The sequence below is a fragment of the Electrona antarctica genome, assembly GCF_951216825.1.
Source record: "Electrona antarctica genome assembly, chromosome: 15".
Classification (NCBI taxonomy): Eukaryota; Metazoa; Chordata; class Actinopteri; order Myctophiformes; family Myctophidae; genus Electrona; species Electrona antarctica.
In genome coordinates, this window is record NC_136796.1 from 35,438,404 (window position 1) to 35,726,761 (window position 288,358).

At 43.9% G+C, this 288,358-nt stretch overlaps 13 protein-coding genes and 2 long non-coding RNA genes across 17 annotated transcripts in view; 10 read left to right on the forward strand and 5 right to left on the reverse strand.

Annotated features, from left to right (window-relative positions):
- The window catches only part of creb5a (cAMP responsive element binding protein 5a), a 45,354-nt gene extending 10,380 nt beyond the window's left edge, over positions 1-34,974 (reverse strand). Inside the window, exons 1-9 of the mRNA XM_079522303.1 lie at positions 34,812-34,974; positions 28,111-28,177; positions 27,136-27,229; positions 21,357-21,463; positions 20,148-20,446; positions 15,033-15,165; positions 12,547-12,615; positions 4,131-4,493; positions 870-1,148 (exon numbers count right to left, since the gene is read on the reverse strand). Coding sequence (XP_079378429.1) covers positions 870-1,148; positions 4,131-4,493; positions 12,547-12,615; positions 15,033-15,165; positions 20,148-20,446; positions 21,357-21,463; positions 27,136-27,229; positions 28,111-28,177; positions 34,812-34,828 — 1,428 coding nt within the window. The 5' untranslated portion in view covers positions 34,829-34,974. The remainder of the gene's footprint in view (positions 1-869; positions 1,149-4,130; positions 4,494-12,546; positions 12,616-15,032; positions 15,166-20,147; positions 20,447-21,356; positions 21,464-27,135; positions 27,230-28,110; positions 28,178-34,811) is intronic.
- Positions 34,975-43,295: 8,321 nt separating this feature from the next.
- Positions 43,296-69,909, forward strand: jazf1a (JAZF zinc finger 1a). The gene is made up of 5 exons (XM_079522773.1): positions 43,296-43,643; positions 57,963-58,035; positions 62,190-62,383; positions 66,486-66,655; positions 67,025-69,909. The coding sequence occupies exons 1-5, from the start codon at positions 43,526-43,528 to the stop codon at positions 67,199-67,201; spliced, it is 732 nt and encodes a 243-aa protein (XP_079378899.1). The 5' UTR covers positions 43,296-43,525; the 3' UTR covers positions 67,202-69,909.
- Positions 69,910-77,653: 7,744 nt separating this feature from the next.
- tax1bp1a (Tax1 (human T-cell leukemia virus type I) binding protein 1a) lies at positions 77,654-118,823 on the reverse strand. The gene is made up of 19 exons (XM_079522087.1): positions 118,779-118,823; positions 116,120-116,341; positions 109,159-109,261; positions 105,796-105,995; positions 105,020-105,175; positions 99,304-99,452; positions 97,576-97,666; positions 96,439-96,624; positions 94,823-95,086; positions 94,240-94,446; positions 93,041-93,113; positions 92,369-92,616; positions 92,252-92,326; positions 91,347-91,493; positions 88,580-88,666; positions 84,586-84,775; positions 83,193-83,440; positions 80,498-80,595; positions 77,654-78,096 (listed from the first exon to the last, which is right to left on the reverse strand). The coding sequence occupies exons 2-19, from the start codon at positions 116,309-116,311 to the stop codon at positions 77,886-77,888; spliced, it is 2,925 nt and encodes a 974-aa protein (XP_079378213.1). The 5' UTR covers positions 116,312-116,341; positions 118,779-118,823; the 3' UTR covers positions 77,654-77,885.
- A 1,552-nt stretch (positions 118,824-120,375) lies between these two features.
- Positions 120,376-167,084, forward strand: hibadha (3-hydroxyisobutyrate dehydrogenase a). Its single transcript, XM_079523360.1, has 8 exons — positions 120,376-120,504; positions 122,871-123,031; positions 129,465-129,574; positions 130,388-130,509; positions 149,283-149,416; positions 150,200-150,276; positions 162,391-162,547; positions 164,048-167,084. The coding sequence occupies exons 1-8, from the start codon at positions 120,435-120,437 to the stop codon at positions 164,213-164,215; spliced, it is 999 nt and encodes a 332-aa protein (XP_079379486.1). The 5' UTR covers positions 120,376-120,434; the 3' UTR covers positions 164,216-167,084.
- On the reverse strand, positions 124,270-125,244 carry LOC306938234 (aldo-keto reductase family 1 member A1-B-like; the record flags this gene model as incomplete). Its single annotated transcript, XM_079522306.1, has 1 exon — positions 124,270-125,244. One exon carries the CDS (start codon positions 125,242-125,244, stop codon positions 124,270-124,272), a length of 975 nt encoding a protein of 324 aa, XP_079378432.1.
- A 25,520-nt stretch (positions 167,085-192,604) lies between the features above and the next one.
- Positions 192,605-264,494, forward strand: LOC306938217 (homeobox protein Hox-A10-like). 2 transcript variants are annotated; one of them, XM_079522282.1, is made up of 5 exons: positions 192,605-192,806; positions 203,664-203,857; positions 257,838-258,088; positions 261,466-262,461; positions 263,500-264,494. In XM_079522282.1, exons 4-5 carry the CDS (start codon positions 261,600-261,602, stop codon positions 263,772-263,774), a joined length of 1,137 nt encoding a protein of 378 aa, XP_079378408.1. In that variant the 5' UTR covers positions 192,605-192,806; positions 203,664-203,857; positions 257,838-258,088; positions 261,466-261,599; the 3' UTR covers positions 263,775-264,494. The 2 variants fall into 2 exon arrangements, with proteins under 2 accessions (XP_079378408.1, XP_079378407.1); XM_079522281.1 differs by lacking the exon at positions 257,838-258,088.
- Positions 198,820-201,547, reverse strand: evx1 (even-skipped homeobox 1; the record flags this gene model as incomplete). Its single annotated transcript, XM_079522592.1, has 3 exons — positions 198,820-199,365; positions 199,803-200,035; positions 201,163-201,547. 3 exons carry the CDS (start codon positions 201,545-201,547, stop codon positions 198,820-198,822), a joined length of 1,164 nt encoding a protein of 387 aa, XP_079378718.1.
- hoxa13a (homeobox A13a) lies at positions 214,055-215,301 on the forward strand (the record flags this gene model as incomplete). The annotated part of the gene is made up of 2 exons (XM_079522747.1): positions 214,055-214,821; positions 215,054-215,301. Exons 1-2 carry the CDS (start codon positions 214,161-214,163, stop codon positions 215,299-215,301), a joined length of 909 nt encoding a protein of 302 aa, XP_079378873.1. The 5' UTR covers positions 214,055-214,160.
- LOC306939062 lies at positions 217,873-220,254 on the forward strand. The gene is made up of 3 exons (XR_013791824.1): positions 217,873-218,036; positions 219,704-219,875; positions 220,196-220,254. It is a non-coding gene; the product is annotated as an uncharacterized lncRNA (long non-coding RNA).
- On the reverse strand, positions 248,476-262,127 carry LOC306938220. Its single transcript, XR_013791689.1, has 3 exons — positions 261,996-262,127; positions 251,182-251,302; positions 248,476-249,268 (listed from the first exon to the last, which is right to left on the reverse strand). It is a non-coding gene; the product is annotated as an uncharacterized lncRNA (long non-coding RNA).
- On the forward strand, positions 253,688-256,696 carry hoxa11a (homeobox A11a). The gene is made up of 2 exons (XM_079522283.1): positions 253,688-254,543; positions 255,387-256,696. Exons 1-2 carry the CDS (start codon positions 253,883-253,885, stop codon positions 255,617-255,619), a joined length of 894 nt encoding a protein of 297 aa, XP_079378409.1. The 5' UTR covers positions 253,688-253,882; the 3' UTR covers positions 255,620-256,696.
- A 3,494-nt stretch (positions 264,495-267,988) lies between the features above and the next one.
- Positions 267,989-270,678, forward strand: hoxa9a (homeobox A9a). Its single transcript, XM_079522284.1, has 2 exons — positions 267,989-269,204; positions 269,588-270,678. The coding sequence occupies exons 1-2, from the start codon at positions 268,634-268,636 to the stop codon at positions 269,827-269,829; spliced, it is 813 nt and encodes a 270-aa protein (XP_079378410.1). The 5' UTR covers positions 267,989-268,633; the 3' UTR covers positions 269,830-270,678.
- Positions 270,679-274,520: 3,842 nt separating this feature from the next.
- LOC306938425 (homeobox protein Hox-A7-like) lies at positions 274,521-277,217 on the forward strand. The gene is made up of 2 exons (XM_079522603.1): positions 274,521-274,957; positions 275,888-277,217. Exons 1-2 carry the CDS (start codon positions 274,582-274,584, stop codon positions 276,253-276,255), a joined length of 744 nt encoding a protein of 247 aa, XP_079378729.1. The 5' UTR covers positions 274,521-274,581; the 3' UTR covers positions 276,256-277,217.
- Positions 277,218-278,148: 931 nt separating this feature from the next.
- hoxa3a (homeobox A3a) overlaps positions 278,149-288,358 on the forward strand; it is a 32,703-nt gene continuing 22,493 nt past the window's right edge. The window contains exons 1-2 of one of the 2 annotated variants that reach the window (XM_079522714.1): positions 278,149-278,363; positions 285,605-285,700. The gene's annotated coding sequence lies outside the window, so the exon portion shown is untranslated. The remainder of the gene's footprint in view (positions 278,364-285,604; positions 285,701-288,358) is intronic. The other variant, XM_079522715.1, reaches the window with a different exon arrangement.
- hoxa5a (homeobox A5a) lies at positions 282,297-284,901 on the forward strand. Its single transcript, XM_079522569.1, has 2 exons — positions 282,297-283,035; positions 283,772-284,901. Exons 1-2 carry the CDS (start codon positions 282,381-282,383, stop codon positions 284,020-284,022), a joined length of 906 nt encoding a protein of 301 aa, XP_079378695.1. The 5' UTR covers positions 282,297-282,380; the 3' UTR covers positions 284,023-284,901.

Sequence of the window (288,358 nt, forward strand, 5' to 3'; positions counted from 1 at the left end):
TTTGTGAGAATTCGGATTTCATCTCCTTGATAGCCTCGAGAATAGAGCAACTTGCACTCCCCGAGCGACGGCCCGTGTCTTCCATCTCAGCTTCCGAGCTCTCAGCCCCAGCCATGTTGCTAGCATTAGCTTCCCCGCTTTCCTTGGACCCAGCAGAACCAAAGCTCAACTTGGCTTGGTTTTTGCCACCTCGTTTGGACATTCTTTTGTTATTCATCATCAGGTTGCTTAAATAAAACTGCTCACTTTTCCATTAGTCTGTTTTTTTTGTTAAATAGTTTGTAACAAGCTGCGGAGTTGAGAGACACACGTCCGTCTAGCTTGCCGCCATCTTGAAAAGTCTCATACCGGCTATTTAAACTGGAAGTTGCACTGCTCATCCTGCTTGCTGCTGCTGTACACAGTGATTCTGCTGTGCTGCTGTCTGCTTAAACCTTTGCTGCTCACCCTCCTCCACCCCAGCTTCCACCTGTCGTTTTGGATCTGCTGTTTAGGTACGGGGGATTCAGAGGCCCTATGGTTGGGACTAATGCGCTTGATCAGAGTTCCTAAAAAGCAGATCCAATTCATCGCCAAACCATAAAAAATACATGTCTCATTTTATATTCAATAAATATAAATTCCATCCATTCATGAGTTGTCCTGACTGAATAGCCAACGCTGAAATTTAAAATGACACAGATGCTTTCCCGGTTTTAATTGGTCAAGCTCTGCGTGTGTGTGTCATAATGTGGCTGTTTCTTTTGGTCTTGTAAGTGCAAGTGTGTGCATGTAGGAGTAGGATGTGTTTGATTGTAATCTCGTCTGCATGTGCGTGTTTCTGCGTGCGTGCGTGTACATCCCTCGTGTAGTGCGTTGCAACGTCCTACCTGTAGCTGCAGGTTGGTGTGCGTGAGCTCCTCGGCCTTCTTCTCCAGCGCCGACACCCACACCTTCCTCTTCTGCCGGCATCGCGTGGCCGCCGCGCGGTTGCGCTCCAGGAACTTCTGCCGCCGCTCGTCGGGGTCCTGGTCCGCCGTCCTCCTGCGCCGGCCTCCTCCACCTCCTCCTCCTCCGCAACCGCTGCTGCTGCTGCTGCTACTGCCGCTGCTGCATGGCTGCACCGCGTGATGATGGGAATGAGACGGCTGCTGGTTCATGGGAGATGCCTGTAGAATATACACATCGTCATCATCATTTTTCGACGGCCACGGTCGAGATCATGGATTTCACAATGCCACACCATGCATGTGGCCAGCAAACTGTGTTCTTCTGGATCGGACTAGTGAAGAAACACGGGGAAGGTTGCCGTATATTAGAGAAGTCGATGGGTGGCTCTTCCAAGAGAGATTTTGCGCTCTCATTAGAAGGCGGGTATAAGTGCCATCCAGCCAGCTCGACGGTCGTTTACTTTGAAGTTTGAACCTCTTAATGAGCTGGGATAGTAAGTAGTAGAATGCACACACACACACACACACACACACACACACACACACACACACACACACACACACACACACACACACACACACACACACACACACACACACACACACACACACACACACACACACACACACACACACACACACATACACACACACACACACACACACACACACACATGCATATTGACTCTGGGTTAATCTATAAGATGTCTTGGATAACTGGATATTTCAGCCTGAGGGTGGTGCCAGAGCAAAGGTTTGTGTGCTCCATGTGCTCATCATGGTTTCATGGCAATCTGCCCATTCGATTCAATTTCTTGAGATAACATGAGTGGTGAGTGCAGTTGGACAGTTTGGTGTAAGGGTGGTGCTTGAGTAAGAGGAAGGACATGGGGTCACCAAAATCAGCAGGGCTTGCTGAACAGATTAAGGTCCATGGCAATCTTCCCTCTCTAGACTGTAAGATATCATGTGTATAGTATAATTTTGACATAATGGCACTACAGAACACACCAAAATCAGTAGGGGTCTTTCTTGGGACCATAAAGGTGCACAGCAAATCCCATGTCAATCCAGCCAGGAGTTTTTGAGGGGCGATATAGCCCCTCCTAATATGTCCAGCTATAGCCCCTCCTAATATGTCCAGCTTTTGGTGTATGTGTCGAACCAAACTTTGTCCTACACAAACATTAGGCGTTGACGATGAATGGACAATTTTGAGTGTTTGTGTTACGCAACACAAACATTGCGTAACACAAACACTGGACGAAGGTGAGGACGCAATTTCTGATTGGCCGGAATGAGATGATGATGTATGATGATAAGAGCGTCCCTCACTTCACACGGGTGTGATTTTTTTTTAAAGATTTTTAAGGGCTTGTATTGATAGTAGACAGAGAGACAGGAAGAATGGGGAGTGACACACGCAGCGAAGGCCGTCGGGACCGGGAGTCGAACCCGCTGCACGCCGTCCGGCTGGCTTAGCAGCCTGGGTGCCCAGGTCACCCCTGTAAATAACATCTTCATCCATGGCACAGGGGTGCTGAATTACATTGATAGTAGCACCTTAGCACCTTTCCCCCTTGGATACAGCATGTCACGAGGAAAAGTTGAGAGAGTGTCCGTTTCTATTTTTGGACAGATTGAAAATAACTTTATACTTGACATTTAACCACTTGAACCCCATCATCCCTAATCTGGGGGGAGGGGGGGGGGGGACATTTACCAAAAATAGCAGATCTACAAGCTCACAACGCGTCAGAGCGTGATGCGTTGTGAGCTTGTATAGCTCTGCTATTTTTGGTGAAGAGATTTAGTAGATTGAAAAAAGAACGTGCGCAGGAAAGTGCAACTCCGTTTCACTCAGGCCCCTTTTCCACCGGTTGGTTCCCAATGGGAACGGGTTCAGTTCTTTTTGTTTTTTAGTCCATGAGCCAGAGCTCCAAAATTGGTGGGCAAACTATACCCTATATTAAATTGTTTATAGGATCAATACAAGTAAATTAATACATGATAACCCTTCCACAGTAGTAGCTTTTTCATATTTTCGATTATTTTGCATATTTTCCTACATAATGCCTCATTTGCATATTTAAAAATGTAAAATTTGTTATACAATAAATGAATGTCTTCATGTAAGTACTCAATTGGGGAAGTTTCATGGTGATAACAATCTAATATAGGTATGGTTTTGCCCACTCAATTCATAATTAACGTTTCAATTTTGGGAAAAGGGGCCTCAGTGTAGAGGGTTTAAAATGGTGCTTAAACTGAAGTGATATACTGTATACTGTAAATTCCAAGTATTCTGAGGCACCCCTGGACTTGCACCCTAGGGTGAAAGTGGGCGCCCACTTTGAGAAACCCTGCCTCAGAGCACCACTGCCAGTGGGGCTAAACATAACACGCACGCCTCAGTGTACTGTATATACTTGCAGTCATGGACAATGGGCTCTATGCACACACACCATTTTGGAAAGAACTTGAGGCCCCTTCCTAACTTCCTTCACAGGTGTTACCGCTGATACTAATGAAGGCTCTTTTGTTCCATTCTGGTCAAACAGAGTCGGGGTGCTGATATTGTGCATGTTGGCTCACTGTTACACTCTGCTACACCAGTGGGTCTCAAAGTGTCCTTGAATGGGTTCCAAATATGGCCCTGTGCGGGTGTGTAACTCTGAGAGTGTACAAATGGACCAAATGGACTCATTTGTTTCCATTTGTAAACTCTCAGTGTTATGGGGGTCCTTGAAAAGAAAAAAGATTGAGAACCACTGCACGCTAAACGGAACATAGCCTTAATTAGCATCATCGGTAACAACTGTGAAGGAAGTAGGGAAGGAGCCCGGAAATAGGACGAGTTTTTGAGGGGTGTTAGTGTTAGGACAAACATTGTCCTAACACTAACATGTATGCCAGAGTGTTTTTTGTGCAAACACTAACATTGAATGCCATTGACAATGAATGGTCAGGTTTGAGTGTTTGTGCAAACACAATTGAATGCCATTGACCTTTAATGGCCAGCCCAGTTTTGAGTGTTTGTATAAAACACAAACATTGAAGACGAAGGTGAGGACGCACATTGTGATTTAGACGATAAGAGCGCCCCTCACTTCACACGGGTGTGATTTTCTGCGTGCATAGAGCCCATATTGGCAACCAGAGCACACGATGAACACATCTGTATATATATATATACTGTACCTGTGAGTGAATGGAGAGAGGCGAGCCCTGGTGCAGGTGCGAAGGCGGCGACTGGTGGACCTGAGGGTGCGGGACGTTCCCCGGGGACTGGTGCAGCTGGTGGGCGGCGGCGGCGGCGGCGTGGGCGTTTCCCATGAGTTGCACGGGCGGCGGGGCATGGTACCGCTGCTGGTAGGTGAGGGGCGGAGCTTGCAGCTGATGAGGGGCTGAAGGGTGATGCTGCAGCGGAGGCGCCTGCTGGCGCTGTGACATCATTCCCATCATGTGACCCACTATGTTGTCCATGGAGCTGCCGCCGGTCGCCATGCCTGGGTGTTGCTGTGGTTGGTGGTGCTGGTGGTGGCCCATGGTCTGTTTGGATCTCTGGGGGAGGGAGAAGGTTATGGTTAACGTTTTGATGTTAAAGGGCGCCACTTCACCCCTTTTGCAACCAGATCTTTTTTGAACACTTATGATGCCCTGCAGAACGTGTCCACACATCTTCATAATTACACCCGTAGGAGGCCCAGGACGTGTGGACACGTCTTTAAGTCCTTTTTTAATAATGATATAAAACTAAAATGGATCTGTTTTGCTGTGCACGCAGCCATTCAACTTCCTGGTTTACACGCCAACAATCTTCCTTATTTGCTCTTATTTGATCCACGGCGCTGTCCGTGGTTTTGATATCGTTTGGAATAATGACTAACGCTTCTAAAGGGAGATCAGACTTGCAGAAGGAGGAGAGGACACTGGAGCAGCACGGACATTTTAAGCCTTTTATTAGGTGCTAGTATACAAAAATGACTAACGTTTCGACCTACACGATCTTCATCAGAGTCATGACTCTGATGAAGATCGTGTAGGTCGAAACATTAAGTGTCCTTGTTCCTGTGATGCACCGGACCAGCCACTCCAGGCTTGAGGTGCGTTGGTAGACTCCCTTTGTTCGAGAGATCAGACTTATTAGCGCAAGGTATAGTAATGGAAGATTTCACCTCCCGGTTCTGTGGGGAAATGGAAGGTGAGGCTTTTCACAGTAAAATCTGCCTCTGCTTGGCAATGGATCCATTTGGTTCCATTTGTACACCCTCAGAGTTCATCTGGAACCCCCTCAGGGAGCCCTATAACTTTGAGAGCTCCACAGTTCAGTGGTTCTCAAGAAACATTCACGCGAAAGACCCCCAAATGTATCTGAAAGTAATTTGTGACATGCAGTAGATATAGTAATACGGCTCTTCCACATTCCGCTGTGGATCACGTTGACCCCCCCCCCCCCCACCCTTCAAGGACCCCCAACGAGTTGTCAGGTATAGAATCGTAACTATAATCACAGGATAAAAACATTTAAAAAACTAAAATGGAGGACAAAAATACGAACGAATGTTCCACGAGTCTCACGACTCGAGTACATTCAAATTTAGTACGCGCAAACCTTCACTTGGCATAAGCAAGTGAACACTTAACAGGTTCTGGATTCTAGGGCAACATTAAATCTAAACTCAAAGTCAATTATGTTACTGGTGGGTGTTTGTGTGTGATGTGTGAGCGTGCGAGTACATGCGCACATGTATGCATGCATGTGTGTGTGTGTGTGTGTGTGTGTGTGTGTGTGTGTGTGTGTGTGTGTGTGTGTGTGTGTGTGTGTGCGCGTGCGCGCGCGCGCGCGTGTGTGTGTGTGTGTGTGTGTGTGTGTGTGTGTGTGTGTGTGTGTGTGTGTGTGTGTGTGTGTGTGCGTGCGTCCGTGCGAGCGCAAGCACGTGTGCGTATACAATGCGAGTGTACGTGTGTATATGCTCATGAGGGGGATAATGTGTGCCAATAAATGCCTGGCCGAGCGGTTTGATACCTTCACACTTTATCATTCCCCATGTATCATCTGACTAAACAGACTGTAAGAGCTAATTTAAACCACGTCTCCACTTTCCACCACACTCAGCAGCACAGGCCAGAGAGAGAGACAGGGAGAGAGAGAGGGAGACAGAGAGAGAAACGAGAGCCTGTGTGTGTGTGTGTGTGTGTGTGTGTGTGTGTGTGTGTGTGTGTGTGTGTGTGTGTGTGTGTGTGTGTGTGTGTGTGTGTGTGTGTGTGTGTGTGTGTGTGTGGAGAATGACATCACCTCTTGCCCTCCCCCCCCCCCCCCCATCTTACTATCAGCTCTCTGTTATGTAATATTTCTGTATAGGAGAAGTTAGCTTTTTTCTTTCCTTTTTTCCGCTTCAAATTCTTCTTCCTCCGCTCCATTCAGCGAGGGGGTGAAAAAAAAAGGGAACACATTTAGAGGCTGCCAAGAATGAGATCACCGTTGCTGCCCTGTGCCAGTTTCACCAACCCCGCCAGCCAGCACAGCCAGCCAACCAGCCAGCCAGCCAGCCAGCCAGCCGACCAGCCAACCAGCCAGCCAGCCAACCAGCACAGCACAGCACAGCCAGCCAACCAGCCAGCCAGCCAGCCAGCCAGCCAGCACAGCCAGTATAGCTAGCTAGCCAGCCAGCACAGCCAGCCAACCAGCCAGCCAGCCAACCAGCACAGCCCGCCAACCAGCCAGCACAGCCAGTATAGCTAGCTAGCCAGCCAGCACAGCCAGCCAGAACAGCCAGCCAACCAGCCAGCCAGCCAGCCAACCAACCAGCCATGCAGCACAGCCAGCCAGCACAGCCAGCCAGCACAGCCAGCCAGCCAGCCAGCCAGCCAGCCAACACAGCCAGTCAGCCAGCCAGCCAGCCAGTCACCCACAAGACAGGACAAGGCAGAACGATCGTCCCAGGCTCTGTTTACTACATAGAAACACTCCCTTACACCAGCAGCGGGCCTGTGCCATTACACCCATTACATCATGCAGCTGTACTAGTGCAGGATGACACATCGCATTGATATTTCTGTCTGAGTCGGATCGGCACAGGGGCGGTGGGGGGTGGGGGTGTTTGGGGCGACGGTGGGTGGTGGGGGGAGGGGGCGGTGAATGAAGGTATGCTCGCGCCGTGTACACGATGAGCTACGACGACGTGAATCACGTGTCAGAAGTTTATTTTTCCACCGTCCGCTCCACTGCAAGCGAGAGTGTGGAGTTACAGTAAGACAGTTTAGCTCAGAACTGTGTTCGACGTGCGGGATCTTTTTTTAAATCAGTTGTAGTACTTCAGCAAAGCACAACATTGTGCAGCATGTTCGCCATGATGAGAGGAGACTAACTAGACTGACTATGGTTCTCACTGGTTCCCAAACAGCAGGCCGGGGCCCATTTGTGGGTCGCAGACACATTGTTATGGGGCCCCTTTAGTTTTTGTTTCCTGCATTTTGTTTGAATAGTTCAACCAGCCAATCTACATTGACACGTTGTGAGCTTGTAGACTGGCCATTTTAACAAAATAGTAAAAAAAATCACACCCGTGTGAACTGAGTGGTGTAAGGTATTATATAGCCTGATCAGCTCTGACGTAATGAAATCAGCTCTGACGTAATGAAATCACACCCGGGTGAACTGGGTGACCGTAGCAACCATGCTCATTTTTTGCGCACAAACAAAGCCAGTTGTAGGAGTGGTTTACACCACTCAAAAAGCAAAGTTTAGGCATAAGGGGTTTAGCGGTGATGAACATGGAGCCCTATATCTTCTATATACTGTACAGCTTTAATGTTTGTGTTGTCTGAACAAACATTAAAAATGCATTAATCGTCAATGGTTAATGCATTTTTAATGTTAATGAACAGAGAATTTACGCTATATGTGTCTGAGCACATCGGCATATGTATGTCACAGTGGGAACCCTTGGCCAATAAGGGACCACCATTCTTGATGATGATGTACGATGATTAGAGCGCCCCTCACTTCACACGGGTGTGATTTTTACTTTTTATTAGGCCCTATATTTCAAAACATTCCCCAAGAAAATGAATTCAATTTAAAACAAATTCATTTTTTTTTCTTCAGTAATTTCATGAAAAATATCTATGAAAAATATAAGGAATTCCACAAATTAGAAAACAAATGTTTCCGCGACGCGTTGTGAGCTTATTGCTCTGCTACTGGATCCTCAGTGGGATCCAAAATAATGTCTCTTTTGGGGTCATGGGCTAGAAATGTTTTGGAACCACTGGTATAATTCATATAAGACTGGCGATAATAAAACCAGACTAGACTGGACAAGATTACATTAGGACTGAAGAGAACGGAATTGAACGGGACTTCATTAACTAAAGCATAGACACTAGACAGTCCTTATGCTTGACATGATTATATACGACTCAGTGCTTGAGAAAGGTTCTCTCCTCTTCAAGGGAAAAGGCTCGCTCAACTCAGGCAGTCTTATAAAGGTTCAGGCATGTGATGGGTGCAGATTCAAAGAGATCATATAGAAAGAGAATAAAATAGTAAGTAAGTGTCTTGTTTAATAATAATGTTGATGATCCGCAGCAGCAGTCAAACCAGACAAACGCGTTTTGGCGCGCAGGTCTTGATCAGTGTAAATTTTTGACACTGACGAAGGCCTGCGCGCGACTGTGTTTGTTGTTGTGTTTGTTGTCATGATTTGTCACGACAAGAGTTGGCTTTGTCCGCGGCGTAAACGTCTTTAAATAAATACTTTCTGAAATGCCTATGAGGAAAATGAACGGAGAATCATTTCCTGGGCCCTGGTAGGGGGCGGGACTGCGACGCTCTATAGCTCTTAGTATCTTAACGTATACTTTCAAATTGACCAGCTTAGCAAGATCTATACTCACCAAAAGACATGCATCTCATTGCTGAAAATAGTTTAAAAATGTACCTGAAAGTGCTTATTGGAATAGCAGCGATGGCATATATACAAGTCAAACAAATCATGTATATAAATTTGTAATGATACTGACGTGTGCGCGCAACACTTTTGAAAACAAAGTATTGCATTGTGGGTTTCAGCTGACAGGCCCTATTTTATGTCAATCAATCCAGTCACCTTAATTCAAGTGGCAGATGCCAAAAATAGTTTTTCTTTCGTATTTAAACTATATATATTTTTTTAGGGGTAAGTCATGTGGTCTACCTGCACAGCCTTTGTGATCTACCTGTTGATCACGATCTACCTTTTGGGCACCCCTGGCCTACTGTATGCTTAGTTGACCAGATTCCCAAGGGCTCTATACTAGGCCCCCTCCTGTTTTAAATCTACTCTAAATATCTTCAGATAGTGAAAGCCTTTACTTGAGGAGCCTCCCTTTTTCATGTCATGGACATCCACATTTTGGCCACGGACCCCCATCTGTTAAACTCACATGTGAGTCCCGACATGCGTGGTAGGTTAAAACTAACCCGTGGCTGGTTAAAACTAACCCGTGCCTCCCGACATGTGTGGCAGGTTAAAACTAACCCGTGGATCCCGACATGCGTGGCAGGTTAAAACTAACCCTTGGCTGGTTAAAACCCTAACCCTTGGCAGTTTAAAACGAATCCGTGGCAGGTTAAAACGAACCACGGTTGCATGTCCGACATGCATGCGTGGCAGGTTAGTACGTCGGACCAAACACCCCCCCCCCCCCCCCCCCCCCCCCCCCTGGGGGTCCCCATGGGCCACACTGTGAGGACCACTAGAGTAGAGTATAGGAGACATGACTGTCCTCTTGACTGCAGTCAACTGACAAAGCGCTGTCTGTCTGTCTCTCTCTGAGCCTCACATTTGAACCTTTAGTGGCTCTGAAACCCGATACACTGCTCACTTGTGACTCCATATACAGGGTCAATGCATGAAGTCATATCCCCTATGTGTGTGTGTGTGTGTGTGTGTGTGTGTGTGTGTGTGTGTGTGTGTGTGTGTGTGTGTGTGTGTGTGTGTGTGTGTGTGTGTGTGTGTGTGTGTGTGTGCGTGCACGTGTGCGTGCGTGCATGTGTGCATGCGTGCGTGTGTGCGTGCGTGCGTGTGTGAGTGTGTGCCGTGCCGTGCCGTGCCGTGGACAGTGGACACTTCACAGTTTTCCCTCTATGTCTTTTGTGTTGCCTTTGATCTTGCAAATGTTCTTAAAAATTCATACTGTAGTGTACACATCTAGACAGAGATTTTTTTTTAATTCAGTGTAAAGTTAAGTTGTCTTAACCACTTTCAACCTGGCATCACATCATGCCATGGCAGGTGAATGCTGAACATGTCTTCAAATATTTTTGAATTGAGAAAACGGTGTGTGCGTGCGTGCGTGCGTGCGTGCGTGCGTGCGTGCGTGCGTGCGTGCGTGCGTGCGTGCGTGCGTGCGTGCGTGCTTGTATATAGAATTACAGTTTTTCCCTCTATTCTATTTCTAATCACGGATTAGATTATAGAAGCACAAAGGGGCCTTGTGCACGAGTGTTTGTGTTCATAAGAACATGCAGAGACAATGGGTCACAATTTATCCTGGCCTCCCTATTTTGGGCACATCATTATAGGCGAAAATGGTATGAAAATAAATCTCGTAGAAGATATTTGATGTGTAGAGGGACAACATTAGGGGGGCCTAGTACAAAGCCCTGGGGGACACCGATCAAGTATAGGGTTTAAGCGGCTAAAGTGGTTAAAGGAGCATTCAGTGATTTGGGTGATTTGGAAAAAACCCTGGTCTGCCCTGGTAACAAGATGCGCACATGCACACGCTCTACAGTGGGGGGAAGTACAACAGACCAACAGCACGTGCACCAAGGCCCGCCCCACTCGGTCATGATTGGAGGAAGGCCCCTCTCATCCTGATTGGATGAAGGCTTTGCCACCCAAAGCCCAAACTGAAATATAGGGTTTTTTGACCCCAGGGGCTCACTGGGGACAGGGAGGAACTCCTTATATGGTCAGCACACTCTATAGTAGGGAGGATTATCCAAAGAATAAGAAAAAATAAGTGATATTTGAATGAAGTCAAATCACTGAATATACCTTTAAATGAAAGGCTTAATATGTGACCGATGACTGTTTCAAAGCAACACACACAGCGTGATATAAGCGTCACCACTGACCACACACTCACGGCTCACATTCACAATCCTCTCACCAGTAAGAGGATGTAGTGACAACGCACAAAGAAATGAGAGAAACGGCTGGATGGCACTTACACCCGCCTTCTAATGAGAGCGCAAAATCTCTCTTGGAAGAGCCACCCATCGACTTAATCTACAGCAACCTTCCCTGTGTTTCGGATCACTAATCCAGAAGAACACAGTTTGCCGGACGCTGCTACAGAGCTGATCATGAGGTTATATCTTCCCTTCTTCTCTGGAGTCCTGCCTCAAAGCAGACCAGAGGGCCCTGATGTCATCGCTAGGGTCTGGAATTCTACCAGTAACGACGCATTGTGAGCTTGCAGATCGGCTATTTTCAAACGGCCGAAATACATATAGGGCTGAAGTGGTTACTGTATATTTTTGAAATAATAATTCAAATCTACAAATTTTGTACTAGTAACTAAACCTGTCAAATAAATGTATTGCAGCCCAGGCGGTGGCGTAACCGTCTGGGCACCCGACTGGTAATCGCAGTGTGCCGCGGGTTCGACTCCCGAGCCCGACACGGCCTTTACTGCATGTCTTCCCCCATCTCTCTCCCGTTTCCTGTCAGCCTACTGTCTGTCCCTTCAAAAACCAATAAAAGGCGTAAGCCGCAAAAAAATATATCTTAAAATAAATAAATAAATGTATTGCAGTATAAAAGTACGAGATTTGGATGTGGAAGTGGAGTAAAAGTATTAGAAATCGTAAGTACAAATACCTCAAAATTGTACACAGCACTAAAGTATATGTACTTAGTAGATCTAGATTCAGAAACCTATGCGATCTCTTTTCAAAATTTGAGCCAGAAGCGTGCAGCACTTCTTTGGCTGTCCAATTCATTTTAGTTACTCTTATGTTTTTGCTATGAAGAGAAAGACTTTTAAGAGAGGTTTTAGTCAAGCACTTTGATGCTGTCTGTTTAAACTAAGCCACAGTATATAGTTGGCTCCAGGTGCCACATTTTGAATGTAATAATGTTCAGCAACTACAGACTGAAGACAATAAATATTTCCATGGAAATAATGAGAATCGTGTGAGAATCGTGATCTCAATTCTCGTGGAGGAAAATCGAGGTTCACATTTGAGCGAGAGTCGTGCAGCAGCACTAGTACTTATAGTCCCTTTGAGAGAGAGTCGTGCAGCAGCACTAGTACTTATAGTCCCTTTGAGCGAGAGTCGTGCAGCAGCACTAGTACTTATAGTCCCTTTTCCCACCACGGCGTGCTACGCTCTATAAGCCAGTGGTTCCCAAACGTGTTCATGTCAAGGACCCCCAAATTGACACTAATTAGCCCGCGGACCCCCATTTAATGGCATTTATATCTCTGGGACCCCCAATTTATATTGTAAAATCAATGTTAATTTAACTCTAACTCTAACTCTAACTCTAACTCTAACTCTAACTCTAACTCTAACTCAAATGGACTTGGGGAACCACTGCAATAAGTGTCTCCGTACCTGGGGCGAGGCGCAGGACGGGTTGTTGTGGGTGGGACCCGGGATGCCCATCAAGCCGTGTCTGTCCATCTGAAGAAAAAGAAGAAAGGGGAAAACGAGACGTGTCACAAAAAGACCTTTCACTCCGAATCATCGTCCGCAGAAAGACGCCTGGCCTCGGGGCGGCGGATGGAGGGGTTCCTCCCGAGGTCACATCCATCTGCAGTTTGACACTTGTGATTAATTCATCCAACGGGAGTGAAGTGACTTCTGCTGTCCTCTATGAATATGTCTGAGTGGAGGTCCTTGACCACTTTGGCCACTATACCCACATCTATAAATCATAATGACCTGCAAATGAACGCGTGTCAGAGTGCGCGTGTGCGTGTGTGTGTGTGTGTGTGTGTGTGTGTGTGTGTGTGTGTGTGTGTGTGTGTGTGTGTGCGTGTGTGCGTGTGTGTGGGGGGGGGGGGGGGGGAGAAGAAAACAGACACAAAGACACATGAGCGAGCAGACAGAGGAATGGACAGACAGACAGACAGACAGACAGACAGACAGACAGACAGATTGTTTTTTTTCTCGTTTTTTTTTCAACAATACGTTTGTGGGTGTGTATGTGCGCGGATGGATGTGTCTGTATGCGTATGTGTGATATATAGGAGCATGTACATGTGTGTAGGTATAGGAGTGTGTACATGTGTGTAGGTATAGGAGTGTGTACATGTGTGTAGGTATAGGAGCGTGTACATGTGTGTAGGTATAGGAGTGTGTACATGTGTGTAGGTATAGGAGCGTGTACATGTGTGTAGGTATAGGAGCGTGTACATGTGTGTAGGTATAGGAGCGTGTACATGTGTGTAGGTATAGGAGCGTGTACATGTGTGTAGGTATATAGGAGCGTGTACATGTGTGTAGGTATAGGAGTGTGTACATGTGTGTAGGTATAGGAGCGTGTACATGTGTGTAGGTATAGGAGCGTGTACATGTGTGTAGGTATAGGAGCGTGTACATGTGTGTAGGTATAGGAGCGTGTACATGTGTGTACTGTAGGTATAGGAGCGTGTACATGTGTGTAGGTATAGGAGCGTGTACATGTGTGTAGGTATAGGAGTGTGTACATGTGTGTACTGTAGGTATAGGAGCGTGTACATGTGTGTAGGTATAGGAGCGTGTACATGTGTGCAGGTATAGGAGCGTGTACATGTGTGTAGGTATAGGAGCGTGTACATGTGTGTAGGTATAGGAGCGTGTACATGTGTGTAGGTATAGGAGCGTGTACATGTGTGTAGGTATATAGGAGCGTGTACATGTGTGTAGGTATAGGAGCGTGTACATGTGTGTATAGGTATATAGGAGAGTGTACATGTGTGTAGGTATATAGGAGCGTGTACATGTGTGTAGGTATAGGAGCGTGTACATGTGTGTATAGGTATATAGGAGTGTGTACATGTGTGTAGGTATATAGGAGTGTGTACATGTGTGTAGGTATAGGAGCGTGTACATGTGTGTAGGTATATAGGAGTGTGTACATGTGTGTAGGTATAGGAGCGTGTACATGTGTGTAGGTATATAGGAGCGTGTACATGTGTGTAGGTATATAGGAGCGTGTACATGTGTGTAGGTATAGGAGCGTGTACATGTGTGTAGGTATAGGAGCGTGTACATGTGTGTAGGTATAGGAGCGTGTACATGTGTGTAGGTATAGGAGCGTGTACATGTGTGTAGGTATAGGAGCGTGTACATGTGTGTAGGTATAGGAGCGTGTACATGTGTGTAGATATAGGAGCGTGTACATGTGTGTAGATATAGGAGCATGTACATGTGTGTAGGTATATATAGGAGCGTGTACATGTGTGTAGGTATATAGGAGTGTGTACATGTGTGTAGGTATAGGAGCGTGTACATGTGTGTAGGTATATAGGAGTGTGTACATGTGTGTAGGTATAGGAGCGTGTACATGTGTGTAGATATAGGAGCATGTACATGTGTGTAGGTATAGGAGTGTGTACATGTGTGTAGGTATAGGAGCGTGTACATGTGTGTAGGTATATATAGGAGCGTGTACATGTGTGTAGGTATATAGGAGGGTGTACATGTGTGTAGGTATAGGAGCGTGTACATGTGTGTAGGTATAGGAGCGTGTACATGTGTGTAGGTATAGGAGCGTGTACATGTGTGTAGGTATATAGGAGCGTGTACATGTGTGTAGGTATAGGAGCGTGTACATGTGTGTAGGTATAGGAGCGTGTACATGTGTGTAGGTATAGGAGCGTGTACATGTGTGCAGGTATATAGGAGCGTGTACATGTGTGTAGGTATAGGAGCGTGTACATGTGTGCAGGTATATAGGAGCGTGTACATGTGTGTAGGTATAGGAGCGTGTACATGTGTGTAGGTATAGGAGCGTGTACATGTGTGCAGGTATATAGGAGCGTGTACATGTGTGTAGGTATAGGAGCGTGTACATGTGTGCAGGTATATAGGAGGGTGTACGGACGGACACTCACAGCCATGTGCTGAGCAGAAGCCCCCTGCATGGCCGGGTCGGGCAGGGGGCCCGGCATGGAGGCTGGCAGCGGCTGTCTCGGTCTGTTCCTCATGTGCAGGAGGGACGAGGGCAGAGGCCCCGCGGACCCTGGCCTGAGGTTAGCCAGGGGGGAGAGAGGGGGGGGGGGGGGGGGGGGGGGGGGGAGAGGAGAGAGAGATGGAGAGAGGGGGGGGAGACTTCTTTAATCCAAGTTTCAGAGCGAGTTTACAAGTTGAAAGATTCCGCCGGTCTAATGTTATGTACACAGCCCAAATCCTCAGTGCTTACTTTAACTCGGAGAGTGTAAAAAGAGACGTACTGTACACTCTCAGAGTTAAATGAACAGCGAGGCTTTGGTCGTGTCGTCGACCACGTTAAACAGCACAGTGAAGGAAAAGCAGAGGTGAGGAAGGATCTGGGCGGATGGCTGGAGGGGCGGGGGAATCGCTGGAGGAATATGGAAGAAGAGAAAGGGAGGAGCGAGACATGATTAGCAGTGAAGCAACACTTGATAAAAAAAAAACGGGGGTGAAAACAGAGTGACAATGGAAAGTATGATACAGTCGAAAAGAAAGGAAGGAAAGAGGAGAATAAGATTATAAGATAGGTGGAAATTAAAAGTAACAGACTGAGAAAGTGAGATAGAAAGAGAGTGAGAAAGAGAGAAAGAGAGAGAGAGAGAGAGAGAGAGAGAGAGAGAGAGAGAGAGGACGCAGGAACCCACGGTGCCGCATGCCGCTGACATAAGGGCCCTAGCTGGCACTCGGCCAATCCGACTACGCTGAGGTCATCGCTGATGATGTCACCGCCGAATCTGGAGCACGCGGCCAACTTTAACGACAAGCAGAGTGGGAACAAGGGAGCGAGAGAGAGAGAGAGAGAGAGAGAGAGAGAGAGAGAGAGAGAGAGAAAGAGGGAGCGAAATAGAGAAAGAAAAAGTCGACGAACCAAAACAGCGTTTCTGAACGTAACCACAACAGTCGGACCGGGCCGGCCGCCAGACTCTCGGATACTGGGTCGCCATGGCAACGGGCTGGTAAACACGAGGGGAAACAGTGGGACACCCGATCCGCGAACTTGACTTAGCAACACATGGGAGTGTTCCACCAGAAACAAGCTGTCCTGTTTCAGCTGGTACTGATTTACTGCGCCCCGAAACACGGTCAAACTAGCTTACCTCACCGTCAGGGGCGTTATACTTGGGGGTCCCAGGCAAGAGCAATAGGCCCTTTATGTACATAGACGCCATTTTGAAAGTAACTTCCTATACTTCCGGGCCTTCACCAGGTGTTATCGATGAAACTAATTAAGGCTGTGTTGCATTTTGGTCAAACGGAGTCAGGGGTTCTGCTATTGACCATATGCAGACCGCGGCCATCTTGCCAGCAAGGTGCTAACTAGATGCAATTTCCCATTGACAGCCTATACATCCAGACAGAAAAGTCCTATCTGATTATATTAAACAACGTCAAACTCACCAACACTGCAGCTGTACGAAAAGCTTGAATTATCCTCTTTCTATCTGCAAATGTTTCATACAAATCCACCGTAGATATGTTATGAGCTACTTCCTGTCAAGATCATAGCTCATAGTGCGGCACTCGCGCTATGAGCTTGCAGAGCTTGCGTCCCCCGACTCCACCCATCGCGTCCTGACAGCCAATCAGCGTTGACGTTGTCCGGAACCCCGGAAATGTTTAGGCCGTTTGGTTTTGGTTGAAAAAAACAACAACATACAAGCCCTTTGCAAAGACAAAGGAACTCATTTTTCTGCTCATAAATGATATAGTTTATGTTAAATATATTGAACCGAGCCGTCTTGGGTGAACCGTGAACGAGCAGGGTCCATTTGGTTACAGCCAATCGGCGCGATGCGAGCGGAGAGACTTCATGTTTTTTACCAATGCTAAAAGTGAAGCGATTGAAGCGACTGGAAACAAATCTATATCTTCAGGTTTTAACGCACCTTAAGTCTTACAATTCTACACTTGACTGTTCTACTCTTGGTTGGGGTCTTGCTCTGCTCACAATAATGTGCTTCTCTCATGCTCACAGACACCTTATACTACAATCACTCTCTTAATCAATTACAGCGTGTTATAAGAGGATCTTTAAAGAGCACTTATCGTGGTTACTTAAAACGATAAGTCTCGCGTTGCCAGACTGTTGCCTCCCACAACTCTGACAATGATCAGTGGATAAAGCGGTTGTGACGCCTCCTAGCCGCTTCAGATGTATCCAAATATAAATCCAAATCATCAATCATCATAATTATATAGCTCGCTGCTTATCATAAATAGAAATTCGCATATATAATGTAAAGATATATAAAAACATATTTTTGTGAATGGAAACGATGAACAGATGATGGATGGCTTCTGTTCTCGGCTTTCGGGATGTATAGTTCCAGTTTTTTTCTTCTTTTTTTTTTTACACAAAATGTCTTGTCTGCAGATGCTTAAACGGAATCCTATCGTTCGATCGTAAGGAAGACATGTGGAAATCTGACATTACACTGTGAGAGGTACGTAGGTTAAATGAGCGCCTGACAGACATGCACAGAGCAAATTCTGTCCGGAAACTCAGTGCATTTGGAGTGCCTATGGTTGGGACTGATGCGCTTTATCAGAGTACATAAAAGCAGATCCAATTCATCGCCAAACCATAATAATTATATCGCTAATTTTATATTCAATAAAAATATATTCTATCCCTTCCTCCTGACTGAACCCTTTTTAACGATAGGTCTCTTTTGCTGGTGGGCCTGTGTTGTGGAAACGATGTGAGTTTGAGGAGCCTGTGTAAAAACGGCATGAGAACACAACTCTCTCTCTCTCAAGAGTTGAAAGGTTTCAAGAGCCCTTGGTTTATGTGTGCAACTCAGACATTCACATTACTGAGTGTTGGGACATTTGGAGACAAACTATAAGCTGCTGACACTATATTAGTGTCTGATTCCCAAGAAAACCCGCTGCAGTCCAAACAAAGACATTTGACCAGTTCTCGTCTGCTCAATGATCCAAAAACGATCCAAAAAACAATAAATATCCGTTAATAATGAAGAAAATATGCTTCTCCCTGATACCATGTCAACCACCTAATACAACAATAATAAAGAAACAAGTGCAGCCGTCTGATGTCAACGGTCTAGCTCGCACATCTCATGGCCAAGTGTGATAGGCTTTCAGTGGTGGAAAGTAACTAAGTACATTTACTTAAGTACTGTACTTAAGTACAATTTTGAGGTATTTGTACTTTACTTGAGACAGAGTAATTCCAATTTCCAATACTTTTACTTCTACTCCACTACATTTAAGAGGCAAATATTGTACTGTTACTCAACTACAATTATTTGACAACTTTAGTTATAGTTACTTTGTAGATTTTGATTATTATGACAAAACATACATTAACCACTTTAGTCCTATACATTTCGGCCATTTGAAAATAGCAGAACTACAAGCTCACAATGCGTCGCGATGCGACACATTGTGAGCTTGTAAATCTGCTATTTTCAAAATACTTTTTATACATTTGAAAACTTGAAATGGGACACTCTGCATAATGAGCACTTTGTCCTTTTGGTACTTTAAGTACATTAAGCAAAGTAAAACATGTGAGTACTTTTTCCACCACTGGCCAAGTCTGATAGGCTTCTGGACTCCGGGCAGTGCTATACTCTGTTCCATAAACAAACAAGGGATGACAACGCATATTGATGGGCTCAAGCTCAAGTGCGTATTGAGTTACGGGCAGCCCAAAAGCTGAGCAACCAGTGAGACTAGAGAGAGGCCCAGGAAGTGAGAGCCGAGATGAAAAGAGGGGGAACGGGGGAGAACCCATACCAGACCCCGCCTGTCAAACCGCGTGATGGGAGAACCCATACCAGACCCCGCCTGTCAAACCGTAAAGAGGGGGAACGGGGGAGAACCCATACCAGACCCCGCCTGTCAAACCGCGTGATAAACCAGAGAGAGACTCGTGGAAGAAGCCACACAGGCCATGGTGCGCCAGCCTGCCTCTTTAGGCATATACTGGATTATGTCAAATGGAAAGGCGGGGGGGAGGGGGGGTGAGACGAGTGATGGGTGGTTGGGTTGGGAGGGAGGGAGGCTGGGACGAGTTGGGGTGGGCGACTGTGGGCGGAATGTCTGTCTGCCGACTGCCTGTTTGACGGTCTATCCGTAGTGTCTCGCCACTTTATACTTACGTCTCTCTCTCTCTCTCCCCCCCCCCCCCCCCCTGCCGCCACCTCTCTCTCTCTCCCCCCCCCCCCTCCCCCCCCCCCCCCCCCCCTGCCGCCGACTGTCCTTTGACTTTCTCTCACGTACATTTGCGTGTTTTTTTCCCCCCCTCCGCTCTTTCTCTCAATTCATTAGAGCGGTGATAAATTATGTATGGGAGCTGCCAGTCTGCGCCAGACGGAACCAACGAGTTGCAGTCCCGCCAAAACAGGCTGCGTCGTGAGATGGGATGGGAGGGGGAAGGGAGCGGAAATAGAGGAGTGAGAAAAGGAAACATTTACACGAGGATATAGGCTATCCGTTTTAAAATTGTGTGTGATGAAGCGTGCGGGAGGGGAGGGGGGGAGGGGGAGGGGGATTGGGGGGTTCAGACGTCTGTGCGTTTACAGCATGTGTGTTTGTGCCACACTGTATATTATAACACAATCTATGACAAACCCGGGATTTCTCGGGTTTTTGTTTAACGTCTATTTAATCCAGAATTAATTCCATTATATTTACCGATGTTATATGATATTTCCCGTCGCTAGGCAATGATGGCGATCCCAATACTCTGTGTACGCGATCTTTAAAGTCCTTTAGAGGCTCCGATTGAGGTGATATGGGGTGAGGGACGATGTTAGGAGCTCAATAACAAAAAATATCGCGACCTCCCGGTTAGCAGCATATTAACGTTTCTATCGCAAGATTAGGCTGCCGACTCGGGGGAAAACTGCGGGGTCTTCTTTGCGTCCTTTTTCGTGCATTCTGCTGGCACTGCCAGCAGAGCGCTCCAGAGCGCTGACTCCAATGGGTGGCATGGAAATTGATAGTGTGTATATTAGCAATATAGCATCCATACCCGTACTCACCCCGAGTACGTGGAAGAGGCCTGGGTGGTGATGACGGAGCCAGACTGGGAGGCCTGCGGGGCAGCCAGGCTGCAGCTGGGCCCCATCATGGCCGGGCCGTGGGCCTGGCCCTGGGCATGTGGCAAGCAGGGGTGGAGATGGGGGTGGTGGTGGAGCGATGGCTGGGGGTGGGCATGCTGCTGAGGCTGATGGGCTGCAGGGTGCTGAAGCTGCAGCTGGGGGGGCTTGAGCTGGTGTTGCTGCTGGTGCTGGGATGGTGGCTGGTGGTGCGGACGGGAAGACCCGTTGTGAGAGAGAGTCTGTATAGGGGGACATTGGAAAGAGCATGCAGCTTTGACCTTTTTTGGACTTTACAATTGTAAATTGTAAATTGTACACTGCCTGCGTTGTGTGTTCTGCCATGATGATGATGATGATGATGATGATGATGATGATCAGAGCATGTGTCCACATTGCGTGTGTGCGTGCGTGCGTGCGTGCGTGCGCGACTGCGCGTGTGCGTGAAAGCTTTTCATGCATGCAAAGGCATGAATCCAAAGCATTCTTCAAATTCATGTTGTGCAACCGTGTGTTCAAAATGTATGTCATGTTTGCGTATTCGATGCCACCGACTGCATGTTCAATTCCCAGCAGGATAATGCGATCGCCTGGTGTGTCTTTCCTGCTGCCAGGTCAGATGTCTGTGGTCGTCTAATTGGGTCTGTCTCCCTTGCTCTCCCGTGCACGGACATGTCACTCAAAACAGCAGCCGGGAAGATCTCACGGTCAACTACATTACGCACTTCATCTGCCATCTTTTACAGCAGTGGTTTTCAACCCTTTTTGTATCAAGGCCCATCATGAATTCAGCATTTGAGCCACGGACCACCATTTGATGAGGTTTAGCCTCTCAGACCCAAAACTTAGAATGTTTTGTTGCCGTTGGATAGGATTTGGTCCACAATTCCATGCTGTATTGATTTTGGTATGTATTTATGTTTGTATGTGTGCGTTGCTGACTGTACATGATTCTTTTTCAGTAACAATTCATATTGTTCATATTTATGTATTTATTTAGTGTGTGTGTGTGTGTGTGTGTGTGTGTGTGTGTGTGTGTGTGTGTGTGTGCGTGCGTTCGTGTGTGCGTGCGTGCGTGCGTGCGTGCGCGTGTGCGTGTGCGTGTGCATGCGTATGTTATTCGTACTTTGCATTATTTTTCTTCCGTTTTACCTTGTTCTTTTCCTCTTCTTGTGCCTGTAGAAACTCTTCCTCGATCTCCTTGAACAGGCCCACCTCTTCACAGTTCCGCAAGAAGCGGGTAGGTGTGGGGGTCTGATCTACACACGCACACACGCATCACACACACACACACACACACACACACACACACACACACACACACACACACACACACGCGCGCACACACACACACACACACACACACACACACACACGCACACGTCAAATTACCAAAGGAGAGGAGACACATAGGAGTCACACGGTATGCGATTACACATATGTCTGCCTTTTTGTTCGTCATACTAGTCCCTCGCTGCTCCTGCTGTTTCTAAATCAACTGTCTGTCACCCCATGGTCTCCATGGTAACACATCTCTCTCTCTCTCTCTGTGTGTGTGAGATAAGATCAGAATGGCCTCTCTGCACAGTCTAAACAGGCAAGGGTCAAAGGTCAAAATGTCTTTGTTTTGAATTGAGATTTCCTGCAGGAGGCACGCTACAGAGCAGTGGTTCCCAAACCTTGTCATGTCAAGGACCCCTAAATCGACATTTATTAGCCCGCGGACCCCCATTTGAATAGATATGCCAGGAACCCTCATAAGAGAAGATTTCTATTACGGTTCTAGCAGTGATTCTCAACCATTTCAATTTCAAGAACCCCTAGTTGGACATGCGACACTAGGTTATCTCTGGGACCACAATTGACATCATAAAATCAATGTTATTTTAACTCTGAGAGTCCATTTGTACACTATCTGAGTTACAGACCCATAAGGGTTCATTTGGTTCCTATAACTATCATTTAGGTGGGGACCCCCTGGAACACCCTCAAGGAACCCTGGGGGTCCTCGGACCCCACTTTGGGAACCGTGGCTATAAAGCGCCGCAGTCTCGCCCCCTACCAGGGCCCAGGAAATTAATGATTCTCCGTTAATTTTCCTCATAGACTTTTCAAAATGTATTTATTTAGAGACCTTTTAAGCGTCGTACAAAGCCAACTCTTGTCGTGACAAATCATGACAACAAACAAAAAAAATTGGGCCAAAAAAAGAATTAGAAAGATGAAAGAAACGGCAGGTTACAACACTTTTTTTGTTGTTTTTCTTCTTTGTAATTATTTGTTTGGTCCAAAATATTGTTGATGATTTGTCACAACTCCAGTTGGCTTTGTCCGCGGCGTAACCGTCTTTAAATAAATGTCTATGGGAAAAATGCATTGGGAATCATTTCCTGGGCATGGTGTCATGACAGGGGGCGGGACTGCGACTCTCTATAGAGGGTATGTACGTGACATCATAAAAATAAAAATAAAAATAAAACCTGCAGAAATGACTAACCAATTGGGGAGTAGACAAAGCTTCTAGGAAAATCTTTGAATGCAGATTGCGGCCCCTAGATGTGTCACAGAGACTCAATTTTTTGGGGAGCGTTTTACCCATTGCTGACTGTCTGAATACCAAAAAAAGGAAAAAGAAAAAGGTAATTAAAAATGTGACATATTATTGCGTAAATAGCTACTTTAAGTAAATGTACTTAGTTACTTTCCACCACTGGGGAGCAGGGACAATGAAGAGAGAGAGACAGAGAGGAGGAGGAGGAGGAGGAGGAGGAGGAGGTGGGACAATGAAGAGAGAGAGACAGAGAGGAGGAGGAGGAGATGGAGGAGGAGGAGGAGGTGGGACAATGAAGAGAGAGAGAGACAGAGAGGAGGAGGAGGAGGAGGGACAAGACAGTGAGAGAAAGGGACAGAGGAAAAACGACCAGCAAGGTCAGGGGTCGCGCTGATGTTTACACTAACGCAGACGGCCATTTCTATGGTTACAGACAAACGGTGTCACGTGACAGTGTTGTGACTGCGCTGGGGGACAAAGCAGGCAGTGAGGTGCATGTTCCCTCCTCCACGTCATCAGCGCCCATACCCGAGGTGGGGTTGGCGAAAGGGCCTTTCTGTGTGGAGTTTGCATGTTCTCCCCGTGTCCCCTAGGGTAGGTATACCCTCTCAAAAAACATGCAGTAATCCTGGTCTCTATACTGCCTCCCCCTGGACAGCCGAAGTGCCTGATGGAGGGAAAAGGAACTGGTTTGAATGAACGTGTTCGTTCCACGCACTACGTCTAACCGGGTAAACTCCCCCCTGTCAGGTGAAAAGAAGCAGCTTGGACTCCTCATGTATAGAAGGAAGCATGGGGTTCAGTCCGTTGCTCTCCCCAGGTTGGCGGAGGGAGTGTAGAGCCCAGGATTACTTTAGATAACACTGGGTGAAACAATGGGTTACAAAATCATCATCTCTGTCGGGAGGAAACCACCTAACTCCATTTTTGAGGTTCTTGATTTAATTAATTTTGTTGCATAAATCAGAGCTGTTGAACACCCTTTACGTCTGTGCATGTGAACCAATGAAATTAGTAAAAAGCGCTTTGGACCAATTAAACCTCTTAACTCCATTGGACCCTCAAACTCCACCACACCTCTCCCCCTCTCACGCAAGTAATTGACAATATATAAAGTCATCAACATCAACTTTGATGAGGCAACATTGCTTTGTTTTCACAATATTAGGTTTTCTTCATTTCCTGAAAAATATATATTTTTAATTTTTCGTGTCCTGAAAGATGAACATTTTGAATCTGTACCCCTAATTGCTTGCTCCCGATGAACATTTATGGTTTCCTGCGGCTCTGCCATCTGTGTGTGAATGTAATGCACATTTGAAAATCGCTTTGGACGAAACTGCAACTTCAATATACAGTTGGGTGCCACCGATATTGTCCCTTATCATTTGACCCATTTAGGCCTGACCTCAACATTTAAAAAAATCCTTCTAAATCCTCCAGTTTTCTGAAATAAATATTTTCACGATTTTTCAAAAATAGCAGACCTACAAGCTCGTAGCGCGCCACTCGGTGGCACGCTATGAGCTTGTAGATCTGCTATTTTTCAATAGCTAAATTATAACAATGTTTAAAACACCAAAAGGGGTTCCCCCCCAAAATGGGTTAACTGTCCTTTTGCGCAGATCACGCAAACCTCAGCAAAAAGAAAAGGACAATATTGATGGCCTCCAACTGTATATACAAGCACCATTTACCATTTACAACACAGGCTATACCACACAGCACTGGTGGAGCTAAATATCCACCCAAGGACACTTTGAGACCCACTGGTGTAGCAGAGTGTTTCCAGTGGCAATGACATGCACAATATTTGACCAGAATGGAAACAGAGCCTTCATTCGGTAACACCTGTGAAGGAAGTAGAGAAGGGGCCCAAGTTCTTTCCAAAATGGCGTGTGTGCATATAGAGCCCAGGCCATATGATGACATTCCCACAAATATGGACACCATGCAGGACACCAGTGGTTAATGAAGGGCAGAATAGAAGCCTGAGCTTCGACACAAAGCAGCAAGTCTCTCTGGAATATCCGGGTAATTCATTAGGCCTCATTATGTAATAGATGAACAAAGACAACGTGACGGGTGCCTGCGTGGTGGTGGCTCAGCCATTTGGTGCTTGGACCACATGCTAATTGTCAGTCACGAGGACCTGAGCTCAATACATGATACTTTAGCACTGTGGTCCCAAACGTTTTCATGTCAAGGACCAAATTGACACTAATTGGCCCGCGGACCCCCATTTGAAGAGATATGCCAGAGACCCCATGAGAGAAGATTTTTACGGCTCTAGCAGTGATTCTCAACCCGTTTAATCTCATGGACCCTCAGTTTGACAAGACTACGGACCACCATTTAATAGCATTTCTATCTCTGGGACCCCAATTCATATTGTGAATTTGTTAATTTAACTCTGACAGTGTACAAATGTACACTCCATTTCTACACTCTCAGAGTTACAGACGCATAAGGGTCTATTTGGTTCCAAACTATCATTTAGCTGGGGACCCCCTGGAACTGCCTCAAGGACCCCTGGGGGTCCCCGGACCCCACTTTGAGAACCACTGCTTTAGAAATAGCACGTCCTTCACTCAATAGGGCCCACTCCCATCGCAATTATAATGTATTAACTATTAAGGCATATAAGGGATCCTTTTAACCCAATCCTTTTAAAAGAAAAGAGACAACTTTATAAGTGAACAATTGTGGCAACAGTGTCAACAACAGAGCAGCATTTGACAGGTAGAAGAATGAGTAGTAAAAAAGATAAAATAAAAAAACAGTGGGTCTGAGGGCGACGATTGCATCTCACAGTACAGTATATGTTTTCTCTAATCTGATGGAGTGTACTGTACATGCTGCAACATGAGCAGATCTGTTTCACCGCACAGTCTGCCTGTGGGACCGAAGCCTGTATCAAGCTTATCTGATTTCATACTGTATAACCTGCAGTCATCATTTTTTCATCAAGCACTGATCCTGAAAAGAGGTCATCGCACATAAACACACACACACACACACACACACACACACACACACAGCACACACACACACACGCGCGCGCATGTGCGTGCACACACACACACACACACACACACACACACACACACATGCACACACATGCATGCACATAAACACAAACACACATTCCTCGGGGGCCAAGACAATGTTAAAACTGACTGGCGTGGGGCCAGTGCAAGCAGCGATGAGAATATGAAGAGAGGATACAGGGAATGAAAGAAGAGGGAAGGTGTCCCAATAAGGGACACCCAAAGCCAAAATATTGGCATAGGATCAGAGCAACCACATACGAAGCAAAACGCTACGCTATGAGCCCCAGCTGGACGGGGAATATGAGTTGCAGGTGCATGGGGGAGTCTGTGCTGTGATACAATTGCTGGCTGTCTCCAGACTATTGTTCTCCCTGGCGTTATTAGGCGTTATTTATTTATCAGTGACAGCTATCGTGGATGATGTATCCAAGGCATTTCAAGTTCGTTCAAACAGTACAGTGGACAGAAACGAAGAGAGAGCAGTCGAAAGAGTGAGGAAATAAGCACTATTCCAAAACCATATCTCTGCTGTCGGGAAGAAACCAAAAAACTCATTTTTCAGGAAATGAAGAAATCCTTAATATTTTGAAAACAAAGCAATAGCTGCCTCATCAAAGTTGGTGTTGTGACTTTATATATTGTCAATTACTTGCATGAGTGGTGGAGTTAGCAGACAGTTTGAGGGTCCAATGGAGTTTTGTCCAAAGCGCTTTTTACTACTTTTCATGGGGTCAATATTTTTTTTAACCAACACACAGACGTAAAGAGTGTTCAATAGCACTGATTTATGCAAAAGAAAATCAAAAACCTCAAAAATGGTTTCCTCCTGACAGCAATGAAATGTCACAAGCCCCGCCCCCTATATGCATTGTACATGTTTTAACTGGTTGAGAGAGACACAAATATGTACTGTACCTACAGTAGGGATAATTATTTTGAGATGTAGATTTGTCGTAATGAGCGATTATTTCCACACAAGTCGCACGACACTTGCGCGCTGTGAACACAGAAGCTTTCGAACCGTTTGCAAGACACATAACCAGTGGTGTAAAGTAACTAAGTACATTACTTAAGTACTGTACTTAAGTACATTTTTGAGGTATTTGTACTTTACTTGAGTTATGTCAAATTTTCAGTACTTTTACTTTGACTTACAACGAGGCGGATGCCTGCACGCAACCTTTCTCGCCCTCAGGCGTCTTACTGGTATACCTTTTGTTGAAGTAACACCAACGATAATACTGTTTTATCATGTGTTCTTCTTTTGTAAGTCAGTTGACTCTATATCAATCGAATCGACCGTAGCGGTCCACCGTGTCCAGCTCACCTGTAAAAGTGCTGTCTGCCTTGATGGATGAGAACTTGAGGGTCATCTCATGTTTGTGCCTGTGGATCACCAGATGGTCCTCTGAATGGAAGCCCTGAGAGAGAAAGAGAGAGAGAGAGAGAGAGAGAGAGAGTGTACAATGAAACACTTATTGCACTTATTGCAACAGTAGTCCATCAGTCTGTCACGCCACCATATATGTCCGTCATTCCATCACGCCTCGTGACACGCTCCATATATGGCCGTCTCCATATATGAAGATCAAGACACTGACCTCATCCAACCCTGAATAGCCATACATGGAGAATACTGGATCATCACCTAGATCTGCATATATGGAGCTGGCCAGCAACTTTACATCTGACCTCAAACCTCAAACCCTTAGATCTCCATACAGTATATGGATGGAGCTGACCTGTTCAGACATTCCATATGTTGATCCTTCCCCAACCATCGTTCCTCTTCGATATCTCCCTTTTGACTGGTCCATTTAAACTCTAAGTTATTAGTTCAGCTGCGCCCTGCAGCCGGCGAAAACTAACTGGGCCCTAACTGGGCTGGCCCGAGGCCCCGTCTCGCCTTATAGCACACATTTTACACCCTACCCGGCCTGACAACGTAAAAAAAACAAATTCATATATGGGCATATATGGGCAGACCTGTTGTTTCATCGTGAGGTCACGCTCAGCCTCAGGGCCCTCAGAGCGTCTTACTGGTTAAATGACAAGTGAGGATAAGGGATGAGGATATATGACACTCATGTGATTCACATGCGAACGCATGCACGCACGCATGCACGCGTGCATGCACGGCGCACGCACGCACACACACACACACACACACACACACACACACACACACACACACACACACACACACACACACACACACACGCACGCACGCACGCACGCACGCACGCACGCACGCACGCACGCACGCACGCACGCACACACACACACACACAATATCACTGACCTGGGAGCAGCCTGGGGCACTGCAGACATAGGGCCTGTCCTGTTTGTCGCTCATGTCACACACAAACCTACGCACACACACACACACACACACACACACACACACACACACACACACACACATACAAAGAGAGAAGAACAGAAAAACATCCGCTTAAATTGTGACATAATCATCATATGATCTGAACTTCCCGCTATCGTGCATTTCTTCCCACAGCATGTAGTGACTAAAATAAAATGAGGGGTAATGATGATGATGATGATAAAAAAACAATCATAAATATCGTACCTTTAAGGGTTACAAAGTGTTTTTGCAAAGAAATACAATAATTAAAAGATATAATGAGAACGGAATAAAAAACAATAAAACACTGCAGTAAAATAGAACAATGCAATAAATAATAATAATAATAATAATAATAATAATAATAATAATAATAATAATAATAATAATAATAATAATAATAAATGTTAAGAGGAAACAGAAGTAAAACAAGATGTAAAAGCACAAGAAAAAATAACTCAAACATGACAGCCAGTAAAGTACCGAGCTCTACGAGATGAATAATGCTTTTGTATAAATTACGTTCTTAACCCATTAAAACCCGGGAAAGCATCTGTGTCATTTAGTTTAGACATTGGCTATTCAAGTCACTGTACTGTACTCTCAATGTGCTTGTCCAGAGAGAGTTGGGGGGATGGGGGAGTGGGTGGGAGAGGATGAGCAAGATAACTGTATCTGTACTGTATTGTCTATTGTGCGCTGTCTATTTGTGTAGGCCTACTGTATGTTTTTCCCTGTGTATGGGACCCCCTCTAAATAATGAGATGCTGCATCTCAAGTGGCTATCCTTTCAATAAAATTCTGAGCAAAAATTCTATTCAAGAATAGCAGATATACAAGCTCATATTGCGTCGGCTATGAGCTTGTAGATCTGCTATTTTTTCAGAAAAAACGTTTGGAACACATTTTTAGAATCTTAATGGGTTGAAAAAGGCGATAGTATACTGGGCTCCTTATGCAGGACAGGTAGGCTATTCCAAAGGCTTTGTCATTCATCTGGACCTATACCTATATACAGTTCATCTTGTAAAACTGCACCTGAGCAGTGGTGTAAAGTATCTAAGTACATTTACTTAAGTGCTGTACATTTTTAAGGTGTTTGTAGTACTTTACTTGAGTATTTCCAATTTCCAATACTTTTACTTTACTCCACTACATTTATTTGACAGCTTTTGTTGTTACATTCTAGATTTGGAATATTATTACAAAACATAAATGAACCACTTCAGCCCTATATACATTTCCGCCATTTGGAAATAGCAGACCTACAAGCTCACAATGTGTCGCAATGCAACGCATTTTGAGCTTGTCATTTAGTTTTCATTTTGTTTTCCTCAGTGAAAAAAGGTAGTCGACGAACATTTTTCGTCTTAGTTTTAGTCGACAAAAACAACACTGTTTACGAGCGGACACACAAGAGCGTATAAGAGCTTAGTGAGGTAGCTACAGTAGGTGCCAGACCTGGCCAATAATAAAATCTTACAAAAAATACATTCTACAATTGAATGGCAGCCAGTGGAGCATCACTAAAGCCTTGCAGCTGTGATTTCTGTACCATCTGCAGCCAATGTGAAGAGCTCTGCTGGAGCCATAGGGTTGTAATAGTCCAAATGAGAAGAGATGAGGTCATTATTATCACGACCGGATGAAAAGGACCAATTATTTCAGAAAGGTTTCTCAACAACAAACAAAGTTTGAACAAACCCCCCTCACTTGAGCGGTGAAACACGTCAGGAGAATAGAATATTCCTGGGTTATAAATAAGTGGACGTCAATTGAAATTATTCTGAACCATATCATATTTAATAATGCGATCGATGTTTTTCCTTGTTAGATCAGGTTATCAATAGGGACGCAACTATTTTCTTTCTTTGTGTCATCATTCTTTTTCACTTTTCACCTATAACGACGTGCCCAAAATAAAGGGCGATTATTAATCGTTTATTTATTCATACGTTATTTTTGGGGCTTTTTGCTTTTTTTTTTATAGATTACAGTATATCAGATGACAGCAAATGGGGAGAGCGATGGGGGGGATTGACACGCAGCAAAGGCCGGCGGGATCGCGACTCGAGGCTAGGTGGCTCGAGGCTAGGTGCCCAGACGGCTACGCAAGCCGCCCGGGCCATTAATCATTCATATTATTCAATTGTCGATTATGTTTTAAAATGTATTAAATCGATTACTTTGATTGAATGTTGCATCCCTATAGTTACCAATAATGTTATGCTTAAGAGACGTAGGCCTATAGTTAAATTATAGACTCTTTTTCCAGAGATGTCTAATTGTCATTCTATACCATTCTATTCTGCATTAAGAGAATACTTATTTTGGTTTGAAGTTCAAATCCCTGCCAAAGCATCCATCCTGTATGTAACCTTAAGCAAGACACTGCACCACCTGTGAGTCATTGTCAATGTCAGGTCAGGTCACAGACCAATACTACAAACAAGTTCAACCATTGAAACTGGGAAAGCAGCTATACATCTTAGAGTTTAACCACTTTAACCATTATTTTGTACTTTCTACTTTGGCAATTCAAAAATAGCAGATATACAAGCTCACTCCGTACCGCGCTATGAGCTTATAGATCTGCTATTTATGATTGACTGGGTGAGAAATTGGGTGTTTTTGGATTTAGAAGACATTTGTAGAATCGGCCCTATATAGTCAGGCCTTGCTGGCTTAAAAGTGATACCTTCAGCTACATTCTAACAAGCTAAAACAACACAATGCTTTTGTCTTCTGTGTCACACATGATGGATGTTCTCTGCTTGAGACAGAACCCTATCCCGTGGAAAATGATCCAGTCAGGATCGCTCGGAGCGTGACACACAGGGTCTCTGGTTCTCGCTGTCTGACAGTGCTATTGTGCAGCTTATGGTATTATTTATTATTATTATTATTATTATTATTGATTATTATTGAGGACACATGTTGGAACCTAATCCCGCTGGGGTGTTCTCGATGTTACTGTGCTCCCAACGCAGGGCTGATGTAACGCGTGTCAGGGAAGGACACGCGCGGCTCGACCAAAACAATATGCTACGAATGAGAAAGGGGGGGAGGGGGGCACAAATAGAGACGGACATCCAGAACATGATACAGACAGCAGACACAGAGAGAGAGAGGGACAAAGACCTAGAGGCCGATTCTACAAATGCCTTCTTATAATTCAGTAGTTTCAAGACTTTTCAAAATTGTTCAAAAAATAGCAGATGTACAAGCTTGCTTTTTGGTGCCGCGCTGCGCTGCTTGTACATCTTGTGCAATTTAAGTCCTCACTTTTGTTTTCAATGTTTGAAAACACTCAAAGCTGAGCAAAACAACTCACTACTATAGGATGCAATGCTAAACCCAGCTTGACCTTTCAGCAACTCTCTGCCGGAGATATTAAGCTGGGGGGAGGGAAGGGTAGTTGATGGGGGTAATTATGACTTATTAGAAGTATTTGCTGCCGCTATACTGACTGGCACATCATTTTCCACTGAGAGCGAGGGAGCGAGCCCTGTCAACTTGCTGACCCCCGAGGCATTCCTTGGGACAGCAAGTCAGTGTGATAGAGCCTCCTGGGAAGACTATCTCTCTCTCTCTCTCTCTGACACACACACACACACACACGCACACGCACACGCACACGCACACGCGCGCGCGCGCACAAGCACACACACACACACACACACACACACACACACAGTTTGTTTGCAGGAGGCTGAGGTCAGGTGAGTGCACTCCACACTGACCCTGCCATGACTCTTTTCCTCTCCTCCTCAGCCACAGTGATGACTACACACAACCAGTGGTGTTCAACCAGTGGGCCCGTGGACCACCAGTGGTCCTTGAGGGGGTTCCAGGTGGTCCCCATGCTAAATGATGAACAGTTGGTAACCATTAAACGGACCCTTATAGATCTTTAACTCTTGACAGTGTACCAAATGTACCAAAGAGAGTGTAGAAGTTAAATTATTGTTAAACATCTGCATTACTTAATTTACAAGAAGCCTACACAATTGGAGAATGTAGAAGAATTGTTATTTTGATCAACGTTTGCCTGTTATCTCTCCTAATGGTACCAACATCAATACGGCATGGAATTGTGGACAAAATCATGTTCAACGACAACAAAATATCCTTTAGTTTCGGGTCTAGGAGGCTAAATGTCATCAAATGGTGGTCCGTGGACCTTGGCGTGAAAAGGGTTGAAAACCACCACTGTTCTATAGATAGATCGAGTTTTTATGAAAGTGTCCTACATCATAAGATGCCCAGCCCGCACGGGCTTACAAGACACTCACAACATGTACATACACAATGAATACACCATGACAAAATACATAAACAGTTACTTATGGATACATCGTTCTCCAACGTAACTGCCATGCCTTCTCTATGAATTTTCCCAAAACAAAAACTGAACAACCAATTTAACACACAACATTCAGACATCCAAAACAAATCTGGGTTCTTATCCTGATTTTTTTCTCCAAATAAAGAGTTTCTTAAATCATGGTATAGTGGACAGTGGAAAACAAAATTAAACTCATCCTAGCTCTACATTAACTCCCAGGTCACAAAGAACACACAGTCTATAAGACGAGGGAGGCGGAGCACGAGTGTAGGTGCTACAAAGAGGGTGGGTCGACCAAGAGGGATGACGACGAAATATTCCTACTCTCTCCGGTCTCCTGCACGTATATGACTTTAATGATCTCTACGTGCCCATAAACACACACACACACACACACACATGCACGCACGTACGCTACGTACGCAAATACGTACGCACGCACGTTCGCACATGCACACGCACACACTCACACACCTCAGTTGTATAGTGCTCTGAAACAATTGGTGCGTGAGTGAAGGGAGCTGAGAGGGCACTAAGTGGGTCCTGATGTTATGAGAAAGAGTGTGAGGCAAACTTTGAGGGAGACAGAGAGACAGAGAGAGAGAGAGAGAGAGAGAATGAGAGAGAGAGAGAGAGAGAGAGAGAGAGAGAGAGAGAGAGAGAGAGAGAGAGAGAGAGAGAGAGAGAGAGAGAAAGAGAGAGAGAGGGGGGGGTCCACAAAAGTGCATGCCTCCATAAGAAGTGGATATAGTGTCGGGGGGGGGGGTGTTAAGGGGGGAGGAGAGGGGAGAGTATGGAAATTAAAGTGGTGATGAGAGGTGAAGAGAGAGAGAGAGAGAGAGAGAGAGAGAGAGAGAGAGAGAGAGAGAGGGAGGACACATTGAAGGAAAAAGAGCAGAAGGAATTAGGGTGGGAGGGGTCTAAGAGAGAGGTGACTGTACTGTACTTCTGACAGGTTTAAACCTGCCACTGCCCCCATTTTCCTACTTTCCTCAACAAGGCTTGTAGAGGTGACTTCATAGGTAGGCGTGTACTGTGTGTGTGTGTGTGTGTGTGTGTGTGTGTGTGTGTGTGTGTGTGTGTGTGTGTGTGTGTGTGTGTGTGTGTGTGTGTGTGTGTGTGTGTGTGTGTGTGTGTGTACTCTCCTCTGTGTGTGTTTGTACTCTGTGTGTGCATGTGTGTCACTCTGCAGTTTGCGCATGTGTGGTGAACATGTATAATAACAATAATAATAATAATAATATAATGATAATAATAATACAAATACAAACTTTGAGCATGAGCAAGAAAATGACAATTGTGCAGACCAGTGGATCACAAAGTGGGGTTCAGCCCAGCCCAGGGAGCATCTCTGGGTTCCAAATGGAACCTTTTACAGGTCTGTAACTGAGACACTCTCTCAGAGTTATATGGCCCGGTCCTTTAAATTAGAACGTTTGAGAGAACCACTGCATGCATGTGTAGACAGAAAAGACAAGGGGCCTGCAGCAAACCATAGTACAGTGGTCCGGGGACCACCGGTGGTCCTTGAGGGGGTTCCAGGTGGCCCCCAGCTAAATGACGGAGAGTTGGTAACCAAATGGAACCTTATAGATCTTTAAGAGTGTGGCCTATATGTATCCATGTGGTTTCCTTTTTTCGCTGCATTACTTAATTTACAAGAAGTCTACACAATTATAGAATGTAGAAGAATTGTTATTTTGATCAAGGTTTGCCTGTTATCTCCAACATCAATATAGCATGGACAACAAAATATTCAAAGTTTTGAGTCTGAGAGGCTAAATGTCATCATATGGTGGTCCGTGGCTCAAATGTCCAATAAATAATGGGCCTTGATAGTAAAAAAGGGTTGAAAACCAATGATTTAGTGCCATCAGGTTGTTTTGTTATCAAGTGTTTCCCTCCAAAACCCCAAAAGGTATTTAGTGAGTGGGGGAGTGTTCTCCTCATCAGAAGCATTAGTCCCAGATAAGCCCACTCAGCACATTTCCCAAACCCTTCTGTCAAAGTGCTTACATCAACCGGCCTGCAGAATGACGTCAGCTTTAATACATAGCCCCTAAATCCGACAAGGAACGTTGCCAATACTAGGGCTGATTAATTCTAACGGCGTCCACGATCGGCATTGCACAATTAGAATATGGCTATAGGGCGCCAAATGCTCGCCTGGACTATAATTTTCACCTGTCACGTCATGATGATCATCATTAGTCATAACCGCCACAGCTGGGCTGTATCTCTCTCTCACACGCACACAAAGTTGTAAAAATAATTTAAAACGTAAAATCACCTGTAGGCAAGGGCCATCCAAATTATCCAAATATCCCAAGTTCAAAGTCAGCCTGTCTCTTGTCACTTCAGTCCCGCTCCCATCTTTGGCCGGCGACTGTCAGACCTCGTTCAAACCGAAGTCGAGTCGGTCGGGGCTGACATAAACGAGTGAATGATTGCAATCAGACAGACCCCCGCCGCGGATCACAAGAAGAAGAACATGACCCCGTTTGTGTAGACTCAGTCCATAAGCAACCTGTTCAGCTCATAAACAGTCCCGACAGACACAGTACAGTCACACCCCCCAAATAGACACACACGCAGTCAACTGGTCCGGCTGATGAGACTGAGAGCGAGAGAGAGAGAGAGAGCCTAAACGGGACAGCGCCGGTTCCCCGTTAACTTTTATTCGGCACAACAATCGGCAGCCTTTTTTTTTTACACAAAAAGTAGGCTATACAAATAAATCCGACAAGCCGTGGCAAATGCCGGCGCGGCGCTACAAGCTCAGTTAACTTTTGTGAATGAAAGTTTTAGTTGCGAAAGCTTTTTACCTACCCCACCGCAAGTGCAAGAAGACAAACGCCACTGAGAGGAGAGAGAGAGAGCGGCGGTGGTGGAGAAACCACGTTGGGACTGAGGCGAGATTACAATACATTCTATTTACAGCAGCATTACATCACCCCCAGGGTGACGTCACGTGGGATTCCTGAACTTCTAAATCATTGCGGTCCCGTTTGGAGAGGAGAGAGAGGGAGAGGGGCGGGGTTAATAATGATACCGTCCAGTCCGTCCGGGGGACAACGGGAAAAGAGACGCGCGTAACCGGTGTCCGTCGTGTGGTTCCGTGGACCGAATCCGACAGATAAGAAAGCAAATATACACCACCGGGGGCAGATGACGAGATATAGGCTATTGCAGACCGGATAATGGAGGGAGGCGAGCTGGGCGCGGGCCGGCCGGAGGGGTGGAAAGAGTTTGTACCCCTATAGATGTCCTATAGAACAGGACGTCCCGCATCAAGTATATAGGCTTTACCTCAAGCGATTATGATATAGAAAGTGCTTAACGTAAGGTTTAATAAACTTTTGTGATCCGTAAAGTGTGTTCTTTCGCGTATGCGGACCAGAAACACTATAACGCAACAAGACTGACATCAAATATGTTGTAAGCAAAAGAGAGAAACCCGCGCGGCGGTGCAGGCAACAGCTTCTTATATTCGTTTTTTTATTTATTACAGTCAATATTGATTGATGAATTGATTGGTTGATTTATTGATTTATTGATTTATTGATTTATTTATTGACTGATTGACTGACTGACTGACTGACTGACTGACTGACTGACTGACTGACTGACTGACTGATTGATTGATTGATTGATTATTTTAAATCTGTCAGAAAGAGAGGTACAAATTACAATCAGACATTAAGACATTAACTAAACATGAACACAACAAAGTCCTGGGGACTTGTTTCCATGGTCCTATATGGAGTGCTTAGCCTATACTAAAACAAATGTCTTTATGTTGTTGGTATTAACAGGCCTATAAGCATCTAGGCCTGTAGTCCTCATAATAATAATAATAATAATAATATTAATAATAATAATAATAATAATAATAATAATAATAATAATAATAATAATAATAATAATAATAATAATAATAATAATAATAATAATAATAATAGTAATAATAATAATAATAATAATGTATCATCATCATTATTATCATATCATCATCATCTTGTGACCTACTTGAGAGAAACAATGTTTCTATCGTCTCGTGGGATAATACATTGCTGCTGTGGTATGTTAGGCAGGCATGCAGGCATGGTAAGGTATGTTAGGTGAAACTCATTCACCTGTCATATACTGTTATTAACTGAGTGGCTTATAGACTAGAGCAGCTCGGTGTAAATAAATAGCTGAACATGACACACGACAGAAGTGTGTCAGGAGGCGGAGTGAGCATTGCAGACAGTATATCTTTCCAGCAAATGCTGAGCCTCTATTGTTGTAATAATATGAGTAATGTGATACAAATCCTGACAATAACTGATTAAGCCATACACTATATTTCAATCTCAATGTGTCTAACAATATGATCAATAAGTGGTACTTCAAAAGTTTACATTAACATTGTTCATGCGGTATCTCTGCTTTGAACTTGAACTTGAGGTGGGCCGATATGCCTGCCATATTTGGTCAGACTTTCCTGTGCTCTGGCAATGCTGCATGGCTGAACAGCAGTGTTGATTTTGACAACAAATTTAGATTTTAGTTTTAGTCATAGTCTCTTGAATATATACTTTTCATTTAGTTTTAGTCACATTTTAGTCACCTGGAATGTCTCAGTGTTCGTCTAGTTTTAGTGGACTAAATATCATAAGATTTTATTCGACAGTTGATTTAGTCGACTAAAATGTATTTTGGCGGGCCTTGATGCCCTCCTAATGACTGATTTTACACTTATTTTAGCTATATATATTTTAGCTATATATTTTCAGCATGCAACCAGGTGTAAAATGACTTATAGGCCTACTGGATCTCTTGTCCACTATAGTCACTATAACATTTTAGGCTAGTTTTTATGTGTTGACGAAATTGTCAATATATTTAGTCTTAGTTTCAGTCATCATAGCAGTTTTCATTTAGTTTCCATTTAGTTTTTGTCAGTGACCCTTATGTTCCGCCCAGACCCCTCAGGTCAGCTGACAAGCTACTGCTAACCGACCCCAAACCCAAATACAAGATGAGAGGTGACCGGGCCTTTGCAGCGGCCGGCCCTATAGACTCTGGAACAGCCTACCCCTCCACATTCGTTCTGCCACCTCATTAGAGGTTTTTAAGTCCCTCACTCACTTTTTCTCTGTGGCCTTCGACAGTGCCTGATTATGTAAATGTTATACTGTCCATAGCTCTATTTTCTTTTCTTATATTGTCTCTCTGTTCCTCCATATTGTTGCACTTTTGTTATGTACTGTTCTGTCTTTTCTATTTTTATACCTGTACAGCACTTTGGTCGTTGTGATATGTGCTATATAAATAAAGTTTGAGTTGAGTTGATTTGAGTGAAAAAAGGTAGTCGACGAACATTTTTGTCATAGTATATATTAGTCGACGAAATCAACACTGCTGAACTAGAGGAATCTGGTTTGTTGTGGTTCGAGTGTGAAACTGGACCAAACCCCACTGACTCATCTCCAACCAATCACCAGAGAGAGGCAAATTCTGGTGTCCGTGGCAACAGGAAAAAAACAGGAAGTTGTGATGATGTCATCACAACATTAGCTCTTCCCCATATGGGTCCCATTCATTGGGTGCCTTCTCGGGGAAAATGCAGTTGCAGTTGCACAGACCTAAAGTGGCTTGTCTGTATTGAGGAAGATGATAAAGATAATAAAGGACCACTTCACAACTTTTGAATCTTCCTATAATTGGTCCTTACAAATGTTCATGAAAAAGAAAATGCCACCATTTTCCTCTACTCGGTCTGTGTCTCATAGGAGGGCTGTGGGCAGTTCAGATACCCATCCACCAGTCACATCATCGATAGGCAGATTTGTTTTTCTTCTTTCAACCAAGATTAAAAAAATAATATATATATAGGTATATTTAGATTCCATTATCGCATTATAACGTTTCAGGAATAGAAAGCCTGCAGTTATTAGCTTGGATTCCTCATCGATGATGTCACTGGTGGACAGGTTTCTGAACTGCCCACAGCCCTCCTATGAGAGGAGTAGAAAATAATTATGGTATTTTATCATGATCATGATCAGGCGAGGACCAATTATATGAATTGATTATTATTACAAAACATACATTATCCACTACAGCCCTATATACATTTAGGTAATTTGAAAATAGCCAATCTAAGCTCACAACGCATCGCGATGCGACACGTTGTGAGCTTGAGAGAGGCTATTCTCAAACAATTTTTATACATTTGAAAACCTGAACACACACACACACACACACACACACACACACACACACACACACACACACACACACACACACACACACACACACACACACACACACACACACACACACACACACACACACACACACACACACACACACACACTTTTTTCCACCACTGGTTTCTAGTGCCCACTCTGGGCCTGATCAAATTTTGGTCAAAGTTGACACGAAGACACTCACCTCATTTTCACCTGTGACCTCACAATGGATGAATCACGGAAAAGCTGCTCTCCTTTTTCAGAGTGCAAGCTATTCCTGCACCTTTTAGGCTCATAAATAGGGTCAGAGGAGGCATATAAGCCAGCCGATTTGTGTGCGTGCGTGCGTGCGTGCGTGCGTGCGTGCGTGCGTGCGTGCGTGCGTGCGTGCGTGCGTGCGTGTCTTCAGAGATCATCTCACAAACCACTGGACCGGTCAGATATCCACATTGGAGCCGTCAAGGCACTGTCTTTAGTGTTATTGGGCTGATTGATTGAATACTTTACTGACAGTTTGCAAATAGTACAGTGGTACGATTATACAATTGAGTACCACAGACGAAAAACAGTCTAAGTCCAAATTTCATTCTAACCCCTCCACGAAAAGGCCTCGTTGTCCTGAACCCTTATCTATCATTTATACATTATGGATCAATAGTGTGGACTTAGACAGTTTTTCGTCTGTGGCATTCAATTATGCTAAAAGGATAACCCATAAGTCAGGGCTTGTTTCCATTGTTGCCCTATATTTTGCTATCCCACAATTTTTGTAACCCATTTATTTTTCACCCGGTGCCAATTGTCTATGCTGTAATCCTGGGCACTACACACAATCCCTCTGTCAACCTGGGGAGAGCCCCGAACTGAGCTCATGCTTCCTTTAATGCATGAGGAGTGAGCAGTCCGATGGAAGGTACACGTTATTCCAACCAGATCCTTTCCCCTCCATCAGGTGCCCCGGCTGACCAGGGGGAGGCAGTATAGAGACCAGAATGACTGTTTTTTTTTTTGTGTGAGGGTATACCGTATAGACGTATACCCTATAGGCTATAGGGACACAGAGAGAACATGTAAACTCCAACCAGCAAGGCCCTTTCTCCAACTCCCAACTTGGGTATGGGCACTGATGATGCAGAGGAGTGTCCCTATGTATTCAATGCATCAAGATATGGCCACCACAAGCCACCACGTATTGATCTTATAGCATGATCTATCCACTGTATACTGACTGCACATCTCAGTTGTGCCTCAGTCGCTGCATATGCCCCTACTGGTGGGATGCTGTCCACAAGCAAAAGAGCCATGAAACCTATCCAAGATAATCAGATTATCCATACTACTTTGAAATCTATCCTGCAGGGTAATCTGGCCCGCCATCCGCAGACTTTGGCCTATTAGATCAGATGATGTCATGCACCATAAACCCCCTTACCCACTCTCCCAAGTCTGTCTCCCTCCCTTTAAACAACAGATGCTAGCGTTTCTCATTTACGTAAGGGTGTTACGAACTGCGTCACTGACAGTTCTGGTGCAACATGTGTGCGTAATGAGTGTGTTTGTGTGTGTGAGTGTGGTGTGCATGCACGTTGGTTAGTGTGTAAGAAAGAACATCTGTGTTAGAATGATGTCACACATTTCTACACTACAGTATACATTGTGTATTAAGACAGCGTTATATGTTTGTGTGTGCATGTGCGTGCGTGCATGTGCGCGCACGTGTGTGTGTGTATGTGTGTGTGTGCGTGTGTGTGTGTGTGTGTGTGTGTGTGTGTGTGTGTGTGTGTGTGTGTGTACATACATGTTCTTCTTCACTTTATGTCTCAGTGTATAGCAGTGGTACCCAACTGGTCCATTTGGTTCCATTTGTACACTCTCTGAGTTAAATTAACTTTGATTTTATACATATACATTATACATTGGGGTCCCAGAGATAGAAATGCCATGAAATGGGGGGCCGTAGCCTAAATTAGGTCAAACCTGCAGGGGTCCTTGAAATGAAAATGGTTGAGAATCACTACTAGAGCTGTAAAAATCTTCTCTTATGGGGTCCTTGGCATATAATTCCTAATGGGGGTCCGCAGGCTAATGTGTGTCAATTTGGGGGTCCTTGACATGAAAAAGTTTGAGAACCACTGGTGTATATAGAGTACTCTTCTCTTGTAGGCTAATCCTTACTTGTTGCAGTGTGCGTTTTGGATGTGTGTCTGACTGTCTGTGTGTTTCTGCATGCTTGCGTGGGTAAAGAGGAGCTGGAAAAAGAGAGAATGACGTTGCTGTCGGGCTGAATGCTCGTATCTCCATATTTCAAGTTTTTATGTATTTTCAGCAGTGGTTTTCAACCCTTTTCATATCAAGGCCCATTATTTATTCGGTATTCGAGCCACGGACCATCATTTGATGAGATTTAGCCTCTCAGACTCAAAACTAAAGAATATTTTCTTGTCCTTGGAAAATAAAAATTCTTCCACATTCTCTAATTGTGTATACTTCTTGTAAATGAAGTAATGCAGATGTTTAACAATAATGTAACTCATGAGAGCGTAAAATTAAATGAAATTATGGACCCGTACAGGTCCATTTGGCTCTCAAGAGTTAAAGATCTAGGTCCAGATAAAGGTCCATTTGGTTACCAACTTTCTATTTAGCTAGGGACCACCTGGAACCGCCTCAAGGACCACTGGTGGTCCATTCGGACCACTGGTGGTCCATTCGGACCACTGGTTGAAAACCACTGCCCTAGATCGCCGTACAAGAGTGTCACACAAAATGAAAATGAAAAAGGAATGGTTTTGGTTTTGGACATGCAGGGTTTCCATCCGACAGCGCCGATGTGTTCCCTGGTCCATTGCAGGTTGTTTGCTGAAGTTACTTGCTGGCCAGTGAGTGGTTTATGACAGCCATTTTAACGCTCGATTAACAACTCCGACACAAGCCAACTGGATCCTGGTTAGCCAGTGATTTAGAGACATTCTCCTCTCTCTCCGGGAGCCGCACACACACACACACACACACACACACACACACACACACACACACACACACACACACACACACACACACACACACACACACACACACACGCACACACACATCTGGGTCCGGCAGATGACTGAGTCATGATTTAGTAAAATATTATACTCAGTCAACTTTAAAGGTGTTTTTGATGTACTTGTTGTCACTGGGTTCTATGAGTGTGACAGCTATATAAATATTGTTACATACATGTAACGTACACACGCACACATGCAACCACATGCAACCACACGCACGCACACACGCACTCACGCGCACGCACATAGTATGGAGCTGGAGCTCCATACACGCACGCACGCACGCACGCACGCACGCACGCACGCACGCACGCACGCACGCACGCACGCACGCACACACACACACACACACACACACACACACACACACACACACACACACACACACACACACACACACACACACACACACACACACACACAGAGAGAGATAGCTGCTGTCATAACTTGGAATACAGAGCCTTAGGCCTTAGTTATTGGAATATATATATATATATAAACTGGTATGGTGAATGCATAATTAGGTTCACAACACATGCCAGTTGAGTCACATGTATGCTATGCACCACATGCACATGCGACTACAAAGGATTTGCACAGTGAGATTAAACCTCCTGTGATTTACATTCACTTTGTGGGTTGGGTCAACACACAGTAGGCCTACAGCACTTCAAACACCTTCACAGCCACAGTGACGCAAGGTTACAATCACAGCAGCCCACACAATGCTCCTGTCTTCCCTTCTGTATTCTATTCAGCCGCCCGCAGCCCTCTCAAGGGGCACTGATTGAAAAAAGAAAAAAAAGCACCAACAGGTAGGCAGAGAACATGACGTGCGTATATGCTCCCATCACCAGTGGTGGAAAGTAACTAAGTACATGTACTTAAGTACACTTTTGAGGTATTTGTACTTTATTTGAGTATTTCCAATTTCCAGTAGGCCTACTTTTACTTCTCCTCCACTACATCTCAGAGGAAAATATTGTACTTTTCTTTTACTCCACTACATTTATTGGAAAACTTTAGTTAGGCCCACTAGTTACTTTGTAGATTTTAATTTTGATTAGTAAACATACGTATGTTTACTAATCAAAATCTACAATGTACATTAACCACTTCTTCAACCCTATATCTATAGGCTATTTCGGCCATTTGAAAATAGCAGATCTACAAGATCAGTATAGATCTGCTATTTTCAAAGGATTTTGTACACACTTTGAACTTGTGAAATGGGACACGCGCTGCATTTACTTTTTATGTTGATGCCGATACTTTACCTTGAATAGTTTACTTGAGTACATTTTGAATAGGGGACTTCTACTTCTACTCTACTACTACATCAGTACACTAGATTGATACTTTTACTTAAGTACAACATTTGAGTACTTTTACCACCCTGCTCCCATCACCCACCCCCTCCACCTTCTGCCTACCAGCCAGCCATCCCCCAGCCAGCGTCCCTCCCCTCCCCCCTCCCTCTGCCTCCAGCTGCGTCCGCCGCTGCTCCCTGTCTAGCCGCCCCGGTGTGTGTGTCTTGCTCCGCCGCTGCTCCCCCCTGCTCTGCCCCGCTCCCACCACCACACCACCCCCGGCGGTACCCGAAGCCTCCTGCCCTGCCTCCCTCCTCCTCTCTCCCCGGGACGAACCCTTCTTTTTTTTTGTTTTAAGTGGATGCACACTACACACAAGCGAGCTTCTTTGCAAACAACATCATGACGACTGGCATCGCCGCGGCGTCGTTCTTCTCCAATTCCTGCAGGTTCGGGGGTTGCGGTCTCCAGTTCGAGTCCCTGGCCGAGCTCATCGTCCACATCGAGGACAATCACATCGGTGAGCAGTCGGGTAGAGGGGAGAGCTAACTCCAGTTAGCTGGAGGGGGCTAGCTAATGTAGCCACGAAGCTCACACATAGCAAACATAGCGGAATGCAAAGCTCGGCTTCGTTGCATTCCGCTATCTATGTTGTGTGTGTGCTTGTGCGCTTCATTCGCGGCGTAACAACTTGTCGAGTCGTGTAGCCGTGACACGTGCATGTGGGTTATGTGCTTGTTTCGCTGTGCATTGGTGTTATTAAATATTTATTATTATTTATGTTGCAACTAAATGTTCCCAGCCAGGGCCGCCTCGGTCGGTCTTCCATAAACTAGCCATCCATCCAGGCTCCTGTCTGGATCCCATAGCCTGGAGACAACTGTCGCTCTATGACTGGTTGCTTTGTTGTCAGGCAACCTGCGAATTGATTAATTGATTGATTGATTGATTTTTTTTATTTCACAAGTGACACTAGTATGCAGAATGTGTACATGTCAAACGAAAGCACAAGTCAATACTTGTGGACGACACCATGATAAAGCACTAAGAATTGATGGAGACAAGACAACGTTGAAGAAAATAACTCATAGAAGTGTAAATGGTCTTTCCAATTTAAAGCATTTATTATCAACATTTCCATGTTGTCAATACAAAAACTGCTACTTTGAGGACCTATCCATGAAAAGCACTTAATAAGACTTGTTTACATCAGGGTCCTCCATTTTCAATTCATCAGAACATTTAAAGACATACAATTGATTGATTGATTGTAGTATTTATTAACAGTTTGCAGAATTACAGTACATTTCAATTACAACTCAATACAAAAAACTGTCAACTGTGAGTGGACGACACCATAAAGTATTACACTTGTTTACAAGTTGGTCCACCATTTTCAATTCATCATAACATTTAGAGACAGACAAATACACCTCTATATAGCCAAAAACAGGAAATCATCATAGAGGAGGTAAAAAGGGAAAAAATGTATATACACAATTATACAGTGAGTTTCGAATTGCAGCCGTCCGTAGGTGCCCTTTGAGAGCGGTTTTGAAGGAGTCAAGTGATTTGCATGTCTTAATGACTGTTGGTAGGGCGTTTTACATTTTGGTGGCATAGGAACAAAATTAATTTAGTCCATTGTTTGTGTCGAATCTGGGTGGCACATGGTTTGTTGAACTCCCTCTGGTGTTGTAGGTGTGGACTTCGTTGACATTAAGGAAGTATTTTGACAGGTACATGGGTATCTCGGTGGAGTAGCGACCAGACCCATTGCAAGATGCTGTACTCTGTCGTCAACCCTAAGGGCCGATTCATACTCCTATTTTACCGCTGTTTCGGCGCTGTAGTGCCGAAATGATTTCGGCTCGTCAGAAATTTTCAGTAGCACCGAAGAGCCGACTTTAGGACGGTACCCGCCCCCCCGAACCTCAAATGACGTCACATTGTAGGCTCTACAGAGCCGAACCGTCTTTTATTCGGCTCTAAAATAGGAGTATGAATCGGCCCTTAGGCGTGATTCATACTCCTATTTTAGAGCCGAATAAAAGTCTGTTCGGCTCTGTAGAGCCTAGTACAATGTGACATCATTTGAGGTTCGGGGGGGCGGGTACCGTCCTAAAGTCGGCTCTTCGGTGCTACTGAAATTTTCTGACGAGCCAAAATCATTTCGGCACTACAGCGGTAAAATAGGAGTATGAATCGGCCCTATGCCATTCCAGCCATCAAAATGGGCAGGGGTGAGGTGGGTTCGGGGAGTGAGGCCAAGTAATAGAAATGTAAATGAATATTCCAATTGAACATTTATCAACATTATCAACATTTCCATGTTGCTGGTAATAGAGCAGTGGTTTTCAACCCTTTTCATATCAAGGCCCATTATTTATTCTGCATTTGAGCCACGGACCACCATTTGATGAGATTTAGCCTCTCAGACCAAAAACGAACAAATATTGTTGTTGTCGTTGGATAAGATTTTTGATCAAAAATAACAAATCTTCTACATTCTCTAATTGTGTAGACTTCTTGTAAATTTCAGGTGTTTAACAATAATTTAATCATTTGGTTTTCATTTGGTTACACTATCAAGAGTTAAAGATATATAAGGGTTAAATATCTAGTAAGGGTCCATTTGGTTACCACCTCCATCATTTAGCTGCAGCGGACCACCTGGAACCCCCTCAAGGACCACTGGTTGAAAACACTGGATTAGTTTGTGGTAACAGTCTCTGAGCTAAAGATAGTTGGATTATTATTATTATTATTATCATCAAGGTAATAAGGTAATTTAAAAAGACCTATCATTGTATGAAATGAATCTTGTCAAAACACATTGTGGACGCTGTTGTGTCCCTAGTGAAAACCAAGTGGCCAATCGCAGCGAGACCAAGCCCTCCGGGCACTGGGATATCAACTTTATCAAGAGACGAGCCACTGTTTACGTTTACAGCAGGCCTGTGTGTGTGTGTGTGTGTGTGTGTGTGTGTGTGTGTGTGTGTGTGTGTTCGTGCTGCACTGCTGTTGCAAAGCAGCCGGCCAGGCCCCTTTAACACAGCATTGTGCATAACAGCAGGCATCCAGTGTTGATTTTTACAGCAAATGTTAGTTTTAGTCATAGTCTCTTGAATAGTTTTAATTTAGTTTTAGTCACATTTTAGTCACCTGGATTTGTTTTGTGTTAGACTAGTTTTAGTCGACTAAATGTCATAAGAGTTTAGTCGACTAAATCTACAGTTGATTTAGTCGACTTAAATGTATTTTGGCGGGCCTTGATGCCGTCGTAATGACTGATTTTACACTTGCTGAAAATAGCCGATCTTCAAGCTCACAACGTGTCGCAGTGCGAAGTGTTGTGAGCTTGTAGATCTGCTATTTTCAGCATGCAACAAAGTGTAAAATGACTTCTACTGGATCTCTTGTCCACTAGTCCCTTCCTAACATGTTAGTCTAGTTTATATTTCTTTACGAAATTGTCAATATATTTAGTCTCAGTTTTAGTCATAGCTTCGTTTTCATTTAGTTTCCATTTAGTTTTCATCAGTGAAAAAAGGTAGACGCTGAACATTTTCTGTCATAGTATTAGTCGACGAAATCAACACTGCAGGTATCACTGTTAACACCTTGTGTCTCTTGAGCGATGCTTTCATTGCAATTCCAATTAGGACATTTTAGTTGGCATAACTTAATTGCCACCACTCTTTGACTCCATTGATTGAAGTTCTGCATCTTGCAATGACCCAAATAGCCTACTGTTATTTTTGTTTGCGCGTTAAATGATAACAAAAACTTGTCCGTTCTTGTTTTGTTCAGTATCAACTTGTTGCATGGCTGCAGGCAATTCCTGTGCAGTCTGTTATGCACCATTATAATTCATAACATAATATCAACCAGATGCCCGAACCACCTAAGCTGGCTCCTTTCCAGGTACTCTATTCCGACTCTCTCTCACGTGACGGAACTTCTCACCCTATCTCTAAGGGAGATGCCATGCCAGAGAAAACTCATTTCGGCCGCTTGTATTCGCGACCTTATTCTTTCTGTCATGACCCACACTTCAAATCATGACCATAGATGAGAGTAGGAACAAAGATTGTTTGGTAGACAGAGAGCTTTGCCTTCTGGCTCAGCTCTCTTTTCGTCACAACAGTGTGGTACAGCGACTGCAATACCGCCCCTGCCGTTCCGATTCCCTGGTTGATCTCCTCCTCCGTCCTCCCCTCACTCGTGAACAAGACCCCGGAGATACTTGAACTCCTTCACCTGGGGTAATGTCTCCTTCCCTACTTGGACTGCACAAATTCCATCGGTTGTAAAACACCCACTCCATTGGCCCTTATCTCATAAGCACATATCTCTGAGATTGAAACTAATTCGTAGCCTACCGTATAATGCTCGGCACTGTCTGAAGCACAGATCAGCCTCTCCTATTTAACAAGAAACTTATGGTGAAATCCTCTCACGCCAGCGGATTATTAGCTTGTAATCCGCCCTATAGCAGATTATACCACCATATATAGGCCTAATGCATTTAGGCAGTCTAGGTGATAACCAGTGAAACAAACTACCAGTCAGACAGCGCACTGATTTACCAAGTAGCGCTGAGCTAATCATTATTAGTGGCATGCGTCCATGTTCAGTAGACTAGGACAGCAAAGCAGGCAGGGAGGGAGGGAGGGAGGGAGACGGGTAAATGGATGCTCTCCACTAAGCCAGTTTCCATGGCAACCTGGGGTCCAGGGCAGTTTATTGGCCGAGGAGGAATAGCACACCTGCTGCCCCATTAACAAAGCCCCCCCCCCAACCAATCCGCTATGGCGGTGGCGATGACAGCCAATCAGGCTGTCGTCACATCAGGACAGGAAGAGTGTGCTGGGTTTCTTTAGGTAAATGTGCTGCGTGCCAGACTGTGGAACACGCTGATTAGCACGCCATATGCTCAGTGGATCACTTCCAAATTAACCCATTTAGACCTGAGGACGATTCTACAAATATCTTCTAAATCCTGACAGTTTTCTGAAAAACCTCATGTTTCTATGTCAGTGGTTCTCAACCTTTTCATGTCAAGGACACCAAAAATGATCTGTATTTGGCCGCCGACCCACATCTGAAAATATGTTGTTCCAGGCACCCCCCAGAAGCAAAGATATGAGTTAAAAACGTTCGCTCTAAAATAATATATATTCCAACTTTGACTCATTTTCACGATTTTTCAAAAATAGCAGATCGAGCTTGTAGATCTGCTATTTTTCAATAGCTAAAGTATAACATAATGTTTAAACACCAAAAGGGTTCCCGCCCAGAATGGATTAATAACCAAGAAGAAGTGAAATCTAGACCGTCCGCCGTCTGCCCCATGTACAGCCACGTGACCGTGTTTTACATTCGACTTTGTAGCATGGGATATATGAATGAATGAATGAATGAATGAAGGAATGAATGAATGAATGAAAAAAAAAAAAATCCCCCGAATCTACATATGCCTTATGATTAGTATCAGTAGTTCTCTTCTCACACTTTTCAAGATTTCTCAAACAAAGTGACGGGGTGTGGAGCCGCCCTGTAAACATCTAGCTATTTTTGAATAGCCAACAATGCGAAATATCTAAAACGACACACGGGTGCTTTCCCGGTTTTAATGGAGTAACTGTAAAATAAATAGTATATTCTAAAGAGTTACAAATAGATGAACAACACACATCCTAAACACAGACGAAGCGACGATACTGTTTAGAATGGAAATAATGACAGACATAGGCCATTTTCACTCCACGCCAAACCCCACACACGTGCATCATGCACCCATCTGGCTCTTAGATTGACCTTTGACCCCGGGCAGTCAGCTGAGCAGAACGGAGGTCACTGCGGGCCAGATCCAGAAGGTCTAATGAGATGAGATCCCTCCCTCTCTGCTGGCCCACAGCCACTGATCAGCTGAAAGCATCAAACATTACACAGACCAATCAATAATAACACCCCCAAGACAGATGTGGGGGTGGGGAGGTCGGTATCTGTCTGTCTGCAATTGGCTATGTCTGTCTGTCTCCCTGGTTTTGATTGAAGTCTGTCTGTCTGTCTGTCTGTCTGTCTGTCTGTCTGTCTGTGTCTCTCTCTCTGTTTCTATCATTTAGACTTGTTTGCTAAGTTTAGTTACAAGGAAATCCAGGTGGTCTCTAAGGTCCCATTTACACTGGAAGCCAAATCTAGCCTGAATCAGATCTGTGCCACATCATTTTTCCAAATGTGATTCGAGACACATTCAGAGGTGGTTTCAAATCTGATATCAGGAGATCTGTCTCAGTCTGAATGCAACAACCTGATCTAAATCGGATTCCATGTGACTTGTTTGCGTTTAAACTTATTTAAACAAATCAGATTCCAATCTGGATGTGGCACAGATCTGATTCAGGCTGGATTTGGCTGCCAGTCTGAACACACAGATCTGTGACAGATCCGATCTGGTGTGAATGGTCGGGCCAAAAGATCAGATTTGAGAAATAAATCCGATTTGAATCAGATTTGACTGGATGTGTGACTGCAGTTTAAATGGGGCCTAATATTGCTGGTTCCCCAAATGAAGTTGTCATAGTGCACCCTTATATTTACCACAAACAACACTGCCCTCTCCTGGTAGAGTATACTATGTGCGGCCTGAAAACATTTCTGCATTTGTGTAGGGCCCCGAGAAACGGTTTACTGCAGACATGCCAACATGAGTCATCTTTCCTTGATCCCCCTCATCCTCTTCTTTAAGAATGACTAGTTCATTGCTCACAACAGGGCCAAACAATGGTTAATGCTATGTTGTTTTTAAAACATAATTGAACCCCTCGACGGAAATGAGGATTTCTGCATTGAACATCATGTTAACATTGAGAAGTACTAACGGCGGAGGGGCGGGCGGGCCAAACAAAATGACCTCAGTCAACGCGTTGTTTGTTGTGTGTTTCCGTGTTGACACAAATCCCTGGAGGTGAGGTGACTGTAGGTAAGCTCTGAGGAATGCGGTGATCTCACATGTCTTCATGGAGCAGCCAGAGAGCGGCCTTGTGTCGGTCCTCCCGTGCAAGCACATACCTGCCTCTTACCTCAGCACACAGACATGGGGAGGAAGGGATAGGGAGGGGCATAGATTAGGTCATTAAGACCTGGAACGCATCTGTGCCACGTCCTCCCCACCATATAACCTTTAACCACTTTAACCATTACTTTTAAACTTTAGCTGTATCTATAGCTATATCTACAAGCTAGATCTGCTATTTTCTTGAAAGATCGTGGAAAATGTGCCGCAAATCTTTGAATATATATTCTTTCACAGCGAATGTTTTTAACTCGAATCTTTGCTTCTGGGGGATCCCTGGAACAACATATTTTGAGATGGAGTTTTGTGCACTTCGTGGCCAAATACATTTTTGGGATGACACAGTTTGAGAACCACTGATATAGAAACATACGTTTTTCAGAAAACCAGTCATGAATTTGAAGACTTTTGTAGAATCTGGTCTCGGGTCTTAATGGCTTAAAACCTTGCGGACGAGATTGAAAGCAGCTTGAAGATGAGACGAGGGCAGAGCACAGGGTTCCCCCCCCCCAACTCTCGGTCCAGCGTAGGCAGAACAAGCGGCATGGGAGGAGAGTGGTTTTATTCAACTTGTCGGGGCTGATATCGTAATTACGAGACTGCCCCCCCCTCCTTTCTTTCTGTCTTTTACCAGTTTCAGAGATGTTGTCAAAGGCTACGGCATCCCCTCTTTTGTCTTACCAGAAGGTGTCAGGCTAGCACCGTGATTCAGTATGAGTAGAGGTTTTCAAGGTTTGCAATGTTTAGTGTTTTGTCTTGTCCATGTATGTTGTATGTAGCTTTGTCTTGTTTACATGTACAATAATGACTGTGACATGTATCTGTGTTGGGAGCCCCTCGGAAACGAGATGGTACATCTCAAGGGGTCTTTTTCCTAATAAAGAAACTTGAATCATAAGGCAGTGGTTTTCAACCCTTTTCATATCAAGGTCCATTATTTATTCTGCATCCATCTGAGTCACGGACCACCATTTGATGACATTTAGCCTCTCAGACCCAAAATGTAGAATATTTTGTTGTCGTTGGATAAGATTTTGTCCACAATTCCATGCTGTACTGATGTGGTATCATAAGAGAGATTACAGGCAAACGTTGTTAAAAAATCTTCTACATTCTGTAATTGTGTACACTTCTTGTAAATAAAGTAATGCAGATGTTTAACAATGATTTAACTCTCAAGAGTTAAAGATCTATAAGGGTGCATTTGGTTACCAACTCTCCATCATTTAGCTGGGGAAAACTTGGAACCCCCCCCAAGGACCACTGGTGGTCCCCGGACCACTGGTTGAAAACCACTGACATACAGGAATCATCACATAATGGTCATAATTGTACCCATGTTGAAAAAACGTCATAACATTTTTAAATATTTTCGAAATGTAGCGGAAATAGCTCAATCTACAAGGTCACAACTTTCCAAGTTTAAAGTTATGAAATATTTCAGTCATTTCATAGTAGCCTATATTAACCCATTAAAACCGGGAAAGCGGGGGCACGGTGGTCGCCTCACAGCTAGAAGGTCCTTGGTTCGATTCCCGCTCGGGACGCTGTGGGTGCTGGCGGCGTGTTCCTCCTCCGCGTCATCAGTGCCCATACCCGAGGCGGGGTTGGCGAAAGGGCCTTTCTGTGTGGAGTTTGCATGTTCTCCCCGTGTCCCCTAGGGTAGGTACCCTCACAAAAAACATGCAGTAATCCTGGTCTCTAAACTGCCTCCCCCTGGCCAGCCGGTGCACCTCATGGAGGGGAAAGGAACTGGTTGGAATAACGTGTTCCTTCCACGCGCTACGTCCAACCAGGGAAACTCCCCCCTGTCAGGTGTAAAGGAGCAACTTGGACACTCGGGCATGAAGGAAGCATGAGTTCAAGTCCGTTGCTCTCCCCATGTCCCCCATATATGGGGACTAGGTTGGCGCCGGCGGAGGGTGTGTAGAGCCCAGGATCACATTAGATAATTGACACAGGGGTGAAAAATGGGTTACAAAATCGTGGGATAAAAAATTATATAAAAAAAAAAAAAAACGGGAAAGCATCCGTATATATATTTTTTATTTTTGCATTGGCTATTCTAAAATGGCAGATATACAAGCTCACAGCTTAGTCACCTGCTATTTGTTTAAAATCTTGAAAGTGTGATTTAGAAGGCATTTGTAGAATCGGCCTCATGTCTATTCCCATTTAGACCTGAGGACGCATCTGTGTCACCTTAGCTTTTAACCACTTTAACCATTATTTAATATTTTAGCTGCTGAAAAATAGCAGATAGTAATGTATCTGATCAGATCTACAAGCTCATAGCACGGCACTGTAGATCTGCTATTTTTGAAAAATTGTGCAAATCTTTGAATATATATTCTTTTAAATCAAATCTTTGTTTCTGGGAGGTCCCTGGAACAACATATTTTCAGATGGGGGTCGGCGGCCAATTACATATATTTTTGGGTGTCCTTGACATGAAAAGGTTTGAGAACCACATAAACAACATAAAAACATAGGTTTTTCAGAAAAGTGTCATGATTTAGAAGATTTGTAGATTTGGCCTCAGGTCTTGGGTTAAATGGGTTCATTGAATTTACACTCAGGATTTCGCTGCGCGTGGACAACATACACTTGACCGCTTTGTCCGGCAGCAGCGTGGCCTGGCTGTGACGGCTGGCAGCTCGTCAGGTCAGGTGTGACACGGAAGGAAGGGTGTGTGTGTGTGTGTGTGTGTGTGTGTGTGTGTGTGTGTGTGTGTGTGTGTGTGTGTGTGTGTGTGTGTGTGTGTGTGTGTGTGTGTGTGTGTGTGTGTGTGTGTGTGTGTGTGTGTGTGTGTGTGTGTGTGTGTGTGTGTGTGTGTGTGTGTGTGTGTGTGTGTGTGTGTGTGTGTGTGTGTGTGTGTGTGTGTGTGTGTGTGTGTGTGTGTGTTTATCACACATCCTAAACGACCTGCCAGGGCGTAGCTGGCAGCAATTGGTGTGTCGGCATCCCAAACTGGAAATGCAACCCCACTATTTCAGTCCCATGCATGTATGTATGTAGCCGAGCGTGTACACACACACACACACACACACACACACACACAGCGCCTGCGGAAGTTAGAGGGCCCAAGTGCCCCACCAAGCTCTGGGAAATGTAATTACAGAGAGGTTTGCCCTCCACCCACCCTCCTCCCCCCCAACACACACACACACACACACACACACACACACACACACACACACACACACACACACACACACACACACATCCCTGTAGTCCCTCCCTCCCCTCCTCTTCTCCCTTGCCTCCTCCACTCTCCTCTCCCTCCATCCGGTGTCCCACTGTTTGAGGAACACATTAAAATGCTCTCTGTGGTTTAATTAGCCGGCTCCCAAACAAGCCCTGCATTCTTGGCCTGCTGCAACACACACACACACACACACACACACACACACACACACACACACACACACACGAGCAAGCATACGCATAATAAGAACATACACATGTGCCCACAAGCACACGCAGGGAATTATAGATGAACACGTACACGTACAGGCATACAGAGCAGTGCAGGTGGCTTTCAACAGGGGGCAGTGTTGTACTTCTGTTGGCGAGGCAGAGCTTGGTGTTGAAATGGCTCGGAGTGGCGGCCGATTGGTCACTGCCTTTTAATGACAGGACTGGTAATTAGGGAGATATTTATAGACCCCCGGGGGGACGAGGGGGGGGACGGGGACGAGGGACAAGTGAAACATTTCAAGTATGCACGCATGCAACGCGCATTCGCTGCACTCGGCTCGCAAGATATCATAGTCAGTGGTGGCAGCATCCACTCAGAGGGGGGAGGGGGAGTCCAGTCCCCGGCCAAATGCATATCACTTTGGGCACGAAAAAGTTTGAGAACTGCTTATTTAGAAGGTTGTTTGTAGAATCCGTCTTGGGTTAATAATCCAGCAAAAGTGACACTGTGTGTGTGTGTGTGTGTGTGTGTGTGTGTGTGTGTGTGTGTGTGTGTGTGTGTGTGTGTGTGTGTGTGTGTGTGTGTGTGTGTGTGTGTGTGTGTGTGTGTGTGTGTGTGTGTGTGTGTGTGTGTGTGTGTGTGTGTGTGTGTGTGTGTGTGTGTGTGTGTGTGTGTGTGTGTGTGTGTGTGTGTGTGTGTTCTCCTCCTGTTGCAATGGCGGCATCGCCGGTGTTTTGGCTTCCTGTCCTGCTAGGTGAGCGGAAGCCATTAAAGTGGGTGAACATTTATTGCAGCGCTCTCCCTCTCTGCACCTGGCTCAGTCCATTTCCCCTGACACCCCCCACCCTTAACTCCTTCCCCAGCCCCCCCTCTGCATACCGTACACACACACACACACACGCTTACCTAATCTTAACCACTTCTTAAAAGCCCCTAGTCTTATTAGTCTAATTATACACAATTAGCATAAATCAACGTCAAATAAAACTTAAGCATCTATTTCGAAGTGTAGTTTAAATGGCAAATAATATTAACCCCAAGTGGTTAATGTAAAGTTATTTTTACCTGCCTTTTGCCCCCAAGTACATTTCTGATGGGGAAACCACCTTTTATCCAAAGTCGCTTTGCAAAGTTTGTTGGTTACATTCACACCCTTTCACGCAGCCAATGGCATATTAGGCACCAACCAACCTGTCTTGGTTTGACGAGACAACCTTGTTTGATGGCTGACATCAGGGAACGACAGTTTTCTACCTCTGCTCTTCTTTGAGGCAGGATTCCAGAGAAGAAGGGAAGATATAACCTCATGATCAGCTCTGTAGCAGTAGCCGGCAAACTGTGTTCTTCTGGATCGGACTAGTGAAGAAACACGGGGAAGGTTGCCGTAGATTAAGTCGATGGGTGGCTCTTCCAAGAGAGATTTTGCGCTCTCATTAGAAGGCGGGTGTAAGAAGTGCCATCCAGCCGTTTCTCTCATTTCTTTGAAAATGTCCATGTCTCGGAGCCATAGAGTAGAATCGTGGAATCATGGTGTTTCTCGTCATCGCTAGGGAGTAGGGACCCATGCATCAGTAGGCAGGAACTGGGGATGGCAATGAAGGACCGGGAAGTCTGGCGTGGCATTGACCGTGGTCGAAAGATTATGATGATTGATGGCTGTGTTCTGCCCCCTCCCCCCATCAAACAAGGTTGTCTCATCAAACCAAGAGACTCCCATTGAAAATTAATTGGAGCTGTCTGATACACAGAGGAGACACGAGACACAGAGAAGACACGCGTCTCTCATGTGTGAGTGCAGCCTAGGGGCACAGTGTCTTGCTCAAGGACACTTTGACAGGGGATCAATCCTGAGACCTTTTTTTTCCCATTTAGTTTTCGTCAAAAGATAGTCGACGAACATTTTTCGTCGTACTATTAGTCGACGAAATCAATCCCAGAGACTGCCGCTCGACCTCTTGAGCCACTTCCCCGGTGTGCCCGAGGCATTGTGCTGGCCAGCGCCGTTTAATGTGAAACCCCAAATCAATGCTAATGGGAGACGTGTTGAGCCTGCCGCAAACTACACCTGTACACTCTACAGCTACGAAACATGGTGAATTGTTTTGTACCTGTACGCTTTTTTGTCAGCTGTACGCTTCTCAATCACAGTATCATTATCATGCCGCAGTTAGTTACATATAGATTGAATTTACTGTACTGTACAACGCAGCTGTGCATGGCGACAACATTGTGCCAGCAATTTTTTTTTTTCTCCAAGTCTGTTAATTTGTCTGGTTTCCAACCAGCTACAAGCTCCCACTAAGCCTGTGTGTGTGTGTGTGTGTGTGTGTGTGTGTGCTGGTCTCTCCATCTCAGCAGCAGGTAGGATGATTAAAGCACGGCCATAAAAGGCCGCTGTGGACCACCGCAGTGGACCACCACAGACGTGTGTGTGTGTGTGTCAGAGGAAAGGAGATGATGGCAAGTGTGCATGCAAGAGTGTGTGTGTGTGTGTGTGTGTGTATATGCGCGCGTGCACAACATGCACGTGCAGTGTACATTTATTTAAGGGGGAGGGGGACAAACATTGAAGAGCAAGCGATGGAGTGTGTTTTGTGTTTGTTGGGTCTCCTTGGTTTTCTCCTTCGTGGTGGGAAGTCTGCATTCTTTCTTAATTATGAGGTGTGAAAGTCTGAAAACCAAAGTCCTAAGAGGACCAACGTGTGCGCGCGCACAAGTCACACACGGTAAATTTGAGGCAGTGCCTGACCACTGCCCAGTATTGTTAATTGATGCACAAAGATAATCCAGCTCTTAGCCATAATGGTTTGCATTGTAATATACCCGTACATGTGATAGCTATTATATGCACAGCTGTAATTAGACCTACATACACACACGCACACACGCGTGTGTGCACAACACACATAAGCTTATGATTCTTGTGTGTATATTCCTCGTTTGAACACTTGATGGCACTGGTAGCTCACAGATCAACCCACCTTACCTCTCTTACACACACACACACACACACACACACACACACACACACACACACACACACACACACACACACACACACACACACACACACTCACACTCCTGTTTTTCAGGTAGGGGGCCTTTTGAAGTCAGACTTGTTTCCCTCGGGCAGTGGAAGTTGCCTACTGTAGTGTTACTGATTTAGCAAGCCTGACTGCGGGGAGGAACACACACACACACACACACACACACACACACACACACACACACACACACTGTGTACATTACATTCATCACACGCCTCTTCCTCCCAGCCAGCTCTCTCCCTTCCCTCCCCTCCCCTTCGCTCTGCTCTCGGACAAATTTGCCACATTCAGACTCCAGAAATGATTATGCAGCTATGGTGGTGGTGGGGGCACTTCCAGGGAATGCTTTTGCTAGTAAATTAAAACAAGCTTGGGCACCGGTGTAATAATAACGCTGCCCACCAAAAGCATGTGAATACGTTATTATATGTCAGCTCCTGAACGACGCACACACACCCCTACAGAGAGAGTAGTGTGTGTGTGACTGTGTGTGTGTGTGTGTGTGTGTGTGTGTGTGTGTGTGTGGGGGGGGGCATGTGATCTACAATGACAGGCTGGCAGTCAGCGACAGATATATTACTCAGTTACATACTGAGAGTATTCACTCCACCATTTTCCCTTCATACTGGAAGCTTTAGAGTTGTGATTTATGATGTCTCTTGCTCAGCCTAACTCACTTTCTCTCACTTTTGTACTGTGTGTGTGTGCGTGTGTGTGCGTGTGTGTGTGTGTGTGTGTGTGTGTGTGATTTGCTCTCTTCGGTCTCTGCATCTATCGGTTGATCCCTCGCATTCACAACATCACTGTTTGTTTACTTTCCCCCCTCCCTCCCTCCCCCCCTCTCTCTCTCTCTCTCTCTCTCTCTCTCTCTTTCAAGGGTTGTTTTTTTGGCGTGAGAAAACATACGTTTACATTGCCAAAGCAAAGGTGGAACAAATGCAATCAAAACAAAATAATGCATGCACAATCAAAAGGGCACAAATGAACGCGTAAACAGAGCTGTGTTACATTTGCAACTCAGAAAAAACCATCTTACAAAACCATCGGAATTGTGCATTTGCTGTCGGAAATGGTTACTCGTCCATGTAGTAAAGGTTTACTTGGAATAAAACCTTTGAAACAAGCAATTTCTCAATGTTTTGCATTCACCTGGTGTAAAACCTTTTAGGACAAACGGCGACAGATCTTTGACTATGTATTTAATCTAGCCAGGTATTTACTCTGTTCGTCTCTCTCTCTCTCAGACACAGATCCAGGTAGTTACTCTGTTCGTCTCTCTCTCTCTCTCAGACACAGATCCACGGGTCCTGGAGAAACAAGAGCAACAGCAGCCCACATATCTGGCCCTGAGCTACATCAACAGGTACACACACACACACACGCACACACACACACACACAGACACAGACACAGACACAGACAGACAGACAGACAGCAAAGTACTTGCATGTTTTACCCAAGTGAAAGTATCAATACTGCAATGTAGACATACTCTGTTACAAGTAGACGACGTCCTGTATTAAAAATGTACTTGTATTGCGTTAAAAATACAAAAGTGTCGGCACCAAAAATACCAATTACCAAAGCTAACGTGCACATGAACGTTCAGATTTATAAATATAAAGTGCTCACCCCAAGCACCGGGTAGGTGCAATACACCTACCCACCGATCGTGGCGCGTTGTTGAAAGCATGGTGAAAAACTGACCACACCCTATTTAAAATGACCGCTAGTTCAAACATGGCTCTAACTTCTAAACCGTTGGAGCTACAGATTTTCTGAGATGCTCAAAATGTTCAGAATACTCATGTTTGAATACTCAATAGACCATATGCACACGGCGGTCATCTTTCCACAAGTTAATGGCAGGGTGGAAACTAGCCGCAATTTGCCAATGACCGCCCATACATCCAAACCGAAATAGTCCAATCTAATTGTATTAAATTATGTCAAACTCACCAACATTGCAGCTGTACGAAAAGCTTTAATTATCCTCTTTCTATCTGCAAAGTTTTTGTTTCATAAAAATCCACGTTAAAGGTGATATAGACAAGTTTCCAGTGTTTGTACACAGAAGTGAGTGCTTGTTTCCAAACAAATGCAAATCTAGCTCCACCCCCCTCCCCCCCTCATTCTATTGGCTGAGCCAGGTCACTTCAGGCTATGGGATTGTTGTTGCTGCTGGGACGCTATGGATATTGCGCTCGTATGGCTAAATATGACATTAAAAAATTATGAATTTCTATCGATATCTTAGTTACAACAATGACATTGAGTTGACATGTTTTTTTAAGGGTAACTGTAGCATAATCGCAATATCACACCGAGTCCCGCAAATTAGGAAGTAGAGGACACTCACTGGCTCTCACTCAACGGCCCTGCGTACCACCTGTTTTGAATTTGCACATAATGCAGGAGGCAGCAGGATGCTGCGTTACTGAAAGGGAGCGCTTCCAAACTCTGACACTTAGAAAAAAATCACCTGCAAGGAATTTCTTGACATAAAGTAGCTCATAACATGTCTATGTTGGATTTTTATGAAACAAACACTTTGCAGATAGAGCATCATTTTTGTACAGCTGCAATGTTGGTGAGTTTGACATAATTTAATACAATTAGATAGGACTTTGTCTGTTTAGATGTATGGGCGGTCAATGGCAAATTGTGGCTAGTTTCCACCCTGCCATTAACACCTTAGTAGCCCGGAACTATTTAATCCATTTAATCCATGTGCCCATCATTTATAGCGCACGGACCACTTTTACCGGCGCACCGGCAGTTGCTGTGCATGTCTGTGTAGCAGCTAACAATAGCCACGCCACTCTAGAGTCGATCGACAACAACGGGAGACAAGAATAAATCTATCGCGACTAGCGACTGGACCGCGGAAGGCCGTCAAACACAGGATCTTTTTTCAGAATTAGACGGGATGATTTAGATCGGGAGTTATGATCGTTTTAAGATTTTCGTTTTCGTCCGCTAAACAGGCAGGGAACATTTTCGATGACGTGTCACTTTTTGACACGTCATCGGAATGGGCAACAAGCGCTCCAAGGCTCTAGAGCGATGCGATCGGTTTTGATATCATTAATCTCCGTCCTATTTATCAATCTCCGGCTTGGGCACTTGACCTTGAACTTGACGGAGAACTCCGCCCCGGGCTTCCATGGTTGTGCCGCCGTGTGCATATGGTCTATTGAGTATTCTGAACATTTTGAGCATCTCAGAAAATCTGTAGCTCCAATGGTTTAGTAGTTAGAGCCATGTTTCAACTAGCGGTCATTTTAAATAGGGTGTGGTCATTTTCAGGTATTTCGTCGTATTGTTCGCGGCGGTCATATTAGCCAAGAACAGTTGAGATATTCTCTCCTAAATGAAGTGCATACATATCTTAGCCAGATCCTAGACTAACTCAGTCTGGACAGAGGTTGCTTGACTCGCATTTCATAACTGTTAGTAGCAACGTTGTTGCTGATACGTCATTGCTTCTCACTGTTGACAAAATTAGCGCCGGTCAAGAATCGAGAGTAAAAACCTACTGTAAAAAAGTAAACGATTCAGTAGTACAAAAAAAAAGACTGCTGTGTGAGGTGAGTTTAGTGAATGATAAGGGGACATTGCAGGACGACAGCAGTAGCTGCGCAGTGTGCATTGATACGTCAAACTGGTGTTTTTCCTCAACCCGCACCACAGACCAATCGGATGCCTCGGCTCCATTTCAGCCTGCATATGTCCCGCCTACCTGTGGAGAATAGGAGACTCTCCAGACTGAGTAGCGCAGTGACATTTTCAGATCCGTGGAACGCAGCGAATCAGGCTGGAACCCAGGCTAAGGCGGGACAGGTAAACGGGAGAAATCGACCCGTGGGTTAGGAAAAAAAACACACCAGTTTGACATTGTCAATGCGCACCACGCAGCTACTGCTGTTGTCCTGCTACATACGTATCATTCAACTGCTTTGCTCCTGAAATAATCGATTATTCACATGGGAAAAATCTGTCCTAATAAGATGCGAGTCAATGAGCAAGAGGCAATGTTTGTCTAGCCCTGGTCTGGCAGAGTAGAGAGGGAGCGGCTTACCGAAAGGTCTATTGTGCAGAATGTCCCATATCACAAGATCAAAATGTCTAAAAAAAACAAAACATTTGAAAGTAACTACAAGCTCACAATGCGTTGCAATACCTTGTAGATCGGGCTATTTTTAAATGGCCGAAATGTATACAGTATATAGGGCTGAAGTGGTTAATGTATGATTAGTAATAATAATCCAAGCCTACATAGTATCTAGCAACTAACGTTTTCAAATAATTGTGGTGGAGTAAAAGTACAATATTTGGCTTTGCGATATACTGGAGTAAACGTACAGAACGATACCTGAGTACCTGAGTAAATGTACTTTACACCATTGACACACGCACATGCACCGCACACATGCACACGCGCACGCACACACATACACCCCATCATGACACATGCACAGAGCATAAGCATACAGGATGGGTAAATCTATAGAGGGCAGTATTGCTCCACCGTTGGGAGTTGTGTGCGTGCGTGCGTGTGCATGCTCGCAAGCATGCATGCGTGTGCGTGCACATGTGTGTCTGGCTTGCGGCGAACAGCTTGGGTGACTGATCCCTTCCCATAGACACGGTGGTGAGTCATCCCTGTACCAGCAGACAAAACCACACAACACAATCACTCCTGACTCCATAGTACACACACACACACACACACACACACACACACACACACACACACACACACACACACACACACACACACACACACACACACACACACTGTACAGAGCCAGCGGCATTTACATCATTGTGTGTGTGTGTGTGTGAGTGAGAGTGCGGTGTACCGATGTCTCATGTCCTACTCAACCACTACTAAATCATTCCAAGAGAACGGCGAAAAGACAACAGGGCGAGCGAGAGAGGATTGCGATGCAGGGGGAGAGAGAGAGAGAGAGAGAGGAGTGAGAGCCAATGGGAGGAATAGACAGGGAGAGAGAGAGAGGGAGGGAGGGAAAGGTTGGTGTGGGAGAGAGAGAGAGAGAGCGTTTATTTCTGTGGTAAGTGTTCAAGTGGTGAGACTGTAAATGTCATCTCTACTTATTGTAGCATGTTGAGATGACTTCACGCGGGAGGAGGAGTTCAAAGGAGGACCTTGTCTCTTCATCTCTCCCTCGGTACCAGCCGGAGCTGATTTCGTCCACTAACACTATGACTAAAATAGCAGACCTACAAGCTCATAGCGCGCCACTCGGTGGCGCGCTATGAGCTTGTAGATCTGCTATTTTTCAATAGCTAAAGCATAACATAATGCTAACACCAAAACGGGTTCCCGCCCAAAATGGGTTAATTGACGTTTTCTGTCCGGGATGGGGCGTATAGTGTGTTCAAATTAGTAAGGCCAGGCGGGGCCTCGGGGCAGCCCAGTTAGGGGACTTAACTATAAGCTACGATGACTAAAACTAAGCCTAAATATAATGTGTGTGCGCGCGTCCTCAGGTTCATGACGGACGCGGCGCGCCGGGAGCAGGAGACCCTGAAGAAGAAGGCGCCCAAGCTGTCGCTGTCCATCGCGGGGGGCGTGTCCCGCAACAGCACGGCCACGCCCCCTCGCCACACCAGCGGCAACCTGACGCCGCCCGTCACCCCGCCCATCACCCCCTCCTCCTCCTTCCGCAGCAGCACACCCACAGGTAACGCAGGTGTGTGTGCTTGCGTGCGCGCGTGCGTGTGTGTTTACACGTGTTTTCCTGTGTCAGCGTGTCTTTATGTTTGTATATACAGTAGTAAGGGTGGGTGGGTGTGTATGGGGGTGTTGTGTGGAGCAGTGGTGGAAGAATCCTCTGCTTTTTTGCTTAACTACTTTATGGAGATTTCGTCTTTTTTTTTTTTGGGCCAATAATTTGATGACCGGATCATCGGTCAGTAGGACATGACGCCGGTCATCGAATTATTTGCATATAGGAATGCTACAAAAGTCTAAAAGATCTCCATGAATCGGTGCGTTTTTCTATATATTGATACTTGATTGATATTGATACTCCTTAAAGACTAAATTGTAACCATTTAGTTAATTGCGACTGTAAGTTGCAGTTTACTATGAAAACCTCCATTTCATGTCAGTCAGTCAGTCCGTCACGCTCCATATATGGCCGTCTCCATATATGAAGATCACAACACTGACCTCATCAAACCCTGGATAGCCATACATGGAGAAGACTGGATCATCACCTAGACCTGCATATATGGCGCCGGCCAGCAACTCTACATCTGACCTCACAGACGCCATGTTGATCTGACCTCATCAAACTCTTAGATCCACATATATGGAGCTGACCTGTTCTGGCATTCCATATGTTGACCCCACCCGTCCTTCCTCTTTGACTGTTGAAAAATAGCAGATCTACAAGCTCGTAGCGCGCCACCGAGTGGCGAGAACGACTGACATAGAAACATAGCTTTTTCAGAAAACTGTCAGGATGTAGAAGACATTTTTAGAATCTGATCTCAGGTCAAAATGGGTTAAAAAAAAAGCGTATATAGACTTTTCCCCCTCTACACCAAGTTTGCTGAAAATAGCCAACCTACATCCTCACAGTCCAGTTTTCACCGGATGTTCGCCCGAGAGACTAGGGTGGTTACGTAAAAGTAGCAATACCACATATTTGTGTCACGAGTGAAAGTCCTGTGTTGAAAAGTAACAAAGCGCAAAAGTATTTATGCCAAATTCTCAAAATACCTAATATCAGTAATGCGTTAAAATGTCGACTTTAGTTAACCTCGATTAACATTTCACCACGTTTTACTTTGTATTAGCTCCTTCTCTTTCAATTCGTTCCCTCTTTCAGCTCATCGATGAGAATTATTATTTCTCACACAATTCATTCATTCGTCAACCAAATGCACCCCATTTGGTTACATATTTTGTACAGCAGGGGTCGCCCACACTTTTTTTTTTACTTGATAGCTACTTTAAAAAATGACCAGCTCAGCAAGATCTGTCCACCCAAAAATATATTATCCCATTGTTGAAAATAGCGGGGCTGGCATTACATATAAGACAAATGCACTTGGAATGGGAAATGGACAGGGGGAAATGGTATTGGTATGTTTTTTTTCTTTTTTGTATATAACTTTACTTTGTAGAGTTAAGTAATGACGTTTGTGTGAAACACTATTGAGAACAAATTATTGTATTTGTGTGTGTTTGAGCTGCCAAAACCTTTTTTTTAATATTTAAATTATATATATTTTAACCCATTTTGGGCGGGAACCCCTTTTGGTGTTTTAACTAAGCATTATGTTATACTTTAGCTATTGAAAAATAGCAGATCTACAAGCTCATAGCGCGCCACCGAGTGGCGCGCTATGAACTTGTAGATCTGCTATTTTTGAAAAATTGTACAAATGCGGCACAAATCTTTGAATATATATTCTTTCAGAGTGAACGTTTGTTTTATTTCGACGTCAGGCCTAAATGGGTTAAGGACATGTCATTTGGTCTATCTGCACATCATGCAGCCTTTGTGATCCACTACCTTTTGGGCAACCCCTGTGTAATGTACAGTCTCCCTGGTCCAGTAGGGATGACACTGACACGCATGGAGCCCGGCGTCGAGAGTGCTAGTGTACATTCTCTGTGTGTGTGTGTGTGTGTGTGTGTGTGTGTGTGTGTGTGTGTGGAGTTGCGTCAGTGAGCAGGCCTGTTCAACACTCTGTTAATTACACGGCAGCTGTCCCGCTGTGCGTTGGCCTGGGGACCGCGTGTTCCCCGGCCCCAAAAAGCAGATGTCCACTTCCAGCCCCAAATGGCGGTGAGCATATATAGTGTTAGCTCTGGGGCTTATGTGCGAACGCGCGCGCACACACGCGTTTGTACTGCTATACTTGTGAGGACATCCACATTTTTTTAGCACCAGCCCCCGAAGCCTGAGTTCTATTCAATTGCGCACCGGAAATAGCTGATCTATACGAGCTTAGAACGCGTCACAGGGCAATGTGGTGTGAGCTTGTGGATCTGCTCGTTTCAGCGCGCGACACCATCACACTGGCACATAACTGTGTAGTACAAATCACACATAACCCCTAAAAAAACCGGTTTTAACCCTAAAACATCCATTTCTCTTGTGAGGACCAGCATATTTAGCTAATTCTACTTTACTTGTGTGTAGATTGAGCCCTGCCTCAAGTATAATAATACAAGGACACACACACACACACACACACACACACACACACACACACACACACACACACACACACACACACACACACACACACCCACCGACTTTCAACATGTGCCAGGGTGCCATCCATTTCCTCATGCTGAGGTGCAGCATTTCCTGTGAAATGGTGGGGGGTCAGAGTGCGTGCGCACGTGTGTGTAGCTCTTTGTTGCTGCCTGTGCATGTTGTGTGTGTGTGTGGGGTGTGTGTGCGTGCGTGCGCGCTCTTGCATGTGTGAATGGAAAATGTTCTGCTCTTAGCAAAGCACTTTTTCCAGGCTCCGCGATGAAGATCACTCCCACTTAATGATCTCTTTCTCTGTGCCAACCCCCAGCCTTTTGATATACCCCCCCCCCCCCCCCCCCCCCAACACACACACACACACACACACACACACACACACACACACACACACACACACACACACACACACACACACACAGTGTCTGTCCCCCAACACACGCACCAGGGTGCTTTCCAGTAATATTCTAGCCTCTAGCCCAGTGTTTCCCAAGCAGTTACTTGTTCGGGACCCATTTTTTGGGTCGAGAGTCGACTAAATATCCCTTTTTTAATGTTTCATAAAAATAAAAATTCTAAAGAATTCCATAAAGTAAAAGAAAATCACACCCGTGTGAAGTGAGTGGTGCAACTCCGTGTGGGGGTCCCAGGAACATCCAGACCCCCAGGAACGTGCCCAGGGGGGCGGCCCGATTGCGGCGAGCCGCCTTGCTCCCGAAATGTTTGAGAAATGAAATGAGTTACCGGCTGGGGGTCCCCAGGGGGTCCCTCTACTGTACTGTCACTGTACTGTAACACCCCAAATCATCATATATACAGTTAATGTGTGTGTGTGTGTGTTATGCTGCGCAACAGTGACACTTGGTTGTGAAATCCAACCAAACACTAATAAGTAAAGCCAGGCGGGGCCTCGGGCCAGCCCTGTTAGGGCCCAGGTAAAGCCGGGCCCTAATATTTGGGCCTGTTGATTTTTGGGCCTCTAGTTTTCGCTGGCTGCCAGGCAGGGCTGCACTAATAACTTTGGGGCGCGCCCGTCTAGAGTTTAAATGGACAGGTATCAGTCAAAAGGGAGACATCGAAGAGGAAAGACGGGTGGGGAAGGATCAACATATGGAATGTCAGAAAACGGTTAGCTCCATATATGGACATCTAAGGGTTTGAGGTCGGTTGTAGAGTTGCTGGCTGGCTCCATATATGCAGATTTAGGTGATGATTCAGTCTTCTCCATGTATGGCTATCCAGGGTTTGATGAGGTCAGTTTCGTGATCTTCACATATGGAGCCATATATGGAGCGTGTCACGAGGTGTGATGGACTGACGGCCAAATATGGAGTGTGTCACGAGGCGTGAAGGACGGACGGACGGACGGACGGACGGACGGACGGACGGACTGACTTGACTGACTGACAGGTTTTGCAGATTCTCATAACAATCTGCGACCTATGGTCGCAATTAACATGGAGTGACTGCAGTTTCTTCCAGCGGTGAAATGTCCCTTTAACAATGTGCTTTCTGTGTGGACCCCCCCTCCCCCTCCCCGGACCCCCAGGCAGTGAGTATGACGAGGAAGAGGTGGACTACGAGGAGTCTGACAGCGACGAGTCGTGGACCACGGAGAGCGCCATCAGCTCAGAGTCCATCCTCAGCTCCATGTGCATGAACGGTGGGGAGGAGAAGCCCTTCGCCTGCCCCGTGCCAGGCTGCAAGAAGAGATACAAGGTGTGTGTGTGTGTGTGTGTGTGTGTCTGTGTGGTAGGGCATTCACTTCTAGTCATTTTTACTAGTTGACTAGTTGCCTAGTTTACTAGTCGACTAGTTGTTTAACTACCTATTATGTAAAAAATTAAAAAAATAAACTTTTTTTTTGGGGAAATAAATATTTGTACATTGAAAAACTGTACATGGTGACTATAACTATAATCTACCTGATCTTGAGGCCTACCAAATCTTTTTTTTTTATCAACTAGTCAACTAGTACCAACAAGGTCGACTAGTGGATTTACTAGTCGACTAGTTGCTTAATGCCCTACTGTGTGGTATTGCTATGTTTTCAAAATATAAGGTTTTAATTTCATTTCCTCCTCTCAGAATGTGAACGGTATCAAATACCACGCCAAGAACGGCCACCGCACCCAGATCCGCGTGAGGAAGCCCTTCAAGTGCCGCTGCGGCAAGAGCTACAAGACCTCGCAGGGCCTGCGGCACCACACCATCACCTTCCACCCGCCCGTCTCCACCGAGATCCTGCGCAAGATGCAGGGCTGAGGAGAGGAGAGGCATATGGGGGCCCTGTGTGGGAGACGGTGCCGCACTCGAGCTGCACCCAGAGAAAAAAACCTATAGCCTGGGGCGTTATTAGCCCCAGACTCGTAATGTATAGGATTCACTCACACGTTCTTCCAAACCAGTGTTGATTTTGACAGCACATTTTTAGTTTTAGTCATAGTCTTTAAATAGTTTTAGTTTTAGTTTTAGTCACCTGGAACGTTTCAGTGTTAGTCTAGTTTCAGTCGACTAAATGTCATAAGATTTTAGTCGACTAAATCTACAGTTGATTTAGTCTACTAAAATGCATTTTGGAAGGCCTTGATGCCATTGTAATGAGTGATTTTACACTTGCTGCAAAATAGCCGATCTACAAGCTTAGAGCGCTTCGCAGCGTGACACGTTGTAAGCTTGTAGATCTGCTATTTTCAGCATGCAACCAATTGTAAAATGGCTCATCTCTTGTCCACATGTCCCTTCCTAACATTTTAGTCTAGTTTATATTTGTTGACAAAATTGTCAATATATTTAGTCTTACTTTTAGTCATCATAGCTTAGTTTTAATTTAGTTTCCATTTAGTTTCCGTCAGTGAAAAATTTATAGTCGACAAACATTTTTTTGTCATAGTTTTAGTCGACGAAATCAGCACTGCTTCGAACGTGTGAGTGAATCCTACGTTACGAGTCCGGGCGCCAATGCCCAGGCATGCCCCCTGAAAACCAAGCCCCGCCCCCACCCCAAACCCAAGCATTCCTAAAACCCCCACCTTACTCCACCCCCCACCCCTGACACCCACTCCTACACACTAAAGGATCAAGTGCATGCTTTAAGTTTATTTTATTTTGTTTTACTCTTTGCCTTGTATTATTATGTTCTCTTTTTTTTATTATTATTATTATTATTATTATTATTATTTTATATATTATCTATATCACTTTGTACTTTTGAATGACGTTATCTTTGTACTTTCGATGTTGTTGTACATTTGCACATTCGTATATGCTATCACACTTTTTTTCCTTTTTTTTTTACACGTCATTTTACTCGCGTAAAGGTGCTAACTGTAAAAAACAAAACAAGAGAGAAAAAAGACAAAAAACAAAAAGGAAGCGAGAAACGCAAAGCGACAAGCGAGCGGGCGGGAGGAAGACTAAATGCAACTAAGCCCTGCCCCCTTTTTTTGATTGGCCACGGTCTAGTACAAATAGAAGGAAGTCAACGCCCCCTAAGTGTGAGAGGGAGGGGGGCAGGGCACAGTGGGCTTAAGCCCATAAAGAGTTAACTTATACAGGATATAAGAAATAGCTATATCGATATATATAAAACATAGATATGTATCTGTATATAAAACAAAAGAAATATAAGTATTCATGAGCATATACATAAATAGTTACACTTTATTTCCAAGCTTTATTTTATATATTTTTTCATGTTTTTAGGTATTGCGTGTATTTCTGTTATGTTTTATTATCGGTCAAAAGTGTTCCTTTTTCATTCCTTATTGACTGAGATGACCGGGTGTTGACGTCTCAGACAGTGAGACCCCCGAGGTCAGAAAGGTCTGTGTGGCCTTTAAGGACAGAGCCTCAGTCCGACACTACAGCAGCATTCTTCCCTCGGTATACTTCCCGTAATGTCAAGGCCCAGACTGTTCTATGACACAGTATAAAGATCGAAAGATCCGCCAATTTTAGGTCTCGGGCCCCACAGAGTATACCGACTCCTTTGGGGACATTTCTATTCACGGTACAATTGCGCGCACGTGAAAATTGCATGTACCTATCCTAAATATCAGGAGCCATATTACATATTAATGTGTGAGGGCGCTATCAGTGTCTTGCACTGGGCCACTTGGACCTACAACCTGGGGGACCAGAGGTGTACTGGGTACATTCCCATTCCCAGACAGTCTCTACCCACTCAGTTATGCCCCCCGAGACCCTAGTCTCTCCCAAGACAACTGGCCCAACGATGCAGTCGAAGCCTAAGCTATAGCTTAGCTGTTTAGCAGAACGTTTGGATTAAACTCTTTCTGAACGTTGGCAAAATTCTGAAAGAAGATGCTGTCACCTTCGGTTGGAAGGAGACTGCTTTCTCTTCTCAGCCATCACCGGGTTGCTCTCTGGAGCATTCAAAGATGGTGGGAGTGGCATATAGGCTGGTTTGAGAGACTAAAGCCTGATTCATACACTGAACACATTTTTGCCGTGCGACGCCGTCGTGCAGCGGAGTTACGAAGTATAAATCGGGCGTAACTGTCCCACCGGTGAGGAGTGTAGGATTCACCGCTCATACTTATGAGTACGAGACAAGTAAAAGTATTTGAATCTATCCAGGGGTGAATCCTACTCCTGAGACTATTTTATCAGCGACCAGGGAAGGATGCTCATTTCAATGCTACTTTATCGCTAAAGGTCCAACAGAATCTTTTATTTAATTGTTTTTATGTCCTTCACAGATGACAATTCATCTGCATGTTTCCATAACTTTATACGTTCTCACTATTTTTCCACACCAGGATTCCTGGTCCGCGGGAATCCCCCAGTGCTGCGTTCGTTCATCAGATTTTGGCCTTGAAACGCGGGGCTAAGCATCATGCTGAGTCCTTCCAGTTGCCAAGAGTTGTTGTTGTTGTTTTTCTAATTGTTCTCATTTTTCTTTCCATGATTGTTGCCAACAGCTCATCACTGCCAAACTGACCATACCATGTGCCTAGTAGGGAGGGAGGGAGGGAGGGAGGGAGGGGGGAACTTTAGGAGACACTTTGTCTTCATCCAGGAGGCTGAAAATGTATGTCGTCGATTTTTCTTTCGAACGGCGCCTCCAAAATGTCTCGATCGATGGACGGAATGTTTCATTTCTTTTCATGCATGCTTTCTGTGTTTAAGGGATGTATCATGTACTGTATGTGCGAGGACGAGGGTGGGGAACGAGTTCGACTTCGTATTTTTCCAAGAGATTACCATCTACAACCTTTCATTGTAGATCACAGCATTCCAGTACATTGTGTGTGTATGTATGTATGTATGGGTATGTATGTACGCACGCTCACGCACAAGGCGTGAGCGTATACATTGCTTTAGTTGCCCAGTGGTTCTCAAAGAGGAGTCCGGGGGGACCGCCAGGTGTCAGAGGGGGTGCCTGGGGTCCCCCCCCCCCACCCCCCCTGCAAAATGAGGAACAGTTTAAACATTTCAAGCCCCATTAAAAAATGTTGGGCTATTTGAAAATAGACGATACTGCAAGCTCACAACTTATGATGAGCGTTATTGGGGGGGGGGGGGTCCCTTGACTTTTGAAAATGTGTTTTTGAGAACCACTGTTGTAGCCAAGTCTTTTTTGCAGTATCTTGGGCCGTCGGCCCCGTAGTGTTATAGGGCTACATACAGTAGTTGTTCTGTGTTGTTTCCTGTGCCAGGCTGCCACTCTGGAGCTCCTCCTGTGCCAGGCTGCCACTCTGGAGCTCCTGCAGCGCAGGAGAACCAGCTAGAATTGTGTCAACACTGCGTTACAGTAGCCAATGACCGCATCATTTGTTGCCTCCAGAAGAGAAAAAAAAACAATGCAGTGCCCATTCATGATGTCATTTCCCTACCCGGTCTCACCCAAACACGGTGAAATGGCATACGCGCCTAGAAAACCCCCAAATCCGTACATATGACACTGAAATCCTCCCCCATACGGGGGGCGCCGTCTCTACCGAACTTGAGCCACTGGAGACGCCACGAGCACAGCGAGTTGCCGCGTCGAGCGTTGCGAAGTTCGCTAGAGCCGACTCACCCCCGTCCGATATGGACAGAATAGTAAATAATGTCAAACCCGAACTCACTCAGCCCGAACCAGCCACGGTGAAATAGCACTTCCATGCCAGTGAAAGCCACGCCTCCGTCGTGGTCAACACAGTAGTCTCGTAATATGTACGGATTTTTGGGTTTTCTAGGCGTGTATGTACGAAAATGCAATTCCGTGCTATTTCGCCGTATTTCCGTGAGATGAGGTTGCATTTCCCCGTCATGGACTCTCTTTTCTTCTTCTTTTTTTGTACTTTCCAATGGTTCAGTGCCAGAAAACATTTCTATATTCTGTAATGTTGTCGAGGGGTATAGTGCAGTGACCTCCCACATGCACACACAGCCTCCACTCCTCCACAAGTCCGCTGTTGTCATAAGCAAGCATGGTGGCACGTGGCCAATAGGTGGCGCACCCACATTTTCAAGCACAAAGTTTACTTATACGTTTTTATCGCCTTGGCAGTTAAGTGAGCTCAAGGTTACAGTGTTAGAGCCCGACCGATATATCGGCCATTATTTGACTTTTGTTTTACGACGTCGTCGCTGTCAGACTCCTCGTAGTCCACCTCTTCCTCGTCATACTCACTGCCTGGGGGTCCACAGTTTTTGCAATTATGCAGCTGCTGATGTGTCCCAATCATAGTTGAAAATCCCCTTTCACGTTTTTTTTGAATGGGACTTATTTTAAAGAGGTTAAAAATAAAAAGTTCAGTTTGTGTTTGTTTTGCTTTTACGTTAAATGTTGTCAAATAGATTATTTTAAATGATTAAAAACCTTAGCACTTTTTTTGTCAAAAATATCACTCATCTGACTAACCATCTAGCACTAGTCTCCACTGACTAAACGTGATAATGTCCCATTCAGTGCATGATGCTAGCATTTGAATGGGGTGGTTTGGGGGGCCCCAAAAATCTCATCGGTCGGGCTCTACTCAGTGTATCCGTGCATAATGGCCCCTTTCGGGACCCTCGGTTACCTATATTCTGTACAAATAACAGAAAAAGGTAACCGAGGGTCCCAAAAAGGGGGGCTATACTCACTGCATACTAACCAGAGAACTGCCCAGAAGGAGATAGTTGTGAGCCATGCAGTAAGACAACCTTTTTTTTTCCTTCAATTTATCCTCTGGTGTCCTTGCCATACCTCACAGCCGCCAGGGAGTGAGTTTGCGTGTCAGGGGCTTAAAGTGGAGACAAAGAGTCAGGGGGGGCGGGGGGGGGGGGGGGGGGTCTGTCAAACACTCGTTAAAAAAAACCAACCCATCCCCTCTCTCTCTCTCTCACCAGAGACCACTGCCGCTATGGCAACAGCTAGGACACAACTAATAACGAGGGCCAGTCGCAGTATTAAGACATGTTGGGGGGGAGGGGGGGGGGGTGCATGAATGGGAGGAAGGGGAGGGAGGGCTGCGGACTCATACTGTGTACAGTGAATGTATTGTAACGTGTCTGTCAAGTGCTTTTAAATTATATATTTTCGTATGTCAACGTGGAGACCGATGTTTCCTTTTTTTTTGTACGGGGGGTGGGGGGGGTTACGAGGAGGAGAGTGACTTGTATACGTGATGTCAGTCAGGCTGTCTTTCTATCCACAATTGAAGCTGCTTCGTACGTGTGTAATCAGGAAACGTTTGAGGAAAGAAAATAAAAAAACAGGAAAATAAATGAAAAGCTGTATTATATGTGTTGTGTTATTTCTTCCGGTGGGCAGACTATGGGATTGGGATGCTTCAACCGGATGAGAAGGCTATACAAAGTATAAACGCGCATGTAGTGTAGTGTTTGTTTCAGAAAAGTTTGGGGGGGAGGGGGGCAGTTTAATATTTTGGGATGATGAGGATGGAAAATTGGCTGTAGATTTGAAATGTTGAATGATGGTTGTACAGGTGGAAAATGCAACAAAATATAGTATCATGGTCGGTAAGGTATCACATCTACTGACCATGATACTGGCTTGATAGGAACCATGATACAGGCTGTTTGAGGGCCTGACATCCTTGTGAAAGGGCCGGTAACAGTACTATAACTATAGTAACGTGACAGGGCCTGACATCCCTGTGAAAGGGCAGGTAATTATGGTAACATGACAGCGCCGTGACAGCCCTGCCATTCAGGGCTTTCAGAGGGGCCTGATGTGACAGGACCTGACACCCATATGCAGTACAATTCTAGTCATAATCAAAAAAGGTAAAATGTCGACGGCTAATAATTAATAAAGATCACATAACATTCTAACCGTCCAGTTTAATTTAAAATCTGACTGTTTTCTGAATTATATGAGCAAATTATAGACGCAAGAGTAAAATAAGATAAAGCTTACATGTTAATTGGGTGTTGGCAGGTAAGGGCCGATTCATACTCCTATTTTACCGCTGTAGTGCCGAAATGATTTTGGTTCGTCAGAAATTTTCAGTAGCACCGAAGAGCCGACTTTAGGACGGTACCCGCACCCCCGAACGTCAAATGACGTCACATTGTAGCCTACAATGGGTTCGGCTCTGTAGAGCCTACAATTTGTAGGCTCTACAGAGCCGAACCGACTTTTATTCGGCTCTAAAATAGGAGTATGAATCGCGCCTAAAGGACGGTACCCGCCCCCCCGAACCTCAAATGACGTCACATTGTAGGCTCTACAGAGCCGAACCGACTTTTATTCGGCTCTAAAATAGGAGTATGAATTGTGCCTAAGAGACCTGCATGTTGGCCCACAAAATGTTGAGAAACACTGATGTAGAGTTTAAACGAAGCGTACTTTATTCATAAAGACCTTTTGCAATACACATTAAAACCTCCAGTTGCATTCTCACACGACAACAGCTCGACTGGGACTTGACACACACACACACACACACACACACACTTGACTAAGTTGTAATTATGGTGCATGTGGAATTTTTGAAAGCCTGGATACGACACGGTCAGTGGTCACCTTGAAATGGCAGTACGGTCTCAGACAAGCCGTTAGATGAAGAATCATCTGGTAGTTGAGATTGACAACAGGTTCAGTGTGCACATACATACAAACACACGGGGACAGAAATGGACCATAGGGGGTGAAAAAGAAAAAAATAATATATATAATAAATGAACATTTAAAAGAAAATCACATTTCTAGGGTCAACACAAATATCAAAAGTACTTCATGAAAGTGCCTGTCACTTTGCATCCTGCCCATAGCTTTCAGGTCTGCCGAAGGCATTTTTAAAAACCTCCACAGTAAAACAATGCTGGTCAAACCAGTCTCTTGAATGAAAACATTTCACTGCACATACAACACGTATGAGCATGTGACAAATAAAATCTAACCGCTGCCACCGAAGACCACAAAGTGTTAATATCAGATCAGTGGTTTTCAACCAGTGGTCCTTGGGGGAGGTTCCAGGTGGTCCCCAGCTAAATGATGGAGAGCTGGTAACCAAATGGACCCTTATAGATCTTTAACTCTTGAGAGCGTAAAATTAACGGGTTCATTTGGTTTCATTTTACGCTCTCAAAAGTTTAATTATTGGTAAAAGAATGATGGTTGTACAGGTGGAAAATGCAACAAAATATAGTATCATGGTCGGTAAGGTATCACATCTACTGACCATGATACTGGCTTGATACGAACCATGATACAGGCTGTTTGAGGGCCTGACATCCTTGTGAAAGGGCCGGTAACATAGTACTATAACTATAGTAACGTGACAGGGCCTGACATCCCTGTGAAAGGGCAGGAATTATGGTAACATGACAGCCCTGCCATTCAGTGCTTTCAGAGGGGCCTGATGTGACAGGACCTGACATCCATATGCAGTACAATTCTAGTCATAATCAAAAAAGGTAAAATGTCGGAAGTAGGGCGGCTAATAATTAATAAAGATCACATACCATACTAACCGTCAAGTTTAATGTAAAATCTGACTGTTTTCTGAATTATATGAGCAAATTATAGACGCAAGAGTAAAATAAGATAAAGCTTACATGTTAATTGGGTGTTGGCAGGTAAGGGCCGATTCATACTCCTATTTTACCGCTGTAGTGTAGAAATTATTTTGGTTCGTCAGAAATTTTCAGTAGCACCGAAGAGCCGACTTTAGGACGGTACCCGCCCCCCCGAACGTCAAATGACGTCACATTGTAGCCTACAATGGGTTCGGCTCTGTAGAGCCGAACCGACTTTTATTCGGCTCTAAAATAGGAGTATGAATCGCGCCTAAAGGACGGTACCCCCCCCCCCCCCCCCCCCCCGAACCTCAAATGACGTCACATTGTAGGCTCTACAGAACCGACTTTTATTCGGCTCTAAAATAGGAGTATGAATTGTGCCTAAGAGACCTGCATGTTGGCCCACAAAATGTTGAGAAACACTGATGTAGAGTTTAAACGAAGCGTACTTTATTCATAAAGACCTTTTGCAATACACATTAAAACCTCCAGTTGCATTCTCACGCGACAACAGCTCGACTGGGACTTGACACACACACACACACACACACACACACACACTTGACTAAGTTGTAATTATGGTGCATGTGGAATTTTTGAAAGCCTGGATACGACACGGTCAGTGGTCACCTTGAAATGGCAGTACGGTCTCAGACAAGCCGTTAGATGAAGAATCATCTGGTAGTTGAGATTGACAACAGGTTCAGTGTGCACATACATACAAACACACAGGGACAGAAATGGACCATAGGGGGTGAAAAAGAAAAAAATAATATATATAATAAATGAACATTTAAAAGAAAATCACATTTCTAGGGTCAACACAAATCTCAAAAGTACTTCATGAAAGTGCCTGTCACTTTGCATCCTGCCCATAGCTTTCAGGTCTGCCGAAGGCATTTTTAAAAACCTCCACAGTAAAACAATGCTGGTCAATCCAGTCTCTTGAATGAAAACATTTCACTGAACATACAACACGTATGAGCATGTGACAAATAAAATCTAACCGCTGCCTCCGAAGACCACAAAGTGTTAATATCAGATCAGTGGTTTTCAACCAGTGGTCCTTGGGGAGGGGGGGGGGGGGGTTCCAGGTGGTCCCCAGCTAAATGATGGAGAGCTGGGGCGGGGGGGGTGGTCACAAGAGCTCAGACAGGACTCTCCATACAGTATCTTATAATTCTTTCATATACATATATATACAGTAGTACATTCAGAATAAAGCCTTATTCAGTGCAGATAAATTAAAATGTAGTGCCGTTTGTTCTCTTTTTTAAAACGCCTTGACGTCTTTGCTTGTAGAGTATTGTATTGTACACAGTAGCAGTATTACCCCCCCCCCCCCCCCCCCCCACACACACACACACACACACACACACACACACACACACACACGGTGCTTCCATACACAAATACAGAATCAGACTGTTAAAAACGTGACACATTCAATTTGATCCAATACTGATTTGTGCTTAGAAGCAACTTTTGTTATTCCAACCCACCCTACTAACGTTCTCTCTAGGCTTGTCAGTGTCAAAGTGCCAAAATATGAAGCAACACGTCTCGACTAATGATTGACTGGCTGCTTTTCACTGGCAAACCCTATACTTGTGTAATGATGAAGCAATTCGAGCCAACGCCACAAGGAAACTTCCACCTTCAGGACGGTAACACTGAAATGTAGCAGGACTCTTTTACGGACGGTATACTTTTGTTTCAAAAGGTGGACATTTTATTGTTATGTTTTGCTCCGAATGAGCTATATATTCATGTAGTGATGATGGAACTATAACGCCTTAAAGCAGAGAGAGGATGTTCACATAGAGACAAAACAAGAGGCAGCCATGACTAGGATTGGGTCTCGTTTCTTTCTGTTGTTATTGACACCATATTCGATAGTCGATAACGGCTTAACAATCATAAATAAGTTGCCGTATGTTAAATCATATTTTGTTTTCATTAAAGACACTAGGCCCTCCAAATCTTCTTCTATCAGACAGAAGGCAAGTGACACACTTTAAGTTTGGTCAAAACTTGCTAAATATTGAAGTGTGTGATTTTGGGGATTTTGAGATAATCTGAAATGGGTACTTAGATCCCCATCCCTTGGCCATGACAGTCTCTGTCTCTATGGTCCCTCTTAGACCACTGGTTCCCAAACACTGGGCCGGGACCCATTTGTTTCCTACATTCCTACATTCTGTTTTTAATCATTATTAGTTCAAAACCTTTTAAAAAAAACATTCCCCCAAAAAAGCAAAATTTCTCATGAATTAAAAACAAAATTCACAATTTTGTCAGTAATTTCATGAAAACTAAAATCAAAGAAATTGTTTAATGTTTTGGGAACCGCTGCCTTAGCCACTACTCACACTAGGAGTTATTTTCTAATTTGATTTAAAATAAAATAAAATAAAATGTTGTCCTTTTCACTGACATTTGAGGTCCTTTTCTACTCTGTCAGGATTGCCATATTAATGATTGAATATGAACAGAGCAAACAGAGCCTTCGAAAAACACCAAAGTCTACAACATTTTGTTATTTTAGATTGTCCATTCGGTTGTCCAAAACTATACCCAACCTAGCCTGGGCAGCATTCCATTTCGGGTTTAGGATCCGGTCGGGAGCGGATGGTAACTTTCGTCATGTTGTGTAGTCAATGATTTGTAGTCATCTGGCAGGAAACCACATACTATGAATGGTTACTTCTTATTCCGCCTTGTGGTTTCCTGCCTGATGACTACAAATCAGTGACTACAACATGACATAAATTACAGTACCATCCGCTCCAGACCGGTTCACACAGCGATTTTGGAACCCAGACCAGGCTTTCCCCCGAGGTGGATGGCCTGGTGACGCGAGGTTACACCCAACCCGGCCCTGGCTGTCCTGACTCCAACCCCCACGCCCCCTCTCCGACCGACCGACCCCGGAGTGGTATAGGAGGTACGGGCCGGGGGTGGGCTACTCGATCTGCTCAAAGTTGAGCACGTGGCCGTCAAAGTGCGTGAGGACGTGCCTCTCGAAGAGCTGCTGCTGGCAATTGAGCGGGAACTGCTCGGAGCAGACGGGGCACACCTTCCAGTGGCTCTCCACGTGCTGCTCGAAGCTGCGCTGCTCAAAGTGCGGCGGGAAGATCACCTCGCACAGCGGGCAGCGCCGGTGCACGTCGTTGCTGCATGGGAGGGAGGGAGGGGGATGGAGGGGTGCAGAGGAGAGGACGAGGACGAGGGGGGGGGGGGTGGGGTTGGGGGTGCGTGTTAGAGCATTATAATATTACAGACAATCAGTGTTGATTTCGTCGACTGTCTAATACAATGATGTAACATGTTCGTCGACTACCTTTTTTCACTGACGAAAACTAAATGGAAACTAATAAGCTATGATGACTAAAACTAAGACTAAATATATTGACAATTTTCGTCAACGAATAAAAACTAGACTAAAATGTTAGGAAGGGGACTAGTGGACAAGAGATCCAGTATAAGCAGAGCCATAGAGTAAGACAACTCTGTTCACTTCATGGGGCCAGGCTCTTCTACATAGACTTATATTGAAAAGGGACAACCGGAAGTTTATGGAATGCATTGGAGTCTATGGACTCACGCGAGTACATGAACCACGTGACCAGGCTGTTTTCTGCCCCCTCAATGTCGTAACTCTGTCTTACTCTATGGCTCTGAGTATAAGTAAAAGTAATTTTACTCTTGGTTGCATGCTGAAAATAGCTAAGTGTAAACGAAGCAAGTGTCGACTAAAATCTTGTGATATGTAGTCGACTAAAACTAGACTAACACAAACATTCCAGGTGACTACAACTAAATGAAAACTATTTAAGAGACTATGACTAAAACTAAAATCTAAATTTGCTGTCAAAATCAACACGGCAGACAATGTGAGGCATTCTTTGGGCACGTTCGCAGAGGTCTATGCTTTGTACGTGTGTGTATTTATGTGGATGTGTGCAGAGGGCGGTCTGTCAGGGGGAGCTAGGATGCTCCAGGGGCCCGCGGCGTTCCAGCTGTCAGGTGATCACCATCACACAGTCACACGCAGACCTTTACTTGGTCTGCGCAAATAAGCCCTGCCTCTTGGCACGAGCAGCAGGCAGTGGGCCCATTCAAAGCATTATCTCAGAGTGCTACAAATGTCTAGCTATGTCCTGTAAGTAGACTTAGAAATAAAACTAGTGTTGACTATAATCATATTTGTACGTCTCTAAATGTTCTGAGGAATTGAAAAAGGTGGACCCTATTGTAATGTAAACGAGTGTAATGCTTGTATTGAGTTGTGCTTTCGTTTGAAATGTACCCATTCAGCCATTCTGCATACTGTTAATAAATACTTCAATCAATCAATTACAAGTGACTTTTATTTTGAAGTGGAAGAGGAAGTCCGTCTAGGTTGTAGCCAAGCTGCCATGACAGTTGTTAGGGTAAACAAGAACCCACGCGGATTAAATACAAGCTTTTAGCCAAAGTTCATATATTTACGATATGAAAACCATGTATCTGTGACTTAAACAATGTACACACTTTGGAAGTACGTTAAACATGAAACCTCCGCTGCATTAATGTGAGTAGTTCATAAGGCTCATGCTGGTAAAATCATCATCAACAACAGCTGCATAAAAACATTACAGGTAGGCTACAGTACAGTACTGTTACTGTCACTACCTGCAAGATTGTGATCATTAATTGAAGTTCACTTAGCCTGCTTATAATCATGCGATTCATGCCCTTTAAATAGTGCTTGTACTTGGAAATGTTTGGCAGTGGTGGAAAGTAACTAAGTACATTTATACACATCAGAGGCAAAATTTGCACTTTTACTCCACTACGGTAAATTTGACAACTTTAGTTACTATAGTTACTTTATAGATTGACGTTATCATTACAAAACACATTTAACCACTTCAACCCTATGTACATTTCAGCCATTTGAAAATAGCCGATCTACAAGTTCACAATGCTATTTTCAAAAGATTTTGTACACTTTTCGAACTTGGGAAATGGGATATTCTGCAATATGAGTACTGTTACTTTTTGGTACTTTAAGTACATTTTGATGGCGATACTGTTGTACTTTATACTTGTGTACTTTTTGCATAGGCCTCACTCAGACCTTTGCAGCATTGCTGCATGCTTGTTGTATGAATGCTGTGAGTGTCATGGCCGCCCCAATGCATTTCCAATGGAAGTCACATGGTTTGAGGACTACATTTTGGACTACAAGCTGATGTATGGCTTTCGGCTGTGTTTCGACTGCGCCCCTCCCCCTCATACAACACAAGTGTTGTGTCAGACCATGTGACTCCCATTGGAAATGCATTGGGGCAAGCTGTGTCACACCCTTTGTATACAGCAAGCATACAGCAATCTGTTGTAAAGGTCTGAGTGAGGCCATACAGGACTCTTTACTTGTAACGGAGTACATCTACATTGCAGTAGTTTATACTTTTACTTAAGTAAAACATTTGAGTACCTTTTCCACCAACTGATTGAAGTTCACTCAGCCTGCTCATAATCATGCCATTCATGCCCTTGTACTTGTACTTGTAACTGTTTGGCCCTTACCTGGAATCAAAACAGAAGCTGCGCCGGGCATCAGGGCGTCTGGTGGACAGGTGATGATCGCAGGGTGGCTGGGCTGCCACCGCCACCGCATCCACCACCTATGACCGCCACACACACACACACACACACACACACACACACACACACACACACACACACACACACACACACACACACACACACACACACACACACACACACACACACACACAGTTTTATTGATTTATACTTTTGCATACAAATGGCCATCGATAATTCAAACTAGGCGATTGGCCATTAAAACTCAGACAATTTACAATTTAGGCATTTTGAAATATCAGGCTCTTATAAATCTTATTAATCCAGAACGAGTTACAGTAAGCAAGGTAAACGTGAAATAATACACCAAATTCATAGAGATGGTAATCTATAGGATCATAGGTTAAACCAAGAACGCATCAGTCTGTCTAAACAGTTTAATTAATATCAAAACAATAAAAGAAGACCCTTGATCATTCATCTGGACACTGGACCACTGACCTCCCAAACTAGACCAGTGGAATGAGAGATACAGAGCTGTATTGGTCCATTTGGACCCCCTCAAGGCACCTTGCGGGCCCCCGGGACCCACTTTAAGAACTACTGAACTAGACCAATGATTATTCAAGCTGGACCACAAACTACGGTATTCATACAACCCTTAGATGTAAAAATAAATATTATTAGTTCCTTTTTATCTCCATAATTTAGTAATGACAGCTGCTAATTGTGCTGCTGCGCATTTTTAAAAAGCAGCTGTGTGCTATAGTATGCGTTTATAGTTTGTGTTTATGCGTTTATAGTGATGTTTCCACGCGCACACATCTTGCTCGAGCTGGTTACAGATCCGGGCCTAATTTCTCCCAATTAGCCTCTGCTAGCCCTCGTTATGGGATCGCAGGCTCTCTCTCTCGGGCTCAGAGAGAGTGACGCTAATTAGAGCTTCATGTAAATGAGCTGGATGCTTCAACTCTCTGGTGGGGGTGGGGGGTGAAGCAACCCGGTCACATGATCCAGCCAGCATGAACGCCAACAGAGACACGGACTGGAGAGAAGGAGAGCAACATTGGCTACCGATTATTATTATTACTAGAGAGGTGCCCGTTGGAAATGCATGCCCCACCCAGTTATTATGTCTGTGTCCCTTTTATGCCCATATATGGAGTTCTTTGTCAGGCATGCCCAAATATGGAGTATGCAGATTTCAGAACAATCATTGTGATGTCAGAACAGGCCAGCTCCATATATGGATATACAGTATATAGGTGTGATCATTTCCAGATTCCGGGCAGAGGCTTTAGTGCTGGTTCTGGAGTAACCGGCTATCCGACGGCACCGGGCACTGCACTCCCTGTGGGGGTGTGTGTGGAACGCGTGTGTCGAATAAAGTCGTGGGGCGAACGGTTCTCCAGTTACGTGGATTACAGACGTACAGTTGGAGGCCATCGATATTGTCCTTTTCTTTTTGCTGAGGTTTGCGTGATCTGTGCAAAAGGACAGTTAACCCATTGTGGGCGGGAACCCCTTTTGGTGTTTTAAACATTGTTATAATTTAGCTATTGAAAAATAGCAGATCTACAAGCTCATAGCGCGCCACCGAGTGGCGCGCTACGAGCTTGTAGGTCTGCTATTTTTGAAAAATCGTGAAAATATTTATTTCAGAGGATTTAGAAGGATTTTTAAAAATTTTGAGGTCAGGCCTAATGATAAGGGACAATATCGGTGGCACCCAACTGTACGTACACACGTATTTACACAGAGACTTGGTGCATTTCTAGGTGGAGCGTTTCAGAAAAAAAAGGCTGAGGAATTGTATCACTGGGCAGAAACCTCTTGTCTCCATATTTAAATGTTGTGTTTTTTGGTAGCCTACATTGATGCCCTACTTGATCATACTATAGCGTCACAAAGGCAGCAGATCCACAAGCTCGAACTGCGGCGCGAATCGACGTGTTTAGAGCGTCTAGATCGGCTACTTTTAAATTAGAATCCTGAAAAGTAACCGTTTTGGAGGCAGTTGAAGAAATGCAATTCACGAATTTAGGAGAGAGGTCTTTTTCCCGTTGCTGTATTTGACTTTTGTCTTTGCATCTGTGCGGACCAGTGTTGATTTTGTCGACTAATACTATGACGAAAATGTTTCGTCGAGTACCTTTTTCACTGACGAAAACTAAATGGAAACTAAATGAAAACTAGGCTATGATGACTAAAACTAAGACTAAATATATTGACAAAAACTAGACTAAAATCTTAGGAAGGGACTAGTAGATAAGAGATCCAGTATAAGTAAAATACAAGTCAATTTACACTTGGTTGCATGCTGAAAATAGCCATTACGACGGCATCAAGGCCCGCCAAAATACATTTTAGTCAACTAAATCGACTGTAGATTTAGTCGACTAAAATCGTATCATATTTAGTCGACTAAAACTAGACTAACTATGGGCAGTATTATGCGTGTCTTAAGTACCAGGTCTTATGACTTAACTTAAGACCTGGAGGCGTGGTCAATGCTGTTTGGCCACTCAGAATAGCCCAATGGCATTGATCACGCCTCCAGGTCTTAAGTTAAGTAATAAGACCTGGTACTTAAGACACGCATAATACTGCCCTATATGACTAAAACTAAAATCTGTCAAAAACTTTGCTGTCAAAATCAACAGTGGTGGGGACTCACGGTGGGTGGCGGCGGCTCGTCCGGCGGGTGCTCCAGCCCATCGGGGGGGCTCATGCTACGGGACGGCTGGATGCGGACCACCCCCCGGGGGTCCCAGGCCCCCGCCGCTGCTCCGGGAGGAGCGCCGGCCCCCTCAGGGGGGCTGGGGAGGGGGTTTATGGGGGGAGCGCAGGGCTGCGCGCAGGACGACGGGGCCTCCGGGGGAGGACGGGACGTCTGGTCGGGGGACAGCGCTCCGTCACCCCCATCTGGGTGGCAAGAGGGGGGGGGGGGGTATTAAAAATAATGCATTATCCCATTTAGACCTGAGGCCAGATTCTACAAATGTATTCTAAATCATGACAGTTTTTGAAAAACCCATGTTTCTATGTCAGTGCCCCCCAGAAGCAAAGATATGAGTTAAAAACCCATGTTTCTATGTCAGTGCCCCCCAGAAGCAAAGATATGAGTTAAAAACCCATGTTTCTATGTCGGTGCCCCCCAGAAGCAAAGATATGAGTTAAAACCCATGTTTCTATGTCGGTGCCCCCCAGAAGCAAAGATATGAGTTAAAAACCCATGTTTCTATGTCAGTGCCCCCCAGAAGCAAAGATATGAGTTAAAAACCCATGTTTCTATGTCGGTGCCCCCCAGAAGCAAAGATATGAGTTAAAACCCATGTTTCTATGTCGGTGCCCCACAGAAGCAAAGATATGAGTTAAAACCCATGTTTCTATGTCGGTGCCCCACAGAAGCAAAGATATGAGTTAAAACCCATGTTTCTATGTCGGTGCCCCACAGAAGCAAAGATATGAGTTAAAACCCATGTTTCTATGTCGGTGCCCCACAGAAGCAAAGATATGAGTTAAAACCCATGTTTCTATGTCGGTGCCCCACAGAAGCAAAGATATGAGTTAAAACCCATGTTTCTATGTCGGTGCCCCACAGAAGCAAAGATATGAGTTAAAACCCATGTTTCTATGTCGGTGCCCCACAGAAGCAAAGATATGAGTTAAAAACCCATGTTTCTATGTCGGTGCCCAACAGAAGCAAAGATATGAGTTAAAACCCATGTTTCTATGTCGGTGCCCCCCCAGAAGCAAAGCTATGCGTTAAAAACATTCGCTTTGAAAGAATATATATTCATGTGCCACATTTTCACGATTTTTCAAAAATAGCAGATCTACAAGCTCGTAGCAGAAGACAGCCAGGGAGCAAGCTTGTCTTTTCATGGTCTATATTGTCTATATTATATATTGTCTATATTGTTTAGAATTAACTTGGGTGAAAAATCGCAATAAATCGCAATATATTTAAGAATTGCGAAATAAACCGAATCGGCACCCTACTGGGTATCGATATCGTATCGAATCGGGAGGTAATAAGTGAATCGTCCCACCCCTATAGAACGTACCGCGGGTGTCGTCGCCGGAGTAGGGGTTTCCGTACTGCAGCTCGGCAGGTCTGTGCGGCACGAGGGGTGGCGGGGAGGGGTCCTGAGGGTAGGGCAGCGGGTAGCGCAGCACCACCGTCTGCTGCTGGGCCTGGGCACCGTGAGGGAGCCCTGCAGCCTCCCTCTGTCTGCACACGTACCGCTGGAGCTCCTGTTGAACACACAGAGACAGAGAGAGAGAGAGAGAGACATTTAGCCGATGCAGTCAATTAACTCGTGTTAGGGAGGGAAAGTGTTAATCCAGAGCGATTTAAGAACAACACAAGGTAATGTGGAGAGATATTCTTAAAACTATTACAAAATATGAATAATTAGGAATTATTATTAAAAAAAAAAGAATTATTATTCTTAAAAATAAAATGCATACCGGTACTCAAACAATACTAATAAATTCTTGCCTCTGAGAGAGAGACAGAGAGGGAGAGAGAAAACGACAGACAAAGACAGAAAATGAAGCTCATCTGATGATGTGCACAGCATGTTTCCCAAGAACAGCCGCGTACAGTGATGTGTACAGTACGTGGCATCCACATTAAGTATAAAGTAAACAAACACGCATCGGCTCAAGCTCGAGAGCTTTCTCTGCGTGAGAGAGAGAGAGATATAGCTCTCAGGAGAGCGGGGGGGGGGGGGGGGGGGGGGGCTTGAGCTTGAGGAAAGAAAAGTTCGTTACCTCACGGCGGTAACGAACTGCCCTTTTGCAGCGAGGTCTGAAGGCAAAAGCATTAGGCAAAAGCATTACCCTACTCATTACGGTAATGAGTGTCAAACTCTGCCTCCTGCCGCAGACGTGAGAGCTATAGCTCCATCTCGCCTCCTTTCTCCCCCTCCCTCCCTCCCTCCCTCCCTCGGCCAGCCTCCATGCTTCCTTCCCTCCCTAGTCTGCACCAGTGGTGGAAAAAAGCACCCAATTAATTTACTCACGTAAAAGTATATCAATAGGCCTATACTGCAATGTAGAACTACTCATACACGTTACACGTAAAAAGGTCTGGAATTTAAAAAGAAATGGCCCATTTTGAGTTTTCAAATGCATAAAGATCTTTTGGAAATAGCAGATCTACAAGCTCACAATTGTGAGCTTGTAGATCGGCTATTTTAAGTGGTCAAAGTACTGTAACTAGTAACTAAAGTTTTCAAATATTTGTAGTGGAGGAGGAGTATTAAGATTAGATGTGGTAGAGTAGGAGTATTGGAAATTGGAAATACTCAAGTAAAGTACAAATACCTCAAAATTGTACTTAAGTACAGTACTTAAGTAAATGTACTTGGTTACTTTACACCAACTGCTCTGCGCCCCCTTCGCTTCCTTTTGTCTCCATTCTACGTCCTTCCTTCCTTCCTGACCACCTCCTCCACCACCACCTCCTCCTCCGAGTTCATTAGCGTGCTCCTTTGCGGTTTAACATTTAAACCGAGGTTGGGAGGGCGAAACAAGACACGCCACATGGCATTTGCACTTGCTTAATGGCACCGTGGCACAGTGATGACAGAGGCAGGTATGGGTGTATTCATTAGTGAGGAGAGGAGAGGGAGAAGTATAGGCGAGTTTGAGATGAGGACTTAACACAGGAAGCACATATACTATCGACATATATACTGGATGTATATGGGATGCGTTTTCTGCAGATGGCATGTGTGAAGTTGGCCGAACGGCCAAGGCTCCAAGAACAGTCAGAAATGCAGTTTAAGGGTTTTTATTTTCCCCCCAAAACTCCTCCACCAAAGGCCAGTACAGATTCAACAGTGCGAAAACAGGAAAATAGCAATAACAATAATACTGAAAAATGACAAAATGAAATAAACACTTGAGCAAACACTACTGAACAAAACCCAACCGGATAAGAACTCTCTTCAGGCTATACCTTGATCACACAAGGCCCTATAGCTCTCCCTCAGGGATGTTATCTGTGTCATTGCCCACAACTAACTAGCCTGCAGCCTCCTTTAAATAGGAGTGGATCCTACCACTGGACACAGACTCAATTAGCACATTTCTTCTCAAATACTTCAATAATAAATACTCAATTTTAAAATAGTCCTTGCATGTTATAGAAAGCAGTCTTTGTATAGGGCATGGCTATATGTATTGAAAAAAGGCGGAGATCCGGGCACACAAAATAGTTAAAAAGTCTTTATTAAACCAACATGTTTCGACCTATACCATGTCCAATTGAAAGAATATATTCTTTCAAATGAGGTTTGGCCTTATAGATCAAAAATACGCTCAGTTTTTTAATGAATTAATTTTCAACTATTTGAATAAAGGTTGTACACATCAGTGAAATTAACCGCTGGGAAATCCCTAATTGAGATCGTGTAGGCCTAACAAGCGCACCATGCTCACATGAAATATAGGCTGCATGGGTCATTACGCTACCATCTCTCTCCATATCGTGGACTTTGTGGTGGCGATATAGGACCTCTGCTTGGATTCATGGTGAGTGGCGCACCGAAAATAGCAAGCTCACAACACACTGCATGTGGACGCAACACTTGGAGCTTGTAGTTGTACAGAATGACAATAAACATTTCACAGAATATATACCACTTTGAATTAAAACAATCGGTTGTGCATAGGCTGAGTATGGCACGAATGATTATTATGGGGATGTGGAGGACTTTGGTGTTGCGCTGTTGTGAGGCCACGGTGAGATGCGCGCAGAAAATAGGAGATCTGCACGCTGTATATACATAAATGAGGCTGACAAAGTTTGCAACTAACGGCCCATGGGCGTTTATACGGACGAGGGCGGTTATTTGGACGAGGCGGTTATTACGCAAAATGGTGTCAGAACCTGGGCTGTTATCAGGTAGTGGGCGGCTATTTGAGAACCACTGACATAGAAACAGAGGTTTTTCAGAAAATCATTTTGAAGACATTTGTAGAATCTAAATGGGCTAAACACCTGCACTACCCGTTACATTATGTATAATAGGTGGGTTTGGGCGACAGATCACTGTGCCAGATGCCTATAAGAGAAGACTGCCCAAGCCATTATCTCCAGTTATGCCCTCTGCCCATGGAAGAGCGACGTTGCCTTGGAATAAAATTCCATTTGATCACTCAACACATTTCTGGTTATGACCCAGAACATCCCAAACAAAATATTACAAGTATGTGTTAACCTTGTTAATCGTATCGTGTTGATGTGCGTTTGCAATTACTCATAGAATGACAGGCCTGTAGGCTACAAGTGAATGGATATTTTTGTAAACGGGATACAAAAAGTGAAGATTTAAAAAATAATCTTTTTCAGTGTCAGTGGACCTGAGTAGACAAAACCGGAGAAATCGAATGACGTCACCGCTCATTCGAACATGGTCATTATAATAATAAATAAATAAGCTAATACATAAACAAAATACAGGACCTCAATGGAAATAAGACCTGGATTATTTTTGCCGTTATCCAACTGTTAAAACATCATATCATGGATTATACTATCATGGATTTTTTTTTAACAAAAAGTGTACAGAAAGTGTTAAAATGATGTTGTTGTGTGGCCATACCCACCAGTTCATTAAGTATGCCTGATGTTCAGGTTGGTGGTGATCAGTGAAGGGACTTACATTAGTAACTACTTTTTTAACTAGTTACCACGTGTCATAGTTTGGAAGGCTGGCTCCACCAGGCACGCGGATACGCGAACCCTGCAGACATTAAAATAGGACAGGATCTAAAAGTGTGTGTGTGCGTATGCGGGGGCTCATGCTTTGAAAAGCCTGGTGTAGAAGTCACCAGCTTTTTTATATAGTTTTTTATTGGGGACAGCCAAGCAGTACAGAAGTCACCAGCTTGGCCGACGGCCGTTATGATTCGAGCATGCATAGACCTATACTGTACATCTTTGCAGACCTGCTAAATTTACCCTTCAATCGTCAAACCGTCTTTTTTTCTTTATCCCCAAATGACAATAAAAAACGTTTTATTCCAAAGACTATACTAGCTTACCTCCTGGAGATGCTGCTTGTCTTGCAGAGCCTGAGCCAGGTTGCGCTTCAGCTCTGTCACCTCACTGGCTCGCTCCGCCATCTGCACCTACACAACCACGCACGCACGCACAAAACCACACACACACAACCACTTATTATTATTATTATTTATTTTTTACAATTATAGAAACTTTTAAGGCAATCGGCCTTTTCACACAAATACAACACAGCAAAGTGAGAAATGTAATCCAACACAGTAATAATATATATATAGACACTAGACAGTAGACACAAAACTTCATTTGCTTGATGGGTTTCTGTTTCATCTGAAGGCCCTTTAAATGTGTGGCACGCAAACTGTCGAATACACAGACAGTGAAATCCCTGTGTTTATTTATCCTTGTGTGACTCTGTGAGAGTTAAATCAGCACTGAGGATTTCACATGTGTGTACACGATCCAAGCCACAGAAATATAGGTTTGCAGAGAGAGAGAGCGAGAGAGAGAGAGAGAGACCAGGGGATGGTAGTAAATCTCTCTCTCTGTCGTTCCTCAGCAGGCCTGACTGAGTCAGTGGGATAGTTTACATGGCTGGCTGGCTGCCGTCCCAGCCTCTCCTCTCCTTTCTTCTCATCCCGTTACAAAGGCTCCGGCTCCCACACTGAACAATGTTTCTCTTTCTCCATCAGATGTGTCCGTCTATCTGTCCATAACCCCATTTATACTCTCGCTCCTTCTTAATAAATATATCTCCACTATCGTTATCTATGATCGGTCTATCTCTCTCTCTCTGTCTACTTTCTTTATCTCTCCATCTGACTCTCTCTCTCTCTCTCGCGGGGGATTTATGGCCCATCTTTAATGGGTTAAGTTCAGGTGAGAGGAGTCTGTGAGAGTCAATGTCCGTTCTCTCTCTCTCTCTCCCTCTCCCTCCGTCCTCCTGGGTGGCTGGCGTAAACAGCCATAAAGCATGGTGTTCTTTGCGGCCGACTCTGTGTCAGCCCGCGGGGCCATTAGCGAGGTCTGGGCGAGCCTCAGGGGTCGCTCACCCCAACAGACTGGAGTCTCTATCAAAGACGACGGCGAGTTCTTATTTACGGCGCCGATAAACACGCGCTCCCCCCCCCTCTGCCAGATCAAACATACCGAACTGAGCGAGCTGGGATGGCGTGGCGTTCCAGCGCAGTGCTGAGTTTGTCGACTAATGCTATGACGAAATGCATCGACTACCTTTTTTCACTGACCAAAACTGAATGGAAACTACATGAAAACTAAGCTATGATGACTAAACTCAGACTGAATATATATTGACAATTTCGTCAACAAGTAAAAACTCGACTAAAATGTTAGGAAGGGACGACCCAGTCAGCCAGGGACCCAGGCAGGGACAGGGACACACATTCCTGGACAATAGAGTGGCTGCACCACTCAAAAAAGGTTTTTCTCCTCTCCTGAACAGCTAGTCTTTCCGCCATGACTGTCTCTGTATCAAAAAGAGTCACAAATGGTGGTCCGTGGCTCAAATGCCAAATAAATGATGGTCCTTGATATGAAAAGGGTTGAAAACCACTATTCTAGTGGGTGTGTGTGTGTGTGTGTGGGAAGGGGGGGGGGGGGGGGGGGTTCAAGTGCCATGCTCAAGAGGCACTCTTAGTACGATAGTGATATTATTATTAACCCCAGCTGGTGAGAACATTGGAAACTGGCCGCCTTCCAGTCAGAAGGGTCACAGTGGATCAGAGCACGGTGGGTTTGTCTTGTATGAGTTGTTATTATGGCTTGATTATAGCGTCAGGCGGATCCCAGCCGTTAAGAGCATAGAGAGGCTATGGTTGTAACTCAATGAATGTCAGTTGCAAATGCCGTAAATGTAAATAGTAATAAAAAGATACGAACCGCGAGGAAATTTAGTCCACTGCACTACTGTAAAACTGGTCGTTTTTCAATCCTTGGGTCATGACCCATACGTAGGTCACTTTAATTTTAATATTTCAAATACAATTTCACAGACCATTTGTGATATAACAGATATTCACGGCACTTTATTATGAATTGTAAATCATATATAAATGTGACGTTTGCCCGGGACCCAAACTAGTTTGCTTTCAGGTTCCCCGACCGGGCAAGTGCTCTTTGGAGAGCAGACACAACCGTCTATAAAAACAACACAAGATATCTGTCTAAACACCTGAACGTGACCAGAACGCTCTGTCTTCTGGCCTGTGGAATGTACAATAAGATCACTGTTTACCTGATAATGTGCTCTTTTCACTGTTCAAAATAAAAAATAATAAAAAACAAGTGTGAACCCATAGTCATATTCATAGCTATATGCATTGGTATTTTTTAATCGCACAGCCCCAGAAAGTAAAAAAAGAAAAGAAAAAGATAACAGTAATTAACAGTAATTCAAATTGTACCTATCATTTTATAATGGATGATTTACTTTTCGGGCAAGTGAGCATGACCTTTGGGCAAGTCGAACATGACATGTACTTTCCCACCCCCGACGGGCCTCTGAGACCTTAGCCCATTTTGGGCGGGAACCCCTTTTGGTGTTTTAAACATTATGTTATAATTTAGCTATTGAAAAATAGCAGATCTACAACTTGTAGGTCTGCTATTTTTGAAAAATCTTTAAAATGTGCCTCAAATCTTTCCAAAAATTGTCATGATTTAGGAAACCTTTTTTTTTTATTTCGACGTCAGGCCTGAATGGGTTAGTGTCAACCCCTGTCAGACTGAACGTGTGGGGAATGTGTGTGTACTGTGTTTTCCTGCACTCACTCTGAATCGCTCCTCCTCGTCTGCGAGCCGCCGCTTGAGCGTCTCGTTGATGGCACACTGCTCCCGCCACTTCTCCTCCATCTGCGCCAGCTCCTCCTCCACCACCCAGCACGTGGTCGTGGTCGTCTGCTCCACCTCCTCCTCCACCTCCTCCTCCTCCACCTCCTCCTCCTCCTCGCTCCTTCCTTCCTCCACCGCCGCCTCTGTCTCCGCCGTGCTGCCCCCCTCTTCTTCTTCTTCTTCTTCTTCTTCTTCTTCGTCCTCCTCCTCTTCCTCCTCCTCCCCCGAGCTCTCCTCTTCCTCCTCCTCCTAGGGTTGTCACAATTACTACGTCATCGTCTAATCGCAATTATTTCAGATGATCGCAATTATGTGGACAAATGGTGCAAAAAGCAGGATCTACGAGTTTCCAGCTTGTAGATCAGCTATTTCCGCTATTCTAAAAAGACTGCATTCACTGCCAGTGTTTTTCACTAACCTTTGAAGAATTGCCACAAACGTGAATGTAGCTCCGTTGCACGAACGTGTGCCTTAAAATAGCGCGATCGAATGTTCTAATGTCGGAAAATATTCCACAATCGCCAGTGACAACCAGGAAGAAAAACACAGGCACTCGCAGCCTGCCACCATTCTCCATAGCATTGCATTGGAGACTCGATTACCCAGTGGCCCTCAGAAGAGAGCGGCAGTTGTTTTTCCCGGTCACGTGATCCAAACGTGTGACGTATCACAAAGTAGCCGCGGAAAAGCTTGTACAGTATATCTATAATGTTATCAAAATCGCCCAATTAAACAAATAAAACATACTGCTAACTCTGGAAACTCGGGTTCGGCAGGGAAAGACACTAAGTCGGGAAACTATAACATTTATAAAAAATGCCATGCAGTAAACGTGACAGCCCTACCTCCTCCTCCTCCTCCTCTTCGTTCTCCTCGGCGCTCCGCCTCTCGTTCTCCACCTCCACCCAGCTCGTCATCCTCAGGGGGCTATCCCTCCCCTCCTCCTCCTCCCTCCGGCTTGCCCCCTCCCCCTCGGCCCCCTCCTTGTCGTCTCCCTCGTCACGCCTCTCCTCCTCCTCCTCTTCCTCTTCCTCTGTGGCGCCGACGCGTTGGTCCGTGCGCCGCGCGCCAGCAGGGATCGTGTCGCATTGCGTGTCGGGGCGAGGCGTGTCGATTTGTGCGACGGCGTGCTCAGGCTCCGGTTCTCCGAAGCCGAGTAGCAGTGGCATGATTGTCGCTCGTCCTCGCAGAACTGTGCCGGAGATGTTTTCTGTAAGCACAATTTAAGAGCAGATTAAAAGTAGGTTGCAGACAGTTTGGGATCTAGTAGATCTACTGTGTTGTAAGGTGGCCTAATGGCTGCCAACAGGTCGTTTTATTTTTTAATCTTGTTTGCATTTTTAGCCTGTGTCGTGTTAGATTTTGCCTACGTTGACGATTCAGAAATAGCACATATACAAGCTCACAGCTTGTATACTGTATCTGCTATTTTGGAACATTTTGGAAAAATCTTTAAAGTGTGAGAAATACTGGTTTAGAAGGCATTAATTGTCGAATCGGCTTCAGGTCTTAATGGGTTAAAGCAGAGGTGGTAATTATCTACCATTTTCCTATGTCCCACTGAGTGTGAGTGTGTGTGCGTGCGTGCGTGTGTGTGTGCGTGCGTGCGTGCGTGCGTGCGTGCGTGCGGTAACCTTCAGTGGGAGACTCTGGACTAGGGATCATTGTCTCCTGCATCGTCTCAGTGGCTGCGTTCCTCTTTGACTCCTGCAACAAAAACAACAACATCAATGAATCAACAGCAAGCCCTCCCTGTAACACAACTATTTCAGAATAAAAGTCCTTGGGTGTAAAATAATAAATAATAATAACATCCATCCATTATCCTTCCTCCCTGGTTAATTTATTCATTGTCTAGTCTCGCGTAGCCAGACAACTATTCCACACTACACCTCCCTAGCCTGGCCCAGCCAGCGTGCTTTCTGGTCTAGCCCATTTTGGGCGGGAACCCCTTTTGGTGTTAGCATTATGTTATGCTTTAGCTATTGAAAAATAGCAGATCGCTACGAGCTTGTAGGTCTGCTATTTTTGAAAAATCGAAGAACGACTGACCTAGAAACATAGCTTTTTCAAAAAACTGTCAGGCTGGCGGGTAGAACACTTTCTGATATGAACAATAAGGCCATGCACACGGCTAGCACTTTCAATATCACGTGTCACTGATCATCCCCTGTATCGCTTATTCAACCTCATGCCATCAGGACAAAGATGCAGAACCTTGCCATGGAAAAAGGTTCGTTTCAGTAGGAGCTTTGTCCCCTCAGCCATCGCGGCATTAAACAAACTGCCCCGCCGATAGGATGGTTCTGTACACAGTGGGGACCTCATGTTTTTGTATTGTCTTGGTGTAATGTTTTTCTGTTCTATTTGTTGTTTTGTTGTGGGTGTTGAACAGACCTGTGAAGATGAATATCCTTCAGGACAATAAAGATTATTATTATTATATTGGTTCACCAATCTGAGCGCCCGCCCTCCTGTGTCTAGGGTGGTCCACATGTCCCTATTTGCGTCGGACAGTCCCTCATTTACAAGACTTTTCAGGCGTCCCACAAATTGAGACCCTGTCCCACATTGTGACTGGCAGGCATCAGTGTTCAAATGGCAATAGTTAGTCCCCTAATAGTTCGCTTTCTGTTGTAAAGCTCTCTCTTTTCCTGCAAGATGTGTGACCAAAATTTGCATTTAAAACAAAATGTGAGACACCAGATAAGAGGGGGTTTAATAACACAATTATAAGTAATATTAGGCCTACGGTCAAATAAGTTGCTAACCCCGTCCCTTCCCCTTGTCCCACACAAGTGATACTTCAGTTTGATATCTGGTCCTGCCCTACCTGCGTGGTCTCGGAGGATCCGGACAGCTTGGCCACCTGCCTGCGGAGGCGCTGGCACTCGCGGTACTTCTCCTTGTAGTGCTCGGCGGCCATGTGGAGGCGCAGCTTCAGCTCCTCCACCTCCCTCTGCAGCTCGGCCTCCGCCTCCGAAACCACCACCTCCCCCGCTCCCCCCTCGCCGTCGCCCTCGCCGCTGGTCCCCACGGCCTGCAATGCAGGAAGGAAGGAGGAGGAGGAGGTGGTCAGTGGTGGTGGAAAAAGTAACTCACATTTTTGGAGCGGTGCTATAGTCGCTTCAGCGTGTTGGCTTTGTTGTGTGTGTCCGTCCCTCGTGACGTTATCAGGGGTCATCGATATGTCTGTACACGGACAAATGTGTCCGTGGAAAAGACTTGGTCTTGTCCGTGGCAAATATTTAGATTTTTTTTATTTATGATTTATAAAGGCCCGCCTGCCTCTGAGCCGGGAAGCAGCCCTGGTATAACAACCATAATACATCACAACATAACATCGTAATAATTTAATGACATCATCACATGATCATGAAACGACGGCAGCCAGCCCGGTCCCAGTGGCGACTCACCGCCTCCTTGTGCGTTGCTGCGGCGCTGGCGCTCCTGATGCGCTCCAACTGGCCCTCCATGCGCCGGTACTCGTCCTGGGCGTCGGCCAGGCCGGCGCGCAGCCTGTCGGCCTCCAGCCGCGCGCGGTACAGCTCGGCCACGCCACGGTCGCGGGCGCTCGCCGCCTCGCGCAGCTCCGCGGCAAGCAGGGACGCCTGCTGCCTGGACGCCTGGAGCTCGCCGTCCGTCTGCCGGAGCTGCTCGCGCACGCGCGCCAGCTCCCCCTGTTATGTGTGGGGGGAGGAGAGTGAGACGGGGGTGTGTTGAGAGAGGTGTTTGTTAACCCAATCTATGCCGAACCCGTTATTTCTTGGGTTTATTGCTTAAACCCTCATTTGCCAAACCCGAGAAAACTCGGTTTCTTTAAAAGGATCCCTGGGCATTATACTTGCCCTCTATAGCTAAAAATAAAAACACCTAAAATATTTTATTTCTTTCATAAATAGAGAATCTTTCACTCAATAGGAACTGCTCCTGTCGCAAGTTGATGATATATCCATGTGTGGTCCAGCCCTATGGAATTTATGGAATGCACATGCTAATAAAAAGTATTTAAAATATTGCTTTGATGCTCAAATTATCCTTAGGAAGTATTAAGTTGTTTTTATTAGCTTATGCATTCCATACATTCCATAGGGCTAGACCATATGGACATATGACATCATCAACTTGCGACAGTCAGGAGCAGTTCCTATTGAGTGAAAGATTATTTATGAAAGAAATAAAATATTTAAGGTGTTTTTATTTTATAACAAGTATAATGTTTTAGGCATATTTGTCTTATTAGCCAGGGATCCTTTTAATGTCTCTTAATCCAGAATTAATAGTATTTTATTTACCGTCCGATAGCTGTTTTAGCATCCATCGCTAGCCACCGAAGGGTCCCATGTTGTGATGTCATCAAATATCCCAAATCTCGACGCGCACGCATGCGATCTTTAGTATCTTTAGGGCTCAGATTGAGATAAAGGACGATGTTTAGAGCTTAATAAAACTTTAATCCGACCTCGAGTAGTAAACATTAGTTTACTACTCGGCAGATCACGGCCCGGAGTGAAGCTATGAAATGGAAGCTTATCTAAAGAGTGTCATTTCCGTGCATTATGCTGGCCCTGGCTCCTGAGTGGCCATCTGGTGGCGGCATGTGATCGGTTAGGGTTGTCACAATTATTACATAATTACAATTATTTTGTCGTAATCGGCATAATCGTGTCCATGTTGAAAAATGTTGACACATTAAAAGAAAAGGTTGGCAGGCCGCAGGCCACAGGCCACACGTGAACGGCAACGAGGCCAGGACGTCCCCGGATGGAAAAAAAAGAATAAAAAAAAAGAGACGGCGAACGGGAGGCTGATGGTCGTCACCCCAGCCTCCGATGACACGTTTCACCCTGGCTGCCCGGGGCCGGGGAAGGGGGGCCCGGCCCGTGCCTCAAAGGGACCCAGCCACGGCCTCCTGCAACCGTAAAAGTATTGCTTTGTTTTAAAAAATATATATGGTTTCTCCCCGACAGCAGATATATGGGTAACTTCCACCTCTTTCCCCTCGCCCCCCCTCCTCCTCTCCTCCTCTCACCTTGTCTTTCCTGTAATGCAGCAGCTCTTTCTCCAGGCTGTCCCTCTGCGAGACACAGCAGCGCAGCCGATCCATCTCCTCCTGGAACTGCGCAATGGTCACCTCGCGGTTCAGCTCCACCGCCTTGAGCATCTGCAGCTCCGCACTCAGCTTGGTGTTCTCCAGCTCCGTGCTGCGCAGGTGGGCCTGCATGCATGCATGCGCAGACGGGCACACACGCATGCACACACACAACTCATTTTGAACTTTAAGCTGTTGAAAGATTGCAGATCTAGCTTGTAGATCTGCTTTTTTTATCGTGAAAACGAGGTGCAAATCCTTGAACGTTATATGCTTACAGGCCAACGTTTTTTAACTCTGTGGGGTCCCCTGGAACAACATATTTTCAGATGGGGTCGACGGCCAATTACATATCATGTTTGGGCATACATACACGCGTGCGCACACACACGGACGCACACACGCACACTAAAACAGACGTGTACGAACAGTCCTACAGGAAGGAGACGTATAGGAGAGCAATTTAAAAAAAAGACGGAAAAAAAGAAAGATAGGCAGTCAGTATACATATAGAGACAAAGAACATATGTTACAGGAAAGCGGGAAATGTCGACAGTTTCCCCAACAGAACGGTAAATCTCTATACATTTACCGGGAAAAGGGTAGATGCAGAATGGGGGAATGAGGGGGAAAATATCAATCATTAGAGCTCTTCAGCCACTACAAGTACATGTGTGTTCATTCTGCGCAGTGGTAAATGTGCTTAGTTACTCGTATCCAGCTGTAGGTTCCCACGATTAAAACTCACTGTGTTTTCACCTTTGCCGACACGAAAATCAGCATAACGTCTCATTAGGCAGGTCTCTCTTCTTTTGAATCATGTTTAACGCCCGTTGTTTTTTGAAAAACTTGTTTCTCAAAAGTGGTTCTCAAACTATTTCACCCCAAAAATGTATGTAAAAAAAAAAGTATGTGCCGCCGACACCCACCTGAGGGGGGGGGGGGGGGGGGGGGTGTAGAAACGGCAAACAGGCAGATACATACTGTAGTGCACGGCTGCACGCACGCACACATGCACACACACAGAGCTCCAGCTACAGTACCTCTGTTTAGCCACCATATGGGTGTGGGTCTCACCTTGTAGAGGTCACGCTCGTCCTTCTCGTTCTTCACGTGGCTCTCCAGGATATCCCTCTCTGCCATCAGAGCCTTCAGGCGGTCTCGCAGACTGACAGACACAACCACCACCGAGCACATTTGTTATTAACACTACTTTTGCTGGGCAATTTATAAGAATAAAGGCGTTAGAGTGCCGTCAGATTTTACTCTGAAAAGCTTCCATTTCCCCCCAAAACCGGGAGGTGAAATTTGCCATTACTACCTCGCACTAATTAGTCTGATCTCTCTTTAGAAACGAACCCCCTCAAGGACCACTGGTTGAGAACCACTGCGAATAGTTGATTTCAGTGGCTCCAAAACTAATCAAAACGAGATCGGGATTCAGACACCTACAGTATGCAATATCTGATCTACATTTGAACAAGAATCATGCAGCACTGGTTGACTGTCCAATTAATTTAATTACTCTTATGTTTTTGCTACAAGAGCAAGACTTTAAGAGACTTTAAGTCAAGCACTTTGATGTTGTCTGTTTAAAGCCACAGTAGTTTAGCCTGGCTAATAAGCCAGACTCAAATCACACTGTCGTGTGGTATTTGAGTCTGGAGATGCTGTGTATGGATCTTGTTTCCCGGGGGGCGGGTTCAAATATTTTCTCTTTGACGCAATTGGTCAGAGCTACTGTCAGTCAAAGGTCTCAAGCATTGAACGTCACTGTACCAAAGCCCGCACATATTGCATACCGTGTCCCGATTGGCCACACCAGTTCTCTGGTGTAGGAAATGGGTGTACAATTGAGCCTCTCCAGACCGTAATCCGCCGGCAGGCATTTTTTTTTTGCCAACGGCTGATTCGGTCTGGCTTATTAGCCAGGCTAACAGTAGTTGGCTCCATGGTGCCACATGTAGATCTGCTATTTTCAGCATGCAACCAAACATAAAATGACTGGATCTCTTTCTCCACTATAGTCCCTGCTTAACATTTTAGTCTAGTTTTTACTTGGAGACGAAATTGTCAGTATATTTAGTCATAGTTTTAGTCATCGTGGCTCAGTTTATATTTCGTTTTTATTCAGCTTTCCTCAGTGTAAAACGGTACTTGACAAACATTTTTCGCCATAGTCTTAGTCAACGAAATCAACACTAGTTCAGTACTCACCGGTCCAACTCTGTCTCTTTCTGCACTGTGTTCATTCTACTGACTGGTCCAACTCGGTGTCTTTCTGCACTGTGTTCAGTTCTACTGACTGGTCCAACTCTGTCTCTTTCTGCACTGTGTTCAGTTCTCTACTGTCCGGTCCAACTCTGTCTCTTTCTGCACTGTGTTCAGTTCTCTACTGTCCGGTCCAACTCGGTCTCTTTCTGCACTGTGTTCAGTTCTACTGACCGGTCCAACTCGGTCTCTTTCTGCACTGTGTTCAGTTCTACTCACCGGTCCAACTCTGTCTCTTTCTGCACTGTGTTCAGTTCTACTGACCGGTCCAACTCGTTCTCTTTCTGCACTGTGTTCAGTTCTACTCACCGGTCCAACTGGGTCTCTTTCTGCACTGTGTTCAGTTCTACTGACCGGTCCAACTGGGTCTCTTTCTGCACTGTGTTCAGTTCTACTGACCGGTCCAACTCGTTCTCTTTCTGCACTGTGTTCAGTTCTACTGACCGGTCCAACTCGTTCTCTTTCTGCACTGTGTTCAGTTCTACTCACCGGTCCAACTGGGTCTCTTTCTGCACTGTGTTCAGTTCTACTCACCGGTCCAACTCGGTCTCTTTCTGCAGGCCTCTCTGGGTGACTCCCAGCAGGTCCTCCTCCAGCTGCCTCAGGCGGTCTGTGGCCTCCGTCAGCCTCCTCCTGGCCTCCTCCCGCTCCTCCGACAGGCCCTGGGAGGAGCGCAGCAGCTCCTGCGTGGAGGGAGGGGAACGCACACAGTTGTCACTGTTCATTCTGTTGACTGAGATCCTATAGTGCAGTGGTTTTCAACCTGCTTCATGTCAAGGACCATTATTTATTCTGCATTTGAGCCATGTACAGACCACCGTTTGATGACATTTAGAATCTCAGATCCCAAATTAAAGAATATTTTGATGTTGTCGCATTTCATGCTGTATTGATGTTCGTATCATTAGGAGAGATAACAGGCAAACGTTGATCAAAATAACAATCCTTCTACACTCTCTAATTGTGTAGACTTCTTGTGAATTAAGTAATCCGATGTTTAACAATAATTTCACTCTTGAGAGTTAATGATCTAATAAGGGTCCATTTGGTTACCAACTCTTCCATCATTTAGCATGGAGACCACCTGGAACTGTAATCCTAGATTACTATTTCTACACACTGCAGTACCTCGTCGCTCTGGATAAAGTGCCTAAATTCAATTGTAAATTTTGTCCAAATATATAGGTGATAATAAATGTGCTATAAGACATGTGCTATAATATATGTATATAAGACAATATGAGACTGAAAATAGGAAGTCTGGCTATTAAAGGACCACTTCACCACTTTTCAACCTATCTTCATATAATAGGTCCTCACTAATAAGCATGATAAAATGGCGCAATTATTTTCTACTCGGTCTGTGTCTCATAGGAGGGCTGTGGGCAGTTCAGAAACCGTCTTCCAGTGACATCATCGATGGGGAATACAAGCTAATATAAACTGCAGGCTTTCTAGTCCTGAAAAGTTGCAATGCGAAAATGGAAGCCATCGTTCTCACGATAATGAAAATCTAAACATTTTTGTAAAAAAATCTTGTTTAAAAAAAAAAATCTGCCTAATGATGATGTCACTGGAAGACGGTTTCTAAACTGCCCACAGCCCTCCTATGAGACACAGACTGAGTAGGAAAAAATCGTGCCATTTTATCATGATTATTAGTGAGGACCTATTATATGAAGATAGGTTGAAAAGTGGTGGCCCTTTAAGAATTACAGTGAATTGAAAACATATTAGATTTGACAATTAGGATTCTATTAAGAATGGCAGTTATTAGAAACATTAACTTGAACAGTTATGTTTAAAGCGAGTTCTGCATCGTACGGATTTGCACAAAATCAATTTTTATCCCACAATTTTGTAACCCATTTTTTTCACCCAGTGTCACATTTCTAGTGTAATCCTGGGCGTTAAACTTCCTCTGCCAACCTGGGGAGAGAAAACGGACTGACCTCATGCTTCCTAATGCATGAGGAGTCAAAACCGCTTCTTTTCACCTGACAGGAGGGGGGGTTCCCCGGTTGGACGTGTGGAAGGAACACGTTATTCTGACCAGTTCCTTTCCCCTCCGTCAGGTGCCCCGGCTGGCCAGGGGGAGGCAGTTTAGAGACCAGGATTACTGCATGTTTTTTGTGAGGGTACCTACCCTAGGGGAAATGGGGAGCACATGCAAACTCCACACAGAAAGGCCCTTTCGCCAACTCCGCCTCGGGTATGGGGTATGGGCACTGATGACGCGGAGGAGAGAACACGGCCACACAGCGTCCCCAGCGGGAATCGAACCCAGGACCTTCTAGCTGTGACTCTGAGGTGACATCGCTATCGACTGTTAGCCTCGCGTTGCGATACTAATATACCACTCGGGGTCGGGGCATATGCATATGCAATAGGGGCAGATGAAGTCTGGCTGCGCCAGGCTAACCGACTGTGCCACTGTGCTCCCCCAAAAAATAAATCCATTTCCAACGTGGTTTCGTCTGCCTCATGTGAGGCCTTGTTAGAACTTGCTATACTGATTATGAGCAGAGAACACTAAATTACACGTCGGTAACATGTGCTGTGGCAGAACAACACGCCTACACACACACACACACACACACACACACACACACACACACACACACACACACACACTTCACAGCGATATAATCTCAAGGACATATTGCATGCAGACAGATATATAGCACACCCATCAAACTAAAACAGACATGGAGCACAGTATATCAACCTGCATGTCACCCAAACACATGCACATGCGTACGCACACATTCTGTCTGTACAGAACGCACGCACGCACGCACGCACGCACGCACGCACGCACGCACGCACGCCTGGTCTCCCTCTGGGCTTGGCTGTGCGTAGATGACTGTATGATTTTTTCTTGTTTTTACTGCTGGCATTTGGGAAGCACTTTAGCAGTGCATAAAGACCTTATAAAAAGTGTAGTCGTAAAATTAGCAGCCGCAAAATATGTACTTATGTTTTCATGTTAAAAAAACTGAAAGGATATTTTCATCAACGGGGGCCATGAGCGGACGCACCTACAACGCTTGCTCCCGCAAAAGCCATGCTTACACACACACACACACACACACACACACACACACACACACACACACACACACACACACAGACACAGACACACATGGACACGGACGCATGGACACAGACGCACGGACACACACAGGAACGGACGCACGGACACACACAGGAACGGATGCACAGACACATGGACACACACGCACACACACACACACACACGGATACGTCGTATATCTCGGACGGGCACGCCTGTTGAATGAGATGCAGGACGCTAATAACAGCGTGTGTTACGATGTAATTTATGACGATTTTGTCCTTCGTAAAAAAAAAAGAAAGGGAAAGAAAAGGAGCAGAGGACTAACTGGAAGCAGCCCCGCTCTTAGCTGCAACATACATGTAGAGACATCCACCACCAGGGGGCACTATGAGACTGGGACTGTCCTGGAACAAACACTGCTGGCTTGCTTCACTGCCTCTCCTCTCTCTCTCTCTCTCTCTCTCTCTCACAGTGGTGGAAAAAGTACTCAAATGTTTTGCTTAAGTAAAAGCATCAATACTGCAATGTAGAAATACTTGTTTACAAGTAACAATCTGGAATTCAAAATTTGACTTCAAAATGTACCAAAAGTGTGAAAGTATACTCGTTATGCAGAATGTCTCATGTCAAGTTTTCAAATGCGATGACAATCTTTTGAAAATAGCAGATCTATAAGCTCGTGTGGCGACCCATTGTGAGCTTGTAGATCGGGCTATTTTCAAATGGCCGAAATATATATATATATATATATATATATATATATAGGGCTGATGTGGTTAATGTATGTTTTGTAATAATATTCTAAATCTACTATAACTAAAGTTGTCAAAAAAACGTAGTGGAGTAAAAGTACAATATTTGCCTCTGAAATGCAGTGGAGTATAGAAGCAATACTGAACATGTTACGTACTCAAGTAAAGCAAAAATACCTCAAAATTGTACTTAAGTACAGTACTTAGTAATTGTACTTAGTTGCTTTCCACAACTTTCTCCTCTCCTCTCCTCTCCTCTCCTCTCCTCTCCTCTCCCTTTTGAGTTTCACCAACTCAAGAGTATTTTCCTGGCCGTGTGAGTAATGCGCTGCTTATTAAGTGAGCCAACTCGTAAAGATGCCCCAATTCTGAAGCCTGACTCATGCCGGGGAGACAGGAGCAGTGCTTTGGGGAGTCAACCAGAGAGAGACAGACAGAGACAGAGACAGAAAGAAAGACAAAACAGAAAAAAAAGAGTGAGAACAAAAAGGAGAGTAGAGAGAGAGATGAACGGGACAGGCAGGGGAAGATAATAGTGAGTGTGTGAGAAAAGACATGTGTGAGAGAGGGACATAAAAGACAGAGAGAGGGACATAAAGCTGGACAGAAACGGAAGACGCTGAATCGCGTGACTGAGTGGTGTGTGGAGTTTGTCCCTTAACTTGGGCAGCGCCCCTGTTTTTCACTCAGGCGGTTTTGCGGACTACTCTCCTCTCATTCCACACGCACACTAAAAGGCTTTGCAAGCGGGTGGCATAATGACTGTGTGTGTGTGTGTGTGTGACTGTGACTGTGTGTGTGTGTGTGTGTGTGTGTGTGTGTGTGTGTGTGTGTGCGTGCGAATGGCATGTTAGAATGCCCTTGTGGTGTCGAACCTGAATGCAAGCCGGAGATTGAAGGGGAAGGCATTTTGTGTGTGTGTGTGTGTGTGTGTGTGTGTGTGTGTGTGTGTGTGTGTGTGTGTGTGTGTGTGTGTGTGTGTGTGTGTGTGTGTGTGTGTGTGTGTGTGTGTGTGTGTGTGTGTGTGTGTGTGTGTGTGTGTGTGTGTGTGTGTGTGTGTGTGTGTGTGTGTGTGTGTGTGTGTGTGTGTGTGTGGTCTTGACGTCATGTTTGTTCACTGTGTGGTCGCGATGGCATCGTCCCTGACGCCAGATGCCCCCGAGAAGCTGTGCCCCCGAAATGCGTTCTGGTCCACTGACTCAGGTCGTTAAAAAAGAGAGAGAGAGAGAGAGAAGGGAGAGAGAGAGAGAGAGGGAAACTGGCACACGCACGCACGCCGGACACGCGCGCACGCACGCATGTCGAGGCTTTGGGACTTTTGTGTGCGTGCCGCTCAAATACGGACACAGTTTTCCCTCAATCAATTGAGGCCTTTGATGTTCCACACACACCTGTGATCAATGGAGAGAAACCGCCTCCACGCACAAGACCAAGCAGAGATTGTCTGTCTAAAGTGTACAAAGTGCCTGTCTAAAGTGCACACACACACACACACACACACACACACACACACACACACACACACACACACACACACACACACACACACACACACACACACACAGATTAGTATCTGTGTGTCTACCTATTCATGCATCTACGGAGACACAAGTCTGTGTTCTCTTTCTAACTTGGTGTGTCTGCAGAGTAAGTGTAGATTTCGTCTACTAAAGCTGTGACGGAAAATGTTCGTCGATACCTTTTTTCACTGACGGAAACTAAATGGAAACTAAAAAAACTAAGCTACGATGACTAAAAACTATATGACTATGTATTGACAATTTTAGTCAACAAATACAAACTAGACTAATATGTTATAGGGAGGGACTACTGGAGAAGAGATCCAATAGAATTAAAAGACGTACTTTTATGTTTGGTTGCGCTCTGAAGATAGCAGATCTACAAGCTCACAACGTGTCGCAGTGCGACGCATTGTGAGCTTGTAGATCGGCTATTTTCAGCATGCAACCAAGTGTAAAATCTTCCATTTTGACACGGCCCGCCGTCGGGATTGGGATGAGAGAGAGAGACAAAGCGAAAGAGAGAGAAAGTGCTCTCACTCAGGTCGAGGTGCATGATGAGACCCAGCCCTCGTTGACTCTGTTCAACAGACAATATGGACTTTAGAATGTAATAATTACAACGCACGTCTATTTTTGAAACCTATTTTTTAAGTTGAAGGGTTTAATATATAAAGCTTGGATCCTCACGGGTAATTTCGGGTAACTGCATTTCAGACGTTCCGAACGAGACCCGCGGCAATTTGGAATGGATCCTACCCTGCCCGAGGGACAAATCAATATTTTGGGCCCGAACCGGCTCGGTTCTCGGTTCGGCTCTCGGGTGTTCGGTTCCGGATGGACCCGTGCTGCCCTCTAGTCCCCAGTAGAGTGCAGGTCTCTCTCTCTCTCTCTCTCACCTGGTTGTGGGTCCTCAGTAGAGTGCAGGTCTCTCTCTCCTGCTCTCTCTCCCGGGTCAGCCGTCTCTGCTCCTCCTGCAGCTGCTTCTTCTCCGCCTGCAGGAGGCGCACACTCAGCATGAGCTCCCTGCGCTCGTGCCGCTGCGCCTCCTCCTCCTAGGAAGGAAGGAAGGAAGGAAGGAAGGAAGGAGAGAGAGAGAGATAAAAAGGGAGTTGATGATTGATTGCAGTATTGATACTTTAGCTCAAGGACAAAATGTGAGTACTTTATTCCCACCACTGCTCATACCTCCAGCAGGCACGTCTTACTTTAAGACGGGCCAGTGGTATCATATCAGTGGTTCCCAAACTTGTTCACGTCAAGGACCCCCAAATTGACACTAATTGGCCCACGGACCCCCATTTGAAGAGATATGCCAGGGACCCCCATACGAGAAGATTTTTATGGCTCTAGCAGTGATTCTCAACCTGTTTAATTTCAAGGACCCCCAGTTTGACATGCATTAGTCTACGGACCCCCTATTTAATGGCATTTCTATCTCTGGGACCCCCAATTTATATTGTAAAATCAATGTTAATTTAACTCAGTGTACAGTTGCACTCTCAGAGTTACAAACTATTATTTAGCTGGGGACCCCCTGGAACTCCCTCAAGGACCCCTGGGGGTCCCCGGACCCCACTTTGGGAACCACTGCTTTACACCACTGTATATGAGCAGGAAAACATCAAGGCGTGTGCAGTGCGCAGGTGGGTGGATCCATGCGGCGTGCTCATACCTCCATCAGGCCCGTGGTGGTCCTGGTGGTGACCACCAGGATGTCCGAGTTGCTCTCGTCCTCGGTGACGGTCAGCAGCTCCTCCTCGGTGGGCGTGGACGACCGGAACATGAAGGGCGTGCTGGCGCCGCGGATGTCGCCGGTGTGCGTCACATAGCAGAACTGGTAGAACTCCCCGTCCGACTTGGGCACGTAATAGCCTGTGTGTGTGTGTGTGTGTGTGTGTGTGTGTGTGTGTGTGTGTGTGTGTGTGTGTGTGTGTGTGTGTGTGTGTGTGTGTGTGTGAGAGAGAGAGAGAGAGAGAGATGAGCAGCGGTTGCGTTTCAAATGACAACCTGACGTCCTATACTCTCTCCCATTAAAGGTATATTCAGTGATTTCACTTAATTAAAATATCACTTTTTTTTCTTTTTTATAATCCTCCCTACTATAGAGTGTGACCATATAAGGAGTTCCTCCCTGTCCCCAGTTAACCCCTGGGGTCAAAAAACCTTAGGTTTCGTTTTTGGCTAGAGGGCCCATGCCTTCATCCAATCAGGATAGAGAGGGGCCTTCCTCCAGTCATGATCGAGCCTTGGTGCACGTGCTGTTGGCCTGTTGCGTGTCCCCCCCACTGTAGATCTCGTTACCGGGGCGGACTGTTTTTTTTTCCAAATCACTGAATGCTCCTTTAACATTTTTGCACTTGGTGGGGTCCTCCACCGGACTCCTTCTGGCAGTCCACCGACTGCGACACTTTTTAAAAATGCGTATAGCGTACAAGCAATTATAATTATGTGATTCCTATATCTGCTGCTTTTTTAACTTTCATTTTATTGCTATTTATGTGCACCTATAAGTATATTCTTGACAATGATTGTATTAGGAATATCTGACGTGTGTCTGACTTGTTTTCCTTGTTCATTTCTGTAACACAACAGTAAATGTTGGGAGCTTTCACGACAGAGAATTTCACAAATTTTACACTATACGTAAAACACCTGTGACATGACATTCTGATTCTGATGTGTGTACGTCAGGGGTGGAAAAAGTACTCTGATTCTTTACTTAAGTAAAAGTATCAATACTGCAATATAGAACTACTCTGTTACAAGTAAAAGTCTGGAATTCAAAATGTACTTGAGTAAAAGTACAAAAGTATTGTCATCAAAATGTACTTGAAGGACCACAAGTAGAAAGTACTCGTTATGCAGAATGTCTCATTTCATGTTTTCAAATTTATATAAACATCTTTTGAAAACAGCCGATATATAACCTCACAATGTGTCGCATCATGCATCTTGTAAAAACCCACCACTCACAATAGCCTTTGTTAGCTCTATACCTTTTGGAAATTGTGAGAAATTTCTTATGGTGGGATTCTCTCTCCCCTCCTGGGAGGTCGACAATTCCCACGATCTATCCACCCCTGGTGCCCTTTGCTTCGCGACATACACCATGATATATGGATTCAATGCACCATACTATATATTTGCTGTGTAGACATGTATTTGCTTGGCAATAAAGTCACGCGACAAAGTGTCACTGAGGACCAGTGGCGTGCACAGATAGACACTGGGTGCCCTTTGCCCTCTGGACAGTAATGTGCCCTTTTGAAAAAATAAAAATGTTGTACAGTGTACAGTATATGGACCATGTTGACGTTGATCAATTCTTGATAAAAAGCTTTTAGTATATTATTTATGCCCCAAAATCTATAAATCTCACACTATTAACCCATTTTGACCTGAGATCAGATTCTAAAAATGTCTTCTACATCCTGACAGTTTTCTGAAAAAGCTATGTTTCTATGTCAGTGGTTCTTCGATTTTTCAAAAATAGCAGACCTACAAGCTCGTAGCGCGCCACTCGGTGGCGCGCTATGAGCTTGTAGATCTGATATTTTTCAATAGCTAAAGCATAACATAATGCTAACACCAAAAGGGGTTCCCGCCCAAAATGGGTTAAGGCAACCGGCCACTTGAGCACCTGCCCCTCTAAATGTCTGTGCACGCCACTGTTGAAGACTAAAGTCCTTTCTTTCCAGCAGTGGGGTGCAGAGAAAAAAAACATACAGTATAAACAGTAGCGGTGGGAACGTTTTATCAAGAAATCTTCGTCATATATCTACAAGACGTGCTGCTTCACGCAAACGAGGCGACGGCCACCGTTGATGATATCACGGCCACGGTAGCATGCAGGTGATATGGCCGAGGTCATATTCCAACTGGTGACTCGTCACTTCAGACGGAGTTGCACTCTGAGCTATAAAGGAGCTGGGAGGAGTGCTGCATGTCAGATGTTATAGGCTCTTGGCTTACTTATGATTCTTGATGACTATTCTTTTGTATGTATTTGATGTATTACCATGTGTTGTTCTTGCTTGCTGTAAGTCGCTCATGGATTTAGAACGTCTGCTAAATGCCTAAATTGTAATTGTGAATTATTGTTGCATCGAGAAAGAATTAGATTCACCGTGTCAAAAAGGGTACAGTGTCATTTATTTTTTCATATCAAGAATCTTTGTTACGATTTATTGTGATGTTGCTTGTGTCTCCCTCAGTGTGTGTGTGGTATAGTCAGTCATATGTTTTTTGTCCTATTTATAACGTGTTTTTTTCATCTCATCATTATTGTAAGTCTCTTGGTTTGTATGTTCGTCTTTTTTCTCTCTTTCTTTTTCATTTCCTGTACTGTTTTGTTTGTGGTATATTCTCTGTTAATTTTGAGTAAAGAAAAAAGAGTTGCATTCTGAGGCCAGGTTCTACCGTCTTAAAGGCTGGATATACTTCTGTGCGCGCATGCAACTAGCGTCAAGTATAAATCCGGCTTTTAGTCGTGGAGTCGGGTCTGACGGAGAAGCGCATATACACTGCAGTACAGCAGCGCAGCAGCGTATCCCGCTAGCAAGCCGACCGCTTTTTTACTGACGCGAGCCACAGAGTGCTCTCATATTTTCACTGTGTAATATCTGACCGTTTCAAGCCCAGTAAAACCAGTTCAAGGGCCCTCGTCGAACGTGTGTGTGTGTGTGTGTGTGTGTGTGTGTGTGTGTGTGTGTGTGTGTGTGTGTGTGTGTGTGTGTGTGTGTGTGTGTGTGTGTGTGTGTGTGTGTGTGGTGGTTATAGAGGTGTTCTTGCTCCCGGGGCCGCGGTTGCGGTTGTGTTCCTTTTAATAAAATAAAAGGGCTGGTTTTTATATGCACTGTTAAAACGGAGGAGTTACCTTGGAATACCCTGGGTCTTTACACCGAGCGGTTTACATAGCGAGGGCGTGTGTGTGTGTGTGTGTGTGTGTGTGTGTGTGTGTGTGTGTGTGTGTGTGTGTGTGTGTGTGTGTGTGTGTGTGTGTGTGTGTGTGTGTGTGTGTGTGTGTGTGCTTTACCCTGGAACACCACGGTCCGGTGCACAGTGCTTCCCGGTTCATAGTGTTCGGGCGTGGGGGACCACAGAAACGTGTAGTAATCCCGGGCCGTGCTCCATCCCACCTGAAGACACACACACACACACACACACACACACACACACACACACACACACACACACACACACACACACACACACACACACGCACACACACACACACACCGTGATTATGATGTTCATCCACAACAACACTATAGGGCAGCAAAGGAACGTGATGTTGACAAAAGAAATGTCGGATATGTTTAATACTAATCGATATGTTTAATACTAATCGATATGTTTAATACTAATCGATATGTTTAATACTAATCGATGTGTTTAATACTAATCGATGTGTTTAATACTAATCGATATGTTTAATACTAATCGATTCGATATGTTTAATACTAATCGATATGTTTAATACTAATCCATATGTTTAATACTAATTGATATGTTTAATACTAATCGGCGCCGTCGCGAAGAAATCTTGTATTGTATGTCCAAAACAGGAAATGGAATGAAATAACTTGTGTTCTAATTAGTAGTTGTTATTATATCTATTTTTTATATTCTACATTTAAAGGTCTGGTGACGTCAGTGAAAAAAGGTAATCGACGAGCATTTTTTATCTTAGTTTTAGTCGACGAAATCAACACTGACTCCCAGGGAGACATCGCATTTCTCTTTTGGGTCACGGGCCAAAACAACGTTTGGGGAACCACTGCCGTACACACCACGAGTTGTGTCCGTTTATTGATATATAGGGGATGTTGTTGTGGACGTAAATTAACGGCCCAACAAGGCAGGATTGTGCAAACCGGGTTAGAGGCAAGAGTGGAACTATTTAAGACCCGACACACTCCTCCTCCTCCTCTTCCCTTCCCCTCAGTTCCTGCCCCCTTTTTTTTAGGCTCAGAAAGAGGGCCAGAGGAGGCACAAGCCTGATTGGTGTGCGTGCGTGCGTGCGTGCGTGCGTGCGTGCGTGCGTGCGTGCGTGGGTGCGTGCGTGCGTGCGTGCGTGCGTGCGTGCGTGCGTGCGTGCGTGCGTGCGTGCGTGCGTGCGTGTGCGCAGGCACATGCGCAGTTTAATACCAGCGCAGAGCATGCAGTCGAGAACAGCCCTGACAAAGAGAAGGGGGTGGGGAAGTGGAGCTAAGGTTTTTTCTTTTCTTTTTCTAAGTACGCAAAACGAAAAAAAAGGTGAAAATTTTACGCAGAATAGCGGGGGGAGATGTAATTATATGAATTTCATGTGTTGTTAAGTGACAGATGATGAAAGGAGACTTGCGAACATCATAACTCCAGTCCTGTGTCGTAAAGCTGTCGCACACAATCACACTCCCTCTCTGTCTAGACCGCTAAAACACACACGCACGTGCGCATGCACACGCGCACGCACGCATGCACACACACACACACACGCACGCGCGCGCGAGCACACACACACACACACAAACACACAAACACACGCACGCACACAGCCCACATGTGCTGTATACATGCAAGTGATATTACATAACTGAGCTGGATGCATGCGGGTGGTTTTGACACCAGTGGGACCGTGCATGGAACCTGCCTCCATTTTAGACCAGAGAAAGTTTCACCATCCTGGAAGACAAAACCTATATAATGTGGAACGCCCTACCAACAGCCATTAAGACATGTGAATCCCTTGACTCCTTCAAAACCGCTCTCAAAGGGCACCTACGGACGGCTGTAATTCAAAACTGGCCCCCGGAAAGTATCCCCCTCCCCCGACCCCCTTTTCCCCTTACTGTATGTTTTTCCCTTTTAACTTCCTTTATATGACGATTTTCTGTTTATATAGAAGTGTATATTTGTCTCTAAATGTTCTGATTAATTGAAAATGGTGGACCCTGTTGTAAACAAGTGTAATGGTTTATCATGGTGTCGTCCACAGTAACAGTTTTTGTATTGAGTTGTGCTTTCCCATTCTGCATACTGTCAATCAATCAATCAATCAATCAATCGTATTAGCCAGTGTTCAGTTGACACCACCAGGGTGACAAGTCACACATACACGGTGTATGTATACATACACACGTCATACATAATACTGATATTATTATTAAGTCAGTCGTGGAAAAAAAGTCTCACATGTTTTGCTTAATTAAAAGTACCAATACCGCAATGTTGAAAAATATTTTGAAAATAGCCGTTCTAAAAGCTCACAATGCTGACTTGTAGATCAGCTATTTTCAAATGGCCGAAAAGGAATTATTATAATTATATATATATATTTCAAATAATTGTAGTGGAGTAAAAGTGCAATATTTGTCTGAGATGTAGTGGAGTAGAAGTACAAGTGTACTAGTACTTGAGTACTTACTGTAGTTGCTTCCCACCACTGCTATTAGTATTAGTATTCTTTACAAGATTTACTAATACTAATAACTTACATGATCCCAGTTAAGTTATTAAAACAAAAACAGGCGTGAGAAGGACAAGAGGGTTGACAATCAGCGTGGGTAAAAGAATGTTCAAAGTTAACAGCACGGCTCTATAACTACGTAAAAGTATACGCCATAAATCAGGTCCAATTCAAATGTGTTTCAGTCTGATAATTATGTAATTATAGTTCCCCCACTTATCCAACGCCATTACAGTGAGCTCAATAGTACCATACCAATCATATGGGAACTGTCAGCGTTCAACATTTAGCCAAGGCAACATTCTTTCCGACAGAGTCATTCTAGTTAAGACTCTATCTTGACTATACCTACATATACTTACATATACTTTACTATTAAACTAGTTGCTCTATCACGTATGTCAGTGGTTACCAAAGTGGGGTCCGGGGACCCCCAGGGGTCCTTGAGGGAGTTCCAGGGGGTCCCCAGCTAAATGATAGTTTGGAACCAAATGGACCCTTATGGTTCTGTAACTCTGAGTGTGTACACTCTCAGAGTAAATTAACATTGATTTAACAATCTAAATTGGGCGTCCCAGAGATAGAAATTCCATTAAAAGGGGGTCCGTAGACTAATGCATGTCAAAGGGGTCCTTGAAATTAAACAGGTTGAGAATCACTGCTAGAGCCGTAAACATCTTCTCTTATGGGGGTCCCTGGCATATCTCTTCAAATGGGGTCCGCGGGCTAATTGAGTCTTCATTAACAAAATGGAAAGAGAACATATGAACATTATCATAGGTGAATAAATAACTAAGTGGTATACTCATGGGGCCATATCACTTTCTCTTGGAACAAACAAATACTATACCTACAATCTTGTTCAAAACAATGGAAATAACTAATTCTATTTGTATTGGTATGACCATGACAGGCCACAGATACAGGGTTTTCGGGCTATATAGGGGTTTTATCTACTTGATCTATCTAGTTCTACCGAACTGAAAAATGTCCTTCGGGGATAGATAAAGATTCATTATATCTTACGCGATTCCATCCAAGTCTGCTTCAGGTGCATGATGTGCATGGTGTGCATGATGTGCATGGTGTGCATGTACACCCGCATTTCAGGTGAAGCCAGACATAAATAATTTTGCTAATTGTAGAGTCAGGTTGACTGACGTTAGCTTAGGTATGGGCACGGTGTTCCGACGCAGGAGTGATGGTATAAAATAATCACAGGCAAGGCAGCTATCAATCTGTCCTCCAAGCGAGCGCCGCCCGCGATGACACGCTAATTACACACCTGCACAACGGGTTTCTCCCTGCCAACCCCAACAACATGCCACGACCAAAAGCCTCTGAAATCAGGGGCTTTCTGTGTGCGTGCGTGCATGTGTGCCGTGTGTGTGTGTGTGTGTGTGCGTGCGTGCGTGCGTGCGTGCGTGCGTGCGTGCGTGCGTGCGTGCGTGCGTGCGTGCGTTTGTGCGTGCGTGCGTGCGTGCGTGCGTGCGTGTTGATTTTCGACGACTAATACTATGACAAAAAAATGTCGTCGACTATACCTTTTTTCACTGACGAAAACTAAATGGAAACTAAGCTATGAGACTAAATTATATATATACATTATATAACATAAAACCTAGACTAAAATGTTAGGAAGGGACTAGTGGACAAGAGATCCAGTATAAGTCATTTTACACTTGGTTGCATGCTGAAAATAGCAGATCTACAAGCTCACAACACGTCGTCATTAACATTTTGAAAAATCTTATGATATTTAGTTGACTAAAACTAGACACTAAAAACACTAAAACATTCCAGGTGACTAAAATGTGACTAAAACTAAATGAAACCTATTCAAGAGACTATGACTAAAACTAAAATCAAAATGTGCTGTCAAAATCAACACTGTGTGTGTGTGTGTGTGTGTGTGTGTGTGTGTGTGTGTGTGTGTGTGTGTGTGTGTGTGTGTGTGTGTGAGACTCTGCGTGCGTGCATGCGTGCAAGCGTATTTGTGTGTGTGTGTGTGTGTAGGTGTGTGTGTGTGTGACAACATATCAACAATTTAGCTTACACACTGGAAAATAGAAAGGACATGTTTGGTTAGGGTGTACAGACTATACACTGTCAGTGTTTGTATTGTATACATTGTTGTCGTGTACAGACAGACATAACTGTATACACCTACATTTACCACAATTGTTTTTTTTAAAAAGAAGGAAAAAAAAGGCTTGTCCTAAATATGATATTAGCCGTTTGAGCCACTAGGGGGTGTCTGTGTACAACAACTGAATTCGGGAGTGCCTGTTTTGTAATTGAAAGGGTCTGACTGACTGTTGAGTCATAATGGCAGTGAGTCAGATCTCTCACTCACTCAATCACTCACTCACTCTTTTTGACGTTTTCTGCAATATATATGAAAAGGTGAAGAGACACAACATGCCGAGTCATCTCTGCAATATGTATGGATGCTTGTTAGACAGCAGTACATGAAACCCCCACTAGCATTGCTGCATAGGAAATTAAATTAAAGTCAAAACATTCCCCTCCTATGTCCAGCTTTTGGTGTGTGTGTGTGTGTGTGTGTGTGTGTGTGTGTGTGTGTGTGTGTGTGTGTGTGTGTGTGTGTGTGTGTGTGTCCTAACACAAACTCTGTCCTAACACAAACATTAAATGCCATTGCTAATGAATGGACAATTTTGAGTGTTTGTGTAAACACAAACATTGAAGACCAAAGTGAGGACGCAAATTGTGATTGGGCGGAATGAGATGATGTATGATGGCGTAAGATGATAAGTGCGCCCCTCACTTCACACATGTGTGATTTTTTTTAATAGCTAGCTATCGGCTACAAACACAGATATATAGGCTGAAGCTCCTATTCACTAATCTCTTAATATTTCTCAATCCGTGCAGGGAGGTGAGTCTTCATATCTCCCTTAATGATTACAAGTTTAAAGGTTTTCTTGTAATGAAAAACAAAAAAAATCTTCCAACACAGATTTTTAATTGGCGACATCCTATTAGTATATACCGCCTCTGGCAGATACAATGTATGCATGTCTCTCTGCACACGCAATAGCACAGCCACACACACACATGACGACAAGATTAAAGAAACCGGGGTGTGCTTGTTACATGAGATGAAGAGCTACCATCAAACAGGTTTCATTAGCAGTGGCTTAACCAGTTACATTTTCCAATTGATTTTCTTTTCCAAATAAACGCGCCGCGCTTTATTCTTTTTTAATTGAGCCGGCAGGATTTGAAGTCAGTTCTTATAAAGCGAGGATAAAAATGTTTGTCTTTTGACTTTACGAGACATTAAGTTCCTCTCGTTCACATTTCCTCTTAACCCATTTGGGACGGGAACCCCTGTTGCTGTTTTAAGCATTACTTTAACTATTGAATTTTTTTTTTTAATCGTGAAAATGTGGCGCAAATGTTTCAATATATATTCTTTCAGAGCAAAAGTTTTTAACTCAAATCTTTGCTTCTGGGGAGGTCCCTGGAACAACATATTTAAGATGGGGATCGGCGGCCAATTACATATATTTTTGGGGGTCCTTGAAATGAAAATGTTTGAGAATGTTTTTTCAGAAATCTGTCAGGATTTAGAAGACATTTGTAGAATCGACCTCAGTTCTAAATGGGTTAATTACGTGTGAGATTTGATGGCCTTGATAAAAGAGTGGAGGAAGGAGATGGGGGGGGGGGGGCAGGAGAGAGGAAGGGAGAGATGGAAAGAGAGAGAGGAGGGAGAGATGATGAGGTCCTAATAAGAATCAACGTGGCTAATAAAGACCACCAAACGTTTTGCCCCCCAGCAAAGGCCCATATTGCATCTAGCCCACCTCACACAGCACTCTTCCTTCTTCCTCTTCCTGCATGTAGCAGCGTAACCACACCAAAGCTTTCACTCACGTACTGAAGAGCCAAGCTGTGATGCTGCTGGAGTCACATGTGTTAATACCCACTGCCAGCCGAGGGCATAGTCATACCCTATTGTGCTGAATATAAGACTATGTTTTTTTCCAATGGAAATGTCCTAAAAAACGGGGTCGTATTATAATCGGGGACTAGACTATTTGACATTCAATGTTCTTTTCATACAAATTAGTCTTGAAAAATGGGGGTCGTCTTATAATCAGAGTCGTCTAATATTCGGCACAATATACGGTAATATGAAGAAACCCTGATGCATTCTTGCTCCCCATCACTGTGACCTGCATGAAGGCTTCTTAACCCCTTTTTCTCTGAATCTACGCTGCAGCCATGCAGCGGATCAAAGCGTGGGTGCTCTGCATGGGCTAATTTCTGACTTTATGTTGCATCGCGGTTACAATATATTAACACTTAACACTGAAGGATTCAGTCACAGTGGCAGCAGAAGCATTTTTTGCACGGCGCTAGCCACTCCAACATGTGGCTTTGTGTAACTTGAGGAGCAACACGTTACAAAGATAGCAATAGAATGATTCAGAATGATTTAACCAATTTAGACCTGAGACCAGATACAAATGTCTTCTAAAGACATAAATGTCGTATCGTCACCCAACCTTACCTTGAAGATGCCCACCCAGTCCTTAGGGTGCGGTGTGATGTAAGAGGTGAGGGTATAGCAGCACTCCAGTGGCGCCTGGGGCAGGAAACTCTTCCCCACGTTCTGGAAGATGACGTGGGCAAAGTTTGACGTTTCCATGACGCTGACGCTGCTGCCGGGCGACGAATCCACCACCTGGAACGACGACATCATGTCCTTTTGTGGTCACTTCATTTGTCTGACCTGTGAGGAGGAAAAGACAAGGGGAAATTAGTGTTTGACTAGTTAGTAGTGCTCTCTGTCATTTGTGGGCAGTACCCCAGGGGTGGGCAACTTTGACGATGTAGGGGGCCACTATATTTCCACATTCACTCCAGAGGGCCACATTGCATATACTGTCATAGCAAAAATAGCAGATCTACAAGCTAAAAACCTGTCGCAATTTTGAGCGTTTTGAACTTGTAGATCGCTCGTCATCGTACCAAAACCTTACCTTCTCATGAAAGACAGTTGACTGGCCCTTAAATAGGCTACCCGCTGCTATATTATTATTATATCACAACATAATGTTATATCATTGACCTAAATGGAGTTATATCCACAATGATAGCATGAGTTTAAAAAAAGGTCTTTTTCAGAAATGACATGTGGAAAACTTTAGTTAAACATGCAGAGTGACTCATTACCCTACTTTACCGGGTAACATCATCTTCTGATACTTGAATGTTTTGACATGAAAAAATAGGCTGCAGCTGTTATTGTTCCACAGTGCTGCTCGCTGAGCACACATGAACGGTAAAGATACCAAGGATTGGACAATGGTCAATTTACAATTTACAATTTAGGCATTTAGCAGACGCTCTTAATCCAGAGCGATTTACATTAAGCAATAACAAAAAGCATGGCATACATCACATGATAAATAGTTATCATGAAACATACGCAAGCTAAGAACGTTATGCTATGCAACACGGAAGTAACACAGACTCGAAGCCGTTTATAAATCACAATCACTGACGCATCCGCTGACGAATCCTTGGTATTTTCATTCGACCGGACAGTCAACTTTTCACCGCAGTTTGGAAAATCCAGGTGAAGGTCGGGAAAACTTGGAATTCCCTTCTCGCGTACCAGTGGGAACCTCTAGAGCAGTGGTTTTCAACCATTTCCATAATATCAAGGTCTATTCTTTATTCAGCATTTGAGCCACACACCACCATTTGATGACATTTAGCCTCAGATCCAAAACTAAAGAATATGTTTTGTCGTTGGACAAGATTTTGTCCACAATTCCATGCTGTATTGATGTTGGTATTGGTACCATAGAGATAACAGGCAAACGTTAAATTGTGTAGACTTCTGGTAAATTAAGCAATGCAGATGTTTAACAATAACGTAACTCGAGAGGGTCAATTTGGTTCCATTTTACGCTCTCAAGAGATCTAAGATCTAATAAGGGTTCATTTGGTTACCATTTGGCTCCATCATTTAGCTGGGGGATCACCAGTGGGCCTTGAGGGGGTTCCAGGTGGTCCCCGGACCACTGGTTGAAAACCACTGCCCTAGAGCACCGAAGTCTGATGTAATCTACACGTCCTAACCTGCATGGGTCACTTACTTTTTTGTTCTCTATTCTGAATTCCCATATCGTGTCATAACTGTGTTTCAAAAATAAACAAATGAGCATATACCAGTTTGACGCATTTGAATATGATGAAGCGTCAACTGGGCGGCGAGAAAATGCTAATGTTACCGCCACCAAATAAATTATTTTTTTGTCAGAAACTATGACAGAGACTAGAGAGTCACTGACTATGGTAAACGATACAGCACCACCTCCCTGACTGACAATAGTGCCAGCCCAGGGACAATATGCTTATTTATGGACCACAATTCTTATATGAGACGATTCTAAGATAACCAAGCCTATGTTATTCTCCATCTCCGTGACCCAGGGGATGAACGAGTGATGTCACTCATTAACAGAGATACTTGGAAGCCAGATCGATCTACCCATCCATCCATCCATCCATCCTAGGACTCTCTTTGCATGTTTGTCTGTCACTTCATATGCCCAAATGTGGGGATATCATGGCTGACGTCATACACTGGCCTCCAAGTATCTCAGATAGATAGATAGATAGATAGATAGATAGATAGATAGATAGATAGATAGATAGATAGATAGATACCTTTCTGAGAGACATGTTTTACTTTTACTTATAAATATAGAGACAAGTCCCATGAATTGAGGTAATTCATCATTATAATAAAGGTAAAGGCAGCCAGCAATGAATTAGCCTATATTCCCCCCTTCAACTCGGCCAGTGGTAATCCCTCTGTCTGTGGTCTAAATGGTTAAACACAAACATATATCTATGGTAAAACACAGACATTGTTACTGTAGTGTAGGCGTATATGTCTATCATAAACATATCGATTAGTCATGTTGGCACAGACTACCATGCTGTAATAACCATGTCATATGCGTTGGATATAGGTAAACACGTATAGCTATATATAGCTAACATTAGCTAGTGAGCAGGCCATGTCATCATGTCATGTCATTTAGCTCTCTTCTAACCGCTAGCCGGCCATGCAGCTGGCCAACACGGACCACTATATATGCGCCAAAACGACATGATCCGCATCGATCATTGTGTTGAAATCTAAACGGTACCCGTTCTGTCCGCACGTGTCCTTCCAGTTGCAGCACAAACAATCAACTTCTCACGGCCCGAATGATGCGAGCGGTCCGTACGTTGTTGTCAATGCACTGTAACGATGCATGCATGGAGGAGGAGGAGGAGGAGGAGACGATGATGCGGTCACTTCCTCACTTCCTGGATTATATGCAGGGTGCTGATTGGTTTCCCAAGGATGCTGAGTGAGGATGCTGAGACGATGCTGGAGAACTGAAGGGTTCAAGGGACGTTTCTGTCAATAATAACCAGCTCATATTAGGCTATACATATACCGGTACCCATTATGAGATGATTGACGATAACAAACTACTGGTCAATTTACCAATAAGCAATATGCCTGTGTTTTATTTAGGATATATGCCTACAATGACCATTTACATTTCAGATTTGGGTTGTTTTTATTTTTCATGTGAAATGTGCGTGTTTGTATTGTTAGTTAGTTTTTGATTGATTGATTGAAGAATTTATTAACAGTTTGCAGAATTACAGTACATTTCAAGCACAAACTCAATACAAAGGCTGTTAACTGTGAGTGGACGACCCAATTAAGCATTACACTTGTTTCCAATAGGGTCCACCATGTTCAAATCATCAAAACATTTAGAGACGTACAAATAGACACTTCTATAGACAGACCAGGAATTCATCATAAAGGAGGTAAAAAGGGAAAAGAAACATATACAGTGAGGGGGAAAAAAGGGGTGGGCGGTGGGGGGATTCACGTTCAGCTCCGTTAATTTGTTTGTTTTCCTTGGAGGAGCTGCGTTGGGTCCCCAAGTCGGCTCCGTGGCCGTACCTTGAGTTGGCTGTGTGGCCGTGACCGTCTCTTGTGTTGTCCTTGCGTTGGGTCCCCAAGTTGGCTCAGTGGCCATACCTTGAGTTGGCTGTGTGGCCAACTCAAGAAGTTCACACACAAATGGCCACTATATGAATGTCTAGTAGAATAAAGGGTGATATAGTTGCTCACGGTGATGGTCAAATAGACACCAGTGAGCAGCTCACCAGTGACCTACACGCCTATACTGATTAGGCTACTGAAATAAAAATATGCATGATGCTACCGGTCTACAAACTCACATCGTGTTGCACTGCAACAAGTTATGAGCGAGCTCATAACGTTTTCGGTCATGCTTGACACTTGACGCGGCCAAATCAGGCTTTAGCCGTTCAGACTCAGAGCAAAACTGTTGAATCACACCAGTTGCCTCAAGAATGAGGCAACTGGTATATATAGTATATGACTAATAACAGTCATATACTATATATATATATATATATATATATATATATATAATTATAATTATATATAATTATTATTATTGTTGTTGTTACACCAGACACACCCACACTACAGTTGGACAACACAACACAGGATGTCCCGCCTTCGGTGATGGTTGTGAACTTGATCATATAGCCTGGAGCGACATACACGCTGCGATTGGCTACTTGTTCGTCCAGCAAAACGCCCAGTGGTTGCCTAGTGGTTGTCTGACAACCACGTAGCCAATTACAGCGCAGCAGCGTCCTTCCAGGCTATGAGATCTATTCCACCCTTCCACCACGGCGTCTGGGGTTTTCACTTCCAGGCCTTGACAGCTGTCACAGTACGCTGAGGTCAAGGGGAAAGAAGCATGGCTGCCTTGTTCAGGGGCTCTCGGAATTTATTGCTAAGGTGGAACAAACATGTCGACCTTGCCCGCGGTAAAGTATTTACTTCTCTGTGTGTCCACGCCACTGTTATTTTGCGTTCTCGGAAACGAAATGCCAAAGAAACGGCCTCTCTCACCACTGTTCTAGGGGGTGTGAGCTAGCTGGTTAGCCTCCTGTAGATCAACACACACACACGGACACACACACAGAGTCACAGTCTCACAGACACACACTTTCCTCAGTTTGATACTAGCCGCAGTGCATAATACTCTCATCCTTTAGCTTTTGCACAGGATGCTCTATTATGCTAAATGGACGCAAACGACGACCAATAATGGACATTTTAAACGTTGCATATTAGCCTATAATTGCTGCAGTGCAGACTGGCTGTAGAGTACAGACAATTTGGTGGACTACTTCGCATTGTGCACCATATGCAATTATATGCACCACTGCACCCACCAACTACCTGCTTTACCACTTTTCATTCATGAACTATCAATATTTTATGATAATGTGTTGCCTCCCCCTTTTTAACTGTGACGTGTTGTTATCCGTTGCACAAACTCCACCGACATCTTGCCACCATGCACCATTCATGCCTTTATGCCCTTTTCCACCAATTTAAATGTACATTTTAGCTTTTCTCACAATGGCAAGTAGTGTTGACACTTGAGATAAAGATGGGTATACATGCAAGAAATGTGAGTCCAGCCTACTGTTATTACAAAATGTCTGTCAAGTTTATACAACGATATCAAGAATGCACACATTAATATAAACGCTTCAACGCATCAGCAGAATATTATTAAGATCTATTAACAGTAATACATGGAGAACCTCTCTACATCCCCTCTGAAACCACCCCCTCGCTAGTGACAGTGTTGATGTTTAACAGTAGGTCTCTGAACAATAACAACATGTCCAAAGATCATCTGCTTGTACAGCAGTGTGCTGTGTGTGCACAGTGTGTTCTGTGAGGGGCACTGATACTGATCTGAGTACATGAGGCAAATTATAGGCTCTGTGTAGAGAAGAAATTACACTGAAATATGGACTAGAGCAGTGGTTCTCAATCTTTTCAAGCCATCTTTTAATGATAATAATTAATCATATTTGAACTTGGGATCTCAGTTGAGGCAATACATTTATTTTCACTCGGTTCCACAGATACATAGTGGGAAAATAGCCGATCTACAAGCTCGCAACGTTTTGCACTGCAAGGCGTTGTGAGCATGTAGATCTGCTGCTTCAAAATGTAATATTTGACAATTTGGCCGACCATTTATATTGTACAGATAGGATGTTGATTACTTTTGATGCATTAATGGTATTAAATTGTAACTTTAGAAATCTATATATACTTATATAATTGTATGCTGGTTTGTTTACTGTTGAGTGAGACCATTTTTAATCATTTGGGAGAGACAGCGAGATCCATCGGCGACCGCGACGTCCTGCCATGACCTTTGAGAACCACTGGACTAGAGCCTAGAGCACAAATGGGCTATATGCACAGTTGCACACACGCCATTTTGGAAAGAACTTGGGCCCCTTGCCTACTAGGTGTTACCACTGATACTAATGAAGACTCTGTTCCATTCTCGTCAGTCAGGGTGCTGCTATTGTGCATGTTGGCTCACTGTTACACTCCAACCACTGTTACACTACACCAGTGGGTCTCAAAGTGTCCTTGAGTGGGTTCCAAATAGCCCCGTACGGGTGTGCAACTCTGAGAGTGTACAGGTCCATTAATTTAACCAAATTTTGGTTCCATTTGTACACTCATAGAGTTATGGGGGTGTCCTTGAAGTTATAACATTTGAGAGCCACTGGACACTGAATGGAACAGCCTAAATTAGTATCATCGGTAACACCTGTGAAGGGAAGCAGTTGTTGCATTTTTGAAGATGTGAAAAATGATCCAATGAAAATTAATGTCCAGTTGAACTTTAAGTTCAGTGTATTAGTAATTAATGGTGTTTTTACTAGGGCTCCGATCAGGTTTTTTGGGACCGATCCCGATTGTTTTTCTCATGATCGGCCGATACCGATCTTGTGTGTAAGGGGAAAATTGGAATATTTCCAAAATTATTATGTCAAAACCAACGTCAAAACTGTTCCTGTGTGTGTGGGGTCGGGGAGGAAAGGGAGAATGTTTAGGCCTGTCACAAAGACGCAAATCTGCGCAATCTGATTGACTTTTATACCACTTAAATGGTATAAGACGATTTCTCCAGATTGCCGATCACAGATAGGGTAAATTGCCGATCACCGATCGAGTCATTTGGAGTGAATATCGGCCGATCACTGATCAGCGCAGTGACTGGGGCACTCCCATCTCTGGATATTACAATGTGGCCAAAATCTCTGCCTTACTCCTTCTGTTCTCTCCTTTCAACTATTTTCCTTTCTAGTGTCGAGTCGATCAATGGCCTCGAAGACGCCAGTGGGCTTCATTGGGTTGGGAAACATGGGCACTCCCATGGCCACAAACCTCCTGAAAAATGGCTACCCTGTCATTGCCACTGACGTCTTCCCCGAGTCCTGCAAGGAACTGCAAGATATAGGTGGACAGGTGGGCTACTGGATTAAAACTAATTACATTTCTTCCAATTTAGTGACGGGGAGGTTGCAGATATGGAAGAAGGATTATGCATATTGAGACTTGGTTGAGTACTCGATGGGTCAAATCAAGGGCCCTCTGTGGTCAGCAGAGCACTTTTTTTCCCTGTGTGTACAGTTGTAAATATTTGTGGTAGCACTTCTTATTCACAGTGCTGTAGGAGTTTGCAAAAAAATCACACTTGTGTGAAGTGAGCGGCGCTCTTATCATCCGTACTCAGCCAATCAGCTGAGCACATTCCGTGCTCAAACGGACAGACAAATGCATACACACAAAGCTGTGCGTAGGAGCGGCCATCGCCGTTAATCATGTGTGAAAGTTAAATTATGTGTGGATCTTGGGATCCACATGGGAGCGGAGAGGCTCCAATGAGGATCTTGGGATCCACATGGGAGCGGAGAGGCTCCAATGAGGATCTTGGGATCCACATGGGAGCGGAGTGGCTCCAATGAGGATATTGGGATCCACATGGGAGCGGAGTGGCTCCAATGAGGATCTTGGGCACGGCATAAAACGTTGAAAAAAAACATTGGGGAGAAAATGTGGAGGTACTACTGTGGCCTGCTGGCAGCATGCATTCACAACTACCAGGTCCAGAAGCGGTTTGCAAGTTTAGCTCTGGACACAAACAGACGCACACGCATACTATTACTACAGTCTACACTACAGACCCTATTTTACAGAGCCATACCGTATGAGCAGTATGGGAACAGGGGTTGACACTAAGGTCTCAGAGGCACTTGCCTGTCGGGTTCTACTTGCCCAAGGGTCATGCCCACTTCCCCGAAAAGTATATTGCCCATTTTAAAATGATAGGTAAAGTTTGAATTACCATTACATTTTAACCCTTTTTTTATTTTACTTTCACAGGCTGTGTGTTAAAAGATGTCATAACAAATTTTATCTGACACATACCTACATAGTACCTACATAGCTATGAATATGACTAAGGGTTCACACTTGTTATTAAATATTTTGTTGTGTAGCCACAGTAAAAATGGCACACAGTGGTCTTATTTTACATATCACAGACCAGAAGACTCTGGCCACGTTCAGGTGTTTAGACAACGGTTGCGTCCCCTCGCAATCAGGCAACCCGAAAGCAAATATTTCACCTGCCCAATTGTTTTATTTACCTGCCAGTGGCAGGTTTACAACCCTTGAGCGTCAACCCCTGTGGGACCCGCTCATCAGTAAGGGTCATTGAAGGGGTAGTGTGGATGTCCGGCATCCCTGGGTACCTGCTTTCCTTCCACTTGGATCATCGGCACAATGTAGCGCCAGCCGTTTGACAACTCTGTCACACTTTTCATCTCCTCGGCTTCGAGGGCGAAGTCAAACACCTGTATGTTCTCTTTGATGCGGGACTCGGTCACGCTTTTCGGTATCGTCACGACCCCTCGCTGCGTCAGCCACCTCAGGATGATCTGAGCGGGAGACTTGCCGTATTTGTTTGCCAGCGTGGCTATGACTGGCTCATCGAGCAGGACGGGCTCATCTGGATGCTTCCACGTCCTGTCGGGAGAGCCCAGGGGGCTGTATGCCGTCACTACCAGGCCCCTGTCCTGGCAATGAGCCTGCAGCTCCACCTGGGCCAGGTATGGATGGCCCTCTACCTGAAGGACCGCGGGTTTGAAGCTGGCTGCGGAGAGGACTTCGTCTATCTGCCGACTGTTGAAGTTTGACAGGCCGATGGCTCTGACGAGACCCTTCCCCACCAGTTTCTCCATGGCGGCCCAGGTCTCCTTGTAGTCGATTTCGTCGTACAGCATCGTACCGTCTTCTTTCCTGGGGAAAGGAGCCTCTCCACGTTGGAAGGCGTAGGGCCAGTGGATGAGGTACAGGTCCAGATACTCCAGCTTCAGATCCTTCAGGGTTTTCTGAAGTGCCGGCTCCACGTCTTCCGGATGATGGTGTGTGTTCCACAGCTTGGATGTGATGAACACGTCCTCTCGTCTCAGGTCCTTGTCGGGGCCTAGCGTCTCCTCTAGTGCCTCTCCGATCTCAACCTCATTGCTGTAGATGGCGGCACAGTCGATGTGACGATATCCGGCCTGTAGCGCCCAAGTAACCGCTTGCTTCACTTTTCCCGGCTCACTTTTCCATGTTCCGAGGCCAATGAGAGGCATCTTTTGCCCTGTGTGGAGAACTGCATAGTCATTCATAGCTCTTGCAACCACAGTTTTGAATTTTTAAGATTGTCCTTCTTTCTGTACTCCTGCAAGATGAAGTACAGTGCCTGATCTGCTATATAACAGACCTCTGTTTACGCTGCTATGGAAACGGAAACCTTTCAACCTATAAAGTTGTGTGTAGGTGTGAGTCTGCGTGCCCGGGTTATGCCCAAATATGGGTCAGGGTCGTGCCTGACGTCACGGCACAGGCCGTCTTCTCTGCATTCTATATTCTGTGATTACCGGCACCTTTCTTATTGTAAGTTGCTCAGTCTAGATAAGATCGTCTGCTGATGCCTAAATTGAAATTGACAGCACTGATGCCGGTCACGTTGGCCTCAAAATACTTTGTGGCTACTTCACCCTCACAATAACCCAGTCGACGCTGATATTGTAGACAGACACACACAAAATGCTAACTTCAAAGTACCAACATCACAGTCTGACAACGGGTACTGACGATCTACAAGCACAGCGTATTAGTCTAGTAGCCAGAATGTGAACCCGGACATGTTGAGTACACCAACATTTTATGTTATAAATGTTTAGTATGGGTCCCCAGCATGTAGAAACTGCCGGATGCTAACTTGCATATGTTGAGCAATTTTCGTAATTGGCATAATATGTGACCATACCATTAACAACCTATCGAAGGCAAAATATTCAAAATTTCACACACACTCAACATGTCCGGGTTCACAATGGGGCTCTATGGGCTGGCTACTAGACTATATTGTGAAGTGACAGGTGCTTAAAGGGATATTTCACTTTTAAAAAAACTTTTGGTCATTGTATTGTCTACTCGGGCTTAGGTGAACTGAACACCCCAAACAGGTTTTAAGTTACTTGATTCAGTAATGAGATAATTGATATTCATTTTAGCTGCCCCGCCTCCTTCCTATACAAACCCATTATAACTTAAAGCTCCATTTTAACCATGATAGATTCATCAAAAACACCCAACCTTTTTCTGATGACTGATATTGTCCTTCTAATACGTGAGGGGGCTGTGTTTTTCATTTACTGTTTTAATGTATTGTCTCCACCAGGCCGAAGGCATGGGGAGAGAGTATGTTTTGCACTCCGTCCGTGTGTGTGTCCGTCCGTGTGTGTGTGTGTGTGCGTCCGTCCGTCCGCCTGTTACCAGCTAATCTCCGGGACCGTTGGCACCCGATCGGTGCCACATTTTGCAGACACACTCCCTGGATGCCAACGATGAACCTCCTGCCCCATATTTTCCAGAACGGCCTGTTATAGCGCCACCAGGAGGCTGACTTTGGAAAAAACAATTTACTCCTCCAGATTCTGTCCAAAAATCCCGCAAATGTTACACACTATCTCTAGTCATGTGTTCAAGACGCATCTGTCCGATATTTCATATTCAAAGTATGTTTTGTACGCACACTCCCTGGATGCCAACGATGCACCTCTGCCTCATATTTTCCAGAACGGCCTGTTATAGCGTCACCAGGAGGCCGACTTTTGAAAAACTTAATATCTCTATACACTATCTCTATAGTCATGTGTTCAAGACGGATCTGTCCGATATTTCATATTCCATCCTAATTGGCTAACCTTGGCTTTCAAAGTTTGCAGGATTGGCCCGTTTTGAACAAAACGCCTCAAATCATGAACGCAGCGTGCAATTTATGTGAAATCTTTCACAGTCTTTCCTACTAGGCTGAGGAATATAACCACATTTTTGGAACAAAATGCCTCAAATCATCCAATTGCCATCCCAGGCGTAAGAAGAAATGGCATCCTTTTCACATTGGCCTATTTTAGCGCCACCAGGAGGCCACAACCTGACCTGCCCTGGTGGAGACCTGTGCCCCGAGGGGCACTTTATCTAGTTTCTAATAATTCTTTTGGACAAGAACCGCCTCTAGGAGGAGGCCGGAGGAGACTAAAACATAAAAAAGAATTGTAAAAAAGAAATAAAAACAGTAAATGAAAAAACACGCCCCCCTCACGTTTTAGAAGGACAATATCGGTCACCAGAAACAAAGTTTGGGTGTTTTCAAAGATCCTATCATGGTTAAAATGGAGTTTGAAGTTATAATGGGTTTGTATAGGAACTTGCGGGGCAGCTAAAATGTATATCAAATATCTAAATACTGAATCAAGTAACTTAAAAGCTGGCCGGGGTTTTCACATAAGCCTGAGTAGACGTTAAAATGACCAAGTTTTTTTTTAAAGTGAAATATCAACGTTGCCATGTTGGGGTTTATTCTCCAATGCCTTATTCTGGTCTCTGTATCTGTCAGTCCTTGTCCCTTTTAGGCCCAAATATGGAGATTAGGGATGCACCGAAAGGGAAATTATTGGCCGCAACCGAATATAGGAAACAGTTGGCCGAAAACCGAATATCCGAATATGATTAATATTATATATCTTTTTTAGGCCTGTCAGTCGATTAAAATATTTAATCGCGATTAATCGCATGATTGCCCATAGTTAATCGCCGATTAATCGCAAATTAATCGCTTATTTTGTATCCATTCTAAATATACCTTAAATCAGTGGTTTTCAAGATTTTTCATATCAAGGTCCATTATGTATTCTGCATTTGAGCCACAGACCACCATTTGATGACATTTAGCCTTCCATTTGGTTACCAACTCTCCATCATTTAGCTGGGGACCACCTGGAACCCCCTCAGGGACCACTGGTTCAATCAGAACCACTGCTTTTCAAGTTTTAAATACTCTTATCAACATGGGAGAATGCTTGCTTTATTGCAAATGCCATGGAAGAGGGAAACAAAATCATAAACTCAACTCAACAGTCTCACACACACACACACACACACACACACACCCAGGCGAGAGCTCTCTCTCCTGTAAGCACGCACGCACAGTCAGGCTGTCAACATTAGCTTTAGCATTAGCATGGTCTGTGTAGCATCACGCTATCACAACTGACTATGTTTGTCAACCAAAACTGCCAGAGTTTTGCTTTTGCCCAATTCAAAGAGCTTCTGATCTAACACGTTGTGGAGCAAATTAATTAATAACAAGCCCAACGAACGCGACGACTCGAGTGCTCACAGCTCAACTGCCCAGCCCACACTGGTAGGCTACACTCGATCTGCGCACCGGTCCTGCACAGGCTGACGGACGAGTCACTGGGAGAGAGAGTGGGGAGAGAGGCGGGGCTCACTGACTGCCTGCATTCACATGAATGCGTCTCTCAACTATTCTGTCAAACTTCACCGTGCGTTAATCGCGCGTTAATTAAATTAACGCCGTTAAAATGACTGAGTTAACGCACGATTAACGCGTTAACTTTGACAGCCTTAATCTTTTTCCCTACCATTGCTGTCATGGCCGTACCTTAAAGCTACCTGATTTATGGCAAAATACATGATTATGGCAAAACTTTACTTAAATAATAATCACTATTATGGGTCCATAATACATTTATTCAGCACTTTTGAATGCATTAATTGCATACACTATTCTGTGATATATTTTCGGCCTATTCGGGCCGAAACCGAATAGGCCGAAAATGCAATTTCGGCCATTTTCGGCCGAATATTTTCTGTGGCCGAATATTCGGTGCATCCCTAATGGAGATGTCTTTATCGGACAGTGTGACTGGCCGTGTGTGTCTGTATGTGCCGTTGTCCGTATGTGTGTCCCTTTGGGGTATCAACAGATGCAATACCGCTGGGTGACCTAAAGTGGCACTGTTGAGCAGCCCAAAGGGCCACTCGCACTGAGCACCACAACTACTGTATACAACAATATAAGTAACAATACAGTACCATACAGTACAGTAACTAGTACAGTAACTATCACAATAAAAGTGTAGTTGCACCTCTCAGTTCACACAGGTGTGATGTTTCTCTTCCCATCTATACTTATGTTTTCTTAACTCATTCAGGACGGGAACCCCTTTTGGTGTTTTAAGCATTATGTTATACTTTAGCTATTGAAAAATCGTGAAAATGTAATGCAAATCTTTGAATATATATTCTTTCAGAGCAAACATTTTTAACTCAAATCTTTGTCTCTGGTGGGGTCCCTGGAACAACATATTTTCAGGGGGTGGGGTGCCAATTACATATATTTTTGTGGGTTTCTTGACATGAAAATGTTTGAGAACGACTGGCATCAAAACATAGGGTTTTTCAGAAAACTGTCAGAGTTTAGAAGGCATTTGTAGAATGGACCTCGGGTCTAAATGTGTTTTGTACCGATGCCCAGGTCGTGGACACCCCAGCAGAGGTAGCAGAGAAGGCGGACCGCATCATCACCATGCTCCCGTCCAGTCCCAACGTCATTGAGGCGTACACGGGTCCCAATGGCATCCTCAAGTAAGCTCTGTCTCTGTTTTTACTCTCCTCCCACAGGCTCATTTCTTCTCTTCCCTTCCTTTTCCTCTGTTGTATAGACAATTAACAATCGTGTTCCAGATCCCTAGTTTTCACTAACCTTTGAAGAGCCACTGCGCCGACTTGATCGTTGCTTGTCAACAAAATCCGCTTTAAGACAAACAGGGAAGTGAATGGCAGCGCGCATGCGCCAAAAGCAAGGAGTACATTGCAGAAGCATAGGCCAACCCCAAAAATCTGAATATATATTTTCTCCGTTTGATATCAATGAAAAAGCGCTAGGACGTGTACACACGTCGTCGCAATCAGTCGGTTGGATTAGTTATGACGTTCCCACATGTTGCACGGTCTGAATGTGTTCAAAATTGTGTAATGGCTTGTAGTGTAGAAAAGTTTGCCTGCCCAAATTGAGTCTCATTTTGCGCACACTTTTCTCTGCTGTACAGGTTAATTGGGCTACATTCTCTCTCTCTCTCTGTGTGTGTGTGTGTGTGTGTGTGTGTGTGTGTGTGTGTGTGTGTGTGTGTGTGTGTGTGTGTGTGTGTGTGTGTGTGTGTGTGTGTGTGTGTGTGTGTGTGTGTGTGTGTGTGTGTGTGTGTGTGTGTGTGTGTGTGTGTGTGTGTGTGTGTGTGTGTGTGTGTGTGTGTGTGTGTGTGTGTGTGTGTGTGTGTGTGTGTGTGTGTGTGTGTGCGCTCACTCACACTCTAAATGTTTTACTTTAATTAACCAACTAAAAAAGGATGTTGTATTTTATTAACACTCAGCGTTTGGTGGTGTGATTTCTGTCCTCCTCAGGAAGGTGAAGAAGGGAACGCTTCTCATCGACTCCTCCACCATTGACCCCGCTGTCTCCAGGGAGATGGCTCTCGCCGCAGAGAAGATGGGGGCCGTGTTCATGGACGCCCCGGTGTCGGGAGGTAAGCTCTGAGACAAAAAGCATTAAATGGACTGCAGGTGGATAGCGTTGGGATAATTTTTGGATTTTAACGTTTCCCTCTTAATGGTCAGATTCCTTAACCGTTGTTCCCTTTTTTTTACAATTTTTGGCCTTCATTATAATGTTTGATGAACACAAATTCAAAGTGAGGTCCATCCAGGCACCCTCTGGGTTCGTTTAGGGGCGGGGGTTCCAAATGGACCCTTACAGGTCTGTAACTCTTGAGAGTTTACAAATATGTGCGCTGAGAGCGTACATTTGTACAGGACTTATGGTGGTCCTTGAAATGAAAAAGTTGCAATTGCAATTAGGGATGTGAATTATCTATTAATGCATTAGTAGTTAATTGATAATGTTTGATAAGCTTATCGATCGATTAACCAGTTAGTTGATAAGCGGCGTTTTTGTAAAAAATCTGAGAATCTTAATTTCCCTCAATGTCTAATCACATTTTGCTGATATACAGAAATAATTCAAAAGGCATATTATATTCCTTAATCAAATATTTATTTGACCATTGACGATACAGGGCCAGGCAATGGCATCTTTGTACTGTATGTGCGTTCCTCGGCCACGCGCGCTCGCAGACAGCATTACATTCACAGAAAACCACCCAATAATAGAACCGCATCATTTTCGATTAATTACTCATTTCTTAATGGCGATTAATCGATTAAGTATTAACATCCCTAATTGCAATAGTCTACATACCAGCACTGACGGTGTGATGAACCAGAAACGGATCCAAATGTGATTATGGCTCCTCAATGTTGGAGCTGGTACGTCCTGTTCGATGACCTACTCATGCCTTAGCCTTACCCTACTTCTGGTTTCTGAAAGGATCTGCTATTTTTGGAATTCTGTGGCCAAATACAGATAATTCTGGGGGTCCTTGATATGAAAAAGGTTGAACACCACTGTCATAGAAACATGGGTTTTTCTGAAAACTGTTAGGATTTAGAAGACTTCTCGGGTCTAAATGGGTAACTTAATACCAGTTGATTGGTACTACCAGTGAATCTAGCTGGCATCAACAGCAGTGATGCCAACTACTTACTGTATGTGCTGTAACTCTTATGTTTCTTTAATACTCTAGCTATATATACCTCACTGCTCAGTAACAACATTTTGGCTATAGGTCAGTAGCTGCTCTCTCTGCAGTGCTGTTGTAGTTGTAATAAATCACGGTGAGTGCTAAGTGATACTGCAGATGTAGGCTACGTCTGTGGAGAAAACGCTACAGTTTGGCAACTGCGTTGTTGCCTGCTTCAGGTTCATTTTCTTTCCTAATGAGTTGCACCGGTGGGTGGTCATTATTATGTGAGGGAGCAGTGTTGATTTTGACAGCAAATTTTGATTTTAGTCATAGTCTCTTGAATAGTTTTCATTTAGTTTTAGTCACGTCTTTATTAGTGTTAGTCTAGTTTTAGTTGACTAAATATCCCAAGATTTTAGTCGACTAAATCTACAGTTCTTTGGCGGGCCTTGATGCCGTCGGAATGACAGATTTTACACCAGCTGAAAATAGCAGATCTACAAGCTCACAACACGTCACGTTGCAACACATTTGTTTTTCGTTGTGAGCTTGTAGATCGGCTATTTTCAGCATACAACCAAGTGTAAAATGACTTGCAGTTTACTGGATCTCTTGTCCACCCGTTCCTTCCTAACATTTTAGTCTTAGTTTTTATTTGTTCATGAAATTGAGCTTTAGTTTTCATTTAGTTTCCATTTAGTTTTTTTGTCAGTGAAAAAAAGGTAGTCGACGAACATTTTTCGTCTCAGAATTAGTCGACGAAATCAACACTGATGTGAGGGAGATGAGCACAAAACCAACTAGCGCGCCCGTCGATGGAGACTTGGCGCCCCCGTGACCTCGACCTCCATGCTTCTCGGCTGCCCTTACACTCCTCTGTGCATCTAAACTCTTGGACGATACCGGTTGGCACGTGGGGTTGTAATTAAGCCGCCAGGACCCCCGTCTAGTAGGTGCCTGCTCTGGGGCTTTTTTATTGCCATTTCTCGGACCGGGGGTCTTTAGACAAGGTTAAAGGCTTTAAGTCCTCATTATGTCGGACCCTGTCTGTGTCGTGACGGCCACTTGACAGAGCACAGGGATCACCCTGTCGCCCCTTTTAATGGGGCCGAGCCGCAGCGGCAGAAGAACCCTCCGTGTCAGGGCCTTTTTCATGTTGATGGAGCCCTAATGGCGGGTATCCCGTGTCAGTGTCCTTTCATGTTAGATAAAGAGTCATAAAGAGGAGAGAAACTGCCTTCACATGGAGTGGAGGGGCAGGGGAGGGGAGAGGGGGGGGGCGGAGAGGAGGGAGATAAGGCGAGAGGGAGATGTGTCACAGTAAACCTCTGTCTCTCTCTCTCTCTCTCTCTTTCGCTCTGCTGAGACAAACCCAGGGGTGCAGCGCTGCATGGAGATGCACTTAAAACTAAGCTCCATCCAAATACTGACATAATGTGTGGCTGACACAATCGTACAGTCGCGACTATAGAGTCTGTTTGTTCTCTTGTCGCAACAAAGTTTGAAGGCGCACAGATTCGGACACCACCAGCACCACCGTTGGCTCCCTCTCTCTCTCACACTTAACCGTACGACACGTAGCAGACGCATGGATTTGGTCCTATACAGACTTGATGTGTTTACTGGCTGGCGTCTGCACTGCAGCACGGTTCAGTGTGTGTAGTCTGTGAGATCAGAGACCTGAACTTAGCCTGTAACCCCCCCTCCCCCGGGCGGGCGCACACACACACACACACACACACACACACACACACACGCGCACACACACTGTGTTTACATACTGTAGACGGTGCGTAGTTAGTGTGTGCAGTCCCGTGTGAAGGCTCTTCCTTCCCTAGCTCTTAGCTAAGCCCTCTTTTACTATCCCGAGATGACCAATGATTTACCCTGCTACCTCTGGCCCTGTATGACTAGCCCCGCAGACGCCCACAGAACACACACGGCACGGTAACCTCGCCTCTAAGCAGCATCAAACAGGCAGCAGTCTTTCTGTCTCTGTCTTGACACACACACACACACACACACACACAACGCATTTCGGGCCCACCCCAAAAAATCCCCCGGCACGGGGATGAAAGTGGTCCAGCCCCTCCGATAAGCTAAGCTGAACTTGTAGACGCAGAGGTCAAGGGAGTAGTTTTCGGGGGTTGCACAACGGGTCAGCTCCACGGGAAATGAACAAACGGCTATTGGAATCTTACAGTACTTGCTTTCCATGAGCTTTTCCACCACCTTGCACACACACAGTCTTTATGAGAAGACGGCAGTGGCTCAGTCAGGAGATATGGCTGCCGTGTGGGGAAACGTACAGTAATGGTACCCCCCTCCCCCCAACCCCTCAGTTCTTTCCCCAGCTCTTTTCTGTCGGAGGTCGTGTCCATGAGCAAGACACTGAACTGCTCGGCAGCAGTGTTGATTTCGTCGACTAATACTATGACAAAAACTGTTCGTCGACTGCCTTGTTTTTTCACTGACAAACTAAATGAGAACTAAATGAAAACTAAGCTATGATGACTAAAACTAAATATATTGACAATTTCGTCAACGAATAAAAACTAGTCTAAATTGTTAGGAAGGGACTAGTGGACAAGTCATTTTACACTTGGTTGCTGAAAATTGACGATCTACAAACTCTTTTTAAGCTTGTAGATCGGCTATTTTCAGCAAGCGTAAAATCAGCCATTACGACGGCATCGAGGCCCGCAAAAATACATTTTAGTCGACTAAATCAACTGTAGATTTAGTCAACTAAAACTCGACTAACACTGAAACACTAGGTGACTAAAATGTGACTAAAACTAAATAAACTATTCAAGAGACTATGACTAAAACTGAAATAAAAATGTTCTGTCAAAATCAACACTGCTCGCCAGGCACTCATTTATTTAGGACCAGGTGGCTGCCCAGGCCTCATTTAGGTAGGACTAGGGTCCTACCTAAATTAATACAGTTCCTCTTGGGGATCAATAGAGGTAAAAAAAAAATGTTCCCACCAGGAGATGGCACTCTACCCAAATAGGGCTCCTCATTGTGTGTGTGTGTGTGTGTGTGTGTGTGTGTGTGTGTGTGTGTGTGTGTGTGTGTGTGTGTGTGTGTGTGTGTGTGTGTGTGTGTGTGTGTGTGTGTGTGTGTGTGTGTGTGTGTGTGTGTGTGTGTGTGTGTGTGTGTGTGTGTGTGTGTGTGTGTGTGTGTGTGTGTGTGTGTGTGTGTGTGTGTGTGTGTGTGTGTGTGGGCGCTTCCGACTGACACAGCTTTTGACTTATCCACACACATAATGAATTGCATTTTAATGAATTGCATTTTTATAGCGCTTTTCCAAGTGCTCAAAGCGCTTTACAATGGTTCATACATTGGGAGGTGTAGCGGCGAACAGTCTACGCCAGCGTCCTCCCTTCCCACATTCACAATCCAATGGTGGTAAGCTCACACCGTCCAACTCATTGGACGCAATGCAGGGTTCAGTGTCTTGCCCATGGACAGGAGGAGCCGGGATTCGAACCGCCAACCCAGGGATCATTGGACGACCTGCTCTACCTTCTGAGCCACAGCCGCCCTGATTCTCAATGGTTATTAGCTCGATCCATTTAACTTTGTAAAAGCTTAATACACACTAAAGCCTGAATTATACTTTGTTGCGTCGTGCCACTGTCAAACACCAGAAAGTAGATATACAAGTTGACAACGCTTCAAGTCCGCCATAATGTTTCACCTTTTACAAGGAGCATTGCACAGTGTCGACACATATAATGCAGTGGTTTTCAACCAGTGGTCCGGGGACCACCAGTAGTCCTTGAGGAGGTTCCAGGTGGTCCCAGCTAAACGATGGAGAGTTGGTAAACAAATGGATCCTTGTAGATCTTTAACTCTTGAGAGCGTAAAATGAAACCAAATGGACCCGTACAGCCAGGTCTATTTGGTTTCATTTTACGCTCTTGAGTTAAATTATTATTAAACATCTTCTGCATGAATTAATTTACAAGAAATATACACAATTAGAGAATGTAGAAGAATTGTTATTTTGATCATTGTTTGCCTGTTATCTGTCCTAATGGTACCAACATCAATACAGCATGGAATTGTGGACAAAATATTATCCAACGATAACAAAATATTCTTTCGTTTTGGGTCTTGAGAGGCTAAATGTCGTCAAATGGTGGTCCGTGGCTCAAATGCCGAATAAATAATGGGCCTAGTATACTATACTTACTATATAAACCATTTCCCCGTACGACGGTTCGATGCCCAGTTCGTCTCGCTCCCCGGTCGCTGTTCAATAGACTAAACTGTAGTCCCTGGTTTTCAGGAGATGTTCTCATTTCCGGTTCTTGATCCGTTTCTGAGTTTTACTTGATCGGGGCAGCAGATTTTAAAAAACTGAGAAAAACATAATACACACCTTCATAATTATCTCTATCGGATGGCTGCAGAGGACAAATTCCATGTATGTGCACATGGACTTGGCTAGAGTACCCCAGCAACAACCTAAAGGGGACACATTTAATATATGCAGGGCATATTGGCAGTTAGTACAGATACATGGCGTACACAGCATGTTCTTTTTTTGGCGGGTACAATCGTTGTTTTCATTTTGAATTCATATATCTTTCTATGATATAACGCGTATTCTTGTCTGATGTGTGGGGCATGTGAGATGGTGCGCTAGCGCTTCTCACAGAAGTGTGTGTGTGTGTGTGTGTGTGTGTGTGTCATGTGCGTCACTAGGGGTTTGGCAGTCTCCCCTGGGGTCTGAATCGTGGCATAATAACCCTGTTAAAGCGACAATCAAAAAAGGCTGGTTCTTTCATCCATGTTCCTCTCGCTCTCTCTCTGCCCATGAGAGGCTGAATCCTGCTCAGGGTTTCTCCCCTACACTCAGTGACCAGTGTCTTGGCTGTGGCCCTACATGACCCAGCTGTGTCCTTTGCACACACACACACACACACACACACACAGTTGTAAGCTGTTACATTGCACTCACAGTGACGTACAGACAGTTACATTCCCATAGACACTTGTTTTTACACACACACACACACACACACACACACACACACTAACATTTGTTCTCACACACACTTGCACCACTGTCTGGTGTTGTTAAAAGTGTCCGCATGCAACGGCGACCCACAACAAAACGGCCTCTTTACGTCACAGACTCGGGGTGTTGGCACGGCGATGGCAAAAATAGGAGCGCTGGCTAACGAGCAGCGGGGTCGTTAGCAGTAATTACCCAGAATGCTTGCGTCTGTGTCTGTCAGCCCGCGGTGGGCTGCCACAGCGCTAACGGACGACGAAAAAAACAGGACCTTTTAAAAAGAAAAAAGGGGGGAAAAAAACCCAAAAACCTTTCATTGTGTTTCTCCCAAGGCTGGGAAAGTTGGGCTATCGGTATACGAATGAAAGAGTGCTGCTGTGACAGGGCCGCTCCGAAGGCGAGTCGTGGGAGCATGGTAGTTTGGGCTGATGTCGTATGCGTGGCCGGGGACGGCTTGTAAATGCTCGGCTAAGTAACCGTTGGGCATGCACACTCGCAAGACGACCCTAATCATATCCACTCCACAACAAGCATGTTATTTGCTCACAGCGTCGACGTCATCTTCCAGCCCCGAGGGGCCTGTTGACGCCTAAAGACCTGTGACCAGATTCTACAAATGTCTTTTAAACCCTGACACTTTTCTGTTTCTATGTCAGCGCCGGGGCGCCTGATGGAGGGGAAAGGAACTGGTCGGAATAATGTGTTCCTTCCACGTGCTACGTCCGGCCGGGGAAATTCACCTGGTCAGGTGAAAAGAAGCAGCTTGGACTCCTCATGCATAGAAGGAAGCATGAGGTCAGTCCGTTGCCCCCCAGGTTGGCAGAGGAAGTGTAGCGCCCAGGAATACATTAGATAATTGACAGTGGGTGAAAAAATGTGTTACAAAATTGTGGGATAAAAAATATTTAAAAAACAAAAGTGGTTAAAAGCTAAGGCGACACAGATGCATTCCAGGTCTTAATGGCTTGACCTGTGCAAGTCAGTTCATCGCTTGGAGATTCTCCGTCCATTCGGCAGCCGTTCCACTTAGTTTTTTAACACAATCTGTGCCAGGAATGTCAGGTTACGTTTTAAGCAGCATGCCCTACCTGTGCTAAGATGTAAAATCAAATTTTCTATCTAAGTTTTTCTTTTTTCAATGTATTTTTATTGAGGCTCTGAAATGTCACAGCTGAACAATCGCCATTCAATGTATATAGAACCACACAATCTTTTTTTTTAAACAACATAGGAAAACAACCACAATACGGACATTACAATGCACAGACAAAAAAAAGAAATGAGACAAAACGAGTACACCACAGTCTTGACATGACTGTACAGTACATTATAGGTCACCAGAGTCTTTGTTGTTCACTACCGTTCAATAAGGTACATTGAGGCCTGGACCATGGCTCAGTGGTCCAGGCACCTTGGCTGGTAATCCAGTCTGGCAGTGTGCCGCGGGTTCGACTCCCGATCCCGACGGCCTTTACTGCATGTCTTCCTGTCAGCCTACTGTCTGTCCCTCCATAGAATATATAAAATAAAGGCGAAAACCACCAAAAAAAAACATTTAATAAGGTACATTGAAATCTAGGTTTTTCTGACGTGCACGCGATGTGCACATGGATACGCCCACGTTATTTATTCTTTCAATTGTCCCCATATCTCTGGCAACTGCACTGCGTTTCTGTTTAACAGGTGGGGCAGATTGGGTTAAGGTTCATGGACACTATTCCATTGGCATGACCGGAGATACACTTTGTCTTATGGAGGAGTTCCTATGGGGTGAACAATCCCATGCGCGCACGCGTGTACTTGTGTCCCTGGCATATCTTTTCAAATGGTGGTCCATGACGGGGCTAATAAGTGTCAATTTGGGGGTCCTTAAATTGGCATGGAAGAACCACTGATTCCGATCACTAGACTGGGACAGTCTTTAGCAACTCACCGGTGGTGAGCCGACATCTAGTTAAGGAATGGGAGTGTGAGTGTCGTCATTGGAAGGGGGGTTGGTGGGGGGGGTAGGTCAGGCTGTCAATGTTGATGGCTAACCAGCACTAAAGAGACAAGAGAGATGATTCCAAAGTCTAGATTAGCATAACAAGCCCCTTCACTGAGGGGCTCCTGGTGACACATGCAGAGGCAGGAGAGAGAGGACCGATGTGTGGCGGTGGAGAGTGATGGAAGAAGGGGCTGGGAGGAGTGGGAGGGGAGGTGTGTATGGTGGTGCTGGTGGTAGTGGGAAGGGAAGCGGGGGGGGGGCTAGCCTGGACCCCAGATGGAAGCAGACCCACAGCAGCTGGGTGACTGGCCCTCCCTGCTCTGCCCCTGTGTCATCTGCTGTGTGTGTTTGTGCGTGCGTGTATGTGTGCGTGTGTGTATTTGCAGACCAACAGTCAGCTGGTGTATGAGTCTTACTGAAAGTCTCCGTCCATCAAATGTAGCACCAGCCCCATACACAATGTCACTCATCTGAAGTGGAATTAGCATTCTGTCTATATGAGTGACAGTTTCTGCACTTCTTTAGGGTTTTGTGTTTGTAACACACAAAAAGAGCGAGATTGAGAGTGTGTGTGTGCGTGCGTGCGCTCCTGTCTTGCTTGCTATAACCGATCTAATTGGAGATCATTAGTAGCCTCCTCTATCCAGGATGAGTCTCATTGGGTCAGTGCAGGGATTGATTGTGAATGGCTGAAGCTCCCTCTGCCCTGCCTCTGTGGCATTGACCAACCCACCCTACGGAATAGAGCCATTCCCAATGATGGCGATGATGATGATAATGATGAGGGTCTGCCTAGTGGTCAGTGATCCGGCATTGCTAGCGAACAGCTAAATGCCATAATGACTTTAATTACAAATTGCACAGTATTATGGTGAAAATGCCTAAACTGAATTGACTGAAACTAATTTGGTGTACTTTTCCTTCTCGCTCTCCCACCAAGTGCACTTTTGCAATTTCTCACTTCTAGCCTAGGGTTCTCAGTGTGCATGCGTGCGTGTGTGTGTGTGCGTCCGTGCGTGCGTGCGTGCGTGTATAAGAGTCAGTTCTCATGGCTTTGTGCTCGTAAACCAGAGACATTAGCGAAGTTGGCAGATGAACCATTTGAAAGTGCTGATTTATTTTTTTTCTTCCTCTCCCTTCCCCTTTTTTATGCGAGTGATTTTGGTTAATGCACGCCCTCTTTACCGTTTCACTTATTTACTTGATATCCGTCATGCTTTTTTTTTCACTGGGGCTTGTTTGGGGGTTTTAATTTGTTGAGAAAAAGGTCTCTGCCTTTGGATGTGATTGTAAATGGTGGACCACATATAGGCTGCGCTGTTGGCCCGTAAACTTTCTGTCCCCACCAGTTCTAGTTGTCTCCCAGGCACTTTGGCACTCAACTCTGTTGAGTGTTAAGGCTCCATTAGGCTGATTATAGATGCCTGTGACCAAACCTAAATGTCACCATTATATATGTCAATATGTGTACCATTTAAAAAAACAAATGCATGAATAAATACAATAAAAAGGGCAATGCGGGGCCACACAGCAGGCCTGTTTGCAACGAGTTCATTTGAACATTTTAGAAAGATTTCTCCAAGTCCGGCAGCATTTGTCGACACCTATTGGCACGCTTAAATGAAAATGATTACATTTTAAAGGACATTGTTACACACCATCACTGGAGGAAATACGCTTAGAGGAGCGCTAACAGTGTATTATGATCTTGTTTATGCTGCGAGTGTTTATTTTCTTTCTCACAGTGTCCTCGAAGAGGGTGAAAAAAAGTGCAGGGTTGTGGCACACTTTCAAATGCGTCATTCTCCTTCTAAACCATGGGAACATACAAAGTGTGTGTGTGTGTGTGAGTGAAACTTGAGTGTGGGTTGTTTGTTCAGCCTCATATTCACAAATGTAGTTTAATTTAAACCCACCGCCAATAAAAGTGCCTACTGCTTTACACAGGGCTCGTATAACTCCGGGACAAGGCCTCAGAAGCTCCGACTGACGCCTCAGTGGCAGCCTGCACGGAGAGCCGCACCTGTCCCCTACACACACACACACACACATACACACACACATGCGCGCACGCTTGCGTTCAACTGTACAACAAGTACATCGCCCAGCAACCTCCTTACATAAACACAAATGTCTGCATGTAAACAAACAAATATACATGCACATTTTATAATCTACACACACACAAGCTTGGGAACACAAACTACACCACACACACAACCATGCGCGCACACACATACAACAAACAACCACATGTGCAAATTCATAAAAACTGCTCTGCTCTATCTTGTGCACACAAATAACGCGCGCGCACACACACGGACCGCTTCAAAAAGAGTTGAACTTTTAAAGGTTACAAGGCTTTAATGAATTGCCTCGTTTGAGTCCTCTGTGCACAATGAAAGACGGCGCTAATTAATCTTAGCGCTCGCTACGACGAGACAAAACCAAAATTGTGTTCTCTGATCTTCGTTTGCCCTCCTCGCACACAACATCCAATTTCACCCTCTCATGTTTATGGTCGTTGGCTGGTAAGGAAGCATACGGTTAATGATCTGTCTTAACAGCCTCTGATAGCTCACTTAACTAGAACTCTGTTTTAAGAGCAGATGAACTGGAGTTGGCTGTGTGTTGCTGGAAGACCCACGGTAAAATCCTCATTCATTTATCCATGTGTAACTCCGAGAGTGTATCAGGGTGGATTTACACAAACTGATGCAAACTGTTCCCGAATACGATTGCCTTCATGGTCCCCGCTGACCATGATTCACGTTGGCCGAGATTCAACCGTGCATTCAACTTGTGTGAATGCACTGTGTGGGGCGCTGTGGACTATGGGGCTTTGGGAGACAGAAAATGTCATGCCACAGAAGAAGAGTCACTTTAGAGTTTAAACTTAACCCCCTTATGGCTATTGACGTAATGAATCAAAAAAGCCATCATAACCGCTGACGTAAATTACGTAATCGCTTTATTCCCTATAATCGGGGGCTTAATGTATCAAAATGTAGCAACCTTTAGCTTGTTTGGCTAACGGCCGATGTAATCTACCTAAAACCGGCCGAAATCCTCGCGGGCACGCTCTCGCACGCAGGTCTTTATGTGCATCGCTGCGTAAAATGCGATATTTGGGGCTTAATTTGACTTAGTTATAAAAATAAACGATGATAGCTTAGCATCCCGGACATCTGACTGTAGCACAGTGGAGAAAACTAGCGGATGTTGTGGTCACGTGGACAGGAAATGACATCGCCAGATTCGCTCTATTTGGTCAAAATCGGCATAATGGTGAAGTTACCGCCACCATCAGGATTGGGTATAATACTATAGGATTACTGGGTTAGAATGAGATATAGTGTGTATGTCACGGATCTTTCTATTGGCATTAAAATGACGAATTAAACATGAATAGTGCATTGTTTTCAACGAGGGCGGCCTAGCACTTCGCCAATAGATGTCTATGTGGAAGAGCCGCCATTGAAGTGCCCCATGAAGTGAACAGAGTTGTCGTAACTCTGTCGTATGTCAATGGCTCTGGTTTATCCTAGCTGCAGCGCATACATATATATATTTTTCTTTCCACGGCTCGCGCTACTCAAACACTAGCAGATTATCATTCTTTGTCAACATTCAAGTAGAACTTGAGTGCTTACAACCCAAGTAAAATATATTATCATTATAAAAATTATGATTATAGTCCACTTCCTTCAGTACGGATGGCTTTCACATTCCAACGAGCCGTATCCGAGACTTGATTGAATGCGGTCCCGTGGACGGTTGGGCGATCCGCTCCCGAGAGCGGTACGCATCGTTCACACTACGAAAACATCTGCCAAGTTGTCCCGAGTGTGCACCCGGGACCATAGTGTGAATCCCCTCTTAGTCTACTTGCCACCCCATAGAGCCCAATGTGAACCCTGGCATTTTGAGCACCCTAAGGTTTTATGTTAGAAATGTTGAGTATGGGTCCCCAGCATTTATATTCTGCCGGATGCTAACTTGCATATGTTGGGCAATTTTCAAAATTGCATCATGCTTTAAGTAGCATGTGACGTGTCAAACTAGGGGGTTTTCGTGATTTTGAATCCATTCCAAGCATTCATTTTGCACAAAAAACACTCCTTGGGCTAAAAACGGCCATAGCCACAGCCCAAATGTGACGAGGTCAGCACATTTATGGAACAGCATTGTATTCAGAACTCCAGAAAGACCGGAGGCACATTCACATCACATGCTTCTAATGGAGATCCAAACATAATTCAGAATTTGTTTTGCAAGCCTCCTTTATGTCTTTATAGACTAAAATCTGACTTCTGTTGAATGACACCCAAAGTATGAAAACCACTAAGATGCCCTGTCGTGCTGAAACAACAGAGCTTCTTAACACATTGAGAGCCCACGCAAAACTGCCCAAAATCACTTTCACCTAGAAAATCCATTCACATTTTTTATAATTCAGCTGACTGTGGAGACACATGCTGGAACTTTTTACTTTGAAATGTTTTATAGTTTCTGAGTTATTTAATTTAAACGCCAAATGCATTCTCAATGGCGAAAACACAAACTTTGGCACCACGTATAAAACATTTATTTTTTATTTTTTTTTAATAAAAAAAAAAGAAGCAGGAGTTAAACTATTCATCCGGTGTCTGTGAGGTCAGATGTAGAGTTGCTGGCCGGCTCCATATATGCAGATGTAGGTGATGATCCGGTCTTCTCCATGTATGGCTATCCAGGGTTTTTGATGAGGCCAGTGTTGTGATCTTCATATATGGAGACGGCCATATATGGAGCGTGTCACGAGGCGTGACTGACTGACTGACATGAAATGTGACGGACTGACCGACATGAAATGCAGGTTTTCATAGTAAACTGACTTATGGTCGCAATTTTGGTGTCCTCGATCATCATTGACCAATTGCAAATTATTTAATTAAATTACACAATTGAACAAAATCCTTATTGAAAATTAGTTTTTCTTATATGAAAATTGCGTTTTTCATATTATACATTATGCTGACAATGTACATTTATTGCCCGCCAGAATGCTACTTATACACCAGACTGGAGTGCATTCTTGACATTTAAAAGAGACAGACAGAGAGAGGGAGTTCCGTCCCTTTGGGATCCAGCCATAAAGGACAGCCTGCTGGATGTGGCGACAGTTTTTATCCTTTGCTTTTAGCTATTCCTTTTAATTCTGCTGTGTTTTATTCTCGTTTTCCTTCTTGCGGTCAAAATGTATTACGCTAGCTATGTCTGCATACAATTGGACAACCCCCATGCGTACTGCATCAACTCCTCCATGCAGTGGTACACTCGCTGATACATGCATAAGTTAACTCCCACACCAACCCCTCTATTGTATTGTACTCTCGTCGTCCAGAAGACCCTCGTCTCTCCGCCACTCTTTTCTCCTTTTTTTTCCCCCCCGCATCCTGTATCGTCTCCATGGATACGTCTGCTCCGCCTCCCGTCCCGATCCGTTCTCATCGCATCCCTCCCTGTCTTGTCGAGTCTCGAGTACTCGTCTCCTCCCCTAGGGGGCGCCGCTGTGTAAGACGCTCGGCGCGCCTATAACGATCCGGGGAGTGTCATTCCCGCTGGGATGGATGGATGGGGCGGGCGGGCGGGCGGGTTGGCGGGCCTCGACGCTTCATGCCGAAGCCTCATTAGGATTCCTCTCTAATCCGTCTCTGACAGGGCCCCGGCCCCTGCATATGGGATGTCCCCTCACACACACACACACACACACATAACGTACAGTATACTGTGTACTGTGTACACACACACACACACACACACACACACACGTATTTGTCATGCATACATGCACACATGCCACGCAAATTCATGCATGCACTCGCACGATCGTGTGTACGTGTCATGCATGCATACGCACAACGCACACTCAAATGCACATACGCACACTTCTAGACAGATGCTTGCACACAGACATTTGCAGACACAGACTCCTCACACACACACACACACACACACACACACACACACACACACACACACACACACACACACACACACACACACACACTCACTCCTAAACAGACACACACACACAGACGTACACTCCTCTTGTGTTATGCTAATGGCGTTATTCTTCCAGGAGCAGCGTCCTCCATCATCCGGCTGTCCCTGCTTATAGAAATCCACTACAGATCATAAGAGCTTATTATGGGTGATTAGTTAATTTCAGGGAGGGAAGGTGGGAGGTAGTAGTGAGCAAAAAGAAAGATCTTTTCTTTTTTTACCCCCACTGCTTTCTGTATCTATTTCTGTATGTCTCTCTCTCTCTCGCTCCCCTTCGTTCTCTCGGTTTCACAGCCCCCCCCCCCCTTCTATCTTTCTTACTCTTTCCTCCTTCAGCTCTCTCTCTCTCTCTCTCTCTCTCTCTCTCTCTCAGAGATGTATTGATCAGCATGTTGACTGTGTTATCAATAATCCCCTCTTTAGTCCTCCCACAAAGAGTGATCTCCACTAATGAACCTGCACAGTTGTCACTGTGGTGTGTGTGTGTGTGTGTGTGTGTGTGTGTGTGTGTGTGTGTGTGTGTGTGTGTGTGTGTGTGTGTGTGTGTGTGTGTGTGTGTGTGTGTGTGTGTGTGTGTGTGTGTGTGTGTGTGTGTGTGTGTGTGTGTGTGTGTGTGTGTGTGTGTGTGTGTGTGTGTGTGTGTGTGTGTGTGTGTGTGTGTGTGTGTGTCATTTTTAAACAACAGTTTTTCAAGAACACAATGTTTGTATTTTTCGTGTGTGGTGCGAGTGTGCAAATATCTGTAAAGGAAAAGTGAAACGAGGTGAATTAAAACATTGGTACATGTTTGTGTATGATAGGATATATCCATATCGCTAGCGGTTTGTTTCGGAGTAATACACTTAAATTGTTTGTGTAGACGCATACACACACACACACACACTCGATTGTCTTTCTCCAAAACAAAATGTGGAGATGGAGATAATGAGAGAATCCATAACTATTCTAGCCAGAGTGTCTTTTTAAACCTCCGAGGGGCCAAACAGACGATTCCACCGGAGGCTTCTCAACATTCGGAGAACAGCAGAAACTTTAAAAGTGTGTCTCTGTCTGTGCAACTTTGTGCGAGCGGTCGCAATGTTCCCCGAAAGTAGCAGATTCTCAAACTCATCACGTACATCGCGTCACCTTTTTTCTTTTTTTTTACAAATGTGACCAGTGTTTTCGTTGACTAATACTATGACAAAAATGTTGACTACCTTTTTTTTACTGACAAACTAAATGGAAACTGACTAAAACTAAGACATTGATATGATTTTGTCAAATTAAAACTAGACTAAAATGTTAGAAAGGGACTAGTGGACAAGAGATGTGGACATGAGACGAGAGAAGTACAAGTAATTTTACACTTGGTTCCATGCTGAAAATAGCAGATCTACAAGCTCAGTGTAAAGTCAGTCAATACGACAGTCATCAAGGTCCACCAAAATACATTTTAGTCGACTAACTCAACTGTAGATTGAATTGACTCAGTCAAAGCTTATGATATTTAGTCGACTAAAATTAGACTGTACTGTAACACTAAAACATTCCAGGTGAAAACTATTCAAGACTATGACTAAAACTAAAATAAAAAAAATCTCCAAATCAACACTGGTTGACCATATGGGTATATGAGTGGTGTTTATGTATGTGTGAGTGTTGGCCTTATGTTGAGTGTGTGGCTGTGCTGTACGTGGTCCGCAGGCAGCTGCCGTATAGTGTGAGCTCCGGGCTTCATTATGTGGCCCTAATGACCCTCTGACAGCCCAGACGTGTGTGCACGCGCATGTGTGTGTGTGTGTGTTTGTGTGCGACACACGCGAGGTACCGTCACATACTTGACAGCAGCACAGCCAATTAAAGTAGGGGGAGGAGGTAAACTGATGTATATTTATGCTTATGGAGCGCAGGAGACGCCACGGCAGGAAAAAAGTGGCCTCATCTAATCCCGGATTCACCGCCGAGAAATCCAGAGTGTTTGTTTAACTGAAAAAGTGTGTAAATTGACCCTTAGTGTGATTATGCTGATACAGTACCTCTCTTCTCTTCTCTTCTCTTCTCTCTCCTCTCCTCTCCTCTCCTCTCCTCTCCTCTCCTCTCCTCTCCTCTCCTCTCCTCTCCTCTCCTCTCCTCTCCTCTCCTCTCCTCTCCTCTCCTCTCCTCTCCTCTTCCTCTCTTCCTCACCTCTCTTCCTCACCTCCTCTCTTCTCTTCCTCACCTCTCCTCCTCACCTCCTCTCCTCTCCTCCTCACCTCCTCTCTTCCCCTCCTCACCTCCTCTCTTCCCTTGCTCACCTCCTCTCTTCTCTTCCTCACCTCCTCTCTTCCTCACCTCACCTCCTCACTTCTCTCCTCTCCTGTCTTCTCTCCTCTACGGGGAGGTCTGATAATGTGGTTTCAGCTGTTTTCTCACTGCTAATTCCTGTTTAATTATTAACACGAACATTATTAGGCTTTCACCGTTAAGAGGCTTTTCATTAGAGCTACACGGCCCCCCGAAGAGCGATCTGATCTCTCTCTCACACACACACACAATCTTCCCTCTCCTTTGGGAGAACTCGATGATCTGACCAGTTCTTTTGCATTGTCACCATGATCGCCCTATTTAGACTTGAGATTCTTTCTGCCCGTTACTGCACTCCACAAAATGTGTCTGTGTGTATGTGTGTAGTATAGTTTACATCCCGTGCTCAAGTGTGTGTGGTGTGTATGCGCGCGCGTGTAACCACATTGAAGTTTCGCGTGAATCGGTGGAGCATTAAAAGGGGGCGGGGCCGTGGCAGATGAGATTTTCAACGGCAGTGTTCCGCCTCCCCCCCCCCCCCCCCCCCCCCCCCCCTCCCGTCCCGAACAGGGCTATATCCCCGCCGCGCTAACAGGACCCCACCGCCGCCGGGGCAGCAGGGGTGGGCGTGGAGCTGCCTGCTACAACACGGCACGCTCCTTAAGCCATCAGGCATGGGGAGGGACGCCTAATTGAACATGATAAAGTGTAACGTTAATTACCCCTCACGCCTGTCACCGATGCCCCCGCGGGCGGTGGGGTTGTGGGGGGGGGGGGGGGGGGAGCCCCAGGCACAGCTGTTGACCTGTGTGTGTGTGTGTGTGTGTGTGTGTGTGTGTGTGTGTGTGTGTGTGTGAGAGAGGGAGAGAGCGAGAGCAAGCGGGGGGGATAAGGGGATGAGAGGACAAAAGGGAAAGCCTCCCACGGGAGCTTGCGGTGGATGATGGCAACAATCGGCTTTTAAAGATACCCTCGTCCCTCTGGTGCGCCCACCCCTTAACACTCCTGTCCCATTATCACACACACACAGCTGACCTCTTTTTTTTACTAGTCTTAAACAGTCAAGTGGTTAATGTTCTTTTGCTCGGAAAACCATTAACTTGACTCCCGTCAGATGCTGTGTGCGTCAAAACATTACCCATGTTGATCGCTTGTTGTTCTTCTCGCACCATCATGATTGTTCTGCTTTCATACCGCCTCCTCCTGTTGTGGTGTTCGTCCACTACCTTTTTGAGTGGTGTAAACCACTCCTACGACTGGCTTTGTTAGTTTACGTGTCTGTCTGTCTGCTCCAAAAATGAGCATGGTTGCTACGGTCACCCAGTTCACCCGGGTGTGATTTCATTACGTCAGACATTACGTCAGATCAGAGCTGATCAGGCTATATAAGACCTTACACCACTCAGTTCACACGGGTGTGATTTTTTTCACTGACGAAAACTAAATGGAAGCTAAATTAAAAGTTATGATGACTAAAACTAATGTTAGGAAGGGACTAGTGGACAAGAGATCCAGTACAATCTTGTAGATCTGCTATTTTCAGCAAGTGTAAAATCAGTCATTACGACGGCATCAAAATACATTTTAGTCGACTAAATCAACTGTAGATTTACAAAACTAGACTAACACTAAAATGTGAAACTATTCAAGAGACTAAAACTAAATCTGTCAAAATCAACACTGATGAAAGAAATGATTCAATCCACCTTCCATAAAATGTACAAACAGCCAGAAAACGTGGTCAACACTGGTCATTTTTCAAAAGTATTTTTCAGTGTACCCTTACTGTACTCGCGTGTCACAATCTGTATCATAACTGTCAAGAATTGCATTTAGGCTAGGCTGCTAATGCCGACTGACGGCGTGTCGCGGGTTCGACTCCCCACCCCGACGACCTTTGCTGCGTGTCACTCCCCATCTATATCTCCCCATTTCCTGTTAAAAAAAAAATAATATTAATCACACCCGTGTGAAGTGAGGGCCGCTCTTATCATCGTACATCATCATACATTATCTCATTGCGGCCAATCACAAGTTGCGTCCTCACTTGTGTCTTTGTGTTAGGACAATGTTTGTGTTTACACACAACCTCAAAGCTGGACATAGGAGGGGCTATCACCCCTAAACATATATATATATTTTTAGAGCTAGATTTACAATTAGAAAAATAGACATTTAGAGGTTAGGTTTAAATGTTAGAGTTAGAGTTTTCCCTATTTTATACTATATGGCATGGTTGTATGGCGATGTACTGAAAATCGCCAATCTACGAGCTCACAGTGTGTCTTTTGGCACTTTGTCAGCTATTTTCAATGCCGTCCTAAAAAGGTTTATGTCCACACAAGTATAGTAAAGTGTGTGTGTGTGTGTGTGTGTGTGCAGGTGAGGGGGCTGCCAGGCTGGCCAACCTAACGTTCATGGTGGGTGGGCTAGAGGAGGAGTACCACGCTGCCCAGGAGCTGCTGACCTGTATGGGAGCCAACGTGGTGTACTGTGGACAGGTCGGCACGGGACAGGTGAGGAGAATTGAATGCACGCCATTTTGGAAAGAACTTGGGGCCCCTATACTTCCTTCACAGGTGTTACTGCTGATACTAATGAAGGCTCTGTTCCATTCTGGTCAAACCAAGGCCCCAGTGAGGCTCTCCAATGTTGAGGCGCTCGGCCCTAGTGGTAAGAAGAGGGACTGCAGGTAGACCCGTGGATTCATGACAGGGAAACCCCGTGCAGCTGGGCTTTAACATTGAGCGCTCGGTTGCACTTCCGCATTTGACCACCAAAATTTGGTGGTCAAATGCGGAAGTAGAGGGTTCTTCCGGGTGCTTCAAAGCGCCACTGAGCAACTTCCACTGACATGAATAGCGGGGGGGTGGTGCTATCGCGCCGGTTCAGTATCTATCCTTCTTTATACTCTGGGTCAAACATAGTCAGGGTGCTGCTATCGTGCGTGTTGTTTCACTGGGAACACCTACACTAGTAGGTCTCAAAGTGTCCTTGAGTGGGTTCCAAATGGCCCCGTACGGGTGTGTAACTCTGAGTGTACAAATGGAACCAAATGGGTCCATTTGGTTCCATTTGTACACTCAGTTATGGGGGTCCTTGAAATTATCAGGTTTGAGAACCACTGCACACTAAATGGAACAGAGCCTTAAAACTGTTTTATGGATTAATGCACTTTCAAAGACACACTATTGCTGTCTTTCAAACACTCAAGCCCCCCCTCCTCACTCACTCACACACACACACACACACACACACAGAATAATGTTTCCTCTCCTCTCTCCCGGTTCCCCCTCCAGGCAGCTAAGATATGTAACAACATGCTGCTAGCCATCGGGATGATTGGGACCGCAGAGACCATGAACCTCGGCATCAGGTACTGTCAGCCAGCGGCACACACACATACTGTACACACTGCCCGGGAGCAGAAACAAGGAAAAGATAGAACGGAACATATCGATTATATCACATAAAACCTTTACTAATGCCTGACGGGATATTAAGCCGTTCCAGTAGTCAAAAGTTGGGGGAATGAAATGTCAATGTTGTAAATTAAGAGACACTGTCTTCACTTGAATTAGATTTTTGAATTGGATGTTTCGGTCGTTCAGACCTTCATCAGGCATGATGCCTGATGAAGGTCTGAACGACCCAAACGTTGCTCAATAAATCTAATTCAAGTGAAGACGGTGTGCGGGATCCTTTTTTCTCTACTTCTCCAGTTCCTGTTATCCGACGCACCTGTCCACTGTAGGTGTGCAGAAGGACTTTTTTCTTCTAAAGTTGTAAATTAACAAATTCACAAATTAGATCCAAACTTTGGATGGCAGAAGATCCACCAAGGATAGCTTGGTTTGAAAGAGGTTTGAAAATCCTGTTTGTAACCGAGGTAAATGCTGGTCAGACTTTTACATCCCATAGCTGGAAGTGACGCGGCATTGCCATAGCAACCAGATCAATGCCAAAAGCTGCCGTGGGGCTCAACCATTACATACACAGAGTATAGGCGGGGGTCGTCCCAAATAACAAAAAGGTATACTGGGTTCTGAACGGGGCGAGGTAGAGGGGGGGAAGAAATCACACCTCACCTGTGACCCAACTGACCAATCACACTCTCCTGAACTCCGAACTAGAGTTTGGCGAGTCATCTACAACTATTCCGCAATCTACGAATGCTATATAGAGTCTGGAACTACAGCTCCCGAAATCCGAGTAAGGAAGCTGCCATTTCCGTTCACAAAAATATATTTTAACTCACTCGGTGACACAGGACGCCTTTGGACGCCTCCCCCTGATGTCCTAGAGTGCCAATGGCGCCTTTTTTTCAAAAAGGCGTTTCAAAAATTTTATTCCATATTTTGAAAATTCCTCTAATCTGGTGTGCAGGTGATGACATGCACATGACATGCACAATATAATTTCATTTTCTGAAAGCTCCACTTCCGCTTTATATTTTACTCATGATAGAGCTTCTATCATGAGTAAAGCCGTTGCTTCCGACTGTATGACGGAAGCTTTTGGAAATTGCGAACAGTCTGGCAACGCGAGACTAGGCGAGTCACAACATCTAACAATGTGGCCCCCTGAACAATTTAGTTGAATAGCCCTGTAGTAGTGGTTTCTGTTTATGACTATGAAATGGGTCTGAATGACTTTGATTGTAAAGTTTTTTTAATACAAATAGTTCCAATTGATTGCATCCTAAATGTAAGGTTGTAATTATGTTTATCGGTGTTGCGAGGAGGCACTTGGAAAAGATTCTTCCACTCCAAGGGGTGGCTGGTCCAAAACCGTTTGAGAACCCCTGCCGTATAGTATGGCTGGTCCAGAATTCCAGTGAACAGTGCATATTGTGATTTGTGTGGTTTTGTTCACAAACTGCATACAGAAACACACAGAAACGTACTATCGCAAGCTGTAGATTGGACCATGTTATTAGACTCTATTGCTTCAATTTTGAGGATGGTACACTGGTGCAGTCGACCAATAACTACCCAGCTAATTCTGTCAGCATGAAGAAGTCAAATAGGTTTGAATCTTTTCTCCAGCGATGAAAATCGATATGACATCAATATTCTGATTTGAGACTAGCTATTATCTGCGATTTTGGATATCATAATATCTTGATGTGGCAACAATGTTGTACAGTAGGTGTAAGTATGTAGGACTAGTAGCATGCCAAAGTTTGTGCTATTGCCATTGAGAATGCATTGGGCGTTTAAGTTAAATAACTCCGAAACTACAAATCATTTCAAAGTAAAAAGTTCCAGCATGTGTCTCCACAGTAAGCTGAATTATAAAAAGTGTGAATGGAGTTTCTAGGTGAAAGTGCTTTTTTGACGTGCCGATATCTGCCATTGAGCCCCATTGTGAATTTCTCAAATTTGAAAGCACTATATTTCTAAAACTATGAAACATTTCAAAGATTTCTTTTCAGGCAAACCTGTCCACCGTAAGATTAACCTAAATAGGTTTGAATGGGGTTTCTAGGTGTAAGTATGTAGGACTAGTAGCATGCCAAAGTTTGTGCTATTGCCATTGAGAATGCATTGGGCGTTTAAGTTAAATACGGGGGGGACATATTTTGACAGCAGAAACTGCCTGTCATAATTTCTCCCTATTCCAAAAAACATCAAAAAATAGTGAAAGTGATTTTTTGACGTGCCATAGAGCTGCCATTGAGCCCCATTATACATTTCTCAAATTTGAAAGCACTATATTTCTAAAACCCCATTCTCAAATTTGAAAGCACTATATTTCTAAAACCCTGGTAAGTATAGGAATAGTAGCATGCCAAAGTTTGTGCTATTGCCATTGAGAATGCATTGGGCGTTTAAGTTAAATAACTCAGAAACTACAAAACATTTCAAAGTAAAAAGTTCCAGCATGTGTCTCCACAGTAAGCTGAATTATAAAAAGTGTGAATGGAGTTTCTAGATGAAAGTGCTTTTTTGACGTGCCAATATCTGCCATTGTGAATTTCTCAAATTTGAAAGCACTATATTTCTAAAGCTATGAAACATTTCAAAGATTTCTTTTCAGGCAAACATGTCCACCGTAAGATGAACCTATATAGGTTTGAATGGGGTTTCTAGGTCTAAGTATGTAGGACTAGTAGCATGCCAAAGTTTGTGCAATTGCCATTGAGAATGCATTGGGCGTTTAAGTTAAATACGGGGGGGACATATTTTGACAGCAGAAACTGCCTGTCATAATTTTTCCCTATTCCAAAGCCCCACCAGGTACATTATATATTTAAACTATTTTCAGCAATGGTACTTATTTCTTCAGTCGGTAGATCTTGTTGAGCTGTTCATTTTGAAAGTAGATCTCACGTCATAAATGTGTGGGCACCCCTGATGTAGGACTAGTAGCATGCCAAGGTTTGTGCTATTGCCATTGAGAATGCATTGGGCGTTTAAGTTCAATAACTCAAACTACAAATCATTTCAAAGTAAAAAGTTCCAGCATTTGTCTCCACAGTAAGCTGAATTATACAATGTGTGAATGGAGTTTCTAGGTGAAAGTGATTTTTTGACGTGCCATAGAGCTGCCATTGAGCCCCATTATAAATTTCTCAAATTTGAAAGCACTATACAGTATGTTCCTTTAAAAGGCTGCATTACAGTAAACTGATATAAATGTCTGAATGAACTGACCATTCTAGCTGTTCCAGTATTTGCCTTTACTCCTTTAGTTATTATATCAGCATTACTGATGATGTAATATGAATAATAATATAATTATTGAATAAATATTTTGTGAAAGCATCAATATCTTGATTATATTTTGAGGAAAGCATCTCCACAACATAGCCACAATATTGATACCAAGGTATTTAGTCCAAGATATTTATTTCAAAAAGAGAAATAAACCTTCCAAGGAAGGGACTGCACCTGACGAAGCTCACGGCGAAACGCGCCGTGCTAATACATAAGTTGATGATGCAGTCCCTTCCTTGGTCGCAACAAGAGTACCCATTGCGGTACCCACTACTATTCAACTGATATACTAAATATGAAGGCGGGCACATAAGTTGGTGAACCAATAGGGAGCCGCCGTCGTTTTCCAGCGTCTGTTTGAATCCGCCCCTCTAGTCTTGGACATCCCCAAAACAAAATACGCACCATGGGGTGACGGGGCTTTCTCAGTTGCAGCCCCCTCCCTTCGGAACTCACTCCCACCTCACTTCAAAGCCACCCCCACCTCACCCTCGCCCTGTTCAAAGCTCAGTCGAAACCCACCTTTTCAGACTTTTTATTCAAATATCCCTTTCTGTCTTTATTTTGTTTAGTTTAAGCGAGTTTGGGTATTAAGAAAAGCCCTATTATATATAAATCTCATGTAGTATTATTATTATTATTATGTGCATATCTTATACCGACCGACTTAAATCATGGCGTGTGCAAGCGGCTAAGACTCGAGGGAGTGCGGTGCCTGCTGTCGAGTAGTTCAGATATCCTTTCGCCTTGGTTGTTTCTCTTCTTTACTCCCAAGTGCCCATATATGAGCATATGAGGGAGCGATCTCCTCCATACAGGGACACAAGTAGACAGACAGATACAGAGATCTCCATTTATGGGCGTAAAAGAGACGGTTACAACAGGTACTCTCTGACCAAGCCCCTGACACTATCACTCAGAGACATGGGTGTGAACTCTACCTGTGAGGGAGGGCCGCCTCTAGTGATTCCAAATATGGGCAAGGTTTACTGACCCCTCTTTACCGAGCCTCATGCATTTAAATCCACTGACTGATCCACTGGTGTCGTCCTGTCCCAACCATAGAGTATTAAAAGGATAGAGACTGAGAAGCTCCGCCCCCCCCCCCCCCCCCCCCCCCCCGCTATTCATGTCAGTGGAAGTTGCTCAGTGGCGTTTTGAAGCACCCGGAAGGACCGTCACAAAACGTCTACTTCCGCATTTGACCTCCAAATTTTGGTGGTGAAATGCGGAAGTGCAACCGAGCGCTCAATGTTAAAGCCCAGCTGCACAGGGTTTCCCGGTCATGGATCCACGGGTCCGACTGTAGTCCCTCCTCTTACCACTAGGGCCCAGTGCTTCAACGTTGGAGTGCCTCACTGGCCCCTTGGTCCCAACCCATGTCACTTCCCTTCAAAATACTGCTCCCATCATGATCACCTCCAACCCCGGGGCCGGCACACAGCCACTTTGGCCGGGACGAGGCCGAGCATGATGGGAGTTGTAGTTTGAAGCAGCTTTTCTGAGCCGAGGTCAATCCGAGGAGGGTTAAAAAGGCTTTGTCCAGTTCACGCAGCTTACAGGTGTAAGCGAGGGACTTGGTTGGTGAAACCCGCTACTGACTTGGAAGTTGAGGATGAAGCCTGATTTGGCGCTTTGAAGTCAAAGTGCTGTGCAACGTCAAAAAGCGTAAATCAGGCTTAAGAGATGACAGTGGACACATTGTATGAAGGACAGGTCTTTCTATATTCCTCGGCTCGTTCATAACTAGGTTTTTGTATCCCTGTTGTTTGGTCTGATGTGTTGTTGTGGCTTGTACATCTTAGCTGTGTGTGTCTGACTGTCTGTCTGTGTGTCTATCTCACTGTGCGTGTGCGTGTGCGTGTGCGTGTGCGTGCACTCGTTCCCCACACAGCGCAGCTGTATTAGCGCAGCTGATTTATCTGTGGTGAGACGGAGAAGGAAAATTGGCATGAGCACTTGCACATAAATCCCCCCACTAGACCCTTGAAATATGGAGGCATTAAGGCGGCAACACAGATTTACACACCACACACCACCCTGCTTGTGCACACGCACACACACACACACACACACACACACGTGTACACACACACACACACACGTGTACACACACACACACACACTACACAGATCCTCACACTCATACACAGCCGTTGCACACTTCCCCAGCACCGTAGGAAGCATTTCTTTAATCAACGTACAGTATAAGTTCCTCAGCTAACGCTCGTCGGTGGCTTGCATGACTATCAGATCAGGCTAAGAATAGCTTCCAAAACCGCCGTTGTAGGCTAGCTTTGAGTTTTTATATTGGTGATGTCTTATCTTTGGAGAATATTTGGCCCATATACAACCTCAGGACGGGGGGTGTGGGGGTGTGTGTGTGTGTGTGTGTGTGTGTGTGTGTGTGTGTGTGTGTGTGTGTGTGTAGCCCATCTCTGGGGGGCTTTATTAAAGGGGTTGACAAAGACTGTCATCGTTTAGAGAGAGCCCACGCCCGTAAATCTCCCACGCTGCATTGCGGCTCATCCTCCTTATGCAGAGAGGAGCTGGCGCACACGCACGTGCGCAATGCGCACGCACACACGCACACAGAGGACCGAGCACTCACAGCCAATTTACAGGAAAACGGCAATAACATTTTATCATGCCAGAGTTGGGGCCTGATAGAGCTGCCCTTTCCTCAATACCTGCGCGCACAAACACACACACACACACATGCACACACGCACACATACATAACACCCACACACATTGGCCGGCCCTGCTCGTGGCACTAATTTGTTGATCTGAGATGGAAGCTTGGGCCGTGTCCGACAGAGCGTGGCGTTCCCTGAGTGGTGGGAATGGCCACGCATGACAATTATAACCACACGCCGCCTTTCAGTCTGCCTCCCATTTCTCCCCTCTCTCTCTCTTTCTTTTCCCCGTTTCCTTTAGCTCCTCATTTAAAAAAGAAGAATAATATATATACTGTATATATTTCCTTTTGTAAAAATGTAACTCAGTCGAGAAGGTGCATTTGGTTCCATTTGTACGCTGGTGAGTTACACGTGGACACAAAGGAACGCAGAGGATTTTTACTGTGTGCCATTCTTGCTCCTCCCTGTGTGATCCGTCTCTTCCCTGCTTTGTGTCAGTTTCAGTAGCGCTGCCAGCCAGTCAACGGCAGAGAGAGAGAGAAAGGGAGGCGAACAGTCACGAGAGAGGAAGACAAGGAAAAGAGAATAGACCAGAGAGACGAGGTTGCAAAAGGCAGCAGTGATTTTTTTTTAATGATGCACAGGCAGATGAAGGGAGCGTGGCCGAAAGGAGAGAGAGAATGACCCAGGGAGATGTGTGCAGTACACAGGGATGAGAAATGAGGGCTTTACATGGCGGACGGATCCCCCCCTCGCACCACGTGTGTGTACATGTATGTATGTATGTGTGTGTGCAAGCACTACTATGCACTGTAGCACTTAACCGAGTTGTGCTTTCATGGGAAATGTACCCATTCTGCAAACTGTTAATAAATACTTCAATCAATCAATCCGTATACTTCCAAATACTAGCCCTGATGCATGCAAATCCCCGCCCACTACCTAATAACCACTGGGTTTCTGACACCACAGACAGCCAGACAGACAGACAGACACATATATCTAGCGGAGCAACAGTAAGTCGATCAGGTTGATTTAATTGAGACAAATTTGTATCTGGAAAAGAAACATAGGTTTGAATAAAAATAGATTTTCAGAAAATACTGATTTAAGAAGCAGATCTACTATAGTCTCCATGCAGACCCTGTCACGCGCTCACAGTTACACGCGTAAAAGTGCACAACATCGCCCGTGCTCATTCGTTCTCTCTCAAAAATTAGGCCACCAGAGCAGATGAAGACGCACAGAGAAGGAGGTTTGCATCCCTCCGCCTCCCTCTACTCTCTCTCTCTCTCTCCCTTTGCGACTGTTGGCGAATTGAATGGCGAGCATATGTTCCAAATGAAGATGAAAGTTGGCCCGATAAACGCACTTGTTACCTCTTTAAAATGTGACAGTAAACACTGGCGTGTGTGCGCGTAAACGCCACTCGTTACCTCTTTAATGCAACAATAAACGGGGGGAAAGCGGAGCTCGGCTTCCTCTCCTGTGGCATCGAGCCGCGGGGTCAGATGAAGAGCTTAATCGCCAGCGAAACAAGACGGTGTTAATATTGCCCGCCGCAAATGAACTCCACTTGCCTGGTGTGTAAACATCAAGGGCCAACCCGCCACGCCTTCCTTCTTCCGTCACCATCTCTCTTTTTTATGGTCTTAGGAGTCACGCCGTCTAGAGTTGTGGTTCTCAAAGTGGGGTCCTCGAGGGCCCCTGGGGGGTCCCCAGCTAATTAGTTAATAACTTAGCTGGCATTTTCTTCACCAGGCCGAAGGCATGGGGAGAGAGTAGGTTTTGCACTCCGTCTGTCCGTCCGTCCGTCTGTGAACAGCTAATCTCCGGCACCGTTAACCTGATCGATGCCAAATTTTGCACACACACTCCCTGGATGCCAACGATGAACCTCTGCCCCATAATTTCCAGAACGGCCTGTTATAGCGCCACCATGAGGCCGACTTTGGAAGAACATTGTCCGATATTTAATATTCCATCCTAATTGGCTAACATTGGCTTTCAAAGTTTGCAGGATTGGCCCTTTTGAAACAAAAAGCCTCGAATCATGAACGCAGCGTGCAATTTACGTGAAATCTTTCACAGATTTTCCTACTAGGCTGAGGAATATATCCCACCCATTTCACATTGGCCTGTTATAGCGCCACCAACATAGGTGTGAACACATTTTTGGAACAAAATGCCTCAAATTATCCAATTGCCAAATGGCACCCTTTTCACATTGGCCTATTATAGCGCCACCAGGAGGCCACAACCTGACCTGGCCTGGTGGAGACCTGTGCCCCGAGGGGCACTTTTTCTAGTTTTCATTGTAATCCCCATAGGGGGATTTTAGGTCGCCTCATATAAGAACTGTGTTTGAAAAATAAGCAAATCATCCCGGCCGTTTCACTCAAATGGATATGAAGAATCAACTGACTGCGAGAAAACGTGAATGGTACTGCTGCTGAATTAGTTACATTTTTGCTAGAAACGGACCGTATCAAATATGAGGGACTGACTGTCATAAACAATACAGAGGCACCTCCCCGACAATATCGCAGAGACAAGTTTGTTTACTTTTGGACCACAGTACTTATATGAGACGATTTTAACACATTGTATGCCCAGGACGGCTCCAGATGTCTTTATAATAACCCCCTGTGGTGCCCAAGACGTCTGGGGACTTTTTAAATCGTCCAAAAAACGCTGGGCACTCTATTCTGAAAGAATCCACTGGTCTGACCAGTATAGAATGTCTGCACGCTGCCACTAGGCCAAGGAATTAAACCCATTTAGACGATTTTAAAACAATTGCTTCTAAATCCTGACCGTTTTCTGAAAAGCCTATGTTTCTATATCAGTGGTTATCAAACTATTTCATGTCAAGGACCCCAGAAATTATATGTAATTGGCCGCCGACCCCCATCGGAAAATATGTTGTTCCAGGGACCCTCCCCCCCCCCCCCCCCCCCCCCCCCAGAAGCAAAGATTTGACTTAAAACATTCGCTCTGAAAGAATATTATATTCAAAAACTTGCGCCACATTTTCTCGATTTTTCAAGCTTGAAAAATCTTGTAGATCTATTTTTCAATAGCTAAAGTATAACATAATGCTTAAAACACCCTGCATATCTTTTCACAATTTAGTGTGAATGTCTTTTTTTTGTTACTATTTTCACATTTTGTGAATTCATTATCCCAGATCCAGACTAACATCAACATGATTTCAGAGATGCACATGGAAGCCAGTGTTGCCAAGTCTGCTTATTCTAAGGGACTTTGGTCTTGTTTTTCTCTAAAGGTTGCTTGTAAATATTGGTGTCTAATAAAGTGGTAGTTGCTTATTGGGGCTTTGGGCTTGTTTCCTGAGTGTTTAAACCTTGACATTTCCATGTCAAGGAAGGAGCTCCAAATTGATTGATGTATTTGTCCGTATAGACCCCCATCTGAAAAGATAATTTTGTGCTAGGGACGCCCATACAATTTGTTTAAAATTTGTAAAATGTTGATTTTCTTTTTCCCCCCAAATACTTTTACTTATTATTATTTTGCTGCCTGGGCACCCCAGGCTGAGTGTGCCTTATACCTACACATAGTCACTTCTTTTGTGGCTTGTTTTCATAGACCTTTGCTGCTCGTTTCTCTTGCAAAATCTGGCAACACTGATTGAAGCCATGCCGTTATCAAGCCCCGTATTTTTTCTTCCTCTGTCACATGTTGGACACCTTTTTATCCTCAGCCTGTAATGTTACGGTCATGTCTCCTTCACCTGCAGCACCAACACTTGGGGTGTGTATGTGTGTATGTATGTGTGTGTGTGCGCGCGATAAACGCGTGCACGCTTATCCATGTCAATCTTGTTAAGCGTGACATGTCCTGTTCTCCACGCAAATTAGCAACACTGCCATGTCAGCTAATAACTAGGGATGCGCACCGGTGTTTTTTCTGTCTGTATATAAACATGTGTGTGCGTGCGTGCGTGTGTGTGTGCGCTCATGTGAGATGGGTGGGGACTTCATTGATTTATCGTTAAACAGAGGACAACAGCTCCCCGTCAGCGTCTCTGCGAGTCGGTATAACAAACGATCTGCGCGCTCGGACGCGCTTTATTGTAGCTCCGCCAGTAACCTTTTCAGCTGCTCACCCAGAACGCAGAGAGGGGCGTGTGCGTGCGTGTGTGTGTGTGTGTGTGCGCGCGTGCGCGCGTGTCTGTGTGTGTGTGTGTGTGTGTGTGAGAGAGAGACTGTGAGAGAGAGAGAGAGATTGGGGGGGTTTGCGATGTCAAACATATGTCCCCTAGAGTCCTCAGACAGGGGGATGAGGAGAGGAGATTGAGTGGAGGGGAAGAGGAAGAAAACGCTGTGTGTGGAGGGTGGGGGGGCGGGGGGGGCACGCACAAACTGAAAAAGCCATCATCAGGGAAGACTATACCGTTTAGAATGGGGGGGGGAAAAGAGTAAGAAAACAGCTTTATATATACACATACACACACACTGTGTCACTTATACCACATTTCCAAAACAGTCTGTTAAAAAAAGAGGGTGCGGGAGAAGCTTACAGGAAACAAAAGACATAAAGAGAACAAGCGAGAGAGAGAGAGAGAGAGAGAGTGTAAATGTAATTCCCATTCTTAATTAGTCGGTAGACAGCTAATAAAAACTGTGGCAGTAATGGCAGAATGAGAGCCAGGTGGAGGGAGGGAGCGAGGGGGGAGAGCCCTGGCTTTAAGGACCTATGATGGTTTAATTGTCATACTGAGAGCAGAATAGAGTTGCAGGCCTGTAAGTTACTGTTGGACTGGGCTTGATGTGGTGTCTTTACACTGTGCCTTTAAAATAAAATAAAAATGGCATAAAAGCGCTAACACACACTGCCCTGTACAGACGCCGGGGTTACGCCCGCCCGCCACTGCTTGCCGTTTTTGCAGTCTCTCTCTCTCTCTCTCTCTCCTTCCCTGCCCACCTCTTTTTCTACCACCTTCTGTCTCTCCTTTCCTCCCTCTCTATGCTCTCTCTCCTCTCTCTCTCTCTCTCTCTCTCTCTCTGGCAGACAGGGAGGATGTGTATTTTCTATTTAGCCAGCTACCTCTGAAATGACGACTCGGGAACTATGAAAGCGCGTGTTTGTATGACAGCTAGGAGTTTATAGCTACTGCTTGGTCCTTAAACACTTGGCCTCATCTCTCTCCCTCTATTTAGCTCTCCCTCTTTGTCTCCCCCCCCCCCCCCCCCCATCTCTCTCTCCTCTACCTCTTCTTTTCTCGTGAAGGAGGGATGATGAAGGATAGAGGTGCTGTTAAACATCAATAGTGCATTAGCCGGCATTACCAGGTCCCCCACTCGGCCATTAACACTGAGGAATGGTCGTAGGCAGGGGCCCAGGGTTCAACATGGGTCAGCGGCATCACCTGCACCCCCTCCTGCCCGCCCGGCCGTCCCACAACCATCCATTCTTCTCCTCTACGCTACACTTCTGCTCTGTTTTTCAATAAATTTCATGATCGCCGCCGCCCTCCTCCTCTGCCTCCTTTGCTTTGCTCTGCTCTTCTTCCTCACCCCCTCCCCTCGCCTCCTCTATCCACTCTGCTCTGCTCTTCTTCCTCACACCTTCCCCTCCCCTCGCCTCCTCTATCCACTCTGCTCTGCTCTTCTTCCTCACACCTTCCCCTCCCCTCGCCTCCTCTATCCACTCTGCTCTGCTCTTCTTCCTCACACCCTCCCCTCCCCTCGCCTCCTCTATCCACTTTACTCTGCTCTCGCATGCCGCTCATTATCCCTTCCACAGTAGAAGACTAGAGAAGAGTCATAATAAATAAATGAACCACTGTGGATGACGGTATGTCCCAAAAAAAAGGGGGGGTGTGGAGGAAGAACATCTATTCCAATGGATCCAATGGCGTCATTATTTTAGTCACAAGCTCCTGTTAATACTTGTCATTGACAGACGGACTCTAACAAACCTGGCATGCCTATTTTGATTCATGAATCACAAGAATAAAGAGCATTGTATTTGTCCCTCACTTACCACTGTCCTATAGTATAATCATAGTACGTGATGATCATGTTTTAGGGGGTAAAGAAATCACTGCACTTAATTGTATTGCTCTGACCTCTCTCTCTCCCTCTCTCTCTCCCTCAGACTGGGTTTGGACCCCAAGCTGCTGGCCCAGATCCTGAACATGTCGTCGGGTCGCTGCTGGTCCAGTGACTCCTACAACCCCGTGCCAGGCGTCATGGAGGGCGTTCCCTCCGGCAACAACTACCAGGGAGGCTTCGGCACGACTCTGATGGCCAAGGTACCAACCTAGAGTCCTATAGAAGCCCTCTCTGCACACTGAGTCCCTTTTATTCACATCAAAAATCCATTAAGACCTGGAACGTAGCTGCGTCACCTTAGCGTTTAACCACTTTAACCATTATTATATGTTAAACTTTAGCTGTTGACAAATAGCAGATCTACAACCTCGTAGCACAGCACTTGGTGCCGCTCTACGAGCTTGAAGATCTGCTATTTCTTGAAAAATCATGAAAACGTGTGCAAATCTTTGAATATGTATATTCTTTCACAGCAAACGTTTTTAACTCATATCCTTGCTTCTGGGGGGTCCCTGGAACAAATTAGTTTGAGATGGGAGTCTGCGGTGAAATACAGATAATTCTGGGGGTCCTTGACATGAAAAGGTTTGAGCGCCACCAAAAACTGTCAGGATTTAGATTTAGAAGACATTTATATAATCTGGTTTTAATGGATTAAAGGGAACATACTCTTCTCTATGACCTCTCGCACACCTACTCCGAAATTGGACGTTACTGTTAATGTGCAAAGCCTCTTCCTCAGTAGCAGTGTATTCAGGGTCCCTACTATTCTTTTCTCTCTTATGTTTTTGTGTTCGCCTTTTGTTTGTCTTTTGTTGCTTTATTGTCGTCGTCCCTTTGTCTCAGGAGAGTGTCTCTCCTGCTCTTCATTCACCAGTCCATCTGTGACCTAATGTGTGTCACTTGATGTTACTGCCACTGTTTCCTCCTTTGTGTGTTTAAGTGCACACGCGCGCGCAAATAAGATACAGTATGTATGCACACATACACCTGTGCTACAGTGTGTGTGTGTGTGTGTGTGTGTGTGTGTCCATATCGTGCCAGCTAACATAAATTGAGCATGACACACACTCTGACAGGTTGAGGATCAGTATGCCTCTCTTGTCAACAACTATGTCACCTAAAACAGTGGTTTTCAACCAGTGGTCCTTGAGGGGGTTCCAGGTGGTCCCCAGCTAAATGATGAAGGAAAGGACCTTTGTAGATCTTTATCTCTTGAGAGCGTAAAATGTTTTTACACTCAAGCGTTAAGTTATTGTTAAACATCTGCATTAGTTGATTTACAAGAAGTCTACACAATTAGAGAATGTAGAATCATTTTTTTTTTAAATCACATTTTCCTGTTCTCTCTCCTAACGGTACCACATCGATACAGCGTGGAATTGTGGACAAAAATAGTTTTGGGTCTGAGAGACTAAATGTCATCACAATCACCCGTTGCTCCCGACATGCATCGGTCCGACATGCGTTGCATCATGCTTGCGGTTAGGGTTAGGTTTCTGTCAAATTTTGGTTTTGAGGAGGACTGTTAGTATGTCGGAACTTATGCCTGTACCCGTCCGTGGCTCAAATACTGAATAAATAAGGTTAAAAACCCACTGACCAAAAACAAAGAAAGTCATGTTATTCCATCTCTCTGAACTCGGTCTCTCTCTCTCTATCTCTTTCCCCACCTCTTGTCTCTCTGGGTTGCCCTGCAGGACCTCGGCTTGGCCCAGACCACGGCCACGAACACGCGGACACCCGTCCCGCTGGGCTCCCTGGCCCACCAGATCTACCGCGTCATGTGCGCCCGCGGCTACGCCAACAAGGACTTCTCCTCCGTGTTTCAGTTCCTCCGTGAGACTGAGGAGGAGGCGCAGCAGTGAAGGAGGGCTTATTTTATTTTTTATTTTTTTTGCTTTTTATTTTTTTTATTTTTTTTTAACGAACGAACGGACGGATGGGGCGCTGCGCTCGGTTTACTGTAAGATACTCCCCCACACACACCCCTCGCCCCCAAACGTTCTTCTGACCACCATCACCTACCCCGGTGTCTGACCCATCCTCTGACCCCCCCCCCCCTCCCTCCACACCCTTACAACTGGCCAAGGGCTCTTTGCCCCCCGGCACAGACCTATGGTGTAATTAACATAGTCAAATCACACGTGTCATATTTCCTGATCCTGGCTCTACCTCCATGGGGGTGGGGGGGGGAGAAATGCTAAAACTGACCTTAGATAGGGTATCCGGAGGGGGAGGAACGCTTCCTAATTTCCTTCTCCATCTCCGTCTCCCCCTCTCCCCGTCCAATGCCGAAAGGGAGAAGAGGGAGGCAGAGAGTGGGGGAATGGGAGGGTGATAAATATGCGAGATGTAATGCAATGCAAACGGCGTGTACGAGGTTGATCGTATAACTTCTTGATTAAGGTGATGATGTACCACGGTGTCATTTCCTGTTGTTTGTACAGGTACATTGTTTTTTTTGTTTTTCTTTGTTTGCTGAATTATCTTCTTTTTGTCAATGAGTGTGAGAATGTATCTGTTTTCCTTTTGACAAATGGAAGAGGAAAAAAAGAAGATTGATTGGCAAGGGGGCTAGAGGCTAACCACGAGTATAGCCTCTCATATTTGCTCACTTCCTTTGAAGCTCATATATATATATATATGACACGCGTTCTAACACACAGGTTTAACTTCCACCTATTGGACCTTTTTATTGAAAGCATGTAGTATCCATCACGGTATCAACCGTGCCTTCATTTTGTTCACATTCCATCCATTCACGTTCAACGCTGCCATTCACTTAACCGTTCAGTCAGATCGCCTTGGACTCAACACGGGATACAAGCAGTGAAATGCCGCACCAGTATTTCGGTGCTTATACTCACAAATGGAAAAAACCTTCTTGAATATTGTTAACAAACGATAACGGTTCACCTCAGGAATACTCGAGTTGGGTTCCGGTGTGTTTGGCACTATACTTCTACGATAGGGATGCACCGATTGTATCGGCCACATATCGGTATCGGATGATATTTGCCGTTAGCGGTCAATATCGGTATCGGCAAATAAAACATGGCATTAACTGATGTCAGTAGCCGATATTTGTCTGTTGTTGATAAGCGTACATCTTGCGTTGGCTATGTTGGTTATCTGCAGCCTATATACCAAGCTGTAGATTCTGAACAGTTATTTCTTGTATTGAAGATGTATTTGTTTCCCTGGCAGCACAAAAGGGGGAAATAAAAACAACAAAAACTAAATAAACCGGTATATATCGGTATCGGCCAAGAATTTTCATATGGGTGCATCCCTATTCTACGACCACTGTTCATTTTGACAATGCTGTGACACTCTCTCTCTCTCTGGTTAAGTTTACACTACTATTTGTGTGGCACGCCGCACGATGCTACACGGACCGTCGGACCAGCAAGCTTTTGTTTTCTATCGCAGTACAGTATATACCTCCTCTTTATAACTGTGGCTACAGAATCTGTCTCAACTTTTACCTCTCTGCCGTCGTCTTCACATGGGTTTACCTCCGCAGTATCGTTTCTGGCCCAGTACACTGTCTCAAAAATGTTTTTCACTGTTCAGCAGAAAATTCCAGTCTCATTCTATAGCGCTCTCTCTTTGCTGCTTAATGTACACCATATAACACTTATCACAGCACATTCTCTATCTCACTGTTTCCCCAAACAGTGGGTCGGGACCCATTCGTGCATCGGGGGGGGGACATTGTAAAGGTCCTTTCAGGCGGGCATCGATTAACGCAGACGTTGTCGCCTGGATCAACGACACGTCTTCCCCTGAGGGAAGGGAAGCGTTAACAAAAAAAAGCTAAACAGAATCCAGGTCTGGTCAGTTGCGGGCGTGTGCACGAAACGAGCACGCGCGCGACAATGTCACGGGACCGCGCTCAAGTAAATACGCTTGCGTTGTCGCGCCTCGGCTTCTCCGCGCGTACAGAAAAAAACGAGAACCAAGAAATCATGAAAATAGCCGATCTACAAGCTCACAACCTCGGCGTGAAGCGACGCGTTGTGAGCTTGTAGATCTGCTGTTTCCACTCGTTTGGGTCCCGGGGAAAACATCTAATTTCACTTTTTGGTCACAGGCTAAAAAGTTTGGGAACCACTGCTCTTATCTCACATGCCCTCTCAGTCTCTCTACCTCTCTATTCCTTCTTCCTTCTCTTTCTCTCTCTCTCTCTCCTCTTCCCAGTTCGTACCATTTTTTTTGTAAAGCGCCACAGCAGCAAGGCCCTGCCTAGCTCTGTTTGTAACCTCACTCTACGCTTTAGCTCAGAGAAGAGGTTACTTATCAGGATATCCCTGCATCGGTTGAGCCGTCCAAAAACAGTGGCGAAAACCCTGTTCGCAGCATCGTTTCCAAAAACTAAAGGTACCAGAACCGAGCTACAGATGATAAACTTAGGACAGGAACGTAAAGGTTTAAGTCGGGGGTGGGACGACTGGTACTGATACGTAACCTCTTCTCGGAGCTAAAGCGTAGAGTGAGGTTACAAACGGAGCTAGGCCTCACCTTGTCCAGTGAGCGATGTACATAATGTATAATATTTCTTTTTTTGTTTTGCTGCATTGAGAATCACAGGATCATCGTAGGTTCATTATTTTTTTGCTGTAAACTGGAATACAGTTAAGTCTGTATCCATTATGTGTAAAAAAAAAAAAAAAAAGGAAAGGAAACTGAATCACATTGTAGTTCTGAAATAAAAGAAAGTTCTCTATATGACATTTGTCTGATGTTAAGTGTTCTATTTTTTTATCTGATTCTGTAAATAATTTGATAACACACTAATCTACTTATAACACCAAAAAAGTACTCAGAAATACTCACGCTCGATCGTAATCATAATACATAATAAAGCATTTTATAATTATATGGTCAAGTAGGGTTGCATTATAATTGTATTGACACTATGATTCCAGTTATAAGCACTAAGAAGTACTCTTAATAATTTGTATTTAAGCAGCATTATGACACCATTACCATTGAACTAATAGATAGATAGATACATTTGAGTGTCCAGCACTTATAAAGCATTGATACTCAACATTATAAAATGCTTCGTGATGTTATGTTTATTAAGTATTATTAATTGGTATGTGCGCCTATAATTATTATACAATTTTATGAAGCGCGTCATTGCATTGAGTTTTTTATAATAAATGGTGCATTTATATAGCGCCTTTATCCAAGGCGCTTTACATAGATTGTGCATTACATTCACCCATTCACACACACATTCATACACCGATGGCAGCGGAAACCATGCAACGCACCAACCAGCACATCAGGAGCAATTATTAGTGTCTTGCTCAAGGACACTTCGACACTAACTCTGGGAGAGCCCGGGTTCGAACTGGCAACCTTGTGGTTACCATCCAGCCACTCTACCCCTGAGCCACTGCCGCCCGCATTATTATAACGCATTATAGACGTGTATACTTCATATAGAAAGTGTACGTTGCCTAACTCTTTAATGAAGCAATGGGGGAACAGTGGCTGTCAGAAAAGGAAACCTGTGACCCGTGACTTTCAGTCCATAATTGGTTCTGGACACTTTTTTTTCCTCCACAGTGGATCCAGAAATGACTCCCTCCCTATTGAGAGGAGATGAGATGTAAAGGCAACATTTCCATGCGGTTGCAGGCAGTGACAAGACAACTGCCAGATAAGCATGTCAGCTTCCATTCTTGGTATCTTAGGGCAGTGGTTTTCAACCAATGGTCCTTGAGGAGGTTCCAGGTGGTCCCCAGCTAAATGATGGAGAGTTGGTAACCAAATGGACGCTTATAGATCTTTAACTCTGGGTCCATTTGGTTTCATTTTACGCTCTCATGAGTTACATTATTGTTACTTAATTTACTTAATTCTACACAATTAGAGAATGTAGAAGAAGTAGAAGTTATTTTGATCAACGTTTGCCTGTTATCTCTCCTAAAGGTACCAACTACCAACATCAATACAGCATGGAATTGTGGACCAAATCTTACCCAACGACAACAAAATATTCTTTAGTTTTGGGTCTGAGAGGCTAAATGTAATCAAATGGTGGTCCGTGGCTCAAATGCTGAATAAATAATGTGCCTTGATATGAAAAGGGTTGAAACCCACTGTATTAGGGTCTTTGCTACGGTGTTTGGTGCCTGTCCATTTCCATAATGTAGCTTTATTTCAGAACGCATCTATTAGGAATATACAGTATGTATGTATTTATGCATACGAATCCGATACATAATTATGTATGCACGTTCCTCGCATAACTTGAGAACCACTCATCCGATTAACTTCACACTTTGCAGGTTTATGGTGGCTGTTCTGCACAAATTGCATCGATTTTTAACACAGTTGTGTCATTAAAAAGCAAAGGGTCAGTTGATTACCCAAAAATATACATTTTGAAAAGATGATGTACTTGATGCCAGATGGCTCTGGCAAACCATAATGAGGATAGACCTAGTCTATAAAGGGACTATCATGTTTATGCTCACAGGGACCCAATTTTAACCATTTACGGTTTGTCAAAAAGAGAGCATTAACGTTCTGGGAATTTAGAAGATGGTATTAAGAAATGCACCTTACATTGAACTATGTCAGACCTGAGTTCCCTAGGACCACATGAGTGCAGCAAAATTTTGAATTGATCTTCCACTAAGGGTATATAGGGTCCATATAGTTGAATGGGAGGGTAGGGACCTGCGGGAGGCCGTCTGGTAATCAGAAGGTGGCCGGTTCGCCCTATCCAAGTCCCTGAGTAAGACTCTTGACCCCTAAAGGCTCCCCAGGTGTTGTATTAACGGCACAATTACATTGTAGGCATTCAGCAGGTACTCTGGTCCAGAGCATCTGCATTCACCACTGCTCCTTTAGGATGGGTTCAATACAGAGGACAACATTTCACCTATGTAGGCTACAAATGTACAAATGTCTGTGGCATATACAAAATTGAAACTAAGGGGACACATTTTAAAGAGCTTTGAAAGCAAATTGCATGTGTGTCTGTGTCCCTTTTATGCCCATGCATGCATATAGAGAGATCCCTAATCAATTTGACGTCATACATACGTGTCATACGAACACGGGATCCCGTAGTAAGAAAATGTCAGCCGCCGATGGATTATTGCAGCACGCTTTCCTTCATTCAACACTGATTTGACATTCACAGTATAGCATTCTGAATAGTGCATTTGTATCTTGTCTGTTAATGGTTTGTTATTGGTTAACAGGGATTGGCTATCAAGACAAAGAAAACTGCTATCAATCTGTTGTCATTTCAGATCAGTGAAGAAAAGTGCTGCCTATTTCAGAGTACTTGGCCGGGACAAACTACGCCCTCCATGCCCTCTCTCAACAGGTGAGCCATCTGTTTAATGCCCGGCCACTGTTGAATGTAAATGCTGAACTGGGGCGATTCAAAGACTGGTTCCACTTGCTCCAGCGAGCACACACTATAGTTCTCCTCCGTTTATTATCATGTATTCCTCTTTATTCCGCCATTTTCCTCGGCATCTGACTGGTTCCACATACTGTGTGCTAGAAATTTAGTTTAACTTTCAAACAGTTTTTTTTTTAACTTGCCCTGGGTCCATCGGTCCAATTTTTTACGTTGAACCTTGCAGGTGACGAAACAAGATCGTCTTGATTTTGAGGGTTGCGTCCTATATGTCGTTCTTGTCTTGTCTTGTTTGTCTCTTGCTTTCTTGTCTTGCCGCCCTGTCCCCGTCTCTGGGGAGTGCTCCACTTGCCTTGCCCGCCATGGCGTGTGCCTCTCAGTGATCCATCCATCCATCCATCTATCCAGCCAGCCAGCCACCCTGGCCTGCGGTGGCCTTGTTGTTCCATTGTTCCTCCAAAGCTCTTGAGCAGAAGGCTCGTATAACCTCCAACGTCAGCCGAGGAGAAATAGAAGCACTAATCTCAGAATGATGCCCTTATTTCCATCATTACAATGAAACTGGAGGAAAAAAACAAATGCGGTTTGGGTTTTATTTACACTTTTCTTTTTTTTAATTATTTTGCGGCAGGGACGTTGGTGTTTTTTTGCGCAATGTTTTATGGAGCTGCCGTCGTTGTTTAAGTGGCAGTCCAACTTGCAGCAGACTGTGGTGAGCCAGGATGGTGGCAGGAGTCGTGTCGCGGCCTCATGACTCACTCAGTTATTGTTCTCGGTGTTCATCATCACACTTTATTTGCCCCAGTCAACTATGCACTTGTCTCGTTGACGGCCTTGTGCCATTTGTCTGTATTAGGAAGTCTAGTTATGCCATACACTACCTGCCATAGACCATATTCACACCGTGGCCACTGGCCATGGTCCTGGTCATGGTCTTGCCATTAAGTTAATGAAATGCCACCCCGGTTTTTGAGGGGTGCCAGCCCCTCCTATACACAGGTTTAATGTTTGTCTTTAGTTCAATGTTTGTTTTGTTCAACGCCATTGACAATGAAGGGAAAATTTACGGCATAATGTGCCTCATTACGTCATAGTGTCGCTTTATTGTTAATGGCGTTTAATGTTTGTGTTTGCACCGTTTGCACCATTTTTCAATGCTAACATGGCCGCCGTGTGAATAATGTGGTCTCATCCGACCTCAAGGACCCCATGGAGTTCCCAGACCCCACGTTGAGAACTAGTGCTCTATAGCAGTGGTTCTCAAACGTTTTCATGTCTAGGACCCCCAAAGTTACACTTATTAGCCCCCTTGGACCCCTATTTGAAAAGATATGCCAGTGACCCCCATAAGAGAAGATTTTTACGGCTCTAGCAGCAGTGATGCTCAAGCATTTAATTTCAAGGACCCCCATTGACATGCATTATGATACGGACCCCTATTTAATGGCATTTCATCTCTGGGACCCCAATTGATATTGTAAAATCAATGTAAATTTAACTCTGAGGGTGTACAAATGGAACACTCTCTGAGTTACAGACCCATAAGGATCCATTTGCTTCGTAACTATCATTTAGCTGGGGACCCCCTGGAACTCCCTCAAGGACCCCTAGGGGTCCCCGGACCCCACTTTTGGAACCAGTAGCCAACAGTAGCCAACACGTCTGAACCGAGGTCTCACCAGAGAACAGAGTGTCTTTGGCCTGATCCTCCGCTGTACGGGCAGCCCCATATCTGAATCATATTTGGGTGTTTTAATTTGCCCTGTGTTTCTTTATGGGGCGGGCTGCTGCTGAGCCCGGCGGTTTCCTCATTAAAGGACAACATGAAAGCCGACTGTAAAAAGGAAGCCGCGGTGAAACCGGCCCCAGCGCTGACGTCTGTTGGAGGAGACACACGGCCACCGAGCCACTGTGAGCGCCGCCACGCCAGGCCAGCCCCGGTCTGAGAGGCACAGCCTGGAGGGACCTCACCCTCCAAACCAGTCAACCAACGACGGGACAGCAGACCAGACCAGACAAGACCAGACCAGACCAGACCGAGGCTATACTGACTGCATCAGTCTGGTGTGTGTGTGTCAGCAAGAGTTCACTGTTTGATGTCTGATGGCAACTCGTATTTTGTTTTTTTATTTTTTTATTTATTTTGGAGTTTTATGCTTCATTTTAGACCGAAAAGAGCCAAGTAGAGAGAGAGAGAGAGGAGAGACATGCGAGACAAGAAGACCATGCAGTGTCGGACTCGAGTCAAACCAGAGTCCTGCCCACTGGAGGGACATTGTCTGTGCAGTAAACATACTGTTGTCTATACGCACCCCAACGTGTATGTTGCACTTGATCAACATATTTGCAATATGAAATGCAAACCAGCCTTTACAAGGCTAAAGTCTTAGACTCTGGACAGCAGAAATAGAATCAGGTGCCTATAGTCACAGCCACACTCATGATCAATGTCATGAATATCCCAATAAATAAGCAACGGTCTCACCTAGCTTAGCACTCAGAGTCTCAGACAGGCTATTTTTGCATCTTTCTATTTTCCTCGTGGTGTCTCCATATATGCTTTGAAATTAATCACCCCCCCTCCTCCTCTCCCTTGCATCACTGGATGCAAGAATAAAAGCAGGAGGCCTGGTTACTGTGACAGTTGCCGCTGTGATAAATACACGAGACAACAACGTTCATTATCTCCCCATTATAAGCGGCGGTGGATCCTCTACTGGGCTGTTTAACGACTTGCTCTTTAAAGCAGCGAGAACGGCAGGGTCACAGAGAGGAGGAGGTGTGTGTGTGTGTGTGTGGGGGGGGGGGGGAGGGGGAGGGGGGGTCCTTCTTTAAGTACCATAGTGATTCATATGGAACGCATGTTAAGTGGCGCACGCGCAAATTAGTGGCTGCACGTTTAGCAGGTATAATGGCGTTGTCTGGTGGCGGGTAACGGGTAACGAGCGCCATGGCTTGTAATGTGGGTTTGATATCATTTTATGTGGAAACCTCCCGTGCCCCAACCCAACCCCCATAAATGGCCGCCGGGCCCATAGCCGTATATCCACACCCAGTTGTCTTGCGCATTGTCGCAAAAACAACACCACCCACGCAGGAAGCCGCCTTCCTGTTTTTGCAAGACGACATTTTCCCCCCATCCTTTTAAGTCGTTGACTCCGCTTCAGGTTCATTAGCGGGGAGATTATTCCGCTGAAGACAGCAGGTTAGCGCGCGGCGCGTCATGTCGCCGCGCGGCGGAGGAGACAGGGAAGCAGCAGCAGCACACAGTGGCAGCTAATTATATAACTATGAAGTGCTCATTAGGGTTTTTATATGGGGTGGGGTGGGAGGTGGGGGGGTGCAGTGAGCCGTGCGCCGAAGCGTTGGACCCCCGCTATATACCTGCCCCCGCGAGGTCACACAGCTCAATAACATGAGCAGGCGTCTGGATGTGGAGAGGAGAGAGAGAGAGAGAGAGAGAGAGAGACCTCATACTGCCTGCCTGGCGCAGCACGTGCACTTGTCTCGCCGTGCTGTCTGACACACTTTCTCCTTCTGTTCCCTCTCTTGTGTGTCTTGTCCCATCTTTATTCTCTCTCTTGCATCCTCTCTGTCCCCTCCCCCCCACCCCCCCCTTTTTTTTAAACATCAGTGTTAAACATGCAGGGTGGTGGCATGAATATAGTAATTGGCGGGCCATTATAGGTATAACCACGTTGGCACGTTGGCAAGACTGACCACACGATTTAACTCCCGTAAATGTCACTTGTTTGTTCTTCTCTCAAGAGTTTCATTGAACACTGAAGGATTTGACCGTACAGAATGCCCGGCAGGCTGCACGGTCGGCCAGTCTGTCCGTAGGTCGGCCGGCCGGTCTGTCCGTAGGTCGGTCGGCCGGTCTGTCCGTAGGTCGGTCGGCCGGTCTGTCCGTAGGTCGGTCGGCCGGTACTATAGGTCGGTCAGTCGGTCGGGACCATGACGGTTGGCGATTCCATCTCGCTGTCTCTTAAGCAGCACTCTTCCTGGCCATCTTCCCGCCACTTGCCTTCATATTTCACATCTCGCTAGTGTTTCTCGTTCTGCCCTGTTCTCTGCTCTCCTCTGAACACTACACCCCTCTCTCCCACCTCCTCCTCTTCCTCTCTCCGCCACCTCCCGTGTCACCTGTGAGTAACGACGGCGGCCTGTACTCTATTCATCACCCTGCTTGCTACCTTGCTCAGTAGCTGCTCATCGTATTAATTACTCTCATTGGAAGAGTGATCATCGGCCCCCGTCAGAATCCATCACCGCCCGGGTTCCCATGGCGACCCGCGGGCGCTGCCGGTAAATAATCACCGGTGCCGGTAACACCACGACGGCCGGGCCCACCGCCGGTCCCCGGGACGGTCCCAACGGGCACGCCAGGGGTGGGCTCTAAATACCCAGGGGGCGCGCAGCCGTTCTCGCAAAGTGGCATCCATCTCTGCCACCGCTGCAGGGGTCTGGGGGTGGTGGTGGTTGGTGGTGGAACGAGTACGTTGTTGTAAGGGCTGGTTTAGGTTTTTTCTGTTTGTTTGTGCTGCATCAGGCCCACAGCAGTTGAAGGCGAGGCTCTTGTGGAGATGGTCTGATGTGGGGTCCATGTGGTCCACTGGTGGTCAGTGGGGGAAGATGATTCTGTTCTACAAACAAACTACAGGGCACTGTATACTGTACACATGCATGAGGATCTGTGTTGTTCATTGGTAATAGAATCCAAGGAGGACTGAACCTGGAGCTCCCACCAAATGTCTGCACCTGGCACCTAATTTACCCCAACTAACAACTTTAACGTCTGTCTGGGCCTCCCAAAAGAAGAGAGTCGTAAACCACCTCCACTAATCTTCATAGAATACAAAGAGACTATATAACTACAAAAGAAGTACGGCGGAGGAAGAATCGCAGTCTGAACCATTATTTAGAAATATGAGATCCACTCGAAATGCACAAAGCGGCAGCCTCTTAAGACTCAATTGGCCCGAGCAATAACAACTCCCGTAATGGCTCGTCTTTCAGCGTTTAAAGCTCTCTTCATGGCCAATTGACCTGATGCCTCATCCCTGTCTGTTAATTGAGCAGAGAGAGAGAGAGAGAGAGAGAGAGGAGGAGAGACAATGAGAGGAGCTTGAGAAGAGGAAAGGATGGGGGAAGAGCGAGAGCGGAGGAGAGAGAGGTGCTGTAGCACGCGAGGCCTCATTGATTAGCTGGTGAGCGGTGCAATGTTTCTCTCCTGACGCTCGCGCACATTAGAGAGACATAAACACCCATAATTGGTTCGTTTAGAGCGGAGGAAAGCAGAGCACGCGTTGCCTACATTGTGTGTGTGTGTGTGTGTGTGTGTGTGTGTGTGTGTGTGTGTGTGTGTGTGTGTGTGTGTGTGTGTGTGTGTGTGTGTGTGTGTGTGTGTGTGTGTGTGTGTGTGTGTGTGTGTGTGTGTGTGTGTGTGTGTGTGGAGCAAGCGAAAAGCCTAAAAAAAGGCTGTGCGTGGAAATGAAATGAAATGATTACTATATTTACCCAGGGTATCTGGGCTAAGCTCAAGAACTTGTTTCCAGCCAGGCCCTGCTCATAGAACACATTTCATCGTAGTGGTTCAATGCCTTGTTCAAGGGCACTTCAGCGGTGGTAATTTTAACGTGTCGGACAGCTGATTCGAACTGGCGACCTTCCGGTATCAAGACCGCTCCGCTATCCGTTCGGCCACCGCTGTCATGGACAGCCTACAGGTTTGTGTGTATCTTTCTCCGTGCTGTACTAAGCAGGAATGATTTTAAAAGAAGCGTCCTCTGAGACAATAACATTCACTTTGGGGAGTAGTAGGAAAATGGGAGGGACTCCTGCTTGACTCTGACAAATTAGCTTTCGACTATCCAGGTAGCGTATTGGCTGCGGGTGTCAGGAGGGAGAGACACGGTTGGCTGGCCGAGTTGATGCATAGTTAGTATGCCAGTCTGATATAAGAAGCTGCAAGTTTTCGGGGCTGCTCTCAGTCTCAGTGCACCCCTTACTTTTGCCGTTGCATTGGAAGGAAGCTGCGCGAGGCTTAGGAGGGTGTGTGTGTGTGTGTGTGTGTGTGTGTGTGTGTGTGTGTGTGTGTGTGTGTGTGTGTGTGTGTGTGTGTGTGTGTGTGTGTGTGTGTGTGTGTGTGTGTGTGTGTGTGTGTGTGTGTGTGTGTGTGTGTGTGTGTGTGTGTGTGTGTGTGTGTCTCGTCAGTGTTGTGTGTATGGGTGTATGCACTGCTGCAGGTGTGTATGCACTGCTGCAGGTGTGTATTACAAATCCACGACTAGCTGTGGGAGATTTTCACCATCCCTCCTGCCCCAGAGGGCTGTGTATATGTCAGCGTCCAAAAGGAGCTCTCCCTGCATGTGGAATGATGGGGGGGGCCGGGGGGGGGGGGTCCTATAGACTGTATGTCTACTCTATACCATGATTCTGTGTAATCCTGCAGCACTCAAGCTAAATCTTCACATCTCACACGCGTTTGTATATATCTCTCCCTCGTGTCCTCTCTGTCTCTTCTCCTTTTCTTCCTGTCTTTAGCTCCTCTCTTATTCATTCCTAATCCTAAACCCCTCTTGTGCTCTCTCTCTCTCTCTCTCTCTCTCTCTCTCTCTCTCTCTCTCTCTCTCTCTCTCTCTCTCTCTCTCTCTCTCTCTCTCTCTCTCTCTCTCTCTCTCTCTCTCTCTCTCTCTCTCTCTCTCTCTCTCTCTCTCTCTCTCTCTCTCTCTCTCTCTCTCTCTCTCTCCCCCACCCTTTCTCTCTGATATAGCCAGGGAGCCAGTCACCCAAAATTTGAGAGGACCTGTTCACCTATTAATTTGGTCATTAAGGTCAGAAAAAAAGGTTATGGCCATTTTTGAGGGGCGCCAGCCCCTCCTATACACAGATTTAATGTTTGTCGTGGCTGGGTGCTAAGTCACCATCATGTCTCTTTCCAACACACCACACACACACACACACACACACACACACACACACACACATACACGCGCATACACGCACACAGGCCGGCAGGTCACAGTGGCCCCAGAGCACTGGGCTGTGCTAAGCAGGTAAATATAGCGCGGACAGCCTTTATTAGAATAGAAAGGCTGTGTTACAGTCAGGGGTAAGCATGACCAATTGGAGCAGCACAGCGTTTCCCTCCCGAGCCCATAAGGGACACCCAGCCTCTGCCTGGCCTTTCCTCAGCACTCACACACCACCCAGCAGACTGGATGGCTGTCTGCTATCCAGCACACTCATCCATATATTTTAGCTTCGGATTATTTTTCAATGTCATATTTCTGTTACTTAATCTCCATATGATATCGTTGCTGTCGGGCAGAAACCTCTCATCTCCGTAATTCTGGTCTCTCTCTCTCTCTCTCTCTCTCTCTCTCTCTCTCTCTCTCTCTCTCTCTCTCTCTCTCTCTCTCTCTCTCTCTCTCTCTCTCTCTCTCTCGATCTCTCTCTCTCTCTCTCTCTCGAGACAGACTGTTGACAATTCAACGAAAAGAGGGCACTGTTTATCCTTTCTTTTGGGTTCTCAGATTGCCATAATTCTACATTTTGGTGTGTATTTTTTTTTTTTTTTTGAGCGGTGCTAGCCGCTCCCCAAGAGTCTGTTTGGAGTACGGAATGTCTGTTTGTAGCACGACCTATTGACCCCTGCAGATGCACACAGAGCAGTCAGCTAATTGGGGTCACATGGGTCTCACACACACACACACACACACACACACACACACACACACACAGGCGAGGAAGGAGGGGTCATTTCAACCCTCGTGCTTAAGTCAACAACTGTGCACTTGACTCCAAAGGCACCAAAGTATAATTGTGCCACTCAGTTCGCACGGGTGCGCCCTATACTTGATCATACTACAGCGTAGCACAACAGCATCAGAAGTAGCAGATCCTCAGGCAGTGTCTTGTCCTCTAGATCTTCACCAGTTTTGGACACATGAGGTTTCCACCTGACAGAGACCATATATACTACATTGACCGGAGTCCCTCAGGGGTCTATACTTGACCCTTCCCTTTTCCCTCTACACCATCGGATCTCTCCTGCGAAAATAGCTGATCTGCAATCTGACAAAACTGTGTTGTGAGTTGTGACGCATTGTGAACTAGATCTCCTACCTACCCACATATATACCCGAGGCGGGGTTGGCGAAAGGGTCTTTCTGTGTGGAGTTTGCATGTTCTCCCCGTAACGTGGTCCTTCCACGCGCTACGTCCGGCCGGGGAAACTCCCCCCTGTCAGGTGAAAAGAAGCAGTTTGGACTCCTCATGCATAGAAGGAAGCATGAGGTCAGTCCGCTGCCCCCCCAGGTTGGCAGAGTAAGTGTAGCGCCCAGGGTTACATTAGATAATTGACACTGGGTGAAAAAATGGGTTGCAAAAATAAATCTCCTACCTCTGCGGACTGTTTGCCTAATGACCGTTCGACTATTCTGACACTATAGGCTTCAACTGGAATGCGTGAGCCCACAAGCATGTGCACACTGTGCGTGCGTGCGTGCGTGCGTGCGTGCGTGCGCGTGCGTAATTTACCACTAATGTTCCCGGTCCATAAAACCGCAGAAGGTATATCTGTCCATCAGGTCTTCTTAATGTAACTGTCCAGCAGATTACTGCCTTATTGCATTCCAAGTCAATACCCCGGAGTGTGTGGAAAAAATAAGGCAGACGCTTCACCCCATAACGCACGCACGCACGCACGGACGCACGCACGCACATGCACACGCACGCATGCACGCACACACACACACACACACACGCAAGTATGTTCATTTTGTCGTCCGGGAACCTTGTATGTCCAAAACTGTTATACTGTTCAGAAACAAAAGTGCGTTCCAGTAGATGCAATGTTGTCGTTCTTTTGTCACAAGCGCTTCTCGATACGTTGCAGGTTAATTATTTATAAGAATCCACAGTCAGAATTTACTTTACTTTTTCAGGGGCACTTCACACCAAGAAGGTCCCGGGTTCGATTTCCGGGGGGGGGTTCTCTCCTCCGTGTCATCAGTGCCCATACCCGAGGCGGAGTTGTCAAAAGGGCCTTTCTGTGTGGAGTTTGCATGCTCTCCCCGTGTCCCCTAGGGTAGGTACCCTCACAAAAAACATGCAGTGATCCTGGTCTTTATACTGCCTCCCCCTGGTCAGCCGGGGCGCCTGATGGAGGGGAAAGGAACTGGCTGGAATAACGTGTTCCTTCGCGCTATACGTCGGGAAACTCCCCCGTCAGGTGATAAGAAGTGGCCTCCTCATGCATTGAAGGAATGAGCTCAGTTCGGGGCTCTCCCCACAGGTTGGCAGAGGGAGAGAGTATAGTGCCCAGGATTACAGCTTTAGGCATTGGCACAATGGCACCGGGTGAAAACATTGGGTTACAAAATCGGTTTACCACTTTCAAATTGGGCATGTCATTATGGCCAAACATTGACCGAGCTTGTACTGTACTGTACAATGCTACTTTTGCATCGTATACGATGAAAACAGGTGATTAATAAGAAAAACATTAATAATATGGAGATACATGGTTTCTGCCCAAACGCGATGATCTATAACAGGGGTGAGACAGGCCAATGGAGGAGGCAGAACCCTGAGAGAAAGAAAGAAAATGAAGCGGGACGAAGAGGCGGAGTGAGCCGGAGAGAGATGGACCGTATGTGGGCCCTGGAGGTGTAATCTGTGTCACTGGCAGTGAACCTGCAGAACTAGCCTATCCATTCATTCTCCATCCTCTGAAGCCCATTGATCGTGTCAAAGAGCCACACGTGAGTAAGGACCCGCCGAACACACACTCTTTCCTTCATGCTCTCATCTCACTCTGTCTTCCTCTGCCTCACTCTTATCATGGGATCAATATGGATTATTGTCTCTAAGCGCCCTCTCTTTGGGTTCTTGCCTGAGGAGGTCCTACAATATATAGGTTTCAGATGGGCAGGATGGGAGCGGGTAAAGAAGAGGTATACAACTTTGCAAGTAAACATTAAAAAAAATGATGAATTTCTCCATTTTGGATTATAACCATTTTCGTTTTTTGTTTATAAACCCACGCTCAGAGGTTGAGTGTCGGAATGCGAAGGAGACGCTGAGGAGAATTATGCATAGAGAGGGCTGAGAGAAAGAAAGAAAGAAAGGAGGGAAAGTGAAAATGGGAAAGGAGGCGAGTGAGAAGTGGCCAGAGAGATGGAATGTAAGGTAATGGAGAAGAGAGACACAGAGGGCGCATGACGTGTGTAATTATGTGTAGTGCTACTTGTGTTAGTTGGTGAATTGTTCCGAAATGACTGATCTGTACAATCCTTCCTTCCTCTGTTCTTCCCTCTCAGGCTCACATGAGCCAAAGCTCGTCTCCCCCTCTCGTCCCCCATTGCCCCAACTACAGTACGTACACACACACACACACACACACACACACACACACACACACACACACACACACATCCCGTCCGATCATCCCGTCAATCTCCTCACTCGGCCGGTCCCGGTGATCGCCATTGACACTCAAATGATGGAAGTGAATAAAAGTCATTATGGACGGTCAGCGTGAGTCATGGCCGAGCATTAAAAGTTGCGTCCAGTCCTGGACCTCTCTCTCATCCCTCAGCTGTGTTTTATGAAGGGGGAGACCCCCGGTCGGTTCCAAGCCTGTCTCCATCAGTCCGTGACTGAGGAACACAACCCCCAACTCCCCCCCACCCCCCCTTTTCCCCCTCAGTAATGCATTTGCCTCAACTCACTCCCATACTGTACGACGGTGGTTCCCAAAGTGGGGTCCGGGGACCCCCAGGGATCCTTGAGGGAGTTCCGGCCAGGGGGTCCCTAAATGATAGTTTGTAACCAAATGGACCCTTGTGGGTTTGTAACTCTGAGTTTGTTTACCGGTACACATGGAAACATTTGGTTCCATTTGTACAATCTCAGAGTTAAATTAACATTGATTTTACAATATAAATTGAAGGTCCCAGAGATATAAATGCCATTAAATGGGGGTCTGTATCTATAGGCTAATGCATGTCAAACTGGGGGTCCTTGAAATTAAACGGGTTGAGAATCACTGCTAGAGACGTAAAAATCTTCTCTTATGGGGGTCCCTGGCATATCATTTCAAATGGGGGTCTGTGGGCTAATTAGTGTCAATTTGGGGGTCCTTAACATGAAAAAGTATGGGAACCATGGCTGTAAGACATTAGAGCCCTGATGTCAGCAACACATGTGGGAGTTGAGAGAGAGAGAGGGAGAGAGAGAGAGAGACTTCTGCAGAGGGGACGGGGTTAGAGAGGAGTGGACGTTAGGGTGTCTGTTTTTATTCTCCGATGTGGTATGTGGTAGCGAGAGAAGTGTATAGGCTATAGTTTTCAGTTTTAATTAAACATGGTTCATTGCCACCCACATGGAAAGTTTAATTAATTATACAGTAGCTCTCATGCGGCTAAAGCAGTGGTTTGATACGGCAGATCTCAGAGCCAGGAGTTTGATACGTGCCTTTCTCTTCAACCAGTGGTCCGGGGACCACCAGTGGTCCTTGAAGAGGTTCCAGGTGGTCCCCAGCTAAATGATGGAGAGTTGGTATAACCAAATGGACCCTCATTAGATCTTTAACTCTTAATTGAGACGGGTCCATTTGGTTTCATTTTACACTCTCAAGACTTACATTTTTGTTAAACACCTGCATTACTTAATTTACAAGAAATTGATGTTTTGATCAACGTTTGCCTGTTACTGTATCTCTCCTAACGAAATGTTATCCGATAACAAAATAACAAAGGTTTTGGGTTTGAGAGGCTAAATCCCATCAAATGGTGGTCTGTAGTGGCTCAAATTCAGAATATATAATGGACCTTGACATGAAAAAGGTTGAAAACCACTGATGTAAGAGAAACCTGGCAAACCTGAATGGAACTTTACCACACAGGCCTCTTGCTCAACATCGCCGAACTCTGATGGTTCTTTGGGGTATTCTGGAATGAGACACATATACTGTAGACATGGTCCACTGAAAACACATTTGCATTATTACCATGTTTGGTGAAATGTGTAAAGTGTATACCCAAAATCCCTCAAGAAGTCATTGAAGCTTCTAATTGCCTTCTATAGTACATGTCGGTTGTCAGATCATCAAAACATTTTTCTACAGTACAGGTTTTTGTGTTGACTTTTAGGGCTGAAGTTGACATTGCGTTGTCAGGGAAGACATCATCGCGTATCACTGCCCCCCGCCCTTATGTTACACAACCCCCTTGGCCATCATACCGTCCATATGTTCCACCTAACTATGCTAACCATTGTCTAAACAAGTCTTTATACCTATTATAATGTAAACCGAGCCATGACCAGTGAGTCATCCGGCTGATGTCTCGGACCTCCTCCATGACTGGCTGGCCTCGTCCTCATAAACCCAGAGCAGAGAGAGAGAGAGAGGAGTGTTTACAGAAAGACGGGAGCGGAGCACCTCTGATGTGCCCCGCGATACGGAGAGAGAGAGAGAGAGAGACAGAGAGAGACAGAGGGAGAATGGAAAGGCAGCAAGGGAAAGACAGAGTGACAGGGGGAGAGAGAGAGAGAGGAGGGGGGAGACAATACAGAGAGCAGCAAGAAAGCCAGAGAGAGAGCAGAGGAAAGGAAAGGAGACACCAGGGTTCACATGATTGCAGGACAAACTCATAAAAGTTCCATTAACCCATGAGGAGTTAAAGAGGTCCTGTTTTCATCCAGCAGACAGCCATCACAAACAGAGCATCACCATAAACCTTATGCCTTCCACCACCACCCCTCCCTGCAGTCCCTACCACTACCACCACCATCTCTCTCTCTCTCTCCCTCGCTCTCTGTTCCCATGGCCTTCCTCATGTCTCTCTCTCCCTCTCTCTCTCCTTCCACCCAACCTTCTCTGCTTGCCTGCTCTTGCACGGTTGCAATGATGCATTGATTCATGATTTCAATTTTATTTGATCTTTCTTTCTTTCTTTCTTTCTTTCTTTCTTTCTTTCTTTCATGTTTCTTGTACATGGCAGGACCCCCCAACTTCGTCTCTGTCTCTTTCTCTCCCTCTCTCTCTCTCTCTCTCTCTCTCGCTCTCTCGCTCTCTCTCTCTCTCTCGCTCTCTCTCTCTCTCTCTCTCTCTCTCTCTCTCTCTCTCTCTCTCTCTCTCTCTCTCTCTCTCTCTCTCTCTCTCTCACACACACACACACAGTGCTGACCCCGCCGCTGTCTTTCCAGCAGCATAGTTTTATAGGTTTGGGGAGGTCTGCTCCAAGCCAAACAGTTGTGAGTGTTCTTTCAAATCATCCATTAAGGCACTAAGCGCAGACTGTTGGCCTTTACTGAAGCCCTCACTATCTGGTACCACTATCTCCCCTGTTCCCTTTCCCATAGTGTAACCTTACCTCACATGCACATAAACGCATGCGTGCGTGCGTGCGTGCGTGCGCACATGTGTGTGTGTGTGTGTTTACCACTGTGCTGAAACTAGCTAAATCATGTTTTGTTTTTAGTGCTTAAAGGAGCATTCAGTGATTTGGGTGATTTGGAGAAAAAAACAGTCCGCCCTGGTAACAAGATGTGCACATGCACACGCTCTACAGTGAGGGAAGTACAACAGACCAACAGCACACACACCAAGGCCCGCCCCACTCGATCATGATTGGAGGAAGGCCTCTCTCATCCTGATTGGATGAAAGCTTTGCCACCCAAAGCCCAAACCGAAACTAGGGTTTTTTGACCCCAGGGGCTCACTGGGGACAGGGAGGAACTCCTTATATGGTCAGCACACTTTATAGTAGGGAGGATTATCCAAAAAATAAGAAAAAATAAGTGATATTTGAATTAAGTGAAATCACTGAATATACCTTTAATAATAACTAGTCCATATCCATCTGGGGATATGAGCATCCAAAGTATGTGCAGAGTTTGGTTTACAGTTTACACGCTGTTATATCAGGGATTGTAAAGGCCTATTCAGAATCATACTCCAGTTTGAGGTGATAAGGTGGTCACCTTATCACCTCAAACTGGAGTATGAATAGGCCTTAAAGGACCACTTCACCACTTTTCAACATCTCTTCATATAATTGGTCCTCACTAATGTTCATGATAAAATACCACCATTTTTTCCTACTCAGTCTGTGTCTCATAGGAGGGCTTTGGGCAGTTCGGACACCCGTCCACCAGTGACATCATCATTAGGCAGATTTTTTTTTTTAAACAAGATTTGTTTTAAAATATATTTAGATTTTTATTATCGTGAGAACGATGGCTTCAACTTTTGCATTGCAACTTTTCAGGAAAAGAAAGCCTGCCGTTTCTATTAGCTTGGATTCACCATTGATGATGTCACTGGTGGACGGGTTTCTGAACTGCCCACAGCCCTCCTATGAGACACAGAAAAAATTGTGGTATTTTATCATGATCATTAGTTAGGACCAATTATAGGAAGAGAAGTTGAAAAGTGGTGAAGTGGTCCTTTAAGTAACTTTGTGTTTAGACCATTCTGTGTTTTAAGATACCTCAGACTTGTTCCTTTTTATTGCTGGGAAATATCCCTGAGAGTTTCTCACACGACGCTGGTACCAACAGGACCCACCAACGAAAGAACATTGGATGGACATTACTGAGGAACTGTATGTTATGGAAAAACTAACATTCATACTTAGACTACAAGAGGATAAGTCTATAAAAAGTGGGAAAAGTGGGATCTCTTCTTTCAGCCTAGCGATAATGTATGAGGATTTCAATGAACGTATCTTGTAATATGAATAATGCAGCCTTGTTTTTGTTTTTCTCCTTTTTTCGTTTTGTCTTTTTGTTGTCTGTCTTTTCATTAATAAAGATTAAGTGAAAAAAAAAGTAACTTTGTGCTTAGTTAGTACCTGCAAGAATTCCAACACGCAAGCATGCGTGTGCGTCCCATTGGCGCGATAGAATGTCCGGTGTTTACATACAAACTCTCATAAACAGCTTAAAAGAAGCGGGCAGAACAGTGTAGGACAGACAGACATTTCCTTATTAATAATAATATTATTATAGTAAAAAAAAGAATATAATTGCATCAAAAGCAGGATAAATAGTCGACAGGAAATCAAAAGAAAACAATATAAACCGTCTGCGAGAACTGCAGTATGAACTAAGGATTATGTGGTGACTGAGTATAACATGCCTGACAGTCTGAAAACTAACCTTCAGACTCACCTAATTCTTTCTCAGTCTATTTATAGGTGCTACAGTTATGTTAATGTCGGTTTCTTTTTCACATATTGTGATGTGGTTGTCATGGTTACTAACATGGTGTGTGTGTGTGTGTGTTTCAGATAATGATTGGAGGGCGGAGTGTGCCATCAGTGGAGATGTGGCCCACCTGGTTCTTCCTCTATATAAGAGGCTGCAGGGCCAGTCTAGTCTCCCACTCTCTCTCACAACGCAGCTCACTGGGAGCACTCCAACCTTTTTGTTTTGAGTTGGTTAAGATATGCTTTGTTTGCACACCCACACATGTTACTAACATGTTACACTCATCCACACACCTGCATACACTACCATTGTTACTATTGAGTTTTTTGCCATGTTAGAATAAATCAAATAATTTAAAATGTTCCTTGTTTGTGTGGGCTTCCTCCTTGTTAACAAACTGAGCCATTTGTAACAAATTACAATATGCTATCTTATTGAGTTGGATGCTAGTTGTTTGCTTGTCCACAGATGCTATTAGTCTGTTGTTTTGATATTTAGACCGATGCTAGAGTTGATATTTTCATGATACGAGTCAATTTGTAGCAAATGACTCATTTTCTTGACTCCGTTTACTCGACCGCTTATACCCCGTTGTTTGCTGATTAGATTTCACGATGTTTACTTTGGTGTTGTGTCTGCTGAATGCCTAAGATTGTAAAAATTGTTACAGGAACAGAATGTTTCATTTTCGCGAGTGTTGATCATGTCACCCCAACCACAGTAACCGGTCAGCAGCCTTGCAGTTGCAGACGGTGTTGTTGGGACAACTCAGCGATTCCGGGCTGACCGCGGGCTGGACGAGTGGGGGATGAGGTGTGTGTGTGTGTGTGTGTGTGTGACTGTGTGTGTGACTGTGTGAGTGTGTGGTGTGAAGGGTCGAGGCATATTGGGGAGTCGTCGTCGGAGGAGGAGGGGGTGGATCTCAGGGAAAGCCCGGACACCCCGCTCCCCCAGGAGAGGGTCCAGTGGGGCTGGGTGTGACGGTCACGCCACGGGGACATAATGAGGATACATCACCCTGGCACGGAGGTGCTCCATCACCAACACCACCGCACCTATACGGACACGGTCCTATGTGCAGGCAGGAGTAAGCGGACACTTACGCACACACGCACATGCACATGCACACACACACACACACACACGCACAGACACACGCGCACACGCACACGCACACACACACACACACACCCATATCTGCATACCTGTGCATGCACCTATAGCTATAGGCCTATACGATACACAGACACAAGTACACACAAAGCTACATGCATGTATACCTTGTGCATATACAGTATAGCGAAGTAAGACAGGGATGTGCACAAAGATATCATAGAACAGGAATTATGAGCCCGGCCATTCGTGAAGTGTACCCACCCAGCCATGTAGAAGCAGACATTCAGTAATTGCACTAAACCTGATTATGTGCCGTATAGCTAGTATCATTAAAGCAGTGCTTTCTTTCATCATCGTGCTATTATACGGAAGATGTCAAATGATGTCAAATTCTATTGAGTGCATCCAGGATTCTGTCCATTCTGTTCCCGTTCTATACAGCAGGGGTTCTCAAACTCTTTCATGTCAAGGACCCCCAAATTGATACTCATTAGCCTACGGACCCCCCATTAGAAAATATATGCCAAGGACCCCCATAAGAGAAGATTTTTACGGCTCTAGCAAGTGATTCTCAACCATTTTCATGTCAAGGACCCCAGGTTTGACCTGCATTAGGCTACGGACGGACCCCCATTTAATGGCATTTCTATCTCTGGGACCCTGCAATGTACTGTATATTGTAAAATCAAAGTTATTTAACTCTGAGGGTGTACCAAAACCATTTGGTTCCATTTGTACACTCTCTGAGTTACAGACCCATAAGGGTCCATTTGGTTCCTAACTATCATTTTTAGCTGGGGAAACCCTGGAAGTCCCTCAAGGACCCCTGGGGGTCCCTGGACCCCACTTTGGGAACCACTGATATATACAGGACCCCCATGCTGCATGGCATGGCATTCAAAAGTGTGGGAATAAGCTTGTGTTTCTGTTCTCTCTCTCTCTCCGTCTCCGTCCTGGAGTCGGCTCGATGATTCTCTGGGAAAGAGAGAGGGTACAACATGTTCATGTCGCCATCAGCCACCAACCGCCATTGCCGAAACAGTAAAGCGGGCCAGCCAGCGTTGCTGTAAAATAAAATGAGGTGTGGAAAGAATTGGACCGGTCTCACAAAGCCATTGGCTGCCAAGTGGGTCGTAAAATAATAACACTCTGTCGTAAAGCGGAGTGCTTATTAAATCATTTTCAACAATATCTCACGATCTGGAGCGCTGCGTGAACTGTTCCACAAAACAAAAGATGTCATGGGGAAAACGGCTGAACAATCAAATGATTTTATACAACTTGATCATCATCAGAGTGCTGAATAAGACTTTTGGGAGACCTTCACTGGCTGAGCTCCTTCTTGACAATTATGTAGCCACTAGTCCTTATACCCGTTCGATAATATGAACACCAAATTATGTACAGTGTGGGTATAATGCGGTTTAATAGATCATATTATTGATTTATGTATTTTGAGGTGTACTCAGTCTGGGGCTGGGGGAGGGAGTTGTTAAGGAATGAGCTTGAGAAGTTGGGATGGGCAAAAATTGCTATTATAGGCAGGTGGTCCGCGAATCCCCAAGTGGTCCACGAAGCATTCCCTGGGGGGCTCTGTATATTCCTCGGACTCACAGACGTCTCTCTCTCACACCCACGCACGCACACACGCACACACACACACACACACACACACACACACACACACACACACACACACACACACACATACACGTGACACACATGCACGCGCACTCTACCTCCAGTCCCAATGTCCGTGTATTTGCAGTTATACTTCCAAGCCAGCCAGTGAAATAAAACTCTTGCAGCATCGATCTGCAGTGAACTGATTTCTCCGGCTATCAGTGGAGGGCCGATAAAGGACTTGGACCTTATGAGCATTATCACTCAAACACAAGATTCCATATGGATTTCTGCCTCATTACAAGCGGCGAGAGGATGGAGAGTGATGCAGCACTGTACTGTATATAGCAAGCCACAGTGTGGGAAGCCCCACAGCCAGGAGAGGCTCAGGCAATGCACCGCTAGCATGATATCCAGTGGTGTAAAGTAACTTAGATAGCATTTTATGTAGACCTAGCACTATATAGTTTATTAGTTTCATTATATAGATATTCCACTGTTAAGTACTTTAAGCTTATACGTATGATTCATGATAACTATTTTTTATGTATATGATGTATTGCCATGTTTTTGTTCTTGCTTAATGTAAGTCGCTCTGGATTAAGAGCATCTGCTAAATGCAGAAGTACAATTTTGAGGCATTTGTACAATTACTTGAGTATTTCCAATTTCCGATAGGCCTACTTTTACTTCTACTCCTAGACAGGTGCAATTATGGTTTGACCCTAAAAAAATTGCAACAGAAGGTTTCTCAACTGTTTTGTGTAGTATTAGGTGTCCTTAATAACATACTAAAAGTTTACCAAAGTTTGACCATGCGAAAGGTGTTATTTTAGCATAATATGCATAATATGCCCATAACATCCTATATAAGGCAAAAAAGTCCAAATTTCATCATTCTTTAAGTAACATGTGACATATGAAACTAGGGTGTTTGCATGATTCTGAATCCATTCCAAGCATTAGTTTTGCACAAAAAACACTCCTTGGGAGGAAAACGGCCACACAAACGTGATGAGGTCAGCACATTTGGTCAAGTGGATATGGCCTAATTTAGCCCAAGGAGTGTTTTTTGTGCAAAACTAATGCTTGGAATGGATTCAGAATCATGCAAACACCCTAGTTTCATATGTCACATGTTACTTAAAGAATGATGAAATTTGGACTTTTTTGCCTTATATAGGATGTTATGGGCATATTATGCATATTATGCTAAAATAACACCTTTCGCATGGTCAAACTTTGGTAAACTTTTAGTATGTTATTAAGGACACCTAATACTACACAAAACAGTTGAGAAACCTTCTGTTGCAATTTTTTTAGGGTAAGGTGCCTTTTTTTCATATATGCCCTCACCTATCCACTACATCTCAGAGCCAATATTTGTACTTTTACTCCACTACAACCAGTAAGACGCCTGAGGGTGAGAAGGTCACCCTTCGTGCACGCATCCGCCTGGGTGACAGTAGACTGCTGGGCGAGCGCTGGCGCTTTGGCATGGGGGTCAGATCAACATATACTGGCCATATATGGAGCGTGTCTTGAGTGTACAGGGTTTGATGAGGTCAGATCAACATATGGAATGTCAGAACAGGTCAGCTCTATATATGGATCTAAGGGTGGCAGCGGGGGCAGTGTCTTGAGTGTGCAGGGTTTGATGAGGGCCCAGGTAGGGGCCGGGCCTTCATTTACGGGCCTGTTGAGAACTCTAGTTTCCGCCGGCTGCCCGGCGCGGCTGCACTAATAACTTTGGGGCAGGCCTGTCTAGAGTTTAAATGGACAGGTATCAGTCAAAAGGGAGACATCGAAGAGGAAGGATGGATGGGGAAGGATCAACATGGAATGTCAGAACAGGTCAGCTCCATATGGAGATCTAAGGGTTTCTAAGTAGTTCTACATTGCAGTATTGATACTTTCACTTAAAGGACCACTTCACCACTTTTCAACCTATCTTCATATAAATCTTTTCTACTCAGTCTGTGTCTCATAGGAGGGCTGTGGGCAGTTCCGAAACCTGTCCACCAGTGATATCATCGTTAGGCAGAATTTTTTTGAAACAATATTTCTAAATGTTTAGATTTGTATTATCGGGAGAATGATGGCTTCCATTTTTTTAAGGACTAGAAAGCCTGATGATGTCACTGGTGGACAGGTTTCTGAACTGCCCACAGCCCTCCTATGAGAAACAGACTGAGTTTTTACCATTTTATCATGATTATTAGTGAGGACCTATTATATGAAGATTTTACTGAAGATAGGTTGAAAGTGGTCCTTTAGGTAAAACATGCGAGTACTTTTTTCCACCACTGATGATATATGGCTATATGGATTGATAGTGTACATACAGTATGTGCATCATATGTTTTACACTACATGGATTTTGGGACGGGTCCCTCAGTAAAAGGTCATGTGATGTGCCCGGCTTCTAGACATATAAAACCACCTGGGTTCCACCACCTCATGATTCTCAGCTCATGAATAATTTCACACAGTTGTTGTATACGGCATGTCTGCTGTATATGAAGCATGTACTCTGATTCAAATGACACTTATCCAAGCTCCTCTGGCATGTGATCCAAGTCACTGACAGAAAGGAAGAAATAAGCTGTCATTGACAATCAAAACCTTGGTGACCGTTCTGTTTTTGAGGGGCTCTAGTCCCTCCTATATGTCCACCTTTTGGTGTATGTAACCCAATTGTTGTCCCAACACAAACAACATGAAATGCCATTGACAATGAATGGACAATTTTGAGTGTTTGTGTGAACACAAACATTGCATGACACAAACATTGATGATGAAGGTGAGGACGCAAATTGTGATTGGCCGGAATGAGATGATGTACGATGATAAGAGCGCCCCTCGCTTCACACAGGTGTGATGTTTATTTACAAATTAACACTTTAGGCTGACACGGTCTGTTTTTGTTGTCACTCCCTGTCTATGTGCCAAGCCCACTGCCTGCTTCAGATTGACTATAGCATTCCTATTCTCAATATAAAAATCACACTCGTATGAAGTGTCATCTTTCTTAGCTCTTATCACAATACATCATCACGTATATTTCCGGGTTATAGGGTTAGGTAACGTTTACATTGTCTCTGATTGGCCTATACCGAACGTCACCTTCTATGACTTCCGTGTACGTCACAGAGGCATATTGCCTTCTCTCAATGATACACGGCCCTGGGCCGAATGATACGGCCCAGAGCCGAAGGAGTCGTCTACCTGGCTTTCTATGTCTATGTTCTCAAGACGGATAAAGTCACCTGCCTCGATGACTTCAGCAAAGTGTCACTGACTGAAGTCATGATTTTAGACCATTGTGTAACCCAATTTTGTCCCATGTTTGGTTTTTAGCTTCACCCAGCTGATGGCTGCTCAGATGGTTATGATGAGCACTCATGGGGGGATCAGCTAGGGGTCAAGTGTCTAACGCAGGGACATTTCAACACAGACAGGGGCTGGGAGGTGAACCGGTGACCTTGTGTGATTACTGCTTGTCTTGCCTTTTCCTTGAGGGAGGGAAGCTCAGCTCTCACTACTATACAGTATGTCGACTATATTATGACATTATAACTGAGAATGTATGATTTGCTATTCTTTGCCTATATGCAACTCAAAGGCGCTGAGTTGGCAGCATTGGACATTGCGCTTCTCTGTGCAGCCACTCGCTTGGGAGCACCTCTCAGGACTCAGTCAAACCCCCTATATACACTGACAGCGTGCCTGCCTTGAAACATTGAGATGCATAGTATCAGTGGTTTGCAGACACATACAATGGCAACGTTTTTTTCTCTGGCAGTTGTGTTGGCAAGGAATAGTCAATGTCACATTCAGGATATAACACCCAGAAATGGATGTGTCCTAAAACACAAATGTTTTTCCTATAATCCGTGCTCTGCCAGCTCAAGACAGCTCAAGACACCTATAAAAAGGAGTAGACCAGTTTAGCTTTTACAATTCCCAGTTTGAAGATGCCATGGAGGAAACTATATATGTCAATTCACATCTGAACCAGTTGAAGCCACTCCTAATCTTTAGGCCTATCATTGTTGTGTGGCCTGAATAAAAAGGTACAAGTTCCTAAGTGGGGATATTCAAATGAAATGTAAGCATTGGTCTATGCAAAGTCACCCATGCACATGCGGAAAGGTGTTTGACTCTTAGCCAATGGTCTGTCAAAGGTGAAAGAGAGTGGACCCAAATCCTATATATATCAGACAACTAAACACTTTGTTCATGTCAGAATCAAACTCTAATTTTGCAGCTGTTATGTCCTAGTTTGCAATATTATAGGTCACTATAGCTTCTACTTATATTAAATTATAATGTATTTTATATTAAACTTTATATCTTGTTTTGTTTTTGCTTTGATATATTTTTGGAAGCCTTCTTACAGAATTTCCCCGGCTAATTCTGGCATTTTGTTTTAACATGTATTCATTTGCACTGTCCCTAAATAAACTGAAACTGAGAAACATAAGATTGATGAAATTAATGAATGAATTATAGTAAATGCCAATCAATGAATCCATGGCTTTTATTATCAAATTAAGTTTGTCCTATGGCAGTTGCCATTGAAAATGCCGGGCCAGCCACGCCCGTAACATGACGTAGCTCATGAATTATTCATAGTTTGTCTACAAAAAAAGTAGACACAAAAGTGATACATACATTAATTTCATTTTATTTATTTATTTTCGTTATCAAGTCGAAAATGTAGCAATATTGTATTGACAAGCCGCTTACTTTGACAAAAGATACTGACAAGGAGGACTGAAATAGCCTATAATCGTGCCTGTGTGTGTGTGTGTGTGTGTGGCCAATGAGTTTATATTGATCAGAAACCCTCCAATCATGTTCGGATGTTCCATTTCCGCAAGTGCGATGAACCGGTGACTGGAAGCCCTCTATGACTGGAGGCGCAATGTTTGAAATATGCCGTTTCTAGTTAACTTAAAATCCGTGGAAACACCTCATGATGAAGATGTTACCTTTATGAATCTGATACCGTCCGGCATCCGACACTGCAGGACAGCCTGCATTGTTTAAGGAGGGTTCACATGTCTGTCATTGAAGAATGAGTCTTGGTAAGTGGTCAGCTGCTCTCTCACCACCACAGATGAACTGTATGAGTTATCCTGTCGTATGTCCATATTATATATGAATATGACACAAAACCACATATAGCCTAATAGCCTATTATGCCACAGCCAAATAAGCAACAGGACCGTGTTTGGCTGCCACTTGAACGTAGAACGCAGTTTTATTTCAGCAGCTTAATGTTTTTGTTTGTGTTTGATTGGTTGTTTTTGTTTATTTGTATTGACGTCACGTCACCAAGCATTTAACTAGGCCTGCTATCACTCCCATTTGCACCGATATGCTTGGCCGCCTGGCTTCGAAGACATCTATGGCGTAAACGAGCATTAAGCTCCCACTTAGAAACAAAATTGTAGCCTCACCACAAAAATCAATAAAATGTGACTCGAGACGTTTTTCATTTTTGAAATTGATTGACAAAGCCCCTTTTACGATACTGTGCACACTGAAGGTTTTATGTTTGCATTGTTTGTAAACGTTGGATACAAAATAACTATTTAAATGTGAATGGAAAGTAAAACATTTTCTATCAGCGCATTTTGTTCAGGGCTCCACACTTCCACAGTCAGTCCACAGGGTCTTTGAAAAGTGGGTAAGCCAAGGTCGTTGCATGGAAACGGAATACTTTATGTTAATGAGCACATTTAAAAATATAAACAAGATTGAACATTTTTTAACATCATTAACAGTTTTTTTGAACCATTCCGTATTTCCACAATGCTCAGCAGCACCCAAATATGTCAGTAATGTGGGGAAAAAGGCATGCCATGACCCTATACTGTATATATTCTAATGATGTGTCCTTATATGACAGATGAGATGACCAATTCCCCAAACACCTTGCTCTTATGAATGTGTCTTTGACTCTTTGGGAAAGCCTTGCATCATGCAATTTTGACACTTTCCATCCACCTTTAAAATAAACCAGAAAGTAACTTTATGCTAAATACATGTGTTCAGACAGTCAATCACTACATTTGGCATGAAGAAAATAATTCCAACCGTGAATAGAAATGTAATTAATTTGTGCATATATATTTAGCAATTGTTTTGTACTAAAAAAATATTTACATGATCAAGAATTTGAACCGGCTTAGACTTTTTTCATAATTTAAAAAAAATCTGCATCCTTCAATCGTCAATCAAGCATCAATCCGTATAAAAGACCTCAACAATTCACCCCAAATCATTATGGTTTATATTTTCTCTCCCCGCGATTCTCCACATATTGAATGGCGTTGGGACCCCGAGGTTGACAGTTTGAATATCTGGGAAATGTCACACATGCTGACAGCAGTCAGGAGGGTTGACACATCCAGGAATATGAACGAATCAGTGGTGGAAACTCCAATGTTTTAGTAAAAGCATCAATACTGCAAAATGGAAATACTCTTAAGTAAAAGTCTGGAAACCAACATGTAGCCTACTTGAGTGAAAGTATAAAAGTATTGGCACCAAAATGTACTTAAAGTAACAAAAGTATTAAAAAATGCTCATTATGCAGATTGTGCCATTTCAAATGTATAAAACATATTTTGAAAAAAATAACCGAATATATAGGGCTGAGGTTTAATGTATACGTTTTGTAATAATAATAATCCAAATACAAAGTAAACTAAAGTGGAGTAAAAGTACAATATTAGGATCCGAGATAGGACAAGTATTGGAAATTGGAAATACTCAAGTAAAGTAGGATACAAATAGGCTACCTCAAAATTAAGTATCGGCACTGCACTGCACATTAGTTTCCACCACTGGAACTACACATGATACACAAAAGATCATGATACATTACAGTCACAGAACGAGCTGCATTTTTTGTGCACTGACAAATGACCTATACTGATCTCTTTGAAATATCCTGACTGTGGTCCTTGACCAAGGAAGGCACTCAACCCCGTGCTCTGGCAGCATACATGATGCTATATGGTTAATATTTGTCAAGTATATTTGAGCAATTTCAGTTCAAATGTGCAAAGCAACAAATGCCATTAAATTAAGTCAGATTCCAAATTACACGCAGTGTTCACTACTGTCTGTCCTTTCTGTCCACATTAGAGGTTAAACACAAGTTATGTCTAAACGGGGCCAAAGATTATTTCTGTTCACCTTAACCAGTTAACAACTCAAGTGTGTCTGCATGTAGCCCCTTTTGAATGAAAGCGATTCAGGTTGGATTCGAGGAGGAATAATGTATCCACTTGCAAACGTGGCGCACCGCACTTGATTTAAACGACCAAACTAAAGAGGATTGAAGAGGAGGCTTCATATAGCATCAAGTCAACGCAATTCTCCCTTCCTTTTTGTGGCTCTTGTATGTCACATAACCACGTAGCCTACCAGCCGGGCCATTTTCTCAGGCCGGGCTGCGCGCATAGCTGTCTCCCGTGCACCGTAAATAATGTTGATAAAGACGCCACTGAAAACGACTTTCACGCGTCCCCCCGATTGATTTAACGTGACCTCCGTTTCCAAATGATATTGGAAGCCTATTTAAACAGATGAAGGCTTAAATTGTCTTGCTTGTATGCGCATTAATCTCCCATTCATCATCATTACGCCGTGATTGGTCCGTCCACGCCTTCGCCAGCTCTGCGTTACGACAAGTGCCTGTAAATTAGATTGTAATACAATTTAAACAGCGGTAGCAGCAGCCACGGATCCAATTGGCGCGCGCGCGCGCGCGCGCGCACACACACACACACACACACACACACACACACACACACACACACACACACACACACACACACACACACTGCACACCGGTGGACAGCTGCACTGCACCGCCCCTATCAAAACGCTTTGTGTGACTGGGGGGAGCTGGGGAGCCCTGAGCCAATTCTCACTAATAGGATCTTATAAGGCTGCGGTAATTGCTGTTATGGGCGCAATCTATGAAGCCATCATATATCGTGTGGCTCGGTCATACACAGTCTTCCAGCGATTAAATGGCGTGTTGATGTTGGATTAGGCAATTGAGGATTCGTGCTGTATAGCAAGAAAGGAAAGAGAGCCGAGGATCCATATGCGTCGCGGGGTAATTTGCCCCACTTTTATGCATCATTCTGGCACTGTGCGACGAGAATTTAGAAGAATATCATATGGTGTTGCTGAGGCTGCTATAATCAAACTCAACACCAACACCCTGGCCTGTTAAGGATAACGCATAATGGGAATGCCCAATGAAAACAACAACTTTGGTTCGCCTGCATGCACGCACGCTTAACATTCAAGGCCCGATTCGTTCATCTTTATTTTATGTTATCGTTTGATTATGCACACAGACCAAAAACCAGTTTCCTGCTTGTCCCCCGTATCCATATCAGACTAAAGACATTGCCTGATAGCTTACATAAATCTGCCTCGTATAGTTTTCACCCCGACCCGCGTGGCTTAAACGGTGTATTATTCCAAACATATGCATTTTAATCAGCTCGGTCACACTTACAAGAACTCCAGTTAATAAGGCCATCAATCAAACGAGTGTGGGGCGGAAGGAGGGTGTGTGTGTGTGTGTGTGTGTGTGTGTGTGGGGGGGGGGGGGGGTCTCTGAGGAGCGGTGTGTGCATTGGGGGCCTGTCTGATTAGGATGAACCTTTTTACCTATAGTCGCTACAAGCAGCACCCGCGAGGAAGCTATGTGAGCATCTCCACCGACGCTGACTCAAAAGGACGTTTTGTTCTGTCACCTCTCTCCGTTGCATATTTGGTAATAAATAAGAATATATATAGGCTAAACTATACACAGAGCGGTGCTGTTGTCATTAAATGAGACAACTCTGCTTCTCTCATGTATTTATTCGTCACTGTACTGGAAAATGCACATAATTCGATTCATAAAAGGATGCTGCCTTACATTACATGCTGTCGAAATATGCTCGTTTAATGCAAGGCAGTGTTATAGGTGGTTTGGGTTGCTTAAATGCCTGTATACAATATATACACCTATACCTTTCACTTTATATTTGTTTAAATCACTGAAATAACATCTTTGGATATCCATTCTCAGAAAATGTAGGCTATTAAACATGCTTTTAAATTGCCTATTTTTGCTCTCTGTAGCGTATATCAAGCATGCACCTTATACCCAGCCAGCCTATTAAAGCCAGAAAGCTCTAATTTGCGCATGCATGGCGCGTGCGTGCCAGTCAAACGCGGCCAATTAAGATCTCGCTGATTGTTGGTGGGGCTGCTGTATCATTGATCTTTTCACGGTTTCAGTATCTTCAGACAACTAATTCTGTCGTGTCTATTAAGTAGTGGGAGAGAAAATATGATTGGCGTTAAGGACCACTAGGTTTCATGGTCAACCTCGTGCTCCCAAAAATAGCTGTGTTCTGTGATAGGCCTACTGAATCTACATGCATTCTGTGGTGCAGGTGCTTGATGAAGGTGTATGAAGGCAAATGACATGAAGCAAACGAGATGCATATTTTCAGGTTTATTGTCACTTTCGTTGTTTTGACATCAATGTCAATTCTGTGATATAAATTGGTATATTTTAGGCATAGTCTTGCTTTTCCCCCCATATCATATAATCATAAAGGTTCTTTTTTTAAATGAAAAGACTCCATGGATGATTTGACAGTGTTATTTATTGCAAATAGACGTCGAGAACAATCCAGCAAAGAAAAACCTAATGATAAAACAATCAGCGCATAAATATCAGTCACTTGTGAATCCGCTCTCTCCACGAGATATGCCAATAGAGCAGTGCAAAGCGAAATAGAAAAAATAAAAAAATGAATAATATGACATGAACACTGCATGGGAAACTGACTTTAATTTGACTTATAAAATTAGAACTCATGAGCACACACACAGTGACACACACAAGTGAACTAAGAATAAGTGTATAGGAGGTCTGCATGGGTGGAAGAGAGGGGTTTATAACTGGCAAGCTTGCCAAAGCTTTGCGTGATTGTCCAGTGTCTTGTCTGTCTGCATGTCTGCCTGCCCCCCCCTCTCTTTCTCTCTCTCTCTCTCTCTCTCTCTCTCTCTCTCTCTCTCTCTCTCTCTCTCTCTCTCTCTCTCTCTCTGAGGCTCTCTCTGAGGCTCTCTCTCAATCCCGCTCTCTCCATCCTCTTCTGAGGCCCGTCGCCTCATCTTCTTTCTCTCTTCTCCCGTCAAGCCGTGCAAGCTAATCCGTTCCCCTGGCGCCTTGTTACCGTTTGGCAGAAACGATCCCTTCCCGGCCAGGCGCGGAAAAGGCCCGGCATTATCATTAATTCAACACTCAAAATTCATCCGTACGTACATATACATCATTTACTAATTTTTCACCAGCATCTGCACATTTCGGCCCGAGGAGGCCCGTCAGGGCCCGGTGGAGAGGGGAGGCTATAATGAGGCGCAGCAGTCTGTTAACAAATCCCCTTGTTAAAAAAAAGAGAGAGATGGAAGGCATCATTCTCATACAATACATGTAGGTCAATTTGGACGCAGAGAAGACTACAAATAATGATAAAACGTTAACGCCATCCATCACAGAGATTTAAACGTTCTTCTGTATATCTTCTCACTCCACCCATGTCGCACTCCCTGCATGGCTGCACCATATTAATCTTCTATATATGAATCAAATCTGGTTTCATCTCATGGTCATCATATTTCAGGCCTTTACCATCTCGTTCTGCGCTGGCATTATGGGGATTTATTTTTCAGTGGACTGTACTGTAGCCTAGTGAGATCCATTGTGCGTCAAAGCTGAAGATGTGGATAATGATCTTGCCCCAAGTTAATCATCTCCTTGGGTGCATAACAACAACGTGTGCCAAGAAGTGACTTTCATACTGTTCCTTCTGACATTACTAGCTCTTCACAGGAGCAAGATGTCTCTCATGCTGCATGATGGAGTCCCGATAATGTTTTTTATTTTATTTTTCTTCATTTGCTTAAACGCTTATATGTCAAAAAGCTTATGGTATGCCACTCGTATAGTGTATATGTTCATCCCAGCTATACAGTCTAATAGCCTATGTGACTATCTTCTTCGTTTTATCTGGTCAGAGGCACCTCTTCTCTCTGGTCTAATGTCACCGGCGAGGACTTGCTGAGCACCGACGGGGTGAACGTTAGAAAAGCCTCAGTCCTGCTGGTGGGGGAGCAACCGAAGTCCGAGGCGCCGGGCGGCCTCGTCGAAATGCCATTCGACTGGGCGGAGTGACAGGCGAGACAGGAGCAGGGGCTCCCCCCGGGGCCGAGGCCGTGGTGGGCCGCCGGGCCCGGGGTGTACAGCGACGGGTGTCTGAAGGCGCAGAGCAGCTCCGGCCTCTGGTAGGGATGAGACAGCATCCGAAAGCTGTCCAGGGACCTCTGCAGCGGGTTGGAGAAGGGCGCGGCGCTCGGCACCGTGGCCGCCCCATGCATGCCCAGGTGGGAGTAGTAGGGCAGGGGCAGGTGCGTCGGGAAGGGGTAGGGCAGGTTCCCCGTGGCGGCGGCGTGGCTCATCATGTAGGTGTAGAAGGCGGGGTCGGCCGGGTGAGGCCACGTCATGGCCAGACGCTGGCGCTTGTCCTTCATCCTGCGGTTCTGGAACCACACCTGTAAACGGAGACACGCCGGGTCAAATATTAAACCACCACAAGCTCTCTCTCTCTCTCTCTCTCTCTCTCTCTCTCTCTCTCTCTCTCTCTCTCTCTCTCTCTCTCTCTGAAACCGCACAACAACAAAAGGAGGAACTTTGAGAGACATTGTGAAATTTACAGCATCTGAAATGAAATGCGAATTTAGAAAATATATAGGCCTATAAATTGTTTTTCATTTGGTCATGGAAAATCGAAATAGGAAATTATGAGGAATATTATTTCCACAAGCTGTAGAGAGCTTTAAATGTTTAGAAATAGGAATGTAGCTATATGAATTTAGGACAAGGCCTCTGGCTGCAATTTACCCTCAAAATCATCTAGCTATAGCGTCGTCGATGCTATATCTGTATATCACATTCCCCCTGTTATAGTTCAAAGATCCAGTGATCTTACTTTGATGGTGGTCTCAGGCAGGTTAAGGGCCGCGGCCAGTTCACATCTCCGCGGTCTTGAGACATAATTCTCCCGATAAAATTCCTTCTCCAGCCGCCCGATCTGCTCCCGCGTGAATGCCGTCCGGTACCGTCGCATCTGGTCCGCCGCATAGGACAGAGAGCCCGGAGGGCCCGGCACAGACTTGTCTGCATTGTTCTCGCTCGGATGGCTTGGGGAATCACTTCTTAGACCTGGAATAGGACAAATGAATTAATGAATTATTATAATGAATACAGTATTAGCTATAGACATTAAAGCACACCGAGGACATCCCAAGACAGCACAAAATGAAGCTATATACAATACACACGCTGGCTTTGTTGTGTTAACATGGTCACGCGTTTATGCATTTTATTTGTAACATAACCCATTGAAAATGGGCTATATTGTTTTGCTTTAAAATAAAATGCCATGGCACCTTCCATTACATGACTTTAATCAAATTGAGTAGCATAATTTAACGTTAAATAGTTAAGTGTCAAATTAGTAATAATATAGTAGTAATATCTTATTATATATTTATTATTATTGTAATAAGAATTGTTCTCGTGGGGGAAAAAATAAATCTGAAGTGAGCACATAGCCTATTGCTGGAATTTCCTTATAGGCTAGATTCCTTTAATGTTATGAAATTGACAATGTGAATGTGATACAAATGTTTATTTAGCTTAATATGAATTAGTCTTGATTGAGGCTATGTCTTTTTAATGACATGTTTTTAAAGAATGGTATTTTATGATCAATAGGCCTATATCAGTCCTTTTGCTCCTCGAGTACTGCCAACTCAACCCACCAAAGAATTCCTCTGGCGGTTGCCCTTTCCCTTCCTTTTTTCACTGTGGTTCTTATAAAAAAAATCCCACATTCTTCCTTGAGGAGTAAATATAAATAAAGGGTGATTTGTGTGAGGGGTCTCTAAGGAAGTGGCGCCGAGGTGACTCGTTTTAAAGCTGGCTGGGTAATAACGTGTGGGTGTCACCGCAGCATGGATCCAGCCACACTTGACATAACAGCTGTGCAGAGCGAATACAATTCCAAGTAGCATTTTTTGCTTTGTTGCAATGAGACAAAAATGCATTTAATCAGACATTCCGCATTGGATTCCGATGTTGTACAACGAAATTAATATAGGCTATAATATAGAAATTCGACCCTCATCAAACCGATGCAGACAGTCCTGTAGCCTATTTATAATTGGCTCAGTGCATATAGCCAGCTGCAATGTTGCATTCAATCAAGCCTATAAGCACAGTCGATATGACTTCATGCAACACGAGCAAACAAGAAAAGCATGGGAGTTCAAGTATTTTGCCTATACCTTTAGCTGTCGGGTAATCCATGCTTTCTGGGGTGCAGCTGACATCGATTTCCTCGTAGAAATCAGACTCCGTATCTGAACTGCTGCCGTCTTTATGGGGGTGATGATGACCAGACCGGTGTCTCTCGGTGGGGGCGCTGGACACGCCAACCGGCCTCATATCGGGATACATGCCCCTACGTGCACTTTCGTCCGCCTCCTCCGCTCTTCTGTCCCGGGAGTAAGGCGCCGCAGAGCCGGGACTCACACAGTTCCTCTGCACCGCCTTCCCCTGCTGCGGTTCCCGCACGGGGCTTCCGATCGCCTCGGATAAATTGGCGCCGTTCTTGCCATGGTGAAGCTGACCTGCCTCCGCGAGCATCAGCATCTCCTTTCTGCTTTCCATCACCGACGGAACGAGCGCGCGATGAGAACGGCACGAGCGAACGCGAGCACTCCTTCTAAACCTCGAGTGTAACGGCGGGCAGAGCGCGAGCCGCGACTGTGGGCAAGGCGACGATTTAGTGACGGGGGCTCGTGTCGAAGGGAAAAGGGGAGAGGCGCGCGACACAAGAGGGGATGCAGTCCGTTCTGACCCTGAGTGGCGAGCGCTCCAGAGTGCGGCACGAGCTCTGGGAGGGATCACCATTTGCCCTGTCTCTCTCTCTCTTCTCGAGCTGTCATTCTTAATAGTGTAGTCGTCATGATGGTACCCCCTGATGACGACACGCATTGATTGGATGTGGATAAACAGAAGGAGCAATCACAGTGGCGAGATGAAGGGTGGGTGGTGGGTGGTTGATATATAGGAAAACAAGGGACATGAGTACATAACGCAGCATGGAGGGGAGGATGGAGCAGAGCAGACCACTGTCTGGTCTATATAGATGTCTTAAATGTGTGCACATTAACAATATTGGTTCATATTGTAATATTGTATAGTAACACGTGGTATAATCTCCCCCACATGTTTCTAATACGCTATATGTTTCGTATAGCATTGTGAAATACATGGCCTGCATGAATAGCAATAGTATATTTCTGAGGCTGGTGTAAGGGCTTTCACATAATTTTCTATAAACGAGGGAGCAAATAAAAAAACAAAAACAAACAAACACATTGACGATATAGCTTGCAGTTGCACATTATTTGGATTGAGGCTGCAGCCATATAAGGCTACTGTGTAGGCTATAGGCATATTGCAGAGTGGAAATGATGGCGATATAAAAGGCACGTTTTATATAACAAAGATTGTATAGCCTTATATTTTGACTTGACATCGATTAGCCTACATGTAGAAAAGAGAGCGTGTAATGCCAGGGCACATTATTGCTTTTTTCGCCACCGTATACGTTGTTGCATGTCCATTTTAGCAGAGGCCCCGTCCTGCTCTGCTCCTCCCATCATTCTCATCCTCCCCTAAAGTGGTGTCAAACAAAGCACTCTAAGGTCAAATCGTGTGGTCAGAGTTAAGATAACAGACCATTTGACATTAGTCTAAGAGCAACACAAGACAACAGGACTTTAACCACTTCCCACTGACTATAGGATATACGTCGTCATATATGACGAATATAAATGCTGATAGCTGAGCTCGTTTTTTAGATGTGGTATATTTTCGCTTATGACATCAAGCATGACCCAAAATAGGGACGGTAAAAAAAATCGAATCTAATCCAATTCTATTGACTATATAATAAATCCCGGTTAGATTAATTGGTGTTAATTTAGAAAATAAAGATTGGAATCGAATCGAAACATGACTTGCGCACGCGCGTCAGGGTTATGTTTCGCAAACACGGGCACGAATCATGACATTATTCCAATTGGCACACCACTGACGCCAGTGTCCTGACATATATGCGCAGTGATAGACGGCTCTTTGCATGCTTTCAGGGTGGGGGCCGTTTTCGAAGATCTCTTTGATGTAGGATGTGCTCTCGTGCAGTAAAAAGCCACTAACCAGCAATAAATGAGAAAGGCTTTTAACCCTGGGTTTGAACTTGATATTAGACTATACTAACGTTACTCATTTTCAGTGCTTAGGGTGCACGTGCACTGCACAATTGTCTGTTAACAGAAGCACAATGTGAATTTTAAGAACACGTGTGTCACTTTGATCTGATCTGTGTAGGCTATATGGGATGGGCATAGGCCTAATTTGGTGCTTTGGATGGATCCCCAAGCCGGCCTGCATGTGTCATTTTAGCTATGTAGCTCATTCAATGTCATACATAGGCCTATGCATATTCAATTAAAAGGAGCTGTATTGGCTTGAGAAAACATAGCAAACAAGAAACCAACTGAAATCAGCTCGCATAGGTTACCAGGGGCCAGAGCTCTACTTGTTTATTATAGCTCCAAAGTGATGATAGCCCTATATGTATATATGCACTTACACAGAAATTGTAGTGCCATGCCATCATCACATACACATGCTTGCAGGTATACATCAGCATCATCAAAGTGGGACATTTGTCGTATTTCCACATTAACTGAGTTTTATTTATGCCTGGCTGCAGGGTATGCTCGCACAGTGAGGATGGCAGTGGTGAGGGTGACGTCACGTGCTTGTGGAAAGAGGAGTGTGACGCAGGGGACTGTCAGCTGCGGAGCCTCAATATTCTCAGCTGTCCTTGTGCGCCCTCGCCTGTTGAAAAGAGGCACGGCGCCCCAGTCACCGCATACCCCCTCCCCCAGCTGAGCAAGCAGAGAAGTGAGTGAAAATTCCTTCGCGCTCTCTCCGGTGTGCATGTGGAAAATCTCTCTCTCTCTCTCTCTCTCTCTCTCTCTCTCTCTCTCTGTGTCTGTCTGTCTGTCTGTCTGTCTGTCTGTCTGTCTGTCTGTCTGTCTGTCTGTCTGTCTGTCTGTCTGTCTGTCTGTCTGTCTGTCTGTCTGTCTGTCTGTCTGTCTGTCTGTCTGTCTGTCTGTCTGTCTGTCTGTCTGTCTGTCTGTCTGTCTGTCTGTCTCAATTCAATTCTGTGTTACATTAACACATTTTTTCTGGCAGAGATAGTTATACATCCATACAGGAGACGTTAGCTTTATTCTTTTGAAAGTTGACAGCAGTATTTCAATGTTTTTGCATTCACTCAAAAACATTTGCGACAAGTAGGAGCAATTTATTCAAATGCAATTGAATTAAGGTTAGTTGCTCATAACATATACTTGTATTTGCTGTAAGCAGTGTAGGGTATAACAATGTATACACACAATGAAGTGTATTCCTTAAGGTGCTTGTATTCCATTTGACATCCTTCTCCTGTCACAGCAGCTCACAAATCTTGCTGCTGTGTTTGCACACTGTCTGTCTGTCTGTCTGTCTGTCTGTCTGTCTGTCTGTCTGTCTGTCTGTCTGTCTGTCTGTCTGTCTGTCTGTCTGTCTGTCTGTCTGTCTGTCTGTCTGTCTGTCTGTCTGTCTGTCTGTCTGTCTGTCTGTCTGTCTCTCTTTGTCCCTCTATACACATACATACATTTTGTTGTATACTGTAGGTAGGCTATATGGAACACAACCTACTGTTCACAAAAAGTTTACCTAACTTTGCTATACTACGGGGAAAACATGCACATGTATATGTTACTATTATTTTTACACTATTATTTTTTTACATTTTTACACTATTTTTTTTTTTTCATCAAAGTTTTTTTATTTATTTTACAATAAAGCATACAAAATACACATGTCTTACACAAAAGAAAGACAAGAAAAACAAACAAAACACAACTAGCAGTCAAAAAAGAAAAACCCCAATGGACAACACCCCTCCACATTCTGTTGCTGACAATAGTGATTATATCTGTAATGTATTACCAATTACAAATTGTTAATGCAACCATCCTTTAATATACAATTAAAAGTAGTCCCATATTTCATGGAACTTCCCTTTGACATTGTTCCTCCTGGCAATTGAGTATTCGAAGGATGCAGTTTCCGTCATAAGTTGGGTCCAGTCTGTGATCTCTGGCGTAGCAGAGCTCTTCCAGTTTCTCAATATCAACCTGGCCGCAGTAATAAGACCTGCAGTCACTAATGCATGTTGTATTTTTACACTATTCTTGTTTGCGGTGCTTTGCTGTCTTGAATGTCATGCTATGCTACTGCATTGTCTGTAAGAAACAAAAATACGATTTACTCTTATGTACCTGTACACAAGATCCTTGACAGAAAGACACACACACACACACACGCACACACGCACGCACACACGCACACACACACACACACACACACACACACACACACACACACACACACACACACACACACACACACACACACACACACACACACACACACACACACACACACACACACACACACACACACACACACACACACACACTATAGCCTGCTGCTGCCTATACCCTCATGGGATGTATATGTGAAGTGATGGACATTTAGGCTATAGTAATATAATATCGGTCTTCTTTCTTTCTTTGGTTCTTTGTTCTGTAGTCAATCTGCCCTCTGTCTCTGCCCTCTGAACAGCCTATACTTTCTGGACTTAAATTCCCTTTTAAAGAGTCAGAAAATGAAAAGTAATGTGTTTTCACATTTTTCTCGTATATGGCAGTGTTTATTACACAATGTACGTGCTTGTGCAAACAATGCCTTTAACGGTATTGAACGTTTATAATGTGCCTCTTCTCAGATATCCAACATCTGGCTTGATTCAACCAACAGTTGCATAAATCAGCCACATTCTTGTCCATAATTTCCATCTGATGACTTAAATGTTGTGCCTAAAGTCACTCCAAATACACTGCATGTTTAGTTTGTGTATACTGAGCCCAAAGAGTATAAAGTTACGGTAGGCTACATTGTATTCCCATTGTGGACCATGGGGGTCTGAGATAAGAGACCATTGCATTGCATGAGGGTTATTATTGCTGGAGACTGAACAACCACAACCGAATGGTTGGCCCAGATGTACTGTATAGAACCAGACGCAACAGACCAGATGTACTGTATAGAACCAGACGAATGGTTGGCCCAGATGTACTGTATAGAACCAGACCAGATGTACTGTATAGCACCAGACCAGATGTACTGTATAGAACCAGACCAGATGTACTGTATAGAACCAGACCAGATGTACTGTATAAAACCAGACCAGATGTACTGTATAGAACCAGACCAGATGTACTGTATAGAACCAGATGTACTGTATAGAACCAGACCAGATGTACTGTATAGAACCAGACCAGATGTACTGTATAGAACCAGATGTACTGTATAGAACCAGACCAGATGTACTGTATAGAACCAGATGTACTGTATAGAACCAGACCAGATGTACTGTATAGAACCAGACCAGATGTACTGTATAGAACCAGATGTACTGTATAGAACCAGACCAGATGTACTGTATAGAACCAGATGTACTGTATAGAACCAGACCAGATGTACTGTATAGAACCAGACCAGATGTACTGTATAGAACCAGATGTACTGTATAGAACCAGACCAGATGTACTGTATAGAACCAGACGTACTGTACCAGATGTACTGTATAGAACCAGACCAGATGTACTGTATAGAACCAGACCAGATGTACTGTATAGAACCAGACCAGATGTACTGTATAGAACCAGACGTACTGTACCAGATGTACTGTATAGAACCAGACCAGATGTACTGTATAGAACCAGACCAGATGTACTGTATAGAACCAGACGTACTGTACCAGATGTACTGTATAGAACCAGACCAGATGTACTGTATAGAACCAGACCAGATGTACTGTATAGAACCAGACCAGATGTACTGTATAGAACCAGACGTACTGTACCAGATGTACTGTATAGAACCAGACGCAACAGCCTAAATGCTGGCAGAATGAAATGGCATCTGGTTGGTTTCTTCATTGGACCTCTTCTGTTATAGTTAAACCCTATCCTAGAATATATACAATTTTTGAATATGCATGGTCATTTGCTAGCCCCCCCCCATATAGGCCATGGATTTTACATTTTTGTGGTAAATGATGGTGTATAGCCTTATTCGTGCCAGCCAAGTCTATGGACTTTAATGTTTGTTTAGGAATAACGTATAGATGACTGGCTGTCATCTCGCTGCCCCTCACTTCACACCTGTGTGATTTTTTTTTTTTTTAACACTAGGGTTAACAAACGCTGATGATTTTTGTTATATGTAGCCAATACAATGTGTGCCTGCATGTGTATAGTCTAATATCACTTCTTATTAAATTAAGTAAAAATGTATTATGGCCATGGAGATCCATGCGTCTAGTATACTTATGCATGCAGCCTTGTGTGAACACACTCTCTATTCGTCATATAAACAAATCAGTCAACAATATGGAACAACAATTTAATGGAAGCTATACTACTACTTACACTCCATATAGCTATAGGCTTTTCAGAGAAACATGATATGACCGAAAAGTATAAGGTTGCTAAGCTATATAAAAATATACAGTTTTATTATTAACCTAACTATATAGTGGTTATTCTCCTAGCTATAGCACATAGCTATAGGAGATTATAACCACTTATCTAATACATTTCGATGTGTCTTTTCCCCCATAAGGCCCTTTTCAAATAATCATATGAGAAAGTATATAATATATACTATATTATAGGCTATGGGGGTGTTTGTGGAAGGCCACCGAAGAACGTCTCAGATTGTGTTGATCACAGCATGTTGACACTATCCAGGGGTTATGCAATGGGTCGTGGACAACACGGGTAGTATCTTGTGATCTGTCCAGAGATAACGCTTACAATGTCTTTTTGCGCAATCCAGAAATGACCTTGTTCGTTTACAGTAGTGTCACTTATATGGTGTGTATTTTAGATAGTGAAGGACACCGGATGGGATTGGAAAGCTTGCTTGCCTTTTCTTCTTAAGGTGATGTTTGCTAAACCAAGTGCATCACTAATGGTGGTTCTGGTTCATAAAATGCACTATACACGCCAGAAGGTTAAAGCTCGGCGCACAGTGCTGTCACAAAGCACTGTCCTGTTCTGTAAGAAAGTATAGGCTACCGAAAAGTGGACTCCAACGTGTTGTGGGCTTCGCTCTGGTGTCTCCATGGCGGAGATCAAAGAAGGGAGCTCCCCCCACGGCAGACATTGCAGAATGCGCCCCTCAGTTTTACTAGCGAGTCCAACTTGAACTTGACCATGGAGTCTGCGCAGTACGCATGTAATCCAATCCCAGGTCCTTGCAGTGGGCTATTGGAATATTTGGTTTGCGGGAGCAAAAATAAAAACCCGACTAAAAGAAAACAATCAGTATTGGCTATAGAACCATGCATGTATTTATTCCAGCATGTGTGCTCTGACTTGGGCTGGAGGAAGAGAAATTAGCCTTCATTATATCCTGCCACTCCCGTCTCCTCGTGCTTCAACTTGGCCTTGAAACGGGATGACACTACCAGAACGTTAAGTCGTTGACCTTGGGACCACGGCATATATGTCTTGAGAATGCAAGGTGACTATGGAAATCTGCCCTGTTTTATCGCCATTTGCAGCACCATTCTGCAATATCCCACACAATCTCGGTATGACGCGAACGGCTTAGAAAAGGCTACTGTGATGCAGGGCTATATTACCCTATTAAAGTGCACACATCACGGGGTATGGCTTACCAGTCACCACTTACCACCAATCCAACAGTATAGCAAAGCAACGCGAGATATATAGGCGAGCGCGCAAGAAAGATCTAACGTCTCCAGTTTGTAGGCCTATTTTCATTTGTCTTATAGCTTCTCATCTCAATTATTTGGAGGTGAGGCTGATATTACGATTTCGTCTTGTTGCAATGCTTTTTCGAGATGGACTGTGCTCTTTCGCTTATTCTGCATTCCGTTATTCTTTAACTTAATCCAATAATTGTCTCTCTTGGTGCACGTGCCACATTGCCTTGGCATTTTGTCTATTCGGCTATCCCCACTCCCACAGGGCAGGGTTTGACTGTCGTATCTCGTGATCCACCATAGGCCAATCACTGTTATTCACGGTCCAGAAGTAAATATTGACATAGGCTACCCTCAATACTAAAACTAGCATAGCCTACTACTTCACCAAATTGTTGGCTTGCTTAAATGAACTTGTGATCATAGGGTCCAATATATTTGTAGCAGGACATAGGCCTATAGGGAAAATGTTTTGAACTATTATCTCAACCCATATGTCGTGCTTTTACATGTACTGTGTGATCTTCATTCACTTTCCTCCAACACCTTTCTCCAACGAGAAAAGACAACGTCTGCGTAAATTGGCGAGCGAGGCCTAAATGCATTACATTTTGAAGCACAAAATCAGGCTACCCTTTCTTATGTAGTTACAGATAAGCCACGGCCTTTTTATATATAGCTTAATTTGGAATACGATCATCAGAATACCCCGTGAGTGTGGTTATTCAAGAATCAAGGTATATATTATTATTATTATTATTATTATTATTATTATTATTATTATTATTATTATTATTATTATTATTATTATTATTATTATTATTAATTAATTGGTCACTCATAAGCATGGAAAAATGCAAAATGAAAAACGATTTAGTTGACTGAGGCTGTGTTAGAATCATTTTTTAAATAAATTAAACTAGGCCTACATGAAAAAACAAGTACCATCAAACCTTGAATTAAACTTTTAACAAGCGAAATCAAATAAATGTTCACTGTATTTCAATCAACGTGTAGGCAAACAAGAAACTGGTGAATCTAAAGAGTTGATAACATGAAAGGGGAACTTTTCTGTGTCGCGTGCGGCGTGCAGAAGCCTATTATTTATTGTAAAAGTATACAAGAAATAAGAGCGTGTGTCGCGGTCTTTGTTTGCCTTTTTTTATTCAGCCCATTTTTAGATTAAGGATATTTTCATTGAACGAATTGAAGACGCTATTGGCCCAAGTGGCCTATAGCCCATGCATGATGTCAACACAATGCATTGAACAATGTTAGGCCTAACCCACCCAAAGTAGTTTATTGGCGATAATATTAACCATATTCGATGCAATCAAAGTGTCGACGCGCTTGGAAAGAAAATCTGATTTCTACGATTGTAGCCCTTGGTGAATCATAATAACAATAGCCTGCAAATTATAGACAATTTGAATGATTGGTGCAATTATGCTATAACGGGGATTTGCGCTCGGATTAAGCCCATAAGTGCATGGGCCTTATAATGAACTGTATAATGGAAAATGTTATATATCCAAATTATTCAAAAAATATAGAAATCCATACGTCCTCCTAATAGGTAGGCTAAAACTGTATGAAATTACAACCACTAGCTTCCACTCACATCCACATGAGTCTTTTTTGCCGCCAATTGATCCAATAGCTTATTAAAAGATGTGGGAATGGGCGGCAGTTGAAATTTCATTGAAATTAACTGTAGACCTATAACGGTTATTCCTTTGTGCCAATAAATGCTTGCACGTGCTGCTTAGCCTTCCATAGTTTAGCACGCCATTAACGCAATATTTAAGAGATATACTTCGGAACAAGACCGACATCTACAAAGAAACTACTGGTCATATAAGGCACACATCAAGTTCACCTTGTGATTGTAAATGTCCGCCTAGCTCTCGGGGCCTACAAGTGGCTTCCAATGCTGCATGCATGTGCATCGGGTGAAAAAATGAATTGAGTTTGAGCTTTGTGCAGTTCTTATGCCGCCCTTTATACATTTGAGCTAGAGAACATGGAAATGTTAACTTTGACCGCCCTGACCGCAGAAACATATTGGCTGTTATGGCTTTGGCAACTTGTTTGACAGCCATCTACTTTATCTCCCTAAAACAGCACGTCGGCGAGGGGATTGAAATTTATATGCATGTCTGCAGTTCGTAAGATCTTATTGCAGCACATTATACATCACAACTAACGCTATTAAGTATAGACTACAAAGTTATTGCAAAGCATAACTTTATACAGCTTCCCTCGAGTTTCTGAATGCCCCTTTTGGCATTTTATGTGTTGTGTCGTTATGTTCAAGCTGGGGGGGTGAAATTGTTCCTGAAAGCGTTCGCCACGTAATTTGAACGTCCGTCGGTGCTGGGGTAAATGACTACAGAAGCGGGCGGAATGTCTGGCCATTGTTTTGACGCTCAGCGGTGGTCTGTGGTGGTCTGCTGCATGGTCTTGTCGCCTCAGCCGTCGTATACAGTGTCTGGCCTGACCACTGGCCTCAACACACCGCATGCATGACGGCTCTCTTGTGTTGTGATGGCAAGATGTGCACTTATGGGGGGAGAAAAACGTGTTTTGGACAGTGAAAATTATGTGTCTGTCCTGTGACAAAACCACGGATTAAGAACAATAGAGCACGAGGCCCGTTGATGCATCCGTCTAAAACATGAATCATAATATTATAATTCTGATCCAGGAATTGAGCCTACCATCAGACTCGGAATCATATAAGAATCTTCAGGTTATTCTTTTCAGCGAATCCTAATTTTAAAATAAGGAACTACAAGCACCGTCTTCAGGCTAAATGCAATCAAACGTCATAGGCTACATATAGCGCATTTGATATAATATGAAGACGGCAAAATGATGTATGTATTTTAAAATATAAAAGGATAATCATCATCCAAGCTAATTTTATATCACTTATGGACTCTAATTAAATAAAAAACAACTTGCTATAGGCCTATATGCAGTGGTAAAATGGCCACAACAGGTATGGTCTTCAATCAGTGTTTCCATTGTGTATATAGGCTATTGATGAAGATGAAATGTTTTGAAAGTTGCGGCTTATATGCAATCGTAGCACTACACTAACTTAATATGCCTATTGACTTTTTGCTTATAGATTTTAGATGTTAATCAGTTGTTTGGGGGATTATACAATGGCGTGAAGTATGCATAATTGATATGCATAATTGATTTATGGCTGCGTTTTATCATTTAGTCATGCATTCACCACCAGTTCCCAGCAGACAAAAATATATAGAACACCCTGTTCTGGCATTTTCACGAATATTCCTGCAACTGTGTTTTGATATTGGCTACTCTCAATCGTATTTTGTATACACATGTAAGAATGTAGACTCCCCCCTTTAATGCTGTCTCTGTAGCATCAAATGCTAAAAATGAGCTAAAGCCCAGGCTAGCTATAGCACGTGAACTATACGGTTGTGACGCCTACAATGGTGTTGAGAATAGCCTACATGAACAAATACCACCTGTCAGAAATATAGCTGCAGATATGGTTTGTTAATTAACATGGGCCTACTCTCCCAAGAGGTTATCATTGATCAGTGCGTATTTGTTCGTGCAGCTTAAAAGTATATGAATTAAAATAATGCATCCTGCATGCTATTTTATATAGACCTATATCTTGTGTATATCTGTCGTTATAAGGTTGTGGTGGTGATGAGTGGTGCAAGTTATGCAAATGCATTTAGCATATCATTGTTATTGCTAGATAGGAAAATAACTGGGTTTGACTTTTACGCATTGCATCGGCGTATAGCTGCTACTGGTCCCGTCAAAGTTCAACCTCTCAGCACCACACATTTGTACAAAGTTATCTGGCATCTGAGCAAGCCCAATCCCATGTTGCATTGTGACAAGGTATCACAAACCCAGTCAAAGATATAGGCTACCAGTTCTCGTTTTCGTCAACACGGTGCGGTCACAGAGCCTGCACTGGTCGTAAACACCAACACGCACCAGACAGCCACACAACGACGCGTCTATCCCGCTCCTTCTCTTCACAGATCACATCATTTTCACACGTATTCGCCAAACCTCCTCTAAAAGCCTGCAAATGCAAAAAGAAAAAAACATCCCAGTTATATATGAACGCGGAGACACAAAAGTGTGCACCACCACCCAAGTGCAAGGTTAGCATGGTTTGTGAGACTAAAACGGCTATAGGAGAAAACAAAATGCCTGTAAAATTTAATGTCTTCCAAAGCAGGAATTCTCACCCTTCTTCCGTCCTTTTCAAGCACTCAGACGGTCTCTTCAAAGACTGAATAGCCCAACAGGCTTGATGGCGAGACAGCAACTTTCAACTTGACCTTGGCCTCTAGCCGCGACTACCTCGTATGTAAAAAAAAAAAAACAGCACGCAGTGCCAAGCTCTGCGCTGTTTTCTGTCTGTACATATTGTAAACATGTCGGAAGTTGCTGGGCGTCTGGAATATTCACTAAACCATGACGTTATATCCGAATTCACTCATTTTGTTCGATATAGCCTGCCAGGTGAAAGTATAGGCCATTTTACTACTTTGTTACATTTCCCAGCTTATAAGGACTGCAGCTATACGAGAAATGCATGCGCAAGCGTTATGGACACTGCAATAGTGCAATATACCAATAGATTATTTTAGTCTGTAGTATAGGCATATACATCTACATGATTACAAATATACATTTTGTTTTTAGAGGAAGCAATTGGTTATTGTGTGTACTGCGTCTATATATTGTTTGTGCAAGATTAACATTTGCATGTTATGCTTTGGGGCATGTGTGGAAAATATCATGGACAGGGTAGAATATGCCTATGTAAACAAAACATTGTCAATTTGTCACTGCAACAGACATTTCCCATAAGAAATGCCCATAGGCTATTTTGATTTGTGAATAGCAGAGTCGACCATTTTGGGTGAATTGTAGCCAGGCTATTGTCTGCATTTCATTCAATGACTATATGAATAGTCCCAACATTCAGTCCTATGTGAAATTATGATCTTATGGATATGTTGATGTTTAATTACGTTTTTCCCCCCTCAAATGCACGCGGTGTGTCATTTGACATGCACAAGGAAAACTAATTGCCTTGATAGGTATGTTCACCTTACTACGCCGCATTTTTCTACATTTAATTATCTGCTGTGGGAGATGTTTATCGTCCTCTTTGCATAGCCCTGTCACGTGGCAAAGCCTTGTCCAATGAGGACGCAATCTTTGGTGCTCCCGTGCGCGTCAGAGTAGCTTACTCTCTCGGAATCGGTATCTCCTTTTTTCAGTCTCTGGGCTTTTTAAAAAAGAGCCAGAAGCCTCAATGTTGGATGTCGTGCTATGACAACGTCACTGCTCCTCCGTCCTCGCTGGGTCGACCCGTCGGTGATGTTCCTCTACGACAACGGCGTCGGTTCCGATGAAGTGAGCAAGAACATGGAGGGTTTCGCTGGCGGCAACTTTGCGGCGAACCAGTGCAGGAATCTGATGGCGCACCCTGCCTCCTTGGCACCGAGCACCGCGTACTCGTCCGGCGACGTGCCCACCTCTGGCATGGGCGAGCCGGTGAAGCAGTGCAGCCCTTGCTCGGCGGCCCAAAGCTCGTCGAGCGCGTCTCTGCCCTATGGATACTTTGGCAGCGGCTATTACCCGTGCAGAATGTCGCATCACAGCAGCATAAAGTCGTGCGGAACGCAGCCCCCCTCCGCGTACGGGGAGAAATACATGGACACGTCCGCCTCGGGTGACGATTTCACCTCTCGGGCAAAGGAGTTCGCCTTCTACCCGACCTACCCCTCGGGCCCATACCAACCTGTACCGAGTTACCTGGACGTCCCCGTGGTGCCAACCATCAGTGGGCCGGCGGAGGCCAGACACGAGCCGCTGCTGCCCATGGAAAGCTATCAGCCATGGACTCTCACCACAAATGGATGGAACAGCCAGGTCTATTGCGCCAAGGAGCAGCCCCAGCCGAGCCACATGTGGAAGAGCTCGATACCAGGTATACGGCTACTTAATCACAATCCAAGCTTTTACCTGGTTGTAACCACAAATATATATACTGGCAGATAAATTGAGTAATTTAAAAATATATACAAAAATGACATCTATTCATGTAGACCTGCGATAGTTATGTTATGTTAAATTAGTTACCGGTATTTGTATGTATTTTATTTTGTTTATTTTTATTTTGTTTTATCGCTAACACTTTATCTTGTCGTTTACCCATTCAGACGCGGTGTCTCACGTCGGAGGGGACGCGGGTTCGTACCGACGTGGAAGAAAGAAGCGCGTGCCATACACCAAGGTGCAACTGAAGGAACTTGAGCGCGAGTACGCCGCCAATAAATTTATCACGAAGGACAAACGGAGGAGGATATCGGCTCAAACCAACCTGTCCGAGAGACAGGTCACAATATGGTTTCAAAACAGACGCGTAAAGGAGAAGAAAGTTGTCCAGAAAGTGAAACCGATCAGCTAGTTTCTTTTTTTTAAGGACAACATTGGTGGAAAATAAACAATTTCACACACACACACACACACACACACACACACACACACACACACACACACACACACACACACACACACACACACACACACACACACACACACACACACACACACACACCAATAATACTTCTGGATTGAAACAACGAACTGTTTCCTGAATCCTGACTGAACATGATTCATATGTGTATGTTGCCAAATGAGTTCCCGGAGCTTTTTGGAACAAAGTGTTGAGCCTGTAAATGCTTGGTGAGCCCACCATTTCCAACAGCCTCTCGGTCTCCGGACGATAATATATGTCGGAATGTCACAACCATGATCCGACACTGGGTGTCGTCCCTGGTCAGCCTCCGACGACAAGCTGCGTCGTCCCTGGTCACTCTATAGATATTAATACAATTCCTCAGCCGACATGATATGTCTGGCCAGGGACCATTATGGATGCATGCCACAAAACCGTAAGCGTGAGCTAAAAAGACTTGCACTAAACGATAAACCATTTTTCACAAACAGCTGTAAATATTCTGAGCATTTTCATACTAATTTGGTAATTTTCCGATGTGTATTTTTCGAGAAAAACACTTTTGCAAACCTGTGACGTCAGGTCAGATTACTTCCTTATACTACTCTACTGTCAATAAAGTTCTGACAAAACCAGTTGTATTTCATATCTCTACATCTATATATCGATGGATCTATCGATCTCAGTGTGTTTTTATATCAATTATTATTTTCTGGCATTTTGTTCTGGCACTCTGGCACTGTTAATTGTTTTATTTATAACTTAATGTATCAATCATTATTATAAAACATGTTTGCTCCCGGCCGAGTCCTCGGCTGGCTGCATCCGGTTTGAAACCACGCATCTACATACATGGACACCCTTGGACTGTTTCCGTATCCTGTCTAACAGGATCTAGACCAATATATCTATGATCTTGACCACCATAATAAAACAAATAATAATAATACAAATAAAAATAATTATATTCCCAGCGGTCTGAATGCATGTATTTAAATACATTTAACTGTAAATGATAGAATAAATTGTTATTTACATTATTCAAGTTTACCTTAGTTTTGTAACTTTTGCTTGATAGAATAAAATAATGGGCGTATGTATGCATGAACCGATGACGTCACGTCCTCGGCGGTCATTGCGATTTTGACTATACTTCAGGTAAGATGCATTTGCAACATTACCTGTATAATCTTATATTTGTACTTAAAATACATACATCGTATTCTGCACAACCCCTAAATGATAGAACAACGCCACAGGGTTATTGTTGACGTTGACGTATGATGTGTTAGTGTATATTGGTAGCATCCGTGTCTGCATTATCAACACATCAACACATCCCTTAGCTAAGCTAACAAGCTAATTGCTAGTAAACTAGTGGTTCCCAAAGTGGGGTCCGGCACGTCCGGGGACCCCCAGGGGTCCTTGAGGGAGTTCCAGGGGGTCCCCAGCTTAATGATAGTTTGGAACCAAATGAACCCTGTTAGGGTCTGTAGTCTGTACAGACCCTAACAGGTCCATTTGGTTCCATACTGCTACAGCCGTAAAAATCATCCCTTCCCTGGCATATATTTTCTAATGGGGGTCCGCGGGCTAATTAGTGTCAATTTGGGGGTCCTTGACATGAAAATGTTTGGGAACTAACTACTGTGCTAAACAACAACTCCATGTGATGTAGCATTTGTGACTAAAGGCAAAACGAAATGTTTTATTGAGTTGTGGTTGTTATTGAATACTTTATGAAGTCAAACCATCTCATTAACAGTATATTTTTGAGTGGTGCAACCACTCCCTTGGGGACTTATGTGTGTGGGTGCCTGCCTGGCTGGCTGGCTGGGTAGGTATGAGCATGAAAACAGGTTGTTTTTCACCACCTGTGCGCAACCTAACACACACAAACACACACGCACATATTAACTGTATATATGATGATTTCGGGTGTGCCAATACAGTGACAGTACAGTACAGTACAGTAGAGGGTACAGTAGAGGGACCGGCACACAGTAACTCTGTCATTTCTCAACCGTTTCGGACACGGGGCTGCACGTCGGAACCGCCCCGCCCCCCAGGGCGCGTTCCTGGGGGTCTGGAAATCCCCCCCCCCCCCCCCCGGAACCCACACACGGAGTTGCACCACTCACTTTTCATTTTGGTTCATTGTACTCAAGTTAATCATAAATAGATGCAATCCAAAACATTGTGATGAAGCTCAGTGAAAACTGAGCTTTATCACAATTAGTTAGATACCGGTATTAATTTGACATTGACACTGCAATAGGATTCTGAATAGAAGTTCCAACAGTTGGGTGTTACATTCTGAATCATATTTTTTCTCTTACAGATCTTCCAACCTCAAACAACTCTCCAACACAAACAAAACAAAAGGCACTTTTAAGAGCCACTCTCTCTATCTCTCTCTCTCTCTCTCTCCAGCTCCCTCTGGCTTTCTCGCTGTCCCCCTCCCCAGCTGAAAAAAAATGACAAAACCAAAAGTAAGACAATGTCCAAATAGAACATGTCAAGCATTGTCAGAACCAGGGAGCAAAACCTGTTCCCAATGTTTACAAGCTCTGACAATGACCGACAAATTGGATCAAAAATTAAAAAAATATGACGCTGAGTGGAGAAAGACACAAGTGAGACACAAGGTCACCCACCGAGCTGTGGACAGTGCAAGAGTTGCAGTAAGTCAATCTACTATATATTTAGATCTTGAAAAAAGAATAAGAATATAATATCATGTAAAAGTTAATAGAAAAGATAATTTTAAAAGTGAAACTTTGATATATTATAGGTTCATTGCACATGAAGTGAAATATTTAAAAGCTTTTTTTAATCTTAATTATGGCATACAGCTAATGAGAAAAAAAATCACACCCGTGTGAAGTGAGGGGTGCTCTTATCTTACAACATGATGTAAAACAAACATTGAGACAAAACAAACATTAAACCTGTATATAAGGAGGGGCTAGGGCCCCTCAAAAATAAAAGACCAATCAAAACAAGATTTATAATACGCCTACAGAAATGTCAACCATCTGAAAAGTAGGGTTACTTTTGAACAAATTGCTTCGTCAATCTGCTATGGCATGGAGGCAATTAGCCTGTGGCACTGATGAGGTTTTATGGAAGCCCAGGTTTGATTTGGTATAGGTCTTCAGCACTACTGTGTGGTTGGGTCTGGTGTCTCTCATCTTCCTCTTAGTCCGGCAGCCGAGGTGGACGTGTGGGAAATGTGGTATATAGTATTTTTTTATTGGCCTAAAATATTGTCTACATACATAAATGAATCCACTTGCTGACCGGCTGTTGGTATTGAGCAATATGTTTTATAGGCGTTTCTTGTGACCCTACCATTAACATGGCAGGCAAAAATGTCAAACCTTCCTTATGCTTTAAGTAGCATGTGACGTGTCAAACTAGGGGGTTTTCATGATTCTGAATCCATTCCAAGCATTCGTTTTGGACAAAAAACACTCCTTGGGCAGCCATAGACGTCATGACAAATGTGATGAGGTCATCACAAATGTGATGAGGTCAGCACATTTTGGGCACATTTGGGCAAGTGGCTATGGCTGTTTTTAGCCCAAGGAGTGTATTTTGTGAAAAACTAATGGTTGGAATGTATTCAGAATCATGAAAACCCCCTAGTATGACATGTCACATGCTACTTAAAGCATAAGGGAAGTTTGACATTTTTGCCTGCCATGTTAATGGTAGGGTCACAAGAAACCCCTATAAAAAATCAAGTTGCTTGATTCAGGGGGGTGATGAAAAGCAAAGCAGCGTTTGTGTTAGTGACTAAACAAACATTAATTTCTCTTCATTGTCAATGGCGTTTTTAAAACAAACATTGACCTAAACACAAACATTAAACCTGGCGCTATAACAGGCCGTTCTGGGAAACTTGGGGCAGAGGTTCATCGTTGGCATCCAGGGAGTGTGCGCGCAAAATGTGGCACCGACCGGGTTAACGGTGCCGGAGATTAGCTGGTAACAGACGGACGCACGCACACACACACACACACGGACGGAGTGCAAAACATACTCTCTCCCCATGCCTTCGGCCTGGTGGAGACAAATATCTAAATACTGAATCGAGCAACTTCAAAACTGTCAAGCTGGGGTTTTCACACAAGCCTGTAGACGATAAAATCACTTCTTATTAACCCTAAAAGACTAAACATGCGTGATTTTTTATCATATCTATTTTTATTTTTTTGTGAAAAGTCATGATGAAATATTAATGAAGAGTACCTCAAGTTGCCATGTATTGCTGTACTTCAAGGGTTGTCCTTCATTTGCAATAATGTAGTGGTACCAACTGCTTTTCTTCATTTGTTCATTTCAGATTACAAAACTTGGGAGTTTGGGCTTTAAGCCAATTTTATTCTTTGGCCGTAAGAATGAGAGGACGAATACCTGGAAGGCAGAACTCATGGTGTCCCCAGGCATGGATATGACAGTTCTGAAGGATGTTCTGACAAATATGAAAACTGCATATCAGTATCTCCTGGCTGCATGTAAGAAAGTGTTTTGTGTGTGTGTGTGTGTGTGTGTGTGTGTGTGTGTGTGTGTGTGTGTGTGTGTGTGTGTGTGTGTGTGTGTGTGTGTGTGTGTGTGTGTGTGTGTGTGTGTGTGTGTGTGTGTGTGTGTGTGTGTGTGTGTGTGTGTGTGTGTGTGTGTGTGTGTGTGTGTGTGTGTGTGTGTGTGTGTGTGTGTGATTCATGCTTATAAATCGCTCTGGATTAAGAGCATCTGCTAAATGCCTAAAGTGTGTGTGAGCGCGTCTTCGTTAATAAGTACACATTTAAAATTAAAGTAAACATGTTCATAATCACAGGGAGTCCAGGCGAGGAGCAGCAGGACCTCCCAGAGGAGCTGGACACTCCAGATGAAGAGTTAATCACGCTGACACCTGTTGAAGACGTTCCTCTCTCTGCTCCCACCCCACCAGACTCTACTCCTCCGCTCTCTGCTCCCACCCCACCAGACTCTACTCCTCCGCTCTCTGCTCCCACCCCACCAGACTCTACTCCTCCTCTCTCTGCTCCCACCCCACCAGACTCTACTCCTCCTCTCTCTGCTCCCACCCCACCAGACTCTACTCCTCCTCTCTCTGCTCCCACCCCACCAGACTCTACTCCTCCTCTCTCTGCTCCCACCCCACCAGACTCTACTCCTCCGCTCTCTGCTCCCACCCCACCAGACTCTACTCCTCCTCTCTCTGCTCCCACCCCACCAGACTCTACTCCTCCGCTCTCTGCTCCCACCCCACCAGACTCTACTCCTCCTCTCTCTGCTCCCACCCCACCAGACTCTACTCCTCCTCTCTCTGCTCCCACCCCACCAGACTCTACTCCTCTCTCTGCTCCCACCCCACCAGACTCTACTCCTCTCTCTGCTCCCACCCCACCAGACTCTACTCCTCCTCTCTCTGCTCCCACCCCACCAGACTCTACTCCTCTCTCTGCTCCCACCCCACTGCCTGTCCAGAAGAAAAGAAGAAATAAGCCAGTGGCTGTAGGGAATCCTAAAAAGAAGAAAGTCGGTACGTTTTGCTTAGTATCGTCTTACTACTTTTCTAGCCTCTAGGCAAATATTAGAGTTTTTAAACAGGCTATTGTTATACACAAGACCCTACATGTTCTCTGGGACCCAATGATTAATGTGGTTAAGCTAATGGGGCTATGTGAGTGAAACTCAGATGAGTAATATGTGTTTGCCAAAAACTTGGGAAAAACTCACATGGACACAAGTGTAAAATGCTGCCGATATTAACACAGGCTTAATAAACTGTTGTCTTTTCATCATTTAAGGTTGCAAGAAATGTAACTCTTCAAATGCACTCTTCAATTATAAGGAGATACGTGGGAGAAGGATACACGAGGTAAGAATGTAGAACCATGTATACACTACTCTTTTTATTATTCTCTTTTTATTATACTATTTTACTATTTGCTCTGATTATGCTGTCGGGAGCATTTTAGGCGCTTGCTGACAAAACCCCCGATCTAATGCAAGATCAGGCTTTGATCGCTGTGTGTAAAAGGATCTGTGAGAAGATCCAGCGGCTCACCAATGACTTTCCGACCGTTTCTAAATATCTGGCAGGTTTGATATCCTCTCGCCTAATGGACATCATACAGTATGAACCGGGTTGCGACCGCGTCCTGAGAAGGTCCATATTCCAACCAATGAGAGCAAAGGAAAGCTGTGGCTGACAGAAAGTGTGTCTGTCTGCAACGATAGATATAACCTTTTATAGAGCGCTGAAGTCCTGACGTCACTCGTCTGTTGTGAAAATGTAACTAATTCAGCAGCAGTAACATTAGAATTTTCTCTCAGTCAGTTGATTCTTCATATCCATGACTGATGATTTGTTTATTTTTCAAACACAGTTCTTATGAGGCGATCTAAAACCCCTATGGGGATTACAATGCAAATACAAAAGTACATGAACCTGTGGACTTAGCGCCCTATACTGATGTTGACGTCAGACTCCGGTGCTCTATTCCGTGGGAAATCCAGGTATCATACATATTGGTAGCTATATTAGCCTAATATTGCTGTTAAATAGTTATATATGAATAGTTGGATGTCCCAGAACTCTCTCCAACTTAATGGGTCAACAAACTGAGATCCTCCTATTTGGTCCTTCACACTCCACCATCCAGTCACATCTTGGCACTCTATGTTATCAATGTTAAGACCTCGGCCCGCAACTTGGGCGTGATGTTTGACTCTGACTTATCTTTTAATGTGCAAGATACAAGAACAATCTTGTTTCTTTCAACTCAGAAATATTTCTAAAATTAGGTAATTTTTATCATTTGCAGACCTTGAAAAAGTAATTCATGTTTTTATTTCATCTCGCTTAGACTACTGCAATTCACTATACTCAGGGTTCAGCAAAAAAGTTATCTCCCGTCTTCAACTTGTGCAAAACTCCGCAGCTAGACTACTAACAAGGTCTCGGAGGAAGGACCACATTACACCAATCCTGGCTGCTCTCCACTGGCTGCCAGTGACTTTTAGAGCTGATTTTAAAATTGTATTGATTACTTTTAAAGCCCTGCGAGGCCTGGCTCCCAGTTATAGCTCAGATATGCTAAAACCATACAGGCCTGTACGCACCCTTAGATCCTCAGGTCTGGCCCTCTTGGAAGTTCCCTCCACTCGCCACTATGGGCAACCGGGCTTTTGCTGCCCGGGCACCCAGACTCTCGCTCTAAGGCTAGCTAACTCAGTGTCAACGTTCAAATCACATTTGAAAACACTTTATCTGTACACTAAAGCCTTTCCTTAGATTTATCATGTTGCTCATTTTTTCATGTCCATGTATGTATATGCCTTGGTTCTATTATTGTCTTACACTGTCTATTTTTATGCATTTCATTTGATTGTTGTTGGTTATCCTTTGACACTGTAAAGCACTTTGTAAATATTGTTTTTGAAAAGCGCTTTATAATTTTTTATTATTATTATTATAATAGTCTATAAAACCAACTCATCTCACTTGAATAATGTTGATATTAAAACCATGTGCGCTGTGTGTGCGTGCGTGCGTGGCTTGCTGTGCTGTGCATGTGTGCGGAGGAGAGAGAGACATCACAGAATCCTGCACCTATACGTGAGATGTGAAAATGAATTTAGTCTTGATCGCATCTTGGTGAACTCACAGTATGTGATCCCTAGTCGGCGATCAATCATTTAGTGTGAATTCTGTGAAAGCCACAAAGATATGCGTAATAACAGCCGATTTCAAAGAAAGACTCTTGTAATGTGAAATACAACGATCTAATGACTCCCCGACAACTTTTAAAGTCCTACTGTCTTTTGTCTACCGTCCTGGTGTAGATCGGCTATTACAAAATAGCCGATCTACAAGCTGTGATATTGTAGATCGGCTATTTTTTTATGTGACACCATGAATCGATAAAGAATAAATCAAGCGTAAATCATGTGCATAATTGATTTGTATCTGGTATAGTACCAACTAAATGTGTGTATTAATCTACTAAATCTGTTAATTACACTATGGAAAAGCATGGCATTTTGAAATTAAAAATGTGTAGAAACTCAAGAGTTCACCAAGATGCGATCCAGACCCGATATAGGTTACATCATTTGTTTTTTATTCCAATTCATTTTGACATCTTACGAGACCGACGCTGGACGCATCTCTCTCTCTGCGACTGTGTGCACGCCACACACACAGAAATAGCCAGGCTACACAGGGCGATCAAAGCCTGATCTTGTGTCAGATCGGGGGTTTGACACAAGAAATGCTCCCCGACAGCATAATCGGAGCAAGTATCGGGCAGTGTGTACGAGCCATTAGTGTGCTTACACCCACACACTGACTGTATACACCAGTGGTTTTCAAACCAAGGTTCCAAGTTCCTATACTGTATATCTATCTCATTGGTCCTCAACCTGGACACGTTCGATTGATCATTAAAAGAAACATACTCTGCAAAAACACGTGGCTCAGATCTAATTGGGTTAATTAATACAATCCACAGTTGGGTTAATTTCACGTCACCAGGTTTTCTGCATTGCAATAGTGTGAGGAACTGTGAGGTCATTTTACTGCTCACACTGTGTGTGTGTGTGTGTGTGTGTGTGTGTGTGTTTTGCAGAGAGAAAAACAAGTGTTCGTGCGTTGGGAGCCTTGCACCGGTGGATGGTAAGACATTTTTCTATTTACACTATTTGCCCTACCAGAGGCAGTGGTCTGATCCCACAATTTTGTCTTGCCTCTCAAATTTGCATTACTCTCGCTCTGTACTCCCGCTGTGTGCAGCTGTGGCTGTGTGCTCTTAAGCATATGGGCTTGATTGGCAGCTCCAGTCCACCGTTGTCCACAGTCCACAGTTGGATTGGAAGGTTCTGTGTAACTAGCTTGTACAATTTAGGCATTTAGCAGACGCTCTTAATCCAGAGCGATTTACAGTAAGCAAGAACAAACCATGATTATCACATACATAAAACGTCACCCTGAATCATATGTAAGCTATGAACCTAACAGTGTAATATCTATATAATGAAACTATGCATATATTCAATATAGTGTATGTCTATATAATATAATATGCTATCTAAGTTACAGCTTGAATGTCTATTAATTACTATTCTAGTGATTAATGTTTGTCCAGTAATGTTGACTTCTCTTTCTGACTTCACATATGTATTTTAATCTTGTCCTGTTACACAAGATTATCATGTTTTATAAGGAAATCAAATTGATGAAATAAACAGCAATTTAGTCTGTATTTTTCAAAGTGGGATGTTGGCAATGGCAGCTATGCTTCATGTCTTATCTTTTACATGTAGGCAATAGTCATGCATGTTCAAGGGGTGAACGTATAATTCTAGTATACGGTAGATCGCTGGCAGCAGGTTTTCCCGAACACCGCCGATCAGAGCGGGTTCCACTTGGACAGGACTACTCAACGGAAATCCAAAAGTCCAAAGGCTGCAAACTAAAAATATCTGTTATTTTGTAACAGACTACACGTCTAGTTTAAAAATTAAGGAAACGCACAGTAAAAACCCACATTTCCACAAGGCCAAACCTCAATGAACAAGTTTCATTGAGGTTGAATAAGGTGAATAAGTTACAATACCTACAATTATGTTCAAAACAATCACGATAACTAATTATATTCTTATTGATCATGACGGGCCACAGATACAATAAGCAGGAGCAGCATGCGGACCATGGGCCGCAGGTTGAGTAGCAATAGGAGGTATTAATGGATGATTATAACTGGGTCGTAAAGGCAGTTATGTCTGCCTGTATGAGATGAAGTGAGGGGTTCTGCTATCCGTGACAGGGGTCTGTTGGGCGGTGGTTCGGATCTCCGTAGAGCCGGCCAGTTCCAGTATTGGTTCAACTTGTTGTGGGGCTGATGATGGCTTGAACTCTGCTTGTCCTGTCGCGGACGCTGCCTCATATAGGGTGAATCGAAGGTGGATAATAGTAGGGAGATGCCCATATAGGGGTATGTCAAACCCCTATATGGGTATCTCCCGAACATTAGGGCTGCATGATACTGTTTTCCCCTGTACACCAAATCTCTTCAACAAAAATAGATGATCTACACACCTTGTAGATCTTTTCTTTTCTTCAATGCTACAAGGGTTCAAGTTGTTAAAACAAAAACACTAAGAAAGAAATCCTATTACACAAAGACTTTGCAGCCCATGCTCTAAATTAATTCATTTCATTTCATTTATTTCTACTTTTACAGTGGCAAGACCTGGGATGACAGCTGGGAACCTGCAAGGAATTACCCAGCTGATGTCTGGACCATGCCTCTGACAGATTGAGCACCAAGTGCCTTAAACATGTTCTGTTTTTTTATTTATTTTTTTCATTAAAAACCATTTGCACTTTGAATGTTGTTTCTTCCAAGTTCTTCAATTTATACAACTTCTGTATGAACCTCATGAATGATTATAGTTTACTACAGTATGTAAAGTCTGAAAATCCTATGTATGCAATGCAATTATTTGTTCTTCCACAGGAAGTTATTGTGCCCATATATACCTAATTTCACTACTTGTATTCCTAAAACAAATTATTTTCATTTTTGTTCTTGTCCCAGGGGGTCTCCATTTTAGCCTGTGACATGTACTGTAAACGGTAGTCTATGTCACACCTGGTTGGTGACACATCCCCAATGTATTTATTACAGCATGTCTTTCACTTTACAGTTATATATGCCTGCTCTAGCAATCTGCACTTGGACTGACATAATTGGTGTAATGAATAAACCATTTTAAATATGTATATGGTAAGTATAATGTATTATAGTATAATGTAATGAACACTATTCTGTCAAATGAATGCAGGCTACTATACTGGATATGAGCATGATGCTGTATACTGTACTGTAAGCAATACAGTCAGCTGCAGTTAAGACTACAACCTATGGATAGTTGAATGAATAAGTATGCAAGCTACAGTAAATCAACACCAACTATTATGAGCAATAATAATCATAAGTGGTCTTCCTTATTGTTCAATAAAAAGCATTTTAATCCGATTTGTGGCCATGTTCTCAAAACGTTATAATGTATCAGAATGCAATACAACTCCCAGCCGATAGGGTCGCATAGACAGACAATGGCCGACGATCGGATTAAAATGCTTTTTATTTAATCATAAGGAAGATACATGTACTTATAACCACACGGGGAGAATTGTAACATCCATGGCCCTGGGGTGACCACTTATGATTTGAAATCTGAACGTTTATAGACGTTAACGTTGTAAATGTATCAAGATCTGCAAAAAAGGGTGAAGTTGCGTCATGACGCTCGTAAAGGACGAGCGCCCTGAAACATGACTCTGAGCACGCACTCTGAGAAGGACCTGTCTCCGGCAGCGGACCTGTCCAAGAGTGTCTGCGGAAACGGAAACAGAAAAGGGGCGTTCCCTTGTTCCCTTCAGTCCGCCGTCCCGGACGCGCTCCCGGGGGTCTCGTGCCCAGGTGGGGGTCCGCGTGGGTCCGCGGGGTATCTCGGCCGTCCCTGGGCCGTTTCGGACGGGGGGAATCTCGTTCGAACCGGGCCGCCGTCCCGGACGCGCTCCCAGTGGTCTCGTGCCGCGGGGGTCCGCGGACCCCCACCGTTGTCGTGTCGCCCCCCTGGGGGTGTCTTTAGGGTTAAGGCACTTCTGGGTGTCGGATTGAGATATAACCTACATATTCCGATTCAGCGCCATTGGTTTAGTGGGGGTAGAAGGAGTTTTGGAGCAAAATGACTACAATTCGAGAAAATATGAATTTCTTTAACTTTCAAACAGCAATTTGACCCATTTCTAAGTCTTCTAGACAGTTAAAACTAACACCATTAGATTTCCCTTACTTGACATAGGGGGGGAAGTGTATTTAGAGGAATCCTTAAAAAATTGGATTGTTAGTGGCCTCCAACGCGTTAAAATCAATTAAAAATCCAAAATTTGTCCGTTTGTTTTGAGCAGGCAAATATTTTCTTCGTCTCATCAAGCTGAATCCATTGAACTTCGTCCTGAGTCTCTACGACACTTCTAACTATCAAAGGTCACGCCCGTGACCCCTGTGCGGCGTCGAGCCCCTTTTAAGCTATAGTCGACAGGGTAAAACCTTAATTTTTCTAAAACAAAGGGTGTCTATCCATGTCTGAAGCACGGGGAATCCAATGGAATTGGTTTCAAGTCTCTACGACACTTCTAAATATTTTAGATATTTTTTTAGACACGTTTTTTGGACCCCACAAACACAACGTTTTTTTTTTTTTTACAAAAACTACTTAGTCTGACTCACTTTTTCACGCTGGATTTAATGTAATTGGTCCCGTTGGGAAAAAAAATGTTGTTATTTGTCTAGCCTCTCTAAGGCCTCTAAGTAAAAAACCATTGGATATTAGAGGCCCATCTTTTAGTATGTTATATAGCTTGTCAGGACGAACAATCTGATATGTGTTTCTCCACACACGGTCATGTGGTTCAGAAAACTAGGGTTAGACTTTGATGTGCGATAGCTCCTCCCACAAAGGTCGAAAATGGGCGTGCTTTACATCCACGCATAGCTATAGATCCGACGAACGCGCCAATATGTGTCTCCCCGCGCACGGACGTGTGGTTCTCAAAATTAGGGTTCGCATTTCACCATTCAATACACTGTAAGGTTTAGCATGTCTATAAAGCTTGTGGATTACAGGTCAGAGTTGGAGAACTCTTGCTACGGGTGTCGCACGAGAATGGCGGACCTATCGGAGCGTAGATCTTGGAGAGCTGTACGCGCCCATGTGATTACTTGGCTGACGGACCTATTGTTCCCGAGCTATCGCGCGTTGAAAACTAACCCTAACGCTAGCCAATTAAGAGAACCGTAAGTCTGTGTGCTGGGAAACACATATCAGCGTGTTCAGCTTGTCGTGCTGAGTCCGAAAATGGTCTCACTTTTTTCCAGACGTGTTTTGAGGGCAAGGGACCGATAGGAGGCGTTTACACCCACTTCCTGACATCGTAGAGAGATAAGACACGGTTGAGAAATGACAGTTACCCTGTGAGGGTCCCTGGGGGGTCCCTGGGAGTCCCCAGGGGTCCCTGAACCTCCAAAACCCCGAAAACGCACTCAGGGGGGCGACACGATTCCAACAAACCCACCCCCATCCAAAATGGTTGAGAAATGAAGGAGTTACCATGTGGGGGTCCCTGGGGGGTCCCTGGGGGTCCCTAGGGGTCCCCGAACCTTGAGACCCCCCGCCCTCCCTCTATACACACGCGTGTGTGTGCGGCGTGCGTGCGTGCGTGTGTGTGTGTGTGCATACCCCGCGGACCCCCGCGGACCCCCACCTGGGCACGAGACCACCGGGAGTGCGTCCGGGACGGCGGCCCGGTTCGAACGAGATTCCCCCCATCTGAAATGGCCCAGGGACGGCCGAGATACCCCGCGGACCCCCGCCGTCCCGGGGGCACGAGACCCCCGGGAGCGCGTCCAACCTCAACATCCTTCTACCGATATGCACTATCCCTCTTCTGTACGTGTCCAAACCATCTCAGTCTGGCCTCTCTGGCTTTATCTCCAAAACATCTGACATGCGCTGTCCCTCTGATGTACTCATTCCTGATCCTATCAATCGTTGTTACTCCCAGAGAGAACATTGATTGATTCATTGTTAGCAGTCTGTCAATGTAAAGTAAATGCTGTATAGCCATTAAGTCCTGCCTGTCTGTCTGCCTGCCAGCCAGCCAGCAGATCTCAAAAATTGGATGTCAAAAACATCCTTTAAGTTGAATGACAGAAGTCATTATATTCAACCCCACTTGCCCCAAGTTAACACCAATTGAGGCAAAAATCACACAAATACCCCAAATCTAGGCCACTTGCTCATTCAGTCAGTCACTCCAGCATGGGGGTGTTATGGTCAAATTGGCGACCTGCTGAAATATGTCTCAAAAGTGTAGACATGACATAACATCAGTGTCCCAACATAAGTCAATGCGGTTTCTTTATTAGCACAGTTCAACCTAGTGGTAATTAGGCCACATATTTAAAAGACCTCCATATAAGTTATTTCAAGTCCACAATATGGTCACATATTTCAACACGTCACTCATTTTACCATAACGCCATGCAGGAGTGAGCGAGTGGCCGAGATTTGGGGTATTGGAATTTGGCATACAGTATGTCTTGGTGCACTCATCCAGCAACGTGAGAAAGGAGGGCCGTAACTGTGTGGTATCATTTTTGACCCAGATCTGTTATAAGCATAGTTATATAAAGCATTATAATCTGCTTATGAGTGGCATGCTACTATACTATTACTGTACAGCTATATCACTTGGTAACAGGCTGGTCTACAATGATGTACAGTAATGTCCCAACTTGAATGATGTCCAGTCACACATTTGTCATCAAAACAGTGGGAATGCAAGTATAGGTTTTGCGGTTTTGTATGAACACAATTGTTCAAATATTTCATAAGAACATTCGTATAACACATTTTAATGAAAAACAAATTCCATGGAAAGCATACAAGTAGCTTTAATTCATTTTTAATCACAATCACTGTTTTTGGCACATTACAGGTTATATGGCTTTATTAATCATGGGAGGAAACATCAGTCACCCAGAGGTAGCACAGGCAGAAGTTACAATATAACAGATACACAAGAGAATAGAGCAATACAGAGATGAAGACTACTGTAATAGGAAAACAAGCCCCTGGGGGTTTTGTGTTATCAGAATAGCAACCTTACTCGTTTCTTAAAACAGTAAAGTATTTTATACTCTTAACATCTGATTGGAAAAATAAATAACACAAAACAATGAAAAATATTGCCAAGAAAGCCTCAAATGGTAATGCAGTAGCATACAAACAGGACACAGCAAAGCTGTATAATGATCAGTTAAATGTACTTATTAACTAAGAGTACTGTAGTCATGAAGTTGCAGAATCTGTATTCTTTTTCGGCAACAGTAATGATACAATAACAATTAAAAATGTAGAACAATGCAATGTCCTATACACAATGACCATGAAAATCCACATCAGATACAAGCAGAAAATAAGGAGCATGCTCATGGAGAGCTGTGTCCTAAACCAGTGGTTCCCAATGTGGGGTCCAGGGACCCCCAGGGGTCCTGAGGGAGCTCCAGGGGGTCCCCAGCTTAATGATAGTTTGGAACAAAATGGACCCTTATGGGTCTGTAACTCTGGGGGGTCCCAGAGATAGGAATGCCATTCAATGGGGGTCTGTAGACTAATATGCATGTCAAACTGGGGGTCCTTGAAATTAACCCATTTAGACATGAGGACGATTCTAAATTCTGACCGTTTTATGAAAAATCACACCCGTGTGAACTGAGTGGTGTAATATAGCCTGTCTGACGTAATGAAATCATGTCTGACGTAATGAAATCACACCCGGGTGAACAGGGTGAACATAGCAACCATGCTCATTTTTTCTGCACTAACAAAGCCAGTTGTAGGAGTGGTTTACACCACTCAATAATGAAATCACACCCGGGTGAACATGGTGAACATAGCAACCATGCTCATTTTTTCTGCACTAACAAAGCCAGTTGTAGGAGTGGTTTACACCACTCAAAAAAGCCCATGTTTCTATTTATGTGGTTCTCAAACATTTTCATGTCAAGGACACCCAAAACTATATGTAATTGGCCGCCGACCCCCATCTGAAAATGTTGTTCCAGGGACCCCCCAGAAGCAAAGACGTTCACTCTGAAAGAATATATATAAAGTTGTGCGCCACATTTTTCAAAAATAGTAGACCTATAGAAGCTTGTAGCGCGGCACTCGGTAGATCTGCTATTTTTTAACAGAATGCTTAAAACACCGAAAGGGGTTCCCGCCCAGAATGGGTTAAACGTGTTAAGAATCTCTGCTTGAGCCATAAAAATCTTCTCTTATGGGGGTCCCTGGCATATCTTTTCTAATGGGGGGGGGGGGGGGGGGGGGGGGGGGGGTTACATAACTGAGTTAATTGCGATTACTCTAGTTAAATTCAGGACTCGAGTTCAGGACACCCTCGTTCGTAATTGATTTGATCAGAATTGAGAAATAAAGAAAGAAAGAAGAAACATGAAATGTAGGGATGGTTATCCATTGTTGTGCTGGGAGGGGGCAGAGTCAAGTGTGAAAACTTGACAAACGAGATTCTATCCAGTGTAATTATCTATCTATAAATGCACCACATCTCTGTATGTCTGTCTGTGTGTACATCTGTAATGCACGTAACTCCAGAACAGTTCCCCCACCGACTTCAAATTGCCTCTGCATGGGCTCTGGAGAAGGCCCAGTGTCCATATATGGAGCTGGGCTGGCCTGTTCTGACATCACAACACTCCATATTTGGCCATGCCTGACACAGAACTCCATATAGGAATAAAGGGTCACAGAGAGATGGGTGGAAGGGGTACTCTGACACGGGTACAAGGGGTATTGCATAGCCGAGTGGGGCATGGATCTCCAACTTCCATCGTTACTGAATTGGTGCTCTACAGCCGGGCACCGGTCTAGTTATTATGTAAGAAATATTGACATGCTTACGTCACGTCACAGAAATCGACCGTATGTATGTAAATTGTAAAATCTTATAAATGGCGGGAAACATTTTAGAAACAGCAGAAAGCTTTTAAACCAGAAGCCTATGAGTACTATAACACTGCTCCCCATCACAAAGCACACAACATGGTTTTTAAAAAGAAAAGTGATTTTGGATATCCTAACCCTTTAACTTTGACAGCCTTAGCATTCAATCAATCACAGTGTCATCATCAGTGTCCCACTGCCAATACAGTACACAAGGAACATCCATACTCCCAGTTATTTGACAGTTAGCGTGGCCCTTGTCTGACTCTTAAGTCCTTATAGCTACTGGCACAAAGGACGTGCCCATACTTGTACAGTTTCACCCGGGGTAGATACATCCTATCGTTTCCCCTTCTGCTCAGCTGCCCCACTATCTCTGTGAGGTGCAGGTGGGAGGAGTTTGCCATGATGATGCCCGCTTTGGGCACAGCAGTGGTGGTGGTGCAGAGAGGGAGAGCAATCACCACTGCATCGTATGGAAAAAAAGAGAGAAAACGTGGTAATCCAATATATGGGAGTAGTCCGTCAAGGACACGGGTCTGGTGAGGCTTTAAGAAAGCGCTGTAGGAGTGGGTGAGAGAGCGAGAGACACCACCACAGGAGAGCTAAACAAGATCGTCATCATCAGACATGTCGGAGCCGCTGTCATAATCCTCAACTGAGTTGTCCAAAAAGGTGACGTTCTCTGCTCCACTCAAAGCCTCCATGTAACATGCTCGTGACTGCATCATCACCTTTCTTATGTCCCACTCCTTCCTGAGTATTATGCAGTGCAGACCTCTCAACCCATCTTCACTTAGGTCCCAGGAGTCTTGGGGGTAGAACACAAAATAAAATCTGTTAGTAGCAGTAATCATCACTGGTGTGTATTATATTCATGAAATAATTACATAATACATTTTCTAAGCATCCCATGCCTATAATGTGTTATAAACCTAATTATAATATTAGTTATTAAGTATAGCACTCATAAATAATCATAATGGTTTCTATTTTCACATAACATAACTAGTATACCAACGTGCCCGCGGGCAATAAAATGTCAGTAGCCAAACTGTAATGAACATATAAGCTGATTATTGCGACCAAAGGTCGACTTAACGATGGAGCACGTGACATCATCAGTGATGGAGCACGTGACATCAGTGATGGAGCATGTGACATCATCAGGGATGTCATCAATATTAAGCCCATATATGGAGATCCAAACTCTACATCTGACCTCAAACCCTTAGATCTCCATATATGGAGCTGACCTGTTCAGACATTCCATATGTTGATCTTTCCCCATCCATCCTTCCTCTTCGATGTCTCCCTTTTGACTGATACCTGTCCATTTAAACTCTAGACGGGCCTGGCCCAAAGTTATTAGTGCAGCCGCGCCCGGCAGCCGGCAAAAAATAGCGCTCTTAACAGGCCTGAAAATTAAGATCTTACCAGCCAGCGCTCGCCCAGCAGTCTGCCGTTACCCAGGCGAATGCGTGCGTCTTACTGGTAATGTATTTTAAGTATGTCTATAATGAATTATAGACATGGGATGCATAGAAAGTGTTAGCAAAAGATGTTATCACAATACATACTTGTCATTGTTCCAGAACAAACAATGCAGGACAGCTCTTTCAGGTCACAGGCACAAGCTGAAAGAGTTTTCCAGTGATGCTCCATCTCGGTCACAAGGATTTCCTTCTCCTCCTTGAGTCTCCTTACTGCCATGATGGTGTCAAACGCCTTTCTCTTTTTTTTGAGTCCGACATAATCTGGAATGCATTTATGACAAAGATTCACAGGGAGAACGAGCAGGATTAGCTAATTGATGCTTATAACCACAACACTCAAAGTTGCCTCTCCCCAACTCAACGAGCAAGCGAGTATATTATGGGTCATTACGTGTCAGATTTGTTGGAAGTAGTCAACAGACTAGTGTACACACCACCGTCTTGGAGCTGCCATGGCCATGCTGTATCCTCAGACAGGATTGTGTCCATGCACAGGGATTCTGTGCTAGGAACCATCGCATTGTACCGCTCCACAACAGAAGTAAGGATCTCCTTCTCCCTCCTTATCTTGTTACGGTACCTGGCACGAGCTTTGTTTCCATCGTTGTCTCTATAGAGACGCTGAGACCTCCGCTTTATACTGGTCACCAGCATCTCAATACTGTTGGCCAACACATCTGGCTCATCAGCAGTAGTTGTTGCTGCAGAGAAGAAATAAGTGTGTACAAAACTAAATTATAAGATACAAGGGTTAAGTGTAAGACAGCAAAGGCTATTAACGATTGTTCTCATTGACCATGAAATTATTTTCTCTAATGCTACTCTCTAATGTCTACTTTGGCATCAGACAGTGACACGGGGCATTGAAAGCTGCTGTTAAGGGTTTGGAGTGTTTGCTGGAGACCAAAATACACAATGCTCACTTAGACAGTTGCGCACCAAAAATCATATATATAGATATTCTTGGGCTAACGTATGATTCATGATGACTATCTTTTATTTGATGTATTACCATATTTTTTGTTCTTGCTTAATGTAAGTCGCTCTGGATTAAGAGCGTTAGATAAATGCCCTTATTCTGGAAAACAAAATGTGCATTAACAATAATCATTTTCTCACCTTCTGCCCACTCCTGGACGTCCTTCATCCAGTCTTCCAACTGGCTCTCAGCCACTGCAAAATCAAGCTTCATTGATTCCAGGTTCTGGAGCTGGCTTTGAAGATCTTTAATGCACTACAATGACAAAGAATCAGAGACAAGAAAACAAATGTTGTCTTAAACAGATCAAATACTTTCACATGGAATATTAAAGTGGAAAACCATTATCAACATTGAACTATGTCATTATACCTTAGAGTTGTTGTGTAGAAGGATACATCTTCGTGATGTCACTGATCACATGACCCCAAGTTCTAATGGTGCATTCACACGGGCAGATTAAACAATACAAAGACGCGATTTGAAGCAGCTACATTCATCGGTGCGCCTTTGCAACGTCATGTCGCTTCCTTTGACAATGAATGGTAGACTGCATCGTTTAATCTGCCTCATGTGAACGCAACATAAACCTCCAGTTCCATGCTAAACAGAAGGGGGGACTTTTTCATTCCTTAGACACTAAGGTATATTAATGACACAGTTCACTGTTGAAAATGAGTAGTTTTCCCCTTTAAAGATCTTTAAAGAACATTACTGATGTCATTACCTTCAGATATCGGCGAGACAACGAGGTGGCTAATTTGGCAAACTTCTGTTGATTCCAGCGCATGGCCATAAGCGTCAACATGTCTGTGCGTCCTGCAAATATAAACCAGTTGCAAACATTAACCAAACTATTTTGCCGATTACAGCACATGGTCACAAGGGTCAACATGTCTGTGTGTGATTCAAACTGAAATTGATGTTTAATATCATCATAATATAGGTTAACCCATTTAGAACTGAGGATGCATATGTGTCACCTCATTGTTTTAAAAGCTTTAACCATAAACCATTATTTTCAACTTTAGCTGTTGAAATATAGCAGATGTACAAGCTTAAAGCTATGAGCTTGTAGTAGTGCTATTTTTTTTTTTATTGTGAAAATGTGTGCAAATCCTTGAATATATATTCTTTCACAGACAACGTTTTTAACTCATATCTTAGCTTCTGGGGGATCCCTGGAACATATTGTCAGATAGGGGTCCGTAGCCAAATACCGATAATTATGTGGGTCCTTGACATAAACATTTGAGGACCAGTGCACCACTGATACGCGTTTCAAAAAACTGTCAGGATTTGGAAGACATTTTGTAGAATCTGGTCCCAGGTGTTAATGGGTTAACACATTTGCGAGTATGATTATACAGTATAATGTAATGACGATTTCCTGTATTAGCAGGGAGCTGTCGGAGGGCTGGTGTAAGAGGCTCCTTGAGGAGGTCTTATAGTTTAGAGGATCTGTATCTTGCCTTCGGCGTTGGAAGTACCTCCTTTTTATATTGCTTGTAGTATATTATTATATTATATTATTGATCTTCTTTCTACTGCTTCTTCTTCTGACTGACTGACTGACTGACTGACACACTTCTTAGTCTGACTGACTGCAGAGTCTGTGCCACACTTTATAGGGTGACATGACGTCGTGGCCTGACGTCACGCCACCGACCGTTTCCGACAGTATATGCACATTTTTTAAATGTTGCAGTATGTGGTCATCTCACCAGCTTTAGACATGTGCTTGGTGGTCACTCCAATCCTTGAGAGGAAGGCGTTGCATTGCTCCACCTCCTCCCCTAGTGTCTGACCCGCGCCATCCTGGTATTGCCCACTCCATTTCACCTGGGTAAATATACAGCAACAAATACAATGCACAGATGATGTTGACATCCATGTGCTGGTGTTCTGATAAAGAAATCACATGAGAATGTTTCCTTACCTCACATTTGAAGTCGTGGGCCTTGGCATGAAACACTGATAAGAAGGGCTTCATGTCGAGAAGGTGTTTCAGCTCTGGACATTTGTCGCTGACCTTTTTCAGGTAGGGCCAGTATTTGCAGGCCACGTCCATGCAGAAGAAATGTATTTGCCTGCTGGCCAGCTGGTTCTGTAGGTACAATGGGTACGCAAATATTTCCCCCCTGAACATGTTAAGCGCCCTGTGTAGCACTCCATGCCTGCACACTGCCAGCTCCAGCCCCTCCTCGTCAATGTTACCGGCAGACTTTTTGGACGTCTCCCTGGCTGCCGACCACTGACCACCACAAACGCCTCTTCCAGAGACCTACAATATGGAAAAAGGATAATGAAAATATTTTCGTATGAACAATGAGCTTATTGTAGTTCCCTTGAGATGAAAGATCTCCTTTTCAAGGGGGTCCGCAAGTTACAGAATACATAAATACATCTGATACACAAAACACAGAGCGTACATATGATTGTGTCAAAGATCTGTTCTACTGTTAATTAGTGAAAGCAAGTAAGCTCAAGGTGAGAGGACAGTGCATTTTTAAATATAATTGTAGTATGCAATCTAGCCCCTTTCGGGACCCTAAACATTAACGATGTTTCGCACACGTTTCGGTGGTCTCCTAAAGCTGTTGTATGCATCTTTGAAACATCACACTAACACTCAAGCGACCGCACAGGTCTCCGTGAACAGACAGTAGGTAAATCTGCGTCCTATGGAGGGTGGAAAAATCTACGAGGGACCCTAGGGTACCGCCGTCCAAAATTCAGAAAAGGTAACCGAGGGTCCCGAAAGGGGCTAGTATGCAATCTTACATGATTGGTGGTCTGGTGAATGTAGTCCACAAAGCTGGAGACATCTTCATCGCTTGCGATGAATTTTCCATCAAAGATGGCCTGTTCCTCAGATCTAAGAAAGAAAGAAAGACAACATACTCAACATTTTACAATATCTTTCAGGCTAAGGTTTCTTGGTGCAAATAAGACAAGTCTTTTGTTTTCTTGGTAATATTAATGCTGTTACATTATACTCATTTTGAATTACCTGGCTGCGCTCTTAAAGCGATACAGTTTACGATTCCCATCCACCGAAATCGCTACCATTTCTGGCGTGCAAGCAGGACAAGTGAAGGGCTCCACCTTGCAGATGTTTTGCACCTCGAACTGTACAGCTTCCCACTGAAAATAGCTTTTCAGGAAGGTATCGGCTGAGATGGGCCCAGTCTATTTCAAAATAGGAAAATCAACTGCTAATAACGTGCAAACAATACATCAGCAACAAATTCAACGCACATGACAAAAAGAAGAAGAAAAAAAATACTGTAGGCTAAATACTGTACTCACTCGGCCAAAGTGGACAGTTCGAACTTCTAGCATTCTTAAAAATGCCTGACAGGACAAGCCAGGTGCAGCCATCTTCATTTGATGAAAAGAAAAAAAAATATCGGTGTCATAAACCGTCGAAAACTGAGGGGTAGCAGGCCAGTAGTTCCTGTGAATGAGATCGTCCACTCCAGCAGTCCACGTGGCTTTGCATGAGTCACAGCTCAGGTCAGGCATCCTGAGATCATATCGTCCTGGAAAAATCAAAGACACTATAATGTAAAACTTAGCGTGGCATAAATTAGTCAATAGGCATGCGTTTGATTTAATAAATACACCTATGACAAACCTTGTGGGAATTACTTAGTAAAGATATTTTTTAAGATGCTTTTTAAAACGGACAAAAACAAAATCACATCCTTACCATCCTGTGTGATCACAGCGATGTTCTTTCCCGGGTTGACCCTCAATGCACCTGGACAACTGCAGATATTGTCCGGTATCCGCACAGGTACAAAGCGCTCTGAAAAACATCATACATTTGAATTTAGATAATTGAAGAGACTGAATCTTTACTTAAGTTAAAAAGATTCATGGCCGTAAGTAAAGTAGTAAGCCTTGCCGAGCCATGAGGCCCATATAGGGCAGGAGCCTATCTCCTGTGTCTGTAGGCCACAATGCCACTGACCATGGCCGTAACACAAGACGAAAAAGGCATTGTTTAAGTGGTCAAACTAATGAGTTTAATGAGCAGAGAGGACATGGTATGGTGTACTCAGTACTCACAAACAACAACTTACCACAATGGCAATGAGCTTTATCCACAATACAGGTGGTGGGAGACAAAGGCTGGAAGAATCCGGCAGTCATCGCATCCCTGTTGTGGAACACGTTCCTCATGTCTGCGTGCACAATGATGTCACATCCGGCACACAAGAATGGGCGTGGTTCACAGCCATGACAGCACACAGCAGCTGCATTTATGGCACACTGTTGGCACATGCGTGTGCCTACATTCTGCTTTGCTGCAGTGCTGTTAATCAGCTGGGGTCTCTCTGCCCGCCATCTCTCTAAGAGAGAGTGGTTCCGTGTGGCCCAGTCTGATGAAGCTAGGAGAGGAGCTGTTGGGGTTGGTGCTTCCTCAATGTCAGCCATGGCAACGCTCAGAGAGTGCTGGAGCTCTTGTAAGAAACGCTCTGTATAAATAGTATGGGATATTTAAAAACAACATGTTATGCTTAGAAAAACAAATAAAAAAGGTATAATAATGCCCATTTATTCTGGCAAATGTGTAATAGAAAGACATAATTAACATTCAAACTCATTGGCAGATTATTACAATATATTATGAACATATTGCTTTACACTAATGAAATACACACCAACGGCAACTGGAGCAACGTAGACCTCAGAGATGGTGTCAGGAATATTGATGGGAGGAACAGGTTTCTGACTGCAAGCCCCTGGATCAGCCTTCCGACTCGGACCAGCTATAACAGGACAAAAACAACAACATTCATAACATTATTATAAATTGTCAGCCTAGTTATTATCCTGAGGGGACTAGTACTTTTCCCAAACCATAATGTGGACAGTTGAATTAGCGTACCTTATCTGCCTATGGATAATCATTAGGATTACAGTGATGTAAATAGGTTAAGTGTAATGGGTTTGCGGGACCCAGGCGTGGTCTTTTAGATGGGTCCCAGGGACATCTCACAGTGCCTTTTAACAGCGGGAGAGCGGAGAGCGATCACCTAATCGCGATAGCCAATGGTTAATAATGGTTATATTCATGTAGAAAATGTATCCGACAACTTTAAGATTGGCCAAGTATTATGCAAACAGTGCAAACTAATGTAATTGTTATATAATATAATGTATATTTTTTAGGCAGGTGGTCCATTCGCCTGGGGAGTCTGTGTATTCCCCTGATTTATATTTAACGTGGATTATGTTACAGTACAGTATTGTGTCACAGGAACCCCAGGGGTGACATGATTGTGTCCTTTCTCAACTGAGTCGGTCTAAGGATGCAGGCTATTTGCATCACTGGATTGCTGTAGCTTGAATTAGAAAAAATCTCTCTGCCAGTAAAGGCACACAAGTTTTTTTCAAAGGAAGCCTTACCAAGGCAAATATAAATATTGTTATATCCACAGTGAATTTCAATGTTTAGTACCAATTCACACCCATCAACAGACAAAGGCACCATATCTGCTCATCGGGAGTAGTTAGGGGTAATAGTACCCAGTTAAGGTATCTCTTTAATGTAAGAAAAAACCAAAAATTACTTTTCCTCGTGTTGAATAGGAACTTAAAGCATCCTGAGGCAAGCTGGAACACAATTGATTGATTACTAAAATAGACATGCTCTGAAAAATGCATTCGGTCCACCCATCTAATGATTGAACAGTGGTCAGATGAGGGGGACCGCAAAAGCTTTTGAAAGTTTCAAGTGGATTTCAGAAATCGGCCTCACGTCTAAATGAGTTAATGGTATAACAATACTGACCCTGATTTGACCGATTCCTGGTTGATCTTGGCTTTGCATGGATGACGTTCCAATTGCTGTCTCTCTCTACCCATGTCACCATCGGTCTAGCTGCCTTTGCCTTCTTCGCTGGTGGTGGTGGTGGCACTGGTGGTCTAGATTGGTACTCTGGAGGAATGGAGTCTTTAAGACCTTTGATCACAGCTGCCCTTTTTGCTTGATCTAGACTCCTTTGCAGATCCGCAATCACAACTTTTGATTTTTCATCACCCATGGTGATGAAAAAAACAAACAGACAGACAAAACAAGGGGGGAAAATACACACACACACACACACACACACACACACACACACACACACGGGGTTGGGAGCGAGAGGGGAAGAGCGAGTAAGAGAGAGAGAGAGAGAGAGAGAGAGAGAGAGAGAGTGGCTCTTAAAAGTGCCTTTTGGTTGTTGTTGTTGTTGTTGTTGTTGTTTGAGTTGTTGCTTGCAAAGATCTGTAATAAATCGAAAATGTATAGTATAGTACTGTTAATGAGATGGTTTCAAGCATTTGATAACAACCACAGCTCAATAACAAACATTTTGTTTTGCCTTTAGTATTGTGCACACAAACATCACTCACACAGGCAGATCAAATAAATAACTAAACACTGTAAAACACATGAACTGACGGAGCATTGTTAGCAATTAGCTTAGCTTAGCTAGATGTGTTGTTGTCATGATAAAGACACGGAGTTGCTACCAATATACACCTCATAACATCAACGTCAACAATAACTCTGTGGCGTTGTTCTATCATTTAGGGGTTGTGCAGAATACGATGTATGTATTTTAAGTACAAATATAAGATTATACAGGTAATGTTGCAAATGCATCTTACCTGAAGTATAGTCAAAATCGCAATGACCGCCGAGGACGTGACGTCATCGGTTCATGCATACATACGCCCATTATTTTATTCTATCAAGCAAAAGTTACAAAACTAAGGTAAACTTGAATAATGTAAATAACAATTTATTCTATCATTTACAGTTAAATGTATTTAAATACATGCATTCAGACCGCTGGGAATATAATTATTTTTATTTGTATTATTATTATTTGTTTTATTATGGTGGTCAAGATCATAGATATATGGTCTAGATCCTGTTAGACAGGATACGGAAACAGTCCAAGGGTGTCCATGTATGTAGATGCGTGGTTTCAAACCGGATGCAGCCAGCCGGACTCGGCCGGGAGCAAACATGTTTTATAATAATGATTGATACATTAAGTTATAAATAAAACAATTAACAGTGCCAGAGTGCCAGAACAAAATGCCAGAAAAATAATAATTGATATAAAAACACACTGAGATCGATAGATCCATCGATATATAGATGTAGAGATATGAAATACAACTGGTTTTGTCAGAACTTTATTGACAGTAGAGTAGTATAAGGAAGTAATCTGACCTGACGTCACAGGTTTGCAAAAGTGTTTTTCTCGAAAAATACACATCGGAAAATTACCAAATTAGTATGAAAATGCTCAGAATATTTACAGCTGTTTGTGAAAAATGGTGTATCGTTTAGTGCAAGTCTTTTTAGCTCACGTTTACGGTTTTGTGGCATGCATCCATAATGGTCCCTGGCCAGACATATCATGTCGGCTGAGGAATTGTATTAATATCTATAGAGTGACCAGGGACGACGCAGCTTGTCGTCGGAGGCTGACCAGGGACGACACCCAGTGTCGGATCATGGTTGTGACATTCCGACATATATTATCGTCCGGAGACCGAGAGGCTGTTGCCATTTCACCCATTGTTGTAAAATATTGTTCACGGAGTCCTCATCAAGTGGGGGAGGAAAAAAAAGAGAATTTTGTGAATGTTTTTTCCCTTTTTTGCATGCTTCACTATCGGCTCAGGAAAAAAAATCTGAAAAGGAGATTCAAAAGAAGTAACAGGAAGAAAGTGTGTTGGAATTGTTAAATATTAATCCATTCCACTTTCTTTTTAAGAGCTAATCACATGCTTATATGAAGTTTAGACTCATCGGATCCATGCATTCTTCTCAGCCATATACCAAATCCCATGGTGCAATTCGTATTATAACGCTTAGATAATCGTCCTGGATATGTGTGTTCATATCAATCATAGCTTCTTTTTGTATGTGTGCGTATTAATGTGGTTGTATATAGAGTAAATTTCCCGGCATGATATCAAGACCATTTGTGTGTCACTTAATATGTCGGTGTTAATGCCCATACCTTAATAAAAATATGGACTTGGTTGACTCTAATCTGTATAGCCTATATAACCTACTATTAGTACAGAAATTACCAATTTATTTCACATTTTACATTTAATCAGACCAATTTAGGCTATATGATTTGCGACAAAATTAGGCTAACTGTTCCACCCTCAGACGTTAATATTGCTTTCACTCCAGCAGGCGTGCAGTGGAAGTAACAATAGCCTATAGATGTTTGTTTGATACACAAAATATTGTTTGGGATTATGGTTGTGAATTATTAATACTGAATGTGGCCTTACATTCCAGTCGAGTGAAAAGTGTTAGTCAGCTCCAGGCTGACTTGTTGGAAATGTAAGCTGACATCGCCATCTAGCGACGAGTTTGTGTCAAACTCGAGTAGGCTCTCGTTCCACTGATAAACATTCCATACTGTAATAATAGCATAATAATAACAATAATAATATATAATTCTGACAATATTCTACAAATTATGATGATGGGATGGGATGATGATTTTTTAGCCTGCCCTATATGCAATGGACACATCATCTTAAACATGCAAGATTATTACATCATTAGACCCATATTCTAAATCAAATTGAGGGATTAGTGTGCAAATTTAAAACGATTGTCTCTCCCAACATTTATTTTTCTACCTATTTTGTTCCTTTTATACATCAGAATATGTAATTACTGTCTGCAGGTCTAAGCTATACTATTTTTGTTATTTTCTTTATTTTCTTTTTAGGTCAAACCCTTCCCTTCTGACGAATTATGTTATGTGATTTAAGGCCAAGTTGGCTGTTGATTGTTTGAATTATGTAACCCGGGTCACAATAAATAGGTATAGTTTATATGCATATACAACTTTCTGAAATAAAAAGAATAGTCACCGAGCACCGACTCAAAATATAAACAAATAAAAAATAAAAAAATGAAATCAGCAGACCTTTGGTTGATTAAAAAGAGCTCGAATGTCCAGCGAAATTAATGGCATATGGCTATATACTAAAACATAGCCTATATATTTTTTAATAGGAAAAGCCAATTCAGAAAGCCAATTTAATACATTTTCTATAGGCATGTACTGTACATAAACTGTCCAGTTAGGGAGGCTGCATTGCTTCGAATATTGAAATAAATAATCATAAATTGGATTAAGCTATTGCGTCTATATATCTTAAAATATTAAAATACGACATGGAGCACCAGGTGATATTTCACTTAGAAAGCCTATTGCTGCAGATCAACATTTAGGCCTACCCTTTTTCATAAATGTGAGAAAATACAGCGCATTGTATAAAGAGAAACCCCCACATAGCCTTCTAAACCGAGCAGGTAATTTTAAAACAACCTCTGTAATTTAACAACTTCACGGGTTCTTCGACTTCTCCCGAAATAAAATCGGCACCAGGACACTTGGTAAATTTGCTTTGAATTGGACCGGTCCATATTGTATTACTCCGGAATCTGTGGAATCTATGTGAATAAATCCATTTGTCATTATTTGGCCTATTAAACTATAGGCCTATATAGCCTAGTTTGAACTTCGAAATTGGGAAATTAATGAATATTCAGCCATATAATTATAATATAACACATTCAATATTATAATATATTACACACACCCACACACCGCACAATTAATCTCTATTAATCTAATTGAAATTATAGAAGGACATTCAAAGTGTCCCCAACTGTTTCCATTAATCCGTTATGCGTTATCGCAGGACGAACCTGTGACTACTTAAAATGAAATATTAAGGATGACATTTGTTGCCGGTAATATTAAAAGTATAGGCCATATAGACCGCCGAAATGTAAATGGCCGACTGCAGTCAAAAGACCAGTAAGAATAGCATTTTTGACAATAGTGTTTTTATTTTATTTATTTTATATATATAATAATCTAAATCGCATTGTACCATGGTCGTGTTGAAAGTCAAACATGCGAACATATTAACCAGTCACCCCGGCCCTATTGTATCTGTGTTGTTTTGGCCTTGGTCAACCAAGGCCCATATTGTTTTTGTCTTAGCCTATCCATTGTTAACTGTAGCCTACTGTTAACTATAGCATTATAAGTCTACGTTGCACACTTGTGCTTGTGCAGTAATATTCTATACATTCAAACCCATGCAACACCAGCTTGGGTGTGGGTTATTTGGACCCTGCAGGCTTCATATAGCCTTAAAATGTTCACGCTAATGATAATCAGTCTGTTTATGATCCGGTGCTCATGATGTTAAACCATAATACCATATAGTACACCCGTTTGATCATAGATATTCCTGTATTTTCACATAATTCAAACAGCCTAATCTCAAAGTCACAACTAGCTTACTGTCTCTACCATTTCATGCTAACAGCAAGGCCTTGTTTAGCACCCGGCCTAGCCAAGTTAAAGTGCTTCACAACATTGATTTGATTGAATATTTTATTAATCAAAAATGTAAACATCACGGAGGTACAGGATAACACAAAAAGGTCCCGGGGACTTGTTGTGGTCCTATATGTAGGCTATTACAAGTCATATGTAGGCCTATTACATGATGTAATAGGCCTATATGACATCTGGACACAGCAACACAGGGCCACAATACATGTATTAGACTTATGTGCACAACTAAGGGCACAGGACACTTTAAAACCAACATGCATGGTCTTTAGATATAGGCTATAGGGGGGGGGGGGGGGGGGGTAGTTTTTAAAGCAATGCCTAATTGCTATAGCAGCTGTAGTAGGCTATAGTGGGAGGATAATAGTGACAGTTTCTAATACTTTCTCAAAGGAACAAAATGTTTTTCAGTTTTCTCTGTGTCTACTCTCTGACTGTTATTTAAATTATATGTTCAACGTGCTTATAGAAGCATGATCACGCATGGAGGCAACATTAATGTTTTTGTAGTGAATGTAAATATTTAAATCAACTGAGGGGAAAAAACACTATACAGTAGAGTAGACTGCCTGAAGTCACCTTACAGTCAGAGATCAGCAGGCTGCCTGAACAGTCCTGCACTAAATCACAGCTATAAACTTTGGATTTGTAAATGTAGTTTTCAGCATGTCAGGATGGAATGGATCATGGATGTCCGTCTGTAGCCTACATGATACCGCTCAGATTCTGACCATGTAAATGACAGACTGTGACCAATTTAAGCCATCCACAAGCGATATCCGAGACATTTCCTATACGCAGGCGGCGGTGGGTGTGTAACGTCGCTGCGTCCTCCTCTGACGCAGCCTCGGCGGCGCGCGCACGTGTTGTAGAATGCAGACGCGAGATTGTCTGCGAGATTGGCAACCACACTTCCTGTAATCCGAACGGCCTGACCTTGTTGGCGTGTAGTGAAAGGGCTCGCAGCCCATTGGCTGCAAGAAAGCAAAGCAGCGCTTCATTGGCTTGCTGCAGACCAAAACAAACCTGAAAAGGCCGCCCCCTCCTCTATGGTCTGTAGTACAATGGCCATGGCCATAGCCATTGTACAAAGGCTGTAATGCGCACAATAACATTCCCCCGCCCAGCCGACGGTCTTCGCAAAAAAATACCATCTTTGTCTAGATCGGCTTTCCAGCCTCTGATTGGTAGAAAACTGTAGTAGGTTGGATAAGATTTCATTATGGTGTATGTTTACCTCTTTGGCAGATAAGGTTTTGCTGCCACCTTAAGGCAAAATGTGGAACGACGCTCTTTCAAATGCTGCTAAAATGATGAATGAAGTTGTAAAATTATAATTATTCATTTCGCATTTCCCCTTACACGAAAAGAAAGAAGGACCCACGTACACTTTAGGGAGCTCCGTACATTACTTCATGCGGGCTTGCTGATTTGAAGTTAATGGGGAATGGGAAAATGAAGGAGGAAGTAGGCTATAGTACATGTTCACTTGTGAATCTTTTTGCTGCACTTTCAAATCATCCTGACATTTTGAAAGGGCTGTGCCATTTCACGATTCCATTTAATTTCATAACTTGAATGAAATTGGCCAGATTTGATTAAACCTCCTGGAAAGGTCATTGTTTTATGCAATTTGGTTGAATGGGGTTTGCATTCTCCCACAACAACACAACACCACTTTATTCCTATATGTGATGTGAAGAAACTTTACCATGCTGACATATTTTCTAACTTTTCCTTCTGATCTTGTAAATGGTTGAAATTGCCAAAATCTGTGGCCCGGGGTCCATCTCCCAGTCTGTCACATGGCATGCATAAATAAAACCCGCGGCCATGCTCTTTACATTGACCTTCGCTGTCTCTTGGCGTATAGGCTAATGAGTGCCAGGCTATACAACCTTCAGTCAGTCGGCAATATACCTGAAACAGTTCTCCAAGCCTGATCAGAGGGGAGCGTGGACATCATCTTATGTACCAGAAAGACCTTAGACGGAATCTGATCCAAGGTCATAAACAGCGGTCAAATAGAAGCACTTGACCGAGATTACATGAAAGCCGCCTCCGCGTGCTGATGACATACCTTTGTCTGAGCAGTTCATTGAGCCAGTTTAGCTTGAAAGTATATAGCCTAATTTTGATTTGATGGATTGTTATATTGATAATCATGTAAAAATTACAAGCATAATTGTTAAGATTATTATTTTAGAGGGATATCACAAAACTCGAATTTTATGTGACGATAAGCAAACTAATTAAACCACAAACTGCAGCCTAAAATGCCCTTTTCGATCCATATACGCAAATTACTGCTTATGTGTTTTTGCCCCTAACCAGAAGAATGAGGGAAACAATGGCATTTCAAACTGTTCAACGTTTACGATTCACGCGAATCTAGTTATATTCTATATAGGCTATGTTGTCGAGGATAAGGAAAGCTCCATGGCTGAAGATAAATTAGTAACATTGTATAGGCTATGTATACTGCCTTTTGTCCAGCACCTGGGCTAGAGTGGAGGTGCATGCTCTATTACCTTTGTGGGCTAAAGAAGAGACCACGGAACTGTGATCATAGGGAAGTTATATTCTTATTAAGGATTTTATTCTTACTAAGGATTTTCTTATCTGCCTGTTTTATCGGCCACCATGGTCTGATACAGTTTCGTACTCGTCCGAATGCTATACATACAGAAGAGACCACGAAACTGTGATCATAGGGAAATGTTATATTCTTATTATAGACTATAAGATTTTCTTATGTTTTATCGGCCAATGCTCCACGGTCTGATACAGTTTCGTACGAATAACCTTCGACTGGGTTTTAGAATGATAGCCTATTGGGTTTAATGACTATTTGTCAATATTTCGCCACTTTGCTTTTCTAATTCAATGTACAGACACTGCACCGCACTTCATAACAAATGTAAGCATATATATAGGTGATTGTTGGCCTTAAAACCAGGGCATAGGCTGTTTTATTTTCAAAAGGCTTACACTGCTTTCTTGCAGAATATTTTCATCACGCATATATAGACTGTTCGATGTTCATCAAAATCTATACGTCCATCCTATCTTGGCCGAGGGTATGATCCAGTGTAGCCTATAGGTGTAGGGCCTACACTAATGCTACCTGTTTTAACCAAACTATACTGGCTATACTGGCTATGCAAGTAATGACAATAAAGATCTATCTAAAACAAAAACAGTTGCGCTGATATGGCTGATATCAAATTATTAGAAATTGAAGGCTAATATAAACTTACTACAGTGGCATTACATTGTATTGAAAATGTGTAGTTTGAATTGTCAATTAATTTAAAATATATATATATTAACCCAGTAGCCTAATTGATAAATATCCTTCCATCCATTATCCTCTTTTCTTCCCCGTAGCCTAAAGCGTCTTTGAGTAGAAGAGAGCGCTATATAAATCAGATGTATTATTATTGTCTTTTGTAAGCTCATATAGTCACATTCAACACTCAATCGCCAAAGCTTTAAAATCCAGAGATGGACAGTAGGCTATTATCTTTTTGTTTGTCGACATTGGCCTAATGCCATCCTCAAACAAAAAACACATTGAGAAAACATGTTAAGTGCATCACTTGAAAGGCTTTTATTTACACAAATATTATCCTGGAATATCCTTTCTTTATTAAAATTGCACATAAGAGGGTGGAAGTTGTTGGAGCACTGATTTGGCTTTATATTTGTATTATTATTATCTGAGTAGACCTTCCAACGCACCGCTTGCAAATCCTCGCTTAATATAGCAAGACGTCGTTCCAAATGTTCACCGTTCTTGATGAGATATAGGCTATAGGCTCTAAATACAGCTATATCTCGTGCCACCCTTTACCCCTTATCCCTGAACTTATTTGCCATTTTTTACTATTTTAAAACATTTTAAAATAGTTCAAATAACTGATCTACAAGCTCACACCGTGTCAATGTAGATTGGCTAGTTGAATTATTTTAAAATAGTATTAGTAATTGCAAATACATTTAGGGATATGGGGTGAGGGCGGCGCTGCTGGCGCAAGATAGTGCCCATATATAGTGTTAAAACAAAAAATAATTCAGTTGTTTGAGCTTTCCCTTCCAAAAAGTATTTTCCTCGTTAAATAGGCTTACTAGCGGGGTTTTCTTCAGCTATAGCAACTCTACACAACTCCGAAACCGCATGTCCGCAGCCGCATTAATCCTTAGACCGTATTTCTCACAGTGGACAATTTGGCAGATAACAATAATTTTGACTTTATCCATTATCCATTTGTCAAAGGTCCTTCCGTTGACCATGGAGTTGATCTGCCTTTTCTGTCCGGCGCCGATAGTCCTCCCCTGTGTGGTCCCTCCTCTGGCCTTCTGTCGTCGCCATCGCACTCGCCCCACATTTCTGTCACCTGTGGATAAATCAATGCCGATTTAAAGAAGTTAACGCCTATGTGTATTCCCGTATACTTTAATTTCTACCAACGTATCGGGTTATTTGCATGTTTGAAGTTTCGTTCGAGGTAATTTTAGATGTAGGCCATAATCCTCTTCTCAATGCTCTAGTCATATATACGCAACCCAATAACTGTCTACGTCTCATCAGCCAACTTGAATCTTGGCTCAAGTTGGCTGAGCCAAGATTCAAGTTCAAAAGCAAATTTCTCAAATAGCCTCATGCTTATAGCGACTGTGCGACAACTGTATAGGACTAGAAACTGTGTGATATATTTACAATGGAAAATTGGCCAGATGTGGCTAGCCGCTATATGCCTTTTTTTGTCTATGTGTGGGCACTGCGCTCATCCTACACGCGCATCACATAGGCCCACAAGCCATGCAGCACTTTACCCATTAAGTGACTTTCATATTTCATATTCCGTCTTTTTTGCATGGGCGTTGTATAAAAGAGTTGCTCTGATGATATTCTTGTTCAGCTATAGATTTATTAGGCTATTTTGATTTCAAGCTACTATTATACCGTAACCCATATGTCGATGAGTGTATAGGATATCCGTCTTTATCATTAAAGACAAAGTGGCCGAGAAGGGTGCCATACCGTTTTTCCATCTTAAACGTTTTAAACAGCACAAACATTGTTTGCAAGAAAGCTAAATGTCTTTAACTGTCCTTTAGAAGCTGCATGCCAAACACAGTTGTCGTCTTACAGGGTTTTATGGTTGGCTACACCCGTAGTCTAAATGTTGTAGCTTAGTCATTGTCATAAACGTTAAGCTTTCCCTGCTCGCCAAGGCTGAATTTGAATCTTACCTAATTCACATGTAGAAAGCATAATAGTTTTAGCTCCATTCTTTTTATTTAGTCCAACGCCTTTCATAAGAACATCACAGCAGAATGAATACAAGGATGTTTGGGGCCAAAAGTGTCACTATAGAAATAATATTTTGCTTTCCCCCTTTTTGGCAAAACTCTTTCATAAAAACATTCATGCAGCACATAGGACCATGTCGCTTTCATTTCAGTCACATAAAAAAAAACCCTGATCTTGTGAAACGTTGAGCAGATGTTATTGTGCAACAGAGAACACTATAAATGCGGTGTTTAATCATAACAAGCCTCCGATGAAACACGATATCAGTGTGCTGTATCACTGTCGCTTTAGGTGAATTGAGACCAATATACACAATATACAGCCTGAATATTAGGCTACGCTTATTTGGAATTCATGGAAGGTGAAGTTCATTAAACTGGACCGTCGTCTCTAAGTTTTTTGTTTCTTTTTTTGTTTCTTTTTTCCTTCTTCCTTTTGGTACAATATCGATCCATCTTGTAACCTAAAGCCATGCACACTCTCTTTAGTCTTTCCTCCCAGTTTGGTGTATATAGGAGGCTACATCGTTTCATGTCTATGCATAGTATATAGGCTACTGCACGCGGTCATGCAGGAGCAGTATAAAGGCAAAAGCAATCGCATGGTAACTCCATCCGGGGCATACTGTGCCCTTAAATGGTCAGAGGCTCTTCAGTACAAGGCCCTCCGCCGCGGGCGACGACCCTCTCCCTCCCCCGAACTTGAAGTCGACCGCACAGACAAACCGCTTTGGCGTTGAGAGCGTTTACGCTGCGCCATATATACTGTCTCTGTTTTAACCTATACAAAACTGTATCAGGTCGATCGCCTGTGGAATGGATCAGCAAATCCAAAACAGAATCCAGGCACATTACAAATTGTATTTTACAACTCTTTGATAGGTGTACTATGGCCAAACTTGAACTATATCTTAAGTTTTATACACATTTCAAATGTCTACACAGCCATTATGCCATATGGGTTTATTATGTTAAAAGTAAGTTAAGCTCTTACCTGTCTATGTTTCGATTCGTATGTATGTTTTTCTTTCGTCGCAGGAAAATCTCGGCTGCTGACTTTGAGTCCGTATAGGTGGCGACTTCCTATCACGCCTGGCCAGTTTTGTGGTGTCTGGCTGAGGAGAAAAAAAGACTCTTTAGAACACTATATAGGAGCTATAAAAACGCAGGTCTGTGCAGAGCTGGCTTTGGTTTTCCAGGGCACCCTGTGCTCAATTACAGCTTAAAAGCTCCAACACAAGTCGTAGAATTTGTCTGGATTGACTGAGAGGCGGAGCGTGTGGTCGCATAGACTGGAGTTGTTTGTGACCCTACACTTTATCCAAATAAATTGGCCTATCAAAGAGACGATGGATCGGATGGATGACACACATTGTATGGTAGTTCCCCGTCCTGATACAGTCACCGGATTTTAATTGGTACATGGAGCTTCTTATAGCAAAGGGGATATTTTAAGTTTATGTTACATAGCCTATGTGCCACCATGGCGCAACTTGCTGCCCCAGCAGCCCCATGTGTACACCGGCCGGATTTGGGTAAAGCGCGGTGGGGGCACAGAGAGTCCCGGCGGTCCTAATCCGTGCTCAGGTCTCTCATTCACAGCACATTAGCGTCAGGTTGCATGGCTCTCCCAAACTAGCTCGACGGTGGCCTCTCTGATTGAGGTGTTCATGCGTAAAGTGATACGTTAATGGGCTATTTCTGCAAATATTACATTCTAAACAGTATAGGCTATTGGATAAATAAAATAAAAAAATAGAAAATAAAATCGTGTTTTATAAGTGTTTTTAATGAGTGAGGTTCCAAATAGCCTACAGTAGCCATAGTGTTTCAGTTTAAAAATGTCTGCTTATTTATTTTTGCTGCCCTGAAACCTCAAATACTAACTCCCTATAGCCTATAACCAGCCGCATATTTCAAGTAATGACATTACAGATTAAAAATTGATTTTAAAATGGCACACTGGATGAAATGTTACTAGATTATTTTGCGCAATAACTGTGAGATATAGCAGCGGTCATTTTTAATTTCTGTGCAGCATTGCCCTCTTTGGTAAGATGTCCCGCCTTTGGTCTTTTTCCTATATATCACATGTTTATATCAACACAACGGGATTAAAGGCATTTTAAAATGCTGGGTAATAGAAGATACATGACATGGATGGAAACATCACTAGATGAACACTTAAAACATGTCTAGTGATTTCCAGCAGGCTATTATTTATTTTTAATAGTCTGCATATTACTCATGAGTCATGCATATTAAAATATTTGCGCCCAAACTGGGTGGAACTGGAGACACATGCAGGGTAACTGGTGTAGGCTATTAGGCCTGCTGCTTTCGGGGCACTTTGAGTATAGGCTATGCCCACGTGCGAGTCTAAAAAGCAAACCGCGAGTTTAGCATCATGGAATAGAATACTATTCTTTTATAGGCTAAAGTGGTGCGTATAGACCTAGTGTGGACTTTAATTGACCATCAATTCCTGTAGATTTTATGAATCTATTCACATGCAACCAAGGTTTCGGTATAGGGTATTGATCTCGTATTATATTCTTCCACTGCTGTCGTACCATTTTTAAATATTATATTTTTTAGAAGCTGTTCAGCTGATCTGATATTGTAGAGGTATATGGTTCTACATTCTAGGTAAATTAGTATGCCTATAAATTAGTAGTTAGTTAGTTTTTGCCGAAAGTTTTGCCGTCCATACAGCCAGGGAGAAACATCAAGCGTTACTTGAACATGACCATGATAACCAAATGTTCACTAAGCCAAATGCAGTGCTGTAAACTGTTAACTAATGACGACCAAACATTTTCAAAGACAGACTTCAAAACCAACCGGCTATAGCCTACGCCTATTTGCCTAGACTCATTTGGTTGCTGTTTGTTTGTTTTGTGTGATGTGTCTGGGACTAATCATTTAGTCTTTTGGTTCAAAGTTTAGGCTCAAATTTTGTATTTTATGAAATGGCCATTAATGCGTATTTGTCCACGTTCCGTCATGAAATAGCCTATATGATATTCAATAAAGCTCTAATTACATGCATTATTAAAGCGTACATCGCATATTATGAGGAATTGACATTCAATGTAGTTAAACCTTCGATTGCGATTTGTCATAAGCTGTACATTTTAACAGCCCGTGCGTTTATATATATTTTTTCTCTGACTTGCTGCATGTTGAGGAATTCATTTAGACCTTACATAGCGATAAACCACCAATGTCAAGCTTCAAGACATGCAGTAGTATGTCTCTTACTCATTCACTCTCCTACACACACACACACACACACACACACACACACACACACACACACACACACACACACACACACACACACACACACACACACACACACACACACACACACACACACACACACACCTAGGCTACACCTTCAATGAATAACTCCATTTAAGAACACACACACACACACACACACACACACACACACACACACACACACACACACACACACACACTCACTAGCTGAAAATCTGTCAATTTCTGCCGTCGGTCACGTGACCTACGCCTCCCTGGAATGGATGGAGATGGCCCTCCACGTCAGCTTACGTCTCAAAATTTCTGCCTCGCGAACCTGCTTCAAAGAGGCACGAGTCACGGCGCCTCAGAGCCATGTTAAGGGCGGCTATAGAGGCGAACCCAACATAGAAAAGTAGCGTGGAGGAATGATGGATTTTGACGAGAGGGTTCCCGTCGGATCGAACATGTATCTACCCAGTTGCACCTACTACGTTTCGGCGGGGGCTGACTTCTCCGGTCTGCCCTCGTTTTTGTCCCAGACCCCGTCTACCCGCCCCATGACATACTCCTACTCCTCTAACCTGCCGCAGGTCCAGCCCGTGCGAGAGGTGACGTTCAGGGACTATGCAGCCATTGACGCCTCCGCTAAATGGCCGCACCGGGGGAACTTGCCCCAGTGCTACCCCAGCGCGGAGGACATGGTGCACAGGGACTGTCTGTCGGCGCAGTCGGCAGTTGGGGACATGTTCGCCAAAAACAACCCCGCCGCCTATCACCACCACCACCACCATCACACGGGCGCAAGCGCTGCTGCTGCCTCCAATTTCTACGGGAATCATGTTGGCAGAAACGGTGTGCTGCCCCAAGCATTCGACCAGTTTTTCGAGACGGCGTACGGTAACACGTCGGAGAGCTCTTCCACAAATGACTACACGGGGGACAAAACGGCCACCAAGCAGCCGAGCTCTACTGCTGCGCCGGAGAGCACGCCTTCGTGCCGGGACACCGAGGGGAAGGAGCCCCGTGAGGAAGCCAGCAGCCCAGAGTCATCTTCCGGCAACAATGAGGAGAAATCGAGCAGCAGCAGTACGTATTAAGTCAGCGCCTTGGTTATGAGAGAAAGTTTGCAATCTAGCGCGCTGCTGTTAAAATTTTTATATGCTGTTTTATAAGCATATAAGGTTTATTGAGGGCCTGTAGATTTCCCCAACAAAACTTTGTTATAAACTGCGGGATCACGTGCTTGGAATTGAAATTGGCCGTGAAAGACATCAGGCCATGCAGTGATATTTCTAACGCTTTCCGATGTTTGCAAAAAAGAAACTATAGGTATGCGTATACATCATAATACACCATGGTCCTAATTCCGTGTATCATAAATGTACTAGTTTCACGGTTTCTTAGCGTTAAAGGAGCGCTTGCATGTAATGAGGGTGGTGCCTCTGGTTTAGGGTTTAGCACATATACCAGCCCTTGTGTTAAAGCCATTATGGAGTGTGCATATATTCTACCATTGTACATTTTCCATGTCCTCTTGATTCGTGATATAGACAGAATATTTATTTCAAATAAATAAATAAAATAGCCTATATACAACATCTAAATATATCATCCACTGGCCGTGGCCAATAGGATTCAAGGGGAAGCTTGCTGTTTTGTTTTGTTTTTCTTGATGGGAAAAGGTCAATACTATAGTGTGTTGTATAGCAATCCAATGATTTGTACTGGTTTAAGTCTGATTATATTTTTTTAACATATGGTTCCCAAAATATGAAAACAGGACAAAAATGATCAACACTATATGGACATGTTTTTCGTCCATGCGTAATATGGGTAACATTAAGGCGCATAATCAGCCCTTGGCTAATTTGAGCTGTTTATATTTTCTATATGACCGCATTATATATACTCTTCTCTTTTCCCCTGCAGATGGACAGAGGACACGTAAGAAACGGTGTCCTTATTCCAAATACCAGATCAGAGAACTTGAACGAGAATTTTTTTTCAGTGTGTACATTAACAAGGAGAAACGTCTGCAGCTCTCGCGGATGCTCAACCTCACCGATCGACAAGTGAAGATTTGGTTCCAGAACCGTCGCATGAAGGAGAAGAAGCTGAACAGAGACAGATTACAATATTACACGTCCAATCCTCTACTGTAGGGGTGTCGGCGGGGGGGGATCAAACAGCCACAGCTGCGATCCTCTGGCGTGGGACTGACGGACTGATTGACGGGCGGTGTCTTTGCCTCCAACAATGGCCGCAACAGCAGCAACAACATGCTCGACGGTTAATTTCAAGTTCGAGGACATGCTGTAAAACATGATTTGAATCATTTAAAGGATGAGCATGAATTGAGGCCCTCTAATGACTTTATTTCGCTCCTCAGATTTCATTTGAAAATATTAAAGCGGAATTAGTCTTCACTAAAGCTATATGCCGCTTGTGAAGGCTCGTAGCCTGTACTGTTGTGAGTCACAGACCGCCTTGTTAATTTTCTTTTCACGCGGGCAACATTACCAGTCTGAAATAGACTGACCCCAGTGTATTTTGTAATCAAAAGACGTATTTTATTTTTGTATGTCTTTAAGTCAGAAGAAGTTGTAACGTTGTGGGTTCTTGATGGTAAATATGGGACTTAACTGAGACTAAAGACTTTGGTGTGACCAAATAATGCGTCTGTGCGGATGAGAATGTAATGTGTTTTCTGTTTGTGAACTTATTTATTTTGTAGCCACTTGTTTACTATGTCATTTAATGTCACGGCTAACCAAGTTTAAAGTCCATCCAGGAACAGGCTGTTGGGAGTCCCTGTTCAGTTTGGGCTGACCACAAATTGTATTATTGACCTTCAAGTAGGGCTGATATTTCTATTTGTGTATAGCTTTCACCACCCGTTCCACATTTGGTTTTTCAATTTGTGGAGTCTATTAATACCAATCATTTGATAATTAGTTATACAGGCCAAACCAGAGATAAGCTTGTATATAGTATATAGATCCACGGGTCGACTTGCACTGAGATATACAGGCCTTAAACACACTCATACAGGTTATATGCAATGGCCTTCTCGGTATGTCGACACATTGATTCAACACGACAGAATACTTTTTTCATTACTCAGTGATCCTTTTGGTACGTTATTGTCTAAATACAATACATTAAATACATTTTTCAGACGTCTTGTCATTGGTCAGGGTCATCGCATTGAATCAGTTGCTATGATATGCCCAAAATATTCTGTATTATCCTATATTTCGAAATTAAAAATGAAAAGATTATTGAAACAATTGACATTGTGCCTGGTTGTTGTTTTATAAACCCGCATTCATTCCATTTAGCATGTAACGTGCACGTTTGTAAGCCTATAGGCTTATACGTTTGTGAAGAAAATGTGAAGGGGACATTCCGCGCCGCCTTACATTTACGCACGTAGAATTCGGACAAGAAGTTCATATTTTTACCTCTTTTCTGTAACATTCATATGTTTGTATATATATGGACAACGTGTAAAAACTGCATAATTACTAGATCCTATATAGCGCCCAACTACTGAATGTAGGCTGTTAGGCCTACCAACATATGAAAAGAATGCGCTTGTGGTTGTCAGGAAACAATACATGAAGACAAATTAAGATAATTCTTTTTTTTTTAATCTAGTTTATATATAAACTTGTCATCCCCATCTCAATGTGTGTTTTAGCGATATGCTTTCCTAAATTTTAAATCGTAGTCCACAAAGTCAATTACATTGTAAGATTGTATTATGTTTTAGGAAACAGAGCTTATGTATAGTGAAATCCATTGGCTTTGAACTTCTTTCTCTATTCCACTCTTAATAACGTCTGTTGTGGCCGCATGCAATCATTTAAAATGTTGCTCTATATGCTGTGTGTGTGTGTGTGTGTGTGTGTGTGTGTGTGTGTGTGTGTGTGTGTGTGTGTGTGTGTGTGTGTGTGTGTGTGTGTGTGTGTGTGTGTGTGTGTGTTTGTGTCTTTATAACCTGTCATTCACTCATTGGGTTTGAAAATACTTTTCTAACAACATTCTCCTTTAGCACGGACCGCCATATTTGCTGTTGTTATCACTGTGTTTATGGGAGCTAGCCGCAGCGCATTGGCGTTCATATATGACAGTCAAAAGGGCCATAAACGCGGGGAGAGAGGCTGAAGTTTATGGTTGCTTCTCTCTGCCATAGTCCGGCCTTGCCTTCGCGCATCCTTTACTGCGCGCTGGAATTCCGTCCCTAATTACGGGACATCCTCCCCGTTGCCGCGGCAACGCAACCATAAAAGCTGTCTGAGAGTCTGGAGCATTTGTACAATTGGAGTGCAGTGCAATAAACTGTCTGAGACCCAAGGTTATTAACTGTGTTACCAGGGAGGCGAGAGAGACAACAGGGAGGGGACGGATAGGAAAAGCTCCCGCTTGCCCATCGACTTCATTTGAGAATGTTTTCCCCATTGCGCGGATTATCCACCTCGATTCGGGGGTGGTGGCGGCGACGACTGGACTGACGACTACCTTCTCCTTGCCGCCGGGCGGCGCTAATGGGACCAATGTCATGGCCGTGGATCTTTTTCTGTCTGCAGGCGCTCGCAACAAGAATGCCTCAACATTCATGCATGCAGGTAAAAGTTATTTACGCACACAGCAAGGCTGTAGAAGTTATTCTGTGCCATTCGACATTGTGTGTGCTTGTTTCAGTATGCTGACTGACTCTGCTATTGCACGTGGAGGCAATGTGTATGTGTTTTCCCTGGCCCTGACAATAGCATAACTATAATATTGCATGGTGTTTTAAGGTCCGTGCGGTAGGCTAGTATTACTGGAGGCCCTAATAAGGCAACACATCTGTGCCAAGCCTCCATGCTGCATGTGCTATTCATTTTGCTGAGCTCGGAGTATTTATGGTTGAGGTGTAGCATGGTATACGCGTGTACCTGGCTAAATCCGCAACCCATACAACCCATGGCAGCTACGGCTGTTATGCGTTTGGGTAACTGTGCCCTAATTATTTAAAATGGAAGTAGTTAATGTCTGTCTTAACGACAGAGCAGTGAGCTGGTGGATGTTGGATACAAAATCAGGCTAATGATTCCATTTTCTGATGGTCTCCGTGCTAATGCACCTCCTCTTAAATCACAACAACCATAGCGGGGCCTTTGCTCGTTCATGGTCCACAGCTTTTCATCAAGAAATCCGTCTCTGCAGCATTTGGTGTCCTTCCAAAACACATCATTCTCCGCGTGTGCCAAGTGTATGAAGGATGTGATTGAGAACGTAGATTCGATTGTGATATGGCAGATCGTGTCTCCCTTTCCTTCCTGTCTTTCAGGGAAACATGCAGTGCCGAGGGAGGGAGGGGGGTGTGGGGGGTATTCGGTGTCAGTCCAAGGCGTGAGGGGTTATTCTGGACCTACAAGCGTGTGGACCATGAGCCCCCTTTTCCTTTGTCTCTTGTGAAAAATAAATGCTTCCGCTGGATGTAATAAAACGCCGCATTATTGTTCATAACTGCACTCGGGACGAACATGATCCGGCTCAAACGGCCTCTTCGGCCACGATTATATGGGCCTGATCAAAGCCAGTGGTCAGAGTCGACTGTTTTAAGGAAATAATAGCTGGGCAGCTGTGAAAATGAAGATTTAATAGATGCAATTAATAACTGTAAGTCTGTAACACAACGATATGGATAGGGGCCTTGATGCCAATACACAGAACCATGAAGTGTGCGGACCAAAACAATTTAACATGGGTGCACATAATTAATTGATGTGGGTATTCAGTTTCCGTAGTGGCTCGTGTGTCTTATAAGAGTGGAGATAGTCGTGTAGGAATTTATATATATATATATATAATAAATTATTACACGACTATCTCCGCACTTATATATATATATAGCGTTTGATTAGTGTATGTGTCTGCACTAGTAGTTTTCCAATGTAAGTTTAGGGGAGTTTATTACTAAAGCACAAATGGTCAGTGCGGCTTTGACAAAGCCCATCTCAAACCCTTTCTCAAATTCACCAATTTATGAAACGATAGCCCTAGCCTGGCTTATTGCGTTAACTCCATCTACAAAGTACATGGTATCAAAAACAGTAAACAACAATAATATATTGTTTTGTATTTTTTACGTTTAGTTTTAGAGCAGACTTGTTAATTTCTAGCGCCAACGCGCTAATGGACAAGCCAGTGTACTTTCACTGACAAATGACCTGCCAATTGACAGACTATTTGAAAACTCAAATGAGCCTAATTTACGCATCTCTTCCAAATTTTACCCTATATGGACTCCAGGCCACAAACAAGCCCGGGGGGCTCCCCGCCACCTGGCCCTGGTAATGGCAAAGCTGGGTGAGATTAACTTCAACCTGGAGGGAGCACATGGCCAAGGACACCGCGAAATAGTGGGAGAGTTTTATTGTGGTCCTTATTGCACCAAATTGGACCGGCAGGATGACTTGTATGTGCATTGTGTATGTGGCACCCACACAGGGGGGGCACATTTGGTCATTCCAATCATGTAATGTTTGTCACGCAAACAAATAGTTTCTATACACTATTTTGTGCAATTTCTTGTTTAAACGTGCATGGCTCTCCGGTCATATAGGGTAAAGCTTGTGGTCACACGAAATAATATTTACATGTTCTCTAACAGTCTATAAACTAAAGTAAAGCCTTTTACTACTCCTTACCACGCTGTGCGTAATGATCAGTTTGGCCCGCAAGGAACCATTATCATTTTTAAATAAACATTGGACTAAACTGACGTAAAATGTAAGGAAATGTCTTGGAATCCGAACTGTACATATATACCTTAAGTATAATGTATGTACATTTTTCATTTATTGTCATACTGATTTACATTGTCATGTGACTATATATGAAATTAAAATGTGGGTAAATCTGCTTTAGCGCCATGGAATGTCAACATCAACGTAGCTATTATGTTTTTTATTAAAGCGTCCAATGTTGAATTAAAACAGGGCGTAAATTGCTATGTTTTTGTAAACTGCTATCGAAAACGTAGATTTATTTTGCCTGATATGGTGACTTTCAGTACTGTCTCGTTTGCTATAGTGTTTACGCACGGCCCCTTTTTATTATTATGCATATTTGCTTATAAATTCTAACCTCGGTGGCACCAGGGCACATGAGTAAAAATGCACATATGCTTAGTTTATAAATCACAAGATAATACAATAACATGAGGAGGTCACCTGAAGACCCGTACAATTTTAGCAACTGTCTCTTTGTCTGGAAAAATAGTGTACTTGGGCGCTTGTTATTCAGTCGACCAGGTAAAATGTCAGGATTATCCTTAACACCACTCCTTTTTTATACTGCAGAGGGACGCATCCCTACTATCTTTATCTTCAGGCAAGACGATGCACCAGGAAAAAAAAACTATCTCGCTAACTCTTTTGCCAAAGGCGAATCTTCTACAATTAATGCATTTTATCACCATCCACTTCAGTGGCATGTTATTTTATGCCTTTGTTGTTGTATGGGTTTCAGTAACCCAGTGCTTTTAATCTCAATTGGCCAGTATAATGGGATGCTTTATTTAACCTCTGCTGGCATTTTTTTTTATGAGTTACAGTCATGTTTGAAACGAAAGGGATTTGTTTTGGGGTTTTTCAAACGTGTCCATAATCACCCTTTGATGAATTTAAAACTACAAACTGATAGTCCTGGTTGTATCTTTTAGCATTTTAATTTTTTAAAGCATTTATAGCCTGTAATCTGGTCTTTATGGTAACATTTATTCTACAAATGGGGAAACAAAAACTTCTTCACTGCTAAAATAACTCTGTGCATTCTGTAGCCTGTCTGTGTGGTATTTCACGTGCTTTGCGAGCGTCCATGCGCGCAATTTGAACATGTTCTAAAGTTTATATTGTGGAAGACTTTTCTACTTTATATATAGGGTAATGGTGGTGCATTAAACCGAGGTGAGAGAACACACTGATTGCTGTGCTGTCTGCTTTCTCTGCCTCAGCCCCATGATGGATATGACTACGTAGCCTCGGAGTGGGAGGGACTGCCCGGCTCTAAGCCTCTCCATTGGCTTTCCAGTCAGCACGGCAGAGAGGGGGGTACCTCTAATCATATCCAGCATGTTTTGCACAAGAAATGTCAGCCAGAAAGGGCTATCTTCTCCCTTCGCCAAAATACACCACAATAATGTCATGTTCGGACAGTCCGTCAGGAAATGCGTTTTTAGTGGATTCTCTGATCAGTGGCCGCACCGAGGGCGGTGGAGGGCACTACCCAGGGAGCGCCGTGTGTGTGCCCCATAGCGCCGCAGATGTGCCTTACGGACTACACAACTATGGATACTTCCCAGGTATGGGTAAGCGGACCGAGGTCGCCCCCCAAACTATGGTGCCCGCGTCAGGGGCATACATGTCTAGCATGGAGATGTGGATGGACGCGCAGAGGTCATGTCGAATGGAGCAAGAGCAGCCGGTGGGTCCCCAGGTCGCGCCCTGCTCCTTCCCGCAGAACATTAAGGAAGAGAGTGCTTACTGTCTGTATGAGCCGCAGAAGTGCCCCAAAGCTTCCACTGCCGAAGACCTCACGTATTCCCGGCTAACTACAGCTGGCGCCGGCTCGGGCTCGTGCACAGTCACGGATGGAGGTGGCGGCGGGGGCTCTGTGCCTGTGCCGGGCTACTTCCGCTTGTCTCAGACGCACGCACATTCTCATAAACTTTACAACGGCCCCCAGCCGAACCCTTCCCATTCTCATTTTGGCCTACACCCCCCTGCGCCCGCTCGCTTCCACACTCCGCCGACGCCGACCTCCGCTGCACCAGCCACGGCGCAGGAGGGAAGAAACACCGAGGAGCCCGTCTCCTCGGGAAACGGAGCCCTGCAGGCGCACGCACGGCCGGCGGAGCTCGACGAGGCACGGGAGTCGTCGGATGCAGAAGCTTCCTCTGCTGACGAGGCAGAAGAGGCTGACAAAGAGAAGGCGACAAAGGCCACCAAAGGTGAGCGTTGGGATCGTTTAAGGTGTGGTTCTTCACAGTTGTTTTGGATTGCATGCAATGCAGGTATGCGACGCTTGAAGGATTTCCACGCACCTGTCAGTGAAGCTTTTAGTAAACTTTATGGCTCCAGCAACAATTCAAGTGGCGCTTTTTGAAAGCTGTATGTATATATAAACAAGTAGGCTATCTTTGCTGCCATTGACACCAATAATTGTTATTTTTGCTTTTCTACAAAAGCAGGGATATGATCTCTTAAATAATAGCATAACAACACATAACGTCTTTAACACATGCGTCTTTAAACCAAAACATAAGCATATCAGTCAAAGTGACAGGGAATGTTTTACCTATGTTTGTGAATTCTAAACATCAGCAAAGTTCGAATAAAATGTGAAACGTTAAAATAGGCCACTAAGCTGTATATAAACAACATGTACTTGTTGTAAGATATTTTACAGCTGCGTAAAACTGCATAGCACAGACATAAATAGGACTAAGTCCATGAGCCATGCCCATAATGTCTTTATCTACTATACAATTTCCCCCATGGCCTTGTTGTGATGTTTAAACTTTAACCTTTGTTCGACCACTGCTGTAAACATGTAATTGACAATTATTCTAAATTCTGCAATTGTTAGTAGCACGTTTCAAGCTTGTACATTATTCAAGCTAGGCTAAAGTCAAGGGAATCAAATGGTGAGGCCTATATTTTACGCATACCTTCCAAAACACACACACACACACACACACACACACACACACACACACACACACACACACACACACACACACACACACACACACACACACACACACACACACACACAAGGGAGGGGGGGAGAGACTAGGCTATATGGCTAGACAGTAAAATGGTGCACAATGTGAATAACTCTTGGTGCTGAATTGACCCAAATTGACCCTTATTTTTACTCTCATAATTAAATGTGCTAGGTAGCTATAGTTCCCCCAGTCATGTCATACAGCACGAACTATAGCAATATATTATCATGCATGTATCTCATATATTTCCCCCTATAGGAGACACAAAAACCGAAAGCACGGCCAACTGGCTGACAGCAAAAAGCGGCAGGAAGAAACGTTGCCCTTACACCAAGCACCAGACACTGGAGCTCGAGAAGGAGTTCCTCTTCAACATGTACCTGACTCGCGAGCGTCGCCTAGAGATCAGTAAGGGCGTGCACCTGACCGACAGACAGGTCAAAATCTGGTTCCAGAACCGCAGAATGAAACTCAAGAAAATGACGCGAGAAAACAGGATCCGCGAACTCACGTCCAATTATGGCTTTTCGTGATGAACAAGAGAAAAACATAACATACATTTTGGTGGAAGGTATAATGACTCAAATGACTCATTTCATTTGTGGAGGAGGGGAGGAGGGGGGGGCATATTTTCAGGCTTAGCTAAAAGCCAATGCAACGTCCTCTGAAGCTACTGAGAAAAAAAAAGAAAAAGAAAGAATCGTGAATGTTATGGGTTCACCCTGTTTTTCTGATGTTGTGTTTTGTATTGTTGATTCCATTCTGTTATATTTCTGTCGTCCTGCAGTTGAATATTTTGTCGTCAGTGGAATTACATTGATGCAATTCAAAACAGTCGTTCCTATACGGAACATGGTTCCAATAGCCTACAAATATATACCAAAATAGTCTATTTCTAAATTGAGTTATCCACATTTAAAACATGTATATTTTTTTAAATTGGAATTGCATGGTTAAACCTATTCAGAACTATTTTTTGCATTTAAAACACAGCAATTTTGATCACTTTGAAACATAATAGGCCTAATGCTTATACACACGGGATTGATAATTCACCATTGGTCATTAGTTGTATAGCTACCATGCTATGTAGGCCTATTCTATGTATGAGCTAAATGTATAAATTGAGGGGGAAAAAATATTAATTCAAGGGCGTAAACCGAGGAACATGTGCAACGTGGAGGAATGTTTTTATTGTACATTATGGTGTAAATATGACCTTGTGTTTTTGTGTAATGCTTAATAAATTATCAGTTCGCATTTAATGAGTAGCAGCTTAAATTTGCATCATTCATTTGGTATTTCTTGGTATTTGTTATATTTTGGGCTGTCTGAAATTCTCAGAGTATAGGCTATATACTGCTTTGTCTACAGCGCTGTTCTAAATAGGCTATAGCCTATACTATATATTTTTTTTGTATTAACGATACATTTGTAACCGAAGATAGGTGTGATGCACAGATGCAGCTATTTGCATGTTGTCTTGTTTGGGTAGCATAAGCTAAAAATGTTTTAAGGGCCACTGTATATGGCTATCGGAAATAATGAACGTATTATCCTCCTAGCCAAGGAGGCTATAACGTGTCTAGGTCGTCCAGCTGCATGCCTAGCCGGCTATTGTAGAGTTTTATGACTCGTCTGTATATGACGATTCTCGCTCTCCTCAAAGCCTAGCTTCAGTCGAGAGAGAGCCCTTAGGACGGAGAGGAGGCCTGACACCGTGCTAGAAATGTGGACCGCATATAACTAAAATGTGGATAAAATAGTCATTTCTTGGTTAGTTTGGGAGTGCTTGGATTCACTGTTGGAACAATGGGTAAGTCGCTTTACTATTGTGCATGTGGGATTTTGCGTCTTGCTACTCGCCTATAGTCCTTAGCATAATCACTAGCTTAAACAACGTAATTGCATTTTTCCCAATATTGACTGTTTTGTGCACTTGATTGTGGGACCCGCACGACGTCGATGGTGCATTGGGACTTGTCTGGTGTGTGTTTTACGCGAGGCCATGGATCGACTGTCGAGTGGTTTAGGTAGTTTCATGTTGTTGGGATCCATTTGAACCCCCTGCAACACGAAACTGTCTTAATTGCCCCAGTTATATGCACCGAGACCTGTCAGGCGAGCAAATCTGGAACATAAATGTGATGGGGAGTTGTTGAAAGTGGAGGAAAGGTAGGCCTATTTTGTCACCATGCTTATAAAAGCCATGGGCTTAAGTCGGAGAGCGTGGTTGCATGCTGTGGATTTCTAACCTGTCTCCTCTAATGTTCTCTCTTGTCCTTTCGACTCGGGTTTTCTCTCTCCTTTACATTAATCCTCGGTATAGACGTTAATCCTATATTTAACTTGGTCGTCGAAGCTATAGCTATAATGCATCGTGGACTTGGAATTTGGCTAAAAGCTAAGACGTTTTTTTTCTTTTCTTTTTTTCCTTTTTTTTCATGTCAGTCGTGACGCAGACACGTCAGACAAGGCCTCGGTTACGACCACTGCAGTGGAGGGGAAGGGGAAGTTGAGTGGGCAACAGCGACCTCAGTGGCGCGCCAGAGGGTTAATAGTACCGGATGCTTCCACTGCGCAATAGTGTGGCCAACAAAAGAGGGGAAGGGCTTTATGGCGATATTTAGATCCGCCAGACAGGCTGTTATCTGCGGGCAAAAGAAGTGAATAGCCCCTGCGGTAAACTGGGTCCGTGTTTAAAACACCCTTTACTTTTACAGCCTGAGAGCCATTGGACTGTGTCTCCATTTCCTCCCCCTTTTGAAGGTGTTTGTCTCTATATACGTTTAGTGCGCATAGTGTCTCTGTGTGTACAATCCTTACCTTTTTAACCATGTGTTTGGATGTCTGGGCAGTGTGGTGGCTTCATATCAACAAGGTGGTAGAACTGTATGGCCCGACACATGACGCACCTTTTTGTATTTGCCCTTAAATCTAAAGGCAAAAGTGAACAGGATTCCTTCGAGTTGAATTGCCTGTGGCCTTGTGGGGTGTTGGCCATGCAACTCCCTGTTTAGTTGCTGGTAATAAACATAGCACACACATCACAATGTGCGAGAACTCATTGGTGGTTGTTTAGTAGTATACCACATTATAGCTTTGATCCAGTTAGCTTTAGTGAACGTAACTTGATCATTATTTCTGATCCTCGTTTACGCACGCATGCAGCACGGCCACCTTTGAGTGGGGACTATTCTATTCTATTATTATTAGGTTTCTTTATTTATTTATTTTTAAAGGCATAGATGTTTAGGCATTGTAATATAATTACCTCTAACGTTGTTTAATATGTAGGCTTCATTTAGGTTTGTTTGGTTCCCATATTGTATGCATAATTAAATGTTATTTTCTTTGTAGCTGTACTTGAAATTAAAAATATAAATATAAATAGCATTAAAGAATCAAAATAGCAAGATGGACTCACTGCTCATTCATTATTTTCGTTGAATTTTAGGCTATTAGGCTATATATCCTGCATAGAATATGAATGTTTTGTTTTTTGTTGTTCGTGTGCGCTTCCCCGCACCTCACAATTAAAAAAGACTATATAGGCAACCACGTACACCACATTAAATATATTTTATTTAACTACTACGTAAAATTGTGTAACGTGGCTGCATATTGGAATATAATTATTTGTTCATGTAAATAACAGTATAGCTTATATGTAGGCTATACTGTTATAGCTATACCGTTAATATATACAAATAATAGCTGTATACATTACAACGGGGGATATCGTGATAGGGAAATTAGATAGCCTACATACAAAACATATATCTATTAACAAGTTTGCACTTTTTAAATAGTTAACATTCTCCCGTTGCCTAAACTATAGGCTGGTTTGCTATATCGTATTTTACGATTCGTAATTGGCTGTTTTGTATATGTTTTGCCTGAACGCAGAGGGCACTTTCTTAATCTATGAATATTGGTAATTTAGTGTGATCTCTTGCATAATTGTGTACGGCAATTTAGGTTAGAATGGAATGCATTGTATTAGTTATTTTTGGCCGAATTTGCCGCATATGGAGCATATGGAGTGATGATGCGAATGTCTAAATCACGCAATCTGTCCATGGCATGTATACACAGCAAACACACACACTATATACACTATATATATATACACTATATATATATATATATATATATATATATATATGTGTGTATGTGTATATATATATATATATATATATATATATATATATATATATATATATATATATATATATATATATATATATATATAAACACTGTGTATATTACATATACACAAACAAACTGTGTGTGTGTGTGTGTGTGTGTGTGTGTGTGTGTGTGTGTGTGTGTGTGTGTGTGTGTGTGTGTGTGTGTGTGTGTGTGTGTGTGTGTGTGTGTGTGTGTGTGTGTGTGTAGCTGTAATCCCATAACTAAAACATTGTATAACACATGGCTTAATGTCAAATGCTTGCTGCTGTACGATGATGTATGATAGCCTATATGTTAATATGTTATTTGGCTTAAGTTTGCACATACACACAGGCCTATATCCTCCCACAGAAAAATGAAAGGAAAATATGGTTATTGGTAGTTAAGCATAAAGAACCAAAGAAACATGCATCAGATTGGAATATGCCCCATATGGCCTAAGAAATGGTCCAGGTATAGGCTAGCCTACAACTATACAATTTATAAATAATTTAAAACCCATGGCGCCTGCTCCATCACAGCACATGCACCATTTGTGTTTTGCGTTTCTCCAATATGGCGGTGTAAAAAAAAAAAGAAAAAAAAAAGAAGGGAGGGGAAAAAAAATCCATGTGTTTTGTGTGAGCAACGTTGGTAGGGTGCTTACGTGTCTTATAAAATACCTCGTAAAATAAGCCTTCCAAAAGCATACTGTTAGATAGACTGGATAGATACGTGGGCAATTTAACACCACTGATTGAAAATGGGTATTTCCCAATCTATGCTTTGGTTTACCTTAATCATAATACAGTGTTTACGTATATCTCACGGATTTCTAGTCTCAGATGTTAGTCGTATATGTTAATTCTTTGCTTTAAAACTAGGGGTTGTTATAGGAGAGCCCCGCGAGCGTTTAATGGCCAGAGGGATTGATTTATCCTTTATTGTTCAGCCTTTATGATCACGTGCACCCCGTTGCCCAATGGCATGGCAGCCTGGGTCCCCACTACTAGTCGACTGTAGTTCTTTGAGGAGCCAAGTTGCTACTTGATTTCTTCACATTGTTATTTTGTAAGGTCCGGTTTAGTGCGTGTATGTGTGTGTGTGTGGGTGGTGTGTGTGTGTGTGTATGTGTGTGTGTGCGCGCGTTTGTTTTTGCATGTATCTGTGTATGAGTGCGTAGATGTGAGTGTTTTGCTTTTTTTTCTTCCCCTTTGCCATGTCGACATCCGGAACACTGACTAGTTACTACGTCGATTCCCTCATCTTGCCCGAGAGCGAGGAGCTCTCGGCGCCGAGATACCCCTCCGGCCCCGGGGGGCTCCAGCACTCTAGGCAGCCCTCCTCCATCGGCGACCACAATGAGCTCGGGGCTTGCACCTTCCCGACCAAATCCTCGGTCTTCAGCCCGTCCTGGAGCCACGTTCCAGCGCAGTTCCCGGGTACCGTCTCCTCTGTTTATCATCACCACTATGGGCATCCCCAAGGCCCGGTCGGCGGGGATACGGACGGCCGCTACATGCAGTCGTGGTTATTGGAGCCTATGTCCGGATCGTTGCCGATGACAGGATTACCGGCGAGCCATCATTACGGTATCAAACCGGAGGGTCTGGGAGCGCGGGCGGACAGTGCGCTGCCCGGCTCCCACACGGCGCTGCTGCTCTCCGATTACGCCAACGGGACGGTGGCCACGGCGTCGCCGGTGGAAAGGGACGCGGTGCCCAGCCAGGCCGGGGACCACGGCGGCGGGGAGGTCGAGGAGAAACCGCTCAAACCGGCCCTAGATCCAAGTAAGTGCTTATACACTGCTTTGTATTCAGCCATATGCTAATGCGTAAAGTTGAAGGGATTCAGTTGCATGTGTGGAGTGACGGGGGTGCCATTCTAAACGTGCCATTCTCTCTCATGGGTGGCAGTTAATATGCCAGGTCTCACTCTCACTGTGACGAGACAACTGTAGTAGGTATCACATTTAAGACAGCTGAGGGAGGCTCGTTTCAGCAGCGTGGGCCTATTATTGCAGCCCCGCTTACGGCGGCGCACAGCCATTTTCACTCTTCCAAAATGGATGACCATTTTAGCATCTGTCCTGTTATATACATGAGTGATGTGTTTTGATATTTGGACAGTCAGTCACCGGACCTCACACCAGTCTCGCACCCCCTCTTTCCAGATAACCCCGTGTCCAACTGGCTCCACGCAAGTGCCACGAGAAAAAAGCGCTGTCCGTACACCAAGCATCAGATTCTGGAGCTGGAGAAAGAATTCCTCTTTAGCACGTACCTGACGAGGGACCGTAGGTACGAGGTGGCGAGGCAGCTAAACCTCACCGAGAGACAGGTTAAAATCTGGTTCCAGAACCGCAGGATGAAGATGAAGAAGTTTAACAAAGATGGCTTGCCGAAAGACGAGTGATTAAAACCTTATATTTCGGATATTTACGGAGCTTTATAGGTGTACGAAAGCTCTTTAACTCTGCTGGACTATGTTTGTAGACATTTGTCTTTGTTGTTTTACCCTGTAACAGAAGCTGTTAGGCCCATTTGTCTTGTACAAAGCATGTCTGGCTTATTGCACAATTTTTACAGTGCCCATTCGTTTTTTATGTTGATTCCAATTAATACCTCGTAAAAGTCGCTGTGCATTATTTGACCTGGTCATTGTGCCCGTTTGTGTGTACGGATGTTTCTAGTTGTGCGTTCCCTGGTTTGTAGCTATTTGGTGTCTATAGATCCGAGTCAACTGTATTATAGTTTGTAAAATGTACTTAATTTTAAAGTTGTTTCTCCCTAATTGATATAGGGTATCATTATTATTATTATTATTGGTAACCATGAGTTTGAATCTAACATTGAAACCGTAGACAACCCCCGACATGACAGCATTTTGAAGTAGGTGCATGAGCCACAGAAGCCACTTGAAAATGCATATCAGATGTTAGAAGCTATTTAACAATGACCTTGTTTTTGACTACCTATAGGTATATCTCTCAACTACCTACAATAATATTATTTTTTCCCCAAGGCGGTAGGCTATATATAGATTCATTGCTTGCGAGCTATCTGAATTTCAGGGAGTAACGTTTTGAAAGGACATTCTGTTTAGAGAGAAAGAGAGAGAGATGGAGAGAGAGAGTGAAAACAAAACACTGTAGGCTACTTAAATGAATACCTCATGGTCTGCTGACCTTTCAGATTTTTTTTTCTTCACAAATGTAATTTGTATTTTATTTATTGAATAAAACAAATTATATATGCGAATACATGCACGTTCCATTCTTATGTCCTTAGGCCTTTTGCATTCATATATTTTGACATTGCTATGGTAAGAATAATTCTAACTATTTGAATCTATTCAAATAGTATTTTGTATTGACATTCAAATATAGTGGCTTCAATTAGGCTACTGTGAGGGTAGCCTATGAAAAAGAAATAGTCAATCCAGTCTAGAATTGGCTGCTGTTCAAATTGTATTACATGTTTTATTTTATTTTTCATTTGTATGGCTACTTCCAACTTTACTGTATGCTCTGGATTTTATTGAACAACTGAAATTGTTCTTAATATAGAACATGAGGGGAAGCCGTGAAACACACACACACACACACACACACACACACACACACACACACACACACACACACACACACACACACACACACACACACACACACACACACACACACACATACATACATACATACATACATACATACATACATACATACATACATCCTATACAGGACAGACACTTGAGAAAATATATACCCATTGGACATATAAAATGCATACGGGAAGTATCAGTCTCTCTCTCTCTCTCTCTCTCTCTCTCTCTCTCTCTCTCTCTCTCTGTTTTACCAAAAGTAATGGCAGGCGCAAAGATTGCTTTGTGGACATTACGAGGATTAAGCACAAAGATTTGTGCATAACGTGCAAGTTGCAACACACACACACACACACACACACACACACACACACACACACACACACACACACACACACACACACACACACACACACACACACACACACACACACACACACACACACACACACACATACACACACACATAGAGAGTGAGATCTTTGGCTATTTCGGAGGTGTGGATTTCGGACTGAGCCGAGCAAGAGCGTCTTGGCAGAGGATGTTGTTAGCTGTATACCGCCATAAAAGACAATTACCGCTATAACCGTTTATGGGGTGCAAAGCGCTGCGAGGCGAGAGGACACAAAACAAGGAAAGACGTCGTGAGCTCCAGACAGCTGAGGCCTGCATGGCTGAAATAATGTAGTGAATGTATTTCTGCTCAGCTTATGACACGGAGACCTGTGGCCTCCTCACGCCCTCTCATAGCCAGTAGCTGTATAGTAGCTAGTTACAACCTGTTTACAAACTGGCATAATCGTTTTAGCCCGTCGTGTTTGCAATCCATAATAATCGCATTACCGCATATTGAAATAAAGCCCTACTTGTATTTGAATACTGCATGGTTTAAATTCGACAATATTGCCAGTGCAGCCCGAGCCTGTCTTCTTCGTGAACTCTGCGGTCTCCCTTTCATGTCCTTGCATGTTGGGAAGTATGTTTCCAACCGAAAACAGGTTACAAGCGTCCACATAATGCAGGTCTATACTTAACGCTGTAAACGTTCATTGCGGGCCACCATTGTGTCCTTAATTGTCACAATAGCCTTGGATAAATCAATACACTATTAGGGATATTAGTGAAGTTGTACTTTAGGGAAATTAAGCCTAGTGGTGTTGTGACGCGTTAGGGGACACAGATGGACCCAAACTTCAAAGACTCGACCAGAGACAAGTGCAATAAAACTTCTGGCTCAGCTATACTGTCTGGCATTCCAGTTTTAATGGCTTTATGGCCGTCCAGACACAATTAGGCCGTTTCCAGAATGGCACCCATTTGTTTTTTTTCTCCTCTTTCTGTGGGACTGCACTCAGGACAAAAGGCTCCAGCGGAAATGATAGGCTTTATTGGACTCTCCAGCAACGGTTACGCGCAGGACTCACGGTCATTTCGAGCGACCTCTTTGTCTCTACCTGCCCTGGGAACCTTTCGTCCTCTGTTCCTTCTGCGCCGAGAGCGTTCTAAAGAAGAAGGGGTCATAAAAGCTAACCGCACCGACCGCACCACGGCTAGTTTCAAACGCAATAGATCCGGATAACATTCAGATGTCCACTCCAAATCTATTAAGAATCACCCGTCCTTTGCCTATAACAAACAACAATCGCGACTGAATAAACATGTCGTCATGTATGCGTTTTTATTTATTTTATTCCCCCCATGCCCTGCTATTCTCTCCTATGGTATAGGGGTGGGTTTGGGGGTAGCAGGGGGGAAATCCTTGCGCATTGCACCGTCACCATGCCGCAGTACACAGGAGCTACCAGGCGATGGCGACAAAGTTCCATAATATCACTCGAATTGGAATGAGTGTAACTCACCTCTAGGATAATTAACCCACTCTCGGAACATAACTTTTTAAGAGCCCAACAAAGTGATTTCACACCTCGTCTTTACTTTACAGTCTCAGAAGCTCATCATTTGGACTGTTGCATGGTGGCTAAGTGAAAACCAAAGTAGGCTAAATTGTGTTTACTTTTGTATTGGAAAAACGTTGATTATTCCGCACCTTTCTTCTATTTTAATGCATTTTTCGTGGGCTATGTTTTTAGGAGGGCATAGCATTAACTGGTATTCAACTACATTGTATTAAGGTCTACTTGCATTTTAACAGATTAAATCTGTTTAGTGGTAAACTATAGGCCTCAAAACATTTTAATCTATTGGTCTAAAAATTGTGTAAGTCTAAGGTCATAATTTAAGACAATAAATGGTGAATTATAGTCATGCTTAAGCTTTATAACCGTCGTGTATTTCATGGTCAATTCTTGCGATCAATAGTTTTAGACCTGTGTATTTTGGTCGGTTCTTGCACATTTTTTTACAAGCTAAAATAAGCCTGTTAGTTACAGACTAAATAAATTATGTTCCAAATAACAATGTTAGGTATAGGATAATTAAATAAATATATGTGATAGGTTATAACTGAAATCAATCTGCTCAAATCTACAAATTATAGAATGAGAAAAACTGAAATACATATTAATGCTGTAGCCTACATAAATAAATTAGACCAACACAGCACAAAGCAAAATTGTTAATGCAACTCTAATGTCAGCATTATGGCTTAAAATAAGTTGGTTTGAATCATATTGTCACAATGAATAGACTACATGTATAAAACTTGTTTTTTGTTCACTTGAAGGAACCCAAATCCACAAAATATGAAGTTGTATAGGCCTATGAATATTTTAGATTGATTTTGTTATCAGATTCATGCAATTTCCCTCTGATAAATACATGATATCTGTTGTAGTTTCATATTTTCATACATTGCTGCACGTCACGTGCATGTTTTGGCACGTATTGCGTGGCACGTATTATTTGTAATGGAATGGTACAGGCCTTCACTAGTTCACTTATTTTCGTTTAAACTTGCCTTGGCCGCAGTTGGCCTTGTTTAATTGTATCAACGCCTGGCGTGTGGCGCGTGTGCCACATTTCTATTTGCTACTTATCATTTCATTCTAAAATTACATTTAGCATTTAAAAAGGAAAACACAAGAAACACTTTTCGAAATGCATTACCCAAAATGATAAAGAGAACGGAATAGCGAAAGGGAAAGACAGAGACGATAGTGGAGACACAGTGATTTGATTATAAGTTTAATGAAATCGTTGGTATTGTGAATTTGTGCAGCCCCCCCCCCTTTGTTTGTGTGTGTGTGTGTGTGTGTGTGTGTGTGTGTGTGTGTGTGTGTGTGTGTGTGTGTGTGTGTGTGTGTGTGTGTGTGTGTGTGTGTGTGTGTGTGTGTGTGTGTGTGTGTGTGTGTGTGTGTGTGTGACTGTGTGTGTGTGTGAGTGGTTAATTCTATTCTGCAGACTGCGCCATAACGAAATCTATGTCCGCGCGGTGATTGGATAACGGCGGTCAACCCTGGAGTCACGTGGTGAGTTCTTTGGTCCTAGGGAAAATGGGGTTTGGTGTAAATCTAGGCTGTATTGCTGTCATATATCACACTACCTCGTAAAAACGACACTGAGGATTCTGGGCCAACATATCAGAGAGAGAGAGAGAAAAAAAATATGAGTTCTTATTATGTGGATGGTCTTTTTAGCAAATATACGGCGAGTAGTTCTCTTTTCCCGAACGCAGACCGCGGTTCTTCTTGCACCATTGGACCCGGCGGAGAGGACTATGGGCAGGCTCCCAGCGCCGCAGCTATCGCGCCCTACCCACCACCGTCCCTGCCGGCAGTTTACAACGTCAACAGTGCTATGTACCAGAGCCACCCCATGTTTACCGCTGGCTATGGCCAGGGACCGGACGTGCACAGCCTGCACTGCAGCCCATTCGACCACCAGAGCCGTTTGTTCGGCGACAGCTGCAGCCAAACGGCAGGGTCCCTCACCTCGCCGACGGACAAACACTACCGGATGTACCCCTGGATGAGATCTTCAGGTATTTTCTTATTACATGTACGGTAGAAAACGCTCTCGAGTCTTTACGCATTTTACAAAACATGGGGGATACTTATACCTTGGACCTTAATGGTTCAATTAATTTCGTGAAGCCATTGGTATTGCATGGAAAGAATCGTAAAACTTTTATTGCGCAAGTAATGAGTTCTGTGGCCATAAATTCATTAGCCCACCGCTTCTGTAATGTTCATTTCGCAGAGACCTTGCCGCCGGGGTTCTTACCTGGACTCTTATTACTCTCTTAAGCCTGTTCTCCCCTTTGCGGTTGTAAAAAGACCAGCCTGTTGTGTAAATCAGCTCTCCTGCACTCTGCAGAGCTGCCTTTTTTAATTGGGTCTGCACAGCAGTGACTATTGACGTTTTTCAGAAACCTGTTTGTCCACGTGACGTGACTATACGGCTTTATGCTAAAGCAAAACATATAGACTCAAACAAGTAGGGTGAATACCATGCAAACAATATGAACTGTAGACATGTTTCCCCCCGTGAACACTATAATTGCATTATGGCCTGTTAGTTATGGCCTACATAGGCAGTCATTTTTATTAGAAAAGCAACACTGTTTCAAAGGAGAGGCAGGCCATATGGCTATCCCAGCATGACTATACTTAAAAAGGTGCAAGCCCTTGCTATTTCCTCATATGAATTGAGCGTAATATAGAACAGAAAATGATGGCTGGACTAAAATAAGCAATACACAAGGTTTCCGATGCAATTTATTTATTATTGGCCTACATTGATACAAATGCCAGCACGTTAACAGATATATAAAACACAATTTACAAGGGTTTCCAAAATATGATAAGGCAGTTATGTTTATTCACAAACACAAATTACACACAGCATGTAGCATGCAAAAAACAGAGAAAATGGCCATACACTATGCAATCTTTCATCATATCTCTCACAGACCCAAATCGAAAACGCGGACGGCAGACCTATTCCAGGTATCAGACCCTGGAGCTGGAGAAAGAGTTTCACTTCAACCGGTACCTGACCCGCCGGAGGCGCGTGGAGATCGCGCACGCGCTTTGCCTCACAGAGCGTCAGATCAAAATTTGGTTCCAGAACCGGAGGATGAAGTGGAAGAAAGACCACAAGGGCGAAGCGACCTCGAACAGCACTGCAGGCGGGCCACACGACGAGGCCACTGTCCTTCATGTGCAGGACAGGGACGGTGAATTGGGAATCAACGGCCTGTCCAAGGCCGAGGAGGACACCAAGGACAACGATGTGGAGTCAGGGACAGCTGCCAGTGGACAAGAGAAAGACGTATAGGGCCAATTAATATAAGAAACACTCCATAAATGTTTGTTAAGGTTATATAAAGAATGTATTCAAGACGTGCATCCACATGTAATCGATACACAGCCTCTTCGACCATGCTATTTAGAGCTTCCTAATTGAAGGAGCGACTACTGAAGGCACTTAACGATATTTAACAGCAAAGCCTATTTATGTCAGGGATGCCTTTTCCAAATGACATAAAATGGCTATACACACTTGAAAGGCAACAGTTACTACCTATTGAGCCAAGCCTATAATATGTTTTATATGTACAGTGGTGGTAGTCTGTAAGGCTGCACCCAATTACAAAATATTTAGCTAGAATATTTTACCTACAACATTCCTTGACACAAATAATTATAGCCCACTAATGGACAAACACATGTAACCTTAATTTCAGATGCTTATTGACCGAGCCAAATATTAGAGAGGGGATTTAGCCGCAGGCGGTTGTATTTAATAAAGACACTAATACAAAATTCTGCGTGCCTTATTTCGAATGGTATATGAAAAGTTAATTTGTCGTTATTTTAGAGAGTTTTAGGCCTACTTGTTTCTGTTTTCGAAATCCTGACTTTAATGTATACATCATTGTAGATTTCGAAACATGTAAAACCACTAATATATTATTATTATTTCTGGTGTAGTTTGAATATATATATTGTCTTGAATGTACAAATGACTGAACCATTCCCATTGACACATGTAGCCTACCTCAGATCCCATGAAAGCCCTTGCCTAATGTATTGTCTGTGATCTATCAGTGATAGCTTGAAGTGATTTGAAGTCTTGTACTGCACTGTAATAATAACAATAATAATAGTTATTATTATGTTGATTCATGGTCTTACATTTCCACATTTGTTTGTCGATTTCGGCTAATGTCCATCGAAAATGCATGCTCTTATATTTTGATATAGGCTATCATGCATTTTACTAGTTTGAGTCATGTGCGCACCCATGTGTGTTCAATAAAAAGCCTTATTTTTATTGAGCCATTTTAGATCAACAGAAACTGTTTCATGTATACGTGATGTGTAAATAAACATTTCAGAAATAAGCACTTTCTTTTTTTTTCCTTCACCCTCACCCACCGAGTAGGAGGGAACAGACAGAATTCAATATTATATCATGGCTGAATATATACGTTTGAGATATTATTATAGGATAAGTTGGTAGGCTATATCTGGCTATCGGTCCATTTGATTTCAAGGCATTATTTGTATTTTAACTTGCTATAATACGGTAATAAGATAATAAGCTAAGGAATGCATTGGCTTACTATAGCATAATAATGTAATATTTATAGTACAAATAACAATAATAATAATAAAATGTTGACATATTAACCAGGCAGTAAGCTGCTCATGGTTAACAAACAGTGAGTTACAACACGTGAGGAAACGCGTCGAAATCCATTTGACTTTAGGTAAACAGAGGCATTGAGGAATTCGAGCTATGAGAACACTAGATGGGGCAGGCCGCACATAAGGGAAATTACTATGTTGAACTCTGCATGCATTCCCTCTTCCTTCGGTAAGATGGCGTCTCTCTGTGACCTGCCCCCTCCCTCTCTCCCTCCCCTCTCTCTCTCACTGGGTCATAAATCCGTTGTTGTTTATGAAAATTTACAACATAGCAATACAACTTTACGACTCGTCCCGGGTTACGATTGGTCCCAGCTGGTCACATGGCAAGGAGCCGTGAACATGAACTTTTTTATATATAATTTCCAATACCAGAATAGAGCAGCCTTCATTTAACAGTCTCAGTGTGCTGCCACGCGCACTCATCCTTTCTCCTACTACCCCGGTAGCCTACAGTATATATACTGCTGCTATACCTCCATGTTTCTATACATTCTCCTTCCTTCTGACCTCTGTTTTTGTATAGTTTTCTTCACCCGGGGACCTCGGCGCATCGTTTTGGTTACATTATTGCCGCTGCCCTGTTTAGTACGAGGAAGGGGATGATCTCGAGCGCGTCACGGACCCGGGAGCTCCATGCGTCCTGGCTCTGGAGACTGTCCCCCGCCGGTCACCGTGCGCCCGCCGCACCTGCGAGGCAGGTGCATCCTTCACCAAGATTCCGTCACCAAGGTAAGACATGTAGTCATTTGTTCCGCTGGTCCATTTCCTTTTATCAAAGAGCTGCGGGTTAACGGACAGACACAAAAAAACAACGTTTAGATGAAGTAGGCTATATACCAAATATAATATTATTCAAATACGCATGAAAACCCAATGCTTATGAGGAATGCTGGTATTTGCATTTCATGTTGATATTGGCTATAATTTGCATAATAGCCTATATGGGAGGCTTAGAAATTGTGTGACTTGTATGCAGTGTGTGAGAGACGTGTGTACACTCTCCGCAGTGTTCCTCGTGTTGGGATGCACGCTGTCCAGGCTTCATTTGTTTGTTGTTGGATATAAACGAGGACGAGCTACCAGCTGCATGATTCATTGTGTACTGTGGACTGAGGCCAACAAATATGCCCTTTGTCGCCCTCTTGTGGGAAAAAGTACACATGACGTGGCAGTGGCTGCTGCTCTTTATTATTATTATTATTATTATTATTATTATTATTATTATTATTATTATTATTATTATTATTATTATTATTATTATTATTATTATTATTATTATTATTATTATTATTATTATTATTTATTTATTTGATTTAGTCAATATTTTACAGGCATTTTAGTCAATACAATGTCATAATATGTTCATAAGATCATACAAATATACATCACTTTTGATTTTTTCCCCCAAACAACAACACATAGCTATACACAGACCAGATAATAAAGACATTCTGAGTGCATCAATTCAAACCGTGGAACAAACCAATCCAAATTGCTGCTCTGGCCTATATACTGTAGCTCAGCCTCCCATGCATTGTTCTGATTGTAGTGTGTTTAACGAACATTACACACAAGTCAACATGTATATGTCTATATATGCTGGTATTTGACGTATAGGCCAAGTGTTCCGTTCTTTTACAGGTTTGTTCTGCCTGTGTTCTGCCTATTGACATCTTGTGGTATAAAACATGGCTTTCTTCCATCATTGTAGGCATATGTATGTTTATTTGCGCAGGCCAAAGCTTAATATAAGCTATGTTGGTTAAACAATGTCAGAACTCTCACTCAGAATATTAGATTAGTCATCATAAGAAACATGTAACAAAACAAGGTGTGTGTGTGTGTGTGTGTGTGTGTGTGTGTGTGTGTGTGTGTGTGTGTGTGTGTGTGTGTGTGTGTGTGTGTGTGTGTGTGTGTGTGTGTGTGTGTGTGTCTGCGTGTGCGTGTGCGCGCGCGCGCGTGTGTGTGTGTGTGTGTTCTCTTTACACTGCAGTGTATAGTGAAAGAATAGATGACTTAATTATAGACGCAATCATGACATGTTTTTTATTGATAAATTGAGTAGGCTACAAACAGCATATTATTTGGTTCTAGTTGCACAACATTCTAGGTTTCTTACCATATATTGTGAATTCGTTCTACATAATTCATGAAATGGAAACGTATAGCACGTATTTTTGTTTTTCTCCAGTTAAGTGTTGTTTTCTGCGACTGTTCTTGGCTTCAAGTTCAATGATAATGGCTTCAAATGATCAGATCGTGATACTGTCCACATGTATGAGGCTAATCCGATCGCCAGCGCCAATATTTATAGCAAAGTAATATGCTGCAGACTGCTTGGTGTTCACACGTTGCAGATTGTCTCTAGACGCGCCTGCAGAGCATGCCTCTTGCCTGGCCCGGACGTCGCACCAGATGTTGGAAACTATTTGAGCAACCACTAAATCTTTTTTTTTGTTATTTTCTTCTTTGCACCAACAAGAATCCTTGTGGTTTCCCCCCGTGGCACTTTCTTTATCGGTCTCCCTAGCTCCCTTGGGGCAAATAATTCTCGTGAGAACTTGCTTGCTATTGGTCAGTGATAAATCAGCTGTTTTGGGCCCTGACTATTTCAACACACACTCAGAACCAACGCATTCACAGGCTGCCAGCAACACATGTGAAATTCCAAAGTGTATGGAGTTTATTGAATCACTTCTGGGACTACACACTCAGATGCGCGGGGCCCATGCGTGTGTCTGCACGCTAGGAAATGGGAATGGGTGATTCTCACCCCTTGGCACACATCTGCGCACAATAATGCCCTGGCCTGTGCCATCCGGTCTATTAACACGGAGCGCCCACATGGACAAGAGCAGACAGAACCGCGAGCAGCTTGCATGCATGCGCCCCTTGGTTGTCAGGAGGTCGGATAAGAGGTGCTGGGTATAGAGCGATGCTTTGCAGCGATAGCATGGGGGAAGCCGAGGCACAAAGCAGTCCTCGGAAAGAAGCGGTGCCATAAAAATGTCAACGGAGAGAGAGAAGGTTCTGATGGAATGCACTGTGGAAACATTATCTTGGTTTTATATTTAGGCTGTGCCGGTGTGTGTATCTGCTCCGCTTTCAGTTCAGTCAGTCCACCTTTCGCAAATATTTAAGGTTTCACAGACAGGACATATATTCATTATTGTTATACTCCTTTTTAATGTGTGCGCATCTATACCATATACAAATAATATATTAAGAACATATGTATCAGTATACATTCATGATTCCACTACACAGTCATATGGTCTACTTAATATGATTGTTGTATTTAATATTTGTAGCCAAAATATTAATTCTAGTACAATTGTATTTATTTTACGCATCATTTTTATTTGAAATTTGATCGCACTATCACCAGTATAGCTCTCTAGAACAAAGGACGAACTCTGCCGAGCGAAGCCAAATGAAAAGGTTTCCTTCATTCATGTTTCGACGATGTGAGAATGTGGTCTATATTTTGAGATTATTTTCCAAATTTGACATACAAGTAACTTATATTCATAACACGCTTTAACATATTGCTTCAGTAGGCCTAGGTTTCGTTTTCACGAATCAACCATTTAAATCTGTCTTAAGCTCGCACAAAGTGGAACATTACACATGATATAAATATTATTCAAAAGCTATATCTTTGCTTTTGCAGGCCTTTCATGCTCAAAGCGACCAGCATGATAAATATTATTCCAAACTATTGTTGCTTTTTAAGACAAAAGATGTTGGCCTATCATTCATGTTTTCATACTCTCACAAAGTGCTATAGACTGAATGTATAGAACGTTAAGTGTAGGCCTGATCTGTCGACTGTTTAAAACTGTGCAAAAGCACGTTAAATTTCAAAATAGCTCCTCTGGTCTGAGTGAGTGCGACATAAATGATCAAATGTTCATAAAGGTTTGTAAACCCCCAATAATGTATTATTTCGCCATATAGACAGCCATGAATGTCCGTTCATTTGTGTTTTATTTTTTACATTTTTATATATTTTTTAATAGACGTTTTTATTAATACCACAGCAAATATTCATGAGCTTTCTTTTGCATGTGGAAAATCACGTATATGAGAATCTCCCGATATGTTCAAGAAGAACCGCAAGCCTATTGATTAAGTAATTATATGCAAATCTCTGCTCACAATAGCCTGCTTTTTGTTTGTTTTCTTGAGGTTTCTGTACACTACGACGAGGAAAGATTGCATTCTCAGCACGTCACTTGTTGTATTGTTTGGGAGCCCATTTTCTTTGCCGCAATGGTCGTTAACCTCTGTATGACCCTGTTTGGAGTCCACGCTCAAATATTGGGCGCAGACAGTGCAGTGCAGCGATTCCACCAGAGGATGGCGCACGACGACAATTCAAAACATGGCAACTTGGCTGGGAAGAGCCCCTCTCCAAGCGCGCATGGATGCGCGTACCCTTTATATCCCACCCAGATTTCCTCCGTGCACGAGTTTACCTCTGGAGGTCATCAAGCAGGATTTACGACTGGTCAACAAAAGCACGTGATTCTCAGTCGTACCCCATATTTGGGTGTCTACGTAAGAGAGAATCAAGTACATGTCCTACTCATTTCCATAATTCATCATAAATTGTGCAAGGGGTGCTATAGACCGCGCTAAACCATCAAGAGCCACAAATCAAAGCACACACGTTTATTATTTTTTCCCCCAAAATAAAAAAGAACAATACCTAACAACGAGCAACATTGGAATTGTCAACAAATGAGCTCCTATTTTGTGAACTCATTCTGCGGTCGCTATCCCAATGGCGCGGACTTCCAGTTACATAATTATGGAGACCATAGTTCGGGAAACGAGCAGCAATACAGGGACGCAACAACCATGCATTCCAGCAGGTACGGCTATGGCTACAACGGAATGGACCTCACTGTCGGCCGGGGCGAAAACGAGCACTTTGTGGGCAACGAGCAGCGGACGCAGGGCTTCTCGCCGACGACTCACTCGGCGGCGACAACGTCCTCTGTCGAGCCCGCCAGGTACACGCAGACCGGCAGCAACAGCAGCAACAACAACACCACCGGGACCTCGTCTCTCTCCCCTCCACCTGACCCTCTGCCGTGCGCCCCGGTCGCGACGAGCTCGTCTCCGGTCACCGAGTCTCAGTCTCAGCAGCAGCAGCAGCAACACCACCGAGCCATAAAGAACTCCATCGCGAGCACCGCCTGCTCCACCCCGTGCCCGAGTTCGAACGGAGGCGGCACGCTGCTGCTCAACCGGGGGGACTGTGTGTCCAATAAGGCGTCCAGCCTGGTGGAAGAGAAGCCCGCGGGAAGTGCACAGACAACTTCCCAAAATGTCAGCGACTCGAGTCAGCCTCAGATATACCCGTGGATGAGGAAACTACACATAAATCACGGTAAAAGTCATTTTTGGATGATTACGATCTCGAATCTGCATGTATAACGTTTTTGTTTTGTTTGTTTTTCTTTGTTTTGTTTTGTTTAAGTGGCTGGCACTGTAAGCTGTGTATAAAGGAGGTGCGCCCATGTCCTTTTTAGTCGATGTTTGTGTTTTTTGCCATAAGCAGAGCATAACTGGATTTGACCATTTTAGATATGCCTTAATGAAGACAATAAAAACTAAGTCAAACATGGTGCTTTCCATGTAGAGCATAGGTTATACGTGCCACTGGTTCACCTGTTTGGTGTTATTGGCTATTCAAAAGGATCAGGCGCACTAAAAGAATATACCCAAAAAATCATTAATATAATCGCACTTTAGGTCAAATTATACATTATTCTCTGGATTTGGGGAATATCCACTGTATTGATCAGATTTGACATATTTATATAATCAGTGAAATTGTGATATTCATGTTCGCATGTATGTCTTTGAAAAGGTGTATTTCGAGTTTGTGAATAGGTCAGCAATTCCCTTTTAACTTAATTTAGACTGTACTTTTTGGCATTCTTGTTGCGTAACGCTTTTAACATGACTGTGCGTAACGCATGTAACCAAAATATGATGACACACACACAGAAAAGTCAAATTTGGCCTAAATACTGGTGCACTCATCTGCAGTGTGTTTGTTTGTTTGTTTGTGGGTGTGTGTGTGTGTGTGTGTGTATGTGTGTGTGTCCAACCCTTATCAGAGTTAGCTGGACCGGAGGGGAAGAGGGCGAGGACTGCGTACACACGCTACCAGACCTTGGAGTTGGAGAAGGAGTTTCACTTCAACCGGTACCTGACCCGCAGGCGGCGGATCGAGATAGCTCATGCCCTCTGTCTGTCAGAGAGACAGATCAAAATCTGGTTCCAGAACCGTCGGATGAAGTGGAAAAAAGACAACAAGCTAAAGAGCATGAGCATGGCTGCGGCTGGTGGGGGCGGATATCGGCCTTGATATTGGGTCCACTGTACTGATGAGCACTATGTAAAAAATATTAAAAAAATGAAATAAAAAAATAAAAAGAAAAGAATACAAGGATTGTGTTATCTTCCCCTTCCAAGTAGAAAAAAAGAAAATAAGTGAGAGACTTGTTGTTATGGGAAGTAGCCTAATGGGCATGAAGCGGGCATCCCACGTGTCCAAAGTGTACCAGCCCTTCAATTCCGTTATATATATTTCATTTTGTTTTTGACCGCGCTAATGCATAAGTGAACAAAAAATGTATTCTGTACAGTTCTGTCTAGATTTAGAAGGAAAAACAATAAATGAAAAATAAATGTTTGTTTAACTTATTTCTTGTTCAGACGGAAAATAAAAAAATAAAAGTCAAAGCTTGAAATGTTATACCGCAAATAAACCTGTAAATGTTGTGTAATGCACTCAGAACAATAGCAACCGAATAAATTGTGGGTTGGTGAAAGGTTGAGCTGCCTTTGTGTTTAGCCATCGTTTTATATATTATATATATATATATGTATGTAAGTATGTATTTATTTGTTTGTTCGCTGTATTGTATCCAAATTTTCAGATAACTTGCTTCCTATAACGTAGACCATTGAAATGAGCCTTGTGTGGTTTTTGTGTGCGTTCGTGAACACGTAAAGAAGGGACAGTGGTTCCGACCCAATGATGTATCATGTATGTACACAGCCTGTTTTGCGTTGTTCACCTGGCACTGCATCTTAGTAAACCATGTTTTGTCTTGTTTTCTTATATATATTTTTAAGTGGACGACCCCGCCCACGGTGATTCCCATTGCCTATACTAGCTCCATCGTGATAAGCTTTTTGTAAATGTTTTTAAATGACTGGAAATCGAGAAAATACTATAATGATCGGCAATTATAATAAACTTTTTACTGGACGGCAACACTGCATCGTGTGTATGATTGTTGTAAAAAAGAAAAGGAGAAAAAAAAGTATTACAGGATATATTTGTGTGCTTTCTTGTGGTGCCTTTTTATAATGTAAATTAAAAAGGTAGAGTTCAACATTTATTTGCCAAGTTAGGCCAAGCAACATGCAGGATAGGCCTATACACTTATATTTGCCCCGTTAAACTATAACTACGAACATACGAACCTTGCAAAACTCCCTTAACAATCCAAGTCTGTGAATTCAACAGGTAGCCTGAAACAAATGTTGCTTTTACTCACCTTGGTGCGTGCCGTGGACAATAGAGTCCCCTGCCCTTGGACTGTGAGGGGCTCCAGGGGCCGTGCGTCCCCTGTGCTCACACACACATGATGTACACACACACGCGCTACTCCAAGGGAACCAGTTCGACTTTTTCAAAGCTGTAAACTTTATTTGGCCGGTTCTGGGTCTCTGACATTTGGGTGCTAAATGAATGGGGGTTTTGTCTATGAATTAGATCGTAAAAATCATCCGGAGCGCGGCCAGATAGGCTCACTGGCCATAAACGGTCACGTGGTGGCCATTAAAGTAAGTTTTATGGTTTTGGGGAGTTGACAGTATATTGCACATAACATATAATCGCACTGACGCGCGGCTTGGTCTGACTCTCTCCTTCGCAGGGTGTAAGTGTTACTTGACCGTTACAGCCCGTCCCCTCGCTCACAACCGCCTCGAGATGGACCGGACGCAGGCGAGGAGAAAGACCACGTCTCGAGGTAAGTTTTCTGGGCAGTCCTGCTATATAGGCTAGCCCCTCCGTTCTGGTTCTACTGCTCGCGTGCCTCAGTCGGAACAGCCGCCTTGTGTTAAACAGCGTTATGATTGTATTCTCTCTCTCTCTCGCTCTCTATCTATCCGTCCATATTAGTCCATTACGCTAATTTGTCAGTTGTGTAGTGCTGAATAGCACTGGTCTCGGCAGATGTTGCGCAGGGTTGGGTCCGGCTCATGGCTATTTAATTGCTTCCTTCCCCGCGTAACTTGTTTCCCTCCATCTGTGGTGTAAGGCATAATCCATTTTTGCATGTTGGATAATTAGCTCTCTGTCCATATCCACCCCCTCAAAACTCTAGTTGCTGTAGTTTTATTGCACGGGAGGATTAACAGACCAACACAAGCCTCACCATGCAGACATTCTGGGGAGAGCCAAAAAAGTAGCCTAGAGCATGTGTGAATTGGGTAGATTCCCTCGATAAAGCTGTCCGGTTCTACAAACATTACATGTGTGATGTGTGTTTGTTAGGCCTATAATAGCGGTGTGTTATCGGTTCATTTTGATATGGTCGGACTCGGGCTACTGTTGAAAAGTTGCAGATTCGTCTGTGAAAAGTTTAGGAGCTGTGTGTGTTGTGTGTTGTAGGCTGTAGCAGTGCTCCACATGTTGATACGCTAATGACTTTAATAGAACAGGCAAGTAAACGCAATGTCAAGTAAACACAACATGGGAACAAAAAGCAGCAGGGAAGACAGTTGAAAAGGAATTCCGTTTTGTGTCAGCCACGTCATTTCGTGTCGTGGGGTTGTAAAGTTCAGATGACCTCTCAGAAAGTGTCACTCTCGCTTTGTGGTGACCTCTCCTACTATGGGGCCGAGGTGCGTGCGTGCGTCCGGGACAACGTGAACCCAGTCATCGTAGGATTCATTCTATAAAAGCACCCAGAATGGGGGATGTTTTAACTTGTTGCAGTTATGAAGGAAGACCTTATAGTTGACTTTGTTCATTGTTTCAAAATGGTCGTCAATATGCATAGCCTATACTACATTTTAAATGTGTATTGCCTGCCCTAATTGGATATGTATATGCCTATACAATTACAAGTTAGGCATTTAGCAGACGCTCTTAATCCAAGGTGATTTACAATAAGCAGTGTTTGACACATTTTCAGGTTTGTCTGAATTAACTAACTCATGTGAGCTTATAACATGCAGTTCAATATGTTTCGTTTGCTGTAACAAAATATTTCTTTGTTCGTCATGTATTTTAGTCCAACCTGCAACTGCATTGATGCAGACGCGCTGATTTGATTGTCATATCCCAAGAAATGCAATTGCTTCACTGAAACATTTCGAAACGAATTAGAGTTTTATATCAATGGCATTAAAACAAAATGCCATGCAATCGGAAGAGTTAGATTTAAATTCAGGTCACATCTGAGAAATAATTGCTATTGTATAGGCACACGAGATTAAAAAACACATTCGCCTATAGCCAAAAGTTTGCAGGCTGCATTGCTTGGCACATTGATAAGGACTGATCCAAACCATATTGCTCATTTCCCCTTGTTTTTCCTCCTCGCAAATGTTGCTATTGTCATGTAAACAAGACACCAATTCAACGAAGTAGCATTCTCATCCCTTCTGCAGTTGGTCTTGTAATGTATAGGCTTGATGGGCCGATCGAAAATACAAGCAAAGTACATTCGATGAAACAATCTGTACTATACTGTTATGTGTGAATTAAGCCACTGCCATCCTTTTTAAAAACGAGAAATGTCTAAATCGGGCCCCATATGCTCTGTTCAACCAGCCAGCTGCATAATGCCAGGCCGAGGAAAAGAAGCCATTCCCTGCGCTGCTAAAGGTTCACATGGAGGTCAGCCCCAGCAGAAAGATAAATCTGCATCCTCTCAGAGCCACCAGCAGAGCTCGCTTTAGGCCAAGTTCACTGTCACCCTCCGCCTGTTCACCTTATGAGAGGCAAAACACTAACACACACATTCACCACACAATACACACATATAATACACACTGCAATAGCACGTTCACACCTTTGTAAGTATGTCTATTATGTAAATGACTTAACGAAATGGGATGTCGGCAGGTATAGTGATAGCATACTGTGTATTGCAACAGTATACCTATATGCACTGAAGAGCAGGAGAAACTAGTCTAATTCAAATTATTATCCTTATAGCCTATAATAAAGATATTTTTGGCTGCATTGTTTTATCTAACAACCCCTAAATCAATGACTTGCACATGCATTAGAGAGGCTAATTAGACGTGTGTGTACGAGAAGCATATATTAGATCGATATTTTTTTACAAGATTGCATATTAGAAATGCATTTTTGTTACTAAGGGATTTTCTCTAATTATGATATTTGTGTGGAGAATTTCCGTAATGACAACAGATATGGATTGTTAAAATCAAATTTTCGTTCCAAGGGGCCAGCTATATGGGGCCTATATAGGCTACCTCGCATGGGCGGCCGCCTCACTGGGGTGGGACTGATGAGGGTGAAATAGCGAGAGAAGAGGAGGAAAAATTGGGGTCAAAAGTTTACGCGCTGAACAAGTCTCCGTCATCTGTTCACTCGGAGCTTGATGCCAGCGTTATAATAGCGATCTTGACTCTCCACACAAAAGATAGAA

What these genes read in the sequence shown, in the direction of transcription:
- jazf1a (XM_079522773.1), top strand. Translation starts at nt 43,526, where the DNA reads ATGACGACTGGCATCGCCGCGGCGTCGTTCTTCTCCAATTCCTGCAGG. An exon ending in CATCGAGGACAATCACATCG is followed by an intron (nt 43,644 to 57,962) that starts GTGAGCAGTCGG and finishes TCTCTCTCTCAG; the next exon opens with ACACAGATCCACGGGTCCTG. An exon ending in GCTGCAAGAAGAGATACAAG is followed by an intron (nt 66,656 to 67,024) that starts GTGTGTGTGTGT and finishes TCCTCCTCTCAG; the next exon opens with AATGTGAACGGTATCAAATA.
- tax1bp1a (XM_079522087.1), bottom strand. Translation starts at nt 116,311, where the DNA reads ATGATGTCGTCGTTCCAGGTGGTGGATTCGTCGCCCGGCAGCAGCGTC. An exon ending in TACTGAGGACCCACAACCAG is followed by an intron (nt 99,453 to 105,019) that starts GTGAGAGAGAGA and finishes CCCTCCACGCAG; the next exon opens with GAGCTGCTGCGCTCCTCCCA. An exon ending in AAGAGGAGGAGGAGGAGGAG is followed by an intron (nt 91,494 to 92,251) that starts GTAGGGCTGTCA and finishes GAGGAGGAGGAG; the next exon opens with GTGGAGGAGGAGGTGGAGCA.
- hibadha (XM_079523360.1), top strand. Translation starts at nt 120,435, where the DNA reads ATGGCTGCCTTGTTCAGGGGCTCTCGGAATTTATTGCTAAGGTGGAAC. An exon ending in GGACGCCCCGGTGTCGGGAG is followed by an intron (nt 130,510 to 149,282) that starts GTAAGCTCTGAG and finishes GTGTGTGTGCAG; the next exon opens with GTGAGGGGGCTGCCAGGCTG. An exon ending in ACCATGAACCTCGGCATCAG is followed by an intron (nt 150,277 to 162,390) that starts GTACTGTCAGCC and finishes TCTCTCCCTCAG; the next exon opens with ACTGGGTTTGGACCCCAAGC.
- hoxa11a (XM_079522283.1), top strand. Translation starts at nt 253,883, where the DNA reads ATGATGGATTTTGACGAGAGGGTTCCCGTCGGATCGAACATGTATCTA. An exon ending in GGAGAAATCGAGCAGCAGCA is followed by an intron (nt 254,544 to 255,386) that starts GTACGTATTAAG and finishes TTTCCCCTGCAG; the next exon opens with ATGGACAGAGGACACGTAAG.
- LOC306938217 (XM_079522282.1), top strand. Translation starts at nt 261,600, where the DNA reads ATGTCAGCCAGAAAGGGCTATCTTCTCCCTTCGCCAAAATACACCACA. An exon ending in GGCGACAAAGGCCACCAAAG is followed by an intron (nt 262,462 to 263,499) that starts GTGAGCGTTGGG and finishes TTCCCCCTATAG; the next exon opens with GAGACACAAAAACCGAAAGC.
- hoxa9a (XM_079522284.1), top strand. Translation starts at nt 268,634, where the DNA reads ATGTCGACATCCGGAACACTGACTAGTTACTACGTCGATTCCCTCATC. An exon ending in CAAACCGGCCCTAGATCCAA is followed by an intron (nt 269,205 to 269,587) that starts GTAAGTGCTTAT and finishes CCCTCTTTCCAG; the next exon opens with ATAACCCCGTGTCCAACTGG.
- LOC306938425 (XM_079522603.1), top strand. Translation starts at nt 274,582, where the DNA reads ATGAGTTCTTATTATGTGGATGGTCTTTTTAGCAAATATACGGCGAGT. An exon ending in CCCCTGGATGAGATCTTCAG is followed by an intron (nt 274,958 to 275,887) that starts GTATTTTCTTAT and finishes TATCTCTCACAG; the next exon opens with ACCCAAATCGAAAACGCGGA.
- hoxa5a (XM_079522569.1), top strand. Translation starts at nt 282,381, where the DNA reads ATGAGCTCCTATTTTGTGAACTCATTCTGCGGTCGCTATCCCAATGGC. An exon ending in GAAACTACACATAAATCACG is followed by an intron (nt 283,036 to 283,771) that starts GTAAAAGTCATT and finishes AACCCTTATCAG; the next exon opens with AGTTAGCTGGACCGGAGGGG.